We start from the raw sequence: 258039 nt of genomic DNA, 5'->3' as shown, positions 1-258039 counted from the left end.
ACAATTTTGCTTTCTGTCCCTATGGATTTGCCAGTTTTATCAATATAAGTGGATTCACCCAACGTGTGGCCTGTTGTGTCTGTCTTCTTTCATTTCTCAACACTTTTGTGCTGTATCATGAACCAAACCAGTGCTTCCTTTTTATGGCTGAATAATATTCCATCGTGCAGCTAGAAAGCTGGTTACCTGGTCCTCTGCCTACATGTACACAATTCTGCTCTGTTCAATGCAAAGTGGGGTACTGAGCTTTTTGCCTGCAGTTTTCCCCTGGAGGGGCTTTAAATACCTCCAGGGAGTGTGCAGTATCCTGGCAGTATCCAGGGATCCTTGGACAAAATGCTGATTTGTTTCCCTGGGCAGTTCTGTCTGGTCAGAGGGTCAGAGGCTTCTGCAGGTACTTTCTTTTACTGAGGAGTAAAAAGTGAAGGAATCGTGGGAGTAAAAGACAGTGGGCAGGAGAATATTTGTGTGAGTGCCTGTGGCTCTGTCAGGTTTGCAGGTCCCCTTCACCCCAGAGGGCAGGCAGCCTGCCTATCAGCAAATCCAGTCATGCAGTGTTTCTGTGACTTCACTGGTTGAAACCCAAGCCACGCCTGGTTAAGTTCATTCTGCACACACCAACGGTGCCAGACTGACACGTCATCTGGTTTCCACGAGTTTTCTTTGTCTTCCCATAGTATCTGCAGTGGAATTTTCCCCAGGTGCACACAAGAAGCTCTGTGAGCACATGACTTCTTTCTAGAAAGAAATCTATTCCCTGATCTGGTGCACAAAAGCAAGCAATGCTAGGTGTGACCAATCAGAGGGCAGGGGCAGCTTTGGTTAGAATAAGCCTGTTCTGAAAGGAGCCTCTGCTGATGTCACCACAGGAAAAATGCTCAGCACAGAGGCCCTGGGACGGAGCAGTTGGGTGGTGCAGATTCTCAGGCAGGAAGGCTTGGATAAGCTCAGCCACAGCCCAGGTATGAAGCCAGCTGGTTTGTGACAGCACCTGGGTGGAGAACAGTTGTTTGACCAGCTGGAACAGGGCTCGGCGTAGACCTCACTGGTTTTTGAATAGAGAAGGAGAAAGTCCAGCTGTTGAAAAGCAAACTTTCTGTGGGCTGAAGCCTCCAAAGTGCAGACTACCCTTGAAGGTAAGTGGAAACAGAGGTAGGGCACCTGCCTGGGGCAGCTGAAGGATGCCTGTCCTAGAGTCCCCAGAAGAGGGTTCCGATGTGACTCTACTGCCTTCTCTTTACCATCTCAGAGTCATGCTGTGTCAGAAGGACTTTTGCCATTTGCTTTTGTCCCTTCAAAAAGCCAGTTTAGCACTTGGAAGGTGGGGGCAGGAGGATCAGGCCATCCTTAGGAGCACAGTGAGTTTGAGGCCACTTTGAAAAAAGACTAGCTTTTATGGTTTTTAATAAAATTATTAAATTTATTTAGTGAATGAGTATCAAAAATTATTACACGTGAATATGGTGGTGCATACCTTTAATTACAGAGACAAGCAGATCTCTGCAAGTTCAAGGCCAACCTGGTCTACATAGTGAGTTCCAGAACAGCTAGGGATATGTAGAGAGACCCAGTCTCAAAAAAGCTAAAAAGGAAAAAATTAATATTACAATGGACCATATAAAAGTTAATGTCATGTGTTTTAGCCTGGTACATATAAGGAATTTAATAACTAATTAGGGAATAATGGTTCTAGCAACATTATTTACTTATGAGTCTTTAAAGTGAACAAAATACAAATAAATGGTACAGATCAATTTTAAATAAATGACTTTTTTTCATTCTACAACTTAGTATGATACATATGTGGAGTGAATGTTCAAAGTAAATTGAAATTATGGATGATCTGTATCCTCTTAATTTAAAAGTTAGGAACAAGAGTCTTGTACACAATAGTGACATTATTGCCATTTCATCTGTTTTGAGGTATTTTATTTTATCAGTACTGGGGATTGAACCAAGGCCTTGTGTGTCCCAGGCAAGGGCTCTCAGTGAGCCACACTCCCAGCCCCCAGACACATTTTAATTGGGCCTGCTCATAATATTTATATTTTATTGATTGCTCAGTACACATAGCATGTACTGGTTACTCCATCAATATTGTTGAATGACTAAGCAAACCAACTGGTTCATTTTAAGTTTTGTAGGGTTTTTTTTTGTTTTGTTTTGTTTTTGGGTTTTGGTTTCTTTGGTTTTTCGAGACAGGGTTTCTCTGTGGCTTTGGAAGTTGTCCTGGAACAGGCTGGCCTCAAACTCACAGATATCTGCCTGCCTCTGCCTCCCGAGTGCTGGGATTTAAAGGCATGTGCCGCTGCCACCCAGCCTTAAGTTTTGTTTTGTTTTAATTTTTTTGTGTGTGTGTATGCATGCACCCTTGCAGGAGGCATACTCCTGTCATAGCTCACAGAGGTCATAGGACAACTTTCAGGAATCCACACCACCTACTGATCAAGGCTAACAAGGTCTCTCCTGTTTCTGAGCTGCATACTCCAGGTTAGCTGGCCTGCAAGCTTCCTGCCATCCTCCTGCTTCTGCCTCCCATCTTGCTGTAGGAATGAATGCTGGGATTGCAGATAAACAAACTCTATCTGACTTTCTTTATTTTTTATTTTTATTTTTTCTGGTTTTTACGAGACAGGGTTTCTCTGTATTGTTTTGGAGGCTGTTGGTCCAGCCTGGCCTCGAACTCACAGAGATCTGCCTGCCTCTGCCTCCCGAGGGCTGGGATTAAAGGCGTGCACCACCACTGCCTGGCTCTATCTGACTTTCTACTTGGGTTCTGGGGCTTGAACTCTGGTCCTCCCCATGGCTTGAGGATGGTGTTCTCTGAGGCACCAGCTTTAAAAAGTGTCTGATTTTTTCCCCTAAAAGTTTCTGTGGTTTAATTTCTCCATGAAGGAAAAAAAAAGTGGTCCCTGAATTCTAGTGAGTGATGTCAGGCAAGGGGCAGGGCCTCTCTGATAACTGTGTAGACCACATTTTAGTAATGAGGATTGTTGATACCAAATGCCCCTCAGCATGATTCTAATTGTCTTGGTAGCTTCATATGAGTATTTATGCCTAGCCTGCCCATCCCGCACCCCCAGTTTCCTCAGCAAGGATCCTGCTCGGCTTTCATAAAAACATACACAGAAGTGAAGCTGAGTTGATGAGACAAGTGTTCAGAGGAAAGAACAATGAAAACCATCTTGGTGGAGAGTAGATTTCACGCCTCCTAATGTTTGACAGCAGGCTGTACTGTCACCAACAATGAGAGAGCAGACGCACTGAGTTTCCAAACTGAGCACAACTGGAAACAGAAAATCCTCCTGGGAGCGGTGTTCCCCAGGCTTCTTGGCTTTCCGGGGAGCCTTTTGTCACTCGTTTGAGTATGCACATATGTGTGCACGCCGGCAGTAACTCAGACTCAGGAACAAACTTGCCATTCAGAAGCTGCTGCCAACCTGGGCGGGGAGTGCAAACAGCAGCCCGTATTGGGAAAGAAGTCTGGGTGGCATGTTGCAAAAGAAAACCCCAAGCGATTTTCCATGATGTGGCTGAAGAGATAAACATTTACCATCGTCTGGCTCTGAGTCTGGGGAGATGAGCACGAGAGAAAACCTCAGCTCTCCTTCTACTTCCCAGATGTTTATACCCTTTCGTTTTTTCCAGTCACTCTGACAACATTCTGAGGGACGCTGGGCACCCTTGAGTCACCATGGGCAACGAGAACAGCACCTCGGACCACCAGGTGGGTTCAGGAGGCTTCTCGACCTCCTGCTGCACAGCTCTCTTGACTACACTGTCCCCCCCCCCCCAACATCTCTGTCCAGCGAGAAGCAAGGGAAGACACAGCCTCCTCCTGGATCCATGTGGTGTATTTGTACCTGTGAGGTCATTTCGTCACTACATTTTCAGAATTCCTTTAGCACTACAGCTAGTCCCAATTTACAAGTCATGAACACTAATTGTTATTCTGTGCTTTTAAAACTGATGTAATGAGATGAGTATCTACTCAGCAGCTTCCATGGACTCAACAGAGATTAAAATGATTTGCAAATGTATTAGTGCAGAGCTGATTTAATGCAAATAGTTGTTTTCCAGTCAGAAACGGTTTCACAGTTGAAGAATGGACTTGCAACTGTTTTATTGTGTAAGTCTGGGATAATAGTATATTTCTGAATTTTGCCATTATCAATTTTAAGTTTAAGGATATCAGCTTAGTGCCCTGGTGAACAGTCAGAGACACTTTCCCACTGACTCACACAGTGTGAACATTTTGGATTAATGGTCTGGGCCTCTTTGGTTGAAGATATTGGATTTAAAAAGCATCCTGGGGCTGGTGAATATTTTTGTTGGTGAAGTTCGTGCTGCCCAAATATGTGGACCTGAATCCAATCCTACAGAACCTATATATGAAGCCAGGTTCAGTGGCATGCATGATTAATCCCAGCACTGGGGAGGTGGAGACAGGAGGATCCCCTGGAGCTCCTTGGCCAGCCAGCCTGGTAGAATGGGAAAGTTTCCGCTTCAGTGAGAGACCTTGTTTCAAAGAACAAAATGAATGGTACCTAAGGAATTACATTCAGGATTAAGTACCCTGTACACACAAGAGCGTGCGCGCGCGCGCACACACACACACACACACACACACACACACACACACACACACACTTTAAAAATAAACACAAGGCAGTCAATTGCCAATTGCTTTCTCAATTCCTTCTTCTTCCAAATGATCTTCTCTCAGGCAGGGAAGTATCAGTGTGAAAAGAAAACAAGTGGCAAACTCTAGCAATGTTAGGGGGCAGACAAGAGGCAATGGCTGTGGGTATGAGGCGATAGGGAGCGGTAAGGACTGTGGTAAACAGGCGGTGTGGCTGGATGGAGGCAGCCGCCCGTCACCGTCACCAGCTCCAGCTGATTGTGGTAAAAGTGGGCCCAGTGCAGCGGGATTTTATTTGTTCAAAAGAAGTCAGAAGCCCATAAGTTTTCTACGAAGTCTTTAACTTTTTTGTATGCAATTTTTTTTTACTTAGTGTGTGTGTCTGTACCTGTGTCTGCGTGGAGGCAAGCACACACAACAGCACATGAATAGAAAGGACAACTTACAGCACATGCATAGAAAGGACAACTTACAGCACATACATAGAAAGGACAACTTACAGCACATACATAGAAAGGACAACTTACAGCACATAAATAGAAAGGACAACTTGCAGCACATGCATAGAAAGGACAACTTACAGCATATACATAGAAAGGACAACTTAAATAGCTCAGTTCTCTTCTTCTATCATGTGGGTCCTGGCGACCAAACTCAGGTTTTCAAACATACCAGCAAGTCCCCTGCTCACTGAGCCATCTTGTTGGTCCTCAAATTTCTTTTTAGCTTTTTTAAAAAAAGATAACTGTGAACTTATATATAGTTTAAAAAAATATAAAGAGAGAGCTTCAAGGGTGACATCTTACATAATTATTCTACAGTTTCACAGACAAGACATCAAGATGGCCAAGGTTGAGAGCCTTTCCATAGCCAGGTTCTTCCTTCTTCCCTTTATAGTCAAACCCACTTCTCTCCTGTCTATCACCCATAACTCTGGCAACTGACAATTTACAGTTTTATCATTTCAAGAAGACTATAGAAGTAGGGTCTGTGGTGGTTTGAATGTAATCCCCCCCATAAGCTCATAGGGAATGGCAGTGTTAGGAGGTATGACTTGGTTAGAGTAGGTATGACCTTGTTGAAGGATCACCATGGGGATGGGCTGTGAGGTTTTCTATGCTCAAGGAAGCACCCAGTGTTGGAGACCATTTCCTTTGTCTTCAAGTCAACGTGTAGCAGCTCCTTTTCCAGCGCCATGCCTGCCTGCATGCCGCCATGCTCCCCACCATGATGATAATGAACTAAACCTCTGAAACTGTAAGCTGCCACCTCAAATGTTTTCCTTTATAAGAGTTTCTGTGTGGGACTGGAGAGATGGCTCAGAGGTTAATAGCACTGACTACTCTTCCAGAGGACCTGAGTTCAATTCCCAGCAACCGCATGGTGCTCATTAACCATCTGTAATGAGATCTGGCACCCTCTTCTGGCCTTCAGGCATGAATGCAGGCAGAATACTGTATACGTAATAAATAAATCTTTAAAAAAAAGAGTTGTTATGGTCATGGTGTCTCTTCACAGCAATAGAAACCTTAGCTAAGACAGAATCAGACAGTGTGTTATCTTTTAGAACTGGCTTTCCCCCCCCTCAGTGGGCAGAATGCTCTTGCAATACACCCAAGCTGTTGTGTAGTAGAGTCTGTTCTCCATCATTATGGAGTTGTAGTTCTTGCTATGGGGGTGCAACACAGTTTTCAGGTCATTCTTCCATCGAACCATATCTGTTTTGTTTCTAGTTGGCTATTCCAAATGAAGTTGCCATGTGTATTTATGTACAGGCACACAAGCACACACACACTCAAGTGTGTGTGTGTGTGTGTATTCATTTTCATTTTTCTGAGATAATTACCAAACGCTCATTTCATACATATTTTCATTGCATGCACAGTTTCATTGTCAAACTGCTTGTTCCCCAGTCACTATGTTTCCCAGTCACTATGATCCCCAGTCACTATGTTTTCCAGTAACTATGGTCCCCAGTCACTATGTTTTCCAGTAACTATGGTCCCCAGTCACTATGTTTCCCACTCATCATGTTTCCTAGTCACTATGTTTCCCAGTCACTATGCCTTTTTACATTCCCACAATACACTATCAAAGATTAGTTTCCCTGCATCAGCAAAGCATCAGTAGAACTCCCTTAGACTGCCTTGCTCTGTCCTGTGTGGGTGGGAATCAGTCACTGAAGAAGCCACACATGCTGCATAGGCCACTATCCATTAGCCACTTAGTAGCAGTCTCAGGTTCCAGACCAATCATACTGTAGTACTGTCTCCTTTCACAGCAGCCAAAAGCCACATCACAGTGCCCACCATGCACCACTCTCCAGTGGTCCATAGACACTATCATCTCATACCATCATATGAAGGGTACAAATGATACAATAAGATGCTTGAGGCCTGGAAAGAGGCTAAGAGCACTTACTGCTCTTACAGAGGATAAGAGTTTAGTTCCCAGCATTGTGTCAGGTGGCTTATAAACACCTTATAATTCCATCTCCAGGGTATACCAATGCCCTCAGAATTCTGGCCTCTTTGGACATCTGCACCCACATTTACAAACAGAGATACACACACACACTTACACACACACTCACACACACACACTCAGCAGGGTCTCATGTACCCAGGCTGGACCCAAACTCCCTATGTTGCTGAGGATGGCCTTGAACTCTTACCTTCCTGTCTCTACTTCCCAAGTGCTACAATTACAGGTTGGTGCCACCATACCTGATTTTTTTTGAAAGACAAGGTTTCTCTGTGTAGCTTTGGAGCCTGTCCTGGAACTAGCTCTTGAAGACCAGGCTGGCTTCGAACTCACAGAGTTCTACCTGCCTCTGCCTTCCAAGTACTGGGATTAAAGGTGTGCGCCACCACCACCTGGCTTACACCTGACTTTTTGCTTTCTTCTCTAAGGTTAGTTTTAGCTTCACATCCTCATTATTGGCTTCCTCCACCAGAGTGGTACATTTGCTAGAACTGGCAAGCTAATATTGACACGTCTTATCACTCACTGTCCATACGTTATGTGAAGAGTCATTCTTGGTGGTATGCAGTCTGTGGACTTTGACATATGTAACCACATGTAATTTGCACAATAGTATCATTCCTAAACTTCTCTATGCTTGACCTCTCCCCATCCTTCAGACCCTGGCACCCATAGATCTAAAAGAAGCAAACCAAACACCTTATTTTATCATCATCAATGTGTGTATGTGTTGGTACACATGCCACAGGACATTTTATTGGAGTCAATTCATACCTTCCACCATTATATGAATTCTGGGGATAGAATCCAGGTTACCAGGAATGCATGACAGGTGTCTTTATTCCAGGAGTCATCTTGCTGGTTCAACCACAGATCTTTGTATTGTTTCAATGTGGGTTCTTTTCCACAGTATCATTTAATTAGAACTATATAGCGTGTAGTCTTTTCTGATCAACTTCTTTGGTTTAGCAAAAATCTATCTAAAATTCCTGTTTCTTTTTGTGTCTTGATAGCTCTTTTTTTTTTGTACTGAATAACATTCCATTTTTTAGATACAGTTTACTCATCTACTTAGCACCATCCTGGATGCTCCTAAGTGTTGCACAAACTTGCAGTGAACATCCATGTTTCTGTTTGTGTGGACAGAAGATGCAACTCCTTTGGGTAGATATGAAGGAGTGTGATTGCTCTATCAAGTGATAAGGGAAAGTTTATAATGACCCACCCAGCTACCTACTCAGATGGTTATTCTGTTTCAAAGTCCTTCTGCCAACAAATGGGACTTCCTCTTGGTTTCCATTCTCCTTGATGCTGGTATAGGCAGTGGTCTAGGTCTTCATCATGCTCACAGGTTTGTAGTGGTGTCTCACTGTTGCTTTAGTTTGCACTTCCCTGGTGATATATGGTGACAAGCATCCTGCCCTGTGCTGTTTGCCTTTGTATGTCTCCTTTGGTGAGATTCCAAAGTCTTGGGCCCATTTTTAATAAGCTTTTTTTTTTTTTGAGACAGGGTCTCATTATGTAGGTTTGGCTAGTCTGGGACTTGTTATGTGATCAGGCTGGGATTTAAGAGACATCTCACCATGGTCTGAATCTTACTATTGAATGTTAAGGACTCATTTTAAATGTATTTTGAATAGCAGTCCTCTTTTAGATATTTCTTTTGTGAATTCTTTCTCCCAATTTTTGGTTTAGATTCTCATTCTCTTGAAGATGAGGGTTTACTTGTTTGTTATTTTGACATTTATTTAAGTTTTGGCCATGAATGTCCATGTCCCTGCTTTATTTGTTAGAAAGAGACTTTTTATTCCATTGAATGGATTTTGCATCTTTTCTTACAAAGAAGTTAGGTATATTTGTGTAGGTCTAGCCTATGTTCTCTGTTCTGCAACATTGACTCTCTTTTTAATTAGATTTTTAAAAAATTATAAGCTTTATTTTTTTAAATATCTTGAATTAACATCACTGTTAGCAGATCCAAAGTCTATACACCTCAGTGAGCTTCTGTACTGTTAGAACAGGCATTCAGAATGGACAGAAGCTGTGATTGCTCTTTTGATTATGGTAGTTGTGTGTTAAGTCCTGAAGTCAAATAAAGTGAGTCTTCACACTTCACTCATTTCAAAGACTGTTGTCTTCGGTGTCCTATGATCTGTAGTTTTTCTATATAAATGCTGGGATAAACCTTTGTCTGCAAAACATTTGCTGGGATTGGTTTTTTTGTTTTGTTTTGGTTTTGGTTTTTGTTTCTATTTTTTGAGACAGGGTTTCTCTGTAAGTTTGGAGACTGTCCTGGAATTCTCTTTGAAGACCGGGCTGTCCTCAAACTCACAGAGATCCACCTGCCCCTGCCTCCCGAGTGCTGGGATTAAAGGCATATTCCACCACCACCCAACTATTTGTTGGGATTTTGATAGGAATTACATTAAAGAATAGATCAAGTAGATAAGAATTGACCTCCTTGCCATGTTGAGCTTTCTAGCTCATGAACCATGGTGTGTTTCCATTTATCTGGCCAATTTTCTTCCTTTTTAAAAAATAATTTGATAATTCTTAGCAAACAGATCCTGTCTAGGCGTTATCATATTTTTATCTAAATACTATATTTTTTCTTTAGGGTGACTATAAATAGAGAATCACTTCAGTGTCCACAAATTTATATTTAGGGATTTGGGTTTTGTGTGTTGTTGTATTCTATGATTAACTCAGTTATTAGTTCCAATGATATTTTGTTGTTGCTGTTTACATTGTTTCTTTGAGATTTCTTATAAAAACATGTAATTTGTAAATAACAACGGTTTTACTTCCCCCACACCCTTCTGAACAGTTTTAAATTTTTCTTCTTTATCCTTTCTCTTTCTCTTTTATAGTGACAAGGAGTCCCATTGCTTTGTTAACTAAGGGTAGAAAGGATGAATATTTTGCCCATTTTCCTAATCTCAGGGAGAGATCCCTGAGTTTTCTAGTGTTAAGGGAGCTATTAGATATAGGGTTTGTTTTGTTTGTTGGTTGGTTGGTTGGTGGTTTTTCAAGACAGGATTTCTCTGTGTAGCTTTGGCTGTCTTGTAACTTTCTCTGTAGATCAGGCTGGCCTCGAACTCATAGAGACACGCCTGCTTCTGCCTCCAAAATGCTTGTATCATGCATCACCACTGCCCAGTTAGGTTTGTTTTTTAAACAAGCACCATTTATCAAGTTGAGACATATAGTTTACTTATGATATTTTAAAAATCATTCAATTGTTTTTTGCTAGTGATTTCTCTGCATCAATTGGCATAATCACAGTATTTCCTTCCTTGCATACCTGGAATCAATCTTACATAGCCATGGTATATAAATGTTTTGGTACCATGTTACAGTACCTTTGTTTTTGTTTTGTTTTGTTTGCTAATATATTGTTTGGACTTTTGTGTCCAAGTTCTTAAGGAAGATTATTGGGGATCTGGTTTTGGTATCTGACTATTATTAACTTCACAAAATGAGTGGGGAAATGGTTACTTCTGTGTTTTTCAAAGATTGTAGAAAGAAGTCTTACATTTAAAAATGTGTTCACGGCTGGGCATGATGGCATACAACTTGAATAGGAAGCAGAGGCAAGTGGGATCTCCTCAGAGTTCAAGGCCAGCCTGGTCTACGAAGCAGATGACTCAATCTCAAAAACAAAACAAACAAACAAACAAAACACCCTCAAAACAATAAAACATGTTAGTAGCTAATTTCAATTATTTTAAAATACTCTGTGAGTCAATAAAGGTGCCTGCTGGCTGGGGTTGGCTCAGGTCAGTCTTCTTGAACTTGCCCCTTACGGGAACATTCCATCATAAGTTGAGTGGAGGGCATGGCCATCAGCTGAGAGCACTTGAAGAGCACTAGACATACTTTTGTCCCAATTCCTCCTAATATACCAGCTAGTTTCCCTTCCCTGGGGGTTTGCAGATCTTATAACCCCCAAGCTCACCATAGTTCCTGCTGTTAGCTACAAACAGACTGGAGCAGTAGTTCTTACTTAGGGATCATGTTGTCTTCTATGGGAACGGGCAATATCTGGCCATAGTTTTGGTTGTCACCACAGTGATAAAAGGTGTTATCAGTCTGTAGTTGGAAGAAGTCAGAATTCTGCAAATATTCTACACTCTCCAAAAGAATTATCTAACACAAGCCATCAGCCATGAGGGATGCCCCTAGACTAGTCCAATACTTGCTTTAGCTACTTTAACACAACCCTAGGGATGATGAGCAGACCTGCTGTGACAAAACACCATGGCTATGAAAACTTATAGAAGAAAGGATTTATCTGAGACGTATGGGTTCAGAGGGTTAGAGTCCTTGACCATCTTGGTTGGGATCATGGCATCAGGAAGGCAGGCACAGCACTGAAACAGTAGCTGAGAGCTCACATCTTGAGTTACAAACTGCAAGGCCTACATGTGCAAAACACACACACACACACACACACACACACACACACGGAATGGTATGTTTGAAACATTAAAAGCCCACACCCAATGACACACCTCCTCTAAGAAGTCACACCTCCTAATCATTCCCAAAGAGTTTCACAAGCCACAGACCATGTATTCAAACAAGCACCTATGGAGGCCTTTCTCAAACAAACTACCACACCTACCTTACTCAAGATGAACTTCAACCTTTGGGATGGCTTACGTTTTCTCGCCATTATTCTCACAACCAGCTGTCCAGATGAGATACTTATTATTTACCAAGCATGGATTCCATAGAGCTGGAACCTCTGAGTCAATTGGGCAAGGACTTTCACGAGGCTCTTGCTATACATAAGTCTTGCAAGATGTTTTCCAAAAAAGCGATGCTATCTTGCTCTTTGACCATCTCACTGTATTCTCACCAGCAATGTCTATTTTACTGCTTCAAGGCTTTGCGTTAGTTAAAAGTAAAGATGTCTTAGAGTTGAAATACCTTCCTTCCACTCTTTCCCTCAGATCCCACCTCCTACCATCTCCAACCCAACACTCTGTCCTCCAGCTCTGCCTTCTTAGAGTACACAGGGGATGCTTCCCAGCTCTGGGAGTTTCCACATCTCCAGTCAAATCAGGCACAAGTCAGTGAGCCTTTGTAGAGTTGTCTTAGGATTCCAGGAACAGGAAGAGGTTTGCCTTTCGCAGAAAAGTAGAGGGATAAAGTGGGGATGTTTGGCTGCAGATTGGGGCTCTACATGGAGATGAGGCCCTGGGCCTTATCTTCCTAGACTCCTTTCCTGATATGACCACAGCCTCTTGAGTTCCTCAAACCCAATTCAACATCTCTCATCATTCTGCTTCCTTTCCTTCCTTCCTCCCCCCCTCTTTCTTTCTTTCTTTTTCCTGAGACATGGTTTCTTTGTAGCTTTGGAGGCTGTCCTGGAACTTGTTCTGTAGACCAGGCTGGCCTTGAACTCACAAAGATCTGACTGCCTCTGCCTCCCAAGTGCTGGTATTAAAGGTGTGCACTACCACTGCCTGACTCATCCTGCATTTCTCTTCCTGGGTAGCATGAACTCTCCTGCCAACCAAAAACCAAAATCTGAAGGTCACTCTGACCTTCACTGTCTCCTTACACACCTAACGCATCATTCTATGATTGGTTAGTTAGTTAGTTGGTGGCCTGGTCATTTGATCTTGTAAATTTCTGTTTAGGCCTATAGAGGATTCTAAGAGACAGGGCAGTCCAGTTCTACTAATGGTCACAAGCAGAGAAGGGGTGTTGACTTACAGAACTGAGATGCTCATGGCTTTAGTTGCAGTGTTGGCTGAGTTCAGGGGCTCCAGTAGATAATGCAGGAGCTCTCTCCTTTGGACCTTGCTCTACTTCCCTCAGTTCTAAGTGTTCAGGAGGTACCTTCAGTCTAGTGGCAGAGTGAGGGTGGGGGAGGTGGGGGAGTGGAGGGGTGGAGTGTGTGTGTGTGGTTGACAGCAAGTAAGTGTCCATGTTTTTCCAGCTAATGGTCCAGCCTGACCTGCCCTCTGTAAAGAATCAGACCCCGTCTGAGTGTATCCTGTTCCCACTCTGGGATCAGATACTGTGTCCACATAGGAAATAGTCCACCCCAAGTCTTATATCCACTCTATAAGGCACAATGACAAACTGTCAGCATTTATTGGAGCAATTTCTTAAAGAATAAGGGAAGATAGATCCATCCTATCCCTCTTGTCCAACCACTTTCCCTTGACATTCCATGACCCTTTTACTCCATACCTGTAGCATTAGTAACACGTCTAGCTGGTTTTTATGCCTCCCACACTGTCCTACTCACATTTCCATTTCTTAGATTCTTCATCTATGAAGAAACACTTAGCAGTGGGTCCCTCTATAGTCTCCTTAAAAGTGCATCCTTAGAAGAAAAGATGTGAGCTTTTGTGATCCTTCTGTTCCTAGGTTAAGGATCAGCTTTGTCACCAGGGCAAAGATGATGGAAAAGCCTGCAGGAGTCCTGACCCCAATTGTCTCCCACATCCTCAAGCTATCGCTTCCTCTCCCACTGCTCTCACTTGGGTATCTGTACTGGATAGTTTTATGTCTGAGACAAGCTAGAATCATTTTGAAAGAGGGCACCACCAGACTGTCCTGAAAAGTTTCTACACCCAGATAAGTCTCTCCACTGATGCAGCAATCCAAATCAGACCAAGTCAAACTGAATTTTAAAAGCCCAAGTTTAGTAGATGCAGCGCTCCTGGATGGCCTTCCAGTCTCCCAGAGAGGAAACGGGAAAGAGAAACCAGAAAATCGCATGTCTATTTTCTGGGGGGCAGCTTAAATACCCTGTGGGAGTGGTCTTGAGCATCTTTAGGGAAGGGGGCCATCATTTGGTAGGTTTTCTGAGATGCATCAGGGTTTAGAGAGAGATAGAGGAGGAGGGCTTGGGTGGAACTTCACCATACCATTCCAAACTCTTTGGGTGTATGGATGCCAAGGGGTGGGTGAAGCTCCCACCATAACACAAGCCTATGGAGCAATTTTTATTTATTTATTTATATTTTTTTAGTTTTACCAGACAGGGTTTCTCTGTATTGTTTTGGTCCAGCCCGGCCTCGAACTCACACAGATGGGCCTGCCTCTGCCTCCCGAGTGCTGGGATTAAAGGCGTGTGCCACCACCGCCTGGCTATTTATTTATTTATTATTGATGAGGGAGGGCCCAGGCCACAGCAGTGCCATCCTGGACTGGTGGCCTTGGATATTATGAGAAAGCCATGAGGAGCAAGCCAGTAGTCAATACTCCTTCAGGGCCTCTACATCAGTTCCTGTCTTGAGTTTCAGTCCTGACTTCTCTAGACGATAGACTACAAGCTATAAGATGAAATAAACCCTTTCTTCCCCGAGTTGCTTTTGGTCATTGTTTTGTCATGACAACAATAACCTCAGCAGAGACAGTAGTCACAAGCTGGGAAGGAGTTGAAATTAAAGGTCCTTGAAGATGCTTCTTCACCCCATGTCCTAACAGGAAGACCCTTTGCTTTCAACAGGAGGACACTGGTTCACACAACACCATCCTCTGGCCTCCAAGCTCTGCCCCGCCACAGGTATAGATGTGTGTACTTTTCAGGGCTGGCCTTTCAGTTGTCCAACATCTAGGTGGCTGTTGACAATGGGCATAGCATGGGCATATGAATATTTAGCTTTTCCCTCCCTCTCTAATGCCTAGTCCTACCCATCCCTATTAAGTTGCAAAACACACTAGAAATCAGCAACACGCTTTATAATTTTAGAAATAACCTGTTGAATATGGCTGCCTGCGAACTGACTTGCTGGATGGGTTGTGAGATGCTGAATAAGGTTTGTGTTGTTAACAGAAGAGAATGCAGATGCTGAGAGCCAGCACTAATCCTTCCAAAGACTTTGGCTTTGACGTCTTTTGTCCTAAAGGGATGCTGGGAAATGGCGTGGTGTCCATGCCAGTGGGCAAAATGATTTGTCATTAGAAAGAATCAATTCAGAGTCAGCTGTGGGTGTCATTGCCCAGTAATGCAGCTAGCTGAGCTCATAGCCTCAGCTCTGGGTGTTCGCAGTCAAAAGGAAGGGAAGCTTTCTGGAGAAGCTGTTGGGGTGAGTGCCTCTGGGTGTGGCCAGAGGAGGCCTGTTCTACAATCCTGACCCTGCCCATAAGGTGTGTCTGTCATCAGGTGATGTTATGCTTTGCTTTAAAAAGCCACTCCACCCTTGAGGTGGCTGCCAGGTGGGTGTGCTCGGGGTATTTGTCTCCCATAACCTGGCAGTTCTGAAGTTGTGTAGTACCACAGCTGCTCATACATGGTGAAGGCTGTTCTGAAGTTGTGTAGTACCACGGCTGCTCATATATGGTGAAGGCAGTTCTGAAGTTGTGTAGTACCACGGCTGCTCATACATGGTGAAGGCTGTTTGCATGTGCACTGTCCTCTGGCTTCTTCACAGTCCCATGAGTGAGCAGCTCTGGTCGATCACTCACAATTTACAGAAGAGGGGTCTTGGCTGTTAATCAGCTTGACCATTTCAATGAATAGAGGGAGGAGAATTACAACCCTGGCTGTTGTAATTCTGGCAAACGTGGCCCTACCTCTCACCCACCTGTGTATGGCAAGTGTATGTACCCTGGCTCTTTAAAATAAAAAGTCCACCCACCCCACCCCTCCCCTGCCTTTTCCTCTGAAGGGCAGACAGGACTTTTCCTGTCTTCCCTGGCCCTTTTTCCTTCTGTCTTGTCTCTGTGTCTCTCTGTCCCTTAATCTTTTTCTCCGTCCTTCTCTTATTTTCTTACCTCCCCCCTCAATAAAACTTTCAATATGAGTCATGTCTACAGGTCTGTTTCCCCATCTGCCCGCTGTGCATCACTGTGGGACCGGGGACCTGCCACACTCAGTCCCAACCCATTATGTTTTATTCCCAACACTGGCCTCCAACAAGTTGCAAAAAAATACCAGGACCAGTGGTTTCCAAGTTCAGTCCTATCCTTCAGGACCGGCCCAAGGTCAAGAAGGAAGTTGACGAGGAGAATCCCGGTACAAACCAGCACAGTTTACCTAATATGGCCCGGATCTAAGTTTGGAGTCAAAGTTGGAAGAAGGCCACCACTTCACATTTTCATTGCAATAGGTTTTTCAGCTTTGTGCATTTGATCTGGTCAAGGCAGTTGCCCACTTCCATAAATTTGTGACAGATTTAGGACAGCAAGCTGTCCAAGGAGCACCAGATTTAGGCTCCTAAGGGTCCCTCTGCAAGGCTAGGAGCAGTATGGTATTCTGGCTTGGGATACTTCACAATGGTCCATAGCAGAGTTCAAGACTTAGGCACAGGTTCTTCTACAATGGTCATTTGTAGAGGCCCCCCCCCCAACCCAAAGGTGAACTCTTGCCTCATGGAATATACACGCAAACCAGACAAGTGAAGAAACAGTAAGTCAGCAAGTAAATGAATGAACAGGACTGGACAGCTTATGAGGATGAATGCGAGCCAGGCACACAAAGACAATGCATGTGATCTCACTCACATGGGCTCAACAAAGTTGAGAAATCAAGAACCTGGGGGGGGTGTTTCCAGAGACTGAGGAGGAGGCTGGGGGGACAGTGGGACTAGGTGGCCGGTGAGTGCTAGCTTCCAGTGAGCCGGAATGGGGAGCTCTGTGACTGTAGGTAACAATTACGACCTGTATTGGTGACAAGCCAGAAGGAAGGACTCTTGAAGGTGTTTTTTTCTGGAATTGGAGAGGTGCCTCAGAAGTCAGGAGCACATACTGCTCTTGCAGAAGATCAGAGTGCAGTTCTCAGCACACACATCAGGCAGCTCCCCAATGGCCTGCAACTATAGCCTCAGGGGACCCAACACCCTCTTGTGGTCTTCTCATACACCTGAGTGTATGTGACATTCACACAGATAGACACACATATACATAAATAAAAGTTTAAAAATGCACCTGAGTGTATGTTACATACACACAGATAGACACACGTACACATAAATAAAAGTTAAAAAGTAAATCCCTTTTCAAAAAGAACTGTCTTTAAAATATTAATATATATTAGTTGCATATAATAATGGCTTGGATTATATTTTCATATACATGTATATATATAATATTTTTACATTTATCCTTCACTCCCCCCCCCCATTTCTACTGATTCCCTTTCTCTCCCCAACTAGTCCCCTTTGGTTTCCATGTCATTTTTCTCTTTGTGAGCCTCTGAGTTTGTTTAGAGTTACTTATAGAAATGTAGATGAGGTATAGTTTACAGGCACTTGAGCACCTTACCCTTACACCTCACAGCACTCAAGAAAATGTTTCTCCTCTCTTCCTCAACTATTAGCTGCCCGAGATCCTCAGGAAGGCAGAGATCCGTTTGCCTATGTCTTGTAAATCCTGAGATTAAAGGCATGTACCATCACACCCAGCCTTATGTCTTTTTTGAATTAAAATTTTAGGGTATTTCAAAGTTATTAAAAGTTTCAGACAATGCAGAGAGCAGTCTCTTGTGTAGAGGCTCCACCAGCTTTTATAACAGCTGCCACCTCACCTGATACCTTTCATCTATGTCTGCTGAGAGTTGGGGCCCTTGCAGCTCAGCAATGGCACACACACACACACACACACACACACACACACACACACCCCACACACACACTCAGGATTGATGGGCTGAGATCCCCACCCTGAGGGCTTCTTCCTTGTTGACCTAACTGAGATGTCCCCTGCCTGATTTTGGGGTGTCCCCTCAGCCTGTTTTGGGGAGTCTTCTTTCCTGTGCTCCCCCTGGGGTAATCAGAACTGGCGTGAGCAGTTGCCTTTTTTTGACAGGCAGACGAACAGTCTCCTGGCTGGAGCGTGGACATGTGCTCATCTCCCATATTTGGCCAGTCTGGCAGTTATTTCTGAAATCGGACTCTTAGTACCATGGGGATGACCTTTGATCTACATCCCAGCACTCACCTGCACTTAGTCTGCCCCCAGAAGCTTATTCAAGGAGTGGATGGCATAGGTAGACGCTCTGGGCATGGTCGTGCCATGCTGATTAAGCACGCTTTAATTAATTTTATTGGCATGGTCTAGAGAGATGGAACACATGTAAAAGGTAAGAGCAGTGAAAAAAAGTTTTTAATGGTAAATGCTTTACTCTTGACAGAGGATACTTTTAGGAGTGGAAAGTTGCTGTCACTGTCTAAAGATTGCTTTAAGATACCCCGAGGGCTCTGAAGTGTGGAGTATTTCTGGCCAAGAAAGGCTGTCTGTTTACTCAAGCAGTGACAGTCCAGAGGAGACGTGAGGAAGCAACTGGGCAGCTGGGTTGTCACGTGAGTGCTGCTTCCGATCTTTCCAGCCTTCTGTTGGGAAGTGGAGGGAGGGTAACTTTAGAAGCACATGAGGTTTTATAGAGATGTCTGTTGACACAGCAGGAATCCCACACACAGTAGGTCTTAGGACTGAAGGGGAAACGGGAAAGGGGTCATTTCAAGGCACCGTAGGAAATGCAACAAAGGCAAGAGTTTTTGTGGAAGTGGCTACCAGACTGAATAGATATAAACTGTGTTTCATATATTAGCAAGCAATCTAGGATGCCTCTTCCATGCCAGGTGCAATCCTAGGCATCAGATCTAGGCTCTTGCCTGCATCAGTTACGAAGGCTTGGTTGTTCTGGAGCATGACGGAGCCTGGCAATACGGAAGGTATCATAAAGCAACTTTTCCCACTGTGTGGTAAAACTGAGTTGAGCATGGCTGTACATGCCTTTAATCCCAGCACTCAGGGGCCAGAGGAGGTGGGTCTCTGGGAGTTCCAGGCCAGTTAGGGCTACACAGAGAGACCCGGTCTCTAAAATAAAAAAGAGAATCCAGTCCAAATCCACCACTTCCACAGTGAGCTTTGTGACCTCTGGCAAGTGGTTTAACCTCTCTGTTTATCTGGGTATTTTTCTACCAGGATTAAACTAAATGTGTAGAACGGCTAAGGAGACATATCTAATAATGCATTTGCAGGATGTTCTCTAAGTGGCAGTTGTTATTACTATTGGGGAAAGGGCAAACTTCCAATTAGAAGACCTGGACAAGGCCTTCAGGCCCCCATTTCTTATGTAGAAAACATTTTTAAAAAAGATTTATTTATTATGCATACAGTGTTCTGCTGGCCAGAAGAAGGCACCAGATCTCATTACAGATGGTTGTGAGCCACCATGTGGTTGCTGGGAATTGAACTCAGGACCTCTGGAAGAACAGTCAGTGCTCTTAACCTCTGAGCCATCTCTCCAACCCCAGAAAACATTTTTTTACTGTCTGTTTAGTAAATAGGGATTCTGCCAGAGTCACAGAGAGTGTCTTTGAAAAACTTGTATACCAATGGATTGCTCTGTTGCTTTGATTTTATGATGATGACAACAACGAGGACAATGACAACCATTACTGCTATTTTGATAGAGGGGAGGGTTAAACCCACGCCAGCCTGTGCACCATCACTGAGCTGTGATCCTGCTTTTCTTTTCATTCTGATCAGACCGGTTTCTGCTGTGAGAACCTCGCTGTGCCAGCAGAAAAACCGGGCTGATGAAAGAAGAAAGGTCTGACCTCTGATTCCTCCAGAGATGGACTGAGGCCTTGTTCATCCATTTGGCCTTTAGCTAGAACAGAGATCTACGGTCAGCCCCCTTTTCCTTTTGTCAGCTGTTTCTGCCTGAGCCATCAGATGAACTGATGTATTTCCAGAGTTACTTGAAAGAAACCTTGGTCAAGGAACACGGGGTAGGGGATTTATCTGCCAATTATTTGCAGAGTGTTCAGTACTGATACCGTAGTAATGAGAAAGGAGCTGACTCTGGTGTTAAAGGTTGACACTTGCATGACAGACAAGCAAGAACTAGGTGGTGATTTTAAAAATTCAAGACCCTGGAGCTGGATAGATGGTTCAGCAGTTAAGAGTGCTCTTCCAGAGGATCTGAGATTAGTCCTTAGCAACCATATTGGGTGCCTGTAACTCCAGCTCCAGGGGAATCAGATACCACCGTGGGCACCCATATACACATACACACAGACAGATACAGACCCACCACACACACACACACACACACACACACACACACACACACACACAATTAAAAGTAATACGAGAAATTGGCTGGGCATGGTGGTGAATGCCTTTAATCCCAGCACTAGGAAGGCAGAGGCAGGAGGATCTTTGTGAGTTCCAGACCAGCCTGGTCTACAAGAGCTACTTCCAGGACAGCCTCCAAAGCCACATAGAAGCCCTGTCTCAAAACAAACAAACAAACAAACAAACAAACAAAAAGTAATGCAAGAAATGTTGAAAAGTTCAAGACCCTGATATAAAAATGCCACTCCTTTTGAACTGTGATTCTTGAGTTATCATAGGAAACCACTCATGCAAGCCTAGAGATACTGAATGGATGAGAAACCTTCCTCTAATGATTATAGAGTTTGAAATTCAAGTGGTCCAAGGGTGCACTATATTTCTTTTGCCCTAGAGATGAGTGCTCCCTGGGTGCTCCACTGGGAGGCTGAGCCCTGTAGGCAGGATAGGGGACTCTGTTAACTCCCAGCACTACAGCAAGGACCTCCCCTAAGGTGAGGACCACAGTGCAGCTTTCTCTGCCTCCATTTTGGCTTCCTTGTTGAGGTAACCAGGGAAAGAAATGTCCTGTCCCAGCTCTGGGATCAGAGAGAAGCAGGTCTGCTTGGGCCTCTGTATTTGGGCTTTCTTTGGGCTGCCAGCTCCCCAATAATGACATGGAGACTTATTATTAATTACAAAATCTTGGCCTAGGCTTGTCCCACCAGCTCTTATAACTTAAATTAACCTGTTTCTGTTAATCTTCATTCTGCCACGTGGTGTTACCTCTTTTCCATTCTGCGTGTCAGACTTGCTCCAATTCTCGCTGTCATCTCCCATGCACCCCTCTCCCCAGAAGTCCCACCTATTCTTTCCTGCCAGCTATTGGATGCTTAACTTTTTATTAAAACAAATCACAGCAGTGTACAAATATCCCGCAACAGGACCTTGCTCTGTGGTCCAAGCTATTGAACCTCTGAAAGCCCTGGCTCTAAAGCAAGGGTGTAGACAGCATCTTCCTGCAAGTGGTGATGATTCGCTGAGAGTTCATAAGAAGATGTTGGCCCAGTGCCTGTGTTAGTGTTTCATGAACAGGAGTCATTGTTGCTCCTCTTGACCATAATTGTTTGCTTTTGAAAAAGGACTTTGTTCTGTAGCTTCAGGTTCACCACCCTCTGGTCTCAGCCTCTTGAGGGCTAAGGTTATAGGCAGGCATTCCCTCTTTCTTCATCCTCCCATCTGTCAGCTAAGTGAAAGGAGATTTTGCATTATATTGTTCATGTTCACACCATACCACCCAGGCTCTTGGCTACTGAGGTACCCTTTATGATTTACCTTTGGACACAGTTGAATAAACCCGTGTAAAGAAGCAGGCAAAACCAGGGAAAGGCAACAGGAAACTGAAGGTCTTGAAAAGAGCCCCAGGTTCAGACAGGGTAGATGGTTCATGCTCCGTCCTTCAGAAACTCCAAAACTAACTTTTAAAACCCCCCTGCCTGGAGGTTGGTTTTTGTTGTTTTGTTTTTTAGGTGGGGTTGGGGGAGGGAATGCACATTTGCACATGCACACAAGAGTGCTCCCCTCTTGAGAAGCCTAGAGGCTGTGTGCCATTCCTACAGTGGGAGCCATTCTTTGGTGCCCCTCACATTTACACCCTCCAAACATGGTACTGGTGTGTGTCATCCTGACCTGTGAGCAGCTCAGGGGAGAAACATGTTCCCCAGCCCACTTTCTAGCCATGGCAAGCTTTAGATGAATGTTTCTTTTTTTTTCTCTCCAAAAGCATCTTTATTGAAATTGTTGTTCAAAAGAGGGTATCAGAGACGTTAAAAGCAGCGCAGTACAGTGCCATTTTCCTGGGTTGCCCATCAGAATCCGATACTAAGTTCCTATTGCTGAAGACACCACACACTTTGATCACAGGAGTTGGAGAAAAGGCTGACACTGACATGGAAGTTGCTTCTGCTAGCTATTTTTAATAGTGCATGAAGGTCCTATGCAGGCTGCTGAGGGTGAAAGGTTATCAACACTCTTTTAACCAGTTGTGAACCCTGTGAGCTACAGTAATGACACCTGACAAGATATGCCCAATCATGGCATGAATGCTGTGAAGGTGACAATCCACTTTCTGATTGGATGTGAGGCTCTCTCTACAGGAATACACTCATGCTTAGTACTGTAAATCTATAGAGATTTTAAAATTTTATATGAAGGGACTAAAAGCCTACTTTTATATGTAATTATATATTTTACATGTCTTAGTTTTCAAAGATTTTTTTGTTCTCTGTGCATCTTTCAGTAAGAAAATACTTTATTTTTACAAAGAAAGTTAACCAAAATGCAAGAATCTTTTACTTTAATGAAAACTTAATACATAATGTCTTCTCATAAAATTAATTTTAATTGAATAGAAAAACTCTAGAATGCTACTTTTGAAAGTGACACAAAGTGTGAAATTCAGATGTAGCAATGCCCATTTCCTGCAGCATATGTAGGTGTAGGTGTAGACAGCCTGACAGATCAGCTCAGATGAAACCTTAGATGTCTATAAGAGATGTCTTGTGGACTTCCTATGCACCGTTTCCTCTTAACATTCTGTCTTAATAGCAATCAAGTAGCAGTTTTCTGTGCAGTAAAATTTTACTCCATCTCCTCAACTCTGTTTTTCAAGACAATTCAGTGAAAGCAGGAAGGAAATATGAGCTCTCAGTGGACAGAGTGATGACCGGTTACACATCTTAAAATTATATCAAATATGTGGTGACATATAACTTATGACTTATTAAATTTTTTTGATGAATGTTTCTTGTGTGGTTGAATGAATCAACAGTCAGTGAAAATAATTCTTTCCCAAATTGTCCCTGAGAGGAGATACTCATTGAATGTTCTGCTACAGCAGGGTCCAGGGTTTGAGCTGATGAATTGTTTGGCCCATGAGGGGATTTCTGTGTCTCCAGTTGTCCCAGAGAAGTACAGGACAGAGGAGGTTCTCTCTCTCTCTCTCTCTCTCTCTCTCTCTCTCTCTCTCTCTCTCTCTCTCTCTCTCTCTCTCTCTCTCTCTCTCTCTCCCATGTGACATCTGGACCATGTGAAGGAACCACTGTGATGAGAAAATGGTCAGGAGTCAGAATCTTCTTGTCCAGGTTCTAGTGCCCATTCTCACCACTTCCTCACAATGGCAAGAACACCCCAAAGAGGCATAGCTGGCTCTTAAACCATGCCTCTGACTCTGAAGAATGCCACCTTTCCAGTCATAAAGGCAAAGGCACCAGGACTTCTTATTCTGAAGATCTGGATAATTTTCTAGATTGAACAAGCAAGGGCAGGAAGGAGGCCATGTGCTAACAGCCTTCTAAAGTATGTGTCAATAACACCAGTTCTACCCGGTGGGTCACAAACAAGGGGTGGTCAGGAAACTTCAGGTACTCTGAATTAAAATTCAATAAAATAATCTGATCATGGTGGTACATGCCTGTAATACTAGCATTGGGATGACAGAGACAGAAAGACCACAAATTTCAGGCCTACCTGGGTTACATAAGAAGACTCTGCCTTAAAAAAAGTAAACTCCAGTAAGTTATTTCATGAGGGACCTTTAAGACATTACCATGCTCTGGATTTCTGAAAAAGGGCCATGAAATGTAGCACCTCAGACTCATTTGGTCACAGAAAGCTTTGCTTCCTTCACCTTGATCAAGTGATAGATGTGTGGAAATCTTTTAGTTGCATATAACAAATGTCCAGCTTGTACCAGAAAGGTAAAATAATGAGTTCAACACCTTTCCCAATCACCTCTAGCCAGGTGGGTCAGTAAGAATGGGTCCAGGGGGCGGACGCCCCAGAGTACTCTCCTTGGTGTTACCCTAGTTTTGGTCTGCATGTAGGATGCCCTCTCCACCATGACTAAGATAAAGAGGCTCAGAAACCCACCCATCACTAGATCCTAACATCTCTGTTCCTTCAAGGAGTCCTGTGGAAGGACCTGGCCATACCTGTGTCTGTTCATACTCTAGTGGGCAGGCAAGGGGCATTGTGCTGTCTGCTTTGTTTCTTTTTTACTTCCTCCACTCCCCTTCCACAACCCCTGTTCCCCATGCTCCCAATTTACTCAGGAGGTCTTGCCTTTTTTCCCTTCCTAGGCAGATCCATGTATGTCCTCTTTGTTCTCTGCGGTTGTGGCCTGGAGTCTGGCCGTCCTTTGCTTCATGTCTAATATCCACTTGTGAGGGAATACATGTTATATTTATCTCTCTGTGTCTGGGCTACCTCACTCAGGATGGCTTTTTCTAGTTCTGTCCTTTTGCCTGCACATTCTGACATGTCATTGTTGTGCTGTACATTTTGTAAGAGACCCTGAGAGACAGAGAGCACAGGTAGACATTTAAACAGAGGCAGACCATTCCCCAAAGGGTGTGCTGTTTAGTGGGGAGATGAGGATGCAAGGCCATTCCTGGGAAGACAAAACACAATAACTGCCTTTGGAAATATGTCTTGCAGCTTACAGGAGCCTCTCCCCGTCTCCTGACTTCTGAGCTATACCTCAGCAAGCATCACTAAATTGAGTCCTGGAAAAAAAGTCTCATTTTTTCTGTCCTGTGACTTAAATTCTGAGTCTGATACTTGTACGTTTTGGTTTTTAAAACTTATAGTGGCTGGGAATGGAGATGTTAAACTAGATGCATGCACAAGGTCCCAGGCTGAACCCCTAGAACTGGTTAAAAAAAGACAGAGATAAATAGATGAAAATAAATTAACAAGGCAGTCATGGCACACCTTTTGTCCTAGCCCTAGGGAGGCAGACGCAGGTGGATCTCTGAGTTTGAGGCCAGCCAGGTCTGCAGAGCAAGTTCCAGGACAGCCAGGGCTGTTATAGAGATAAACCCTCTCCCAAAATAAGAAAAGAAAAAAATCCCTTTCTTTTTTCATGTCTACATGTATGTACATGCATTGTGTGCATGGCCAGAAGAGTACATTTAAGTTATAGATGGTTGTGAGCTGCCATGTGGATGTTGGGAATAAAACCTGGATCTACCGGAAGAGCAGCCAGTGCTCTTAACCACTGAGCCATCTCTCCATCCCCCACCGTTGGTTTGATACTGAAGCGGTCATGCTGCTTGACTGAAACTGTGTGTTTGAAGAGAGCTGTGCCACCTCTGCTCAGCTTTCCACATGTCCTCTATATCCTCTAAGCCTCGCTCGCTTGCCTGGCTGATGGCAGGGCTCCTCTAAACCGTAGGCTGTATCGTGCACGTTTTTGGTCACTGGCTTATTGAAAAATATTGCTGTGGTTTTATAGATTTCTGACTTCCTTTCCAATATCTGTTTTTTCTGGTTCAGAGGACTTCATCAGCTCAGAGTCCAAGATCATTGCAACCACCTGGGAACAGTCACTCTCTACAGAAGCAAGGGGACTCTGCTGGAACTGGTGCTGGCAGGTAGGGAGCCGGCTGTGGAGCATGGGCAGATGCAGCCTGCAGCATGATCCACTCACTGCTTCTTCCAGCCCTTGCTTTAATGCATTTGTGCTGGGAAATCCAGACATGGGAGAAGTCCTAAGGGGTGAGCTTTCAGACCAATGATTCATGGAACACGCTGTAGTTGGCTTAAGCCTGGAAGGATCGGAAAATTCATAGTTTTTCTGTCCAAATACGAAACCATACATTTCTACTCCAGCAATGTTTCAAGTAGTTTAGCTTCATGATCACAACTAAAAACGAGAGTGAGCCTTCCAAGGGGATAATATGTGGCTATGTGCAGTCTGTAATTCTGGGTGGGGGCAGTAGAGGTGTGGCACTAGGCCACAGAACAAAAGATTCAAGAGGCACTCCCTCAAGCCACCCAGGGAGGCTGGTGGATGAATTCCAGAAGCCAACACAGCCACATTGTGGCCATGGCATGTGGCCAGTCCAAGTGTAGCCCCTCATCATGACCATGGCCAAGCCTGGCTTTCATGGCTTCCTACTAAACCTTTCTCTACCCAGTGTTCTGCACCCTCGATTATAGAGGCACTCACAAGCTGAAAGTCAGTAGCTATGAATATTTGGTTCCCAGCAGGGACACAGGCCAAGCATAGTGGAATCAATTAGGGACCACTTGCGGGTTCAAGTCATGAATAGGCTAGTATAATCCTCTTGAACAGTTCCCAGGAGTCTGTAATTGCAGGCCTTAAAGGAACAAACAGGAACTCCTTGGACTAAAACTTCAAAATCAAGTGATCAGTCCCAGTCACAGACAGTGAAACTGGGTCATGGCGTGTTTCGTCATAGTATCTTCAAGCCTCTATGTAATAAGTGGCCATGTCAGCTGGACATTGGTGGCACATGCATTTAATCCCAGCACTCAGGAGGCAGAGACAGGTGGATCTTTGTGAGTTCAAGGCCAGCCTGGTCTACAGAGCGAGTGCCAGGGCAGTCTCCAAAGCTACACAGAGAAACCCTGCCTCAAAAACCAAAAAAAAAAAAAAAAAAAAAAGTAAAGTGATCATGTTTTACTTTGGGCATGTAAATGTGGCCCCTGGTGGCAGGAATGACCACGTGGAGAGGATGAATGCTTTCTGGGTAGAGAGGGTAGTGGTGTCCAGGGAAATTCCTGCTTATTCTTGGCATGAATATTGCATTTCTTTAGGGAGATAGTCAGATGAGGCATAGTGTTTTGTTGGGTCACAAGAGTGATTTTTTTAGCCTTGGCTGTCTGGAACTCTGTATGTAGATCAGGCAGAATCCACCTGCCTCTTCTTCTGGGGAGCTGGGGTTAAAGGCACATGCCCCTACGCTAGTCACAGGAGTGATACTTTGCATTGCACCTATGACCTTTGTCATCCAGCATGGGAGTTGCCTGTGTTCCCAGATCTCTATCCCCTGTTCCCTGTTCACAGGCAAATAACAGGAAAGAACTTTTAGCATTGTATCCAACCAGACTTCTAGGTTGGCTCCAATAACATGAAACTAATTGAGTTTTTTTTCTGGGATCCCACATTCGGGAACCCACTGCTGGCTGAGACTCAAGGCCCAGCTCTTCCTGCTCCATCCTCTGGGAGTCCTAGGGTCTCTGAGGAGACTGGGGGACACATTTCCAGCTTGTGTCACAGGTGGACACTGCAGCTCAAAGCTCTTTTGTTGCTTGTTCATCAGCATTAGTCAATTATTTCTCTCTAGAAGACCTGTCTCTCATGGGCATGTGAGCTGAGCATGAAAGCGATGGTGGGTGTCTAGGAACAAGCAACATCCTAGTCACGACTGCAAGCAGAGCGGTCCTTGGCAAATGAGTGCTCGTCCTGTGCAGAGCCAGAACTCATCCCAAAGCTACCCTGCCCCCTGTGTCCTTCATGCACTCAGCATGTTTGTAGGAGGCAAAATGGGGCAAGGCTCCTGTGTGAGTCACAACAGCCTTGGCATCACTCAGAAGGATAACAGCGTAATATTCACCTGCATATGGGTGCCAGACATCATGCCAAATATGCTATGGCTGCCACAAGAGGAAATTTGGCTTTCTTTGAACCAATTCAGCTCTGATTTTGAATCCTTAACTCTGCCAGTTGGCAGGAATTCCCACAACCACTGCCCTTGGTGGTTTTTCTATTTTTTTTTATTGAGCTAAGGTCTCTCTCTACATAGACCTGGTTGTCCTAGACCAGGCTGGCTTCTACTTCACAGAGATTCACCTACCTCTGCTTCCCGAGTATTGGGATTAAAGGTGTGTGCCACCACCACACCCTGCCTGATGTCCTGTCTCTAAAGTTTGGTGTACTGAGGTTGTCATCTGACCTCTACTCCCCCATATCACCACTAAGATACCCATCGGGCCAGTCACATTGTCTGCTGACCATGTGACTATGCTGCCTCCCTGTAACCTTTGCCACATGACCATTCCCTTGGGGCTGCTTCCTCAAGGCTCATCAACCTCTTCAGCAAACTTTCTTGTGAGACTATCTTTGAATCACCAGCTCCCAAATGATGACACGGAGACTTATTATTAATTATGAAAGCTTAGACATGTTTCCAACTAGCTCTTACAATTATTTAACCCATATATACATATTGGTTTTTTGAGACAGGGTTTCTCTGCATTGGAGACTGTCCTGGCACTCACTCTGTAGACCAGGCTGGCCTTGAACTCACAGAGATTCACCTGCCTCTGCCTTCTGAGTGCTGGGATTAAAGGTGTGTGTCACCAACACCCAGCAATTAACCCATATATATATATATATTTTTTTTTTTGGTTTTTACGAGACAGGGTTTCTCTGTATTGTTTCAGAGGCTATCGGTCCAGCCTGGCCTTGAACACACAGAGATCCACCTGCCTCTGCCTCCCGAGTGCTGGGATTAAAGGCGTGCGCCACCAACGCCCGGCTTTTTTTTTTTTTTTTGTTAACCCATATTTTTAACCTACATTCTGCCACAAGGCCCAGTTACCCCTCCTCAATATGGTGTGTCCTACTTGTTCTGAGTCTGCTGATGAAATCCACATGCCTAGATTCCTCCTCCTCTTCCTCTCTCTCTCCAGAAATCTCACCTATCCTCTCCTGCCTAGCTATTGGCCATTCATCTCTTTATTACATCAATCACTGCAATACATCTCCACACAGTGTACAAATATCCCACAACACACTTCTGAGCACTAGAACATGGTCAGGAAGCCAAGGTAGGGATTCTCACTGTGTCCCCACACCAGCTGCCCACCTATCCCACCCCACCCCCCACCTCCACCTTCACCCCCATCTAGGACTTTTTCTGCTCTCTAATCTTTAAATTCATTTGCCTTCTCCTGTGGCCTAATTGTGCAACCGGAATCCGCTCTGAAAGGATACAGGGTTTTACGTAAGCTAGGAATAGTCATGAACTCCAGACTGTGGTTTCTAGTTGCAAAGGCTCCAGAGATGAGAAACGCAGGAAGGTCTGCAGCAGGTGAGGTGTGGGAGGAAAACAGTTGCCCATCTATCTGATCCTTCGGGCTCTGCATCTGTGAATTCAACCTGTTGTGGTCAAGGGAAAAACATTTGTGATAAACATATACAGATTTAAAAATTATTCCCTATACAATATAGTAGGACATCTATTTTCATTCTGCTAGAGAAAAGTAGTCTATAGTGGAGTGGAGCCCACTCTGAACCCAGCACTTGGAACAGAGGCAGAAGGATCACTGTGAGTTAGAGGACAGTATGGGCCACAACAGAGTATACAGCCAGACACTGTCCAAAAACAAAAACCAGACAGATTTAAAAAGGAGTCGATATGATTTAAAGTATTTGGGAGAATACACTGTGGATATGAGTAGTGGGGCCTTGAGTACTTTTTGATTTTGGGGAGCCCTTGAGCCAGTTCTCAGCAGATATGGAGAGAGAATGTACAGAGGAAAAGGCACGAATTAATATTACCAAAGAGGTTCTCAGCCCAGTCCCTATCTCCATCCCACAAACAAGGACACAGACTTCAAACACTGCCTGATCACCATTAGTGGTAGAAAGTTCACTCTTTGCCTTAAGAACCATCCACCTCTTTGAACAGAAGTAGAACCAGGTGCTTATATGGCCCTACTGCAGGAGTAGGTTCTTTACCTAGACAGGAACTTGCCTTGCTTCCTGATTGCCACATGGTGTCACTGTTAGAACTTGACCTTGCATAGTCCAAACTTGGGTTCCTGAGGGAAGTCAGTCCTGCCTGGTAAGAGTGAAGCCAGCTTAATCCAGGTAATACCCCTGGTGCTCCCCATGTCTACCCAACACAGTTCGTCCGGATGTCTGCATCTGGACTGGTTCCAGGCCCATCGCTTCCTGGGGCCCTTCTCTCCTTAGGTACCAACAACTAAGAAAGGTAACCCTACAAAATGCAGCTGATCTTGCCACATAACCTTCATAGAACAGCAGAGCAACGAGGCTGCAGTGGAGGAGGAAGGGCAGTCATCCCCGGGCTTCTTTGGAGAAACTTCCACTCGGGTGACGATGCCACAGAAAAGAGTCCAGGATTCAATATGAAGCAAAGTTAGAGTTTAGTGAGAAAAAGATTTTAAAATAGATTCAAGGGTCTGAAGAGATGGCTCAGAAGTTAGGAGTGCTTACTGCTCTTGCAGAGGACCAGAGTTAGGTTCCAGCATCCATATCAGGAGGCTCACAAACTGCCTGGAACTCCAGCTCCAAGGTGTCCAGCACTCTGGTCTGTCTTCTGCAGACACAAGCATCCACATACATACATACATACATACATGAGTAAAAATAAATCTTTTTAAAGAGTAAATAAACTAGATTTAAGCATGTGTGTTATAGAGGAGAAAATGCTCATGAGAGAAACAGTGCACACAGAGACACGATTCTCGGGAGGGACAGGTTCATATGTGACCATCTTAACACTAGTTACACAGACACATATTGGTGGCTTCTGAACTCACTGTTCATGAGTGTCTTTTGTTTTGGTTTTTTTTTTTTTGGTTTTTCGAGACAGGGTTTCTCTGTATTATTTTGGAGGTTTTCCTGGAACTCGATCTGTAGACCAGGCTGGCCTCGAACTCACAGAGATCCACCTGCCTCTACCTCCCAAGTGCTGGGATTAAAGGCGTGTGCCACCAATGCCTGGCTATGGAGTATCTTTTATAATCTCCTTACTTATATGGGTGTAGATGTGCCATGGTACACTTAGCAAGGTCAGAGAACAACTTGTGGGAACCGCTTCTCTACCACCATGTGGTTCTTGGGGATCAAACTCACTATTGTCATGAGGCTTGGTGGCAAGTGCCTTTACCTACTACATCACCTTGCTGGCTCTATCCATAGCATTTGTAAGGAACTTTTAGTTTTCTTCTTTAATGGGAATGACATCATAGGGTAGTTTCTCAGATACATTGGGCAGGATTATAGTCTGGTTAAAAAAAATAATAAGTCAAAAGATCAAAGGACTCCTTTCTGTAAGAAGGTCACGAGGAAGGTAAGACATTTGTTTTGACTATAAACAAGGTTCATAATCTCAACAAATTACTGTTTACAGCTGGCAAGAGTTCTGTGACTCTCAAAAGTCACCTGTGCTTAGGCCTCAAGCGTGGCTGATTGCTAATTTTACATTCTCATTGAAATCTCTGTTTTTAAAAAAAATATCATTTCTGGGTATGATGGCACATGCCTTTTATGCTGTCAGCAGAACTCTGGACAGAGTGTGAGTCTGAAGCCAGCCTGGTTGGTCTGTGACATAAATTCTAGGCCAGTCTAATCCTGTCCAATGTATCTGAGAAACAACCCTATGATCTCATAGTGTTCTCTGGGGGTGGGGGGAAATGGTAACTGGAAGATGCTAAGGTTTGGGACCAAGAACCCCCAAAGAAAGCTGGCAGTCTGCTCTCGAGCAAGTGTGTGGAGAAGCTGGTCAAGTGTGTGGAGAAGCTGGTCGGCGTAGACATGGTGAAGGGAGGATGAAAGGAGACGCTCGCTGGAAAGGCTCCTAGTCTGACCTTCATTTAAGCAGGCCCCTGGCAGTAGGGAAGAGAGACAATTTAATGGGGGTGATTATCGCCCCAAATCCTAGGAGGTCCTTGTTGTGGTTTCTTTGATTTGTAAAGCTATTCCCAGATAGGTCAGTTCATCCCAGCATTCTTATTTCAGTGACTTTAAATCATATTGTAGAGCAGAGGAATGGAGCAGGGCTGGGATGGACCATAGTAACTCATGGTGTTACAGTTTTAAAAAATGACAGGAAGGAGTCAGCCACACAACAGGGCTCAGGGCTCAGGTGGAGGGTTTCTTTATTGGGGATGTGGGAAAGGGAGGGAGAGAGAGAGGGAGGAAGGGAGACAGAGAGAGAAGGGCAGAGCTTGTCTCTTAAAGGGGGGCATAGCTCACAGAGAGAAATAGGCAGGTCCCTGAGCACTGGCATGCGCATATGCCGCCAGGTCCTCAGGGACAGGCCAGTGCAGGTGCCTGAGTGACAACACAGGGGTGGAGAGCCGCAGTAGGCCCCAGGCTTCCTGATTATAAGATTTACCTGTGTGCTGAGTAAATGTAGCAACGCCCATGTCCCCATGGGTCCTGCAACATCAGCACCTGGGCTCTTCCTCTGAGCAGGACAGAATCACATGGACGCTAGATAAACCATCCCTTTCCTAGCCCTTTTTCCAAAGACAGCCTCCTGCTAAGAGTAAAAAACCTTCCTGTTTGAGTAAAAGCAGTGTAGGGATAGGTAGCCAGGGGGTAAAAAAAGTAATAAAATTAATGGGCTTCCATGGAAGGCAATGGTGTGTCTCGACTGCTGTATACTAGACATGAGGTCCAAGGCTGAACACATCCCCTAGCAAAGCGGTTTTGTATACATGCATATAGACGATGAACCCTGGGAGCAAACTGAGGCTCACAGAGGCTAGACAACCTACCCAGGCTCACACAGACAGGATGGGACACGACATGGTCGATGCCACCCCAAACCCAGACCTATAACCACAGACTTGCTCACAGAGGGGCCTGAAAGTGTGTTATGGTCTCATAATTACAACAGAAGACCCAGTCAATCCTCAGTGTCTAATTTTCCTGTGAACGAACAGTCAGCGCTTAGAAAGAGAAAAAGAGATTCGATCTGAGCTGTGAGCCTCTGTGGGATCAGTTCTTGAGGTCCCAGGCTTGAGGTCCCAGGCACCGCCCGCCCAGCAGCACACTATACTGTCTTGCAATCCTCCTTTTGCAACCTCCCAGCTCTCCTGGCTTCTGTCTACTGGGAAGAGTCAGCTTGCTTTTGTCCTTCTTCTGACTCACTGTTTACCTCTGGCCAGAAGGAACCCTGGGCGGGGAATGGAAGGGAGGCACCTTGGCTGCTGGCTGGAAGTGACAAGGCTAAGTGGGTCTTGGCTGCTGGCTGGAAAGGAGCCTTGGGTCTGCTCTCTGCCCATCTGGGGCAACAGGCCATTTTAAGCTTTAAGAAGAGGAAAGGGAGCATTTTTCCGTTGTGAGACAATACCCATTCATTGGGACAGCTGGGAACATAGAGGAGTGTAGAAAGAAGAAAACCTCCCCTGCTTTTCCTGTATGGATAATACACTCAAAATGCTAGTGTCTCTCGGGCTTTTCCTGTATGGATAACTACACTCAAAATGCTAGTGTCTCTCGTGCTTTTCTGGTCTTGCTGTCTAGTTCTTTTCTCAACTGTGAGAAAGCTACGTTTTTTGCATATCTATATGTGTGTATATATGCAGATATAAACATACTTCACTTATATACGTAGATATATATACTTTTAAAATAATAAGCTATTTTCAAAATAGTTTTAGATGTACAGAAAAGTTTTGAAGACAATATAAGGGCTGGAGAGATGGATCAGTAGTTAGGAGCAGTGGACTTGAGTTTGGTACACCGCACTCATGTAAACTCCGCCCCCCACGTACATACATACACACATAATTTTAAAAAAGAATCAAAGGCATGGGCCACGGTGTCTGGTTTTTAAAAGAGTGAAGAAGAGAGGAGGAGGAGGAAGAGGATAAGACAGTATAAAAAGTCCCCAGGCACCTTGCTCTCCCTCCCCTATATGGTTTCTGCTTTTGTGGATATCTCGGATTAACTGGTATGATTGTTCCCTGTAAACAGACATTTTTCTCCTGCCGGCCAGTTCCCAAATAAGCACTCAGAGGCTTATATTAATTACAAATGCTCAGCCAACAGCTCAGGCTTATTATTAACGAGCTCTGACTTTAAGTTAACCCATTTCTATTAATCTATGTATTACTACTATGTATGACTGGTGGCTTTACTTGTCCTGTGGCATCTTGCTCCCCATCAGCTGGCTGGCATCGCTTTCAACTCCACCCTTCTTCCTCCCAGTCCTCAGATTGATTGCCCCACCTAACTTTATCTTGCCTTGCTATAGGTCAAACATCTTTTTTATTAGCCAATGAGAGTAAAACATACAGTGTAGAGAGGGGTTATTCCACAGCATTTCCCTATTTTTGTGTAATTAAAAAGGCAGGTTTTAACTTTCACAGTTCCCATCATTGAACCAATATTATTATTCCCTACAGTCCAGCATATACACTTAAGGCTCACTGTGAGGCACATGCTATGGGTGTGTCAGACCTGTTGTGTCATGTGATATACAGAGGAGTTCCTTACCTTGAAAATTCCCTGGGCTTCACCTAGTCATCTCTCTCTCTCTCCACAGTCCCCCATCCCAGACCCTGGCAGTCCTCTTTCAGGAAACCCTATAGTTCCTTCTGTATTACTTTTAAAATCGGTAGCCAGGTGTGGTAAGGCACACCTTTATTTCCAGCACTTAGTGATTGGTGGATATCTGTGAGTTCAAGACCTGCTTGAATCTACATAGTGAGATCCAGGACAGCAAGCTACAACTGCACAGTGAAATCTCATCTCAATTTTTTTTATATAAAATGCATACTGGCAGATATCTAACCAGAAAATTTGGTGAACATGTACACCTCTCCATACCTGTGTAATCACATCCAAATCTAGATTGAGATCTTCTCTGCACCTGAATGTTCTCTCTTTCATTACCAGTTAGTTTCCTGACCAAGAGTGACAGCTCTCTTGACTTCTGTCATTACTCATTGGTTTTGCTAATTCTTTTTTTTTTTTTTTGAGACACAGTTTTTCTGTGTAGCTCTGGCAGTTGTGGAACTCATTTTGTTAACAGGCTGGCCTCAAACTCACAGAGATCCACCTGCCTCTGCCTCCGAAATGCTAGAATTAAGGACATGTGCCACCAATGTCTGGCTATGGCTTTGCTAATTTTTAAATTCTTAGAAATGGGATTAAATGGTGTGTGGAGGGGGGTTGGTACTTGATTTTTATACTCTGCCATTTGTTGATTATTTTTCAAATATTATTTCATTATAGTAAAAAATATAGGGCATAAAATTTACCACCTCAATAATTTATATTTTAAAAAGTGTGTATGTGAGTGTGTGTGTGTGAGAGAGAGAGAGAGGGAGAGAGAGAGAGAGACAGAGACAGAGAGACAGAGACAGAAAGGCAGAGAGAGAGAGAGAGAGAGGATAACTTTTGGGAGTCAGTTCTTTCCTTCTCACACCGTAGGCTCTGGAAACTGAACTCAGGTTGTCTGGGCTGGTGAAGGCACCCTTAACTGCTGAGCCATCTCATTCCGCTCCACCTCAGTTATTTCTAGTCTTCTACTGTGACGTTAGGAGCACTTTCTAGTGCAGCCAATCTGTTTCTGTTGTAAATAGAAGCTGAGATGATTAACTTGAGACATTCTAAAATCCAGGAATGCCAGTATTATGTACGTTTCTCCAAGCTCTATTTATTTATTTATTTATTTATTTATTTATTTATTTATTTATTTATTTAATGTGCATTGGTGTTTTTCCTGCATACGGGTACTGGGGATCCTAGAACTGGTGTTACGGTAATGAGTTGCCATGTGGGTGCTGTAAGTTGAACTTGGGTCCTCTGGAAGAGCAGCCCATGCTTTTAACCACTGAGCCATCTCTCCAGATACCTCTAAGCTCTATTTTTGATGCATCCCATAAAGTTTTATGCTTTCATTTTCATTCAATCAAAGCACTTCCATTTCCCTTTGCTTCATTTTCATTTGTGGGCTACTAGGAAGGATGCTATTTGCTATTCAAGTGGTAGTGTGGTTTCTAGATTTCTTTCTGTTATTGATTTATAATTTACTCCTACCTAGACAGATAAATTGTTCATATTATCTGAATAATCCTGATTTTTCTGAGACAGTTTTAGTGCGGATATGATCTGTCTTGTAATTGTTCTCTCTGCTCTTGAAGAGGAAGTTATTTTATTTTTAGTAGATACTGATGTCCTTCTGTATGTGTTTCTCTTATTGGTTGATGACTAAAACACTGCTTGTCCAATAGAGGCAGGAATATAGGCAGGACGAGGAAACAAGGAGAATTCTGGGAAAGGTAGGCAGGGAGGCGCCAGAATGGGACACCATGTAGCCGGCAGAAGAGTAACAGTTACAGTCATTCTCCCGTAAGCCAAGACCACATGAAGATACACAGATTAATAGAAATGGGTTAATAATTAAGAGAGAGCTAACCAGTAAAAAGCCTTACCCATCGGCCAACAGTTTAGTAATTAATATAAGTCTTTGTGCGCTTATTTGGGGCTGAGAAGGGCAGTGGTACCTGGCAGGACAAGAAAACTCCAGCAACAAGATACTTTTTAAGGCATTGTAGTATCACATGCCCTAGGATATGATGAAGAGTCAGAGACAAGAGGATCATGAATTCAAGGCCTGGGCTACCTCTGGGCCAGAGCAATGCCTCAGAGTGTAAAGGCTCTTAATGCCAAGCTTGATAATCGGAGTTGAATCCTCAGAACCCACATGGTGGAGGGAACTGACTCCTTCAAATTGTCCTCTAGCCTACACATCCACACACAAATAAGAAAAAATACAGATGCCATATTTGCTCAGTGCTGATTGGGTCAGGCATGATGAGGCTATTGTCAGAGCTTAAATATGCAGAATGATTTCCTGCCCTACTTGATCACTCGATTATTGAGAAAGTGAGCATAGAAGAACTATCTGACTACAATGCAGCTTTGTCGGTTTCTCCATTATCCTGCCGGCTTTTTGTTTTTGTTTTTTGTTTTTGAGACAGGATCTAAAGTAGCCCAGGCTGGTTTTGAGCTCAAAGCACAGCCAAGAATGAACTTGAACTCCAGATGCTCCTACTTCACCTCCCAAATGCTGGGATTATAGGTGGCACAATTGCCACAAGTAGCAATGTATCTCTCTCTCTCTCTCTCTCTCTCTCTCTCTCTCTCTCTCTCTCTCTCTCTCTCTCTCTCTCTCTCTCTCCCTTCCTTCCTGAACTCTGTGTGTGTGTGTGTGTGTGTGTGTGTGTGTTTGAGTATGTGGGTGCCCGCAGAGACCAGAAGTGGTCATATACCCTGGGGCTGGAGTTACAGGTGGTAGTAAGCTGCTTGATGTGGGTGCTGGGAACCAAACTTGGGTCTTCTGCAGGAGCAGGAAGGACTCTTAACCACTGGTACCCCATTCTCATTTCTATTATGTCAATTTTTGATTTTTGTATTTTTTAAAAAGATTTATTTATTTATTACATATACAGTGTTTTGCCTACAAGCCAGAAGAGGGCACCATATTGAATTGTAGATGATTGTGAGCCACCAAGTGGTTGCTGAGAATTGAACTTAGGACCTCTGGAAGAGCAGTCAATGCTCTTAACCTCTGAGCCATCTCTCCAGCTCCTGATTTTTGTATTTTGAAGCTCTATTGTTATTAGGTACATAGAGTTTTAGAAAAATTTAATATCTTCTTGGTGAATTGAACCATTTTTAATAAGAAGTGATCTTTATGCCTATAATAGTCTTTGCACAAAGATCGACTCTGTCTGATATAAGATAAATATAGATTTCTTTCTTTCTTTTATAGAGTTTGTATAGTATACACCTCCTCTTCTTCCTCATCCTTTTTGAGGCAGGGTTTCATTATATAGTTGTTGCTGGTCTGGAGCTCACTATATAGAGCAGTTGGCATCAAGCTCACAGACACCTGCTTGCCTCTGTCTTCTAAATACTGGGACTAAAGACATGTACCACCACATCCAGCCTCCCCAACCTTTCTTTTAACTTATTGGTACTTAAAATATGAGTTGTTCTTGGGCATTGGTGGTCCACGCCTTTAATCCCAGCACTCGGGAGGCAGAGGCAGGTGGATCTCTGTGAGTTTGAGGCCAGCCTGGTCTACAGAATGAGTTCCAGGACAGGCTCCAAAGCAATACAAAGAAACCCTGTCTTGAAAATCCATACTACTACTACTACTACTACTACTACTACTACTACTACTACTACGAAGTTGTTAAGTGTCACTATTGTATGTAGGCAAGATATAGTTGGGTCTTAGGTCATTAATCCACTTTAATTTAAAAGTCTAAGCCTTTTAATTAGAGGCTTAATAGTATTTAATGTGATTATTAAATGGTTGACTTGATTACATAGTCTACAATAAATAATCTAGAGTTGTTTTATATTTGCTCATCTCTTTTGTTTTTATTATCTTTATGATTTTTTATTTCATTTTGACTGAATAGCTATAAATATTTGATTTTCATGGTTGCTTTAGGAACTATCATATGTATTATTAATGCATCATAATCTGCGTTGAAGTGATGGGATAGCATTTCATGTACATTAGGAGCATCTTGCAAGAATAAGCTTCCAGGGGTTGGAGACACAGCTCAGTGCTTAAGAGAACATGGCTCTTATAGAGGACCCAGGATTGGTTCCCAGCACCCACACAGCAACTCCCAGATGCCTGTAGCTCCAGTTTCAGGGGAATCTGATGCCCTCTTCTGGCTTCAATGGGCACTGCATGCACATGGCATACAGACAATGGCACAGGAATACTCACACACAACATCTAAACAAATCTTATAAAACAGAAAAGAGCAAACTCTCATTTCATCCCTTTTGGTCTTTCTTATTTTGTTGTTGCACATTTCTTTCCTGTGTAAGTTACAAATATGGCAATAGGTTCTTTTGCTTCAAACAACTAGTTATCTTTTGAGTGAGATTTAGAATATAAGTGGGGGAGACTATGTGCTCAGTGCCTGTTTGTTGTTCTTTGGTGTGGAATCTCATCATCATCTGGTATTCTTTCTCTCCTAGTGATGGGTTTCCTTCAATGTTTCCTTTTTGTTTGTTTTTCAAGACAAGGTTTCTCTATGTGGCTCTGGAGCCTTTCCTGGAACTCCCTATGTAGACCAGGCTGGCCTGGAACTCAGAGATCTGCCTACCTCTGCCTCTGAGTGCTGGAATTAAAGGTGTGCACCACCACCAATGGGCTCCTTTAATGTTTTTTGAAAGATAAATCTGGCATGGGGTGGTGGTGCACACCTTTAACCCCAGCACTCAGGAGGCAGAGGCAGAAGCAGGCAGATCTCTGAGTTCCAGTTCAGTCAGGGCTACACAATAAGACCCTATCTCAAACAACAACAATAACAGTAAAACAACAACAATTAAAAAAACAGCAAATCTACTGGTGACTCATGTTTTTCTTTTTTCTTTTCTTTCTTTCTTTCTTTTTTTTTTTGGATACAGGATCTCATCATGTAGCCTTGGCTAGCCTGGAATTCACAGAGATCTACCTGCTTCTGCCTCCTGAGTGTTGGAATTAAAAACAGTGTGCCACCACACCTGGCTGGTTAATTCTTTCAGTTTTAACTTGTCTAAAAAGTATCTTTATCCCACTTGTATGTCAGAAAGATATATCTCTGAGCAAAGAATTCTCAGTGAGCAGGTTTTATTGTTGTTGCTTCTCTATCAAACATTACCCCCACTATATTTCAGCTTACATTATTTCTGATAATAAAGTTGCTATCATCCTTATCTTTGCTCTTTTTTTTCTTTAGCCACTTTACTATTTTATCTTTCACTAACATTAGGCGATCTACCTTGGTGCAGTTTTTCCGCTGCTTCTTGCACGTCTAACAGATACGCTTGGCTATGACATAGATTTACAGTTTAAAGTGAATTCTGAAACTTTTTGGCCTTGATTTCCTAAAAAATGTCTTTTATTTACTGCCTTCCTTTGAGGACTCCAGTTACACATGTGTTCACCCACTGGCAGCCGCCCCACACCTCACTAAAAATCCCGTGCTTCTCCTTTAGTGTCTGGCCTCTGTTTGCATCTTCCTATGGCAGCACCTTCAAGTTCACTGGCCCTTATTTCTGCGGGATCGAACCCACCGTTCTCAACCAGTATGCTCTTCACGTCATGTGGCTGCTCTCACCCCTGAAAATCAGATCTGGAGATATAGATAGACAGACAGACAGACAGATGAGATAGATTTCATTTCTGTGTTTGCGAGGCTCAGACTTTCCTCTAACACATATCAAATATAGTTATATTATTTCTGTGCAGCTGAGGATTAGTCCCAGGTCCTGTGCACGCTAAGCAAGCACTCTTCTACTGGGCTGCGCCCCTAGCGCTGTGACTCCTCTTGTGAACCTTGGGTCGGTTTTGACGAATTGCATTTTCTTTTCATCATGGCTCATCTGTCGCTGCTTCTTTGCATGCCAGGCATTGTGAGCTTTAAGCTTTTGGGGAGTAGATATTTTTATATTTCTATAAATATTCTTGAACTTGGCTTGTGGGACAGTTATTTGGAACAGTTCAATCTTTTTGAATCTTGCTTTGGAAGGAGGGGCCACTGCCATGTTTATGTGAGGGTTCATTTCCCACCATGGAGACCAAGCCCTTCTTGGTCCCCTGACAGATGCCCTGTGAGCTACAAACATTTTCCACTCTGGCTGGTGGGAACCAGAACCGTTCCCAGCTCTGTGTGACTCTAGGTTTGTTCCTCAGTCACTCAGCTGGCATGTATCTAGTCTCAGATGATGTCTGCATGGGCACTTGCCACTTGTGACCTCTCCTATTTCTAGAACTTTCTCTCTGTTCAGCCTTCTCCTCTCTAGCACTCACGTTGGCCTGGGACTTCTAGCTGTCTTGGTCTCCCTAGACATCTACCTCTATCTTCTCAAGGCAGGGGGGCTGTCAGTCTTCATCCACCCCTAGCCTCCATGTCACCTTCTCCAGCCCTAGTCCAGTCTCCTTATCTGCCATCTCTCTCCCCCTCTCACTTTCAGCAGTCATTTCTGTGACTGAGAACTCTTTTCTAATTAGTAATTCTTGCTATGACATTTTGCAGCTCGGGCACTCTGAAAACATTGAAACAGCCTATCCAGTTTCTAAGAAAGAAAGAAGCTTGGTTTTTAGCCAGAGATTCCGCAAAACACCTGGCACTTATTCTGGAAAGAGTGAGGAGGTCCTTCTAGGGGAAGAAATAGAATATGGATGGATTTGGTGGGCAAAAGTTGTCTCTCTCTCCTCTCTAAAAGCTCCTTGCATCACAGGCATGTGCAGTCCCCTGGGTCTGTTTATGGTCTCAGATGCCAACTCTGACAGCAGTTAATCTTTCCAAGATCAGGCCCACAGCTGTGGCAGCGCCGGAAGGAGGCTGGGATGTCTTTATGACTTTGATATCAAAGAAGCTTAGTTCCCAGTAATATGGACCCATGGTCTCCTACTCTCCCACCACATAGGTGGGACTTACAAGGAGACAAATAAAATAGATGGGGACTGAAGTCTAATCTAAAAAGAATCCCTTAGTCACATTTTGAGCTCAGTAAACAAATACACATGTGGCATCTCATTCAGAGAATGCATTAAATTCTCTGATCAGTCCACAGAAGAGCACTCACCTGTGTCTGATCCCAAGCATTATCAAACAAACAAACAAACAAATAAAAAGAATTTCAGGGCTGGAGAGAGCATACACTTGGCAAATTATTTACCATGCAAGCATGAAGACCTAAGTTCTATCCCTGAACACACATTGGAAAATGCTGGGTGGGGTGGTGCATGCTTTTAATTCCAGTTTGGAGACCAGAGCATCTCTGGGAGTCACCAGCCAGCCAACCTAGCCTGCGCGATGCGTTCCAGGCCTGTGAGAGAACCTATTTCAAAACAACAACTATAGCAAACAAACAAACATACAACTCTATTCAAGAAAACCAAACCAAACTCCAAGCCAAAGCAACATGGATGGCACCTGAAGAAAATACCTGTGGTTACCTCTGGCCTCTACACAAACCTGTACACACATCTATGCCCTCATTTGTAACTGTGTACACATAAGCATACATGTGTACACACTTCAAAATTTCCAGTCATTGAGATATGTTTCTGTTATGTTCCCTATTTTTACTGCATTTCCTGCAGCATAAAGTTCTTTCAACAAACCCTGAAAGTCCTATCAAAAGGCATACAGCAACAATGCACTTACCACAGTTTCTATCCTTGTGGTAACAAGATAAAAGAAATCCAATTCTATGAGCAAACACACTTTTCTAGGGATGACTGGCGGGGTTTAACTTTGAATGGATGACATGCTCATATTTGGGTGAACATTCTGCCACATTTCTTGATTTGGGTTTATCAGACCTTTAAGGATTTTTCTTTGATATGAATTAAAAATGGATGCTGTGGGCTGCCAAAGGCCAAGGGTTGTAACCCAAAACAGATGGCTTCTCTAAGGGGGTGGTTATCTTTATTTCTTGATTTGATTATTAAAAGTCTGGATCTAGATACATGTGAAGGACGATTGTGAGAGATTAAGATAGATGATGGGGAGTTAAATGGCACTTTGATAGACAATGGATGAGTTAGTGACACCTTGTTCTTGAAATGATATACAGGTTCACTTTGATACAAATGGTCATACTCATCCATGATCCAAGGACTAAGGAAACTAAGCAGAAGGACTGTAAGTTCGGGGCCAACCTAAGCTGCATAGTGAGACTTTGTAAGAAAGAACTGATAAGGGATGGTCTCTAGTTTGATAACCAATGCAGGAATGAGGGGACCTGGACAACATCCCTTATCTCACCACACTATGATGCCCAATCTCTGGGGAAAAATCAGGGTTGGCAACTCGCAGGTTTGTTCTAACTCACTTGCTTCCACTCTGCCCCTGCTTCTCTTTTCCAGAAAGAGCATTGGAATGCCATGAGTAATGGTAATGATGTTATATGGGTTAATCTTTTAACCTTCTGAATTAGATTAGTCTATGAATAGAAGCCATTCATAGACATCTGTGCTGTATAGATGGTAATAAGTTACTCACTATATACCTTTAACTGATGGGATCTGCCTGCAGACACAGGGGCTGGGGTTTAGACATACTGCCTCACCAGGACTTTTCCAAGAAGCATTTTAAAAATAGTTTGCCTTTGTGCCTTCTCCATCTGTAAAATAACAGGCTTAAACTAGTAGGTTATAGAAATGCTACCAATCTAGGGGAGAAAAGCACTTCCCTAATCTTCAAGAGAAATACTGATTTGAGAACATTATTAAATATTTACTGTCCTTGGTTCAAGTTCACTTGTACCCATCCATCTGTCCATCTGTCTACCTATCCATCCATCTTCCCATTTATCCACTTATCCATCTATATGTCTATCCATCTGCCATCCATCTGTCCATCTACCCATTATCTACATCCATCCATCCACTCATCTACTTCACAGTATTATCTATGGAGTATTGCCATATGCCAGGCATTATGAGTTCAGTGTTGAAAGTAGGCGAGGGGTCAGCTTCCAGGGAGGGAAATCGGTCTCAGTCCCATGAATGGTCACTGTGCCTAGTACTAGGTGACCCTATGAAAAGTGCTGTAATTTGGGAACCAATGCCAGAGCCACTTCACTGAGATTTCTGGGGGGGGGGGGGCAGAAAGGCTCCAGGGTCCAAGTAGCCCTGGATAGGATGGAACAGGAGACGAAGGTCAGGCTACAGATGTCAGAGAAACCCACACAGATGACATTTCTAAGCCATTGCTCTGCCTGCCTCCTGGAGTTCAAAAAGGAAGGGGCTGGGTGCATGGGAGAGAGAGCTGTACCTGTCCAGGTGAGAGGCTGGTGTAGGTGGCATGCAAAGAAAACAGCTCTGGGGAGGGCGGGCAGGGTTGGGGCCTTGACCTTGCTTTGCATCCGGAGTACTTCCCCTCCTTCTGGGATAGACCCTCTCTGGGAATAACTTTTCATGTATAACATGGGAGACATCCCTTCTGCCGAGCTGCTGTGAGGGTTAAATGAAATTGCAACTCGGAGTGCTCAGCATGGGCTTCGTCACGGTAAATGCTCAGTGCGTGGCAGCTCTCCCCCAATGCTATTTTGCTTTGCATCCGCCCCACCCCACCCCCCCAACACTCCAAGACAGGGTTTCTCTGTGTAACAGTCCTATCTGTACTGTCCTGGAACTCGTTTTGTAGACCAGGCTGGCCTCGAACTCACAGAAATCCACCTTCCTCTGCCTCCCAAGTGCTGGGATTAAAGGCATGTGCCACCACTGCCTGGCTGCTGTGTTGGTCTTAATGGCCAGGAATGCAGCAGCCATATTTACACTCTTTGGTTAGCCTCCTTCTAGATATGCACTGCTGTGTGTCTTCAGGCCTGTTCATTTAGGAACCTACTCAGATGTTTGTATCAAGGTAGTGGGGAGCACCTTTCCTGAGCCCTCCAATACTTACTTAGCAAATTGCTGTTACTCTTAGGTTCCTCCTTTAGGGAGTTTGTAGGCAGTCTGTCCCCCCCCCAAAGAAGCTGTGGTCTTTTGTCCTTGCAGACCTCACCCCCGGGGCTGAAAGGCCTCCACTAAGGACACTTGCTGCCCCAACTGATTGTGAACACAGCCTTGTCCCACACATATCTATTCAGTCTTGAAGCATAAAAGGACTTACATCAGCTTAATTAATGTAGAGCCCTCAGCAGACCTAAGCAGACCAGTTCTTAGAATTTCTCCTGCCTTTAGGCAAATCTACTTCTGAGTGCCTTTAATCTGACATTAAGAATTGCTTCTGATGGGTAATCAAAGAGATCCCTGGTCCTAGCCTTCTGCTAAGCAGACCACCTCTGGTATCTTATTCAGAGGGAGTTGCTATGTGTCCCACACTTAGAGGAAGATTCATTCCTGGTTGCTCTCTGATAAGAATGAGTATTTTACAGGGTGCCAAAATGGTGCATTTAGCAGCCTGTCTCAGATGGTAATGACTTCAATCAGCCTGAAGGGAAGTCATGGACTCCCCTTTACCAGTAGTTCCTGCTGGAAGGCAGTAGTGGAAATGGCTTTGTGTCATTTCCAGTGGGACAGAGGGGGCTTGAAGGGACTGCTCCTGCAGTACTCAAGCTTACAGCTCACATATGCAGAAACAGTCTATTTGTCTCATCCTCTGCTAAACTGCTTGGCCCCATTCATGGATGGAACATACTGAAATGTAAAATCTTTGCTAAAAGGTCACAGCAGTGTTGGGAACAGTCCATTCAGCTGATAGCATCACAGTTCTGGCTTCCTGCTGGGTACTCTCCAGAAGGCCAAGTCCACATGCTTTACTTAAACTCAAAGCACATGCACATGTCTGCCCAGGGCTGGTCCAGCTGTCTCCATGGCCATCTGGGTGACCACATGTACACTGGAGTGATGTATATCTCTTACCCTCATTTTTCTTGACTCTGCCTTGCCAGCATTGCTTTTGTATGAGAAAATGCTGAGTCGCTTGAAACTGTAGCCTGCTCCCTCTTGGGTCCTCAGGTACCCATTCTTCCTCTTACGTGCAGGAATTGGCATTTAGGCAAAGATGGCTACCATGGTAATGGAAGGTTATAGATGATGTCCCATGCCGAGGTGACTGGCTTGGCAGAAAGGCTGCAATGGGTGAGGTACAGAGCCTCCTCTCTCCCTGGAAGTATTATTCTTTCAGGCAGTGTGCCAAAAGAGTAGGAAGATGTCCAACCAAGATCCAAGATCAGCCTCCCTGTTCTGTGTTCTCATCTGCAAATAGCAGTGGTAACACCCATTGTGTCTACTGCCTACTGGGTTTAATGAGATGGTCTATGCCAACCACTGACACCATTCCATCCATTCCTGTTTCTCAACTTGTTATGCTGGGAAGACTGAAACCTCAAAAACACTGAAAAGAAAGGACAATAGACTCCCATATAATAGATGCCCATATGCTTGTTTTATTTGTCTACTTGGGCTGCCATGGGAGCTACCACAGACTGCCAGCTTAAACAATGGATATATTTTTCTCACAGTGCTGGCTGCTGAAAGTCCAGGGCAAGGTGCTGTAGGGCTGGTTTCTGGTGAGGTTCCTGGCTTGCAGAATTCATCTTCTCGATCTGTCCTCATGTGGCCCTCCCTTGTGTGTGTGCACCCCTGCTGTCTGTTTCTCTACATAAGGACACCAGTCCTGTTGGATTAGACATCCACCCCATGATCTCATTTAACTTTTTCTCCTAATCTCCAAATAGTTATATTGGAGCCTAGGGCATCAACATAGATTTGGGGGGGGACATACAGATCAGTCTGGAGCAGCACATATTTATAAATTAGGGGAGTTTGTGGGCAGGGTACATGGTGTGCATGTGCACATGGATTGTGTATGTCATGTGTGAACACAAGGATGTGTGTGTGCACATGTGTGTGTATACTTGGATGTGTGAGTGTGGAGGGTAAGTTTGGCATTGAGAGTCTTCTATTGCTTTCCACATTTTATTTTATTGAAATAATATAATTGAAGAAAAATTAGATATCTTATCAGACACAATAAAAACAAAATTAAAACTCTAAGTCATTACAAAAGCAGTGGTGGTGCAAACCTTTAATCCTAGCACTCAGGAAGCAGAGGCAGGCAGATTTCTGTGAGTGAGGCCAGCTTGGTCTACAGAGTGAGTTCCAGGACAGGCTCCAAAGCTCCACAGAGAAATCCTATCTCAAAAAAACCAAAAACCAAACTCAAAACAAGCAAACAAACCAACCCTTGTATTTCTGGCTTTCTTCCAGACAATTTTCCACCTTATTTTTGGGGTCTCTCACTAGACCTAGAACTCCTGTCTTGGCTAGCCTGGTTGGCCAGTGAGCCCTTGAGGAGATCTACATGATTCTTACCCCTCTTCCAGTGCTCGGTTTCATTACAACACCTGGCTCCATGTGGGTGCTGGGGATCCAAACTCAGGTCCGCAGGCTTGCTTAGCAAACAAGCTCCCCACTCAGCCTTGTAACTTGTAGTAGGAATACACACCACCTTTCCGTGCTATGCATCCTGCATGTGTGAGAGCATGTGTGTTGCCCAGTGTGTGAAACGTTTTCATGGATGTGTAGAGTAGAAACCTCCCTCTGAATACAGAGGGTCTATAAGTGTGTGCATGTTACAGTCATCAAAGGTTCTATAAGCTTTCTTTGCTATTTCTTCCTTAAAATAACTTTAAAGAGAAAGACATTTTCCAGTCCTAGATGGAGCTGAGGAGACAGCTCAGCAATCAAGTGTGGATACAGCTCTTGCAGGAGACCTGACTTGCATTCCCCACACCCGTGGCAGGTGGCTCACAAGTACCTGCAACTCCAGCTCCAGAGCGCCCGATAACCTCTTCTGGCCTGAGCACTACGCACATACACATACCCACCCATCCACACGTACACATAATTAAAAATAAAAATAAAATATTTAAAATCAAAACTTAAAACTTTAGGAAAACTGTTAACTTCGACTTATACATATCATAGAAAGTACATAGAGTCACGGCTATATAAATGACAAAAGCCACATCCTAAGAAACAGTATAGGAAACTAGCAAGGGCAGTGACTAGACCACTGCAAGCGATAAGCACACAAGCATGTTTTCACAGTTTTGTGTCAGTCATACACTGTTTGTAAAATTGAAATGCACCTAGGGGTGGTGCTGCACACCTGTAATCCCAGTATTTGGGGGGTGGAGGCAGGAGAATCAAAAATGTAAGGCCAGCCTTAAGATACTAGTTCCAACCCAGCTAGACTACATACGACCCTGTCTCAAACCATAAAAATAAACTAGGACAATCTGCACTTAAAACAATAGAGAGCTGGGCAACATATGTGTTACAATAACTGGAGGGTTGGTAAGTGATGGCAGTGCCCTTATTCTGAGCCAAGTTCCTCCCAGTTCTCTGAGTGTGTGTCATAATAACTTTTTTTTCCTCGCACATTGCCTAGGTAAGCATATTCAAGTTAGGACAAACGTCAGTATGAAGGAATTTCAGCTCTCAGGTGATATATGCTGATCAGTGGAGAAATTCCTCTCATTGTACCAAAAATTGAAGAATCAACTATATTCAGGAAAAATTTCAAGGGTATGGTGACACATGCCTTTAATCACAACACTGGGGAGACAAAGGGAGGCTGGTTCAGGACCAGCTTGGTCTACATAGTGAGTTCCAGGACAGTCAGAACTACATATTGAGACCCTGTCTTAAAAGCCAAACAAAGAAAAGAATGGCCCTCAATTTCAAAATCACAGTTTTTCTAACTTATGCCTTTTCCACAAATATAGAATGATCCCAAGAATGCTTGGGGCATCTTGTAATTATCCAGAACTTGCTCACCCCTGCCCTACCCTACACACTTGTTTGTCTAATGTACTAAAGGCTTCCTGTAAAACCAAGAAGTGATTGCCTGTCAAGAATGAGGGCCTGAGTTAAATACCCAGAATCCACATTTTTTAAAAGGCAGGATTATGGTATATGCTTATAATAAAAGTAATGTGGACCCAGAGAGAGACCTATCCCTGGGACTCAATGGCCAGCCAGCCTAGCCTGCTTAGCAAGCTCCAGGCCTGTGAAATTCTGTCTCAGAAAAATGAGGCATTGGGGCTGGAGAGATGGTTCGACAGATAAAAGTACCTGCTGGGCAAGCATGAGACCTGAGTTCAAACCCCAGGAACCCACACAAAAGCCAGACATGTAGTACAATCATCTGTAATTCCATGCAAATAAAAGGGAAGATGGAAAGCAAAGACAGAAGACTCCTCCTGGAGTACACAGGAGAAAAACAGACAAAAGATTCTGGACCAACACTCAAGGTTGTTGCTCTACACATGCATGTGAACCTATGTGTGTGTACATGCACCCCCCCCACTTTCCTGGGTTTCCTGCCTTTTTTATTATTTTCAATGAGTTTCCATATTTCCCTGCTCACTACGGAACTGCATGCAAAGCCCCACACCCAAATGTTTAAGACTTCCTGCACTGGCTATTTTGAAGAAGCAAGGGCATGTATAATGATTATGGGAGGAGGGAGCCGGGGGCTCCTTGTGGAGCCCCATGCATGGGGGTCAGTTTGGTTTTGGTGGAGGCTCCTGGCAGCCTTTTGTAGGGGTCAGGTTGGGCCATTCTGCCTGTATGTGGTTCTGTTTTTGGCATCTGTGAGAAGCAATGAAACAATCCATGTTTTCACTGTTGGCAGCACTGGGCTAGGAGGCCCCTGCTCTGCTTCTGAGAGTACTGCCAGTCTGGATCCATGTACTGTGTCCCCAGAGGTGACCGAGCCAGGGAAGCACCCCCAGGGATCCAGGGGGCCAGAAGGTTCTCCACTGCCCAGTTCATCACCGCCCCAGGAACAGGCGTGCCACTCAGCCTCCATGCTCTTCACAGAGTGTCCCCCAGAAGCAGCTCCTGAAGATGGTACCCTTACCCATCACCCTAGAAGGGAAGCCTCCCCCAGTATCCAAGGGGATGCCTTAGCAACGTCTACTCCTGAAGGGGATGGTTCCACAAAGCACACAATGGTTGCCACAGCCCCCAGTGCTGAAGAAGAGGGACAGAACTCAAGTTCCAGCTGCACTGACCGATTGCCAGAAATTTCCCTAGTGCCTCCCCGGGAGTCAAGAACAGAGCAGCTGTGTGGAGAGGGTGACTGGCCTGGTGGTTTTCAGTCCCAAGAGGATGTAGATGAATGCTTGCCCCCAGAGTCTGCCACTAAGGCCCCTGCTGCCACCCAACTGGGGATGGAAAGCTCAGATGCCCTAGGGGAGTCCCCCCCAAAACTTGAGACCCTGGTCCCACAAGATGCAGTCCTAAGATCGTCTGACAAAGAAGGCGGTGGAGTGGAGGCGCTACCTACGTATTCAGCCAAGAACCTGGAATTTCTCGGAGGCTGCTATCCTTCTAAAAGCAACTCGGGGACTAAGCCTGGAGCTGGGACAAACGCTGGCTCCCAGGAAAGCTGCCAGCAGAAAGCAGAAATGCATCTGCCAGAGGCAGAGCCGCCCTCAGACCCACTAGATTTTGCCACAGCACCAAAAGACAGTGGCTCCTGGAAGGAGACTCAGCGAGACACCAGCGATGTTCAGAGCCAACCACAGACAGGGCCATCAGGAACTGAGCCCCAGCAAGTTGTCTGGGTGGCATCAGGCAGCCAACCGGATGGGAGCTTTCTCGGGAGCACTGAGGCCCCTCCATTCGCTAGAACAGAGGAAACTCATACAGCTTCGAGTCCCACTGCACGCCCCGTGGCTTCAAATTCTGTCACCTTAGAAGAAGCCAGCGTGGTCGAGGAGGCAGATTCTGAGGCTAAGATGGCAGTTTCTGTGGATCTGGCCACAGGACAGGTAGATACAGGGGTGGTAGGGCTGGAGCCAGCATCAGATCCGGGAAGAACACAAGAACAACCAGAAGGTAGTCTCCGAGGGGCCCCTGCCCCTTTATTGCAAGGGCAAAATGATTCAGTCCTAGAAAGGCTGTTGCTGCCAACTTTGTCTCATGGGGTTTCAAATGAAAGTTCTAGAAAGTCAGTGGGACCAACTGATGGCCCTAAGGCCCCTGAGAATACTGAAAATAGGGTCATGGTTATAGAGGAAAGCAGATCACCCAGAGACAACCCTAAGAGACAGCGAGAAGCCACCAGAGTCCTCGATGGTACGCAGTCTGGGAACCATGAGGAAGAGAGGTCCCGTGCCTTTCACAGCGAGCTCCATCTGGAGTCTGGCAAAGATGAGCTTTCAAAGCCACATAGTGACTCTCCCAACTCAGGCTCAGCACAGCCACCTAGACAGGCAGTTGCTGGCCACGAGGAAGGGCCCCACGCTGGGTCAGCAGAGGCAGTGGTTGTTGAATCCCACCTAATTGACACATGCACCTCACTGCACAAACGCCCTGAGGAGGGCCCCATCCTGTCCTCAGCATCAGACGGAACTGGTGAGCACGTTTCTCTCCAACCAGCCATCTGCGAAAGTTCAGGATCTCAGACCAAAAGCCCCAGCATACTTCGGGGCAGGGGAGAATTGGGAACAACAGAGTCACTTCCTGCTTTAGACTCTGAGAAATCAGATTTCCTGTCTGCTCCAGCGGTGGAGGAGGTGCCCGGAGCTGGGGAGGTGAAGAATATATTGGAAATAAAGAAGAGCCACTCGGCCTTGCAGAGGCCCTGCGGCTGTGATGGGGAAGGCTTGCTAATATCCTCAGGCCAACCTTGTGGGCTGCAGAAGGATGAACCTGGACAAGAAGTCCACAGTGGGAAGAGCTCAACAGTGGGCCATGGACTCACGCTCAGTCTGGAACAGGACTGTCAGAGAAAGCTGTACTGCCCAGAGGACAGCCTCCCACCACCTTCTGAGAACTCGCTCCAGCCGTCCCAACTGGACCCAGAAGCATTCACCTTTTCCATTCTCCGTGAGAAGGCCCAATCACCTGCAAACGGGCAAGGGGCTTGTCCAAGTGGCCCGGGTCTGAAGAAGCAGGGTACAAATCCTTCCCCAATTCTAGCGCCCATGGAAGGGGAGCCTCGGGTAGGTGTGAGCTTGCCCACTCATGGAGGAAAGGAACAGGCTTCAGAACTTCTGCCCAAAGGCAGCCTGTGCAGTACTCCAAGTTCATCATCCAAGGAGACTGATCTGGGAAAGGCGCCATCAGAGGAGTCGGACCCATCAACCTCACCGGGACAGGCCTTACCCGCACTAAAGGTAAATGAGCAAGAGGGCACAGGCTGTGGCAGTCAGCCGTCGGAGATCCTGCATCCTGCAGAAGACACCTCTCTTACAGGAAACCTGGGTGGAAAGGACAGTTGCTGCATCCGGCAGGGGCTGAGCAAGTCCCAACAGGAACTGGCTGATGCTTTGAAAGCAGGTAGCCAGCGTGAAGAAGCACGTTGTGGGGACTCAGGCATTTCTGAAGCAGGTGATGTACCGCCCCTGCCTCAAGGCTTGGGTAAGACAGACGGGGCAAGTAAAGACATAGTGGAGGCCCCGCCTTGTCCACCTGACTCAATAGCTCTCCTGCATGCAGCACAGTGTTCTCCAGCCCCAGTGCCTACCAGCCCCAGAGTCACACCCACCCGGGATGCGCTAGAGAGTGAGGCCTGTGATGAAAGCCAGGAAGAGTCGGCCCCAAGGCTGGAAATGGAGCAGCTGGCCACCTTCGGTGCAGAAGCCCAGGGGCCTCTTGGAACTTTCCCCAGAGCGGAGGAGCAAGATGGTGGGTCTGCCGAGGTGAATGTTGATGCCAGCGAAGGAGACTCTGGGATGCAGCAGGCTTCCGAGGGAGCGCAAGCTGCTCTGCATGGTGACTTCTTTCAGACCGAGCAGTGCCCCACGTCTGGGAAAGAGGCTTACACCTCCACCCTGACTGAGCCGTGCCAACTTGAACAGCTTGAGCCCAGCTGCGGGGATGCCTTGCTGCCAGCTGGAGAATCGGATAGGATTCCCGGAAGTACAGAGGACATTCTGGCACTGGGCACTGTTTCAGACCCACGGAGGCTGCTGCCGGCTGGACCACCTGAAGAGACTCTGCCCGATGCCCCTTACCTACATATCAACAGCATTGCCAGGGAAGCTGCAGGAGATGGTAGCATGAGAGCCGTTTCCTCTGAGGGGCCCAGAGTATCTCATGAAAGTCCCTGCCCCATAAAGGAGCTCCCACCTGTTTTGGAAAATGGCACTCCTGGAAAGGTATCAGATGTCTCCTTCACTACACTCTTGCAACCAGGAACTTCAGGTGGGGAAATCCCTGCAGCAGGGGCTAGCAGTGGAAGACCCCAAGCTGGAACCACAGACGGACCTGTGAATCTTATGCCCTACCTGGACAAGATGACTTACCTGGCTCCAAATGAGCAGATGACAAGAGAGATGCATGTGACTGCAACTCCAGAAGCAAATGCCAGGTCCTCTGAGGCTCCAGCATCCCCTGTCAGTGAGGATGCAGCAGGAGAGACAGGGGGCAGCAGGGAGAGGGCAGTAGAACTCACCCCAGATCTGAGGGCTGGTGCGTCAGGGAGCTCCAAGCAGACCAGCATAATTGCAGGGCTTCCTGACTTCAGAGAGCACATCACCAAGATCTTCGAGCAGTCTGTGCTTGGAGCCCTGGTTACCAATCGGACCCAGAGTATACCTACTGAAAAGGCAGGAGCTTCAAGGAATTCTCTGGTTGAGGGCCCCAGCATATCACTGAACCCAGAGAAGCTTCTAGACGGGGCTCAAGGAGTGGCTGCTGCCCATCTCCCTGTACCTCCTGCTGGACTCCAGGTAGAGAAGAAGCAAGAGTTGATTGTTGAGGCTGAGATTTCCCATCTGGTTCCCCAGGATCCAGCACCAGAGAAGCTGGTGGGTCTGGCCAAGACAGCCTTGGAGGAGAACCTTCCAGGTGCCAGTATTGAGGCAGAAGTGACCTGTGACTCACTGATGGTGACGAGTGAGAAGCTAGAGGGGACTGGGTTGCCTGATCAGGATGTTCAGGCTCATTCACAGCAGGGAAGAAGCAGGCAGGAATCAGCATTGGGTCTTCCCTCCTCTCTAGCTGTTCAGGGGGTAACAGCAGCTCCAAGCTTCCCCATGGCTCCTCACAGCCACACAGAAGAACCTTCTGGAAAAGAGCACTTAGAAACACTGGTCAGCAACAGTCAACACAGAGGCGATGGTGCCTGGGACCTCGCTGGCAACAAGGATTCAAGTAATCTACCAGGACCGACCTGTGCCCCAGAAGGCTCTTCTCCCCACGGAAGTCTTTTGACTGTACCTGAATCTAACAGTGAGCCGTGGATCCCTGCCACACCTGGCGGTGGAAGAAGGCCGGAAGCTGCTGTCAGTCCTGCAGAAATGCAAAACATGCTGGGCTACCAGGATACCCCCAAACTGCTGGCTGGAGAAGCACTGGATACTACTCTGGGGCCTAGCAAAATGTCGGGAGTCACTGATGCAGCAGCAGGTGACATCACACCAAGCGCAGCTGAGTCGTGGGCATGTGTGTCTGGTGACCTCCTTGAAACAGGTACTACAAGGATGCTTCCCGCTGTGGCAGGTGACTCAGCACTGCCTGGGAGCTGTCGGGACCCAGGATGCTCCAACAGGGCTGTGACAATGGAAGACACAGCCACCCTTCAAGGGGACAGCCAGGTCGGATACCAGCAGGCCAAGGAACAGCTTGGGCCTCAGATTCCTGCTCCTGCAGGGTATGGGAAGATGGGTGTCTCTTCAGCTCCAGAACCTGATGGAAGCAAAGTCATGAAGCTGCATCCCTTGGCTCCAGAAGAACTCCACACTGACAGGTACTTTGGTGCAATGCCCATAAGTTCAGATCCAATATGATCCCTACCCTGATGTTAGTGAATCAAACAGATGGGGGATGCTCAGGAGGCTAAATTTCTTGCATCTGAAGGGTTAAGTGGCCCCACTTACCCTGGCTGGATATGCTAGGATTCTGAAAGGTGTGAGAGGGGTGGCTGGAGGTATGGGAACTATGTAGTTGACATGTCTTGTTCCTTTCCTTGTGTGCTTTAGCTTATCTAAAAGCACTGGAAAAGGGGGAAGCCTTGGTTGGCTGTGTGTGATTGGGTGATAGGTTTTAGGCAGTTGGTCATGTTCTCTGGGGTGCAGTCACAGCTGCTTTCAAATGTGGAGTTGTTTAGGTGACAGTACCCTATGTGATTCAAAATAGCTCCAAGCCCATCACTGCCTAAAGACCTCATCTTCCTGGGGATGTTGGTTTAGTGGCCACTTAATCTTTAATGGGAAATGTGCTTTTGAAAATAGGATTCGGGGAAGGGGCAGCACTTTCCAACTATCTGATCCTAGCAATCGATCTCTTTCCTCATCTCAGAAAGAGCCCAGAGCCTGGCTCAGCCACCTTACCTTCAGTTCCTGAGTCTTATGGCCTGCAAGTCTTTTCAGCAGAGGCCAGAGAGTCAGGAGGACCAGAAAGGTCAGTGACACAGAGGCTTTGGGAGTCTGTGGCACCTTCCTTAAATGCATTGTTGAGTTTGCAAAGGATAGCAGCGCTCGTCTGTTTCAGAGTGTCTCAAGTAACCCATGCTAGCCTCAAATTCAGTAAGAAGTTGAGGATGCCTGTGAATTCCTCTGCTTCCCAAGTGCTGGGTTGTAGACATACACCACCATACTTAGGCTGAGAGCAGTGTATGAGCTGTTGTATAGGAGAGGCAGCTGGGAATAGTGAGGCACATCTGTAGTGCCAACATTTAGGAAACTGAGGCAGGAGGATCATGAGTTGGGTCTGAGCTCCAAGACCCTGTCTCAAGTGTGTGTGGGAGGTGGGGCAGATGAGCATTTCTATGCCATGTGCACTTCAGCAGTGCCTGCAGGACCCAAAGCACCTTTGTTGCCGAAGGGATATTTGCTTTCATGCCTGAACTTTTTACCTTGAAAAACAAAACGACTCCACTAAGCTACAATTCACACAGCATATAATTCACTCATTTTAAGTCTAGATACACATGCCCACACACACACACACACACACACACACACACACACACATCTTAATGTGCTTAGAGTTCTATGGTGAAGGCTATAATCAATTGCAGAACTCTATCACACACAGACATTCCAGATAAGCCCTATAGCCCTTAGGTGCCACACCTTAGTCCTTAGCATAGGCACCCACTAATCTAGTTTGATGCCTTTGGAGGCCAACACTGCAAGAGTAGCTCATTGCATCAGAAGCCATACTCCACTGGATCTTCAGATAAGGAGGGAGGACAACAAATGGAACCATGTCGCTCAGTCCTTACCCCTTGCTCTACACCAAGTGAATGTCGCCTTGGTCCTATAGAAACTGCTGTTTAAGTTCATCCTTACTGGGTAGGGAGACACTGTGGACATGACTTTGTGCATAAGCATTGCTTAATAAACTAGACCTTTGGTTATTGAAGTGCTGTGTGTGTGTGTATGTATGAGACACACACACACACAGAGACAGAGAGAGACAGACAGAGAGAGATAGAGATAGAGATAGAGAGAGAGAGAGAATGTGCCTTTAAGAGTCTAAATTAGTACCTGTGCCGTGCCTCCTACCAACAGCTGTGGGTGTTTTGCAAATTATTTGATTCATATTTTCACATGCTGAAAGAATGCATGGTCACCTGTTTTTCGAGTCTCAACACTTCCCCCAGCACCCAGCTGCCTCTGCTGCCCCACAAGGATAACCCCTATGACTCTGGGCCAGCACATGCGGCCTGAGCTATCCAAACAGACCTTATGCGAACATATGCCTGCAGCACTCACTGCATGTAGCGCTTGCATTCCAACTTTAGGTATAGGAAAAATATCTGTGTAGCCAGGAAATCTCTTCTGTCCCAGGAAAGAAAGACTGTATCAACACCTTCCTTCTCAGCATCCACAGGCATGTGATCATCTTCCTGGGGAGGCTTGGGACCAGACACAGAGTAGTCCCATAAATAGTTCATGGCTCATTGTTTTAATCACTTTAGAATTTAAAATTGTATTTTCTAAGTAAACATTACAAATTAAGGTTTTTTTTAAATACAACGTTTGTGAAGTATAGGAAAGCAAAAAAGAAAACAGAGAACTGGAGAGGTGGACCTGAGTTCTATTCCCAGAACACCACCTGGGGTGGGGGAAGGGTGGCTCACAACCACCTGTAACTCCAGCTCTAAGAGCTCTGACTCCTTCTTCTGGCCTCTAAGGGTACCTGCACTCACATACACACACCCAGACACCCACACCCACATTCAAACCACACACACACACATGTACATAATTAAAAGAAAGAATAAATCTTAAGAAAAATTACAATTGATGGGCAGTGGTAGCTCATGACTTGAATCCCACACTTGGAAGGCAGAGGCAGGCAAAGCTCTGTGAGTTTGAGGCCAGCCTAGTCTATAGAGTGAGTTCCAGAACAGCCAAAGCTACACAGGGAGATCCTGTTTCAATAAACCAGAAGGAAAAAAGAAAGGAAGGAAAGAAGGAAGGAAGGAAGGAAAGAAGGAAGGAAGGAAAGAAGGAAGGAAGGAAAGAAGGAAGGAAGGAAAGAAGGAAGGAAGGAAGGAAAGAAGGAAGGAAGGAAGGAAGGAGAGAAGGAAGGAAGGAAGGAAGGAAAGAAGGGGAGAAGGAAGGAAGGAAGGAAAGAAGAAAAGGCTGGAGAGATGACTTAGGGGTTAAGAGCACTAACTGCTCTTCCAAAGGTCCTGAGTCCAATTCCCAGCAACCATATGGTGGTGGCTCACAACCATCTGTAATGAGATCTGGTGCCCTCTTCTGGTGTGCAGGCAGAACACTGTATACATAATGAATACTTTTTTTTAAAAAGAAAAAAAAAGAAAAATTACAATCACACCACTAGTTATTGTTATTTAAATTGGAGAACAAATTCACCTATTGAAATATTTAGGTCCTGGCCCCATGTTATCAAAACTCTTTGCAGATTCAGGCCTTAGCAGTCAGCACAGGGTGATTGATTCCAGTCTTCACTGTCTTGGGTCTTAGGTCCAATGTGGCAGCTGCCATCTACCATGTGATGTGTGAATGTGTGTGTGTCTCTGTGTGTGTTTAAGGCAGCACATATCATGTGTTGATGATCTAGTGTTTTTTAAAAAGAGTGCAAAATATATGATTAATTTGTTTTTATGTTGCATCTCTGTGGATTAATAATATCTAGAATTTGGGGGTGTGTGAAAACATGAGTTTCATTTCTTTTTTGCATTTTTTATGAGGCTCCCCCAAATTTTAAAAAATACATGGGGGGGGCCTGGAGAGAGATGGCTCAGTGTTTAAGAGCATTTGCTGCTCTTGCAGAGGACCCAGGTTTGGTTCCTAGCACCTGCATGATGGCTTACAGCTGGCTCTACCTCTAGTTCCAGGGGATCTGGCACCCTCTTCTGGCTTCTTCGGGCACCTGGCACACAGGCAGTGCACATACATATGTGCAAACAAAACACTCACACACAGAAAATAAAATATTAAAATAAAGTGAAATAATTACATTTGTGGGCTTTACATGTGTGGAGTTCATCCTTTGTAGACCACTTGGCTTCATAACCATCTTTCCTTTGGCCCTTGAAAGACAACAGGATAGGAGAGAGTTGGCCTGGTTTGTGCTTGGGCTCTTGGGGGAAAGAGACTCCTATTGCAGCCCACTATCAGCTGAAGCCCCCTGGAAAGAACTCTCCAGCCTGCCAAGAGGAGTGACTTTCGGTCCCTGTCCCTTGTCTCTTTCAAGGAAGACAGCATGAGTAAATAGACACTATAGGCTTAGGGGACAATCAGAGGTTTCTGGAAAGACATGGACCAGCTCTGTCCAGTAGGAATGTGACACAAACTACAACGGTAATCTTAAATTTTCTAATAGCCCCATTAAAAAACTAAATATACATGGGGGAAATTTACCTTAATGTTTTATTGATATGCTAGTTTCTTGTTTTTTCATATTGAGTCTTTACTTAATATACACACACACAGCGTATCTCAATAAGGCCGGAAATAGTCAACACTCAGTAGCCACACAGGGCCAGTGGCTGCTGTCTTGGATGCTATTGGATGCCACTCTAACACTCTCCATACTTGATCCAGAAGGTTACACCTTCAAACATGACTCCAAAAGGTACTGTCTCATTGCCTAGCAAGTTCAAGTCTATTGATTTACCACAAATGAGGAGGATGCTTCTTCCTCTAATCCGTGTACCTCAGGGAGTATATATGGCCCTGAGAAACTTCTGCCAAGGCCAGAGAGCACATGGCTGAGGCAATAGGTATTGCATGTAAAGGTCAAAACAGGCAGCAGTCACGGGAGAGGGTGAGTGGCTGCTGACAGAAGTTGTGTGACTAAAGTCAAGGCCAAAACTCTGACTTCATACCCTTCTCTGCTCCTCACTGGTTACACAGAAATCTCGGTTTGTCTGTAGGATGGCAACGGCAGCAAGCAGACCTGTTTTACCAGAGGGTAGAAGGAGACTGCTCACTCATTTTCCACACTGGTGTACAGTGGTGCTTGGTGGGTCAGGCTCCTGTGGCTTTGTGATCGGCCTTTCTAGTATGAGGAGCTCAACCACCAAACATCTCTCTCCAGTGTGGAGATGATTCCTGGGATCTCTGCATATACACCCAAGTTCAGGCTCCAATCTGCCAACTTCTGTTTTCCAGAAATGAAATTTTTGCAGGCTAAATTATCTTGAAAGGCAGCTGTGCTCACCATTATACCATCAACAGCATACCATAAAATACGCCATCTCCTCACCACCCTACAATAGCATATGGGCTGAGAAAGAACACTTTCCTACCCCCCACCTATAGCCCACAGATCTTACTTGACATAAGATAACATTTCTTGCAATGATTTTTCACTGGGATGCTTTATGGTGTGTGTGTGTGTGTGTGTGTGTGTGTGTGTGTGCTCATTATATTGCATCAAACAATGTTTCAAGTTGCATATCCAATCACACTCAAATTTCTACTTACAATATCTGACTGGCACTGCTGGTAACAAGACACAGGTAGCTTGTGGCTTTGTATCTTTTCACCCATTCCGAGAAGCTAGCTTAGACAGACCATTTGCAAAATATTTCTGTACTTTGTATAATCCTAACCTGCATAGGAGCCTGAGACATGGAGTCGGGATACTCTATGTTGGTGATTGATTTGATCTTCCCATCTTCTGTGCTGATAGAACAGTTAGAGTTTGGCATTTTGATTGTAAATGTTTAGGTAAGAGGTTCTGAGAAAAATCTTTGACACTCAATTTTTAAAGTGGGGGAAGTGTCTTCAATTTCACCTGAGAAAATGGTTGGCAAGGCATCTTGTCCAATTATTAGTGCATTTTTTTGAGTCAGGTTCTCATTGTGTAGCCCTGGCTGACCTGGAGCTGACATGTAGACCATATGGCCTTGAACTCACAGAGATCCACTGGCTCTGGCTCTGGAGTACGGGGATTAAAGTTGTGTGCCACCACGACTGGCTCAATTACTAGTGCATTTAAAAAGAATCAAAACAGGGGCTGGAGAGATGGCTCAGTGGTTGAGAGCTCTGACTGCTCTTCCAGAGGTCCTGAGTTCAATTCCCAGCACCCACATGGCGGCTCACAACTAACTGACTGTGACTCCAACATCTGGCACCTTCACACAGACAGACATGCATGCAGGCAAAACACCAAAGTACATAAAATAAGAATAAATACAATCTAAAAAAGAATCAAAACATGTTCCCAGATGCGTAGGCTCTGCGTAAACCAAGGCTGATCACAAAGGACGGCTGGCTTGAAAAGCTGAGGGAAGATCTGAGAGAGACAGCTGATTGCTTGCCAAGGAAGTAGTCCTGGCGAGACCTAAGAAGCCACACCGGACATTTTCTCCTCTTCCCTCCCACATGGTCTCTAATTCTTCCCAAGTTTAAGAATAAGGTAAGAGGCTGGGCGTTGGTGGTGAACGCCTTTAATCCCGGCACTCATGAGGCAAAGGCAGGTGGATCTCTGTGAGTTCGAGACCAGCCTGGTGTACAGAGACAGCCTCCAAAGTCACAGAGAAACCCTGTCTTGAAAAACCATAATAATAATAATAACAACAACAACAACAACAACAACAATAAGGTAAGAAAATGCCATAGCTGTGCAAATTAAGGAAAAGGAAAACGGTTTCCCAACACCGTTTCTGCAGCAGAGAGCAAGGACAACAGTGCGCATGCTCGGGCACAGTGGTTTGATTTTTTTTTATAGCAGTGTTCTTCTAACACTATTCGGAAGATAGACCTACTCACGACATCTTTGCTGTCAGTCTTAGGTGAGCTGCCTGACTGTTTAATTCTCCATTTCCGTAGCTCTAAGGAAGGGCAGTAAAAATAACGCCTTCCTGGTTGGAGTGGGATGCTTTCAGGACAAGGCCTGGTGTGCAGCAGGAACTTTTTTTACAGAGGGCAGCTGCTACTCACCTGGGGGAACAGGGACCCCCATGAGTAGGAACCGAATCTGTCTCTAGTCAGATGCCTCCGTTGCTGTCTGCCCAGTGGGCCTCCACTCACCCCGCCCCGTCCACAAGGAGTGCCTCCATGGACTTCGAACAGCAATCAAAATGTACTTAGGAAACCAAAGAGGACAGGCAGTCTGGACTGGTGTTATAGCAGCCCAGCAGTCACTGGGAACAGCCCTAGAAAAGAGTCCAGAAGCCCTTCAACCCACAGCCTTTGTGTTCTGAAGCTTTTGTATTTCACAGTTGAGACTGATCTCCCAAGAGACGAATATGTCTCTTGAAAAGGTGTCAAGTCTCTTCATGAGGTGCCAAGTCTCCTCAGAGGTGACTTCTGCCTGTAGGGCTGTGGTGGGAACACTGTTACCTTGACCAACAGCTGCTTTCTCTTTGTAGTGCCTCTGCTGTGGCCTCTGCCCACACTATACCTGGACATAGTGCAGGAATGACAGCTCCGCCACTGAAAGACCAGAGCTGGTCTCAGGGCAAGGTGGTCATTTTTCAAACTGCATGTGCTGGGGCTGGCATAGCTTCCTTTCATTGTTGTCAAGAGGGAAAGCCACACTCAGGCTGGAACTCAGACTTGACTCAGGAGGAAGGTTTGGGAAATAGACGTCTTATATGCTACCTAGAATAAAACTGGGAACATTCTTGTCAGGACTCATATTAATAGGAGGAAACTGAGGCTCCAAATAGGGAAAGCCTGTGGTGTAGGGCTACAACTGGCCTCTGACCATTTTAGCACCTAATATGGTGTTTCTTCTGCATGCATGGGCTGAACTTACTCCTCCTGCTAATACCAGTCACCTCAACACCCCTTCTAGACTTTCCAGAGACGATTGCATGAGTAGGCTCACGAAGACCTAGATACTGGTGGAGTTCAAGTTCTAAGTCAGGTTCAAGTTCTGTGACCATAGGAACTGTTGTCACCCTTTCTCAACCTGTTTAACCCTGTACCACAGGGCCACCAGTGAGATTGGTGTTGTGGTTAGGATGAGCGAGACACCGTGTCAATGACAGCTACGTTCTCTATGTAAATTCCTTTATTTCCCTCTGGGACAGAAGTGCCTTCATAGCCGGCTTCACCCTGTGTGTCTTCTCAACCCATAGTGAGCTTCTGTGTGACCCTCTGTTCTTTCTAGGAGAAATGGAAGCTCCAATAGGTAACCTGGTCAGAGAGCTAGGACTAGAACATTTCTTCTAGGAAAGCTCTTTAGATCTCAAGTGTATATTTAAAAATGCTGGCCATCACCCAGTGGATTCTTGGGGAGGTGAGAGTCTTTGAATCCGCATGCCTATTGAAGACATCTGTAGTGATGGAATGTTCTATGTCTCCCTACCCAATACAGAAGCCGCTAGCCTTGTGTGGTTTTTGCGTACCTAGTGTTGGGAGTTAGAGAGATGGCTCAGTGGTTAAGAGCAGTTGCTGGGTTGGTTCCCAGCAGCCATGAGGTGGCTCACAATCATCTGTAACTCCAGTTCCATGGGATTTGACTCCTTCTTATATCTTCATGGAGTCGGGATACTCTATGTTGGTACCAGGCATGCATATAGTGCTCAAACATACATACATGCTGGTAAAAAGCTCATCCACACAAAATAAAAATAAATACATCTTAAAAATTGAGGCTAGTGCCAGTGAGGACCCCAATTGTTAGCTTGGTTTAATGGGGCTGGAGGCTTCTGTCTGAGGCAGCCCGAAGTCCATAGTTTTGCTACATCTGTAAAAGAGCTCAGTCTCCACCACTGGAGCTGGAATGGGTTCTGTGAGTGTCTGGGAATTTCCCACACATCTACTGGTGCTCAGGTATTAGATCCTTCTTCCTCTCTCCCCCTCGCTACAACTTCCCTCCTGTTGCCTAGGTCTGTGAGTGGTGAAGACCAGGAGGCATACTAGGCATGCTAGGCAAGCAACCGACCTCTGAGCCACATCTCACCCTGGAGATGTGTGGCTATAAGGTAGAGTCTGAGATGTGATTACGGTACTATTCCCCAGTCATGCAGGCCAGCAGGAAGGGTCCTAACGCACTGATCTAAGAAGTATGCTGGGCCCGAGGCCTTGGCTTGCTGAGTGCACAATCACGCCTGCAGACCTGCTAGACTCTGAATTGCTGGCATCGTAAGGCAGCCCCAGGCCATCGGGGCAGCTATCACCAAACTGCAGTACTCAGAGGGAGCCCTCTCTGTCTACACATCTCCTGGTAGCTGCATCTGCCCTGGCTCTTCTTGCTGGATTCAGGGAGAGCCGGGATGGGCAGTGGTGCTGTTAAGTTACTGTTTCTGTGTCGTTCTTGTCCTGAGAAACTGGAAGGGTCAAAAGGGGCTTAAAAGGCTTAATGTGCAGGATCAATAGGCCCATCTCACAGCATCTTGATGTTGATTTTTGTTTTCTTTTTCCCGTTCCTTCCTCCCCCTACACCCTCACCCTTCTTGTCCCCTCCCTTTTCCCTCCTTCTCTCTCTTCCTCCCTTCCTTCCTTCCCCTCCCTCCCTTCTTTCTGGTAGATCTCATTCTTTCAGGACTGTGTATCCCAGCCTATCTCAAACTCATGGGAATCCTACTACCTCAGCCTTCCAAGCGCTTGGATTACAAAAGCGATCCACCATGCCCTTTCTGTCTTAATGCTTCTCAGTTATCTGGTGCTAAATACTTTAGCAGTCCATCGAGTCACACGGAGATGCCAAACACATTTTTCTGTTTGCAAGGAAGGCGCTGGAACGGGTCTGGTTACTGCTTTGCTTACTGGCTCTCATTTTTTGAGGTCAGCACGAGGGGGTTGGGATAAAAATGTCAGGAGATGGGTGCAGCCATCCTCTGCAGAAGGCACATGGTGGCTTGGCTCAGCACCGACTTCTCTGGCCAGGTTCCCCATCTCCGAGGAGGACAGTAAGATGCTGCAGCTGCTCCAGGTGGAGGGCGAGCGCAGGGGAAGGTCCGGGACAGGAAGCTTTGGAGGAAATCAGCTCAGTTCCCACTCTCAGCTCCCACCCTCTTGTTGGGAGGTGACAGGAAGGCACCAAATGGCAATGATTTTGCAGGGGAACAGGACTGGTTATCTCTCTTGGTGAGAAAGGACTGTTGGAATGGGAAGCAACTGAGCAAGACACAAAGCACACTGCCCAATGTCAGCTCACAGCAAACAGTGACTGCGGCTGTAACAGAGCAGAGGCCATCCGCTCCTGCAGGCTGTGTGGACGAAAACCCTGAGCTGTGAGCATCTGTGGACAGCAGCATTCCCACAACCGACTCAGCAGTTACCTAGTGGGTGTGCACCAGGCTGTATGCTGAGGATGAGAAGGCGGTGTCTGTCTCATCAGGGAATCACTGAGATGGGCACGCAGGGTACACTGGGCACTGGCTCCTCCCCTTAGAAGGATGTAGGATAGACAGTCAAATGCACAGGCAAGTTGTCTCCCTGCATCTGGATGGTGCCTGTGGTTTTCTGATGCCTAACCTAGGTCTCTAGCTGAGAAGTCAGGCTGTCCCCGGTTACCTGTCTGTTCCCCAGGTGCCCTCTAAAAGGGATAGCACATATCTTCTACCTGCCTGAGCTGCAGGTTGGCCTTCCACACAGGTTGGGAAGCTGGATGTCAGGGTCCTTAGCTCTTAGTCTAGTCCCGGAAATGTGGATAGACAGTGGGGTTTGGCCTTTAGCCAAAAGGATTTGCCACAGTCATATTTCTTAAGAAACTCAGGCTAGCAGGGCCTAGCTCATGGTTACCTAGCACCCGATACTCTATATGACTCCCTAAGTGTCTACTGAATAATTAAACATAAGTGGCTATCAGGCGAATTTGGAGGCAGCCAGGTCTGCTGCTAGCCTCTTCAACATTACACAAGTTCTTAAGGCCTGTTTCCTCATCTAGAACAATGTGTAATACCTGTGACCTCAGAGAACTATATGGAGATTATATAAAAACAGACATGTATTGGGGCCAGTGAGATGGGAGGGTAAGGGTGCCTGCTGCCAAACCTACTTACCTAGACCCACATGGTTCAAGGAAAGAGCTGACACCCACAAATTGTCCTGTGGTTTCCACACATGCACAATACACAATAAATGAATACAATAGAATGAAAAATAGCATGTATAAAAAGCCTGTCAGAGTCCCTGTGTGACCTGTAGTAAGTCCCTAAATACTAGGGGTTATTCTCATTAATAATATGTTCTAGTCATCATTTGAACGGATGATAATACTATTAAGGTGCACGAGCAAAGAAGTAAAGGCTATTTTTACACGGTGGCCAGGGGGAACTTGCTGAAGTGTCTATGTGTCTGCTCTGCATCCCCTGGAATGTGCCAGTTCCCTTCCACTCCCCCCACTACCCCATCCTGTAGCCGCAGTCCTCAGTATTGCAAGATTGTATTGGAGGCAAGGTCAGGCCAGCTGGCATTCACGGAGAAAGCATTTTCTTCCTTGTGGAAACCAGGGCTTTGGGGTTAACCTCTCACCAAGGACGGTTGCATAAGGCTGCAAGCTAACATTAGTGGGTGAGCCAGGGCGCAGCGATGGGAAGTGCGCCCTGAGTGCTTTAACCGTCTTGGTGGGATGTTCGGGGCTGACAGCCCACCCAGGCCTCCTAGAGACGAGGAAGTGGAAAGTATCTGGCTCTGCTGCCGGCTGGACACCTGGCAGATGACCAAGCAGTGGGTAGAAAATAACTCATGTCTGGAGCTGGCAGACAGGATTTGGGGGAGGGTGGGAATGCCAAGCCTGGGCTTGAGGTCTCAGGCCTAGGCCACCTATGGAGCATATTTTTGAGGACTCCTCTCTGGCTCCTGCATCTGGTAGTAAGAATGCTGGCCTTTGTGATGGAAGCCACTTCATGCCTGGCCCAGCCATTCACAGAATAGCTAGGAGGGTCTCCAGAGACCTTCGGCCTCCTCGTTTTACAGTTAAGAGACCTGCAACCCAGACTTCTCTGAGCCTTTCAGGGGACCACTTACCCAGTGGTCATTGAATGTGATTTTTTAGTGTCAACCCTGCAGGCACTGCAGCTAAGAGGCCGCTCCTTCACAGCACAGGGAGCACCCCCAGGGAGCACCATAGGAGCCGATATTCCAGATTGTTTTATGGAGGGACTGGTAGTTTATCCACGGTAATCTCGACCTTGGATGGTTTCCAGGGAAGCTGCCTCTGCCCGTTCACGCTGGCCTTTTGTAAAGTAAATAGGCTGGAGTCGCCATGCCGTGCAGCTGGCTCTCTGCTGTGTCTAGGAGTTTTTGTGGGAGAGGATTGCAGGCAAGCAGGACTGACGCACATGCAGATTCTCTAATTCACAGTGATGTGGGGAGTTTGTGGAATGTCGACAGGGGAGCAGAGTCTCGCTTACAGCCCACCAGGGAAAGGCTCTGCTGAAACCTGAGCTGCATCTCCTGGGCCGCAAGTCCTCAGAGGACAGGACTGGCTGGCTTAGGTTTCTCTGTGAGCAGTGGGGCTGTGGATCCCTCAGAGATACTATGCTGTTTCTCAAAGGTCACTGCAGGGCTTGATTTGGTTTTGCCTGAAGATGAGAAACCACCAAGCCCCACCTGGAACCAGTGTTCACACCTATTAGTTTCATGTCTGTGGCAGGGACTCTGAACAAGTGAAACCTAGAAATGGTCCCAGATGGGGAAAATATTTGCTTTTGGAAATTTTTTTCCTTTGAATTTTTGCACGTGGGAACTAGGAATGATGCAAACAGGAAAACTGGCCACTGACTTTAAAGCCTAACCAATATCATTTATGTCCTTTCTTTTAAGTCCCTTCATCATAACAGTGCAGAGAAATGCACAAATGTGGAGGTAGGTTCAGACTTGAAGGTACTTATAGGAGCTTGGTGGGTCTGAGATGCTGGCCAGAGCCACACACTCCTAGGTGTGTGTGTGTGTGTGTGTGTGTGTGTGTGTATGTATGTATGTATGTATGTATGTATGTATATGTGTGTATGTGTGTGTGTGTTTTGAGAGAGACACAAGAGAGAGACAGAGAGGCAGAGACAGACAGACATACACACACACACTCACACACACAGAATGTGATGTATGTACATGGTATATATGCATATGTGGAGGCCAGAGGAAGGCACTGAGTGTCCTCTATCACCCTACCTTATTCCTTTAAGATAGGGTCTCTCCCTGAACCTGGAGCTCACAGCCTACAGGTCTGAGAAATCTTCGTGTCTTTGCCTCCCACAGTGCTGGGGTTACAGACACATGTGCACCTACTCCTGTCTTGTCACATGGATACTAGGATGCAAACGGGTCCTTATGGCTGTACAGCAAGTGCCCTAAGCCATCAAGCCATCTCACTCATTCACTTATTCAGCCATTCACACCGGGGACTTCGTACACAAAGGGCTTAGCCTGGGCACTGTGAGCAGTCTCTCACTTTCAGCATTGATGACATTTTGGGGCTGGGCTAACTGTTGTGAGAGGCTCTCTTAGTCATAGAAGATGTCAGTACCATCCCCCAAATTATGACAGGCAAAATGTTTCCACGGGTCTGGGGAAATAGCAAACTCTATGTAAGCCTGAAGACCTAAGTTTGATCCCAGCACCCATGTGAAAATCTTATAATCCCAGCACTGGAAAGGCAGAGATAGCCTGACCAACACTGATTCGTAGAGCTGACTGGCCAGCCAGCCTAGCCTAGTTGGTGATCTCTAGGTCCAAAAACAAAATGGACAGGACTGGAGAGATGGTCAAGTGGTTAAAAGTTCTTAATACTCTTCTAGAGAACCCAAGTTCAGTTCCTAACACCCACATCGGTCAGCTCACAATCACCTGCGTGTTAGTTAGGGTTCTTATTGCTGTGAAGAGACACTATGACTGTGGCAAGGCCTATAAATGAAATCATTTAATTGAGGCCACAGCTCACAGTTTCAGAGGTTTAGTTCATTATCATCATGGTGGGGAGCATGGCAGTGTGCAGACAGACATGTGCTGGAGTGATAGCTCAGAGTCCTATGTTTTTCTGGCAACAGGAAGTCGACTGAGACACTGGGCAGTATTCTGAGCATAGGAAACTTCAAAAAATGCCCCTATAGTGACACACTTCCTCCAAAAAGGCCATAACCAACAAAGCCACACTTCCTAACAGTTCCACTCCTGATGAGATGATGGGGGCCAATTGCTTTCAAATTACCTCAACATGTAATTCCAGTTCTGAGTGGATCTGCTGTCTCTGGCTTCCAGGGTCACCTGCATTCCTGTGCACATACCTATGCACAGACACACTTACATACATATACTAAAAATATTAAGAATATCCAGGTGGTGGTGGTGCATGCCTTTAATCCAAGCACTTGGGAAACAGAGGCAGGTAGATCTCTGAGTTCAAGGCCAGCCTGGTCTACAAAGCAAGTTCTAGGATAGCCAAGGCTACACAAAGAAACCTGTCTCAAAATAACAATAACAACAGTAGTCATAATAATAATCTAAAACAAAATGAACAGCATCTAGGGAATAGCACCTGGGTTGACCTTTGGTCTCTTCATGTACATGCCTGCACGTAGATACACATGCTCCCCAAGTCTCGGAGGGGGCAAACTGCTCTCTGCAGAGCCACAGGTCACGATTCTGATGCCTAAGACATGACTCCTTACAGTAGGAGCGTCTCCTGGGAGCTTGTAGAAATTCAGTGTTTCAGGCACTACCTCAGGCCTGCTTAGTCTTAGTGAGCATCTGTATTTTAGCAATGTACTCAGTGACCTCTCACCCACAGAACATTGCTGCCCATGTAGCCCTCCTATTTTGGCTGCACATTGGCTTATTCCGAGGAACTTCGAAAAATGAGGCTGGCATAGCTCTATGATACTGTATTTACCTAGCAAGCTCAAAGCCCTGATATCAATTCCAATTAAAAGATGGCACCAAAACCCCAAGGCTGTTCCCTACCTCCCAGCCCCAGGGTCTCTGCTTGAACTGACACAGTGCATGCAGGATTTGGAAGGCTTTAACCGTCCAAGCTGCATCTGCCCCGTAGGCTTTCTCTGTTTATTGTTTAGTGAAGATGACCTGTATGCATTACCGCTATGGAGAATGCATGGAGACCTCCCTCACCTCAGTGTTGCCAGACCCGGAAGCACTGCTGTCACATGTTTTGATTTCCATCCTTGCCCTGATATCACATGAACACATGCTTCTGTTTCCTGGAGAAAGCTTTTTGTCTGTCAAGGAAGACAGTATGGCTTCTGCCTTCTATGTATGCAAGATGGATTTGAAGTTTAGACTGGGTTGAGTTCAAGAACAAGAGCACCTTGTCCCTGTGAGCTAGGTCAACACCTTGCTGCTATCCTCATATTGGAGCAATACAGGTATAAACCATTTGGTGTGGGCTTCACATGTCCAAAGGAAAACCCAGTGACCGCAGGGTTTTTGAACTTTTGGATAGAAAGCTACCTTCAAGGGTCTCATTCCTTGTGTATTTTGGGTTCAAGGCTGACATTTCATCTTAACATGGGTGGAGGCAATGGCTAAAGTTTTTAGAATGCCTGGAGGAAGAAAATGTCTTTCTGCCCTACAACTGAGCGTTGCTAGGTGGCAGTTGAGGAATTGCTAAACAACACTTCATGGACTGCGAGGACTTAGCTCAGAAGCCCAAGCAGTGATTCTTTCTAGAGAAGATAATGAAAAGTTCCTTCAAGTGCACCAGTGAAATGGATACTGTGAGTGTGAGGGCTGAGCCCATATGACATGAGGGAGGGCATTCTGCTATGGTGTCCTCACCAGGTCTGCAGAACATACAGAAATGTTACAAAAATCCCTTCATTCCTGTGGGCTGGGGAAGAACATAGGTTCTGTAGACACACAGCCTTGTTCTGGGTGGCCTTGTAATGTCATTGCTGTAAGCCTGGTTCCTCCTGTGTCAACTATGGGTCATGGCCATTCCTACCACAAGGTTCACTGTGAGAATTAAAGGAGAGCAGAGGCACAAAGTGGAGTTAATGCTGTGTAAGCATGAAGACCTAAGTTGGAATCTCCATTACTCACGCAGACGTCAGGGGAGGTGGTGTAACCCCGGTGCTGGAGGGTGGAGACAGGTCAATCCCTGAAGATGGCTGACCAGACATTCTAGCCAAATTCATGAATTTCAGGTCCACTGAGAGACCCTGACTCAGAAAATGGTGGAGAGTGACTGAGGAAGATGCTTGACATTAACTTCTGGCCTCCATACATACGTGGACACACACACACACACACACACACACAAGCCTACCTGATCTACAGTGCACTTTTGAAAGGAGAGGAGGTGTCCTTTGGTTCCATCATGGTGGGGAATACATAGCAGCAGGCAGAGAAGGCATGGTGGCAGGAGCAGGAGGCTGGCTTGTCACACTGCCTTCACACTTAGGAAGCAGAGTGTAAACAGGAAACGGGGCCCAGCTATAAAGCCACACTCAGTGACTCACTTCCTCCAATGGAGCTGTAGCTCCTGAAGACTCAAGCCTTTCCAGATAGCACCCCAGCCTTTGAGGTTTCAGGCTATGGTTGATTGGCTCCATAGTTCTAGACCTGCGGTGAGGAAGCAGATGATGGTGAAAGCACACTATGGATCAAATCTGCTCGCTTCATGGCTAAGTAACTTGCTTGTTATAAATGGTGTTGCAGAGGGTTGATGGGCAGGGATAGAAGATGCAGAGAACAGCTGGTGCAGCTGAAGACTGGCCCTGAAAGGCTCTCATCCACTTCCCAATGCAAAATGCATTCAGTTTGCCTGTATGAGCTGCTTTGGCAGCTTACGGGTCCCAGTGCTGAGCAAGAGCCACGTTCAAAGTCTCCTTTAAGATCCAAGGCAAACTCTTAGCTGCAAACAATGGTTTCAAAGACTTCTCTACGTCATGGTTAGCTATGGCCATATCAATGCTATTTCTTGATTCCTGTGTTGGTCAGTTCTCTATGGCTATGTACTGTACAGTTGCAGAGAGTGAGGCCACAATGGTGGGAAGGTATGGCAACAGGCGCAACAGCAGGAAACTGACTGTTCACATTTTATCTGTACACGGGAAGCAGAGAAAGCCAAACACCATTTTAAAATAAGGACTTCTATTGTTTTTTATTTTCTTTAACTGATAAATTAGTGGGGAGGGCACAGAGAAATCCTAAAGTAATACCAGCTAGTTATCTGAAACTCAGCCAATGTCTTCCCTCTTCTGGAAAACTCCCCATACCCAAAACTGGGTTAAATGTTCATTTTCAGTCTGTGCTGGACGGCAGTCATCCTCTCCTGGTGGTAGGACTGAGCATAGAAGCCTCGATGCATATGACTTAGTCCCAGTGCTTTGCAGGCAGCAAAGTTTACACCTAGTCCTTTGTGCACCACGAGGAAAGAGAGAGACAATGCTCACAGGTTCCAAAGATTCTAATAAATCGTCACGTAAGTGGGTCATTGACCAATCAGGGCTGCAGGACAAGGACTCGGGAGCCTTTTTTCTTCTGAGAGCCCCGAGCTGGGGCAAAAGTGGGGCTTATAAGCATAAAATTCACAAACATTTGTTGCCAAGTTGCAGTTACAATTTTCACTAATCAGAAATCAAAGATTAGGGAAGTTTTTGACTGTTCCATCATTGTCAACTGATATACAGGGCAAGCCATTCAGTCCAACCAATCAGATTAATTTGTTCCTTCTGTGCTCAGGAGCAGCTGTAATGTTGCTAGAGAACTAAAGATGCCGAACAACTATTTCTATGGTTTAAGGAGGAGGTTGGTCAGCCATTGGAAAGTCCTCAACTTCCCTAGGGCTTGGGAACTTTACTTCACCCTGCTGGTAAAATGAAGTCCGAAGTCAAAATGGCAGTCCTCAGGCCAACGTGCTTTTGCCTGCTCCTTTCACAAAGGACAGTGGTACTCCATCAGTGCTCTGGTGTGTGTGAATGCCCAAACCTGAGGCCTGTGAGTCTCTAGAAATAACGTGATGGAAATTCCGGTCCCTATTCCTAAGTGTTCCTCTGTGTTCATTAGCATTATCAAAAAGATAGACTTTGCAGTGAACTTTCAGCCGGCTAACAAGGAGTGGTTTTTTTTTTTTTTTTTTTTTTTTTTTGTCTAGGGAGGCTTGGCCTCCGTCCTGCATTGTATCATCCCTGTCAGTTACCCCTCCCATGTTTCCTGATATAGACCTCATCACAAGGATTTCTCTGTGTATAAAATTGTGGCATTGCTAGCTCAGAAGTATGGTAACAACCATGGAGGGGTCCTTGGTCCAATGGGGAAGAAGCAAGTCCTTGGATAGAATGGAAATTCTTTCCAGCCTTTTGCAAGATCTTCTAGTGTTACTCAGTGCAGGGCGCTGACATCTGCTGGTATTCCAGGTTTCACACTCCTGTTTCCCACCTGTCCACTTAGAATGGAGCTTGACTTTCCAGGCAGGGTTTTGTCTTCAACATCTTTATGTCCCTGCGGGCATCTGGAGTGGTGACAGTAGGTACTCAGTGATTTAATCAGTTAATGGTGACTTCTTTGTTGGCCTAGTCTGAGTGCAAGTGTCTAGCCTGCCTTCCATTGCATTCTCAGCCCACGCTATTTGTCCCTTCTCAGCAGGGTATTAGCAGAGGCTGTAAACAGAACAAAGTCTTCATGGTGGACAGGATCAGAAGACTCTACTCCTCTCTCATTCCTTCTCCCTCCTACAGTTAGAAGGACCTCTGTGACTAAACTGGGTTCATTGGGACACCTGGATAAACCAAATGAATCCCCTTATTTTAAGGTCAGATGATTAGCACTTAATTCCACCTGCAACCATACTTTTCTTTGCCATTTTTCTAGTTTCTTTTCTATTGGTATGATAAAATATCTTGGCCAAAAGCAACTCAGGTGAGGTGGAGTTTAATTTAGCTAACAGTTCCAGGTCACACTCCATCGTTAATTGAAACCAAGGCAGGAATTTAAGGAACTAACTACTCACTCCTCATCCACCACAGTTAGAGGGAACAGAGAAAATGATTTCAGCCTGCTTGTGAAGTACTCGGCTAGCCATCCTACTCTTAATAGTCCAGTGCCCCAAGCCAGGAAATGGTGCCACCCACAAGACTGGATCTTTCTACACAAATTAACTCTCAAGATAATCCCATATATACAAGCCCACAGGCCAACCTGGGATCTAGATAATCCCTCAGTTGAGACACTCCCCAGGTGATTTCAGGTCCTGTCAAGTTGACAGTTAAAACTAGCCAGCACATCCTTGTTCACAGAACATAGTCACAGACTGGAGGAGGGAGGAGATGCAGCAGGAGGAAGGGACTAAGATATGGACATCCTTGGGAGGGGGGTGCCTCATTCTGATTTCCAAGGAGAGCAGAGGACCCTTCCTCTGCCATAAAGGTTATGTAGTTGCCACCTGGGGGAGAGGGTTTCACATGGGAAAGGCCTGGCATCTCAAGGACATCTTTGCCCATCTGGAGAGCTCAGGCTCACAGGCCAGCTGATGGGAATGTTTGTGCCCAAGGCAGGTGGTTCTGAACTGCATAAACCACCCAGTAAGCCGCAGGTCTGTGATTTCTGTCTCAAGCTCCTGCCTTGAAGGCCTTCAATGATAGATTGGAAAGCGTGAGCTGAAATAAACTCTTTTCTTTCCCAAGTTGCTTTTGGTCAGTGTTTTATCACAGCACAGAAAATCAAACTGGGACACTTGGGAAATAACTGATGGTACATGTAAGCAAACCAGTAGATTGGGGTCCTAGTTTGTGAAATGAGCACAATAATACAATAGCAATATACTCATCACAAGGGAGTGAACCTGCAATCTATTAAATGGTCCTCAAAATGTGACCTTAAAAAGTGGTGGGGTTTTTTTGTTTTGTTTTTTTCTGAGACAGTGTTTCTCTGTGTAGCTTTGGAGCCTGTCCTGAAACTCACACTTTAGACCAGGTTGCCTGGAACTCAGGGAGATCCACCTGCCTCTGCCTCCCGAGTGCTGGGATTAAAGGCATGTGCCACCACTGCCCGCCCAGAAGTAGTGGTATTCTTTAAAATACAGAAAATATTTTTTGTGGCTGTGAGATCTACAAATCCTACTAGGGAATTCTCACCTGGGACTCTCCATCCTAGGGCGTCTGTGTCTTTAAGGGGAAGAAAGGAAGTGTTGAGTCACTGTGAGTCTTCTGCCCTTTGGTCCCTGAGACTATAAAATATAGCAATGTTTTCTTTGACACAAACCTTAAAATAGGAAGCCTGACACCCACATATAGCCGCATTCTCTTCTCAAGTGGGGTCTAGTAACAGAATTTCCAGAGAAAAGGTGTGTGGGCAGGGAAGTACCACTTATGTGTACGAAAGGGATGCAAGCGAAAGAGTTCATTTCACTCTAAAAGGAAAAACAAAAAACAAAAACAAATAGAAAAGTACACAGTCCCTAGAAATAAAGAGCAGGCAGGGCAGCAGCTGTGCAAAGTTTACTGAAAGTTTCTGTGGCTAAGCGTCCGGAAGGCGGGCGGGCGGGCGGGCAGAAGACAAGGCCAGAGTGTGGTTCCAGGTAGTGTCTTGCCTCCCCCCCCCCCCCAAGCTTCTTGCTAAGTAAGGTTTCTCCCGCTAGCAGGCAGGAGCCAACCCCGCCCCAGCTCTGGGCTTCAATCCTTCCTTCACATAGAGGAAAGCGCAGTGGAAAAAAGACTAACAAGTAACAAGTTGTTGTGACTCAAAACCTCCTGGAAGAAGTCGGCAGGGCGTTCGGGAGACGGCCTGTCCTTGGGTCCCTTGCCTACCGGTGCGCTTCGGGCGGGCCCCTGGGTGCGTGTGGGCGCGCCGGGCTGCACATTCCTGGCCAGGGAGGAGAGCGCGGCGGGCGCCCCTGCGAGCAGCTGGCTGCGCTGGCCCCGAGCGCTCGGAGCTGGGGGAGGAGCCTGGCCCGGTCGCCGGCGCTCTCCCAGTCATTGGCCTTTTGTGCTGCAACTTTTCCCGAGCCCTTCGAGAAGCCTGCGCCCGCCCCTCTCTGTTGCCCCAGGCAAGTTTGCGTTTCCTGGGTTCACCCGGTGGGGACCGCACAAGGCTCGGAGGACTCAGCCTGTCTGGGGGACTCTTTGGCAGTTGCATCCCCGGAGGAAGGTGGCTACGTGAGGACCAGCCGCGGTCGTCCGGTAAGTGCGCAGCGGCCACGGCGGGCGCACGTGGGGTCAGGGAGGAGACAACCGACCCCCAGGACCTTGGCCGCCAGACAAAGCCGTGCTAGAAGGGGCTGCAAAACTCCTTTCAGCTTTCCTAAGAGGGACTTGTGTAGGATCTGAAAGTATCAAAGTACGCATTGTGTTCCCTGCTGGCAGAGGCGTGTGTCTGTCAGGGAACTGGCGGGACCCAAGCGTCTGTCCCAGAGAATGGTTCCCCTGAGTGGGTCACCAGGAGTCAGTGCCTGTGGGTTGAGTGTTGGCGTCCTCTAGGTTTCGGGGAGGGTGCCCTTGTCCAGAGGCTGCTTCCTTGCCATCTCCGCTGGCCTCTTTTTTCCTATTCGTGTTGGTCACACGGGGTCTCTTGGGAGCACCTTTGGCAGCCACTTGGATGCGTGTGGATGAGTCTTAAAGATCTGCACAGGATTTCCTCCGAGTTTGAGACTTTTAAATTCTCGAACAGTTACGTCAGCACAGCCGAGTGCACTTCTGGGCTCTAGCGCAGCACGTGACCCAGCCTAGCTTCCCCCTAGGCGTCCTTAGCTCAGCTAGGCTGCCACAGGGTTCTCTGACTTTGGATGTCTTACACACACAGCCTCGGGAGTGTTGGGGTTGTCCAGGAACACCCCTCTGTTTGGCTGCTCTTCTCCTGACTTTGTCCAGCGTTGGTCTTTTCTTAAAAACTGGCGACACGACACTGTTGTCTTCTGGTATCAAATGCAGAGGCAGAAATTTGTGGTAGCTGGTTGAAACAGAACTAGAACATGATGGGAGTCGATAGAAGCCTACTGAAGAGGAGACAGGGCAAGGGGCTTGCTGAGTGTGCACATGTGACCACCCCAGGCCCCTACTGAACAGCACATGGAAAACTGAGGGTCCCAGGGCAGACAGCTGTCTGTTTTTATGCCAAGGGAATAAACCTTTCTCTTAGGAAGTGGAGAGCGCTCCCCATTCGTTTCTCTGATTCCCTGTGGAGGCCACATTTCAAAAGCACGTTCTTTTATATGAAGCAATGGCTTTGGCCGGTTTTCATCCGTTCACATCCACATGTAGATAGTAGAGGCGAGTCTTCACTCTTTAGGCTGGCAGTTGGAAATCGGAAGGGACACGAGGGCTGGCTGTGCTGGACTGTGAGTGGAAGGATTCCCACGGGTCTCTTCTTCACAGGCCCAGCCCTGCCCTAGGCATTTCCCTCTAAGGATACTTGGAGCAGGAAATAGGCCAGCAGCTGCCCCCTTAGGCAGTCACCAGAGTGGATTCAGTCTCCAGGCCTCCTCCTCCTGCTCTCACTCCAAAGTTAGGTCCTGAGCTGGGCGCATTGCTGGGTAATCAAAGCTACTCAGGATGGAGTGTTGAATGTCAGCCGGCAAGGCATAACAACGCCTGTCTTAAAAAGAATTTCTGAGGTTAGCTCAAGCTTCAGATTATGCCCATGGAATATGGCCTGCTTGTATTCCAATTATTCATATACAGTCATTTTTGCTTATGGAAGTCTGCAGGTCAACTGCTGGGCCCCGTGAAACCTAGATAGAATTAGTCCCTGCCCCTCTGTTCACCTCATCCCTGACTCCAGTGCTTGAGCACTTGGACTGTTTAAACTGGAAGGAAGCTTCAAGATCAAGGCTTCCTGTAAGTTTTGAAAAAGAAGCCTCAAAGGAGTCCAAGATCTCATCCCGGGTCACACTTCAAAGTGGGCTCCAGTGTAGGACCTGCCCTGATGTTATTGGTGCTAGGTCCCTCAGGCAGCCTCTCCGGTTTTATTTGGTATTGCACTGGCCTTATTTGTTTGTTGTTTCTATGGAGACAGGCTCCAAATGAGGAAAGACACATCCAGTTTACAGAACCACTCTGATAAGTGTTGGGGCCCAGAGGGGTTGATGGCAGTTGAATTAAGTAAGACAAAACACCTGACTTCAAGACTTCAAGGGTGCAGAGGGGGAGGGGAGAGGTGTAGCTGTATCTGAGGGAGGGTTTTGGTTGGGGCTGGAGCTCCCTGGAAGGGATATCTGACAACACAGAAGGGTATCCCTGGTTGTCTTGGTGACTGAGTGCACTGTAGGCATCTGGTGGATGAGAGTCGGGCTATGCATGGGGCAGGCCTGCACAACCTGGAATTGCTACTCAAGTACCAGTAGTGATGTATGTAGAGGGCTCTGCCAAGATCACAGGAATTCGAGAGATACTTTTTAGGAGGATGAGGAGAGGAAGCTGTGGCTGCCAGGTTCCAAGCTGTAGGTGTGGATGAGGCTAGCCTGCCAGGAGAGCTTGGTGAAGAGAATTGGCATACCGGTGAGTACCAGGATGTGTGTTTCCTGGGATTTGGTTTCTTGATCAAGGTAAAGCGTCCTTGGATCATTGTGGTTGGTCTGACAGACTCTTGCACCTGTGCACAGATAATCAGAAGGTTTGAGAAGTTGGCAGAGTCAATGGCTGAGGCTGTCAGGAGGAGCAAACCTAAGAAAGAGAATGCTTCAGGGCCAGGTCCCCTGGTCTCTCCCACTGTGAGCCATGTCTGTGAACTCCAACTTGGCGATAGATTTTTCTGCCTCTGCCCCATTGAGGCCACAGTCCCTGGTTTATAACCTCAATAATCATTTCCACAGCAACTCCATGGGATGAAAAAACATGCCACAGATTATGAAATCATTTGAGAGAAATGAGAGGCGTGAAAACAAAGACCCAGGGAAACAAAAGTTTGCAAAGCAAAGCCTCTAAAAATAGAGTAATGATCTCAAGAAAGTGTAGTGTTTAACCGTGGTGGAGGTTCCACTGCAGATACGGGGGCGCTCAGCACCATCCCCCTCTGCCTCCTGTGTGCACTGTGTTACAGGGTTTCAACTTCTCATTTAGCTAATGGATTCAGGCCTGCCAGTTAAGAGAAAGCAAAGTTCCCAAGACTCATTTCCCCTGGGGTGGGGAGGGGCAGTGGAGAGATTGCCTAGAGTTTAGAGACATAGACTCAATCTTAGGAGCCCCGTCTCTCCTCTTACCAGCTATGTGACCTCGAGGAAGTCTCCAACCATCTAGGAGTGTCTTTCCTTCTCTCTAATTAATGGTGGGGGTAGTTATCCTGGCCCCTCTGCTTCACTGAGCTGTGGATGCTGGTGAAGTCACATACATGAATTTCCTGGCAAACTGTAGAGTGCTTTGCAAAGGAACAGCCGCTTGTGTTAGTATTTTTACCTTATACTTAAAGGTGCCTGTTTATTGGAGGTAGATTTCCTGACATCTCCTGTACTATATTTATTATTTTATAATTATTATGAGTTACTACTGTGAAATGTAAGCAAGGAGCTACACACATTAGAAGCTACTGGCTGACCTTACTCTCTAGCTGGACTCCCTTACAGGTTCCCTGGATCTAATACAGATAACGGATGTGAACCCGATTCTGCTCACAGAGGGCAGATCTAGGTGGAAGGAGCGGGGTAGAGAAAGCCTTGCTTTATTGGCTCACTTCTCCACTGTCTTCAGCACCCTCGGTTCCTCTCATCTGGGGTCCTGTCCAGACTAAATCCCTCAAGGTCCATGAGCCATCTCCCTGTCAGTCACCATTCTTGCCTTTAAGGCTCTTGAGGGCATGGGGGCTTCAATCATGCCTGTTCCCTAGAGGAACACATTCCGGACGGACATTCAGAAGCTCTGTCCTGTCAGGTCAGTAGCATCTTTTCCTGGTATTGTGCACACAGCCCTTCCTTAGCTCCAGGCTTCCTGTGGCTTTTGGTGTCCAGCTCCCTTTTTCCAATGCTACCTCTTCAACCTTGACTGAACTGTGTCCATCCCTTGAGGTACCTGGCCTGGGAGTGTTTTCTAGACAAACCTACTTATGCTACCAGAACCCTATGTCAGGTTCTGGGAGGCCCTTCTGGCTTTGGGGAGACCCCTGTGGTTTGAAGAGGCAGTTGAGTTCTGGAAGAGATGATTGCTTGTCCTGGAGGGGGCCATTTCAATTCATCATGGGGTAATTGCCTTCAAGGGTGACTTTGTCTGGCATTTGGAAAATGTCATATGCCCTTCTTGGTGTCTTCAGCCTTGAAGTAGGCCCAGAAAGGGTCAGTAAACTTAGGACCAATCAGCTTTGTATTAGCAATTCTCAGACAGATGCCCCTTCAGTGAGTAGCATGTTTATGAACAGGAATCTGACTCAGAGGTTACAGCAGCCAAGACAGACGGTTGTAGGCCCAAGTGAGAAGTCAGTGCTTTTAGCCGGAGCTGCCTCCACAGCCTGTCCTGTGGTCTGTCATGTCTCAAAGTCTGTCCCCTCGAGGTCTCACAAGACCCTGCCTCATTTTTCTCTGTGCTCAGCACTCAGAGCTGCATAGAAATTCCTTGCTGGCTCCAGTCAGGGACTCAACCTTCTTGTGTGACAGGGAGAATACCGGGTAATTTTACTGCTTGTGTGGGTTTAGAACTAGAGAAAAATCTGTGATTCTGATACTTTTTATTTTGTTGTTAATTGCAGAGTTGCCTCCTGAATGCATCAAAATGTTGGAGGCCTCTGCCCAGCCTTCAGCTCATTACTTATGGGCTGGATGTCTGTTCTCAGCTCAGGCAAGTTAGAGGGGTGTTGGTTCTGGCCTGAATGAAGTGGCAGCCAGAAAGAGCCAGGACAGCTGTTAATATTATTGCCCACAACTGCTCACTGACAACTCATGGTGAGATGAGTGCCATCCCTTCCTTATGGATTTTACTGTATAGACCGGACTGGCCTGGAGCTCACTGTGTAGCCCTGTAGTCCAGGCTGGCCTCCAACTCACGGTCTTTCTGTCTCTATCTTCCTAATGCTGAGGTTACTGGTGTATGCTCCCACACCTGGCTAAACTATGTTTTTAAACCATGGTTAAACAAATCACTTGGCTTAAAGTTTTGCATCTTAACTATACAGCTAAGTGTACAGTCAGCAGTGTTGATTGTGCTATGGTTGTATAGTCAGATTCCGAACATTCACTCACCTTATCAGTCTAAACTCTCTCTCTCTCTCTCTCTCTCTCGCTCTCTCTCTCTCTCTCTCTCTCTCTCTCTCTCTCTCTCTCTCTCTCTCTCTCTCTCTCTCTCTCTCTCTCTGGCAACTAGGTCCTCTTCCTCCTCTCCCACTACCTGGTAGCCACCATTCTATTTTTATTTCTATGAATTTTAATATTTTTGTTGTTAATTTCTTTTCACTTTTTTTTCAGAAACAGTCAAGTAGCTCAGGCTGGCCTCTAACTCACTGCAGCAGAGGATGGCTTTGAATCCTTCTTCCTTCTGCCTCCATCTTCCGAGTGGATTAGCCTGTGCCATTGGCTCGTTTTATTCTGTGCTGGGATGGATCCCACAGCTTTATGCATGCTGGGCAAACACTCTCCCAGCTGAGCTACATGCTCAGTGCCCTTTCATGATTTTCAGATACTGCACTTCATCCTTCTGTTTCAGCTTCAGAAACAGGGTCATAATAAATTAATGAGCTTGCCTTAGATGACGAATGACTAGCAAATAGCGCAGCTGGGTTCAGAGTTTTACTCTGGACTCCACTTGAGGTCCTTGCCGACTCTACCCAATTCCCAGGGACGATTCCATTTGAATTCTGTGCTGTATCCCAGGAGAAGCAATGAACCTGTGTATTTGGTGCTTTGGGACAGCAGCCCTAGCGGGGGATCCTGGCTTGCAGCATCTGCAGGCTTCTGAATAACCTTTGGCTCTGCTGCTTTGATTAGAGGGACAACTGTGTCATTACTCACCTGAGCTAGAAGGGTTTATGTCTTAGTCTTTTGTGAAACGTGGTGACTGCTGTCTGCTTGTCCTGAGAGTAACTCCTCCCCTGAGCTCATCATGAAACCCAGACCTGAGTTCGTTAGCCAGGAAGGTGTGAGAACAAAATAGCCAGGTTTTGAGAGATGATTAAGTTGTATATTCAAAAGCTTCCTGCCACCTGCTGTCCTGCCTTCCTTTTCAGGGTATCCTGAGTGACCAAGGGCTGAGGTCAAGATCACCCTCCCATTCTTAGTCCTCACTCCTGGGGTTGACCTAAAATGTGGACCTGCTCCCCTCTGTCATTTTTTTCAGCTCAGAACTTTGGGTTTCTGATCAGCTGTTTTTGGATTAGGTGGGATCCTCAGGACCAAACAGCCCAAATATTCATATTGTGGGGAGATGCCTGGGGCCCTGGAGAGGAAAGGCCTCCCTGGCTCACTGCTCAGACTTCCTGGAGGTAGTGTCTAGTTGGCTCTTCTGCACTTGATGTCACGAAATTCTGCCTGAGACCACCATAGCCTGCATGACCTGGGGTCAAAGATCTCAGATCTGGAGTTGGAATGGGAGGGAGTGTTCAGTCATGTGTGGGCTAGCGTGGAGGGATGCCTTAGTTCATTTTCGGTTAATGACATAGTAATGTGTCACAGTTAATGACACAGACTGAGTTACACAGAAAAAAAAGGTTTATTTTGAGTGGTGGCTCTATTTGAGGTCAAAGAGATGCCGCTGGTGATCGCCTTCTCATCGCCACAGTGACAAACCAATGCGGGGCATCACATGACAAGAGACTGGGGGCATGTGGGAGACCTAGCCAGACTGGCTTTTATAACAGGTCCACTCTCAGGATAATCCATTAATCCACTAGGTGCACAAATGGATTAATCCACGCTTGAGGGCAGAGCCTTAATTACCTCCTGCGGGTGCCACCTGGTGCCACCTTTTACTATGTCTGGGTGGGGATTGCACTTCAGCTGAGGTTGGCAGAGGTGAACCATATTTGAGCCACCGTGGGAATCTGCTCTTGTTCTTTGTGAAGAGAGGTCTGCACAGCGCCTAGCATGTCCTGCGTGCCTGTGAACATTAGTCCTGTCACTTGCTGCCATCTGTCCCTGTCCATTCTTGGTCCCCACTCTACTGGTGCTCACACAGCCTGGGAGGAGGCATGTGTACACCCCGAGGAGGCACACCTGGCCGGGAAGGCGGGAGTGAGGGAGGACCTGCTGTGTTTATGCTGACAGCACCTTTCTCTTTGGAACACATCCCACTGGCCAGGCACCCTGCTGGAGAGATGCTCTCAGGACTGGTGTTAGGAGTCTGTCTACCGCTGCTGCCTGGGTGATGAATGGGGAGACTGAGCTTCCGGGCAGACCTGCTCTTTATTTTATTTTATTTTTTTGCAGAGGGATGGTTTAGACTAAGGTAGTTGGACCCTACAGTCTTTGCAGTCAGTTGCCTCTCAAGAGGGGTTGGGTCCAGGCATTTTATTTCTTTACTAGCAAAGCCCCGGTACTGAAGCCCAGGGCTTTTCAGGAGTAGACAAAATAAAATTGAGGCTTAGAAAAAAAATTGAGTCCTTACAAGATAGGAAAAACGTCATTGGTTGGTTCATTAGTTCATGCATTCATTCATTCCCATAAACGTGCTTTTGAGTTCTGAGCTGAGGTTTGTCAGTAAAGGAAAATATCTTTGCTTTTGTCCCTTCGGGTCCCAAGTTCCCTCCTGGACCTGCTGTTGCTTCCTGTCCCCATGACTTCTTGCACCTCTCCTGAGTCCTCCCTGCCTGTGCTCTTGCCAGGGGAAGACTCCAGGAGGCAGCCTGGGCCCTGAAGGATATCAGGGTCAGCAGTGGGAGGTCCTGGTGGGAGGCAAGGGTGTTCCCTTGCCAAGCTACTTCATTCCCAAGACCTGGTCTCCTCTACAGTAAAGCAGTCTGGCTGACCTCTTGTCAGGAGTCCTGAGGGATCACAGACAGCATCTGGCAAAGCCCTGAGATACTGTATACATTTTCTCTAAAAGAGAATATTTCCTTTTGTTTTTAACTGGAAGCCAACTCTTTCAGTCTTGGTGGACTTGCTTATCTTCTTGTCTCTGCTCTCCGCCTCAGAGTCATTCCCACAAGCCACTTTCCTTAGAGTCCTGTGAGAGGCACCTTCCTGGTCCCTCCCTCTGGCCAGGCCTCCTGGCTGGCTGTGAGATTTTCTGCCTCCCATGCCCTTGGCCTCGCTTGATAGTATTCTTCATGCTTGCCAAGGGAAGATGGTGCTCTTCACCCAGGCCTAGCAAGTAGCTGTTCTTTTGAATGAAGCTCTAATGCTTATATGGATCTGTTGCCAAGTTCATACATATTACAGTGTTAGTAACAATAAAACGAGTATTCCTAGACCTCGGTCAAGTACCTCAACCATCATAGCCTTGAATTCCCTGCCTGATCCTAGACAAGTTAATCTCGCTGGTCTAGGAATCCTAGCTCCGTTTGTACTCTGGCCCACAGGAATGCCAGGCCATACTTGTCCCACTTTCGCCTGCCAGATCCAGACAAAGAAAACCCAGCTTGGCTTGCCCAGAGCCGTAGGTTAGTGAATACCTGCAGAAGCAGAGCAAGGGGTCTGTCTGCTTTGTTCCCCAGAGGACGGACATTGGTTCAGGATGCTCAGGGAAGGCTACTCTCTGGGTGTGCTCCAGGTGTCATAACACCTTCCCTCCGTCTACTGTGTCATACTAGCTCACAATTGGCCTATGGCTCATGCAGGAGATTCACAATCAGAAGTTTCCATTCTGCCGAGCTTTGCCAGGCCTTCCAAAACCCAGACAACAGAGGTGAGCTACATCGGGCTGCCAGGCCGTGCCTGTGAGAACTCGTTCAGTGTTCTCTTCAGTGCTGCTCAGCCTCAGGAGCCCAGCCCTGAGTTTAGAGCTCTGTATTAACCAACACTGGTGCACACTCTGTCCCAGCTTCTTGAGAGGCCTTGGCACGAGAATTGGACTAGTGGGGGCAACATGGTGAGATCCTGTTGTAAAAATAAAAGATTCTCAACTTACATTAGGAGAAAGAAGGAACGAACCAGGGACGTGTGGAGCTTAGCTGGTAGAATGCTTGCCTGGCATACACAAAACCTGATCCCCAGTTTGGTAAACCTAGCTCTGTAGCACCTGCCTATAATCCCGGCACACCGGAGGTGGGAGGACCAGGAGTTCAGGAAGATAAGGTCATTCTCACCCATATGGATAGTTTAAGACCAGCCTGGGCTACATGAGAGCCTCAAAATAGAAAGAAAACAAACAAACAAAAAAACCCAACAACAACAATAATGCCAACAACAAGATGAAAAGCTCCAGGGAACCCTGGTCCATGCTATTAGTCACAGTGATGTAAACTTACTTAAGTTGAACCGGACTTCCTTTAAAGATAAGTAAATAATCTTTAGCCTTTGTTAAAGATAAGTCCCTAATGACACAGGAAGTCTTACGTTTTTATGTGTGAGGTTTGTAGTTAGGAGCTTGCTAAGTCACTAGATGCTCAAATCACAAATGGTTTCTGATTGCTGTCTCTGTCACTCCCCCAGTCCTAGATGACTGTCTGGAAGCCTCTCCTCTGCAGTGATTTGTGTCCTACCCAGCCTTCCCTGACTCCCGAATAATCCCAGAGCTCTTACTGGGGCTTTTCACTGGGGATTCCTGTCCTCTTTGGTTATTCTCTATAGCAACATGACCGTCAGTTTTTAGATGTCCTGCCACTTGCCTGCAAGTAGCTCTGTGACATTCCTGTCACCCCAAGACTAGAGGTTCATGTCCTGCTCTCCAGATATTCTGAGGCCTCTCAGAGCTGGCTCTGGCCCCAGCCATCCAGTGCAGGCCCCGTGACCACCCTAAACATCCTGCCCTCCTCATAGCCAGCCCATGCTGCCCCTCCAGAGCCAGAATGAGCTCTGGGTGCTGGTGCAGGGTGGCTGCCAGCAGGCCTTGCTCAGGCAGGCCTTGTTTATATGTTCCTGCACACATCACCATTTCAGAAAAGCTGTGAGGATAGTGCAAAGAACGTCCACACTCCATTCACCCAAATTCTCCAGTTACTGATATTTTCCCATGCAGGCTCTGCCAGTTACCCCCCTCACACTCTCTTTTTCTCTCTCTCTCTATATTTTTTTCTCTTACTATTACTCCATGAATCATTCAAAAACAAGTTGCATGAAGTTGCCCTCTCCAAACCAAAACCCCAAACCCTTCAGAGCTCCAGCACACATTTTCCCAGGCAGCAGCATCCTCTGGTATGATGCCAATGCAGCCACCCAATGGGGAGTACTCACCAGTCCTCAGAATCCACTCAGCATCACTACCTCTGTCCAGACCCCCCCATCAGATCCAGGAAGCAGTCCTATGCTGGGCCCTGTGTCATACCCACCTACTCTCTCTCAGTCTAGAATCCTGGCTTACCTCCTCCCAGTTTCCCATGACCTGGAAGAGCACAGCTGGTCCATGATGAAGAAGCTTCTTCGTTCTGTGTCCATCTATGAGCAGACTAACTGTCCATTTGCAGCAGGGATCTCACAGAAGTGAGGCTGGGCCTTCCCAGTGGTGGCAGGTGGCCCTGGCCAATACCTGGCAAAACTGGAGCCTACCAGTCTTCTCCACCACGAAGCTGTCACTTTTCATTTTGTGATCAGATGGTGTCAGGAAGAAGATGCTTAGAGACTGTACTACCGTTTGCTTCTTTACGCCAATACCTACCTGCCTTAGTGTCCTCACATGGCCCCTCCCTGGCCTGTACACTTCTTCCATGATGGGTCTTTAGTGGTAGCATCTTTATTTCCATCTTTCCTCATATGCCTAAGACACTAGAAGGCTATCCTTTTTCCTCCTTCATTCATCTGTCCTTGTCATCATTCAGTCAATATGGATGCATGGATTATCACCCTAATTCAATGGATTGTTATCCAATACTTTCTGCATTTTCTTTTATTAACTTTTTGACATATATTTTACTCTCTGTGTATGGTGTTTTGCCTGCATGTTTGTCTGTGCACCATGTATGGGTAGTGTCCTCAGAGGCAAACTGCCATGTGGGTGCTGGGAATTGAACCCCACTCCTCAGGAAGAGCAACCAGTGTTCTTAACCACTAAGCCACCTCTCTAGTCCCTTATTTTCCTTTTCGAGACCCTCTGCCCACACACAGGCTCACCCATGTGTGCACATGCATTCATGTCTCTCTGCCTCTATTCCAGATTGATAATCTCCGATCACCACCTAACCTTGTTTTTCTTCTTCTCCAGCTCCATCACATTCTATACTTGCAGATCCTCTTCTCACGAGAGCCTGGCTTGTCCTGCCTTGAATCTTGCTGATACTGTTTCTTGGCTGTCTTCCCTGTGCTGGCAACTTCTTTAGGACACTGGTCTTCCCTATGCCACTGTCATCCCTGCCCATTGTCTTCCACAACACTCCTGTCTACCTGAGGAAGGAAGGGTAGGAAGGCCAGTGGTTTTAGAACCAAAGTGTGTGTGTGTGTGTGTGTGTGTGTGTGTGTGTGTGTGTGTGTGTGTGTGTGTGTGTGTGTGTGTGTACGGAGGATGAAACCACACAGAGCTGCACTCCAGTCTGAGAAACTGTCTTGAATTTGCAAGGCTCTCTGCACACATTGGCCCAGTGGTGCCCTTTACCTGTTACTTAGTCTTGCAATAGTCTTAGAATATCACCAGATCGCTTTGTGCTGGAAGAATCTTGTGTTTCTATGACTGTTTGCTCCTCCAGTACCCTTTGTTAGGGTCTGACTGTGTTCTCCCAAATTCATATGTTAAGACCCTGTTTTAGTTAGGGTTACCATTACTTTGGTGAAGCACTATGTCCAAAAGCAACTTGGGAGGAAGAGCTTACTATGGCTTAGATATCTGGAGTCACAGTCCTTTGAGGGAATCCATGATAGGAACTCAAACTGGGAGGGAACCTGGAGGCAGGAGCTGATGCAGAGGCCATGGAGGGATGCTGCTTATTGGCTGGCTACACATGGTTTTTTTGTAGACCCAGGACCATCAGCCCAGGGGTGGCCCCACCTACAGTGGTCTGGGCCCTCCCACATCAACCACTGACTAAGAAAATGCCCCGCAGGCTTGCCTAGTGCTCAGTCTGATGGAGACATTTTCCCCCCAATTGAGACTCCTTCTCCGAGACTCCAGCTTGTGTCAAGTTGACATAAAACTAGCTATCACGGACTTTAAGACTCAGGTGGCCGGGCGTTGGTGCCTCACGCCTTTAATCCCATCACTTGGGAGGCAGAGGCAGGCGGATCTCTGTGAGTTCGAGGCCAGCCTAGTCTACAGAGTGAGTTCTAGGATGGCCTCCAAAACAATACAGAGAAACCCTGTCTCGAAAAACCAAAAAAAAAAAAGAAAAAAAAAAAAAGAAAAAAGAAAAGAAAGAAAGAAAGACTCAGGTGATGGTATTAAGAGGTGGGGGTGGGGACTTTGGAAGACAGCTAGGCATGAGGGTGAGATTCACGAGTGGGATTAGTGTTAGATGAAAGAAACCAGAGGAAGCTCCTTGTGTCCTTCCACAAGATGAGGACATAGTGAAACAGCACATTGAGAAGGACTCCCGTCAGACCCGAGGCTTTGATTATGAAATCTCAGCCTCCAGATGTTGAGAGATGCAGAGCAGTGCTTTCTAGGTCATCAATCTCATGGCATCTGTTACATGGCCCTAACACACTAAAATACCTCACCTGAGAAACTGCTCTTTGGATTTTGAATTTACCTTACTCTGGATTAGCCTGCCAACCTGCAGTGTATGATTGCATGTAATTCACTCTGGTGCCCACAGGGTTGCTGGTGGGCATGGGTGAACTAAGTGTGTGGAAGCCAAGGTGTGTGTTGGCCCTTTCACACTAGTACACGGGTACCTTCCTCTCGGAGGCAGGGCCCTTGCTCCATTAGCCTTCCGTAGTGACGCAGTCTTGTGGAGAAGCACTTGTTGGTACGAGTTTCCCACACTGTACATTCCAGTAAGCACTCAACCTTTGCTGCCGGGTTTGTAGGGCTGGCCCAGCAGCTGATGGTAGCAGCTGGTGGCAGAAATCTCTGACCAAAATTTGCCCCCTGAAAAATATTCCGGTCATTCAATGTTAGCTACTAGTAGAATTTAGAAAGCCTTTATAACTGCAGACAGTAATCTGTGAAGAAATGTGGTTTTTTAATTAAAAATATTTTAAAAATAGTTTTGGAAAAGGGTCTCTTTATGTAGCTCTGACTCTCCTGGAACTCACAAGTCCAGGGTGGCCTTGAACTCACAGAGATCTGCTGAAGAAATGTTTTTAGATTTCTATTTTATGTGTGTTAGTGTTTTTCCTACGTGCATATGTGTGTACCACATTCGTGCCTGATGCCCACAGAAGTCAGAAGAGGACCTCGAATCTCCTAGAACTGGAGTTACAGATGGTTGCAAGCCACCAAGTGGACTCTGGGGACTGAAACCAGGTCCTTTGTAAGAGCACCTAGTGTGCTTAGTCACTGAGCCATCTCTTCAGCCCCTGAAAAAATGTTTATATATTTATAAAGAAGCTCCAACTTTCCAAAAATCAGCTTAACCCCATCCAAAGCTGTCTGAAGCTTGACCAGATCACCAGAAAGTCAATCAGGAAGGTCTCCGAGCTGATGGTACAGTGTGAATTTGATATATGTACACATACACACAGACAGTTATTTAGCAATTGCATGCAGTTCAGCTTACTCTACATGAACATACATGTGTATTTCAAATCTTTATTTTTTGTACAAGAGGTTGCTAGACCATTACTGGAGGCTTATTAATGCTTGCTGGACACACTGCTCTAACATCTTCAGTACACAGCATATCAAAGCGAGAGCTGTGTAAACAGCAGAGAGAGAGAGGTGAGTTAGTTAGCAGAGTAAGCGATGTGGCTGGATCAAGGAGCCCTGCATGATGGTGCAGCCCAGGCCTTCACTCTTACATATGGAAAAGCTAAAGTCCCAAGAAGTCACCTGGCAGAGATCCCAAGGTGGGGCTGCCCTGGAATCCAGCCCTCTTGACATCATTGACAGCTTTTGAATGTAATAGCATACTTATTCACTAACGTCATAACCAATCAGGATATTAGTCAAAATGTCATCCAGAAACTATTTCTGTTCAGAAAACTTAGGGAAGTGTCAGTATTCTTTGAAAAATGCCATCCCTATCCTCTGTGTGGGTGGATGCCTGTTTTTGGAAACTTCTCTCTTGGTCCTTCTCCGGTGATGTCTAATGAATGAGTGTGGGTGTGTTTCTGCCTTAGAACGAGGTGAACTCAGAAGTGGTGTTGCTCTGATGGTACCCATGCCATAAAACACACAATAAATTGGAATATAATTACATTTTCTTTTAAAGAACTATAAAAAGAGATATCAAATCTATGAAGAAGAAAAAATACTTCTTGAGAAAAAGAATTATGTTGTTAACACCTTGGCATAGACTCTACCTTGCTCGCCTGGCTCATTTTGGACTGTTACATGCTTCATTGCTGCACCCAGACATACGAAGCTTGATTATGTGGCCTATCGTTTATTTTTCCTGTTTTCAGTTAATAATGAAAATATTCCCACTTAGATGCCTAACGCTCTACCAATATTCTTAAACCGTTGCAAATGAATCCAGTCTGTGGCTGTGCCTTAATCTGATGAGCAGTCCCCAAGGTCGACGATTTTGGTCACCTCCAGTTGCTTTTGCTACTGTGACCACTGTCCCCTTACTCCCAACTTTATCATCTCTTAAAATAGTGTCTTCGAAACACCATGGTGTGTTGAAGGAAGCTGAGTCTTTTTTGATGTTCTGTGTGTGCTGCCAAAACTCCTGGGCTGTTTTTCTCCTCTGACTTTGTGATATTTAGAAAGCTGATCATGTCCATAATTTAAGCGTATCCAAGTTGTAATCCACCAAAGACCTCTAGCATCCTGGCCATCCCTCCTCCTGCCAGTGGCTCCCCCCACCCCCTGCCTTTCCTTGTTGATCTCCCTGACCCTTGTGTATATCCACAGGGCTCTAGCATCTGCCCCAGAGGACATGGAATGGTGGGTAGGACCCATAGAGACTAGTAATGCATGGGCATACATATGGCCCTGCCCCCTGGTATTTAGAATGCAGTTTTAGGAAATCTCCTGGGCCCACCCACTCTCACTTACATACATGTCAGGGGCCCTGATTGGCACCTGGCCATTCAGAAGCTTCAGGTTAATCTGCTGCTTACAACCAAGTCCTAGCTCCTCCACCTGGTCTTGTGACCTGCCTCCTGTCCCTTTCTCCCCTCCATAGCCACCTCCCCTCTTTTGTCTACGCTCTAATTACAGTGACCTTTTGCTGTTCTGCAGAATGTCAAGCTCCTTCCTAATCATGGCTTTCAAATACAGGAACGGCTCCCTGCACTGGTGGCCGCTTACCTTTCTCTTACTCCTCCACCTTTGGGGCCCAGCCAGGTGTGGTGATGGAGAGGGTGGCTGCTGAGGTCAGGCTTGAGTTACTCAACCTGTCTGTGCCTTTGTTTCTAAGAGGTGATAAAACCAGCACCCTGAAGGGGCTGCTTGACTACTGTGTTTGGAATCTGTAAATGCTAACCTCCTCCTACAGGTTTCTGTACTTGCTTGTGCTTAGCCTAGGATAGAGCACTCTTCTTGGACCAGCATTATCTTTGGATATCTCCTTCTGTTATAGAAAGGGAGTGTGAGCCCTGCTCAGGGCCGGATGTTAAAACACATTTGTATCTCCTAGGAACTTTCTGAGTTTCTTTTCTTTTTTCCCCATTTTTTTTTTTCTCCATAGAGTCCCTGGAACTGATGATGTCATCCAGCCAGCTGCTCCTGCAGACCTGAGACACCCACCCTTAGATGACTCTTCCCATCATGGTGACAATGCCGGCTCAGTCTCTACACATCTGACAGTCCAGAGGTAGAGTAGAAACATGGCTGGGGCTGCCTGAGCCCAGGCCTCATAGGTTCTCCCTCCTTCTTTTCCCTTGTCCCATACACAGGCCTCTCACAGTGTCTGTATCCCAAACACAGTAGGTGTGTGCCAGGGCTTAGCTTCTTGTGGCCTTAATTGTACTCTGGAAGACACAGGAAGCCCTCCAGAGTATATGTGCTGTTTCAGGATGTGGTTTAGGGAGCTGACTACCTGCTGGCTGCCTGGGGCACCAGCTAGGCCAGCTGCTTGTTTTCTTCTGTCTTTGGTGATGAGAGAAGAGAGGAGTCAGCAGAGCATGGGAGGAGGAGCCAGGCGCTTGGGCTTTTGCCTGGCACAGAAACCTGGACTCAGCTTTGTTCTGTTGCCTCCTACAGCCCTTCCTTCTCTCCTGCCCTTCATATCCCAGTCCTTGCCACCCCATACTTGGCCTGGATTTAGCTTTGCTCCCCCTTTGCATTTAGACCAGTCTTGATCTGCAGTGACCTTGAGACTGAGCAAACACACACCACACACACACACACACACACACACACACACACACACACACCATACACACACACACACACCACACACACACACACACACACACAGGCACACAGAGAGAGAGGTAGTCCTCTATATAAGTAATTACGCAGTGCACATTCATATCAACACTTGTGTCTCTGTATTAGTTACTTTTCTTGTTGCCATGACAAATACCCAACAAAAGCATCTTGGGGAACAAAGGATTTGTTTTGGCTCACAGCTCGAGTGGTGCGGAAGGCACAGTTGCAGGACTGTAAAGCAGCTGGTTCCTTAGTGCAGGAAGCAGAGAGAGATGCGCTCTGGTGCTCTACCACTCCCTCATGGCTTAGGACCAACAATGGTTAGGTAGCCTTCCCTCCTCAGCACATCAAGAAAGTCCTTCCCAGTCCTGCCCAGAGACTTGAGTCCTCGATGGTTCTAGATCCAGTCTGAGTTGACAGTGTTAATTGACGTAGTCTCTGACTGTACACAGCTTATATTCACAGTCTCCATCTGTACACATTTTAATGTATACTTACATCTATAAAGCCACTGTGTTTCACCAGATCCTGCATAGCACTGGGGAAGCCTAGGTGAGCGGGACAGAGAAGGGACTTTGCATCCTGGAGCTAGTACCTCGGGCCTCTTCCTCTAAGGAACCTTCCTTTAAATTCAGCTGCCACTCCCCCCTGTGTCACTACCCTTTCTAGAAGCCTGTAAGTTCCCTGCATCTAAGTGTATCTCCCCCATTTCTCTGGGGGTTCCTCCGAGGGAAGAACTTGTCTTCATGACTCTTAGAACTACAGCCCCCGACCTGGAATGGGGTTGGCATGGGGGGTGTGCATGCTGTGACTTGATCATCGATTGGAGGAGAGAACAAGGAAGCTCCTCTCCTACTCCCCTGTGTCATAAGTGTATTGACTCTTCCCTGGCTACCTACTTCAAGTTACTGATGATGGGCAGGTAGCTGGCAGCCGTGGAGAAGCCTTTTCACTGGGGGAATCTGCCTGGTGCAGGAAAAATAGGATGCGGGGGGGGGCGGGGAGATGGCAGGAAACCACAGCCCAGAACCAGAGGTGCCCCAAGGTTCTTAATTACATATAAATTTAACTCAAGCAGTGTATGGAAGGTGCCTGTGAGTAGCAGGATACCTTTCTCCCTACCCCTCCTCTGCTTCCTTGCCTCAATGATGCTCCAACTTGCTGACCCCTCCCCCCCAGAGTTTTAGGAAGACCCAGGGTCTTCTAGCCATGAGTGGAGTTACTACCCTTAGTGAAGCCAGGAAAGGAGTTTTCTTTACTCCTTTGGTGTTTGTGTCTTACAGTTGGGGCAAGGGGGATATTGGACCACCTAGGTCAGAAGGTAAATGAGGGCATGTCTAGATGGCATACAGGAGGACTGAAGTCCAGCTGGGGATATGGTCTGCCCTTCTGAGGTCCCCTGTCTACTCTAGGACCATCCTTTTAAGCAGCTTGTCCCAGGCCCCCTTTCGCCTGGGACACAGTGGGATGGTTGTGTTTTCCATCTTGAGTGGGTCTGTGGATCTTCACAGGGCCCATGGATGGAGGGGTGCTATTCTGGCTGCATTTCACAGATGAACAGACAAAGTCTCCAAAATGTTAACAGGCTCAGGCCATATAGCAGCCATGTTGAGGAAGGTGCATCGGCTGCCCAGACACCCTCCTCACCTCATTCCTGGCAGATGTCACCTACAGCGTTAACCAGGAGTGACCACAGAATGCAGGATGCACTGGAGGTCAGCCTAGATGGTCTCGGTGCTGAGGACTAGGCCAACTTCCTGGCTTTGCCTCCCAGAGGATGGACGAGTAGGACTGAGGCAGGAGCCAAAGGCCAGGCAAGCATTCATCTAAAGAGAAGCCAGTGGGAACCTGAACATTAGTGCAGGAGGGCACCGCTAGGTTGGTGGGAAAGAGGCAGTTGCAGTAGAAACTGCCTTTGGTTGGTTTTACTTTGGTCCCCCAAGGTGATAAAATTGTGTTGTCAGAAAATAGTCAATTCTCCTTCCTTACTCAGTATTTGTGAATTTGACTCTTCTCTGAGGCTTATTGATAACCCCAGAGTCAATACTCATGCCTCTTCCTCAGTCCTTTGTGAATGTATTCAGAGCAGTGAGGAAATGGGAGTCACTCAACATGAGCACTCTCGACTGGAAGTTGCAGTGACGCTATACGCTCTAGATGTTTCGGCTCCCGTCTTGCGAACACGTGACCTTTTTATGGTACATTAGAAACTTTCTGTGCATCTCACTGTTTGAGATGACCCCTGAGTACAGTGTTGATGTACAGAGAAGCCTGAATGTGCCCAGTGAAGAAAATATGGGGGTCAGCGAGGTTTTGCTCTGTCTGGCAGGAGTTAATGCCATTATGTGAGTGGGATGCTAGTAATCAGTGTGACCTAGGATGCTTTTAAATAGAAATACACACACACTGAAGGCTGTGTTTTGATAGTTTGACTGATCAAAATCTTCCCAGAGGCTCTCGGGAACCCACAGTCGTTAGCGTTGGCTGACTCATATCTGTGGACTTCATAAAGCATTGTTGAGAATGACAAGCAGCAAATGAACTAACCCAGCCCACCTGTTGGAGTGGCCAAGAAGTACGTCAAAAGTGATCCTCTTCCCCTTCCTGCTTAGAGTAGGACAGAGATAAAGGAAGATACAGGGTGTGGGGCGTGGTTTGCCTTCTGAAGAAACAAGACTTGCTGTTTGTCCAACTTGTGTGGCCATGTTTGTGGAGAGATGTGAACAGACTTTTACTGTCCCCAGATAGAGTGCCAGTGACACAACCAAAGTCCAAGTTTGTGAGTCACTGAGTTTTACTGGGGTTGCTTTCAGGAGTCTGGGTGAGGGGTTACAGGAGCAGAAATGACTCCAAGACAGCTGTGACACTAAAGCCCCACCCCAGTGTGGGTGACAGCGAGCTGGAAACCTAGAGGCCACTGCACAGCCTACAGGCAGCTCAACAGGGTAGAGACAATCACTCTGAGAGTCTCTCAACTGTCCTTACTGCTGTAGATGCTTAGGATGAGGAGCCTACTGATTCTGGTAAGTTTCGGGGGCTTCCGAAGCTTTTGAGTTGTCTGCTTCCTGACTTTTAAGGACCTTCCCTGTAGGGTGGGATGTTTCATCTTCCTTTAGAATGACAGTTTTCAACCTGTGGGTTGCGACCCCTTTGGTGGTTGACTGACCCTTTCTTGGAGGCCACATACCAGGTATCCTGTATATTAAATATTTACATTACAGTTGTTTTTAAAAAGTATTTTTTCTTATTATGTATACAGTGTTAAGTCTGCCTACAGGCCAGAAGAGGACACCAGATCTCATTACAGGTGGTTGTTGGGAATTGAACTCAGGTCCTCTGGAAGAGCAGTCAGTGCTCTTAACTGCTGAGCCATCTCTCCAGCCCTATGATATGATTCATAATTGTAGCAAAATGACAGTTATGAAGTAGCAATGAAATAGTTTTATGGTTGGAAGGGGTGTCACCATAACATGAGGAACTGTATGAAGGGTTGCAGTGTTAGGAAGGTTAAGAATCTCTGCTCTAGAACCTCCTAGTCACAATTGTTTTATCTCTGAGGAGATTGCTACACAACAGAATTTGAATTTAAAATAAAAAACTTTTTAAAAAGTGTTTTTTGGATTTTTAAGACAAGATGTCACTATGTGGCCCTAGATATCCCTGAACTATTTAGATTTAGATCAGGCTGTCCTGAAACCCAGAGATCTAAAGCCTCTGTCTCCTGAGTGCTGGGATTGAAGGCCTATACTACCATGCTCAGCTTAAAAAAATTTTAACTCACAACTTTTTTTATATTTTTAATAAAAAAAACTGTGTGTGTGTGTGTGTGTGTGTGTGTGTGCGCGCCATGCATGTAGGTGCCCTCAGAGACCAGTATATTGAGGTCATGTCAGGATCGCTGGACTGTGTGCTTCTCAGCCTGGAATCCAAGTGGGCAGGCTCTCCTTGGATCCCGAGGAGCCCCAGCAATACCATTGGAAAACCACTCACCTGCCTGCCACCTGCCAGTTTCCTGCCCGACTTTAGCTTACATCAGAACAACTGGTGATGTCAGATAGCTGCCCCACCTAAGTCTCTACTTAGAAATCTGGATGGTTCCAGTCCCCAGGGATCTTCCTACTGATCTGCTGGGGCTTGCATTTGGAAACAGTCTTGTCCTGGTCACAGAAACTCAGGACTGGAGACTCCTGGGCCAGCAGTTGATGGGTGAAGCTGCCTATGGCTTCTGTCACAAAACTAGCTGGTACTGGGGAGGCATGGTGGCCTTGGAAGAGTGTTTATCAGTATCTCAATGGAGCTTAGGCTTTGAGATGGCAGAAACCCAGGATTTGCTTCTCTTTTTCCTTTTGTCCCCAAATCATGTAGGGTTTTGTTCTTATCTGTGTGCACAATACAAGTAGAAGGATTGTTTTTTAATTTAGAAAAGGCATTACTAATCTAAAGACCAGAATTCCATTAAAAGCACCTTTGACGTCCAGGCCCGTGCACTCTCTGTTGCACTAGGTGAGGTATCCTTGTGAGTCTGTGATCTCTGCGTGCCCAGCTGGTGACCATTAAATCACAAGATACCGTAATATAGACACTTGTCAAATGTGGACAGCTCTGAATGGTTTATGCTAACATGGTTTTGAGGTTTGTGAGCCACTTATTCTGGGTAGATACTTGGGCCTTCTTTGTGCACAAATGTCTTTGACAGCTGAGAGCAGCCTCCTTTTGTTCTCTGGATTGCATCTGTGTCTTCTGCATCAGGAGCTCAGGGCGTATAAGGGAACTTCACACATGAGCAGGCGTGACCAAAGTGAGACTTGGAGCCCTATTCCAGCATGGGTCAAAGTCTCCACTGCAGTTTGGGGATTGTGTTGTTGATGACTTTTTCCCTAGTTAATATTTTCTTTCTGCTGAAGTTCCTCTTGGATACCACCCTTCCTCTTGGGCGCAGACGCCCTCTCTGAAGGGGTAGGGTCTAAAATGAAGGAGGGGAATCTGCAGCTCAGCGTGTTGGGATGTTTACAAGCTTTTCTGGGGGCACTGGTGTCCATGTGCTGGTAGATCTCATTAGTGACTGGAAATACCTGGATGTATGACCTTTCTTAGCCCTTTTTGAGTGGGGCTTTGGATTTTTCCAGAAGTTGTAGCTCAGAGTCGTGCTCCTAGCAGCCCCCCTTCTGTCACACCCCAGGCAGACCATCCAGTGTCTACCACAGCGGCAATTTCAGAGACGTTTCCTTTTTGTCACTCGGTCCTCACTTTCAGTCTGAGCTGTGTATTTGGCCTCAAGGAAGGCCTGCCTGATTATGTGAATGATCATGCACACTCGGGATTTGAGGATAAAGAAAAAATATCAAGAGCCTGTAAGGAAGGGCTGTGTGCTAAATGCGTTCCAGATGGTGAAGTGAAACGGGAGATAAGATGCCCATCTGGCCCAACAGGACACGATGTGTTCAGCCTGAACCTTGGGAAATGTTATCACCCTCTTGTGACAGCCCAAGTCACTCTGGTCTTTGTCCTTGGACAGGAGCTTAATTTGGCAGCCAGCCCCAGCTGATTTTTGAAATGAAATTTGCTATCAGTTCAGTGGGAACTCTGCCAAGAAGGACTCCAAGCCCTGAACCGGGAATCAAAGGATCGCCGTTGAGGACTCTCTGTAGCTGGGCTGTCTGGCTGTAGGACTGCATGCCAGTCAGTAAGCTGAATTCTCTGTTGTGGGTGGTAGACACTGCTGCTGAATCGCTAAAGGGACCAATTGCTGCATGGGACCTTGGCAAAGGACCAGTTTGGGGACAGCAAACTGACTAGTAGGCTGTGGGTCCTAGACAGTCAAAGACCTTGTCCAGTTGGGTTTAACACCTTGATTGATAAAATCCTGTCTGCTGACTAAATCATGGTGGTTTAGGTCTTCTCTAGTTATCAGTTCATTTGAAAAAAAAGTTTAAATTAAAATAGCATTTCTCTTTATCTTACAAAATTATGAACATCCCACATGAATTTGAATTTGGCTTCTTTGTTACTCTGCTATGGTTTGGAAAACACTAATGAATCTCTTACATGGAAACAAAAGGATCATGGATATTTACAACCAGAAGGGACTTTACGAACCTCCCCCCACCCAGGGGACAGTGGGACTACTCGAGATCTGACATGACATGGTGGAAAGTCCATTTTAAAGTGCTCTCCCTTCTTGTGCTAGATTTGGCAGGCAGCCCAGGGGACCCAACACAGCAGGCTGGGAGTGGTCCTGGGCAGTGACTCTCAGCTGTGAAGTCCTGCCTTCCTGGGAATAATGCCTTTAAGATGGTCACTGCTGGTCATGTGGAACTAACAGAGACCGGGCCTGGCCAAAGCTGTTGACCAGGAACTCCTACGTCTTTCCTGCCCCTGCTATAGCAGCCAAAGTCCTCTGCAGGAAGTGGGGAGGGGAGCAGGGAATGCTCTGAAGTTCCTTTCCAGATCTGGGCCCAGGGAACTCTCTCTAGGTGTGTGACTCAAGAGCTGTCACCTGCAGGGCTGCACCCAGAAGGCCCTGTGCCCGAATTCCTGATGCTTGTTAGAACATGGTGGGCTGTTCACGCTGCCTTTAGTTGCATTCATTTCGCCTGTGGATTTTGTGGCCTTGGCACTTAGGTTCTGCCATTCCCGGAACACAGAACACTTGTCCTACTTCCAGTGGCCTGAGAGGTTGGGGGGCCAGCTGAGAGAGGGGAGGACTTGCTGCCTGTGGAATGATCTTGAGTGCGCCCCACCTGTGGTGGTAGAGTCGGTGCCTCCTCTGGGCTCCTGACCTAGCGGGAGAATGTGTTTTCAGGAAACTACCAGATGTTCAGAAGGCCTGGTAGCCACTGTCTCCCCTTCAGGTGCGGGCTACATTGCTCGGTGATTATGTGAAGGCGTGAGGGCCTTCTAGATGGAGGACCTGTACATGCAAAGGCACTGCTTGGGGAGCAGGGATCTGTGGAGACAGGCCTGTGGGTGAGGTGCATGGGTGAGGAATTGAAAGGGTTTTAGGTAAGGTGAGATCCTGACCAGGCTTGAGTTGGGCCATTCTGGTAGCTGTGAGAACATGACCCTAAGGGAAAATATACAGAGGTACACACCCTTGAATACCCCCAGGAGTTCTGCTCCGAGAGGAGGAAGGTCTGGGCCACAAAGGTGACCCGACAGAGAGGACCGATTCCGGAAGAAGGAGGTGACTCAGTGGCAAGAGGTGATGAGGGGTCCTGAGCCTCTGAGAACAGGAAAAATCCCATAGTCCTGACTTCCGGTGCCAGTGTCCAGCCAAAGGGGTGTGGGTGGGGTGCCAAGAGGACACAGAGAGAAGCCAGGGGCTCTGCTGGGGTGCAGGGCTCATAGTGCCCATACGTGGTAGTGAGTCACTCGGTTGGTTTCCCTGTTGGGGCCTGACTGTCTCAGTCACTTGATGGACCAAGAACTAGCTGCAGTGGGAAGGAGGCCCCATTCTTAATTGAGATGCTGAGTCATTTGTTTGGTGCCTTTGGCTAATGGGAACTGGCCAGGCCAGGAAGGGTGTGGCTATGGAGGAGGGGCCAGTGGAGGGAAGAGAGGAGGGAGCTGCCAGGTGGCCCTTTGGGAACATGGCTGGCTTAAAGACAAGTGGGTTGTACCGGCTACTGAGCAGAGGGAAGCAGCTTGGTGCGGGGTGGCCCTGGAAAATGCTTCATGACATTCATGGGAGGGACAGTAGTAGCTATAATCTAAGGGCATCCTTGTTAGATTCTCAGCCATGAGCTGTCCTGGGACCACAGACCTCAGGCCATTTCCCTACCCTTCTGGTAACTTCCCTCACAATCCTACAGAGAGTACCCTTAAAGTAACAGAATTGCAAGCAATACCCACAGTGTGCCTTTACTTAAATCTTCCTAGATGCGTGGAGGGAGCTCAGCCAGTGGAGTCTCTTGGGAAAGCTAAAATTTAGACTAGCAGTTTGCTATGTTTTCCTTTGAGGCAGAGTCTCTCTGTGGAGCTCTGGTTGTCCTAGAACTCAGTTAGTAGACCAGCCTGGCCTCAAACTCCCAGAGATCTGCCTGCCTTTCCTGAGTGCTGGGATTGAAGTGTGCACCGCCGTGCCCAGCAGCAGTTGGCTTTTTACTGGTCGTGAGTCTGAATTGAGCAGCTCCCAGCAGTTTGCAGTTGTTCTTTTGTATTTGGTTTTGAGACAAGGTTGTACTATGTAGCCTAGGTTGACTTGGACCTCATGATTCGTAGTCTCGGCTCCCCAAATGCTGGGATTGCAGGAGTGTGCTCCTGTGCCTGGTTTACCTCTCATCTGGCCTGCAGGGATCATGACGTTCTGGGCCCTTGCTTTTTTCTTCCCACTCCTGTGGGGCCCTTGAGGAATTGGCAATGTGGCTTCCAGCTCAGGCTGAACTCCTAACCCTCTGTCCCAGCCAGTGGGCTCTCCATTCACCTGTGTGACGACGCCTCCTCTTGGTAGCTTGGCTGGGTTTGGGTCACGTGAAGCATTGGGCGGGTGTGGGTGCTATTACTGTGGAAGCACAGCCCTTGGGGCTGAAGAGATGGGCGACTCAGTAGGTAAAGGCATTTGCTGTCAAGCCTGGAATCTGAGTTAGTTGTCCACTGATATCCACACGTTTGCTGTGACAAATGCACATGCATCCTCGAGTGTGCTCATACACACACACACACACACACACACACACACACACACACACACACACACCAAAGCTCTCACATTAAAGGAATAAGAGACAGTTTATATAGTTACCCCAAATTCCATGTTTCAACATGGATGTAGTCTCATGATCTTTCTATGGTAACAGAACAAAGCAAGTCATGAATCAAGACTTTTTCTAATACATTCTTAGAAACATCACATAGGTAGTTTCCTCAGCAAAGTAGGGAAATCTGTTATAGGCCTCGATGGAAGGAAGCTGGGGGGCCTGTTTGTACATTCCAACAAGATTTATTTTCCTCACAGTCTTAAGGATGCTAAGTCACACACAGAGGTGGGTAGTGAATGCCTATTCAGGAGGCTAAGATAGCTCAGTTTAATTTGGTCCTGGCCCTAAAATACTCTAACTCTCTATAATTACGGAAGTTCTAATCAGTCTTGTAGTCTCTGTGTATTGGTGGGGCTTTTATTTCTGGGAACTTCAGTTTACACGGCTGATTTTACTCCTGGTGCTCATGGCCCATCTTAGGGTAGAGAGACAGGTCAGGTGCAGCCACAGTAAGGCGTGGAGGTGCTTACACGAGCCTGTTAGGAGGTGGGCTACATACTGTAGTGTCAAGTGTTGCTGGCCTACCTAGGAAGGAGCTGACTGCTCAGGAAGCAGGCCTGTTATGGGAACAAAAGAGGGAGGGCAGAGCCATGAGGGGAGGGAGGGGCAATGCTGGGTTTGCTTCTGTGGAGCCTGCTAAATCTCCCCAGGGCTTTAAGTAGGAGTGAGAGTTCTCTTACTTGGGCCTGGGGGTTGGGTACCTAATGCAGTGGCTGTGGTCTTCGGGGACCAGGTCTCATCTGGAGGCAGAGCCTGTGAGTGGGCACTGAGGTGCTGTCTCAGAAACCCGTGCTCCCATGGCTCTTTGCCCCTGAAAGAAGAAGGGGTCCTGCACCACAGACTGTGACCCCTCAAACCTCAGCTGTCACTGTAGCCTGTGTCTCAGGCCCTGCCTCTGAGTCATCAACTCCAATGTGGCTCTGAGAGGACATCAGTGTGGCTAGCTGCAGAGGTTGAAGGGTCCTTTGATTTGAACACTAGTTCCCAGGCTGTAGATGCCATGCCTTTTTCCAAAGAGGATATTTAGAACCTCTTAGGCTCCAAGCTTGTGCCTTTTGGCTTTGGGCTTGTGTTTCCATGGGCATCCTGAGAGGTCCCTGCACACTGGCAAGTTCCCTGAATGTCCAGGAGGGGGCGACATCTACCACACGAAGGCTACTTGCCTTCAGAATCCTGGGCCCTACACAGATTACTGAGTGACCCAACAGCTTTGTCACCAATAATTTTTCTCTCTCTTGAAATTTTGGGGTGAATCGTGAATAATTTACAGAATTGTGTTTTAGTTTTCAACTCAAGATGTCATTGTACTCACCTTTATATTAGAGTACCTCTATATAAAAATCTTCAAGCAAAAATCTTCAAGCAAACCTCAGACAAGAAAGCACCCAGGCTCCCCAACACTTGAGCAGTTAATGAATCCCCAATTTCTCTGGAGCCAAATGAGGGAGGAACTTGGTAACAGAGGTTGTGATCCCCACCGTGTAAATGTGGGGGTCACAGGAGCCCAGGGAACAGTGTACTACATCTTTAAATAGTTCGCTCCTCAAGTGTGGGTGGGTTGGGTGGGGTAAGAAGGGACTGATGAATGTGCCATTAATGAGCCGAGTTCCATTTGGAATAATTCTCCCATTGTGTCCCCCGCGCCTCCCCATCTGCTGCCCATGCAAGTCTTGCTCCTCCGGTGTCAGAACATGCAGTCTTGTCTTCCGCTACAGCTAGCCATGGAGAAAAGGCCCTCATGGCCTCCTGCCAGCACCTGGCCAAGAACATAAGCAGGTAATCTGCAGGACCCCCCCTGCTGGAGCTGCCTCAGGAGCAGGGCTGGTGGCCACTCCCCCTGCCCTGGGGTGAGCCGAGTTTAGGACTGCGCCAGCAAGGCACTGACACCATGTCTGTGATCGCCTGGCTTGGAGCTTGGCTTCCTGAAGCTGCTAGTTGTGCTGTAGCAGGGGACACAGTGCGTAAGGCGAGCATCCCAAGAGGCAGAACCATAGCCTCTGAGTGAGGATGCTCCCTCTGCAGGTTTCCACTTGCAGGAAGGAGACTGGGAAATGCGAAACTACGAGGAGGGATGGAAAGGATGGTGGACAGCTAGGAGATCTTGTCCCGTGTCTCGATTGTGGTGACGGTCATATGACTGTGTCAAGTTTATCCTAGGGGGACTACTCTCTGATGCAGACAGTCCGAGGGGCGTAGAGCTTGCCTTCTGCTTCCTGGGTCCAGGAGATATCTGAGAGAGCCACCTCCTTTTCCACATACCAGGCTCCCAAGCCTCTCACCAAGTCGCACTAAATAAGGTGACTGTGTTGTGCCTCAGAGTGATTGTTTTCTGGAAGTTCCATTCCAGCACTTTTAATGTCCTCTTCATTTATGCATCTGAGTGCCAGCAGCATGGACTAGAGGGACTCTGGCCAGGCACCATGTCAGAGACAGGACGCAGTTTCTAAAAGACACATGCTGCCTGGCCCTTGTGGAGCCTTGAGGCCTCTGGAGACATACAGTGCGTCATTAGATTAAGATGCCCTTGTGGGACGTGAAGGCTCCGGAGGTTTAGTTCTGTGTGGGCTGAGGACACTGTTGAGGGAATCGATACGGTCTGGAGAGTATGGCATGTGTGAGGACCCTGGGAGCGAAGAAGACAGGAAAAGGGAGCCAAGCTGAAGGTTAGCCTGCAGCTTCTGGGGGCTTGGAGGGTGCACTGTGGCTCAGCAGGCAGAGCTAGGAGGTAACCACCACAGCCATAACTGGGGTCTTTCCTTCCGTTTCCTTTGGTAATGAGAGTTTTATTTTGTTTTGTTTTTTTTTAGTACAGTTTTGCTTTACAGAAAAACAGAGAAGATAAAAAGAGCCTTTCCTTTTATCTAACCCAGCTCCATAGTTCCCTTTGCTGACATTCCAACAGTAGTGTGTTAATGTGGCATGGTCACTGACCCCATATTGATACGTTCTTGTTAGCCGAGTGAGGGCTTTGTTGTTCAGAGCTCTGTAGTTTTTTCTTCAAGCCCTCTCTTGGTTCCAGATGTCACGCAGGTCACTGTTTTATTCAGTTTCCCTGGGTACCCCTAAGCTGTGGCAATATGCAGGCCTGTCTTATTTGGTGATCTTGAGAGTTTGAGTAGTTCTGCTATCGGCTGGGACTTGGCTGGTGCCTTTCTTATGCTTAGACTGTAGCCATGAGTTTTCGAGGAAGAAGATGAAGGAGTTGAAGTGTCATTTCATTTAATTTTTTTGAACTGAGCTGAAGAGATGGCTGAACAGTTAAGAGCACTGGTTGCTTCTGCAGAGTCCCCCAGTTTGGTTCCCACCGCTGCCCACATACTGGCCCGCAACTGTCTGTAACTCCAGTTCTAAGACACCCACCACCCTCCTCTGGCCTTTGCCGGCATCACGTGCACATCATGCCAGCAAAAACCTCACAAACGGAAAATAAAAATAAACATTTTGTGTTTTAAAAGATTTATTATGTATACATTGTTCTGCCTGCATGTGTGCCTGCTTGCCAGAAGAGGGCACCAGATCTCATTACAGATGGTTGTGAGCCACCATGTGGTTGTTGGCAATTGAGCTCAGGAACTCTGGAAGGGCAGCCAGTGCTCTTAACCGCTGAGCTAACTCTCCAGCCCCTTGTTTTTATTTTTATAAAATAAAACTGTGCCGCAGTGTTTACTTGAAAGTCAGAGGACAACTTTGTGACACTGGCTTTCTTTTTCTACCTTTACATGGGTTCCAGGATTAAAGTCAGTCGCTGGGTTTATGTGGTAGGCATATTTTCCTGTTGAGCCAACTCTCTGGCCTAATGGTATTTTCATAAAATAGAGGGTCCCAGTGTTGGTATAGCTGATGACTGTTGGTTACTTGGCTACTTGGCTGAATGATTTCTCTCACCTATCCTATAGCTTCTGGGAAGAAGTCATTGTGTGAAGCTCCCACAGCTGTGTAGGGAGCTATTCTCCCTTCTGTTGGGAGGGGGGCTACATAAGTTATTTATAATCCTTTTGTACGGGGGACTAGTCTCTTCTTCCCCATTTCCTAATATATTCAATCACTTATTTATGTCAGTGTGGACTCATGGGTATTTATTTTATACTTCAGGCTCTAATCCAAGGCTGCTATATTTGTTACACACAGCTTTAGCCCTGGGCTTCCTTGGCTTTCTTTTAAGTGTGTCCAGAAGCCCCTGGGCAAGGCAGTGATGCGATCATATTTGCATTTTTAAAAGGCCTTGGTAGCTGTCTGTCAGGGCAGCAGGCACTCGAGGATTGATGGCTGATGCGCCCTGAGGCCTCATACCCTGGCTCAGCTGCACAGGACGTGGGTCAGCTATGCTTCCATCGCCTGTGTAAGCGTGCCCTCCATCTCTCCTGTTTCCACGTTGCTAGTCACAAGGACCTGGATTCAGGGGTCTATGTAAATCCTGTCTTTCTACATCTGATGGGTTTTCAGATGGGTCAACTCTGGTTTCAGCAATACACAAATTAGCAGTTCATTTCACTGAAATGGAAGTCTTGATTCACCAGCCAGGCCAGAGGCTGAGGTTCCCTTGGCCACAGGATGGGGGGCTGTATCGCTGCTTGGTTCCCGTTTTCCATGTAGCTTCTTCTGCTAGAGCCAGCTGCCTCCTGCGTTTTCATGATGCTCAGGCGCCGCAGGCCCCATGTGCTTTGTTCTGTGTGTTAGGGCTTGGAGGGGGAAAGCAGGCAGTGGGACCTGGTGTCCTGGAAAAGGTGTACCTCATTAGCTCTGTGGGTGCTCTGTTCTTGTGAGGCTGCTGGGTACCTCCTGCAGCCTCCTGCTTCTGAGAGCATGCTGTCACAACCCCACACTCCAGGCTAAAGACTTTTCTACAGGAGTTTCCCCATTCCTTTGTACCTCACTGGTAACCATTTGGCGGAATGTTTATGGAGAAAAGATGCGCCTTGAAGAGAGAAGAAGGGGAAGCCACTTAGAGAGGACTTGGCATTCTGCTGAGCAAACCCTGCTAAAGCCACAAGCTTCTCCTGGGTGACTGCTATCTCACACTTCTGGCCACACTCCTGTCTCCTCCAGCATGCCCTCTTGAGGCCTTTCCCTGACCTTCCAGTGCTGTTGGGACAGCCCCAAGAGGCTGAAGCTAGGTGGGGAGCCTGCTCGTCAGAATCCTCAGGAGTGCAAGCTGGAAGCCCCCGGCCAGCTTAGTGCAGCCTGAGCCAGTCTTGAAGAGCTTGGTGTGCTGGCACAGGAGCCCAGCTGAGCATCACCCCTGACCTCAGACCTGACCTCTCGCTGCCCTTTCCGGGCATAGCTATCTCCAAGGAATTGGTGTATTGGAAACCTAAGCCTCGGACTGCCTACCTGAACCAGCCCAGAGATAGCAGTCTTGACTAGGTTTTGTTGTTGGTTGTTGCTATAATGAAAAGCACCAGGCAGGGTAACTGTATGAAGAAGAGACGTGTATTTCATCAGCCATTTTGGAGGCTGAGTGTCCAAATAGCGAGGCAAGGGTTCTGGAAAAGCACATCTCCCACCCCCCTGCTGCTTCACAGAGCATCGCATGCAAGACATGGGAGCCTGTTTGTCTGCCTAGTCTCTGTCCCTCTTATAAATCTACCAAGACTTACTCGAGGGCTCTCTGCACTATTATCTGAACCTGAGTACCTCCCAAAGGTCCCACCTCTACTTCAATTTCCACTTTCTTCACGCCATTAACTCATATCCATCCATCCACTGCTTCATCCTTCTATCCTTCGACCCACTTGCCCATCCTCCATATGTGCCTACCCACCTGTCTGTCCATGTGTCACCCATTAGACATGCCTCCATCAGCCTACCGCTTCATCCTCCTATCCTTCCACTGACCCAGCCACCTATCTTTCCACTGACTCCCTACCAATTCTATCACCCACCCACATATCCATCCATCAGTCCGTCTGCCCCCACATCCATCTGTTTGTCCACTCATCCACCCACCCACAGATCAACCTACTCACTGATTTAGCAGCTGAATCCTACTTGATTCTGTCCCACACTCTGGTGTCAAACTTGGAGGTCACAACTTGTGCTTCAAGCTAGAAAGCCAGGCCCAGCTACCTGTCCTCAATAAGTTCAGTAAAAGAGACAAATTAAAAGTAGAAAACAGAAAAAAAAGGAGATTTATTCAATATAATCATACTGGGAAGAGAGACAAGAGACCCATGAGCCTTTCTACCCTGTCCCAAGTCTGTCTTTGGGGTCCTGAAAGGAGATTGAAGTTTAAATAGAACCTGAAGACTAAACATCTAAGCAGTCCCAGACAAGGTGTGGTCCTGACCAACGCTGACCTATCACTGTCTGGGCTTCAGTCTCATCTTATAAGGTAGTGTGACAAGCTGATAGAACTGTGTAAAATCTCTTTCTTGGAGACAAGTTCTTCCTCTTCTGGCAACCTTTCCTCCTCTCAACATGAGATGCCTGGGGAAAGGCCCATTCACTTGGGGTCTTTTGTTTCAGTAGTCTGATAGATTGACAGATGTGTCTCTTTAGAATATTTTCATTTTTGCCAGGCCAGTTACAAGTCTGTGATGTGGTATAGGGAAGAGGTATAAAGCTAGAGAGACATGTCTCTTGACCTACTTCTGATCTATGTGACATTGGACAAGTAACCTGACCACTCAGCCTTAGTTTACCTATCTTGGAAATGAGGATAGTAGTAACCGCCATGTGGGTTAATGTGATAAGCGAATATATATGAACCAAATAGCTCAGAGAGATTTGCAGTGTGAATAGGTTCTTGGTGAGGGCAAAGAGTCAAAAAGGGCAACCCTGTGCCAGTACTAGGGGTGTAGAGCAGCCTGCAGACCCAGGCAGCAGGTCAGGGAGATGCCAGAGAGGGTTGCTTGAGTGAGGGTATGGGAGGAGGGGAGGGTTGAATGGAAAGAACAGGCCAGAGGTCTGAGGATCATGTGGCTGTCATCATGGTCCAAGCAGGAGACAGCAGCAGCCTGATCTGCCGTGATAACCATGTGCCAGAGAGTCTAAGCCTGCCTTGTGGCTTGTTTCTTCATCCATCTTCTTTCGCTCTTATGTCTGTGGAGTGTCTCCTTTGGCCAAGCGTGAATCCAGCCTGGTGCAGTAGTTAGTGGTGACCCTGTGGATGGGGACCACGCACTCTCTGATGGTGACCATGCACTCTCTGAGACTCTGCAAGCCATCAGTTAGCCTGGTCATGTCTGTGCCCTGGGGTCTCTCCCAGCAACTCTATAAGTCAGCAAGACAGGCAGGACTCAGGTTAGTCTGAGGTCACAGGACAATTGTCTTAATGTGTACAAATCAACCCCTGAAGAGCTAAGTATCTGAGAGGGCAAAACCGCCTGCATCTCCAGACAGCTGTGTGTAATGCAGCTAGCCCTGAGGATGTGGGGTATGGAGAAAGTTACAGATTGAGCTTCTGGGATTTTTATTGGGAGAAGATGATATTTTTAGGGCTTGGTAACACACACGTGCATACTGACACACACACTCACTCACTCACTCTGCCTGCAGACATGCTCTCAGTAGATTCTCATGGCTATTTCTGGTTCAGCGCCCAGGGTTTCTGCTTCTTGAAGGAGCCTTGAGTTAGCAGTTCTGAGTTGCTTTGCCTGGTTGCTGCACTTCTCACTGGGCGGGTGGGGGTGGGGTGGGGACAATGTGCCGGGCTGTGTTGATGGCTGGTGAAACTTGAAAAGGACTCTACCTCAGAGTGAACAGGCTGCCACCTCTTTGCTGTCATTGGAGGATTAGGGCTTCTGGATTTGCTATTTGCCATGCTCATCCAGGAGAGCCTTACTAGCCTGAGTGGTTTCCCTGTAGCCCCTAAGAATTACCTATCCTGAGATGGGCAGGCGACCATGCTTAGCCTGTTTTTCCAGTCTGACTGGGGAAACCAACCTTGCATCATTCTGGCAGTATCCATTCTCATCTCTGTTTACACCCTGGTCTTTTCCTTAAAAGGCCCTTTATTCCTAGTACAAAGTAGCCTCCAAGACCAGGAGGCATCAGTGCAGAGGAACTCAGGGGACCCACACAGCAACAGTCAAAGCAGACAGTAAAACTCTCCTGAGAACCCAGGCCGTCTTAGTGAGCACATGAAACTCCCCCTTCTCTCTGTAAAAGGCTACCAAGGAGAAAGATGGCCAGCACTGGTTGCGTTTTTGATCCTAGACAGAAGCAATCACCTGGCCCAGGTGAGTCCATTAGCATAGAAAGAAACTTGATTTTACTTCTAAAAACCCGAACCTGGGCTTTGGAGGGTGGGGTTTTCCTGAGCCAGAAGCCTGTCTTGGGTGGCCATGTTTGTTTGTCTTTATGATCAGATCTGTAGAGTTAGTTCTAAGAAGGGTGTTACCCTGAGAGAAGCTGTTTAGAATGAATCCCTCAGTGGTTGGGGATGTCTGAGACTTCTCTGTGAAAAGGGAGATGAAAGAAATGGCAGTGACTCGGCTTAACAAGCTGTAGAGCGGTGCTGCTCACGCTTCCTAACGCTGTGACCCTTCGATACAGTTCCTCAAGTCGTGGTGACCCCCAACCATAAAATTGTCCTGTTGATACTTCCCAACTTTAATCTTGCTACTGTTATGAACTGTAATGTAAACATCTGATACCCAGGATACGTGGTATGGGACCCCCACGGGGGTCGTGACCCTCAGGTGGAGAAACGCTGCCGTTGCAGTTTTTGATTGGAGTGGGTCTGTTAGTGCTTACAGTGCTTGAGGAATTTGGGTCCCGTTCTCCTGCTGGTTTTGGAGCTGCACGTCCCTTACTTTATCCTGACTTTTGCTGCACATGTTGGTACTTTTCCATAAACAGTTTCCTGGAAGTCTTGTGGTTCTCCCATGCTTCCGTCTTCTCTCTGGAGTCTCCTTTGGTCGTCACCCTAGCCAGGTTCCCCTCGTCACACTCAGGCCTGCTTGTTCCAGCCGCTGTTTCTGAGGGACGCTGGTGGTCTTTGAATCTTTTGCCAGGGTTTCTTTCATGTACTTCAGGACATCGCGTCTCTTGTGCCAGGCTGTGGCTCTCTGCCTTGTGGTCAGTGGCCTCGAACTTCTCCCTGATAGTCATTAGGAGGCTAACTGGAAGGACTCAGTAGTTGAGAAGTGATCACGTTTATTAGGGGCTTTGCAGACAAAAATGTGGTCCTGGTGGTGCCCTTTGCATTCCTGTATGTAACCTTGTTGCCATGGAGACATGATGGAGCAACTTGTCAAACATCACATCTTGTTGCCATGGAGACATGGCAGGTGCGGCTCTCTGAACAGGACGGAGCAAGTAGATCTAAGAAACCTAGCAGCTCCGTGGGAAACTTCCTAGTTTTCTGATGTTGGTTTCTAGGGGACAGCAAAGTAGCTCTTGGTGTGCCTGCTGGATACTGGGTTGGTGAGAGACTATTGTAGAAGTCATCTTCTACTGTATACATTCGGTCCCCTGGCAGAGGACTTAGGAGAGAGTATGTGAGCAATGTCAATAACAAGAAAAGTTGTTCACCCATGGAATGATTTTTTTGGTTACTATTTAAGGTTTTACTTATTTATTGCATATGTCTGTGTGTGTGGTGTACATGCATGTGTGTGGGCACATGTGCATGCAGTCGTACATGCACCCAGCCTTGGGGTGGGTCAGAGACTGGTCTTGAGTGCCTTCCCCAGTTACTCTCCACCTTACATATTGAGGCTGAGACTCTTAATGAATCAGGAGCTCACCATTTGGCTAGTCTGTTGGATGTTGCAGGTTGGGCTAAAAGAAACAGAACCTTGCCTAGCTTGCTTGTTCTTTAGCTGTATTTACATCCTTAGCATTCTCTCCTGGGCTGTTCTGTGATCTGACCTACTTTCCTTTCCCACGTGCTTGGGTAATTAGTGGCTGGCTCAGGAGTCCACAGCATTGCTGGGTAAGGAGTGCTTGAAAGGTTCAGGCATTACTCTGGCCTGCCCTGTTACCTGGCAGGATGCACTCAGGCAATAGTCTGGCCAGCCCAGAGTTCTGTGAGAACCAGGCAGGTGCAAAGGACCCCTTTAAAGGACTGACCCCTGCCCGTTTACGCTCTCTTCCTCTCTTGCTCTTACTCTGTCTCTCTCTCTTATCTCTCTCTCTCTCTCTCTCTCTCTCTCTCTCTCTCTCTCTCTCTCTCTCTCTCTCTCTCTGCTCTGCACGGGTTGGTTACCTCTCACCCCCCTTTTCCCTCCCCATCCACCAATAAACTCCACGTGAGATCGTTGAGTCCTTACTGGATAAACCTAAACATTTTAACAACAGTGCTGTTATAGTGGCTGTAGTCTTACCTGAAACTAGGACAGGACACTTAGCTTTATTTCTTGGAGTGTCAGAGGTACTTCAAACTTCCTTTAAAAACAACAACAAAACAGTAAAGTCTTGTGTAGTCTGGGCTGGCCTTGAACTTGACATGTGGATGAAGGTAATGTTGAATTCCTGATTCTCACACCTACCATACCTAAGTGCTGTGATGAAAGGAACTAGCTACCATGCCTGGCTTAGCTATCATAAAAAACCAAAACAACAAAACTAAAAAAAAACCCAACTATTTATTTCAGGCATGTTGGTGCACACCTTTAATCCCAGCATTTGGGAGGCAGAGACAGGTGGATCTCTGAATTTGAGGACAGCTTGGTCTACGTAGCAAGTTCCAGGACAGCCAGGACTACAGAGAGAAACCCTGTGTATGTGTGTGACTCTGCCTGAGTCTGTGTGTACCACATTGTGCAGGAGCCCAAAGAAGCCAGTAGAGAGCACTAGATTCCCTGGAGCTGAAGTTATCGATGGTTGTGGATGCTGGGAACCAAACCCCAGTCTTCTGCACAAGTAGAAATAACACCAAACCATTTCGGTGGTCCTATATTGGGTCCCAGACCCTTGATCCCCTGTGGAATGTGGAGCCTGGATCACATGGTTCATCTTGTGGTTACAGGGCTTTGTCAGGCTTGCTGCCAGTTAGTAACATGAGAATAAGTGATCTGAGTCACCATGCATAGGTCAGGCCTGTAATATTACAGGGGTGTTAATATACAGTATATTGCTAATTATTTTAGAAATGATGGAGGCATTTCCTGGTTTATCTGGCTCTCTAGACTCTCTTGGGACATCTGTAGAATATGTGGCAGTGGAGCCTACCTATGTGGGCTTGGCCTACCTCCAGGGCCTTGAACTGTGCATGTGTAGAAAACTCAAAGACCTACAGAAGGGCTGCTTGAAGTCGGGTCTTATCAGAGTTGTGTTTAAAAGTGGTGGGCACTGTTGATGTGTCCTAGAGAGGGCATACTCTGTTCTTTAGAGTGAGGCCAGGGTGGAGACTGGACCAGTGTCCCGGCTGGAAGGATGGGAGGAGTAGCTAGCATGTGAAAGTCAGGAAATCAGGTACCAAGAGTCACCTGTGTGAATTTTCTAGCCAACTGAAGGTACAAGAAATGACTAGGAGCTCTACTGCAGCCTCAGCTTTGGCCAGGACCTGGCAAGGGCTTTAATACATGCTTGATAAATTGATAAGTGAGGGAACAAGTTATTGTGATGTCCTCTGTGACGTTTTAATGCTTCTTGGTGCATCTTGGTGAATTTCCTATCATGCAAATATGCACAGATCTGTGACTTGACCTTGTATGATTTGGGGAAGGTGAGGGAGGTAAGAAGGGAAACAGGAGTCAGGTATGGAGTCACAGCCATTGAGGCAACTGGACCTGGGTACAGCCTGTGTATCTTCAGGGTTTCTGGATACCAGTGTCCTGTCATCCTAGACTGCTGCTGTTTACAGTTTCCTTGGTATGAATCCAGGTTTTCTGTCATTGCCCTTTGTGTTACCTCTTCTTGGTCCCATCAGTGTATCTTAAGCCTCATGTCTTAGCTTGCGTTGCTGTGACAAAAGCAGCATAGGCTCAAAGCTCACATCTTTTTCTCATAGTCCAGGGCTGAGCGTCCCAGATCAGAGTGTGCACATGAACAAGCTCTTTTAGGCTTTGTCTGACTTACAGAGAGTCATCTTCTTGCAGTATTTTCATGGGGGTGTAGGAGATTACATGACTCTTTTCCTTCTTATAAGGGCAATAATCCCATTATCAGGGGACCTGTAATGATGTTATGTAACCCTCATCATCTGCCATAGGCCCTTCCTCTGAATTTCAGTACATCAGGAATTAGGGCTTCCACAGGATTTTCAGGAGATACTTGGGGGTCATTGCACAACTTGTTTCTGCCTCCATTTCTTCAGCTTAGCATTTTCTGTGGGCTAAATCTCGAACTTGGCAGCATCAGAAATTAACTGTGGGTCTGTGTGGCTCTTCAGTAGGGAACCACACAGCAAAGTTTAGGTGTTATTACCTTTAAAAGTGCCCAGTGCTCTCTGTTTCTACTATGGTTTGGGGTACAGCTTTAATATCAGTGAGGTGATATTATCCACTATATGGTAACTGTGTGGTTGTTGGGATTCTAAGTAGAAGTGCTTGACTGCATTGATGCCTTATTATTGTAATGGTGTAATTCTATTCAAGGAACAAGGTCCTTAGAAAGGAGGACCTGGTCCCAAGAGTGTATGGATTTTATGTAGCTTAATTTCTCCAAAGCCCTTCTGGGATATTATGTTCATTTTTTTTGTTGTTTCAGTTAATACTTGCAGGCTGCTTGTCTAGGCATTTGGCTCAAGGGCAGAGCCAGTGATTGGGGGAAAAGCAGGATTTGACTCTGGTGTCACATCAAAACCTTCACTTTCGGCAGAAACCCCCTACTTGCTAAGGGTAAAGACATTCTGACAACTCTGTGTATGCTGTGCACAGCCAGGTTGTGGTTGTGGCTCTGTCACCTTAGCTCTGGGAGTCCCAGCACACCAGTCAGAGATGGGGAGCTGTGAAGGGCTGAGTTAGTCAGTGGGGCTGTATTGGGAAGAACAGATGAAGGAAGGGTTCAGAAACTCCAGGTCTGTCTTTCATGGGCTGACGGGAACTTTGATATTTTATAAGGAAAAAAATGGGGAATGGGCAGAAGAGGAGGGCTGGGTTTGCCTCACTGAGAGAGCCTGTGGTCCTGGCTAGTCAAGAGACCATTATCTCAGTTCGGCTTCTGCCCCAGGGTCTGAAGAAGATGCTGCCACTGGGCATCCCTTGAGGGGGACAGTCTGGGTCCCATGAGGTGATTTCCTCCCACTCTGAGGAGGACAGTCTGGGCCCCCATGAGGTGGTTCTCCCATTACCCAGGAACGTCACCATCATGGACAATCTCCTCCTTTAGAAGGGGACGTGTCCTGTAAGCCTCACCAGGGCCTGGTGGTCCTTTCAGTTCCTTTTGTCATAAAGATGTCTATCAGTCAGTCCAGAATCCAAGGCCACTGTGGAAGAGTGTTCTAGAAGCAGAGAAGTTAAAGAGGCAAAATAGAGCCATTGAGGGACAAAATGGGGTTAGTGCAGGCTGGGGACTCCTCATTTTCCTCATGTATCTTAGTGTGTAACCTAACTGAAGTCTGTATATTACACACCTAAGGAAAGCGTCTCCTCAGAAGAATCTACATTAGCATTGATATCTATCTATCTATCTATCTATCTATCTATCTATCTATCTATCTATCTATCTATCTCTTATATACTGTAGGACTCTTTTGGATCCCCAACTGCAGACGGAACCAAAAAAGATCTCAATCTCGATCTCTCTCTCTCTCTCTCTCTCTCTCTCTCTCTCTCTCTCTCTCTCTCTCTCTCTCTCTCTCTCTCTCTGTCTCTGTCTCTCTCAAAGAACCCCTTCCCCCTCCTTGTGAATATGATCAGATAAATAAGTTGCAGGATCCTTGCCACCAGATGACACTTATATTGACAGTGAGTGATGGCATCCCTGGGAGGTGCTGCCCTGCTGACAGTCACCTTCCCCACAAGACTGGCATCATTGTTTGCTATTTTCATTTAAACACAGAAAGAAACCTCGGTGTTTCCTGGAGATTTCATGTCACTGGTTCCTGGAAGCAATTTTGATGGTATAGTGTTTTGACATGGAGAAGAAATATGAACCCAGGAAGTTCAGCTGGCCTCAAGCTCTGGAGCTTGTAGCAAGTAGCAGCTCTGTATGTGCTGACCTGTGCAGACATCTTTAGCCGTGCGTTTAGAAAACAACCAGTGTATCAGAGGGGATCTTAAAATGTGTTGAATAGCTTTGTTTTGATTTTATTGTGTGCGTTGATCGGGTTTACTTTCATCTTATTATTTTGGGCCATGTTGTACATACTTATGAACTAACTGCTTTATAGGTAGAGGAGTTGCCGGAAAAGCTAGATGAGTCTTTCCACTTTCCCATAGGCAGTTGTGTTTGAATTCAGTTGTAAATGTTCAGGACTCAGAAAACCATTGCACAGAATGTGAGGCAGACAGGGGTGTTGGGGTCCCCAAACCACCCGTACTTATTTACAGGGACAGAGAATGCTTTTCAAGTAGCCTCCAATGAGAAGGCCCAGAGCTCAGCTGTAAACATTCAGAGCTAGAGGCACACACCTGGGTGCTTCCCAACAGGGAAATGGGGTCTGGCACTGGGTGTCCCCAGCATCTAAGCCAGCCTGTGTTTCACAACAGAGATGACCCATTATATGTCCCCCGCAGCTACTTTTCCCCTGCATATTCTTGTTACACAAGGGGCCTGGCTCATGAGCACAGCCTGCATGGCATAGGGCTTGTCTTTGTAGAAAATTCTTCTGGTGGCTAAAGACCAGACTGCAGACCCAGTCCCGCAAGGTGGCCCTATGCCCTTTTCTCTTCAGCGTGCCTCAACCTCTGCAGACTTTGTCTAGCTAAGGTATTCATGGAGGTCTGACCTTGGTGAGCTGGGAGCCTGACTTGGTTCTTCCCCAGCTGTAGTATTTGAAGAAGGTTCAGGTGTGCGGTCCTCAATTTCCACTGTAGCCTGTTTTACTGGTTCCTGCAGCCCTCCTCCAGTCTGGGGGAGGGAGCTAGAAGGGAACTGCCACCGACTCTGTCTATTGCTAGACCACCTTGCCCCGCCCTCTGAGGGGCCTCAAGTTGCCTATGAGCAGCGTATTTACATCTCAAAAGACACACTGCACTAGTCGGAGGTCTGGGCTAGTCTGGGAGGCTAGCAGCTCGGTGTGTGAGCAGAGGGAGGGGTCTTCGCCTCCTCCCAGCGGTGGTTTCCGGAGCCAGTGTTAGAGCTTTGTGAAGATACGGGCGTCTGGCCACTTGGTGGTGGTGACATCATCAAGTCCCCACACACAGGCTGAGCTGGGGGCTTTAAGGGAAGATCCTTTCCTACCACACCAGTACTGGGGTTCACTCTGCCTCTTCTCAGGCATTTCCACGCACACCGGCCACGCTCACGCGCACACCTAGGCTCGCGACTGCCAGCTGTACTTGCGCGTGCACCCTTCCTCGGTGCTCGCCCCCTGGGCCGGCTCCGGCCTCGAGCCGCAGCTCCGAGTCGCCGCCGCCACCACCACGGATGCCAGCAGCTGCTCCCATCTGCAGTGCAGCAGCCCCGGCCGCCTGCCGGCCCGCCCCGGGCTGGAGGAACCGCACCAGGACGCTGGCCCTGCCCGTGGCTAGCCTGCACGCCAGGGCTCAGCGAGGATGGGAGGGTCGCAGTCCCTGCAGGCAACCCCAGCCAGTGACCTGAACCTGGAGGTTTCTGAGGCCATGTAAGTGCAGGGCTCTGCCGCCCGGAGCCCCCGGGGGGAGGAGAGGCTGCCCGGCTTTGTTAGTGCTCCTCTCCCTCATGCGGTGCAGCGTGAAGCCTAGGCTGGCCTGGGAAGCCTTGCAAGGCTTTACCTGGTGGTGACTGCTTGTAGTGTTTTGTCTCCTAGCTGGACTGAGTGTTTTTGTAGCCCCAGGATGCTGTCTGAAGCAGAAATAGCCCTCTGGAATTCGGTTTTGGTTGTGCAGCAGGGTGCATGGTGGGGGCTTTTGCGCTATCAGCATCTTTTCGTCTGCACCTCCCTCCCACACTGGTATTTCCTGCTAGGCAACCGGAGGCATCAAGGAGAGAGGGCCTCTCCTAGGCGGAGTATTGTGCATGTTAGCATCTTTCTATCCTGGGAACAGTGCTGGGTTAGGTACTGGCACAGCAAGGCAGATGGCATGGTGCTCAGAGTGCCTGTGCAACCAGTCTAGTCCAGGCATCACCCTGTACTCTCCTGCTAACACCGAGGACAAGGCCCCTTGCTATTATTAGTAAAGACAGCCAAACAGCCTTGTCATTGGCGGAGGCAGTGCCTGACGATGCATCGATCCAGGAATCCGATCTTTGCTCCAAACCACAGTGCTAATGTGCTTAGAAATGGCCTTTATCCGGATGTGCGTCTATTACAGTTGCTGTTTCTGTTATGGTAGTCTCTCCATTATGAACCCAGGCTTGTTTGGAGGTCTGCCTGCCAGGTCACAATTCCGAAAGTAAGGCTGCTCTCCAAAGTGGGCCCCCACTCTGCGGTCTGTTCCTGTTTTCCACTTAGGAGACTGTTTCTGGAGGCTTGAGGAGTGGGGGTGGCACTGTGGTTTTTAGGAGTATTTGGCATGTAGATTAAAAGATAGCAGGCACGGGTCTGCGTTGTAGAGTAGGGTTTGAGCCCCAGGGGAGGTGAGTGGGGGGATTCCACCCTTCACTGGTCTTCAGTGAGAAACCGGACCCGTGTGGTGATGTAATGCTGGGCTGAACCGCGTGGTTTTCCAGGCTCTGGCTTTTGAACAGCTAGTCATTCTGAGGGGCAGGTGTGCAGCCATCATTTGTCTCTATCCTGTAACTGGAGAATGCAGTATCTTGCAGTGGAGGTGTATTGTGTTTGGGAGTTTTATGGTACGAACCCTGCGCTGCGCGGTTCTGGCCATTCAGGTGCAGTGTTGTGAGTTGCATGGAAAATTGCACTGCCTTGTGGGACTCAAGAAAGGAAAATTTCAGCCCCAGTTTTTGAAGTCTCTGAATTGGAAATCAGTGACAGACCCAAGCCCTGTAGGTAGCACAGCTGACACCTACCAGAGCACTGGAGAGACCAGAAAGGATGATGCCACCCTGGGTTTGGGTGCTCTTCAGCCATTGGAAATTAAATTCCCTGGTCTCTAACGTCCCCACCTCCTTCCCTGGTTGAGTTACTGCCTTGTTTTCTGGAAGCTGAGGGCTGAGTCTGGAGAGAGCCTGTTAGATAGATGTTGTCCTTTTAGGCAACAGTCTCTAAGGGTTTGTCCCATGGGGTAGTGGCAGTAGAGTAAAAGTTGAGGACCAGCGGCCACCGTCGGAGAGAAGCTGCTCCTCCAATGTTTCCATGGTCTGCTCAGGCTGCTTTTACCACTTGAGACTTCTGAGATGTCTTGGAGTACAGTTGTTAAGATGGTATATTTACTCATTCACAAAAATCCCACCCTTTGTTTCCCAGTGTAATTGTAATGGAGAACCAGAGAGAGGGAAGTAGTTTGGGGGGTGTTGTTCCTAATAGGCAACCTCTGCAGCCCATCTCTGAGTAATGCTGTTTCCCCGACAGATGTGATCTGTCCAACCTTGAAGTTAAAAGAAAACTACGTAAAGAAAGCAGCCCTTCCCTGTGCAGGCGTGGCTTTTTCATAGTAGTGTGTGTGAGAATGTGTGCCCACGGATAATAGAGGCACAGCAGGCTTCAGGGCAGAGAAGTGCCTCTGCTATACGATGACGTGTTGTCAGGTGTGCAGGGTGTGCTCACCTGCTGCCTGCCCGTGACAGCAGGAGTCTAGAGCGAGCATTTCTACTTCTCAAGTGGAAGCTGGATTTACAGAGGACCACCCCAAAGGTGAAACTGAAAGAGGAGTGGGAAGTTCCCCAAGGACTTTCTCCCTCAGAGTCAAGTTTGGCTGTCTGTAGGTGGTTTTGTAGTTCCTGTCAAAAGGTTAGTCTGTCTCAGAGAGCAGTGCGGTGAGGAGGGGGAATCACCAGGGAAGCTGAAGGCATGTGGGATGAGGGGGGTGCTGCAGAGTTAAGGTTTAAGGTAACTTTGGCGACCCCACTGTGGTACAATTGTACTATCAGCCTCTGGCAGAGGTGCAAGTCTCAGGCTCCACCCAGATTCCAATCTCCTTTTTAATCAGTGCTTATTAAAGATTCCTATGTGGCCCGGGGTAGAATGTGAGAAGCCCGGAGTCAGTCACATCTCCTCTGTCCAGGTCTTTGTGAGACCAGTGGCCACTCCTTTAGCTGCTTCTTTCCTGACTGGGAAGGACTCACGGCAACACTAACTACTCCCAATGGGAAATGGGTAACAAGCAGAGGGAGAGTCCCACCCCAAGTACTTATTTCTCACTAAAGACAGCCAGGTCTGTTGATGAGCCCCATATTCATCCTTCTTGCCAAGGGGAACCCCTGGGGATGGGGCTTCCTCTAAGTGAAGCAGCAGCAAGCACTTTGTCATCAGTTCCAGGGACTTCCCCGCCTTCTTCTAGCCCGCTTTCCACCAATCAACCAAGGCAGCCAGGACAGCCTGAGGCAAAGTGGGCAGGGGTTCTCTTACAGGGCAGGCTGCTGGTGCACTCTAGAAAGCAGGCCGCAAACTGTGGTCCCCAGAGGAGCCACAGAGGCGAGGAGGAGGAGCCAGAGAGACTGGAAGATGAGGCCGCAGTACTGACTGATGTATCTGCAGAGGAGGGGGTAAAGGTGGCAACTAGGAAGTAGGGGCCGGCAAGGTGTCTCAGCCCGTGAAGGCGCTTCCCACCAAGCCCGCTGACTAGAGTTGAATCCCTAGAGCCTACATGTTGAAGAGAGCTGACTCCAAAAAGTTGCTGCAAATAAATAAATAGATGTAAAAGTTTGAAATGATCGTGTTCTTATTATGGGCTACAGACAGTCTAAGTTTCAGGAAGTAGATTTTACTTTGGATATTATTACTGGGCACACCTAGTAGTCCCCCCACCTACCCCATCCCCCATACTGAATAAGCTGCAAAGTTGTCTGTTGAGTGGGTGTAAGCCTAAGTCCCAAAGGCTCCTTGCAGGTGTCATCTCTTCTGGCATCATTCCTAGATAGTTACACTCTGGCTCTGTGGCCTAGAGCCCAGATCCACAGGATTCTGGCCCTCCACCATCTTGGAGGCTTGCTCTGTGGGGACCCTGAAGGCAGTAACATTCCAAGACCTTCCCAGGATCTCCTGGGCATGCAAGGGGTCGTGCCAGCCCTTTCTGCTGGGGTCTTGGGTTGGGGGTACCATGTTGCTTATAGCATAGGGTTTCAGGTATTGATCAAATATGAATGACTCTGCAGGTGAGCACTACATCAAAGTCAGGAGATTATGGGCCAATGCCTCTCCCTAGCTCTGTGTTTCTTTCTACTATCTACAGTCTGTTTCTGTGACTATATTGTTGGTTGCCTAGGAAACTACATTAGCCTGAAATATGATTGGCTCTTCTTGTCAGGTGGATTACTGGAGCTAGGTCAGCAAGGGGTATGGAACAATTTCATCCTTGCCCCTTAAGCTTAGCAGTGTGGACTTGGCATTGAGAACAGCTGTCCTTTGAAAACGGGTTGTTCGTAGACTCCTGCTTTTGCTTTAGAAAGGGGAGACCCACTGAACACAAAGAATTGACTAAGTCAGAGCTGCTCTTACACGCCCATCCTGTATTGGTTGAGCTTGCTCAGATGGCTTCGCTCTGTTTATATTTAGGAGTTTTCTTAGCAGTTGTGTCTGCAGGGCAGGTAGGTACAGCTTGTCAGTGCCAGACGTGGGAACAGAGCTGGATGAGGCAGACTCCATGCCAGGAGGGAAGCATTCTTTACTCAGCCTCGCTGAGGAGACTCAGATTCAGCAGAAAGGTTTGTGCAGCCTCTGTCTGTCTGGACTTTTTTCAGACAGTGTCTCATGTATTCCAGACTGGCTACAAACTTGCTGTGTAGCTGAGGATGACTTTGAACTTTTGATCTTCCTGCCTGTACCTCCATAGTGCTGGGATTACAGGTATGCACCACCATACCACATTTACGGAGTGCTGGGTGTGTGGTCCTTATGCATGCTGGGCCAGAGCTCTCCCAGCTGAGCTATATCACACGTCTGTTTTGTTTGTTATATAAATACTATTTTATTAACCTAAGGCAAATTTTGTATGTAAGGAAACTGAATCTTCTGAATGGTTGAATCACAGGGTTAGAAAATTATAAAGGGCTACATGGTAAATGACTGCTTCTACAGTGCAAAAGATGCTGTAGATGATGTGTAACTTACTGTTCTAAAAAAAACTTTATAGCAGGCAGGTGATGGGTTATAGTTTGCTAATGTCCTGTTGAAAAGATGATTGGCACAGGGCTCAGACCTGTGGCTCCTGCCCTACCTAAGAATCTTTCAGACTTGGGTCCAGTATGTGCTGCCAACTCCCTCATGCGTGCCCTTCCCCTTTGGGGTACCATTCTTGCCCAGCTTCACATCTCCTCGTGGATTTCTTATAGAGAGCTCAGGCTTACTAGGTCCAAGAACTTTGATTCCTTCCTCCTCTTAAGAGCAGGGCATGGCTAGGTGCCTGCTGCTCAGAGGTTGGGGACCTGCCTAGCTTGAGCACCTCCAGATATAAACAGAAAGAAATATGGAGTTAGATGGGACCTTAGGGGCCTAACAAGGGCCTGGGGAACTTGCCTCCTTAGGAAAGAACCCCTCACTCTCACGGCTGTGGGGCACATCAAGAAGAGCTGCCTCCTATGAGGCAGGAAGGGAGCCCTCACCTACGATGAATTAGGCTTGGGTCTCCCAGGCTCCGAGACCAGGAGAAATAACCTCGTTACTTTTAACCACTCATCTGGTGGTTCTCTGCTTTAGCGTCACACAGACTCTGACATTCAGGGGTGAACGTGCACAGCCTTCATCAGTGTCAGTGCTGTCCACCGCGGAGCGCCTTGTCACCAGGACTCATGGAAAATGACGGATTTGGGGCATCTCCAAGGCAGGGGAGATTCCTCATTCACTAATCAGGGTATCTGGGGTACCCTTCCTCCTGAGTCTGGAGCTCCTGGGTGGTTTTGGAGGACTGTGCCCAGTTTTGACCCCTGGATGCCTTTTATAGTTCAGACTCTTTGTGAGCTGTCTGCCCTGTGTGCCAGCCCTGATCACAGTCACTTTGGCCAGGTCTCATTGCCTTCCCACGTACTGTCCATGCCATCAAAGGGGCGTGGACAGTATCTTGAGTATGTGATCTTTCCCCTACATCCCACTCTCTTGGCTGCCATTATAGATTTTTAAAAGGTTGTGTGCACAGCCACAGGTGTCCTGACTAGCTGCATCTCCTACAGCAGGTACCTTCCTCTCTGTCCCGCCTTACCTCCCCTCCCCAGCTTCTAGAAGGAGGCTGCTTTCTTTCCCTATAACTCTGAAGTCCTGCTTGCTAACTTGTATAGCTAGCTTCATGTGTATTTAGCAATCCCGGTCACTTTGGCCTTTTGGTTTTTAATGTGTGTGTGTGTGTGTGTGTGTGTGAGAGAGAGAGAGAGAGAGACAGAGAGACAGAGAGACAGAGAGAAAGAGAGAGTGTTTGTGTGTGTGTGTGTGTGTGTAACAGTTAAGTGAAGGTCAGAGGACAACTTGTGGGAGTCAGTTCTCTTCTTTCATCACATGGGGCTTAAGGATCAAATTTAAGTTGTCAGGCTTGGTGGCAAGCATCTTTACTATGTTTCCAGGCTACAGTAATTGGGACACAAAGCAACATGATGAGACCATTTCTTCTTGCTCTGGGATGAGCTGTAAGCATGCCATAGGTTCTTGAGTCCCCCCAGAACCACAGCCCAGCCTGTTCTAGTAAGTCCTCTGTCCCCAGCCATGGCCCATCTTGAAGTGCAGTTCCTACCTTGTTCACCAGGTAGGATGCCAAGGAATTCAGGGATGCCACACAATCCTCAAGGGCACAGGCACTCTCAAATCTATGACCACCCAAATCTCCCACGTGATGAACATGGAACTCCAAATGAACAGGGCCATTCCGTGACATCGCAAGGCAAGAAACGTGTAGACTCTTCCTCTCCTACTTCCCCCCCCCCTTTTTTACTTGAATACAAACCTAGAAGATCTGGCCCTGTGCCTTACATTGCCCAAGTTCTGTATCCTGCCACTCCTCATCCCAACCAAATGCACTCATTTTGAGTTCCCATTGCTTGACAAAGCTCAGTGCTCACCCACTTTACTGGCCCTACAGGCCCCTTCAAGGCCCCGTCCTCATCCTTTCCTGCTGCCTCCCTCCTGGGCAGCAGGGTCTGCTCTCACTGATTGCAGACTCTGTGGCACTCACATCTGGTAGTGGCCTCCCGCTATTCCCCCATATCACCTTGCTTCCCACCCAAGCAAGGTGCACAGGACTGGTTTTCGTTACTCATCTGCTGCCATCATCCGGCCACCCAGGGCTTCCCTATCTCGCTTGACTGCTCCATCGCCATCTTCCAATATTTCTGACCAATAACAATGCTGCATCTGAGCATAGCAGACATATTTCTCATACATCTTCTGGCACATGGGCAACTTAAACCACCTCCAGGAAGGCCTGGATGAACCCAGGCAGCCCCTTGGTCTTTTCACTCCTCACCCCCACCCCACTGTGCCAGGAGTTAAGCTCAGAGTCTCGGAGAAGTCGTCTCATTTAGAGAAGCAGGAGATAAACAGTATCTAAGGAATTGCAGCCTGAACAGCAGTGCCCCTGCCCTGGCAATAGATAGACTTGGCAGTGTTCTCTGGGTGTGCTCTCCCCTCCTTATCTTGGGGGCAGTGGGTCAGTCTATCTGAACACCCTGGGCTCCAGGCCCCTTACCGTGCTGACCCCGGGGGACATGCATGCCACGGGTGTGAACTAGAGTGACACTGGTCAGAGAAACAAAGCCGAAGCTCAGAATTTCCAGTCAGGAGGAAAAGATCCCCGTGCTATCCACTGTCACACAAACATGGCTGACAGCAGCCACACAGTTCCACACTGGGAGCAGGGCCAAGGAGAAAACTCGATGACTACAGCCATCACCTGGCTGTGGCCTTCTGTCCTGTCCGTGGAATCAGGCAGCTGGCAGCCCGGGGCCTTGGGGCTTCGGGGCAGCTCTGGACTGTGCAGCCAGCAGCCGAATGAGGTCTTTGGAAGTGGTCAGCCAGTGCCATTCAGACACATCATCCCTCCTTTCTTCCCCGCCCCCACCCCCCCTTCCTTTCCTTTTTCCTTGAATGGCTGGACAGGAGAGACATGGGGAACTATTAGCCTTTGCACAGCATGCCCTCATCTCTCAGCAGCTGAGCACTGAGGTGCCACCTTTCATGGAACGTTCCTTCCCTTGTTTCTTACCTATAGATGGTCCTTCTGGCCTCAGAACCAGGGACTAAAAGGCTCTGGGAAACTGCTGGAAGCTCCCAGCCTCCTCAAACTACTCCTTGTCACTCCCTGTCTCTTGCTCGATTCTCTGAAGCCTTTCTCTGGCACCTGAAGATGCTCAGTCTGGCAGTTGTCCCAGGCTTCCTGCAGTCCTCCAATTAGGGCGGGAGACAGGTGCTGGGATGTTGGCTGGCATTTGTGGACCAAACAGAGGGCAAAGGCCTTGATGTCTGCCCTCCCTGGGGCATTTCCATCTCCTGCCTGGGCTCCAGGTCTTGGTGGAGGGGACGGCTCCGAAGCCCAGGCTCAAAACTCATACAGCAGCTAGGGGTCAGGGGTCACAGAGAGGGAGAGACAACTCAGAGCTTCCTGAAAAGTCAGCTCCGATGCACAAAGGCAGTGTTGCTAAGCCCACAAGTCTGAAGCTTGAATGTTTGAGGTTTCTTTGTGGGAAATCCAGTTTTCTAAAGCTACTGTGGCAATTAGTCTGGTGGAACCACACCCACCAGTCACAGGAGACTTAATTCTCTTTGATGTTTTTTCTTTAAGTCCCCTTTATTTTATTTTTCTACTTGCAACCAAAGCAACAGCCACAGGCAAAGCCCAGATACTCCCCTTTAGACACCATCACACCACAACTACACTCATGCTTCTGGTCATCACGACCAGCCTTGGTTAGAGCACACAATTCACCCACTAGAACTGGAAATTAAAGCTAAGCATGCCCAAATACAGATATGAAAGGGGTGCCCTATCCTCACACCCACCCTCCATTACCCCCAAGTAGCCTTTGCTTACTCTCTCTGCATCTCTGCCCTTCAGAGCTCCCTAAGAGACTAATGCTTACTCTCTCAACATCCCTCTATCCCAAGAAAGCTTAGGGCCACTCATGCAAGTAAATATGCACTCAGTGAGTCTCTTCTGAGAGAATCTTACATGACCTACAGGTGTGCACATGCTCTTCCTGAAGCAAGGCCAGCCTCTGGAGGTCTTCTAGACCATGCTAGGCACCTCCCTGTAATGGAGAACAAGGAACAATTAGCCAGTTGCTACCATGGCTCCCACAAATGACAGTGGTAGGGTGGAGCCTTTGAGAGAGTTGCTCCTGAAGCTGTAGAGACCCACATCTGGTCCACATCTGCTCCATGTTAAGGAGGCCCTGCTGAAGACTGGACTCATCTCCATGGCCAGCAGCAGGAACAGAGAGCAGCTCCTGTAGTCATCTCCTGCTGGACGTTCTCCCTCAGCAGTGACAAAGCTCAGCCTGGGGTCTAGCTCAGCCTACATGCCCACCTCCTTTAGAACTGACCTCTCCAATGTCCCGAATTGACCAAAGAGGGAGAAAGAAAGAGTCTGCAACAACTCAAGCTAACATTCAGTGGAGGGCCTGGACCCAAGCTAGTCATTTTTAATCCCAAATAAACTGCCCACTACATTTTCTTCTAAGGTAAGAATCTGTAATCTCAGCTATTTCCCTAATGGTAAGGATGTCTTATTTAAGCTTGCCAAATGATACAGTCTGCCTAAAACTGTGGTTTCTAGCAAATTGCATGTTACAGGGAAACGAGTAAAAGGACTGTCACCTGATTCCCTCTGAATCATGCGAGAAACCTAGGAGGTTTTTTGACAAATGGTGTGCTTCTTGTGAGATTAAAACAATTTCTGTTTTCTTAAAAAGTGAAAGAAAAAAAAAGTCGGTAGGAGTGGTAAGTAGCTAGGTGACAGTGTCCTAACCCTGGCATGACCTACAGGTGTGTCCAGAGCTAGCCTGGTAGGAAGATACTTCCAGAGCACCCCAGGCACCTCCCTTAAGTTAGCCGTCTTGGGAAGGCAAGAGGGAGAACCCCTGCGTCCCAAGGAGTGCACCTCAGGGTCAGCACTTCTGTCTGGTTGAGCTTGGCTCATCACAGAAAGGCTGGTGACATGGCCCCATAGGTGAAAGTATCCTCCCCTAAGAAGTGACTCCTTCAAGTTGTTCTCTGACCTCTGTGTGCACCGTGGTATGTACACCAAACCTCACTCGCAAATAAATAAATGCCAAAAAAAAAGAATTAAAGCATATTTTATGTCAGTCTGCAAACTGGGCTTAAATCCTTTGTCCCTTTTCTTCCTATTTTTTCATATAATGAAAATGAAGAGATGACTTGCAGACAGCACACCACGTGAAGCAGCCCCCGGGTTTTGCCCAGTGCCTGAAGTGCACATTTCTCTTAAGTCATTGCCCACCGTGGAGTAGTTTCACGTTCTCCTCTCGTTCATTATACAGCTTAGTCAGCTCAACCTCTGGCCCCTTATTATAAATTCTGAACTGATAAAAATATAAATTAAATTACTTTCTTTATGTATATTATGTGTATTGATCCTGACAGCTTAAGGAATACAGCTGTACAATGCTTATTAATTGTAGAATTGAGTATTTAAATATCTGGCTCTAAATATGGACAGGCTGCTACAGCCTTGGGCCTTAGTTTCCTGGTCTGTAGCAGGGGCATGGAAAGAAGCAATCAATGCTTGGGGGTGGCCCTGAGAGCTGAGTTCGTGGCTATAGTATACTAAGCATACTGCTAGGTAGAGGGGATAGTGTTCACCCACTCACACTGGCCCTTACAGTGTTAACGTTGTATAATTAGATTTAGTGTATCCTTCCCGCTAACACTGGGGGACACCTAAAGCTAGCATGTGCTTCTAATTTCTTTAAAAGCCTCTGTAACAGGGGACAGCTGAAACAATGATTTATGAGTTTACTGAACCCCACTCCACACACACACACACACACACACACACACACACACACAGACAGAGAGACAGAGAGAGACAGACAGACACACAGAGAGAGACAGAGAGTGCTAAAGCAGCTGTGGGTGAAGAATCATAAAATTAAACACAAATTCCACTCAGGTTGTGTTTTGTTTTTTTTTTTTTTTTTGAGGCAGGGTTTCTCTGTATTGTTTTGGAGGCTGTCCTGGAACTTGCTCTTGTAGACCAGGCTGGCCTCGAACTCACAGAGATCCACCTGTCTCTGCCTCCCCAGTGCTGGGATTAAAAGCGTGCGCCAAAACTGCTTGGCTCCACTCAAATATTTAGTGAGAGCTCTAATCAGACAGAAGTGCTGACACTGTTGTACCCTTCTTGAGATGCAAGATAAGGGGCTCTCAGAAGCTAAGACCCCGAGAGCAAAGGAGCAGGTCTTCACAGAGCAGAGGCAAGGGTTTCAGGCTGAGGGGCTGTGAAGAGCCATGATGGGCTGGTGGCAGCTTGGAGGCTGGTCAGGTGCACAGACGGCTCCCACTGCTTGGGAGAATCAGGTACGGGGAGAATAAAGTCTGCCAGGAGGCCCGGGACGTGGGTGACGGTAATGATGACCGTTTATTGGGACAAGTGAGGAGTCATGAAGCTGCTGGAGGACTTGACCTTGTCAGGGGTGAGGGAGCTCACCCTGAGTTCAGACGGTTTTAGGTCAATCATTCTAACTGCTCTGAGATTATCAGCAGGGACAGGAGTGGATGCTGGTGTGAGGACAGACCTGGGGTGGGGACCATGAAGATGAGAAACAGCTGGATTGCAGACAAAGGAAGGAAGTGAAGGTTAAAGGTTTCAGAGGAAGGGCAGTGATCCCAGGTTAGATTTCGGGCGAGATTTGAATAAAATTATTTTTATTTGCTATATAACTGATACAGGGAAGAAAATATTTTCATAATTCTAAGATAGTCTCTCTCTGTCTCTCTCTCTCTCTTTTGGTTTTTCTCTGTATTGTTTTGGAGGCTGTCCTAGAACTCTCTCTGGAGACCAGGCTAACCTGGAACTCACAGAGATCCATCTGCCTCTGCCTCCTGAGTGTTGGAATTAAAGGCGTGCGCCACCAGTGCCTGAGTAAGATATTCTTATATACCAATTTGTTTGAAGTAATAAAAACACTGGAGCCATAGTCAGTGGTTTAAATATAATGGCTGGTAGGTCACCTTGGGTCTCAATTACATGTCACAAACTCCAATGAACAAATATGATTCCTCACATCACTATGAGCATCACTGTCTCAAGGCTAAGGGCTTTGTGACAGTAACCCAGATGAGTCCAAACAGGCTGACCTGCCAGCAAGTACTAAGTTGCATGGGAAAAGAAGGAAGTATAAATCTGACAGTAGGACCTGGCTCTGCTCACATCAGGCCTATGGTTCTGCAGGTTCTCCCTTATGTTTATGACAGATGTCAAGCCAATGCATGCTTTGAGTTCTCAGTTGCATGCATCAGAGGGTCCAAGTAGCCATTCCCACAATGTGCATGCTATTTCAAAGTGATGCTTCTGGCTTTAGCAGGAATTTCAGTGCGAGTTGAGTTAAATGAGCGGTTTGCTCTCTCTCTCTCTTTCTCTCTCTCTCTCTGTGTGTGTGTGTGTGTGTGTGTACTCATTTGTGTGTGTGCACAGGTGTAGGTGACTATGCATGTATGTATGGGTACATGCATATGGAGGTCAGAGGTTGATATTTGGTGTCTTCCTCAGTTGCTTCTGAACTTGGTTTATTTGTTACATTTTATTATCTATTTTTTGTGGGGGAGTACACTCACCGTGACACCCATGTGGAAGTTTGAGGACAATCTGTAAGAGTCAGTTTTCTCCTTCTGTCAAGTAGATTCTGGGGATCAAATGCAGGTCATCAGGCTTGGCAGCAGCCTCCTTTACCTGCAGAACCATCTCAGTGGCCCTATTTGTTCATTCGTTCATTCATTGAGATAATTGCTTCCAAGGTGGAGAAGTACTACAGCCCCATTGCTGGCTTTATATACTTGTAGGTACTGGGTTCTTCCCCATCCCTTATCTTTTTTTTTTTTCTGAATTCCTCACAGGCCATGTTGAACAATGGCAAGAATTAGGAGAAGGAAAGCATCAAGTTTGGGTTCACTTAGCAAGGTGAAAGGCATCCTTGTATTAGCATGAACTGAGAAACCAACAAATGCTGCCCCAAATGGAGGTGGAAATCTCTGGTTCTTGCCATTTCTACATAGCCCCTTCAGAAATTAGCACCAAGAGGGGCTGCACAGGTGGATCTGGGCACAAGTTCATAACATAACTCTAGAGGGAGTGGAGGAAGCCCTAAATGAATGAAGTCCTGTGTGAATGTGTATTTTTGTCACAGGCACAGCCATGCTGAGGACTCTGAGGCCACTTGACACATGGGAAATTGGTAAAGCCATTACCCATATGGGCTAGGCTTGGGAGGAATAGCAAAGCTTCTCTCTGGAGTCCAGGATAAGTGTTTATGGATGATTGATCGGGGTGTCCCAGGACTAGCAACTGCTGCTTCTTCCTTTGGGATGAGTCACCTGAGACTGCTGGCCTACAGAGACTTCCTCCGGAGACTAGCCAACTCCTCCCTCTGTGCTGTACCCAGCAAATGTGCTGAGGTTCCCCTTGCAGTGGTCATGTTAGGAGCCCCTCCTGATCCCAGCTTCACAGTATATGTGTCTGTGTGCCTGTCTTTTCTTCATTCCCTCCCAGACCCTTACCAGGGTTCTTGGACCCAAGCAACAAGTCTTAATCACAGTTCCTTAACACAACTCCACCCAGGCATCACTCCCTACCAGGAGACTTAAGCATACAGGATGAACTAATAAAAGAAATGCAAAAGAATGCAAAAATATTAAAATCTAGAGAGACTATCAGAGACTTCTCATGTACCATTTCAGGACTGAAGTCCTACAGCCGTCCCCTCTTCTTCCTTAAGGCATTTTTTTACTGTAAGGCCCAAAGCAATTCTAGCTGAATGGTAATGGGCAGAGAGGAGGAGAGACACCCAACTCAGAGGGGACAAATACTTGATTCTGTTGATGGATTCTTGTCAGGAGATTGTGGCTATGGGCCCCACAAGGTACACCTCATCCCTTCCTCCAGAGGTGAGGTGAGGTGAGGATGCTCTTGAGAACCAAGGGTACCAAGGGGACCAGGGACTAGTTTATAGTTGTCAACTCCATGCTCTTAATATACAGAGCGTCTGTCATGTGCTTTTGTTTGTTTAGGTTTTTACAATGCTGGGAATCAAACAAGGCCTCAGGAGTGCTAGGCAGGTATTTTTCCACTGAACTACACTCCCATCATTTTTAAATTTATTTTGAGGTAGGGTCTCACTAAGTTGTCCAGCCTGACTTCCAAATAACTGGAATTACAAAAGCACACCCTTGTGCTCAACCATCTGTGTGCTTTTTGCCTTCAAATTTTTGTTCTTAGACACTGGGAAGACTCAAGCTTCTGGAGCATAGAGGTTGAACTACCTGGGTCACCTCCCTACCAGATTCCTTCCCTCAGTGGTGGCAGGTTATATGTCGTAGGCACGGGGTAGTAGCTGCCTGCCTCGCCTGTTGTGAACATCAGGCAAGAAGATGGATGCAGAAGCCCTGTGAGGAAATGAAAGATGTCAGATGAGATGAACAGGTTTTTCCTCTTTCTCTCATATCCAGTGCACCTGGCTGGGCACCCCCATCCTAAATTCTGTAGACACTTGATGCCTGAGGACCATGAGCCACAGGTGTGGATGGGTGCTTCTTGCTGGTTGGAGAAGCATTTAGAGGTGACCCCATGGCATCCCCAAGGGTAGTGCTTGGTGAGTGGTTGGCCCTGCCTGGTGAATGTGTCTTGCCTTGGACTGTGCTAGAGGGAGCTTCAACCTTGCTGTTCTGCTTTTCCATACTTGTTCTTCTACGCTTGTCCTGTTGTCTTTTTTCTTTAATTGACACAACTCTGGACATAAATTAAGCTATGCGGGTAGACCTCAGTGGAGTCCCATTCCAGCTGTGTGACCTCAGTGGAGTCCCATTCATCATGTCCAGGACTTGGATGAAATTTGAAGGAGCTTGCTGAACAACCCAGGCTGGCCCGGGGAGTTCCCAGCAGTGTAGGAGGCTTCCCCCACGGTGGTCAGCATCTTCCCCTATGCCAAGGCGGTGTTGTTCCTGATATCTGAGGTTCAGTATATGTTTTTCTCAATTACAAAAGCAGCACTTATATGATACCTCAATTTGTGTATATTTCACTCTGTACATAGGCATCTGTGTGTGCAAATATGCATACAGATTTGTATACATTTATCTGTTTATAAAGGTTTATTCATTTATTTTTATGTATATAAAATGAGTGCTTTATCTGTATGTATTCCTGAATACCAGAAGAGGGCATCAAATCGCATTACAGATGGTTGTGAGCCACCACCATGTGGTTGCTGGGAATTGAACTCAGGACCTTTGGAAGAGCAGCCAGTGCTCTTAACTGCAGAGTCATCTCTGCAGCCCTGCATTTATCTCTTACCATTCTAAATCCCTACCATAGGTATGCTCCTTAGTTTGCTGGGCTTTTCCTTACTCAGCACTTAACATGGGGCTCTCCTTACCATATGTGTGATGCACCCCCATTCCTCCCAGTCAAGAGTGCTGAAGGAGAGGTATTAATTGACAGGTTCTTGGAGAAGCCCCAGCTGTTGGGCCAAGCCTCATGGCCTTTTGAGTTTCTACATTGTCTTTGGGGGTTTCTGTTTCATCTGCCATGTACTCTTCTTGAACCAATGTATAAAGAATGCTCAGTGTGTTGCCAGAGACGAGTCTAGGGGACAGAAGCACTTTCCGTGTGAGCTCCATGCTCATGGCTTGGCTAAGCAGAGAGGTTTTCTGGGCCCAGATGTGTCATGGGTGGGTGAAAATACTTGTCTACTTCCTAAGTGGCTTCTGACCAGGTGGCACATTACTGTCCTTCTCCCTGAAGAAAACTATGATTAACGGTCTGTGGGAAGCTTCCATTTTCCTGAGTTCAGTGTGATATATACATTTCTTGCTCATGACCATAAACGTCTTGTTTCCAGTTAGGTTTTTATTTTCTTTTTTATTTGTGTGTGTATGTTGTCCACATGTGAGGTCAGAAGAGGGCACCAGACACACTGGCACTAGAGCTACAGGCAGTTGTGGGCTGCCTGATATTTGGTGCTGGGAACTGAACTCCAGGCCTCTGGAAGACCCTGAAGCACTCTTAACTACTGAGCCATCTCTCCAGTCCCTCTGGTTAAATTTTCAGAAAATATAAATTTAAAGTAGAAATTCTGACTCAGGGGCCACGAATACAGCTCAGTGATTGGGCATTTGCTTGACATGTACAAGGCCCTGGTTTTGATAGTGACTTTCACAATGCAAAAATAAAGATTCCAATGTAAATTTACTTAATCAAGGAGTTCAGCTACAAAATAAGATTTCTAGACTATCATTGGGGAGAATGATATCAAAGGGCAGTCTGAGTGCCCTTTTCCCTGTTTCTTTTTTAAAATTGTGTGTGTGTGTGTGTGTGTGTGTGTGTGTGAATCCACACTGAACATGTAGAGATCAGAAGGCAACTTGTAAGAGAAGAGTCCTTTTTCTCTTTCTATTATGTCAGTTTCAGGTATTGAACTTGGGCCTTCAGGCTTGGCAGCGAGCACCTTTACCTGCTGAGCCATCTGACAGCCCTACTCCCAAGTCTTGGCTCTCCATCTGGCTTTTCTGCCAATCTTAACAAGATGCAGCTACTGCTGATGGAATCATGAGCCCCGGGCACTAAACTCTGTGACATTCTCTGTCTCCTGTCATGGATTTCCTGTCATGGGAAATGGTGGTATCTTTTGAGAGGTTCCCTAGAGTGATAACAAATGAGCCAGTTTAAAAACTGAGTGCCTATGAAGGGCGTTTGTACATGCACACTCATACATGCCTACCTGAGCCCATTGCCACACGGAACACTGGAACACTGCCTTTCCCTGGAGGCTGAGTTCTGTCTACCTGTCTGGAAGAGCTGAGCTCATATGATTCGGCTTCACACCCCTGCTACAGGACATTCAAATGGCTTGTACAGTACGTCTCCCAAGTTTCCAGTGCTTACAGAGTCAGAGTCACAGCTACATTGCTAGGGACTGGAAGTTACTATATTCCTGAAGGAAATAATTGAGAGACACATCCCATTCAAACAGAAATTTATTTAGCAAAGAACAGGCTGTTCCAAAGGAGTGCAGCAGCACAGTGGGCTCTTTGTTGTGGATCCTAGCCAGCTTTCATGAATATTTAGGTGAGTGATGTTTGTGGGGTACCCTGTTGACTGACCTCCCCTTTGGGATATCTCTTCCCCTGACCCAGAACCCCCAAAGTCAGGTGTGTGTGTATCAGAATTCTAGTGTAAGTGATAGCATAAAGAGGTGTTTGCAGAAGCAGATCTGTGTGCATATGGGGACTGATCTAGTGCTCTCATTTCTGGTGTAGCGGGAATGACCTATAGCATAAAGAGGTGTTTGCAGAAGCAGATCTGTGTGCATATGGGGAGTGATCCAGTGCTCTCATTTCTGGTGTAGTGGGAATGACCTATCTGCAGCCACCCGGGTAACCACAGAGGAGCATTCTGACCCCGGGAGACACAGCTACCAAATTCCGCTGTAGTTTTCTCAGCTACCTCTTACCTAATGCCTTTGTGAGGCCATTCAGGGTTCCATTATTGATCCCCTTGGCTGTGGGTTGAGATACAGTGTCTCCTTCCAATGTTAAAACATTCTGTTATATTTTAAATTGAGGCTTTATCATGAACGTTGATGGTAGGGTTTTACAATAGAATGTGAGGCTTCTTCCTCTTCCCCCTAACTCCCTTCTAGCTCCACCGCTCCTATCTACCCTCTAAATAGCAATTATGGGGAGACTTTTCCTTATAGTTATTATACTCCCCATTTGATGGACAGACAATCCAGAGCTTGAGTGATCAAAGTGGTTACTTAATTAAGACTGCACAGTTGTTCGGTGATGTGGACGGGAGGGGCTGTGTGTGTGGACAGTCTGTGTTTGGACTATCCGTTATCCACTCTCCCCTTTCTGACTGCCTTTTGGGGAAATCTGTCTGCCTCATCTCTTGGGGTTAACTAAGGTCCACTGCTTTCTGTTAGCTAAGGCATAGGCATATGATGGAAGATGGACCAATTGGAACTTCCTTCCTGGAATTTAAGCCCTGAGCCGAGGGCTGAGACATCCAAAAAATGACTGGGGTGTTCCTTTCTCTATACATATCGGAGTTCTCAGCTCCATAGCCTTTTCCATTGACCAACCATGAGCTGATTCTGTCTCTCGGGAATGTTCATCACCGGCTGGAGATGGATCGGAGGATCCCCCTGCCCCCTCCCCGCCATCTGTGCTCTCTCCCTTTGCCCCTTCTCTTATTTTTGAACACTCCTGACCTCTCCACATAGCTGCTTGCATTTGAAAATAGTACCTTCTCCATAAGCCTGACAGGCCCCAGGTGCTGAGAATCTTGAGCTACATATGCTGCCATCTGCATGATTTTTCTCTGAGTGACCATAGGTGTCAGCCCAGAAAATTCTAGCAGTCTGGCCTGCCAGTGCCAGCTTTGTGTTCATGGACCACAGCTCCTGACCGTCTGTCCCTCAGTCACCTCACTGTCAAAGATGAACCTTAGTATTTGGTTGTGTTGGAGTCATGTTCCACCTTTGTTTGCGTCATGTGAAGAATGATGTGGCAGAGGACATTATTTGCCCAGTCTCAGGATGGGCAGATTAAAGTGAAATCTCCTATCAGCCATTCCCTGGAAAGTCACCCATCTGGCCCAATTGTCTTAGGCAGGAGAAAGAGGTGCGTGCGTGCGTGCGTGCGTGCGTGTGTGTGTGTGTGTGTGTGTGTGTGTGCATGCGTGTGTGTGTGTGTATGTGTGCATGCGCGCCTCTGTGTTTGTGTGTGTCCGCCTCTGTGTGTGTGTGTGTGTGTGTGTGTGTGTGTCTTTGTGTACCCCATATGGGTGAGTGGGTGGGTGTTGGCCAGGATGGCTTCTGTTGACAAAGCTGTTTGAAGTTGTCATTCAGTGGAGTATTTCGATGAATAGAATCCAGTGTGCAGCAATTTTAAAAATACACACAAATTCATCAAACTCTTACTCACATGAGATGCAAATGAATGAGACTGGTCTGCTGAGAGCTCAGTGTTGCTTCTGGAAGGGTTCCCTCTCTCTTCAAGGACAGCAGATGGTCTTTTGGACCAGACACACCAAGCTAATCTTCCCTGAAGTGGGCTTTTGGCTAAAGCCATGATTTTAACTTTAGCTTGATCTTGAGTGAACTAGGGAATCAGAAAAGGGAGACCTTGGGGAGCTCATGGGCTCTACGCTTATGCTGAGCACAGCAGTGAGAAGCTAAGGTCCATGTCATGGCAGATCTCCCATTTTTAGTAGAAGGTGGGGCTAATGTGAGAATCTTGCAACTTTACCTCATGCCTTTCTGTTGCAGATATGTGCACCCAAGGTCCTCCATCCAGTCCCTGGTCACTGTCATAATGGGAACTGCAAACTAGTATTCTGAGGAGTTGATCTAGACAAGTACAGATATATTGCTTATGGACTAATTCTTAGTAACTGTTTGGGAAACCTTGGATTTCCAGGGCAGGTGTCATTTGAGTCTCTTGTTGGGAGACTGTGCTTAATGAAAGCAAGCCCAGGTATCGCTAAACCATGTCTGCTATGAATGGGCTAGTGACTGGGTTAACTAACCTCAGCTCTCCATATCTATTTCTTTACCTGTTTAAAAAGATGGAGTATTGTGTATGATCCGTGTGGGGAATGTCAATTAAATGCCCCATTGTAGTGAGTCTTTCTCTGTCCCTCCTGACAGCTCCCAAATAACAACATGGAGACTTCTTGTTAATTATAAAAGCTTGGACAGTACTTAGGCTTGTTTCTAACTAGCTCATAACTTAAATTAACCCATTTCTATTAATTTACTTGCTGCCACTAATAGCTTGTTACCTCATCTCCTACATGTCTTGCTTCCTCTGAGTCTGACTGGTGACTCTGCCTTCTTCCCATAATTCTCTCTGCCCTGAAAATCCTGCTTAGCTATTGGCCATTTAGCTTTTTAATTAAACTAATCACAGTGAAATGTCTTTACACAGTGTAATGAAATATCTTGCAACATCCAGTCTTTCCTATCAAAGAGCTACATGAAATAATTAGTAGGTATGGGTGTGGTGGCACACACCTTTAATCCTACCTTTCTCTGAGTCTGAGGCCAGCCTGGTCTCAAGCAATAAAAGAAATTAATAAAGACACCACCTGTCAAAAATTCCTTCCCCAGTTGACAGTTTTCTAAGATAGAAGTATACACTCCATGTTGCATCCTGCTCTCAAAAGTTATTCTTGGCTTATCTACGAGGCTTAGAGTTAGCTAACTGGAGAAGAACATGAAGCCAGGCTCTGACCACTCAGTGTGAGGTACAGGACCATTTGTACTGAGAAGCAGCCCAGCAGGACCATGGGTGCACTCATGTGTGCTTGCCTGATAGATTTAAAGCAACTATGCAGTCTTCTGCAGAAGTGAAATGCTCTATATTGCTGAAACACCGCAGTGGATGGCTGTTTTCTTGGGACCCGAGGCAAATGTAGGGAAACAAGCCCTTGGACTCTAGGCTTAGAGTTGACATTTTTCCCTCTACCTGACTTCAGGATACTTCCTGAAGCATGTCTTTGGAGTTGCTTATTTCATACTGTGTGGAACAGGCATTTGTAAACTGTTTAGAGCATTGTAGAGGTTCACATTTTGTGTGTGCATGCGTGCAGGCGTGCGTGCGTGTATAGCTGGGACTTGAGCCTAAGCCTTGAGCATGCCAGGCAAGTAAAGACTCTACCACTGAGCTACATCCCCTACTCTAAGAAATGTTTTTAGACTCTACTAACATAGCAGGGGAGCTCTGCAGGCCCTGGTTTCCATGGCTAGGACAATCTGTCCTTTCTGTCTTTCTTCTTATCTACAAATACCATTGTCATGTTACGTGTTAGATGACTGCCCTGCCTTGTTTGCCTTGAAGAGAGTCTAGTGATCACAGGACATACCCTTAAACATGCAGAGCTGTTAGTAATCTCTCTTTTGGATATCTTGGGACTTTTCCTAACATCGTGCCAGCAGGAGAAAGATCAGCATGGTGCTGTGGCTGGCATCTGCCAACCCTCTTAGTTATTTTGCTTTGGTTTTTGTACACCACCTGCCTAGTATATGCAGTGGTGGGGATTGAACCTAGGGACTTATGTATGTTAGACAAGCACTCTACCAACTGAGCTATATCCCCAACCCATAGTTTTGAAGATGATAGATAAATGTACATATGCAATAGACTTAGGCTGTTTTCCGATGCAAAACTGATTGTTCCACAAATGCTGATTGTTGTACTTTTCATATAGAAGATGTGTGTATGTGTGTGTGTTATATGTATGTGTATATTATACTCTTGTGTTTAATGTCATATATATATATACATATGTATATACATGTATATATATATATATATCTTGTATTTACATGGTAAACATAACATTTTCACATCCTGGTAAACATATTTTCTTGAAATTTGGAGTGGTTTTACCAAATTGCGACACCATTTCTCTTTCTGATACATATTTGTAACAAATTAATTTCCTCCCTTTTTCCATTCTGAAAGTGTGTGTAGTCTCAGCTGTGTAATTATTTGTGCTTTGCCAGTAGAAAAAACAACAACAACACACCAGCCACACCGCGGTGGGACTCTTGCTGGAGCTCCACCCAGCTGCTTTATTCTTGTGCACAGACTCTTGGTGGGTGGACTGCAGAAATTCTCACTCTTGGAAGGGTTTTTAGGCCCCCGGGAAGCTGAAGAGGGAGGAAAGAGCGAATTTTAAAAGCTGCTATCTGCCTCCTCTAATTAACTTGCTCTCTACTCCTGGGAGGAAGTGTGGAAATATGCAAACAAGGCCAGCAGCCCCAGAAGTGGCCCACAGTGGTCTGCGGTGTTTTGATGCACACAGTTCATAGTAAAAAGACTATGGGGTACAATGAGCATGGTGTCCTCATCCCTGTACACCCCAGGTCCGGGTGAATGGCGGTTCTCTGAGCAGGTACAGCTGGCAGCTGCTGCAGTAGAAACCTCATTGGAATTCACAGCTAGAATATAAGAGCATCTGGCCCCTCCTTGTTACTTGTGCTACTGAGAAAGACCAGGGCCCTTTGTGTTCCAAAGCCTTGAGTTGCAGTGCCCAGGGTTGCAGAAGCAACAGGACAGGCTTTTGGTCCCCCTCTCTCTGCATTTCTGCTTGAGTAGGCAGGAGATGCTCAGGACATTCCTTGCTGGGGGGCTGGGGCAGCTTCCTTTTTTTTTTTTTTTTGGTGATGTCATGATTATAGGTGGGAATTTGGTGCTATTTTTCCATGGAGATGGCTTTTGGCTCCTGGCAGATGTGGTCCCCAGTGCAATGGGCCCCTTGGATGTGGACAGCGGTGAGCAGCAATGGGGACTCTAGGCTGAGCTTAGCTGCCCAGGGAAACTCCAGTTAGCTCTGTGTGTTTTGTCATGGCTGTTCCTGATGTTTATGATATGGATGCTAGGGGGAAGAAGTTGGTTCCCAGGACTACATCCCAGGCCTAGCAAGGTGATCAGAACATTTATTCCTCTTTACGGTTCATTTGTGTAACCTCCCCCTGTTTTCATACTCTTAAAACTTCACCTACCAAGCTCTGGATATCCCAAGTGTGGATAGACCTTAAATTTTCCCCATAGACAATGACTAGGTCCACTAACATTAATATGGGAGTGTAAGAGAAATCAGTGTCTTCCCTGTTGTGTTTGTGAGAATTAACTATTTACTAGTGAAATCTAACACAAAGTTGGCTCTAGCTCAGTGGGTACCATCAAAAGCAGCTCTGATGTTTTTGTTGGTTTCTTTGAGTCCCAAACATGATACATAGTTGAGGATGACCTTGAGCTTCTGATCCTCCTGCCCCAACCTCTAGTGCTAATATTATACAGGCTCAGACCAGTATGCTAGGTTTATATAGTGTTAGGTATGCATGTTAGGTAATAACTACCAAGTGAGCCACACCTCCAGTCTTGTTGTAGATGCCCTAAAGAGAGCTCACCAAAAGGCTCATTTCCTGGGTCCTAAGGGACAGCGGAGGGGTTTGTTGCTTGCTGACACTCTGCTGGCCGGCTCATGGTCTTTAGAAGATAGTGACTTCTTCCGAGGTCACTGGTCCTGAGACCCTGTGGAGCTGAACAGTTGTGAGCCTCTCACAGTTTGTAGGAGGCTCCTGCTCAGTGACATTCATGTGATCTAGTGCCCCAAACCCTGACATGCCATGTTCGGTCTTCTGCCGTGACATGACCTGATTCTAAATCTTCAGCAGTCCTGGTCTGCAGTCCTGTGTAGCCACCCTCCTGGTAGTTAGCCTCCTCCTGCTTTGCCAGGGATCAGGCACTTGAGTGCACTGGAACTGTTCTGAGATGGGAGCCAGCATGTTACTGCTCTCCCTAGACACTGTAAGGTAAGATTGGCCTTGATCCGTTGGTCATCTTGAGGCATTGAATTGCTGCCCTGTGTATTGTAGGCAGCAGAACTTATAACTGTATTGCCCATTCCTCTGGCTGAGATCAAGTAGCTTGGGTCAGCAGACAGGGAGAAGGCCTGTCCACTGACATCTTGTTACCAGGAGAAACTTTCCTTGGGAAGCCTTTGGCCCAAGTCTCTGGATGAAGAGGCTTCCATGCAGGTAGACTCCCCAAGGCACCACCAAGGGCTGCCATGTCACTACACCACTAAGGAGTGGCTGGCTGTACTTTGTGGATTGGTCTGGCATACTCTCCACTGGCAGGCTTTCTGGCCCTCACTCATTCACTCTACAGATGGTCATTCATTGCCTCCTGTTTTAGGCCCTGGGTACTGTGAAAAACAAGTCCAGCCATCTGCATAGTGCTTTCAGCCCAGTAGAAGAGACCAGTAAGCATCTAGAAGCACAGGGAAGGCAGAGGGTAGAAAGAATGGCAGGATGGATGGAGAAAGAGTGCATTGCAAACTGAGTTTAAGAGATGAGGATTTCAGAGGTGGATTGGAGCCATCATGGTGAGCATTAGACATTGTTTCTCTATCAGACTGACTCAGTGCCAGATGGTGTACACTAAGATGTATGCAAAGAGTCCACTGTGTGTGAACTTGTCACCAAGGTGGACATGTGTCTTTCAAATAGAGCTATGTTCAAAGAGTATTTCATTTGATCTTAATGCCAGTGGCGAAATTTATTGCAGTTCCTGGGAATCATGCTTGGAGATGACCTTCACACTTGTCTCAACAGTTGAATTGAGTGTTTGCCCCAAATCTACTTGTTGCAGAGTAAGAAGGCCATGTCTTCTTAGCAGAATGTCTACTAGGCACTGTCTTACCTATGTTTCTTATCTCTCTCTGCCAGGAGTTCCGACTCTGAGGAAGCCTTTGAGACCCCTGAGTCAACGACCCCTGTCAAAGCTCCACCAGCCCCCCCACCGCCACCCCCTGAAGTCATCCCAGAGCCTGAGGTCAGCTCTCCACCAGCCCCAGAAGAACCAGGTAACCAAATATCAGGAGCCACTGGCTCTAGGGGACAGAGTTGGCTCTTGGACAATCCACAGTCCACAGTGGTTGACGTCCTTTCTCTTGGCTGGGTTTTATGCTTCGCTGGTCTTTCCGATGCCTAAGAGTAAACAGATAGAGTGAGTTGTGCTGTGTGTGCCATAGAAGTGTTTCTGTTGCTTGAGCTCTTGCAGGCTTGGGGAGGTTTGAGGGTTGAGATAACTGGGTGTCGGAAATTTCCAGCAGAATCTTTGATTCCATTATTTGACCCCCTTCTCCCATATGAATATTGACACGAGACAGCTCAGTTCACTCTACACTTGTTCTAAGGACAGCTCTCCCAGACTGGGGATGGTGTCGGCACATGGATGGGAAGAGTCAGTCAGTGCAGGATGACCCCTTGGTGCTTTTGGGTTTCCTGACTGCTCGACACTTGTCCGCATCTTTTCTCTCCTAGTAAGAGTTAGATAGCACCTTCAAATGCAGTTTAGGTATGGTGATTACTGGGGGCCTGAAGGGACTCGGGGCACCTGCCCACATGGATGCTGTTCTGTACACTTGCCCATCATACCAGAGGAGATAGAACCACCGCTAGTGGGATGTTTACTATAAAGCCTGAAAAGAGACATAGCCTCATAGAAATGGCCCCACAGGAACCAAACGGTCCCATCATTAGACCTGGATAGCATTTAAAGGAGCCCACGCTGGCCATCTGTAGGCCTCACCCCTCCCCCATGATGAGAATACAGAGCCAGCTCCCTGATGCGCTAGGTGCTGTGGGTGGTCATTTCCAAGGTTTACCTCTTCTCCTGGCCTAACCCTATCTTCCTGATGGCCTACTTTGTCTGCAGAGGTACCAAGAATAGAATTGGGACCTTCAGGCTAAGCACCCACAGTCTGACTGGAGGTATCCCCAGCAGGGATGAAGCTGGCAGCGGAGGAAGACAGGCCTAGGTCTGGGCTCACCCTTGCTCTGGTCAGGAAGCCAGGGCCTTGTAACTAAAAATAACATTTTGGTCTTAATGTTGCTGTTGTTAAAAAAATAGATGGAATTTTTTTCCTGCCAAAGGTTTAAGCAGACCACTGGTTTATAAAGTACACACAGGCCAAGGTTTAGTTAGTCTTAAACAGCTGGGATGCCTTGTTTTGGGGAACAGGGCGGGGCAGTTTCCATGGGGTCCCTCACTGAGCGCTGACAGGGATGCCATTTCCCACTTTGTGCTCCCTACCGAGTCTGATTTAAAGTGGAGGAGCCAGTGAACTGTTTGTAGTTCTGAAACTTTAATGTCCCTTCCTCTGTTTTGTGTAATGACAGGAAATGGAAAGATACTTTCCCATATCACTTTTACAAATTCACCCCTAGTTTTTAGTAGAAAGTGGCTGAATAGCAAACAGACCTATAGCTCAAACACTCATTAAGACATGGGCAGGCGGAGGCGGAGGTCACTTTCGTGTCCCACCCCCATGCATCTTCCAGGATTTTCTGCCCAGTGTGCTCTGACTGATCCAGGGAGCTGTTTAACACCACTGAACCATATCTGTCTAGCCCCATATTAAACTTTAGACAGTAGTTATACTGAGTAGTTATACCACACAAAAACAGGACACAACCTCCATTCTATCTGCTGGGAATCAGGTGTTCAGTGGTCCATATCAGGCGATTGTACACTGATTCAAAGGGCAATGGAGGTGACGGGCAGTTACTTCGGAGGGCGTTCAGCACTGTGATCTGGAAGCATGTTATGGTATCCCTCCTTCATCATATACAACTTCCTTCAAGATGGTCTCACATCTTAGAATGGCTGTTACAGCTGAGACAAAATATAAGCAGTGACATAGCATCTCATCTGTGGAGACACCCAACTGGCACAGTGAATTTATTTCTTATGATCATCTTCATTTTTAGGGTTGTGTGACCCATTAATTTAATACTTTGCTGTTGCTTTTTTCCTGACTCAGTCAGATCCAAAGGTGACCCAGGCAAGCACTAAGGGCCACTGGGTCCCTCGTGTAGGATTTTTCCCATAACACAGAGAACGCTGTAAGGCAGTAATGCCATTATTGGGATAAGTGGAGACACTTGCCGTTTTCATTCTCTGAAACATATCCTCTCCTTGCATCCCCTTTAGGCTTTAAGACAGTTATTCTCTTCATTCTCCCGTGAATACAAGGCTGTCTTCAGAAGAGCCAAAATCAGAACCATTTCCTACCACCCCATGCTGGAAGCGAGGAGACAGAAAGTGGCATGGAGCATTAAGTGGGCCCATGTGTTCAGATGGGCTCCATCAGGACTGACTTGGGGTTCTTACATTCTAAAGAATGAGTTTGGAAAACTCCGAGGTCTTTAACGTACTGTGATCAGGAGCCTGGCTCATACACAGTAGATGTGTATTCCGGTTTAGAGAAATCTGTAGGTCTGGCCATGGTGCTATGGAACCTCATCATTTAGTCTGAAGTGTAGCCCAGTTGTGAATGAGTCGGATCGAGCCTAAAAAGGAAGCATTAGAGCAAGATGGAAGCCCAGCACACAGTGGTGTGGAAGCTCTCTGGTGGCCAGATGTAAATGAAAAGCTTCCATTCGCCACGCCACGCTTCTCAGTCTTAACTATGGTGGTGTGCAAACTGTTAAGGAGCAGCAGCTGCCTCAGGACAGGGACAGCAACACCAGCCACTCCCTAACTTCTTTTTCTACAAAGCAGAGGATCATCTCCATCCTTAAAAACAAACACAGGCAACCCACCTCTTACTTAAATGACAGTTCGCAAAAGAATAAACATTGTAGAGGCTTAACCTGTGTGGAGGGGGTTGGAGATGTTAATTGCCACTGAGTCACACTCCCTCAGAACCTTTGACTGCTCCCATTGGAGTCTTTGTTTGAATGGGGACTTGACACTTCTCCTTTGAAAATTGCAGAGAGCCTGTCAGTGTAAAGATTACAGTCAGGGGACCTGAACTGGGGACCCGCCTCCTTGGTTTGAGCTCTACAGACGATCATATGATTTGTTGCACATGTTGGAAGCTGCCCCCCCCCCCATCTTCCCATCCATTCTGCGGGCCTGCAGGGGCACCGGAAAGGCGTGAGAAGGCACTGTGCTGCTTGCGTGGGTCGCCCTGGGGGGAGAAGGGTTTGTTCTGAAAACCATGGGAAAGAAAGGGCAGGAGAGGAAAGTCTATTGTTTGTAGTTTTCCTCTGCAGAATGCCTGGAATGTCACTAAAGGAGCCCCAGGAACCACAGGAAATAATAGGCAAGACCTTTGACTGTGAGTACAAACATGGTTTTTCCTCCTGGAAACCTGTTTTACAAAGCAATCACATACCTGTACGCTGGGTCCTGTGAGCATGTTTGTGCTCCAGGGCACAGAAGGACAGGATGCTGAGTGCCCACCTTGCATCTGTCCCCGCCTGAGGAGCCCAGTTTTCCTGTGTACAGATGAAGGCAGCAGCCTGCACATTCTGAAATCTCCCCCCTCCTAGCCTCTGTAGAACACTTGGCAATGTCATCAATGGGCGATGTACTTAACTTGTGCCTGATTAAATAATAGCTTTGGCTTATGAACTTTGCCTGTGTTAGGCTCCTAGTAGGGCCTTTGTTTGCTTTATGTCCTTCTTGGAGAGTGAATTATCCCTTATTTGAATAGCATCCCCTTCCTTTGAGATCATAGACCTTCCCTGGCTCCTGCAGCAAGTGAGGGACTTTGGGATGGAAGCTCTAACTTCCTGTTCTCCCATGCAGCTTGCTGCTTCTGGCCTCATAGGTGCTGAGTCGTTGCTATGCCCGGCAGCACTCACATGTGCTCAGCAGCTCTGTCAGCTGACCTGAGAGCTGCAGCCTGAGCCGAGCCCCACCAGATGGTCAGGTGGCAGGAAGCAGAGGGTCAGCCAGGTATATGGCAGGAGAGCTAAGGTGAGTTCCTTGCCCATCCTTTCTGGGACAGCCTTCTCATGGTGACAAAACCTGTCTGTTCATTCTTGCTGGCAGGCCTCCTAGTCTGGAGAAGGGCTCTGGGGAGGGCCTTGATGATGATTGGAGCTGCTCAGTGGCCTGTGTGCCCACACAGTTCCTCTTGCTGGAAAGAGACGGCTCGCTGGTCTCTGATTTTGGACTGCTTCTCTCATTGTTAGCTGCCAGCGGTGCTTCTGTCATCACTGGCCTACCTCAGGAAGCTTGTTTCTGCATGTACTAGCATTGGCTTTCACCTCCTCTGAAAAGCCCAAGGGTGACCCAAGCCCCCTGGTCTTGAGATGTCCCTCTGGGGCTGCAGAACAGGGAGCAGGTGTCATTGGCATGGGCAGGATCTGAGGGGCTCTGGCTGTGTTTCCTGGCACGAGCTGTGCCCTATGCCATCTTCACAAGAACTCCTGGCTTTCAACAGCAACAGATTTATGAAATAACTTGTCCAGAACACACAGCCTTAGCTGTGGCCAGCCTACCCATAGACAGAGTAGCTTGTGGACAACAGAAGTTCGCTGCTCTGGTTCTAGGGCTGGGGTTCAGGTTTGGTGTCTGGAGGAGGTCAGGTTTATCAGCAACACTCACCAGGCTGTGTCACCACACGGCAGAAGGGACAAACAAGCTCCCTCGAGGTGTTAGTCCCGTGAACACTCTTTCCTGTGACCTAATAGCCTCCCAGAGGCCTTGCTTTGAGAAGGAGATTCCTGCATGGGAATTTTAGGGGTCATAGATGTTTAGACTGAGAACACAATTTTCAGAGCCGTGTCTGGGTGCCACAGCACTTGGGCCAGCCAGCTTTCCTACTCTTCCTGCTGCGAATGTTAGTATGTACACAGGTGTCTGGAACAAGTGAAGCTGTTGGGGAACGCGTGTAGCTGGGGCATGCTCCCCCTGTGTTTAAGGAGGAGAGCCCAGGTGGAGCGTGTCGGTCTCTTGTCCTGTGATAGACACTATGCAGATAGACGGTAGTCACTGAGTAAGGGGCACATTAGCCCGTGTCAGCCAATCCCAAACCCCATTCACCTCAGGCTAGAAGGATGGGAAGGGGGGGTGGCTGCATAGACAGCTGAGGAAATCCGGGAGTAGTGACCTCAGTGGCCCACTTGTAGCCGTGTTCACACTGCCCTGGGAGACTTGGGTGGGGGATGCCAAGAAGCCAGCCAGGCCCCAGTCCTCTAGACACCCATTAACCTCCGTTTTGTGGACCTGCTGGAGGGTCTTGACGCAGCTCTTCATCCATAGCCTTACTCGAACCCCTGGCGGCTCCGTGAGCTCTAGAGAACCAGGGACGTCCAGGTCTCCTAGGGGGGTGGCCCCACCCGTGGCCCCCAGGAAGAACGCGGCAGTTGTTGTCCTGTTATGACATTTGATTATTATTTACTTAGGGTTTCTATTGCTGTGAAGGTACACAGAAGTCAGCAGGAACCTGGGGGCAGGAACGGAAGCAGCGGCTGTGGAGGGGAGCTGCTCACTGGTCTGCTCTTTCTGGCTTGCTCAGCCTGCTTTCTTATACTCCCCAGGACCACCTGCTCAGGGGTGGCATTGCCCACAGTGACCTGGGCCCTCCAGTGTCAATCATCCGGCAAGAAAGTGACCCACAGGCTCACCAATCTTAGGAGGATGTTTTTCTCAGTTAAGGTTCCATCTTCCCAGACATGACACAGGATTGTGTCAAGTTGACAAAAACCAAATTACATAACAATCGCATGGTAACAGTGGGACAATATTGATCTGGAAGGCATGATGAACCAGTGGCTCGGCCCGGGGCCTGCAAGAGAAGACCGTGGCGTTCTGGATAGGCAGCTCAGGGGGAAAGAGACCAAACAGGGCAGAAATGGACCATTTGCTGTGCATGCAGTAGAGCTGGGACCTAATCCAAGCAGCCCAGGTTCCAGCTCAGTGACCACCTCCCAGTGGGACAGAGATGCTCCTGATTCCTGTAGGTGTTGCCCCTTGTACAAAGCCCCCACTGGTCTCTCACCATCCCGGCTGCTATGCCACTTAGCTTCTCACTGAGTGGACCCTAATGAGAAAAGTTTGCTTATCATAGACTCTCCCCAGCTTAGTTGTCATAAGTCCCTGTCTTAGAGTTTCTATTGCTGTGAAAAGATACCATGACCACGACAACTCTTATAAAGAAAAAACATTTAATTAGGGCAACTCGCTTATGGTTTCAGAGGTTCAGTCCATTATCATCATGGTGGGGAAAATGGCGTGCAGGCGGATGGCAGCTGAGAGTCCTACATCTCACAGGCAACAGGAAGTCAACTGAGATACTGGGCAGTACCCTGAGCATAGGAAACCTCAGAGCTTACCCCCATAGTGATACACTTCCTCTAACAAGGCCATACCCACACCAGCAAGGCCACAGCTCCTAATAATTCCACTCCTATGAGATTGGGGGGGGTCAAACCACCACAGTCCCAGAGTGTTGACCTCTGGTAAGCCTCTGGGACTTGAGGGAGGTCTGGGAGGAGACCTGCCAGAACAAGATGGACATCCAGGATCAGTGCAGTGAGCCCTCCTCCCCAGGTGTGGGTTCTTAGGACTCAGCAACATCTTCCGGAGAGAAGAGGCCTAGCCAGGGGCCTCTGGCACTCTTGCTGGCCCATTTTGGGTTTAGTTTCTTGAGCCTTGAGTTTTGGACCACATTCAAGGAAGGCAGTAGACACGGTAGACCTGCCTCTGTCTGGGCAGCCTCACAACTGACTGAGCTCATCCTCAACCCTCAGGCTACTGTGTAGCCAGGTGCTAAATTATTGTCTTACAGGATGGGAGCAAAGACTTAAGATTGAAGTGGGGATGGACTGATGGCTCAGTGGTTAAGAGCTCTGGCTACTGTTTCAGAGGACCTGAATTCTAGTCCCAGCACCCACATAGTAGCTCACAACTACCTGTAACTTCAGTCCTAGGGAATCTAGTGCCCCATTCTGACCTCCTCAGGTCTCAGGTGCACATGTGGTGTACAAATATACATGCAGACAAGACACCCCTACACATAAGTTTTTAAAATGTTTTTAATATTTAAAAAGGAATGAGCACCAGACTTCCCTGACTAGGATACTTACTAGTGGCATCTGTTAAAATGGAACTTCAAAGATTTGGCTCTGCTGGTCTATTCCTTAGGAAGGGGTAGACTGATCAGTGGTGGAAAAGTGGGAAGTCTAGGCTTTGATCAGTGTCCCAGACTGGACACATTTGGGAGATCTTGAATTCATCATATATATGCTTGCTCTGGGTTACCTACAACTACCAGCAAAATGCTACAAGAAGATCAAGTAATGCTCTGTTGATCTCCATTAGCCTGCTTAAAAAGGAGAGCGTTTCCACATTAGTGTACTCAGATGGCCAGCTATGCTTCTTGTGGGCTTGATTTATTAGTCAGTTGAGAATCTGAGCATGTTATGTCAGGATGCCAAGGGTTCACTCTAGCCATTGTGTTCCTGTTCCTGAGAGAATTCACAGTGCAGGAGGGAGCTCTCTGGCCATCTCAAGTGTCACTTAGGAAACACTCCAGCAAGGCTAAGAAATGTGGCCTCTGGTGAAGAGACTTCAGGTGGGTGATGTCAGTTGTCAGGGGACTCTCTTTCCTCTAAACCCCTCTTGTTTCTGAATACATCTGTTTAGCTTAGGTAATGTTGCCCAACATGGGTGTTATAGATTGGGTTGCGTACCTGCCATGTTGCCCAGCACAGGTGGTATGGACTGAATTGTGTACCTGTTAAATCCACATGTTGAAGTCCTCACTCCTGATATGATGTCTTAGAGATAGAGTCTTTCAGGTGGTAATTAAAGTTTGTGGGTCTTAGGGCGGAGCCCTGTAACAAGAGGAGGCATCAGGCCAGCTATGGTGGCACACACCTTTAATCCCAGCACTCAGGAGGCAGACAAGTGGATCTTTATGAGTTCAGGGCCAGCCTGGCTTACAGAGGGAGTCCAAGACAGGCTTCAAAGCTACATAGAGAAACCCTGTCTCAGGCTGGAGAGATGGCTCAGTCATTAAAGGCTAGGCTTACAATACCCCCCAAAATAAGAGAAACCCTGTCTTAAAAAACAAAAACAAACAAACAAACAAACAAACGAAAAACAGCAACAAAAGAGGAGACATCAAGGATACATCTATTCAGAGAAAAGGCTGTGTCAGGACAGCACAGCCAGGAGTGGCCGCCTGAAAGCCGAGGATAAAGCCCCAGGAGAGGCCAGACTTGCCAACACGTCCATTGTAGACCTCTGGCCTCAGGTCTCAGGGCAGTGAGAAACACATTTCTTCTTTGTTGTTGAAGTCACCCAGTCTTGAGGTGAGGCCAACTGAGCTGGTTAGCATCTCCGGGGACTCTTCATATGAGCTGCAGATGCTGACTTGCCCCAGGACTGAACTAGAATCTGGAGCCAGTTATGCAGTGTGGATTTTAGAGACACCTTCCCAGGCTTGCACCAGTGAGGTCAGAGGACACGCTGATGTGGATGGATGGTTTGTAGTCTCCTTTTTCATAACCTCTACTCAAGGCGTTTCTCATAGTGACTGACATTGGGGGCACACCATGTTTAGGATGAATGAAGTCTTTATGCAGATGTAAATACCTAGTGGGAACCCAGTTGGACATGCTTGCCTTGCAAGTCAGGGCTTGCCCATGGCAATGACATGGAAAGGCCATCCCACCCTTGTGAAGGACCACAGGGAGAGCCATCCTCTCTGAGAACCATTCTGTAAAATAATAGCTCCTAACCAGGAGCAGTGTTGTCCTCCTGGGGACAGGTGCCAGTGTCTGAAGACATTTTGTCACAACTAGGATAGAAGGTGCTACTGGCATCTAGGAGGTCAAAGCTAAGAATGAGGTGAGGCATTGTTGTACCGGAAGGCTGGCACCCCCCCTCCCCTGCAATGAGGGATTGCCCCCAAGCATCCTTTGGGCTGGAGTTAAGAAACTACAGCAAAATCAGGTTTCTTTGCCTGTGACTTAATTAGGGAACAGCACTTCTGAATAGGAAAGCCAGAAAAACAAAGCAGATGTTAAGCTGGATGTCTGCAGACTGTTGCATGATGGGGGGAAAACTACTGACATTTGGAGGCTGCCGAGGCGATGGAACAGATTGAAAGGGAAGGCTGGCACTGGAGGGTCTCTCCACAGAAGTGAAAGAGTGCCTGAGGGCCCTCTCCCTGCCGCCAAAGCCCATGTGAGGACCCCTGGACCCCCCTGCCCCCCACCCCCCCCAGCATTTATGGTCTCCTGCCTTCTGAACTAAGTATCCTGGAGCAGCCAAGGGGCAGGAAGACAGGTTGCTGCTGACTGGAAGAAGCTGTGCTTGAAGGCCCGAGGGCCTCAGAAGGGAAGTGACCTCAGAAGGAAGAAAGGCGGCCACCTGTTCTGAGATGAGAAGGAAGCAGGCGTGTTTGGTGGTGGTAGGAAAAAGTTTGGTGCAAAGAACTGGGACCAGAGGCCGCAGATGCTGAGGGCATGTATGCCTAGTGGAGTTGGGGTTAGGGAGAGTCGGGAAGGCCTGGAGTCAGCATTGGCTCCTAGAACGACAGGTAAGCTTCCCCCGGGTGCTTGTAATGCAAGGGATGCTTATTAAGCTTTCTGATGGAAAATTTTCCCTGGTTGGAAAGAGAGGTATGCGAGCCTCTTTCTGAACCTGAGAGGCTCGCCATTTCCTTCACTGTCCTCTCCCAACTTGTCAGCTGGGCTCCAGCTGCCGGGTTTGCCTGTGAGTTAAGTTAGGAAGCAGCATGAGAGGACCCCCCCTCCCCACCCTGCTGACAGCAGAGAGCCACCCACAGCTCAGGGTGGGGAGAAGTGGGGTGGTTCTACAGAAACGGACTGGCTTGTTTGAATGTGAGCCTTTCCCACACCTGAGTAGTTGAGACAAAGGATAAGACAACCATTAGGAAGTAAAAATGTAGGACGCCCAGGCCAGTTTGAGTCTCGTGCGATACACACTCTTAGAAGCTGTCCATTTTTCTGAGGGTCAGGTGTAATGGCTTCCTGGGCTTTGGCTGGAAGTTTACCTGGAGAGAGGGCTAATGTATCCTAACGTCTGTCCATGTTCACAGTTCAGGGTCGCAGTTCCGTCAATGCTGTGCAGCCTTTTCTCTGCAGACCATGGTACAAGATTTCCCCATTTCTTGGCTGGACGGTGGTGGCGCACGCCTTTAATCCCAGCACTTGGGAGGCAGAGGCAGGCGGATCTCTGTGAGTTTGAGACCAGCCTGGTCTACAAGAGCTAGTTCCAAGACAGCCTCCAAAGCCACAAAGAAACCCTGTCTGGAAAAAACAAAAACAAACAAACAAAAAGATTCCGCCGTCTCTAGCAGAACAGCTGGAAAACCAGAAATCCATGCAAGGGCTGGTGGGATTCCTGGGAGCCGTGAGGCAGTGGGATCATTGGGCATCCTGGGCTGACATTTGGAGTCCCTGAGCATACTGGAAGATAAGCAGCAGCCTCATTGACTGGCAGGACTGGAGGAACTAAGAAGCTGGGAGGAGAGGACTGAGAATGAAGAAGAGGCAAAGCCAGAGCGAGGCGGGCAGACGGGTTGGGGGAGGGTCCAGGTCATGTCTGGAGGGCAGATGGTGAAGGGCAAGCTCAGTCCTGCTCGCTTAAAGCCTTGCACATTCTTCCCGGTGTCAGAGTGGCTCTGACCATATTTAATTCATACCAAAGACTGACGGTGTTTTGCTTCCCTCCTTTGTTTCCTGCCTTGCTCCTGCCTGACTTCAGCAACATCAGCCGCATCATTGTTTCTGTAATACCCCAGGGGTGCTCCTACCCCAGGGCCTTTGCATATATAGCCCTTTCTGTCTAAGATGCTTTCTCTTTGTTTTGTGAACTTCCTGGTGAGATTATGAACAAACCTGATAGGAGGACGCTAATGACAGATTAAAGTACCATTCCTCTAGAATCCAGCTTGGCCTTCCTTACAGAGTGTGGGTAACCCCAAAACAGTCACACCACAGAAAGTCTCCTCAGCGTGGCTGACAGTTCCTTCTTGGATGCAAAGATAAGAGTCCTCTATTCGGCTGACATTCCATGCTCTACAATGACACCAATTAGCTTGGGTATGTTTAGGAAGAGGTGATAGGACTCATTAGACCCTCCCCAACCCCTTCTTCATGAGGGACTGTCATTCGTCTCTTGCACGTAGTCAACGGATGCTTTGGTGGCGATGGTAATGACTGATAGGCTGAGAGGACAGTGGTCTACAGCCAGCCTTCATCTCTTCTATGATTGTTGCTCAGATTCTCAGCATGACCCCTGGTCAAGGTCAAGCACTTGGTAAACTGCTTTGGAATGAACCATGGGACTTTTCTTTTATCAGCTACCTGGCTCCCATTGTACAAATGAAGGCACTGAGGGAAACCTGCCCAGGGTCTGGAGCCAGTGTTGCTAGGAAACCAGGATTTGTTCCCATACAGGATGCCCATCTTTGGAGTTTATCAACCTCTGCCCTGTAGAGTGGGCATGTGGCACAGAGCGAGAAGTGTTCTCAAGTGTCGTATGTCTTTAGGTGACAGCTTTGTCTCTGTTTCCTCAGGATGCAGTTCTGAGCCGACTGTGGTTCCCGATGGCCCTCCCAGTGACTCCGTGGAAGGAAGCCCTTTCCGTCCTTCTCACTCCTCCTCGGCTGTGTTCGATGAAGACAAGCCGATAGCCAGCAGTGGGACTTACAACTTAGACTTTGACAGCATTGAGTTGGTGGACAACTTTCAGAGCTTGGAGCCATGCTCTGCCGACTATAAGGGTCAGGAGTGTAAGGTGAGCACACGGAGGAAATCCACCGAGTCTGTGCCCCCCTCCAAGTCTACGCTGTCCCGCTCGCTCAGCCTGCAAGCCAGCGACTTTGATGGTGCTTCCTGCCCGGGCAGCCCGGAAGCTGGGGCCCTTGCCACAGATGCGTGTGGTACAGGATCCAACAGTGCTTCCAGCACCCTTAAGCGAACTAAAAAAACGAGGCCACCTTCCTTAAAAAAGAAACAGTCCACCAAGAAAGCCACAGAAACCCCTCCAGTGAAGGAGACCCAGCAGGAGCCAGGCGAAGAGAGTCCAGTCGCCAGCGAGGAGCACCTTGCGGAGCACCCTACGCCAGAGACGAAGACAGAGTCGTCCACACCTGAGGGCACTGGGTGCACCTCGTCAGAGGAGACTCCCCTGGAGCCCGCAACTGTGCCCACAGCCACCTCTCCATTGACTCCGGAGAGTGCAGAAGACGTCAGCCCTCTGGTATCTGGGGGTGGCCGAGTGCAGAACTCACCCCCTGTGGGGAGGAAATCAGTGCCTGTTACCACCGCCTCTGAGGCAGTGGAGGTGACCCTGTCGGACAGTGGAGGGCAGGAGGACTTGCCTGCCAAAGGGCTCTCAGTGAGGCTGGAGTTTGACTATTCTGAGGACAAGGGTAATTGGGACACCCAACAGGAAAACGCCCCTCCCACCAAAAAGATAGGCAAGAAGCCAGTTGCCAAAATGCCCCTAAGGAGGCCAAAGATGAAAAAGACACCTGAGAAACTCGACAACACTCCTGCCTCACCTCCAAGGTCCCCTACTGAACCCAATGACATCCCCATTGCTAAAGGTACCTACACCTTTGATATAGACAAGTGGGATGACCCCAACTTTAACCCCTTTTCCTCCACTTCAAAAATGCAAGAGTCTCCCAAACTGCCCCAACAGTCATACAACTTTGACCCTGATGCCTGTGAAGAGTCCCTTGACCCCTTTAAGACATCCTCTAAGACTCCCAGCTCACCTTCTAAATCCCCAGCCTCTTTTGAGATCCCAGCCAGCACCGTCGAAACAGATGGGGATGGGTTGAATAAGCCTGCCAAGAAGAAGAAGACCCCCCTGAAGACGTAAGTTCAAGGAGGGAGATGGCGAGGACTCAGAGTGGGTGTGCATTGCTATGACTTCTGGCCCTGCCTGTGCCTGGAGAATCCCCAGCTACCCTCATCCTGCCCCCTGTTGCTGTAATGACACCATTTTTGTGGCTCTTTCTCCAAAAGCAGGCAGAATATACATTTCCTTTCTTTCTACAGCCTCTGTGGTATCATCTCCCCATCCCCAAACCCACGAGGTCTTTGATCTTTTGCCTTAATAAATCAGTGGCTTGAAGTTTTATGCTTAGCCAATGATAATGACCTTTCAACTCCAGGGGAATATGGGATGTATTCCTGGCTACCTTCCTATTGGTAGCCGGACTCTTCCCTGGTTAGCATATGCTCTGCCCTTTGGTTAGCTGGGATACACCCTGTAAAATACTGTTAAAATTTATAGCATTTGTTTCTACCTGCTAATGTAACTTTAACTCAGGGACCACTTGTGGTAGCAGGCTACAGGAGGCCACAGACAGAGAGCTACTGCTTGCCCTCTGGTGAACCTGTAAAAAAAAGGACTCTTGGTTGCCTTCCTACTCTCTGGTCATCTTTTTCAAATAAGACTTGAAAAGAATGGTGGGACTTGGATGAGAGAAACAAACCCTACAATCTCTAGGAAGAATGGCTTTTGTCCACTAACACTTGCCCACGATTGCCCCGGCTGGTTCGTGCTGCTATGGGCACTCATCCTGAGATCACCCAACTTTGTTGGTGATGGGTCCATTCCCAAGGGCCTATAACGTGAGGACAATGTGCCCGAATGCTACAGACACCCTGGCTCTCTTGGGAAGCATCACTGTACTTGATAGGTGGGAGAGACTCAGTCTCCCATCCCAGGGCAGGGGAACAAACCCCAGGGCTAGCCCCTGGGTCTACTTGGCTTGAGTGACATGGGCTAACCTGTCTGCATCGGATATCTGAGAGTAGGTCAGGCTCTGCTTTGTCCTTAAGTTGCTCTGCCACCATCTTATAATAACTGAAGGCCATTCTGGCTCCAAACATAGATTTCTTTTAGCTCTGTTCCCCAACGAGGCCCTTCATATATACGATCCACATTAGAACCTTATTTTCTTTTTTAATAATTTTAACTTTTACTGAAAATAAGTAGAATTTTTTTCATACAGTATATTCTGATCATGGCTTCCCCTCCCCCAATTCTTCCTAGATCCTCCCTAGCTCCCCATTCACCCAAATTCATACAGAACTTTATTTTAAAAGTGGAATATTAGCCGGGTGGCAGTGGTGCATGCCTTTAATCCCAGCACTTGGGAGGCAGAGGCAGGCAAATCTTTTAATTTGAGGCCAGTCTGGTCTGCAGAACAAGTTCCAGGACAGCCAGGGCTGTTCCACAGAGAAATCCTGTAGGGGGTGGGGGAGGGGTGGGTGGAATAATACCCAGAAATACACTTTAAAGCCATCACTTCTCATCTTTAGAAAAAGAATCACCTGGTAGCCACTCCCTTCCTCTGACCCAAGACAGCATAGTCCATCGCCGGTTGCTTTCTCGTTTGTTCGTTAGAGCTGAGATGGCTGGGGAAGCCGGCCCTGTATCCTGGTGTCACCCTTAGTACACGTAGGTCTGCCGATTTGAAGGCCGTCCCGTGGAGGCAGAACTCTTAGGTCCCAACCCTCCGGTGGTCAGAAACTGGAGAGAAAGCTGTATTCCAACAACCCCTTCCCGGAAGGCTGGACTGTGCACCCTGGAGCAGAATCCTCTATGGATGGCTGCCATGTCCTATCCCACTAGTGCCTGGTGTCTGCAGATTAATATTTTTGTCAGTTCCTTCTGTCTGTCTCTCTTCTTTGTCTTCTTTGTCTTAGGATGGTTGAAGATGTGATGTCTGTGTGTTCTCTGTTGTAAGTAAATTTAATGCAATCTGCTTCTTGCACCCAGCGTGGGGCTTCTGCCTTGTTTCTGCTTGCAATCCCTTTTCCTTTCTTCTCTATGGTGGCTGCTGTGTTTCTGTGTAGAGCTTGGGAATGACGGGTCAGGGCTCCCCTGCAGGCAAGGTTACCTTTCTGTTTCATCATGATTAGCATGAGACTGCTGAGCTATGAAAACATGATTAGCCAACAGCTGCCTGCTTGTCCAGAATGGAACCCTTCTCCTGTTTGTTTGTTTTGATTTTTTTGTTTTGTTTTGGTTTATTTTCATCTGCAATCCTTGTATTGGTTTTTAACTCCTCATCCATTCTTTTGTTGTAAGTTGGCTGGCGGGTGATTGCTTTCAATAGCAAGATGCTTTCCTATTGAGAACTGCATGAAGCCTGGAGCAGAGACTGCCGAGCCTGTTTCTTGTGACATTATGAGGCACTACCATTTGGGCACTTCCAAATTCCTGTTTGCAGAAGTCTTAGGGAATGTGGGATCATCTCAGAGTAGAACCCATGGCTAAGGACCATTGCCAGAGTGCCTCGGCTCATGTTCATGGTTACTTATGTCTAGGCTGGATGTTAAAATGTCTCATCTATGGGTAGCCCTGCCAGGCATCAATGCAACTGGTTACTGCATACCTCTGGTGCTCCACACCCTAGCCAGGGCAGATCTCGGGACTGTGAATCTATTTGCCTTCTTCCTGCCCATACAGGGGAAGCTGACCCGGATCCAGGCTTCTGGCAACCTCCAGGAGAGCCTGGAGTCTCCCAGTTCTGTCCTACCCAAGCTGCTGCTTTAGTGTTTTCAAGTCATTTAGCAGCTATAAAACAGCTATATATTTATATGCATGAATAAATATATATACCTTATGTTAGGACTGGACTGTTTTTATGGCAAATGCCATAAATGCTGTAAATAACCATTTCTGGTGTTTTTAATGATCAAATGCCATTGTTGGAGTGTTTTATTTGAGAGTACACAAGGAAGGAACTTGAGTGTTAGATTTCTCTGCCTACTTAGTTAACATGGAAAACAGGAGGGCTATGGGACTTTAATGGTGGGACCCTGCCTCCTCCACACCTAAGCTGCAGCTTTCCCTGGTCCTAACACCATACTGGGAGAGAGATGGGAACCAGGAGGGAAGGGCCAGTTTGCAGGTTGAGGGCTTTCATTTTAATTATAGAAATGACCCCCAAAAGCAAGGTGACTAGTGGATTAAATTGTACTATTTATGTTAAAATACATCCCTTTCTCCTGGGGTCAGTCTGCCCCACCTCTCTTACTCTGTGTGAAAGAAAAAGAAAGGGAAAAAAGTATGGATTCATGTCCATTACCCTCAGCCAGGGAAAGGCATAAAATCCCATCTTCCTGGACTCTGCCTTTAGTCTACCCAGAGTCCTACCCGTTGCTCTGTGTTCCTGTGAGTACAAAGGGCTCCCAATCCCCACAGGATCCAGAATTTTTCTGTTTCCATGAGGCTCTTCTGGCTGTTCATTAAGAGCTGTGTCTCCTTGCCTATGTGAAAATTAAATCCTGTTAATTAGTGTCATGTGCCTGCAGCCCATCCCCCAACCTTAGTTGGCTCAGAAATTAATCTCCTCACCACAACTTTGGTGTGTGATAGTTAAGAACAGTTAGTTAAATTTAGCTGCATTTTTTTTGGGTCAGCTCTCCAAAATGGCTTCTCGTAAAGGTTTCTAGCTTGATGGATCTTCCCCTTGGGGGCAAAAATAATATCAGTTAAAAACTCAGAATGGGCTGTTGGGTAGGTAGGAGGGCTGGGTGGATTGCTGGGTGCTTGGGAATGATCTGTGACCCGATGTTTACATTTCTCATTTTACTGACAGTGACACATTCAGGGTGAAGAAGTCGCCAAAGAGGTCTCCTCTGTCCGATCCGCCTTCTCAGGTACAACACTCCCCTGATGCCTTGAGTATTACGCTGCTGACTGGGAAGTTAATGCTGCTTTGTCTGTACATACATACACACACACACACACATACACACACACACACACACACACACACACACACACACACGGACACGGACACACACACATGGACACACGGACACACACAGACAAGTACACGCATACACCCCATTCATGTTCTTATGTACACACATGCATATACACACTCTTGCACATGTGCACATACACCATGCATACATGCACACCAAAAAACCAGGGAGAATAGAGTTTTCCTTTTCCTCTCTTTATGGCATGGTGTGTTTTGACACACCCCCCCACACACATACACACTTTGGTAGAGATCAAGGTATATGTTGAGAGGGATTAGTTGAGAATGAGGACTGAATTTTATGGCAGGAATTCTTCTAGTCTATTCTGGACATTTAACCTGCTGAAAACTTGCATTAAGTTGACTTTTGATATCAAGGGACACAGATTGAGAAAATGGGGGAAAAAATGACTATGTCTGGAATACCAAATTATACCATCAGAATTAGAGTAGGAAGATGAGGGAAGCTTACCTTTAAGAAGTTTGGGGCTAGAAAGATGGTTCAGTGATTAAAGGTACTTGCTACTCTTGCTAAGGATCAAAGTTCAGTTCCCAACACCCCCATGGTGGTTCGTAGCTGTCTGTACAATGTTTCTAACACCCTCTTCTGGCATCTGTAGGCACTGCACATATGTGGTGCATATACATACACACAGGCAAAACACACACATGAAATAAATCTTTAAGAAAAAGACGTGAGAGCTTGAATTCATTATGAGTCTCTTTCCCTCTTAGCGGTGTTTCTAACAAACTCATGCCATATCCTCTGCCCTCATAGACCAAGGACGGTAATCCTCAGGCAGGCTTGCTACCATTCTGGGTTATAAGACAAGTTGATCTTCATGTTCTAACATGAAACTTCAGCTGCTGACCAGGTGGAAGTGAAAGAACATACAAGGACTTTGCTCCAGGGACAGGAGACTTCAGGTCGAGCTGTAGGTCTCCCCTGGGTTCTCACTGTACAGTGGCAGTGAAACCCCCTTCTCTTCACAAGGACTAGTGTGAGGACTGTGAGACAGTGCTGATGATACCACTGTGAAACTAACTGGGGTGTCTTCGGATAACCAAGACAGAGGCTTATTTATTGTTTTGTTTTGAGGCAGGGTCTCACCCTAGTTTAGGTTGACCTGGTACTTACTGCAAGGCCCAGGTTAGCTGCAGTCTCTTGGGTGTTGGGATCACAGGTGTGAACCACAGTACTGAGGCTTTTTATTGTTGGTTTCAGTGCTGGGTATTGAACCCAGGACTGTGCACAAGCAAGGCAAGCACCATACCATTGAGCCACACCCCCAGTCCTTGGAGAAAAGTCTTACCCCATAGGTCAGTCTGGCCTCACACCCCCAGCAGTCTTCTTGACCCAGCCTCTCATATGTTAGGATTGCAGGCAGGAGTTACCATGTCTAGATTTTTTAATTAATTAATTTTGATAAATCCATGGCCACTCCCTGAAGTCAACCATCAGTAAAGGAGATCATTAGGGGAACGCTTCCTCCAAGGCCACAGAGGCCCAGGGGAGCAGATGGAGGGATTTCCCCTGTTTGAGGGGCGCGGTTTCTGATCAGGAGACTGGGTGAAAGAAGAGGCTGTCCCCTCTCTTCACAGGACCCCACTCCAGCTGCCACACCGGAAGCACCCCCAGCAATATCTGCAGTGGTCCATGCCACAGATGAGGAGAAACTGGCCGTCACCAGCCAGAAGTGGACATGTATGACCGTGGACTTGGATGCTGACAAACAGGACTTCCCACAGCCCTCGGACCTGTCTAACTTTGTAAATGAGACCAAATTCAATTCACCCTCAGAGGGTAAGCAACTCGGTGGCCAGCCAGACCCACACCTTGCCTTGGAGAATACTGTCGCTAGGGGGCAAAGAGCCGGGAAAGATACTTGCCAGCCAGGTAACCATTACCCATGTGACAATCTGCACACCTTCCATTGTATGCAAAGCTAAGGCTTGAGAGCAGCTGTTTCTTGACCACATGATGCCTGCTGAGAACCAGACCAGTCCCCTCTAACCACATCCTGAAGCCTCACTTGCTTGTTCTTGCCTGTATGGCTTATGATACCTCCTGTAGTTTTGGAAGGCACAGCTCCAAAGGAACATCAGTAACATTGAGCCCTGACTGTAGGTCAACCCACCTATGGGCCTTTTGGTGCCAGCATTGTTCATGTCCTCCACAGACTGTTCAGACTATGTGGTCACACATTTTAATCAAGCCTGGAACCAGAGGTTTTCCCCAGGCTTGCTAGTGAGGACTTGGTAGCTTTGGGAAGGTCCCTAGCACTTGTCTTATCTCAGGGTCTTCCTTTGTGCTGTGTATTCAGTTGCTGCTTCCTCTCTGATTGGTTGACTGGAATAATTCATGTATCTTAGGGTGTACTCAGCTGGTAGAGTGCATGCATGAAGCCCCGGGTTCACTCCCCCCTGCATAAATACTAGGTACAGTGGCACACACCTGTACTCCCAGCAGTCTGGAAGGTAGCATCAGGAGAGAACCAGAAGTTCCCTCACCCTTTCCCACCTTTGCCTGGCTCAGCCTTTGCCTGGATGTCCACTGCTTTCTCTGCCTGTCTCTACCGCTTGATCTGGGGGCTCTTAACACCGTGGTGAAGATGTATGTGCATTTCTTGTTCATTACTGGGCTGTTTACTTACTGAAGGCAACAACTCTCGATTCCTTTCCACGTCCCCTTACTACTATGAGCATCACGGGAGCTAAAGATGGGTTTGATGCAAAAGAAATGCAAGGCCAGGGCACATAAACAGCCGAGTGTCGACTCAGTCAGTTTGATCTTTGTAACAGCCATCACCTGCATGAAGCATAGGGACCTGGGAAGGGAGAGAAGCCTAATGTCCCAGAAGCAGTGAGGACATTTGGACACATGCATCTTACTTCCCACTTTGATGTCATCTCCTGTTCCCTGCTGGCCCACCTTTCTTGAGTTAGATTAAAAAGAAACAAAGCAGTTCTAAACAGCAGAGGAAGGTGTTTGGAAACCATCTTGGGGTTGGTACTGAGACTGAACACATTTGATCTGGGAGTGTATTGATCATGTGCTAAAATAGCTCATTAAACTTTTGACAATTGTTTCTGCAAAAACTCAGCAAATAGGGAGGGCTTAAGGAGATGACTTGGTGAGTAAAAGTGCTTGCTGGACCAGCCTGGTCTACAAAGCTACACAGAGAAACCCTGTCTTGGGGGCAGGGGGCGGGGGTGCTTGTTGTGCAAGTGTGAGGACCTGAAATCGAATCCCAAGAGCCCCTGTAAAAGCCCGATGTGTAGTACAAGTATCTGTAATGGAGGCACTTTGGGACAGGAGACTCCAGAAGCTCAGTGGCCAGATATCCTGTTATATTCATCTGAACAAGAAAGCTCACCTCAAACAAGTGGAAGGCACAGAATGACAAGGTTGTCCTTTGACATCCACACTTGCACCGTGGTATGCACATACCCACATTCATACACATGAACATGCATGCATACACACACACAGAGAGAGAGAGAGAGAGAGAGAGAGAGAGAGAGAGAGAGAGAGAGAGAGAGAGTTCAACAAATAGGCATATATTTAACTTTGAAACAAAACTCTTGTAACATCTGCCTCCTCAGGAAATAGTACAGATTTGGCAGGTGATGATCAGTTTTAGCCATTGGGTGAGAGACAGTCCACCCCCGTGAAGACACCATGGGTTTAGGAGGCATTGGTCTTGCTGCATCCACCTCTATAACACGCCCTGTATGGAGAAGCCGCTCGTCAGGTCTTCCCTCTTGTTCTTTTGGTATGGACAAGTTCAGCATATCAGACATCTGGGGGTGGAGAGTGCTGATGCACTCCTCAGTGAATCCGTTCAGGGCTGCAGCTGCGGTCTGAGACTTCACCAACCACAGGAAAAGGAAATGTCGGGTTAGACATCATAATTACTATTTGAACATACATTCACAGCAATAGTAATTCTATAGGAGACAAGAGGAAAGCAGGGGCTATCATTTCGCACACAGGGCTTCATTTCCTCTGAACTCTGTGGTAGATCCTGTAGTCCCCATTTTAAGACTGAGGAAGTAGGCTGTGCACCGAGAAAGTCCGGGATGATCTGTGCAGGCCAGGCCTGCCTGGCCTCATTGTCTCTGCTGCTGTTGTGGTGTGAATAGACCAGACTCTCTGCCTTCATTTGTAGGATGAGGGTGTGAGCTATCCCTGTTCCTTCCTACCTGGGTGCACACGTAGTGCTGACTTTGCTATTTCAAATCTCCGGAGAGCTGTAGGTTCGCAGTTACCCATGTAGTTGGAGTGCCCTGTTTGGGTTGTATGTCATCATAACTGTGTTGCCTCCATAACCTCCCAGTGATTGCACACTCTGCTTGAGTTACGAGTGTGTTCACCTGTTTAATGAGTGCCCTTTTCTTCTGCACCATTTTTTAGACATGGTGGCATGGGGACAAACCTGTTCCTCTAAGGAGGAAAAATTAGGGAACATTGACCACACCTGCCCAGGAGAAACTGATGGCAACCGTTTTTGTTTAATTTTGTTTGATTTATTTATTTATTTTTATTTATGTGTGAGTGTGTGCTTGCATGAGTTTATGGGCATCATGTGTTCACACGTGCCCTTGGAGTCCAGAGGACATTGGCTCCAAAACGCTGTGGTTACAGGTGGTTGTGAGCCGTCCAATGTGGGTGCTGGGAACTGAATCCATCCTCTGGGAGAGCAGGGCATATTCTTCACCACTGCCACCTCTGCAACCCTGAGCAATTGCTTTTGGACCCAGAAATCTGCATAGCCACTCGGTGGCCCCACCTTGCTATACACAACTGCATCTGCCCCTTTTCCCACATCCAGCAGAAGGCAAGCTGTCCATCTGGGTGAGCACCATGGTTGTCTCATAACAGAGACTGTGAAGGGGACAGGAGAAGATGAGTGTAGTTTCCTCATCCTTCTCCAGAGCTCTCTGCCCATCTCCTCTTAATAAAACATAACTTATGTTTAAAGAGAAATTAGAAGGAGCAATTGTAAATCTGGTTATAATTCTTTATATTGTAGGACTAATTGTAGGACTTTTTGTTATACCTTGTCATGTTATCCAGGACAGTGCGGAATCAGCAGGAGCAGAGAAGTCCATAGGCTGGACTTCGCTGGTCTTGGAAATGAAGGCTTCATCCCCTCCCTGCCCAGGGCACTTCCCTAGCAAAGCTCTAGCAATTAGATTGGAGAAAACAAGTCAAGTTCTCTTTGCTGTGTGATGCCCTGGTGTGAGATCATTCTCCAAAGTGGTCCTTGGATACGAGAGGATTCTTTAAAAATAACTGTGGACCTCTTCAGTGTGAAGTATCCTATCCTTCAGTGACTCAGCCTCCCCTGAAGTTGTAAAGACATGTGCTACATGGTGCCAATTGTGGATCTGTTCCTAGCCTGCCACCAGCTTGTAGCCTGGTGTGAGAGGGGGCTAAAGTCGCACTTGACTTTATCTGCATGCCTGCTCTGTGAGGGTTAGAATTTAACCTCTCTTCCTCCCCCTTTCCCTCCCTCCCCCTCCCTCCCTCCCTCCCTCCCTCCCTCCCTCCCTCCCTCCCTCCCTCCCTCCCTCCTTCCCTCATGTACTAGAAATTGTACCTAGCTCACTGTACATTCCCGGCAAGTATGCCCACTGAACTACATCCCAGCCCTCTTAAGTTTTCCCATTTTGAGACAAGAGTCTCCTCATTAAGTTGCCCAGGTTACCCTTGAACCTAACTCTATAGCCCAGGCAGACCTTGAACCCACATGCTCTCCCTAGTAACTGGGATCACGGAACCTCAAGAGAGAGCCCTAAAGCCTCAAAATATCAGCCCTCAGCCCAAAGCTACCAGTGGAACTGAGGGAACTAACCAGCTGGTGAAGCAACACTGGAGGAGTGTTGTCTGTCCTGGGGCCGCTGAATTCACAGACGGGGCAGGTACAATACATTTTTAAGATGTCGCCATGGCGTGCCATCCTATGTGCAGCCCCTGAGAGTTAGAAATATATGGTCCCCAAACACTTGTGCCCTCCAGTCCGAACACAATGGAAGTGCTTGGGTCTGCCCATTGCAGACCTGTGTGTGGACACATGGCTTCACTTCCTGGGACCCATTCACATTCCTAAGGGTCAAAGCTCCTACCAGCAGGAAGCTTATGGACTGTCTGAAAATAGCTGAACTGTGCCTCGCTGGAGGCTAGGTCTGAAGACTGTAGTCAGTGATGGCCACCAAAAGCTCAGCATGCCCCCTGCCCGGCCAGGCCTTGCAGTCTTCCCCTGATGCTCATCTTGCCTGTTTGTTTTCAGAACTGAACTACAGAAACTCCTACGAAATCGAATACATGGAAAAGCTTGGCTCCTCCTTACCCGTGAGTTCCTCCTCTTCACTGGCCTGGCGGGGGCTTCTATGGGGTCTCCAGCAAGGCTGCACAGGGTCCTTCAGAGTTATCCCATTGCACAGAAATGCCAGTCCCCATTCCTAGACTCGTTGCTCCAGGTCTTAGGACTCTAGTCTGAACACCTTACTGGTAACTCTTGCCCCTTCTAGTCGCACATTGTATAGTCAGTGCCCAGGTCCACCTGTACTCTCCTACAGTCCTTGATCATGGATGGACTCTCAGGGGTTCCGAGCCTCAGCCCCTGCTAGGGCCTCTGCTCATGACCCTCCTCTCTAGCCAAGAAGAAAGAAGCCTTGTTGTTTCTGCCCAAGCCCATTGCCCTGACTCTTTCTTTGGGGTCTGTCTTAAGTTAGTTTTCTATTGCTGTGATAAACACCATTACCAATCAGGGTTTATGGTTCCAAAAGAATGAGAGTCCACCATAGCAGAGCAGAGCACATCTTGAACCACAAGCAAGAAGCAGTCTTTAGATTCCCAGAGCCTGCCTCCAGTAACACACCTTCCTCCAGCAAGGCCATGCCTCCTAAGCCTTCCAAACACTGCCATCTGGGGACCAAGTATTCCAATGCCCAAGACTGTAGGGGACATCTCATTCAAACACCACAGGGCCTCAGTGGCAGTGCTCATCACTGGGGTCAGCATGCTGTCATCCCCATCCCACTGTGAGGACGGAACGGGGCTGGCTAACTCTGCACCCTCAGCGGTGTCTACCACTGTGGCCCATGAGCACCGAGGGGCCTACCAGGGCACGTGGCAGCACCAGCGGGTTATTCCCGCCTTAGGTCTCTATGGGTCCCTCTCTCCCTAGTCACCTCCTGCTTTCCTCTGGGAGCTTGAGAAAACTGAAGGCCTGCTTGTTTCTTATTGACGAGGGCTTTCTTGGCTTGAGTGCCATACTTAGGCCACTGTGCCTGGCTAACGTGTGTGTGTGTGACTTTGATTCCTGCAGCAGGATGATGACACTCCGAAGAAGCAGGCCTTGTACCTTATGTTTGACACCTCTCAGGAGAGCCCTGGCAAGTCTCCTCCAGTCCGGATGTCGGATTCCCCAACTCCATGTTCGGGGTATGACTTCTATGATGAGAGAGTTATGGCTTAGGCCAGGGGCCCCCAAGTCCTTGTCTACCTCCCCACTATTATTCTGACTTCATTCCATTGCATGTCTGCAGGTAGTGCATAACTCAGTCTGTCCACAAGGACACAGATGCATCACTTCTGTTTCCAAGGGCCCTTTGAGTGAAGATGAAACAGCTGACTGGCAGTACCCTCTGACAGACAGACAGACAGACAGACAGACACACAGTGAGAGAGAGAGAGAGAGAGAGAGAGAGAGAGAGAGAGAGAGAGAGAGAGAGAGAGAGAGCGCCAGTTCACACTTAACTGTTTTGTCATCTGACCAACAGGGGCAGTGTGTCACGACACTGAAAGCTTAAGTCCCAGCTCTGTATCTGGTGCAAGTTACTTAGGTGTCCTATGCCTTAACTTCCCTATGTGTAAAGTGAGAGGAATAAAGAGACCTCCAGGGACTTAGGGAGATTAAAGAAGACTATCAGTCCCCAGAGTAGTCAAGTGGCAGACATGGGGAACCTGGCTTCTAGGAGATAATGTATGGAAAGCCAGTATCAGAGTGCCTAACACATATAAAGTTCATGACAGACATTTCTTGTTAATGTGGATGTGAATATTTTCACGTGCCAGTGTCCATGTTCTGAATGGTGTAGCCTTTGGCTGGGGAAGTGTGAGGCATTGCTCTGTTATTTAGGTCACCCCATCCATAACTGGATACCTGCTCTATGCTGAACAGGATTGGAGCTCTTGCTTTTGTCTCTCAGATTTACTGTAGCCCCGGCAGACCAAACTCTGTCCAGATGGTAGGTGTTAGTACAGTGACATCATCTCTCCAGGGGTGATCCCATATGACAGGCACTGTATGGAGAGCTATACATTCATACAGTGTCTCAGTTCACCTTCTCAAAGGCGCCTACCTCCATTTTCTAAAAAAAAGCGTGGGTGTTATACCCATCTCTTCCCTCAGAATATACAGGCAAGCAAGTGACTGCTCCCTAAACTCCAGAGCGCAGTCCCCTTGCCAAAGGCCCCTGTGTTCTGTCCTTCCCTTGTCAGTTGGCCCTTAAACATGGCTGGACTGTAGCCTGCCTGTAGGTGGGTGGCCACTGAAGACCTAGCCTTTGTCTCCCATTGGACACAGACCTGGACGTCTCGGTTCTTGTGGGATGTTGTCTCTTTAGTGAGAGCTTCCTAATAGACTTTGGTGAGTCTCCAAAGAAAAGACCCTAACGATTGACTTTTTTCCTCAGGTCGAGTTTTGAGGAGACTGAAGCCCTTGTGAACGCTACAACAAAACTCCAGCATCCTGCCACACGTGGGCTGGGCTCCAACCAGGAGCCTCTCTTGCAGGTACCAGAGAAGTCATCCCAGAAGGAACTGGAAGCCATGGCCTTGGGCACCCCCACAGAGGCAATTGAAATTGTAAGTGTTACCTGAGGGTCTCTGTGGCTGGGCCCTCTAATGCAGTCTTTCCTCACCTGGCAGTAGAGTCCCACTCTGGCCCCTAGACCACAGCAGTCAGCATAGAAGACCCCACATCTCACAGGGAAAGGCCTTCATTTCTCCCACGGTAGCTATGTAGTTCTCAGTCAAATGCTTTATTTGTTCAGGCTTGTTTCTCCATTTTTAGAGCTGGACTGATGGACAAGCTAGAGCCATGATCAGCCAGCCCTGCCTCGCTAGCCTGCATAACAAAACAAAGAAGGATAGCAGAAGGAATATCCTCCTTTGAGGGATCAGCTGTGTTTCTCCTGGGTCTCAGTGATAGGCGATTTCTCTTGCTTGTGATCCAGGACTTTAACTTAGCCTCTGCCAGACCCTCCTGAAACCTTGCAGGACCCGTAGCCCTGAGACGAACCTCACTGTCCCCACTCTCTGCATGTTACGTGTGGTCTCCCTTGAGTGTGGAATATCCACAAAAGGGTCTTCCATATGTCTTAAACAAACCAACTTGGGTCAATTATATTTTTTTCTGTCGCCTCCCTCTTAGCAATCTCTATACAGATTTGAAACTGTTTGATTCGGTGTGTTGCTTTTGTTGTATATTAGACGATTTGATCTGTCTCGTGCTACAGACATTTGCAGAGCACCTGCTGCTATGCATATGGCAGGTGGATGCTGGGTTGAAAACTGGAAACAGTTAGTGAACAATAAGAGGGTCTGGATGTGAGTCGATGTTGCATAGAAATACTGTGACAGACTTGGCCATGGCTCATCTCCTGCAAAGCTGCCTTCTGATTTGGAAGTCTTTCTAATCTATAAGGAATTACCTTTTTGTTTGAAATCATCTTTTCACTATTGAAAATGGCCCTTATTTAAATCTCACTTTCCTTGATATTTATCCTTGGTGCTGTTCCTTTGATGAACTATGTTGGAATTTGAAAACCCATCAACTAACTTGCCTCCCACCCATGGAGATTTTCAAATAAAAAAGCAGTGGTTATGTGGCTTCCACTGCTCTGGCTAGGAAACGAGAGTGACTTGGACCAGGGAAGGGCTCCTGAGGCCCTGCATTTGGGAGAAGGGTCTGGGCTTGACAGTCTCAGTCCAAATGGCAGTGTGAGTATTGGCCACTAGTTGGTGTTCTCTTTAGCCTTAATGCAGCAGGGTACAGTGTATAGATGTGTGGTCCTTCTTGAAATCAATATCTTTCTACTCTCCTCTATTTTCCGTTTTCCTCTCTGCCGGCCTTCAGACAGCTCCGGAGGGTGCCTTTGCCTCTGCAGATGCCCTCCTCAGCAGGCTGGCCCATCCTGCCTCTCTGTGTGGTGCACTTGACTATCTGGAGCCTGACTTAGCAGAAAAGAACCCCCCAGTATTTGCTCAGAAACTTCAGGTTTGTAGCCCCTATGTGACCTTTTGGGAGTTTGTCAAAACCTCAGTAGAAAATGAACCCCTGAGCCAAATTGAGCTGAGGCAGTACTTAATGAGGCAATACTGGGAATGTTCCAGATGAAGTCTTTTTCCTCTCAGATGCTGATATATATGTGCTATAGCCAGGATGCCAGAATTATACAAAGTGTGATTATGTACTGAATGGACTGTTTCTCTTTCTATTGGGAAATTGGTCCCAATAGTCATTTTTCTGATGTATTGATAGCCCCACAGGCAGTGTCTATGATTTATTCACTAAATCAAAAGTATCAGGTCAAGCCAAGCTGTTTAAATACATAATATGATCCCATATTCCCATTGTGATAACACCTGGACTTGGTCTGGAACCAAAACAGTAATCTCTGGAGTGGAAATTTTATGGCTTAATTTACTATCCCCCTGGACTAGGAAGTGAGGTTGACCTAGAGAGATTCTTAACAGGCATCTGAGAGATGCGTGGTCATTGACAGCAAGCATTGGTCAGCTTTTAAAAAACAAAAGGAAAGATATCAAGAAATGCCATAGAGTAAAAATTGCTGTCCTGGTTTGAAAGTCAGTTCACATTTGACTGCGTGATGTTTCTTGACAGACCTTCAAAGGGGTGATTTTTTTCAAAAAGGAAATTAAACCCCTGTTTCATGATCTGCTGAGGTGTTGGTTGTGAGAGAAAGATGAGCGTGTGTTTTCCCATGCGCACCTGTCATGCATTTATGTGGCACATTCATTCCTGGATGTGGAAAACCTTCTGTCTGTCTTGATGTATTTCCCTACGGTTTGCTCATCCTACCCCTCGGGCAGGAGGAGTTAGAGTTTGCCATCATGCGGATAGAAGCCCTGAAGCTGGCCAGGCAGATCGCCCTGGCTTCCCGCAGCCGCCAGGACACCAAGGTACCTGTTTGCTGCTGCGGTGCACTGCCTTCTGGGAATGCTGTGTGTGCCATGGGGTCCCAGGACTGCTTTGCTAACCACTGGCCAGGCGGGCATTGCGAGTGTTCCATGAAGTGTGATTTCTCTGACGTTAAAAGTGTAACTCATGCACAAACACACACTGAGCATTGGGGGCGGGGGGGGGGGCTGAGATAGAGCAGCCAGACAGAGAAGAGTGGGAAAAGCCAGCACATATCACAGAGAATAAAAGAGGCTTCGAGTGAGGTGGTCGACCTTTATATGGTAAAGCTGGTTTGTACTGGTTCACCAGAATCAAAAGAGAATCTTGGGGTTACCTTCTTTCCCTATAGGTACCCTTTGTCTCTCTGTGGGACAATTTGTAACTTTTCTGTTTTCTAGACGTTTCTATCTAACTTTATGGAGAGTCAGTAATAAGTAGGAAGTGAAAACAAGACTTGTTCCAAGACATCGGATGATGACCTAGATGAGGATCAAGAGCCATTAAGACATCTCAGGCTGCAGGGCATACCATTGCTGTCACAGCTGCTCTCCTCTGTCATTCTGTGGCCAGCACAGACCGGAAGTGTGCAGAGAAGTGGCCTATTCCAGGAAGTTGCGTTTTATTTTTTCTCCATAGAAGGGGTAGCAGACCATTTGACTCACAAACCGGAGTGTGCCAGCCTTTATTTTTTTGCATGGAGTACAACATTGATGAGTCATTTAGAGTCTTCCTGCTTGGCTTCTAGGCTTAGGGTAATACGTCTTAACATTTGGTGGTGACCCGTAGGTGGCGTCTCACCCTCAAGCTGCCAGTGAGCTGTGCCTTCAGTCCCACTCTCTGCCCCACCCTGAGTTTGGCCAGCCCAGTGAACTTGGAGGGTCGGACCAGGGCTGAACCCCACTTTGTTGTGTGTGAACCTTGAATGAGGTAGTGAGCCTTGCTGAGCCTCGGCATCTCAGTCTCTGAGATGAGGCTTGTTTACCTGTGATGGAGAAGACCATGCTTGTGGGCAGTAGCCTTGCGCTTGCACACCTAACATGTCCCGGTGTGCAGTTAGCCAAGTTAGCACCGTGCTTTTGTTTATCATATGTGTGTTCATGGCACCTCTCCTGGGAAAGCAGAGCTAAGTCTCACTTTACAGATTGAGAATCAGGGCCACATATCCAGAGGACCTCCCAGCTGTGGAATCGGAACAGAGATCCCAAGAGCCCACACGTGGCTCTCCCTAGCTAGAGCCCAAATCGGGTCCCCTCCTGGAGACAGGAGATGGTCGTAGTGTGGATGTCCAGACTGGGAACAGGGGGCACAGGTCAGGGATAAGAAACAAAAATCAAAGGAGTCTTTGTTCTTGTTGCCAAAATATAAACAGGCTGAATTGCCATGAAAGGGAGATTTTCAGAAAGCACCAAGAACCAAGGACCCCACTTCCCACACACCCCCACAACCCACCCCTGCCAGATTTGTTTCTTGACTCTTTGCAGAATAACTTTAAGATAGAGTGAGTTGCCTAAAGTTTAGAGATGGCTCAGCAGTTGGGAGCAGTGGCTGTTCTTCCAGAGGACCCAGGTTCAATTCTTAGCACCCACATGGCAGCTCACAACTGTGTGTAGCTCCAACATCTGACACCCTCACACAGGCATACCTGCAGGCAGAACACCAGTGCACACAAAATAAAAATAAATACATAAAGTTTGACCACTGTGCATGCGGCATATCCCTGTCCTGGATGATACTGAAGTAGAGTTGGACATATCCTGGTAAGTAGCTCAAGCTGAGTACAAAGCCTCCTAGAGGCGAGTACCCTGTCTTCTCCTACGAAGATGCCAGAGATGGCTTTCAAAAAATAGAGTTGGTATCCTGTCTCTGGCAGCCTCAGAATGTGTGTTCTGGTTTCTCTTTAGACGGCAACGCCACACCGAGTACAGGCCACTCCTCGGAAGTGTGGGCTGAGGAATGCTCTGTTGAGGAAGCACTGGAGCCATCTTGGGGTGGGGGTGGGGACATTTCCTGTAATAACTTGTGTCATGTTTTGAAAACACCTGCTGATCATGGTGCATGGAAAATAGGTGCTCTGGCTGTAACCAGCCAGCCCCTGGGGGGTCTGCTGACCTCATTCCAAGGATGCCCCTTGTGGCCTTCTCTTCTGTATCTGTACTTGGTGGCCCCTCTCTGCCTCGGAAACGGTGGGTGTGCAGATAGAATACAGTGACTGTGGGTCCAGGGTGCCCTTTCTGCCCTGGAGTCTCGGACAAGGGTGATGTAGTCCCATTTTCCTGGCAACATCACTTTAAACCATCAACCAATCACTCAGAGTTTGAGGCCAGCCTGGTCTACAGAGCAAGTTCCAGGACAGTTAGGGCTACACAGAAAAACCCTGTCTCGAAAAACAAAAACAAAACAACAACAACAAAAAAATGAATCACACAAAAAAAATGGAATCAGTTAGGAGGAAGGATATAATTTCGAGGGAATGAAAATTCAGAGCATCCTTGAAGTGGACGGTGCTGGGTCAGCCTCCACAGGACTATACCCAGAAGCTCTGTGTCCTGCTCAGAATCAGTTAGAAACGGGTAATGTCCCTAGGAGCTGGGGCTCTGGTGTCACGCTGTGGCTTTCTTTCTTTTTATTTTTTTATTATTTCAGAAATATTCTTAGAGAATATCGTATGTACATACAATGTATTTTGATCATGTTCACCCTCCCAACTCCTTCTGGATTGCTCCTTTCCCCTTCCTAAAGTCATATTCGCACATTCCCTCCTGCTTTATACTTGAAAAACCATTTTTTTTCATAGAGTAACTCCTCTCCCACTCCTCCTGTGGTTTTCTCATTCTGTTTCTCCCACTTGCTTCTGCTGGAGCCGAGTTCCATTAGTCCTCCAGGGGGTGAGTCTGAGGAAGCCCTCTTGATACACAATGCAGCAGCCCAGAGTTCTATGTTCAGCAGGCCTATCTCTGACCTTCCGAGGTGTGGGTAGGGTAGCAGGGTGTGTTGGCAGGTTTTACATGCATGACAAACTCTTTGTGATCTCTAGACCTATTGACCTTTATTGATAAGGGGGCCCCAAGATGAAGAGGGAAGACAGAAAGATGTGTTCAGGCAACTTAGGAGTGTGATCATACAAATAGCAAGCTTTAGGCTGGGAGCAGGTCCCACACAGAGGGCAGTCTTTTGTGTGATTACCTCAAGAGACCTGGCTTAGACGAGTAGGTGCCTAGGGTTGATGTGAGCTGGAGCAAGAATGGGGTTGCGGCTGTGTTTATTGCTGTCCAGTAGTGCAGCATGGTGTCAGGGACAGTGTGTTGTTGACAAGGAGCCCAGTGTCATTCATATGCTTCTTCCCCTCACAATAGTCACTCCTTCCCTCCACTATTCGATGCTTAGTCCAAAGATGAGGCGCATCCCTTGAAGCCACAGAACAGTCTGAAGAATGGTGACAGAGGACTAGTTTGTAGGCTTCAGTTTGCTCCCCAGCTTTGGAATCTGTGGTTGTAGCCTATATTTTAGCTTTGGGGGCTGAGTCTTGACTTGGTGGGCAGACATAGCTAGGTGATGTCTAGTGATGATGCCTTCCATTGAACTGGACTGAAGTGTGGGGCTAAGTGTCTCAACTGGGCCTGCAACTCCTGGGCTTGGGACCTGTCTCTTATCAGCTTTGGATGTGTAGCATCTGGCCAAGGTTCTTCTCCTGCCCGGCTGGTGCCACATGGCCCAGATACCTCCTGAGACCTCGAGGCTTAGCTTGGTTTTCTTGTTCACTGACCTCACCTGTGTGGCCATTTCTCACGGCTTCCAAAGCCTCAGATCTGAGCTTGCCCCAACTGAGTTTGCCTCCGACTGCTGTGGTGGGGACAGTGATCTGCCATGATCATGATACCTTGCTCCCATCCCCTAAGAGCTATCAATAAGGAATGGTCACAGGAGAACTGTGGGTCTGAGTGCATGACAGGACCCCGACCTTCAAGGCCAGTAGGAGGCGCATGGCCCAGGAATCTGAAAGGGAGATGTTGGCCTGAGGAACTTCACGGTTTCCAGGACTTAAGACAGCGTAGAGGGTTGAATGTGGCGGTGAAGATCTGTGCCTTTGGAATTGTGACCATTTCACATTGTAATAAAATGGATTCTGGTGGCTTTTTGGCCTGTGTGGAGCAGCAGGTCTAAGAGTGAGAGAAATGAAGCTGGGTATAAAAATAACTGATCTTAAAATATTAGTGAGAGACAAATTTCTAATTTCACTTGAAGGCTGAAAGGAAGAACCAAGGTGTGAGTCCTAAAATTCATTATCCCACAGATAACTGGAAGAGGCAGGGAGTCAAGGTGGTCCTGGAACTGCTTGTCCCTGACTGAAAATGCTCAGAGCTTGTGGATGAAAGGTGACACCTAGGGTCTGACTCCTTTGTGTCCACTTAGAAATCGGTGTTTATTTTTTTTCATCCCTTCCTTGTTTTACAAAGGCAGAGTGACCACCTCTAATGTGTTGCCTGGTCTTATTTAGCTCATGCCCTGTGTGATATGAAATTCATTTTCATTATTAAATTATTTTTCTCTTGTACTTTCCAAATGAGATTGAATCTCATTTGAAAAAGCCTTTAGGCCCAGCCTCTCATGTACCACATCTGTCTTCAGAAGTTCCAGGCTGAGTTTAGCAGCTCCAACATCCTGTTTAGTTTGAAATTTTATTTATCTTTTTCTCAAATTTTTAAAAATTTACTTTATGTGTGTGGGTGTTTTACCTGCACGCATGTATCTGTGCCATGTATGTACCTAGTGCCCACAGAAGCCAGAAGTGAGCCAACATACAGGTGCTGAGAATTGAACCTGAGTCCTCGGAAGACCAGTTGTGCTCTTAACCACTGAGCCATCTCTTCAGCCTCCCTCCCCCAAATTTTTTAAAGAGCACATTTAAAAGAGAAAAGAATTGGGTTTGTTGTTTTTCGTCTTTAAGTCCTCCTCATAATTTTGGGTTTGTGAGCTTTTCTAACTACAACTATTGAGTGGTGATTTCCAGTTGTGATTTTCTAGTTACTACTGGGATGTTTCCTTCAGAGAGTAGCCTTGTACTAACCGTTACCAAGAGCAGAGGTAAGCCCTTCATGCAGAGCCTCTGCCCTGCCGCCTAGGGCGCTTTTTCTCCTGGGGGATCCGGCTGCCTGCTGCCAGGGGCTGCTAGCTTGTGCTCTAGGTACATATCCTAAAAACGGACTTCCCCAGAACTGAGAAAGACATTTGTGGTATCCCACCTCACATGTGAATGGAGTCTCTGTTCTGGTTGGCCAGGTCTGTGTGCTCCTGGTTCTGACAACTGATCATGTGAGTCTCTGGAAAGTGAGCCCAGGCATTTCAGGGCAGGCATGAACAGTGAGATTCAGGTGATCCACAAGTGTCATTTGAGGGTAAGTCTTGAGGGTAGGGTGGGTCAGTGAGTCACGTGAGGGTTAGCGCAAGGTCTCAGGCAGGCAGGGACAATGAGCAGGTCCCAGCAGTTTTCTTCCAGGACAACTAAACGATTGTGTGCCCATTGCATGTGAACACTAATGGTCCTAAATTGTCACCTCCAGTCCTATCCATTGCTCATCTACCTGCATTTTCTACCTCTGTTCTGTAGGCCCTTAGCCCTGGTTCCATAGTGAGGAGAGGTAGGGCTGGCAATTCTTGTGTTTATTACCATTCTGCTCCTGGGCCTTCAGCTCCACCCCTTCCCATGCCCACTGAAGCTTTCGTCTTCTCTGTGCAGGTCTCAATCCTCCAGCTCCTGTCTCCTCTCCCCTTTCTCTAAAACCGAGGTGCTCAGCTTGCTCTCTTAATTCTCCAAGGGTAGAGCAGTCCCATTGCCCATCAGGCCACTGTCACCTCACACTGCAGCACTGGCCTGTACTCTAACTAGGGTGGAAGCTTCCTTGGCAGCCATGACATCTCCAGGAGGTGAATGCATAGGACTGAGAGTGGGTGATTGGATGTTTTTGTTGCCGTGAAATAGGGCTGACAGACCTGGCCATGCTGGTTGACAATGTTCCTAACACCGTGTTTCAGCTGTGTTGCAAGTTACTGGATGTCCTATGTAAAGGAAGAATAGCCATGTACCCCTGCTCACGTCACTGTGGCTGGTGACTGGCCCCCACGGAACCCAAGAAAGCTGCAAATGGGTGGGGTAGGGCGTCACATTGCTTGCTGTTGCAGGGTTCATCAGGAAACCTAGGCAAATACTGTCCTTGACCCCCAGCTTTCATCTTTGCTGTTATATAGCAGACCTAATGGCAACGTCTCTCAAACCCAGCCAGAAATGGCAAGGTTGACACTAGTAGGCTTTAAATTTTGTACAGATCCCATCATTTTAAACTAAGCTACATTGGTGAGCGTCACCAAACTTAAATGTGGTCAGGTCACAAAATATTCAAAACTAGGCACTGTAGACCAGCATTCAAATCAGTCCCCAGAAAGACTTTATTTTGGAAGTGGAGCCAACAGAATAATGACTGGTCTTTACATACTGTGCCTAGTGGGCTCAGCATCTGATAAGTGGCGGTGGCAAGCGGGTCACAGGCAGACTAGGTCCCCAGGGTTCCTAGTTACAGAGGCTGCCATCTCATTAGCTCCTTTGTGTGCCTGCACATGTGCAACATGAAGGCTTTCCATCCCCTGGACCTGGCATTGCCTCCATCCATGAGTCTTTGCATTTTCTCATCCTTTCGATGTCCTTCGTTTCAAAACCACACAGCTGAGCGGGTGAATGCTGTTCTCAAGGCCATGAGTGCAGCCCTGTCTGTCATGCCTTTAGTGGTGACTGTTCTCTGTTTCTTCTTCTCTTTAATGAAAAACACCCACAGAGGGAAGCTGCTCACCCACCAGATGTCTCCATCTCCAAAACTGCCTTGTACTCCCGTATCGGGCCCGCCGAGGTGGAGAAACCCCCCAGCCTTCTGTTCCAGCAGCCAGACCTCGACTCTGCACTCCAAATTGCCAGAGCAGAGGTATGAGACCTGTCGTGTCAAAGGCCATATTCTTGACACCAGGATAGAGCCAGAGACTGCCAGTTGTCAATAACCATACTTACCCATGAAGCGGCTCTTCAGAGACAGACCGCCCTCTAAACACTGCAAGCTAGCTGGGTGGCATACCCTGGGTTCTGCATTGCCTAGTTACCATGCCAACAGGTATGACTGACATGCTATAGAGGATACCTTGTCATGGTTGCTCCCCAAGTCTTTATTTCTCCTGCTTGGAGAATTCCTGGATAGAATCCTGGTTTTGTGTGAGAAGTTTTCATTCCATGTGTATATGGTGTGTCCTGGGTTTGTTCAGAACTGAATGTACTCATTTGGGGTCTGCCTTTGTCCTCTCCCTGGCCCTAGGTTATCTCCAAGGAGAGAGAAGTCTCCGAGTGGAGGGACAAATATGAAGAAAGCAGGCGGGAAGTGATGGAGATGAGGTCAGTGGAGCTCAGCCTCCGTGCTGCCTGGAGGGCACTGTCTGTGGCTTCATGGCAGTTCATGCCGAGATGCCCCCACCCCCAGCTACATCTGTAGATGCCCCCATCTGTAGAAGATGTTTATCCTTCATTGTTATTCAAGGCTCATATTTTTAGGAGATTTTCTTTTTCTTTTTTAATTTAATTTAATTTTTTGAGACATGGTTTCTTTGTGTAACAGTCCTGGCTGTCCTGGAACTCACTCTGTAGACCAGGCTGGCCTTGAACTCCCAGAGATCCACCTACCTCTACTTCCCACAGTAGTAGGATTAAAGGTGTGCACCACCAATGCCCAGCTCATTATTCTTAATTATGTGTGTCTCTGTGTGGTGTATGTGTGTATGAATGCAGATGCCCTCGGAAGCCAGAGGCATCAAATTCCCCCCAAAATTGGAGCATGGTTGAGAGCCACCCAACATGGATTCTAGAAACTGAACTTGGGTCTTCTGGAACAAAATAAGCTCCTAACTGCTAAGCTGTCTCTTCAGCTTCTACAAGTATTTTTAGAATAACACTATGCATGAGATAAAGAGTCCAATCAGATAAATGTGTAGGCAGGGAAACTGTCTCCCCCAACTCCAGTCAACTTGTATTCCTGTGTACGTTTCCAGCAGCAAGCAAAACACCTAGAACAGTGGTTCTCAACCTTCCTAATGCTGCAACCCTTTAATACAGTCCTCATGTTGTGGTGACCCCCAACCAGAAAGTTATTTTATTGTTACTTCATAACTGTAACTTTGCTACCGTTATGGATTGTAATGTAAATATCTGATATATTATCCCCAAACGTGTTGTGACCCACAGCTTGAGAACCACTAACCTAGATGACCTTAGCCTGTTTTCCAGGCCACCACCACATCTTCCTGAAACCTCATTCTAGCTCTGCTTCCCACGCTCCTCAGTACTGCTCACTGCTTCCCACTGCCTCTTTCCTGGTGACTACATTGAACAGGAGAGCCCTGAATCCTCAGACGACTGCTCTTGTAGAGGGCTGCTTGACACCTCGCTGTTTTCTCCTGGGAAATGTGCCAGGCGGTGGTGGTGCACACCTTTAATCCCAGCACTTGGGAGGCAGAGGCAGGTGGATCTCTGTGAGCTCAACCTGGTCTGTATAATGAGTTCCAAGGCCACCCCTCAAAAAATAATAAATAGTTTTTTTAGTTTAAAAACACAAGGGAGTAAGAAGTAGCATCTTGTATACTCTGAGGAGCATACGCTCCATCAGAGGAGATGATACAGAGAGAATGTTAGGGAACTCCAAGAGAAATTAAGAAAGGCTTCCTAGAGAAGAGAGCTTTTGAATTAGACCTTGAGAAACAGGTTCTGTGAGGCAGAAATAGAAGGAGGAAGTAACCAACCTGGGCTACACTTGGAATGAGAAAGCCTAGATCAAGGAAGAAATTATCTGTCCATGGTGAGCCCCTCTATCCATGAACTGGCTAGAAGGGGGTAAGCGGTAAGCCTGTGGAGGTGGTGAGACCTGGGTGTGTCAGCCATTAGCTGGAAGATGAGGCCTTTTGTTTCACATAGTGGATAGTGGAGATGCTTCAGGGGTTGAACAGTGCGCTGGATTGAGCGTTGTATGCCAGGAAAACAAACCTTTAATGAATACAAGGGTTCGAACCTTACACTGTCCGGCTGTGGGGTGGAGATGGTCCTGTTACTGTAGTTCATCATGCCTTTGCCTTTCTTCCAGGAAAATTGTGGCTGAATATGAGAAGACCATCGCACAGATGATCGGTGGGTGTTGTGACTGGAGTGCTCAAACCCAAACTGTGTGTGTGTGTGGCAGGGGGAGTATAATTGGAATGGGGATTGGGTGACAAGACTCAGAGCCAGTTCTTCTAAGAGCAGGGACCAGAGCAGCCCTACTTGTGGCTGTAACCTGAAGATACTCACAAGAATGTTCCTCACACGATCTGGTGTCTCCATAGCCCTCAGTGTTTGCCAAGCTGGGGTGATCCACCATGTTGGGAGAAGTCTGAGTTTGGCCACTGGGATGTGTGAGGGTTTTCGATTTTACTTGCAGAAAAGCATAGAATTAAAACCCCTAAACCCTAGTTTAGTTTAGAGTCAAATGACTAAATACTCATATACTTTAGCCAATGGATTTAGGGTCAGGATAGACCCTCTGGCAACTCCCTACCCAATAACCCTCCTTTGTGGCTAGCAGACCCTGTTAGCCAATCCCAACTCTCCCTGATAGAACACCTTCATCACCTGCATCCTGACAGCCAGAGCTGACAGATTGCAAATGACACACAATGGCCTTCCTTCCTTCCTTCCTTCCTTCCTTCCTTCCTTCCTTCCTTCCTTCCTTCCTTCCTTCCCATCCTCCCTGCCTATAATGAAAAGCAGTCTTGGAGCCATTCCAAAGTTCAGATTTTATGGTAATAGTCTTGGGGAACTGGTCTTCATATTGATTTATGTCTAGCTATCTGTTTATTTGCTTAGGTTCATGGTAATCAATTTTTAAAAATAATTTTACCCACTTAAGGATTTGTGGGGTAAACATGCAAGTCACTGTCAACCAAGGACTCTGGCTGGATGCACGTGACCAGGTCCCCTCGGAGAACCCCTAGCAAATGTTTGGCTGTTTGAGTTCCACCCATCTGTAGGTTATCCCAAGATAAACAGCACAGTAGCCTCTGAAAACTAGTAAGAAGGTCAATGGTTAAATGGCTTGCACTCTCAGGAGCATTCACTGTGGCTTAAGTTAATGAAGGCTTTCACCACGCACGCACACACACACACACACACACACACACTTAGCCACGTGAATGCCGTGGTGGATTCCTCACAGCAGAACAAAATTTACGAGCATAGAGAAGAGATAAAAACTTTAAAGCTCTAGAAATTGTTAAGTGCTGGCAAAGGCACCAGAAAGGAAACATATGTATCTCTCAGCGTGGAAAGGGTTGCCAGACCTTTGGGCTCCTGGTGTCTTGGGATGTGAGTGTCCTTGAAATGACTTGGGCAGATGCTGGTTTGGTGTTGAGGGAGAAAGGTTTGAGCTTTGGCTCCTGAGGGAATGCTGCCGCAGCCAGCTTGTAGCACACAGTTAGGGACTTTGAGAGAAGCAGGTGTCCCCCTGGAGGCCTCCAAGCATGAGGGGCTTCCCTGGTTGACCTGTCAGGATAGTCGGCCATTACGGCAATGGAGAGGTTACTAGATGTCCATGCCTGCTTCTCAGATAAATTGCAGCTGACAGAAGTTAGGACATTTTGGTCTAGGACAAGCAGAGGAGTGGGTCTTAGAGGCACGGTGTATTTCCTATTTAGACTCTCTGAACAGTTTCCTGTTCAAGAAAACCCCCAGAATGGCTCAATGAGACTGCTGCAACATCCTCAGCTGGGAGCATCATCACTCGGATAACAGCCCTACTGTGGATGTAGTCACTAGCCTTACTCGCCAGTCTCTTCCTCGTGCACTTTTCCAAAGCTTTTCTAACTGAGAAAAATTGTATGTCAGATGCTATGGAAGGTCACTGGGTGAAGCCACCAGATATTTCAGGGTCCACACAGACAGCCTGTGAAATGACTGGGAAGATGGGTGAACCTGCCTGCCTTCTGGAAAAGTGAATCTCTTCGCTTACAGAAACACACACGGGCCTCATCTGGATCCCATGTTTCCATCCCATTTTCATTCCCCCCGCCCAGCAAGGAGAGCTGGGCCTGAGAGCTTGGCAGCTTAGGACCGGAGTGGATGTCGTGACCCTGGTTCTTCTGAGTCATGCTAGCCCTTCCTCCCATAGAGCTTTCAGATGCTCCACACCTCATCCACCCCTTCTCACAGCTCCACTGAAGAAAATGTGCCTTATTAAAACTCCTTGGAATTTAGGACAAAAAGGAACCTCTGTGCTTTCTGCATTCCAGATTGTTGCAATTTTTTGTTTCTGCTTTCCTAACAACTGCCCTGATTATCTGTTTTGCTTCCATTTTCTGTTGCTTCTTGCCCTTTGCTTGCAAAACAAACAGGCAAGCCTGGTAAGTAAATGCTCCCCACCCCCACCCCATCTGATCCCTACCCATTGCGACCCTTTGTGTTTTGTTTTCTGGCTTGGTCCTTTTTGCTTTTGTGTACTCGCTGCATTCCCCATCCGATTTAATAGTGGTTTGTCTGCAAATGCCAGAAAACGCATCAGGGTTGTGAGTGCTGCGTGCCTTGGACTGGTGCTGATTTCCTGACTTTAAGAGCCTAGCTTCATTGGTCATGCAGAAGACTTGTGCTGCTGCGTTGCTGTGGCCTGGCTCTCCTGGGAACTGGGCAATTCTATTTTTAAAAGCGACAAAAGGAAAGCCTAGGCTAGGCGACATCTTAGATGCAGGAAATCGGATAGACTCTGTTTGATAAATGGTTCCTTCAGCCTGTCTGGTGAAGTCAACTCAGAATGTACATTGTATGGCATGCTGGGAATAAAGGAAATGACTAAAATCCAAGTAATAAAAACTAGTGAAACCTGCAAATGCTCTCTTTTAGCAGTGTAGATGTGACAAAGTAGAGTACTTATTTCTTAGAAAGTTTCTGTGTTTAAAGGGCAGTGCTTCCGGGTCATTGTGACACATGGTCCCACCGAATTAGTGGTGACGTGAAGAGTTTCTAGGGACAGTGATGCTATTGATAACAGATTGCTGATTCCAGATAGTTCCTGGGTGCCAAGACCTTTGAATTCATCCCCTTTTTTTAATCTCCCCAAATGCTGTGACCTAGAAACACTGCCACCCCTGGTTCTGGGGAGGGGACTCAGTGAGTTTGAAAACCCCACCCAACGTCACACAGCAGATAGAAGTATCAGAGTTGAAATTCGACTAGTCTGTTAGATTCCAGAGTCACTGCCCTTGGTGGCTTCTGGCTGCTGCTGAGAATACTAAGAACCCTGGGCTCAGAGAGGTGGGGTGGAGGGAGATTAGGCATCTCCTAGGCCATCTTTCAGGCAGGGCCCTGGCCAGCTACATCTGAATCTGTTACTCGTGCAGATTGCCAGCCCCACTCTGACCTGCTGAGTCCAGAAGCAGGATGGACGTGTCTGTGTGAATGGCCCTGCAGTTGGTTTTAATGCGTGCTCACATCTGACAGCCACCTTGATTTGTACACAGGGCTTTGGAACCACAAAATAGCAGGGATTTTCAACATGTTTCTGTCAGGCATGGAGTTAAAATTCAGGCTGTGACCCCACCATGTCCCACAGCAGTACTATGCCAAACTTATGACATAGCAAGATGCTGATCTGTCAGAAACGGGAGGGAAAATAACCCAAATCTGACCCTCCTACTGTTCCAGGTCCATTGTTACAGGAGTGGACAGTCCAGGTCCATTGCAGGAGGGGACAGTCCAGGTTCATCATTGCAGTAAGGGGACAGTCCAGGTCCATCATTGCAGGAGGGGACAGTCCAGGTCCATCATTGCAGGGGGGGGGACAGTCCAGGTCCATTGTTACAGGAGGGGACAGTCCAGGTTCATCATTGCAGGAGGGGACAGTCCAGGTCCATCATTGCAGTGGGGGACAGTCCAGGTCCATCATTGCAGGAGGGGACAGTCCAGGTCCATCATTGCAGGGGGGGACAGTCCAGGTCCATCATTGCAGGAGGGGACAGTCCAGGTCCATCATTGCAGGGGGGGACAGTCCAGGTCCATTGCAGCAGGGGACAGTCCAGGTCCATCATTGCAGCAGGGGACAGTCCAGGTCCATTGTTACAGGAGGGAACAGTCCAGGTTCATCATTGCAGCAGGGGACAGTCCAGGTCCATTGCAGGAGGGGACAGTCCAGGTCCATCATTGTAGGAGGGAGCTGTCCAGTTTCATTGTTACAGGAGTCTTGATGGAATTTAGTCATGATTGTTTTTTCCTTTGGATCTGAGTCTGGGCTGTGCTGCTCATCGGTGAACAAATGACTTTGTTGTTCAAACCCTCTTTCACCTTCTGTAAGATGGGGACAAGGAAACTTTGTGTGGGCCACTGTGCACTCTTGGTAGTGCACTGCCTGGATCACTTGGCAGCATCACCCGTATGGAGGTGTTTTGTGTGCCCAGAGCAGTGAACCAGACAGACCCACTGTCAGCCCCTGAGGAGAGTGGCCGGGTTACTTTTAGGCAAGGGCGTGCGGTTCAAATTTTGACAGACGGGAAGCAGGGAAGAGAGACCCAGGGAGAAGCCAGGGCAAGACCAGCCCCAAAGACTTGGCCCAGTGACCTGCCTCCCCAGCTTTGCCCCACCTCCTACCTTCTGCCACCCCTTGGTAACACCATCACATTACGTGTGCGCTCACAAGGTCACAGTCCTAGTGATCACGTGTCCTTCGGATGCACTCACATGTGCGCCCAACATATGCTGTGCTAATCTCCACAGTTCTCAGTCTGACCAGCCTGACAGAATCACCATCATAGGAGGCAGCAGGAAGCCCTGTGTCCCAGGCCTGGGTCAGGGAAAGTTAGAATATAAGAGAACCGGAACAACTGCTCCAGCCACACAAGGCGTGTTTCTCACATGACATGGGAAGGCAGTGATGAGAGTCAGACAGTGAATGGGGGAGCCCTGGGAGAGGAGCTATCTGCAGTAGTAGGACTGTCAGGATGGAACATATGTGTGGGTGCAACCTAGGTTTTAGTCTCAATGCAAGGGAGGTCTCTACAGGCAGACTCTGAGTGAGATGGCCTTGTTTGCAGTTGAGGCTGGCAGCAGTCACTACTGTCACTGTTAGCAGTTCCAGATGTAATTTTCCCCCATTGTAGCCAGCTCTAAACCAGCACCCTCCTAGGTGACCTGGGAGTGACAGAGGTCTGCTGGGCCACTTGTTTTCCCGCGGGAGTTATTGGTGCTGGGGATGAGAGCTAGGGGATGTCATAAAGTCTGCTGTCACCAGGAAAGTGATGTGTGCCTTGCCTACTCCATCTGTACCCAGGCTAGAGGCCGGTGCACAGGTTGGAAACTATAGTGTAGAGACATCTGAGGTCACTGTGGGATGGCTGAGGGTCAGAGAGATGGGTGAGAGCAGAGCTGTTGCTCAGGCTAGTACCAGTACCAAATAGAACCGCACTGCCTTGCTGAGAAATGAACTTTGCAGATACTATCTTGGTTTGCCTAGAGTGTGGTACTTTCTATAGCCAAGAATTCAGTTTTGCTATGAACAGATTTCCAGGCCTTTGGAGTGTTTTAAGGACAGAGAAACCTCTTTCTCTCAGTGATTTCTGTCTTGGTACCATTTAGGAAGGGTTAACCCTAGGGCCCACCACAGCACCTTCAGTGTCATCTTCCAGAAAATACAGTAGTAATGTTTTCCTTTTGACCTAGTGTGGATCTGCTTAGTGAAGGAAAAATAGACTCACGGGGTCTCCAGTTGTACATGTGCAAGGGTCTGTAGCGCTCAGGTTAAAGACTGACTTTACCCCACATGATATGTCATGGCCCCAAGTCTGTGAGTTCTGTACCGCTGGAACCCTCTGGGAGGGAGGGCTCATGGGTTCATTCCAAGGAAACACTCGCGTTGCACTTGAGCGGACCTAGTTTGGATTGAATGGGCCCCATTGTCTGACTTCTGTCTCTCCTGCCAGAGGACGAACAGAGAGAGAAATCGGTCTCCCACCAAACTGTGCAGCAGCTGGTCCTAGAGAAGGAGCAAGCCCTAGCTGACCTGAACTCCGTGGAAAAGTCTCTGGCTGACCTCTTCAGGAGATATGAGAAGATGAAGGATGTCTTGGAAGGTTTCCGCAAGGTGTGTCTGCAGGGTGGAGAAACAACAGCAGTTTTTTGGGGGGTTAAGCATGGGGGTGAGAACCCAGGAAGCCCATTCTGAGCCATTGTGAAGAGGAGCTCTGTTGACGTTAAGGAGTCAGATTGGGCTGTTTGGAGCGTTCTGGTGCGCCCCCTCAGAATTTCTCCTTCTGGCCCTGTTATACCAGAATGAAGAGGTGCTGAAGAAATGTGCACAGGAGTACTTGTCCCGAGTGAAGAAAGAGGAGCAGAGGTACCAGGCCCTGAAGGTGCACGCAGAAGAGAAACTGGACAGGTAACTCACTACTCACGTAGGCCAGGAACTCCAACGATGCTCTGACATTGCCTTGCAGAGGGCAGCTAATCCTTATGACTTGGCCTAAGATCTCACTTAACCGCCACCCACTGAGAGAAGTGAAGGATTGTGTTGTAATGTGGGAGGCACCCTTACACGTTATGACAGGAGTGGCGTTCTTAGGGTTCTTGTGCTCAGGCTCTAGTTAGTGTGGCTGGATCCAGACCTGTGTCACTCTTCAGACATGGGGGGAGGGAGGTATCCATGAAGCCACCTACATTGCTCCTTGTTCCAACAGGGCCAATGCAGAGATTGCCCAGGTCCGAGGCAAGGCCCAGCAGGAACAAGCAGCCTACCAGGCTAGCCTGCGGAAGGAGCAGCTGCGAGTGGACGCTCTAGAAAGAACTCTGGAGCAGAAGGTAAGAGGGTGCGGGGTGGGTACCCATAGCTCTGAGGCCACTCTCTAGCTCTTGCCCGTCCATCTGGTAATGAAGGTGGAGGAGGCGGGGACTGGGAGGCGGGGAGCAGGACTCCAAAGCAAAGCCAGAGCAGTTTCCATATAAGTCATGGCTCATGACCACACCCATGTTAGGTCCAGTTTTTTTCTTTCTGCCTGTCCTGGAATGGCAGCCCATATGGTGTTTTTCCATTTCTCATTCCTCCACAACATCATTTGTCAAGTATTTGTCAAGCACTACTGGCCTGCCAGACATTGCCCTGGAACCTTTTCAACTATCATCCTTACTGGGGAGTGGGTGAGGAAGCCACTAGTCCCCTGACAGAGGATGCGCAGCGTCAGGGCCAGGTACATTCAGATGTCCTCCAGGTGTGTAGCCAGTGGGTGAACCCCCTGAGGCCACTCTGCCTGTGCCTAGGTTTCCTGATTTCCGGTGTGGTACTGGGCCTACTGTGTGCACTATTTTCTCGGTTGTCCCAATAAAGACATCTGCCATCCCAGAAACACTCCAGTTCCATGTGGTCCAGAGGGGACAGGATGTCTAGATTGAGTTTCAGTAACCTTTGCCCTGGTAGGTACTGGCTCTCTCCTGCTGGTGCTATCAGAGAAAGCCTGGCAATGAAGCAGGTCAGCTGCTCTCATACCCACCAATCATACGGCCCTGGTGAGCCTCACTCTCCATGCTTCCTTGTCCCCTTTAGCCCTGAAAATACTTTAGATGAGAGAATTTCCCTGATGTCAAGTGTGATACCAGCCCCAGCCCCACAGGAAGGAAGGAAGTTGTAAAATCATATTTAGCCCTGTCCTCTGAGGATACACAAGAGTAACAGCTGGCCAGTCAACCACAAGAATAATGTTTTAGAAAGAAAAGGCTAGACCAGTGTCATATGGGCTCAGCTAATTGTTCATAGCAGTCACTGCAGAGACAAGACACAGCTACCAACCCAAGCACTTGTTCAGTCATTGATAATCACCAAGCATCATTGTGTGGTTACTGTTGAGTCTATATGTTTTTATAGAAATGGGATGTTCCATTAAAATAAAGACCACAGTTAGTCTGTGTGTCTGGGAAGTTGTCAGTGTTTCCACTGTATAGAATCCTTGAGGAACACTGTGTTAGTTCCTGAAGCAGGAGCCAGGGCGGATGTTTCCAAGGCCCTTGGCCTGATCAGAACTGCAAACAAAGGTGATGCTGCCTTTTCTGGTAGATTGAAATACACAGACGCAGTAGTTGGGTCACATGGTCTTGGAGAATAGCAAAGATCAAAATGTGTGTGTGAATATAATTTCGTTTTGAATTAAGCTTCCAGAGGAAGTAATTAATCATGGTGTTCACCCCTGAAGGACAGAAGATACATATAACAAGCAAGGCTTGTCTTAAAGAGACCCAGAAACACAATCACCTGGGCAGGTCGGTGTGAAGATGTTGGGCTCCAGGATGGGGCAATTTGCTCGATAGTTGATGGTGCTGGTTTTCAACTCATCCTCTACGTATGAGTCTCCAGTGGGTCTGGGCTTCGGCTTTGAGCTGCTGCACAAGTTTAATAGACGTGAGGACAAAGCTAGGTAGTTTCAAGCACAACTTGAATTTGTGTTCCAGGCTGGCCACATCTGTTCCTGTTTGATAGCACTTAACCTCCATGAGCCTCAGTTTCCTCACAGAAAAATGGCCAAACATTTGCTTCCTTTAAAGAGTCAGCTTGAGAACTGAGGGAGGTCACAGTATCTGGGATGGCTTTAGCTTGGTGTTTGTGCATGTGGTATTCACAAGATGAAGGCAGGCATTCGTGGTCATCGGGGGGAGTAGTGGTTAGGGCTTTCAGCACCTGTGTGGCCTGGGGCCTAAGATTTACTTTTGGGCAGGAGGTGGCTGTGGCCAGGCTGCTGAGAGACAGTGCTTCCCCCCAACAACAGCTCAGTTTTCTCCCCTGAATGGGCACTGTGGTATGGAGTGCTGGAGTTCTAACCCAGAGACGCACTAAGCTGGAACATGTTGCAGAAGGTTCTAGGAAAGGGCTGGTGGAGGCTAGCCTTCCTCAGCATCTCAAAGAAAAACTGGCCGAAAATGTACATGAGATGCAGGTCTTCCTTCCTCGGGGAGGGCCGCTGGGCCCTTGTGTGTGAACAGAAGCAGCCCTGGGCTGCTGGCGTCTCAACCAACAGTAAATAGAGCCATATCTGCTTGCTGTTTCCCAGCTGAATCCCTTCCTACAGGACAGGAACTGCTGCCCAGTTATCTGTGCCCATGTGGGTAGCTGCCTTTGATCGGGCTTCAAGGATGGGCCAAGGGCAGCTTCTGCAAGAGAGAAGTTGCCTACCTTTGCCTTGACTCCTCCAGGACACCTGTATTCACCACGCCACCTACCGGGCATCTTCTAAATAACTCTAGCATTTCTCTAAAGTCCTGGGCTTTTGTCAGGAAAGCCATGAACTAGCTTAGGCCAGCTCTTCCTCACCCCAGACCTCATGCTCAGGGACAAGAACTATACTAAGTGACCCTCCTCTGTGGTCTGCTCAGTGTGTCTTTACATTTACACGACTTCATATTTCTTACCTCATTTCAGTCTCACTTAATTTTAAAGATAAGGAAGCCAGAGTTCAGAGTGGCTGTGCAACTTGCCCAAACTCACCCAACCATAGCTAGGATGTAAACTTTGTTTACTTCCAGTGTTTTCCTTAATTTAGGTAACCTTACAGGAGACCAAGAGATTGGGGAGATTCTGTCCCCCACAAGGAGACCAGTGTTGCTTCTGATTGACTAGTAATAGTAGTAACAGTTGTTGAGGCAGGGTCTCACTGTGGTCTTGATGGCCCAGGTTCCAGTAGATCAGGCTAGCCTCAAACTCACAGAGATCCACTTGCCTCTGCTTGGCAAGTGCTGGGATTAAAGGTGTGCGCCACCACACCTGGCTTTCTTTTGTTTTTTCTTTTTGGGGTTTATGTACGTTTTTTTTTTTTGTTTTTTTTTTTTTTGCTTGTATATATGTTATTTCAGGATACCTCTCTTGTCTTTCATTTCCAGAATAAAGAGATAGAAGAGCTCACCAAGATTTGTGACGAACTGATTGCCAAAATGGGGAAAAGCTAACTTCGAACCAAGTGCTTGGACTTGGCCGTTGCGTGCAATACGACCGTCGGCACACTGCTGTCCTTCCGATTCCGGGGACAGGTTTCTTCTCTCTTTGTATGCACTACTGTGTCCCTCTCCAAACAAGGTTGGTTTGACCGTATGCAGTGCCGAGACCTACCAGGATTCCTTGCTATCCGTTTGCATTTTCTAGTATAATTCATAGCAAGTTGACCTCAGAGTTCCTGTATCAGGGAGATTGTCAGATTCGCTAATGAAAAGACAGTTTGCTGACCTTGACCTTGCCCTTTGGCGAACGGCATCTGATGTGACATGAACGTACGCAGCCTGCATAGGGACTCTTGCCTTAAAGAGTGTACAATTGATCCACATTTGCTGGTTTGTTTTTTTTAAAAAATGCATGTTTCAAATAAAATTCTCTATTGTAAATAAATTTTTTTTCTTTGAGTCTTGGCAGTGAGTGTAACTGTGAATTATTTTCTGGAAATGGCTGAGTCTTTTCTTACTTTCATTAAGTCATATCAGGCCTCTGCCTGGGCCCATTTTCTCTGTCTATTGATTTAAATAGCATTTCCTTCATTATCATGTCTGCGTTTGCAAGAGGAAGCAAATGAGAAATATTGACTTGGGCTTAAATAATTAAGTGGATCTATTGGATTAGCTTAGATTTCATTTTTACAAAGCCTCGGCCATTAGGCAAAAATCTGTTTCCTTTCATTATTGTGAGAAGGAAGTAGCAAGCTGTCAGGCTTTCCTTCCCACCCCTTGGTGCGTGACCAACCCTGAAACACAGCCTACTCCTCTCTATATGGTTAGGGAGGGCTGTGGACATCTGGTGGAAGGCACGTAATTAGCCACTTAGGCGTCCTGACTGCTGCCAGGTTCCTTGATGCCCTGACCTGGACCTGTGACCTGCGATCTGTGATCTGCTATCTGCAAGGAGACGTAGGGTAAAGGATGAGACAGGGAAATGAGGAGGTGGAAGGTAGTTGGTTTTCAGGGCTGTTGTCACAAATTCCCATAAACGTAGCAGCTAGAGCTGCAGAAGTTCCAAACCAGGATGAGGTTGGGACAGGCAAGGCCGACCCGTTCTGTCCTCCTCCCAGCTTCCGTAGTCCCAGCAATGCTCCAACCTCCTTCCCAACCTTTCGTACTTCTGTGTCTCGAACACCCCCTTGTAGTAAAGGCTCTCACTGCTAGCCGAACTGTCCCTCCAGGCCTCTCTTTATTTTCTTATTTTGAGGCAAGGTTGTTCAAACTGGCCTTGGACTCATTCTGCAATCCAGACAGCCCTTGAATCTACAGTCCTCCTGCCTCAGCCTCAGCCGGGTTTATAAGTCTGTGCCACCATATCCAGTACTTCATAAGAATACCATTATTAGACTTAGAGCCTATTGCCAATCCCGGGTGATCTCATCTTGAGATCCACAGTTCCATCATCCACAAAGGCCATTTCCAGGTACAGCCGTATTCACAGGGAGCAGGGGCTAAGGAGTACGTATGTATTTCATTTTCATTACATTATGTATTGGTATGTGAGTGAGGTCAGAGGACATGTTTGCATGCACGCTATGGTGCACATGTGGAGGCCTAGGGGTGACATACTGGTGTCAGTTCTCTCCTTCCACCCGGGGATCACATGAGGTAGGTCTTCGGGACTGACTGTGAGAGCCGTTCCCCACTGGGACATGTGTGCCAGCAGAATGTGTGGTGCGGCTGAGTGCGTAAACAGACCCGAGCTCCCATGTCTTGGCTTAACAGTCCCCCTTTCCTCTCCAGGCACAGTCGCTACGAGTTGCTCTTTGTAGAGGTATCCACTCCTATCAGGGTGCTGAGAGAGAAGACGGGGTGGAAATCTCCGCTGTGATTTACAAGGGTAGATGAAATCCGGTCATCCAGGCAGCACAAGGAGAGAGAGGTAGATTCACTCTCGTTGGGCTGCTGGCCCGGTGGCCATGACCGCATCTTTGGGTCCCTGCAAGTTTTTGCTTCATCTCTACTGTGTGTAGCTCCATTGACAGAGCTCTGACCCCACTGTCATCCTCACCTGACAGGCACCTGAGCGGGTCCTCACTCGCCTTGGCTGCAGACATCTTTTCCTTTCCAGGACCCCCACGTCTACTGCTTTTTCTTTTATTTTCGCCATTTAAGGTAAACATTCTCATTTCTAAAAAGATGAGTAATACAGGTAAGTAAGATGTCCTAATCTCCAAACCAAGAAACTACAGGTGCTGTGATTTTGGTCTTCCTTGGCATGTGAAATATTTACCTCATTTTTGCACTGTGCTACTTTCAAGGTATTTATCTGTTTGCTTGTGTGTTTATCCAGCAGTCTCAGTGTTCCATTCTCTTAACTTTTTTCCCATGCAATACTGTAATGTGACTATCATGTAAACTCTTTTTTTAGTAAGATAATTTTAAAATGTATATTTATGTATATTATATTCATTTTTACATTATATATGTATATACATGTATGTGTGTGTATGTGTGTGTGTGTGTATTGCCAAGCTGTCTAGAACAGTGGTTCTCAACCCTACTAATGCTGTGAGTCTTTAATACAGTTCCTCACATTGTGGGGACCCCAACCATCAAATTATTTTCATTGCTATTTCATAACTAATTTTATTACTGTTATGAGTCATAACATAAATATCTGTGTTTTTCAGTGATCTTAAGCAACCGCTGTGAAAGCGTCATCCAGCCCCCAAAGGGGTTGTGACCCACAGGTTGAGAACTGCTGTCTAGAATGTCATCAGAACAGTTGCCCCCTTTATTTTGGATGATTACAAGGTGTTGTCCAAGTCACAGAATGATTATTCCATAGAAGCTTCATCGGAGATGACTGATAACGCTCCTGTACCTGGACAAGGGCCTGCTGGAAGTTTCATGGGGTTTATGACCCTACCCTGGACAGCAAAGTTAGTGGCTGTTGACTGGACTATCACGTCAGGGTATGGTGTGGTGTTTGAATAAGAAATGCCCCCCTTAGGCTCAGGCATTTGAATACTCGGTCTCCAGTAGGTGGTGCTGTTTGGAGAGGTGGTGGGAAGACGCAGCCTTCCTGAAGGAAGTTCATCCCTGGCGGGTGAGCTTTGGGTAAACCTTACCCCACTTGAGTTTCACTCACCACTATGTGCTTGTGGTTGAAGGTATGATCTCTCGCTCCCTGCTCCTGCCACCCACCGTGCCTGCTGCTTGCAGCCACATCTCCCACCGTGGTGGGCTCTTACCCCTCTGGAATGGTAAGCCAGAATAAACCCTCTTCAGTTGCCATTGGTCGTGGTGTTTTATCAAAGTTGCCATTGGTCATGGTGTTTTTTTTGTTTTTTGTTTTTTGTTTTTTTTTTGGTTTTTCGAGACAGGGTTTCTCTGTGGCTTTGGAGGCTGTCCTGGAACTCGCTTGGTAGTCCAGGCTGGTCTCGAACTCACAGAGATCCGCCTGCCTCTGCCTCCCAAGTGCTGGGATTAAAGGTGTGCGCCACCAATGCCCGGCTGGTCATGGTGTTTTATCACAGCAATAGAAAAGCTACTAATACGTGTGTTCCTAGCAGCCTTATTTTTTCTTTTTCTCCAAAGGGGATACATTATATGCAAGGAGATTCCATTTTTTACAGATGAGAAAAACATATCCCCAAATCAACTTCCTCTTCTGCATGCTCATTGTTTGTTCCTCTTCTCAGTCGGGCACGTCTCAGCTACATCAGGTTTCTCTGTAGCTTGCGGGCAGCATTTCCTTCATCTCAGCATCCTTATTTTCCTAAGATAGTTTGTCACATATGTAGGGTTGGTCCATATCTCTTCCAGGGCCTTTGGAACATCATCAAATAACAGACCATGATCTCCTTTGCTTTGAAGTGATACCTGGAACAGAAAAAAAGAAGGTTAATTCTTGAACTTGCCTTTTGTTTCCTCTGTAGATGGGATCTGTGTGTTCATTTTTCCAGAAGGGCTTTATTTGCTTTGCCACAACATCTTATTATTGAGACAGGATCTGGCTAGCTTCCCACTTGCCATGTTCATAACCTTGAACTCCCTGACCTTAAACTCCCAAGTTCTGGGATCGTAGATGTGTGCCACCATACCCATGCCTAGCTTCCTATGTTTTTGTATTTTATTTCCTTTTCTTTTTAGTAGACCTGCTCTAGTATACAGCCCTGCTTTGAAACTCTGGAAGCTGATGGAGGCCACTGGATGATTCTGTGTTCTTCCAGACAAACTTGCACAGAAAGTCTATGGTGGTATGGTTTCAATGAAAATGACCCCCATTGGCCCATAGTCACTATTAGGAGGCAAGGCCTTGTTGGAGTAGGTGTGGTCTTGTTGGAGGAAGTGTGTAACTGGGGATAGGCTTTTAAGTTTCAGAAGCTCACACCAGGTCCAGTGTGGCACTCCCTAACTGCTGCCTGCTTATCAGGATGTAAAATTCTCAGATTCCTCTCCAGCACCATGCCTGCCTGCATGCCACCGTGTTTCCTGCCATATTGTCTATAAATTAAATGTTTTCCTTTATTAGAGTTGCCATGGTCATGGTGTCTCTTCACAGTACTAGGAACCCTAAAACAGAGGTTGGTACCAGGGACTTGGGTATTGGTATGGCAGGCTTGACCATGGTTTTGTTTGGAGGAATGTAAACTTTGGGACTTTGGATTAGAAAAACAGTTGACTTAATGGGCTATCCTAGTAGAAACATAGGAGACAGTGGTGCTGAAGGTGATTTGAATTGTGAGGGCCTGGTTCAAGAGGTTTCAGAGGAGAAGAATTTTAGTATATGGCCTAGAGTCTGTTATTGTGATATGTTGGCAATGAATGTGGCTGCTTTTTGCCCTTGTCCAAAAAATCATCTTGAGGCTAAACTGAAGAGTTATGGATTACCAGCTTTGGCAGAGGAAGTTTCCTGACAGCCTAGTATTGGGTGTTGCTTAATTATTAGTGGCCATTCTTGTGCAGGTTTATTATGAAAGGGAGCAAGCTGAGCAAGGAAAAATACAAAATGTACAGCTTGAGAAGAAAATGGGCACCAGAAAATGTAGACAGATTTTTTAAAAGCCTGATGATGCTAAGTGAAATAAAGGGAGTAGTGACCTCAGAGCAAGACCCTATCCAGCTAAGTTCCTTGTGAAAAAGAACTAAAGAAAAGTGAAAATGAATTAAAGAAAAGTTTAGATCCAATAGTGCATGTCAGATTTCAGAGTTCAAGGTCAGCCTGGTCTACAGAGCAAATTCCAGGACAGCCAAACTTAGGCAGTGAAAGAAACCATCAAAAACAGAGAGCTGGTGAAGATGTATTTGAACAAGGGGGCCATGTTCCAGCCCCAGGAAGCAGCAAAACTTGGCAGCTTCAGCCACATAGTTCTGGCTTTAGAGTCAAAGATAGAAGAAAGGAATCTCCCTCTGTGACTACAGAAAGCTACTGAGGCCAGGCATGTGCCACGGGAATCCCTGTATGGAGGCTTAGAGAGGCCGTTAGGTGAAGCTGTGAAGGCCCCAAGATGTTGGAGATGCCAGAGCTGTGGGACACCTGCTGGGTTAAGCTGCTAACAGGGAGTGGAACCAACCCAAGAGAAAGAAGTGTGTTACAGTTAACAAAGCTGAAAGGAGTTAGAGATCTGAAGAGTGTTTTGACCAATCAGACATTGAGATATAGAGTTTGGAGTTTGCTCATCTGGTTTTCATTCTTGCTTTGGTCTAGTGTTTCCTCACTGTGTTCCTCCTCTGCATTTTGGAATGATAATGTATATCCTTAGCCTTTATATGTTGGAAGTATGTGATCTGTTTTTCATTTTGATTTTATAAGGGATCACAGATAAGATATTACATGAATCTCAGAAGAGACTTTGAACTTTGGACTTTTAAACAGTGCTGATACTGTTATAGACTATAGGGACTTTTGAAGTTGTACTAAATACATTTTGCATTATGATATTGTTACTAGTCTATGGGAGCCAGGGAGTGAGTGGATGTGGTAGTTTGAATGAAAATGACCCCATAGGTCAATAGGAAGTGGCACTGTTAGGAGGTATGGTCTTCTTGGAGTGGGTGTGGTCTTACTGGAGGAAGTGTGTCACTGGGGGTGGGCTTTAAGTTCTCAGAAGCTCAAGCCAGACCCTGTATGGCACTCTCCTCCTTCTGGCTGCTGATCTGGATGTCTACCTCTCCAATACCATGTCTGCCCGTGTGCCTCTATACTTCCCACCATGATGATCATATACTAAATCTCTGAGCTATAAACCAGCCCCAGTTAACTGTTTTCCTTTATAAGGGTTGCTGTGGCCACGGTGTCTCTTCATAGTAATAGAAACCCTAACTAAAGCATGTGATGTATGTTTGGTCCTTAGCCGGTGGTTCTATTTTAAGAGTTTCTTAGAAGGTGAAGCCTACCTGGGAGTGTCCCTTTGAAGGTTATACCTGTAGGTCCCCACTCATTTTCTTTGCTTCCTGTCTGCCATGAGCTTAAGTAGCCTTTGTGACATGCTTCTCCTGCTATAATGTTCCTGCCTCATCACAGGCCCAGAAGAATGGAGCTGCTCTTGATGGACTGAATCTCTGCAAACGTAAACCAAAAATGAGTCCTTTCCTATTTGCCAGACATTTTGATCTGACTACAATGGGAGAAGTCCATCTGAGAATGCTTGGTGTCTAAGAATCTCTTTTTGTCTAAGAATCTCTTGCCCACATTCAGTTACTTTTCCTTGGGGACTCTGTGCCCATTGACTCATTGGCTCCAGCACTCTCTGTAGAGTTCAGTGAGCTGCAATCTGCAGTAAATTATATATCAATAAGTACTGCCAATTGTTCCTGTGAGTGGCTGCACAACATTCCATGGTACCAAGTAAATAACTATCCTGGGCATGGTGGGCATTTAAATTGTGTGCGGTGTTATGCTATTGTTCTGAACTACCTGAGAGTCCTTATATACCTACTTCTTTAAGAGGAATAATTTTTGTTGATTGGTTTTGAGGCAGAGTCTTACTATGTGTCCCTGGTTGGCCTGGAATTCACTATGTAACCAAGCTGGCCTCAAACTCACAGAGCCACCCACCTCTGTCTCCCAAGTGCTGGGATTAAAGGTGTACACTACCACATTGAGCTCTTAATTGTTTTTGCTTTCATTTTTATATGTGTATGATTGTTTTGCCTGCGTGTATGTAAGTGCACCGTGTGTATGCCTGGTGTCCATGGGAGGCCTGAAGATCCCCCTGAAACTATAGTTACGGGTGGTTGTGAACCCCCATGTGGGTACTGGGAACCAAATGCTGGTCCTCTGCAAGACCAGCAAATGCTATTAATTATTGAGCCATCTCTCTAGCCCCTAAATTGAATTCTTTGGTTGACTCACCTGAGCTGAAGATGCCACTGTGTTCCAGACCCCAGCTTCTTAAACTGAGTCATGATTCCATATGGTTTGTATAACTGAATATCAGGGTTGCGAAAAATTGGGCAATAGTAAAAGATTTCTGAATTTGCAATGCTCAAAAAGTGTATTAAAAATCACGTGCGTGGTGAGTCCTAGGCATAGTTTCTGGCTGTCTTGCTGCATTTCACATCTCCGTGGCCTGGGTTCTGAACACAGAACATGAGCTGTGTGACTGCGCAGGCCATCACACCACCCAATGCCAGCAACACTACCTGCAACACCTCGGCTTCCATCTGAGGCTGCTGTGTGTGATAAGTGCTGCAACTGCAAAGTTTTCTGCTCTGATGGCTTCATTATGGAAAACGATGGCTTTTATCGTTTCCCTGCCATCACTTCTCAGAATCCAAGTATCCGATTAGCATTTGGGAGGTTGTTCTTTTAGAATGCTCAATTTTACATGGAAACTGGATTGTTAATTTAGGCTTCTTGAAATTCCACTAAGTGGATTTTGGCATGGGATTAAGGACAGAATTTCCAATTTTCTTCAATGGCCATTGTACGTTTTGTCATTTTGTACTGTGTGATGGTATGTTCTCAGCATTGCTGTTTATAAAATCTAAATATTGACAAATTCTGAAAAACATTGGAGATACTCTGACTCCTGCAGTGTCAAGTATTAACCACCATCTCATTTTTCTGTGAAATTAAATAATCATACCTTCTCATTAGTGTGCAAATTTGCTTTCATCTTTAATAAATGGGAAACTATGTCTACCAAGCAATCGTTTCAAAATAGACTTCTTCGTGATTTATTACTGGTAAATGTCCTAATTTCTATGCCATTTATGTCCCCATAGACAGAGGAAATTATTGCAGGGACACAAAGGGATTCTTGCTGACGCTTTATTACCAAAGATCAGGTTTTGATTGTAGAATAAGGATAAGTCTGGTTAGCAAGATAGTTCCGCTGGTTAAAAAGAACTTGCCAGGCAGCCCAATGACCTGAGTTCAAGCCTCAGAACCCATGTTAGAAGCCCCTACTCTAGGCAACCACTAGGAACACTGAGTATAGTTGGGCAGGTTGAATGTAATTGCAGTAAAGCAGGAATTCCACCAGGGGGAGCTGCAAAGCATCATAGAAAAGATTCAGAAAGTATAGGAAGAGGGAGGCAGGGCTACCATTAGAGGCCAGGACTAAGAGACACTTGATCCTTGCTGTGGTTCAATCAGGTTCAAGTTTGTCTGTGCCAGGCATGCTTACAGACTGGTCTCAGTTCTTTTTGACCCACCACAATTCAGGTGGCATGTCCAATGCTGATGGCCTGTGACACTGTTTATGGCCAAGGCCCACTTATGAGGCCCAGCCCCGCTCTGGGGTTTCAGGGGCTGTCCTTTTGCCTCTCCCCAGCTGCCAAGAAGTCACATTGAGATGTCTTTTTTTTTTTCCTTTCTGAGACAGTCTTATATAGCCCAGGTTAGCCTCAAATCCATTATGTAGCCAAGGATAACCTTGAACTTGTTGTCTTCCAGCATCTACCTTCCAAGTGCTGGGTTTCATATGTCCTATTCTATGAAGTACTGGAGACTGAAATCAAGACTACACTTTTTTAAGGTTTAGGACACTTATTGCTTAGACGCCTTCCAGAGTCGGTACCTGTGCTGGCTGGTTTTGTGTCAACTTGACACGAGCTAGAGTCATCTGAGAGGAGGGAGCCTCAATTGAGAAAATGTAGGGCATGTTCCTAATTAGTGACTGATGGGGGAGGCCCAGCCCATTGTAGGTGGTGCCATCCCTGGGCTGGTGGTCTTGGGTTCTATGAGAAGGCAGCCTGAGCAAGCCATGGGGAGTAAGCCAGCAAGCAGCTCCCCTCCATGGCCTCTGCATCAGCTCCTGCCTCCAGGTTCCTGCCCTGTTTGAGTTCCTGTCCTGACTTCCTTCGGTGATGAACTGTGATGTAAAAGGATAAGCCAAACAAACCCTCTCCTCTTCAGTTTGCTTTGCTCATAGTGTTTGATCATAGTGGTAGAAACCCTAACTAGGATAGTGCCTATACATGACTACTCCCTGGCCGTCAGTGTATGTAGAATACACCCTATGGGACATATGGGCCAACCCCCGGTCTGCCCTCTGCCGTTCAGCCGGCTTGGTCGCCTCTCTTCACTGGCGTTGCCTGCTGGGATGCAGTGCTGTCAGGTGAGAGGCTGCAGGGAACAGCTGTGCTGACTCCTGCACCACACGCCTGACTGAGGGACTGAGCGGCATGTTCCAGTCACCTGCCTTCTTCTTTGAAAGGCTGAAGGATGGAATCCAGACAACACAGAGGTGTGAGACTGAAGTAAACCTCCTCGGGAAGACGGGACAAAGACGGCCATCATCAGGGTCCTCCTGCCTCAGCATGTCTTCTGGTACAACAGGCTCTTCTACAAGTCCAGCCGTCTGTGCTCCCTTGAGGCACAGCAGGCTTCTGTCAGAGTCTTTTGCTTGCTTGCTTGCTTGCTTGATAGACTGGCTTCAGACTCCTTGTGTAATCAAGGTGACTGTGAACTCCTGCCTCCATTTCCTGGTGTTGGGAGTACAGGTCTGCACCCAACAGACCTGCTCCAAGAGGATCATTTTTCATCTCTGGTGAGATAATACATCTTTCTTTATGGTCAGGTTAGAGGTTCATTTACTGTTTTGCCCGGGCTACGCTTCCCTCTCCACATTTTAGTTTTAGGTGCATTTATGCACTTGTGGGGTGGAGAGGTTGTCTGTGTGTATACATGTGTGTTCACTTGCATGAATAGCCACCTCTCTGTCTTCATGGAGGGAAATCCGTCACCAACAAGCCTCAGGAGTGATTCTCTGGCCTCACACCCCATTTCTGGAGATGTCTTTGCCTGAACTTCCCCGTCACAGGAGTTGTCATGTTCTCTGTAGGAGCTTGCTCAACTGTGTCTGCAGCATAGCGGGTTCTGTGACACTGTAATCAGAAGCTGACTCTGTCTCACCAATCCTTCAGGATTCAGAACATGCCCAGAGAGGCAGAAAGCAGCTCCCTGGACATTCACCAAAAGCTGGAATCCTGGTTATGCATCCCCCTCCTCCTCCCCCTCATTGCCCCCCCTCACTGCCCCCTCCACGCCCATAGGCTGAGTCCTAGGGGTGGGTCATTGCCATCCCCAGCAAGTGGGTGCCACCAAGTAGAATTTCCAGGGAGGGGAGCCAGAGTTCTTTTCATTTATGTGTGTTTGCTTTTTTACTGTGGCATACTGCTCAGCTCCTGAGAGATTCATGGAATGTGTATGCTGACAACTCTAGGGGTGAGCTGAAGGCTCTGAGTTCTTGAGTTTAATTGCTACAAAAAGCAATCAACACAGTCAAGGCCAAAAATTGGGCTCAGGGTTGATGGGGACTGTGACATGGGACACTTCTCTGGTGTGGCCACTAGGAGGTGCTCAGGGATTTTTTTCTCATAGCCAGTAGCCCCAGAAGCCATATTGAGATAGGTGGGATGTCAAGAGGTTCAGGTTCTTGTATTTCAAATACCTTAATTAAAATCATTTATAAAGCCCCCCCCCCGTTCCAGAGAAAATGTACATGGGGGAAAATTTGGGGTAAAGGGGAAGCAACATAAGGATGGCAGATATGTCCTTCAATGCTTTTGCTGGGGCACCACACACACACACACACACACACACACACACACACACACACGTCACTCAGTCACATCATGGTCATGGCACTGGACTGGGAGGGAAGCAGCAGACAGACTCAAGGTCAGAGAGCAGGTTGTGTGTACTATGATGGGGAAGGCAGGGAAGGCACTAGAAGAATGTGTGTAGCTTGTCCCCCAGCAAAGGAACACAGCCTGATTGCAAGTCTTGTACTTTGAGACACTAATGTCTGTCATAATGGCTGGTTACACTATCCATTACTTTCCTCCACATCAAGAAACAGTGTCACCATTATCAATAACACATGGGAGTTGGGGGGGGGGTGTTACACTATCCATCACTTTCCCCAATATCAAGAAACAGTGCCATCATTATCAATAATCCACTTGAAGCCTGCTTCCACCTGGATACACTATAGGACTGTGGGTGGACCCTGAGCTGGGCTCCTAACCCCTGCCTGTAAAACAAAGTCAGTGCCCTGAGCCTGTGTTCTCTGTCACCAAGTTCTACCACTGAGCACCACTGCCTGACCCCTCCTTATATGCTGGGATGACAAAAAGCAACAGAAGATTTTTGGACCCCACCTCAAATCTGTGCTTCTTCTAATTCGTTTTTATTTAAATTAGAAACAATCCCCTGCATACCCACCTGAAGCCTGCTTCCAGTGGATGTAGGCGGAATCCAGAGGGTGGGAGTTGAGCAGGCAGGCAAATTCAGAGATGCCTCCAGTGGACATTACTGGGGAACTTTTACCTTCTACCCTGGCATCTAATGTGAAAAGTCTTAGTCACATCCTTGACTTACAGATAATTCTTAGGAAAAGTCACCCATTAACACGGTAATTCCTTGGGGTAGTTTCAATAATGTAAAGCATGTTTTCTTTTATTGAAATGTTTTGTTCAAACACTTCTGGTTACAGAAAGCTAGAAACTGAATACCCCAAATGCTGGAGCTGGGTAGGACCTAAAGTGTTTCCAGTGGAAGGAATTAAAGATTGGAGGATGGACCCTTCAGGAGGCTCGGGTGCTATAAGGTTATTGATGTGATCCCCTGGATAAATATAGCCCTGCTGCCACCAGAGGGAGTCTAGAGGAAGCTCACGATACCCATTGGTCTCGCTGAGGAGCTGTCACTCACAGTCTGTTTTATGACAGCCTTGTCTCCCCTCAACCAATAGCCTGAAGCCTCAAGCTGAGCTGACATCAGAACCCAGAACAGGAAGTCCTTGGAATCTGACTGCTGTTACCGTGGTACCCACAACTACCCCAGGGAGCCAAAGGCAAGGCTCCCCCAGCAAAGCATCTCGGCCCATAGGAAAAAGGGGTGAGCCCCAGATGTCATGAGAGCGTTCAAGATTCAGGCTCAGAAGGTGCCCAGACTCCAGTTCTCCCGTAATTCAGAGTTCAGTGCAACGATTGCTCCTCTGCTCCACACGCAACCTCTGTGATCATCTCCCAGTGGGCAACACGACTTCAGAACTGTAAGTGGGACTACTACCTCACACACAGCAGAGACCAAAGGCTCGCCTAGTGATGGGAGCTACTTGCACGTAGTTCCAGTAGAGCAGGGAGGCAAGTCAGAGGTTCCTGGTTGGGAGCTGAACAGACAGCTACCTCACCAGAGGACATAGGAAGCAACAACCAAAGCCCATAAAGCACATATCTCCCAGTGAGACATAAAGGATAACAATATGTTTTAGTTCCATTGAGGTGCCCTGGTGTTCAATGCCAGCTAGTAAGACAATGAGTAAAAGAAGCAGAAGTTGGGCAGCAGCCTCTAAACTGAAATGAGCCTTCTGCAGAGAGGGTCCTGGCAGGAGCATGTCTTCATGTGCTGACCAGCTCTGCATGAAGTCCACATGAAGCCCCTCCTCTCTCCTTACATGCCCCTGGACCACACTGAAGACTCAGAGTTCTTATCTAGAACAGTGGAAAGTAGACGAGGGTTTTAGGCTAGGGAGCTGGAGGTCATTCTGACTTCTGTGTGAAAAACAGGGCAGAGAAGCAGCTATGTATCCCCTGGAGGTGGGGCAGACATGTGGAAACCCAGCCATGAAAGAAAACATGAGCGTGCATGAATGTGTGTGTGTGTGTATGCATGTGCGTGTATGCATATGCGTGCGCACACACATTGCTGTGGATTCAGTCTAGGGCTATGCACTTGCAGCTCTACCACTCAGACCCAGTGCCACCTGGGTTACTTTGATGTATAAGTTTTTAAATGAGAATCAGTCTGTGATTGTCCTCCATCCATCAGCATCTTTCAGGCAATCCTTCCCTCCTGTTCATATATATATATATATATATATATATATATATATATATATATATATATATATATGTTTTTTTAGCATACCATTAGTCAGATAGGTTTCTGTTGCTTGTAACCAAATTGCCCTAGTGGTGTTCAGAACCAGCAGAAGAATGAATGCTGTCAGTCCTCTTCCATGGCCCTTAAGCCAAGGTAATCATAAATCCGCTGAGCTCCAGTACAGCCCTGACTCTACCTGTTGTTGGGGGCTAGTTGGTAAAGCCCCCCTTTGTCTCCTGATCTATGTTCACCTGATACATCCCACCCTGTTTGCAGTCATCATTGATCATCATCTTGACAGCGGGAGAAGTCATATCTCTGCTGCCCCATCTGAGATGTTTTTCCAACATGATAGCATAGATTCACCCACAGATATGCCATTTAGAACTCAATTCCAGCACTTGAGAGGCAGAAGTAGGAGGATCTCAGTGAGTTTGAGGCCAGCCTGGTCTACTGAACAAGTTACAGGACAATCAAGACTATCCCACAGAGAAACCCTGTCTCCAAAACAAACAAACCAAGAGAAACCAGGCCAGGGGACATAGCTCCAGACTAGAACTCTTGTGTAGTATGAGGCTCCACATTCAACCCCAGAACAAACTAACAACAGAAAGCCTAGATACCATCTTGCTTTGATACATTAAGGTTTTCTCATTATTCCTTTTACGGTAAAATAGACATTCTGTAGAAGTCTCCTCTACAATATTCTGATGAGATGCTTAGGGGTGTGTTAAAATGTTCAGCTCTAGCTCTTTTGTCTTCCAGATACTCATCTGTTTCCTTCCGTGTCATCTCCACTACCATTCATGAAAATGTTGAATCCAGTAAGTAGATCCTTTCACCAGAAGGCAGGTAATGGCAGGGCTGAGAAGATAGTTGGTTGTTCAAGCAAAAACTACAGTTGTCGCCTCAAAGGGGATAGCAGATAGTTTATTCTGGAGACAAATAAAAGTTATCTCTACTCAGGAACACAGATTTAGGTTACTTTAAAGTCCATTTTCTGACATAGTAACAGTTTCATGACATTTTATATTAACAGAACACAGAAAGTTATAAATCAATACACTGTCAATTATAAATCAATACACTGCCAATTATAAACCAATACACTGTCAAGTACGCTGCCATAAGGTAGGTAGGTCACACCCATATAGGGAAATCTCTGCCACGGGGGTGTGTTAACTGATGACATTTTGAGATAGGCTGTTAATACATTGCAAAACGTTTCACCTGATAGTCACAAGGATGTGTCAGACACAGAAGGAATGACTAGTAAGTGGACTGAAGATAGCCCAAGATAAATTGTAACTAGGCTCTGGACCTATAGCATTCCAACCTCTCCACAGTCATTGAAGTCACCATCAATGAATCAACCTCATAGAAATTTCAACATAAGGCATATAGTTTCTTTCTAGGGAAACTTTCATTCGCATGGCTCAGTCAATAAGTGCTTGTCATGTGAGACTGATGACTTGAGTTTGATCCCTCAGCACCCATAAAAACCTGAGTGTGGGTGGAGCACCCTTATTGCTGGGGGTGGGAAAAGACAGGAGAATCCTGGGGCTTTGCCAGACAGTTGTTCTTGCTGGATTGATGAGCTTGGGTTCAGCGAGAGACCCCTATTCAAAAACTAAAGCAAAGGGTGATAAAGGAAATATCCAGTGTCAGCCTCTGACTATGAACACACAGTCATGCTCAGAAGCATTTACACATGTGTGTTGATGTGTACACACACACACACACACACACACACACACACACACATACACACACGGCTTGGGAAAGCAAGCAGCACAGGGTTACAGTGGGATTCCAATGTTTCCACAAGGGCCAGGGCCTGCATCACTGAGGACCTCAAGCTTAACTGACTGACTACAGGAAAGAGTGAGTCCAGGCAACATTGTCCAGAAACCAGAGAGCAGCCCCACTCCTGAGCCGACCCTTGCTGGTGCCTCACTACAGCAGGACCACAACTGAACCCAATTCACACCTAGCTAGGCAATGTGTTAAGACACATGTCCCAAACTGTTTCATTTTATCCTCTTAATAACTCTAAAACTTAGGTGATATCATCATGATCACCATCTTTGTCACCATTACTGTCCCTACCATCACCACCAATACCAATATCATACCATCATCACAAGCACCAACATTACTGCAATCGATATCACAATGACCACCAAAGTCACTACCACCATCATCACTGGCATTGCCACCACTATCATCACTATTAGCATACCCGATGAAAGGATAAACAAAATGTGGTATAGTCACTCAATGCAATGTCCTTCAGCCTTGAAACGGAAGGAAGTCCTTGGAATGAACCTTGGAAGCATAGCAACTGAAAGGAGCCAGACACAAGGAGCCAGACATTGTGGGGTCCTACACTTAAAATACCCAGAGTGGGCTGAGCGGTGGTGGCGCACGCCTTTAATCCCAGCACTCAGGAGGCAGAGGCAGGTGAATCTCTGTGAGTTCGAGGCCGGGCTGGACGACAGCCTCCAAAACAATACAGAGAAACCATGTCTCGTAAAAACCAAAAGAAAAAAAAATCCAGAGTGAGCAAAGCTACAGTCAGAAAGCAGTTTAGTGGTCCCCAGCAGTGGGGAGAGGGTGATAGATGGGGAGCCTGGCAGATACAGAGTCCTTTAGTGGGTGGTGAAGATGTTCTAGAGCTCGAGAGAGGTGATGGTTGCATAAGAGTGACCTGTATGCTATAAATGAATAGGATGGTTAATTTTGTGTTGTGTATTTTACCAAAAAGAAAACTCACTGTTCATAGTATCTCTCTGACTGATGCTAGGCTAAGTGCTCAAAGAACAGTACTTGAAGCACAATAGTATGCCTACTTGTAGAATCTTAGCTACCTACAAAAAAACAACTGGCCTTTTTGTCACAGGCCACTCTTCTTCCAGACCCCGAATTCCAAAGTACTTCATAGTTTGAATCACAGAACACATCACCTTTATATTGAGAAGATGCCCCGTGACGGATACTAGCCAGGTCCAAGAGTTCACCAGAAGTTTAAAGTTTGTACTGGTTTTCTTTGTGCTGTATAGTCTGGGAAAGATGCCATTTGGGTGAAGTTAAAGACTCTTCTCTCTTTGGTCAAGCAGCGCAAGACTCGATTGGAGCGCAGGATTGTGGGTGCAACCAACCGGTGGCGTTTTCCCCAACAGTATTTCTGTGGGGACCTGCTGGCACTCTCCCAGATGTGCAAAGTTTTGAACATAGACCTGGACGAAGCTCTGAAGAACCCAGACAGGTAGGAAGGGTCGATGTCCCATGGTAAGGAATGGCCACCCAGGAAGGGAAGGGAGGTGCTTGATGGTTAGACCATGCTAGCTAGATAGTTCAGGCATGTCTATAAGGAAGCTTCACTAGAAGATCATACACAGGCATAGACAGGGTCTAAAGTGACTTCTTGCTCTGACAAGGTCTGCTAGTAGTGACTAAAGAGCAGCTTTTTGGGTCCCCCATCAGATTTTAAATTCATCATCCAGGGACCACGTGATCTCTTGAAAATGCACCGTGGCTAAGTGTTTTGATGTGAATTCTCATGAATTCCCATTTCTATCCCGGCTTCTCTTCCCCTTCTGTCTGTTAGTTAGTAGTCTTAGCATCCGGCTAGAACTCACTTCTCCATTGTGAATTCTACCTGTCTGGAGGACACAGAAATGGACCTAATTACAGAAGGCTCCTTCACTTCCGGGTGCTGCTGTCCTGCCTTAATGCCACTAATAAATGAATCAGTTCTGTCTCATGCATTCATGTTAAGTCCACCTAAGCAAAGGCTGCTCCCTGGAGCAGTATCTGGCACGGAAGATCTTCTGGTTCCGTGTTTGCGGAGTGACTGGTCAAATGTGACCTTTAACCTTTGGCTAAACCTCACTGAGCCTCACTTTCCTCATCTGTGAAATGATGATGATGGAAACTCCCTTGAAAACTCAATGGATGAATAAGTCTGGTACATTTCATTAGGCTGTGCTATTAGTCTTGGTATTATTCTTACTAACAGTAGACTCTGAATAAATTGAACTATTATCTTGGTGGAGTCTGCCATGGTGTGGGGGAAACAGGTTTTCTTTCACAAACATGGGATTGCAATTCTGTCTTTATAGTGGGAATCGATCCCTGGGATTTAAAGGTTCTATTTTTTTCCTATTTACTTATTTTTTTATATTGATAGACAACATTTAATTTAGGTAATAAAGGGAGTATTCCTAATAATGTGTACCTTTAGATACCAGGAGAATTTCTGATGTCACATCCCAAGGCCAGTGTGTGTGTGTCTGGAATTGTACTGTGTAGCATACATGTGTCCCCCAAAGCACACACTGCTCCTCAACCCTACCTGATCAGTAAAGTCCTGGGCCTGTCTCTTGTATTATAATTGTAGCTTCTCCCACATGGGGTCATTGTCAACTTTGACAGGAGCCAGATCCAGCTGTAGTAAACATATTGCATCAATATGTAGTATTGCATCATATTGTAGTAAACTCAGCTTCTGTTTATTTTGGGTCTGTGGCTATGCCTTGGACAGGTCAGTGCCCTGGGTGCCATCCAGATGGCAAGTTCTACTTGTTATGTCTGTGGGTTTCCAGGGTGTGGGGGACTCTGAGGCTCACTCCTGGATACTGTGCAGGTCTCTGTGTATAGCTTCGCTTAGAGTACAGAGTAGGGTGGGGAGGGCTGGGAGACATGGAAGTATTGATTCCTTTCATACAGTCATAAGTTCTTATGTACAGATTGAATATGCTTCCTTAGATGACATTATTCATGGACAAACCTTTAACAAACACACTCAGAAATAACTCAGGCTGTCTTGGAGGGTTCTGGATACACACTGTCACTTACCCAGAGGTAAGGTGCTGCCCAGCCAAGACTTAAAGGAAGTACCCACCCACTACAGACCCAGACATGCTGGGAAGTGAGCCTAGATCCCTTCCTGATCCCTGGCTGGTGACCCTGGTTGATCTTGTCCTTTCATCCTGTCTGCAATGCCAAGTGCATATCAGAGATAGGAAGGTCATGCAGAGAGGTGAAGAGACCCCTCGATATTTTATAGGAGTACAGTTCTGGAGGGAGAGTAGAGGGCATAGGGCCTGAATTATAGGGGAGACAGAAGAGCAATCTTCAGCCAAGTGTAGGCTTAATGGTAGGGCCCCCAGACCTTCACCCTTCTACCCTGCACTGGCATCTTTGCTTTATAAGGGAAAGCTCTGAGACCAAGAGACAGGTCCCAAGGTCATGCGCAAGAAAATGGAGGGTCTGGGACCCAAGTCTGTGTAATTCTTCCCAGTAAGTCAGATTGGCGTTCTCAACACCTAAGTATCAAGCCAACATTCCCATGTGTGACTTGTTATAGGAGACTTACACATTCCTGAGACATTTCTCGAATTCCCTTTTCTCTTTCTTCATCATGGGCCACAACTTGAGGGAACAAGTGTCAGCCTATGAGCTCGTTACCTTTGCCCCCTGTCACATCTTCTTGGGGCATTTTTTCTCCTGGTGAGTGAAGAGATGGTTACACCATAGATTCTACTAGTGACCCTAAAATGAACCTGCATCCTGAGGTCTACAAAGCCTGTACAGTGAACAGCTTTCACACCCAGGAGACGCAGTGCAGCCATTTTGTCATCTGGCATCTCCTGGCTCAGCTGGCAATGGGGATGTTTGTAAGGCGGATTGAGCTCATGGACAGTGCCCTGTAGTTTCCAAAACCCATCAGTCCCATTTAAGGTGATGGCCTGAACTCTTAACCCTGCCCAGATCTTCTCAGACATGTCACCTAAGTGACTGGGGGAGGTTGAGGATAGCTGGGTCCAGTCCATCACTCCTGCTGAGTAAACAACTCAGGCTCCCAGGACTTCCTGAGGTTGAGTCATGTGCAGCCATCTCTGTCCTGGAAAGGGTGGCATGGTGTCACTGTTATTCTGGAAACGGGATCCTGCCCAAACAGCCTCCATGCACCTGGCCCATGAGAGCTTCTGAGTCACTGGAAAACAGCATTCCCAAGAGGACACTGGGGTACACAGACCAGATGTGGTCTACAAGTGTCCCTTGGCTGATTGGCTTTCTTGGGACAATCATCTTCTAACTGAATGTGTGATTCAGGTTTTAGTTTATTTCCACACTCTGCATGTAGAGTACATAGTGTCTGTGAAAGGCATTATCACTGTTGCCATTCAGACTCATAGATTCAGAGGACATAGATAGAACACTTGTACGGGGACTTGTGCCAGGCCCACAGCAGTAAACAGACACCCTGGTGTTGTGTAGAGGACACTGGAGTAGACAGGCAACCAGAAGGCATTGCAGAAGTTTTAATGGGATCTTGGAGATCTATGGGGCTGGGGATGCTGGCCCAGAGAATGGAACAATGAAGCTTTTCCTAGAGCATTAGCAAGAGCCCCTGGAGAGAAGCCGGAGAGACCTCAGCACGGGAGCACGGCCTGTGAGTGTGTGGGAGCTGCATTCAGGAAGCCACAAAAGACTGCAACCAGAGAGGCAGGTACAAGGCTGTGAGGCAGGAGCCTGCAGCTTTGCCAGTGAGTCTATGGGGACACGGTGGTGGATCCCCAACAGGAGAGACAAGATCAGATCTGTGTGGTGTGACAAGGGAAGGATGCTGTAGAGGCCAGGACGCTGGTAATGACTGGACAGACAAGAAGTAGCCTGGGAAAAGGTTGAGTAAAGAAGGCAAAGACACGTGAACAGATTGAAAAGATCATCTCATCAGATGGTGACAATGTCCAACTGGCTGGCCTGGAGGCCTGGGGGCCCATGTTCTGAGACAGGAACTGGGGTAGAGAAACAGGGTAGGGTTTGTGTAGACTGTGAGATTAATTTCCAGCTGTCCTGAGACTGGCAGTGATGTCCTAGAAAAGAATGCTCTGTGCTCTTCTCCAGCAGGTATTATGCCATTGTTTTAGAGACATTCCAAAGGAAGTGCCATTCCACAGGCAGGGGTAGCCTCAAATACCTCCTTGGTAGGTCATGCTCACCAGCAGGAACAAGGATCATTGTTTGGGGTCAGCCAGGTTGAGAGTTCAAACTCTCAGATAAATGTAATAAGGTTCTGTTTTAGTGATGGGTGCTGTGAGGATAGATGATGTGGGTTGATGTATGTTGTGGGAATGGGTGCTGTGAGGATAGATAATGTGGGATTGATGTATGCTGTGGGAATGGGTGCTGTGAGGATAGATAATGTGGGACACTGGAATGATGTATGCTGTGGGGATGGATGCTCTAAGAATAGATTATGTAGGGATGGCTGCTGTAGAGATGATGGTGTAGTGACTGATGTTTTAATAAAGTATACAATAGGATGAGTTGTGGCCCAATTTCTGAACTCTGACATGAAACACTACCACAAGTTGGTGAATAGCAATAATCATATCATGAAGAAGACACAGGTACCCCAGGTCATACAACCAAACTAATGGCAAAGCCAAAAGTAGCCATATGGATCTACATGGTCCTCTGGGTTCTATCTGGCGTAAACATTTAAGGTTTGGGGATGTTGTCCTTCTTTCTCCAACTCCTGGCTCATATAATGAGTTAAGGCATGTAGAGCCTATCTCCCACTCCTCTTATAACTGTTATAGTTGGTGAAAAAATTATTTATTATTAACCTCTGGATCTTCTGTTTGTGTTTTCCATCAAGATTATGCATTTCAAAATTCCAAAGGCTTTTCTCTGATAATATCGAGAACAGTGACATCCAAAGTGGGGAAGCAGGTGAGTTGTCACCCATGGATTCAAGCAGAGCTATGCTGACTTCATGGCCCGCCTCTGGTCCCTGTGGAAGGGAATCAGCCATGGGAAGATCTCTATTCTGTCAACCACAATTCTTATGCACCACAGTATCTAACACAGAAAAGGTGCCTGTAAACACTTTTCTATTTCAAGGAGTGGATCCATGCTCTGCACACATGTGCATCTGACACAGTAAAGACAAACACACTGGTGATAATAAGTAGCCTTTAGAAGAGTCTACACATAGCATTCAGGCACAGGCAACAGGATTTTTGTTCCTTTGTGGTTTAGCCAGTCATGATTGACATCCAGCTTGACACTTGTCCCAAAGGACTTTTCTGTGACAGGAGTATAAATCAGAATAGGAAAAAGGTCCATTGAGCCAGGTAAGGAAAGTGGGAAGATAACTGTAGTGATTTTTTTCTACCATTTGTTATGCTGGAGACTGAACCTAGGCTCTCATATGTGCCAGGCATGTACTCTGCCACTGAACCACACCACTACTCCAAAGCCAGCCTCTTAAAGGAGGGAAAGCTAATCATTTCTTCTCATCTTCAATTCTAATGGACCTAGAGAAGCAGTTTGAGAAAGAACACCAGGATAGATTAGTAATGTCTACCATGTAATGGCTTCTTCACAGCTGAGACCGATACCCAGAGAAAGCATGCTGGATCTATAATTCTGTTCCTTCCTATAACCACCCTACATATATGGGACCTTCTCTTCTTCCTAACCCAGCATAACCAAACCACCTGAGGTCATCCAAGATTTGAGGAGCAAACTCAGTTTCTAAACTCCAACATGAAATAATATCTTAAGTTGGAGAATGACAATATCAGGAAGGAGAGACAGGTACCCCAAGTCACACAGTCAGACTAATGGCAAAGCTGAGAAGCAGCAAGTGGCCTTCTAGATCATGCCTGGTTTAGAACAGTTGTCCCTTTCACCTGTCCCTCCCCCAGTTGAATCATGCAGAGTTCTCTCACCCGCCCCCGTCATGTCTCACCTTGGTGGGGCATGCTCGCACATTCGCCTGCTCTCCGATCGAGGTCTCTTAATCATCTATGACAGACACAGGTCAGACAGCCCCACTAAGGCATTCCACAGATTGCAAAGGGCTTTCTTCACAGTGCCATTTTACTTCAAAACGAAGCCCCCTAAGAGAGTCTGCTCAAGAAGTTCCAAAAGGTCTTTCTGAGAAGTTTCCAAGCCCCAGAGTTAGAGAGCAGCTTAAATGCCTTGGAAAACTACACCTTTGTTAGCCAGAGCTCTGATGGCCATAACGTTGCTCATGTCGTCCCCCTCAAAGTCAGCAAACCCTTGGCCCCACACCACACGAAGGACCAGGAAGTCACTTGTTCCTTTTATCTACTGAGTAACTATGGCAATTGGAAGGAGACTATGATTTTCTCTCCTCAGATGTGATCCTTGAATGCCTTGGCTTCAAGTGGGAACTCCACCACCCTCAGATTTTTCAGTCTGAGACCTTGGCCAAGCTTTACTTGACAGCCCTGATACAGAACTCTAAAGGCCACACAAAGGAGCTGGGCAAGATTCTGAAAGGTAATCTCCAGGATTGAAAGAGCATGGTCATTGTCTGGCCCATGGTCATCTTCATTAGTGATAAATCATGCTTTACAATGTGAGCTCACCATGTGTTGAGCCTGCTTCTCTCATGATGTGGAATGACAGTTCTCATTGCATGGCTTTGGAGCCTAGAGGAGGTAACGGGTGTGGGGCTTCTAGAACAACACCTGTCATACAGCAAGTACTCAGTGCATCTCCATTAGTATCTTTGTAACAAACAAGTCTTACTCAGCCACATTAGACACAGAGCCTACCTGCTTCTTAGAGCAGACAAAATGGGCTATGATGAATCTCCAGAAGAACTTTCTGGAAGGAAAGCATAGTTCTGAAATCTGACTTGTTTGCCCTGTTCATGGTGGCTAGAGGTTAACGTGTGTTTCTCCTTCTGTTCCCTTTCCTGATGTTATACTTTTCTTTTTCTCAACTTATCACCTTCTAAAAGAGAATTTAGGTCAGTTCTTTATTCTCTTTGCACCCTAACCACCTTGGGCCTCTCTTTCCTGGTCCATATGCCTTCAGCAGTTACAACACCAACTTCTTTGGGCAACATCCTGACTATACTCCAGATTGACTCACAAGCAGGTGAAATGGAAGGTGCATGGTCCCCAAAGCTAGCCAGCACGCTGGTCAGAGTGAGGTTGTATTTTCAGGTTGTGGAAGCAATGTCTTGTTGTTCTGCAGCCAGCCAGTCAGCCAGAGTCCCCCCTCAGTGCCCCTCCCTGAGCCTGGAGTACACTCTCTTACCTGCTAGCACCCACCAGGCCAAACAGATCTGAGCTGGCACGGAGCCAGATGTGTGACTCCCCCACAGAAGCATGGAGACCTTAGCCCCTTCTTGTGATGTCTTTTCTGTTCCTAAGCATTTGCCTCATGTCCTCTAAAACAGCACTGCACCCCTGCATCTTCCCAGAGCTCAGGGCAGACCATCACCTGAGCCATCGATGGGGTCTCTGATGACTTAGGGAAGCAGTACATTGGAAAGTCAGAGAGCCTGTGGTGGGAAAGTGGGCAGTGCCTATGTGAACTTTCACGGGTACAGAATAGTGTCTCTAAAGACTAGGTCCTGCAAGACCCCTGCTCATGACAAGGTCATATGGGGTCAAGCAGGGAAGGCCTCTCTGAGAAGGGGACCTGTGTGTAAGCCCCTAGAGAAGGAGAAAGGCAGGGAGGAATTGCCACATTACTCAGGGGAGCAAACTCAGACTGGTAAGTTTAGGACCTAGGGAGAAGTTGAAGGCCAGGAAGCTTCTGAAACCACAGGTGAAGGATTGGCCTCTGTACCAAGGGGAAAGGGTGATTTTGGAAACCCCCTCTGAGAGCCTCGGGTTTAGAACAACTCTAAGTATATGGACTAGCTAACAGTGATTGGCCTGTCCCATCCCTTCACCCAGAACTCTTTGGTGGCAGGGCTTCTCAATTTGAAAACTCATGGGGCCAAGCATTGAGAGCCATTATATGGGGTTGGTGGGATGGCTCAGCAGGCAAAGGCGCTTGTCACCGAGTCTGACAATTTGAGTTTGGGCTCTGGGACCCACATGGTGGAAGAAGAGAACTGACTGACTCCCAAGGCTGTCTTCTGACCTACGCATGTGCCATGGATACATGGATGTGATAACACTTATTGTGTGTTTGAGACAAGGTTTCTCTGTGTAAACAGTCCTGGCTGTTCTGAAGCTCACTTTGTAGACCAAGCTGGCTTTGAACTCACAGAGATCTGCCTGCCTCTGCTTCCCAAGTGCTGAGATTAAAGGCATGTGCCGCCACCACCTGGTGTAATAATGTATTTAAAAAGAAGAGAGGCATCATGTGGTTGCCGCAGCCCCCTACTCATCCTTCAGAGGTGGCCCCTGGAACCCCACTTGCTTCTTGCTCTGCCCATGCACCCACAAAAACCAATGGTTGAGGCCCACTTTGCCCTCAAACTGCTCACAGGCTAGATGGGGGAAATGAAAAGTCGGATGGAAGGGCAGAGAGCAAAAGCAAAGTCAGCAAGCCTGGCAGCACGATGCGGGTTTCGGGCACCCATTCTGGCAATGCTAAGATCACAGGGGGAAGCAGGAAGGGAGTGACACAGGGACCTCTGTGCCACTTTTCAGCTTCTTGTGCATCTCAAACTATTTTGGAATAAGTAGTCACCTCTAAAATGCACCCACCAAATAATCGAACTAAAACTACAAATGACATGTGCCAAGATCCAGGCTATGTGCAGGGTGGCGGGGCCTCATTCTCCATCTTCACACTGCATTTTCTTTACTAGCTCAGCCACCTGAGAAGATCAAAGAAAAGCCCCTTGTAAAGAAGATCATCATTTCCTTGAAGATCAATGACCCGGCAGTCACCAGAGTTGGTAATGTAACCCGTCTTCAGATTCTGAGAAGGCCATTGAACGGTCCTCCCAGAGACAAAAATGAACAGCAAAATGCGGCTCCGCCTCAAAACTACTGAGCAGGGACTAGAGAGATGGCTCAGTCAGCACCAAGCCTGCTGCATGAGCACAGGGACCCAAGTTCATATCTCTGCACACAAGTAAAAGCCAGATGTGTGCACATCTGTAACACAAGTGCTGAGTGGGATCAGGGAGGCAGACATAGGCAAGTTCTGATCAGTGGCCAGCCAACCGAGCCACAGTGATGAGATTCAGTGAGAGACACAGCCTCAAAAAAAAAAAAAAAAAAAAAGGGTGGAGAGTTATTGACAAGATACCTGACATCCTTAAATCAACCCTTGGCCTTCACACACACACACACACACACACACACACACACACACACAGATGAACAGTGCAGAGAAAGAAGGGTCAAGAGGCTGGGACACTAGGAAAAATAAAAAGAAAGAAGATCACCCCTAATGACCAATGTGGTCACTGATGAGGGGACAAACAGGAAGGGAAGGATGTTCAGGCTTCTCAGACCTGGGGGAAACTGCCCTAATGAGCTCACACCTGTAGGGTACAGGGACACCCATGAGCCTAGCCTTCTTCCCAAACAACACTTGACCTGCCCCCCCCGCGCGCCACCACTGGTCCCCATTGGCTGGCTTTCAGCAGTAGTAGACGATTCCTGCAGAATGTTCTACCTTTCCCCAGCTTTCCCAGTCAGTCATCCATGTGAACACAGTTTGCATGACATGCTGTGATAATACAGGTCTGTAGGTCAGGTGCACCGTAGACAGTGCCCTGGAGCACCGGTACATCTCACAGTACACTGCAACAGCCTGGCAACGCTATCTCAGCACATGTTGCATTTACAGGAGGCCAAGTCCATCTGCCCTGTAGCCAGACTCCAAGGGAAAACCCATCATTAAGCTCCATGTCATGGATCTAGAGAAGTGCACCCGCCTGTATGTGACATGCTTCACAGATCCAAGTAGACACATTCCTATGGGGTCATGGATCCCAGGTTAGGGAAGACCTTGGGGACATGCTGGCCTTGTGGTGGTCTGACACACAGACTCTGAAGACAGGCTCAAAAGGAGGGTCCTCATGGTGGAGATCAGCTTTCCTTACCTTCATCCTCAGCTTCTCCAGGAAGCTGCGGGTCCAGGAGGTCATCAGCCCAGGTAGTCTGCGCTCACTATTCCTCCAGGCATGTCTACCCACTCCCGGCTGCAGGAGTAGTGAGACTCCCCCAGGTGGGCACACAAATCCCACACTAATGGCCCCCCTCTGCTGCTGCTCCCCAGCCTTCGCCCTGGCCCTGAAGAACCTTTACATGAATGAGGTGGAGATGACCGAGGATACTGTGCTGGGCGTGCTGGCTTCTGCTCACATCCTCCAGTTCAACCGCCTATTTCAAAAGTAAGGATGGCAGGAGGGACAGGCCACGCTGTGCAAACCGGGAGTATCCCTAACAGCTCATCTCAGGAAGCATTCCTTCTTCTTGGAGCTCCCTTTGTACCAAGCGTGACTCAGAACCCGGTAGGGCATCAGGAAACACACTGATGTATTCGGTGTTTATGACAGCCCCTGTTATTGTTGTGCTTGTCAGCCAAGTGATTCATGATCCACGGGAATGAATTACAAGTGGGGAGATCCTACCATGGGGAGAGACCATGCAGGTCTGCAAAGCGGCTTCCCTCAAACCTGACTCTCTTACAGACTTTACCTGAGTTCATTTGGGAATAAAAACCTTCTCCATTAACGCACGCCTAAACTGACATCCTTACTTCTGCCTGCCCTCAGGCCTCTCATTTTCAGATAAAGCTTTGTTTTACTCCTGAAGATATTTTTTTAATTGTTGACAATGTTTCATATAGTCGCCGTAAACCTTTTTGAAATGATAAAGTGCAAAGATCAGGCCAGTGACTAGCCCAGACAGTAAAGGTACTTGCCACAGCCTGGTGACCTGAATTTGATTACCAAGATGCCCATGGTGGAAGCAGAGAACCAACTCCCTCGAGTTGTCCTCTGACCCCCACATGTGCACAGTGCCATGTGTATGCCTCTCTCACCCACAAAGTCAATGAGTGTAATTTAATTTTTTATATAAATGCAAAGATCAAGATCAGGTGAGGCCTTGGTCCCAGTGCCCACTTTGGGGCATGGCCTCCTTGGCTGGGCCGCTGATTGGTCTGGATGCCCAGTCGATGGGTTCCTCATGGAGCCATGGATCTTGTCTACCATGAGAACCTGAGGGCACATCTCCGTACTTTTGCCTTGAGTGATGTAGCCCAATGGGGCTTGGTCACTGGCCCCCAGTTAGCAAAAGGCTTTTTTTTTTTTGCAGACTTCAAAGCAATTGTGTGAGCGAGCGGTGAAGGCCCAGTTTAGTTCTGTAGTAAGCTGCCCATTAACCACATGCTTCAGTGATTTGTGTCATAAACTGTGGCTCATCATTATCCCCTAACCGCTGCCTGGGATTTGCTAAGGACTAGGGGACACTGGCCCCAAAGCCTGGAGATGGCGGGTTGGCCATGGTCAGCCATGGTTCTCAGCTTTCTGCAGGGCTTAACTCCTTCTCCCCACTACCCCCACACACACAAGCAGCCCTAAGATTAGGTCTTGTTCCTGATCTAGCTCTATTAGTGAAGAGGCTTGAGCCTAAGAGACACAAAACTTGTTTCCAAGTAGAGCAGCCAGGACCCCAAACCTACAATTACTCGCCACAGTATCCCACTTGGCTCGGGTGAGGTAGCCATGTTGTTGCTTGCTTCTGTGAGGTCCTAACCCCTTCTAGTCTAGGGCTTGGCGGGGGTGGTGTGTGTGTGTGTGTGTGTGTGTGTGTGTGTGTGTGTGTGTGTGTGTGTGTGTGCTTATTCAGGCCTCATTCACTCCTCTGCTCCTCCCAGAACTTTTCTTGGGTTTCCTTGGGATGCCAGGGAAGCAGAAAGACCAATGGGCAAGTGGCTACACTTGAAATCCTATGGCTCAAAAGTCCCCACAACACGGGAAATGAGTCAAGCAGGGTGGAGTGAAGTCAACAACTTCCAAATGTTACAGTCTGGCTGGGTAGGATTAACTTCAAGTACAATGTGTGCCTGTGATAAGCAAAGACACTTCTCTGAAGTCCCCCTTGACATTTCTCATTGTGCTGAGGCTTCTGAAAGGGTATATGTGCCACAAGGAAATCCTTCTGTGGGATTTGTCTTTCTAGACTGTCCTGTCCCTTCTCCAAGTTGCAGGGATGCATACCTACTGAATCCCTTTGGTTCTGAAGACAGGCATGAAGTGGAGTTGTGTGGCTGTCTGATTTCCTTTGCAGTTGTGATGCAATTTGTCACAAAGACTTAGATGGTCTGTCTGCTCATTTAACTGCCCCAGGCCTCAGTGTGTTTTTAGTTTGGGTTGTAGCTGACAAGGACATATTACATAGCCTAGGCTGGCCTTGAACTGGTAATCCCCTAGCCCCAATCTCCTGAGTGCTCCAATTACAAGGATGTACCTCAGCTCCTTGACAAGCCTCAGTTTTGAATGCTACATGTGTTTCTGAGCCATCAACCCATTTCTGGGAGTACCCAAGGAAGCCTCAGGTCAGGCACTCCACCTGGAGCTTCTCAGATGCCCCACAGACCAAGGTCTCTTTGGGTGTGCAGAGGTCTGGACTAATCTGCAGGGGACACACTGAGAGGGTCTGGGGTCTGAGAAAGCCTTCCAGTACATCCGTATGGCCAGACTTGCAGGGCTGTGTAGCTGTTGCTGATGGGAGGCGAGCAGCTTAAGTCAGAATCAATTTGTGTGGTGTCTTGTGGTTGTCTAAGGAAGCTGGCCTTGGCTATGCAGGCAATGAAGAATGAGAAAGTCAGACTTTGTCTGCCTGAGACGTTCCATCCTCTTTATGTGGTATCTGATACCCACTCCAACTCAGCCCAGACCTCGTTGCTACTTCATAACTGTAATTTTACCACTGTTATGAATCATAATGTAAATATCCAGGATATCCAATATGTGATGCACAGGGATTGAGACCCACAGGTTGAGAACCACTGGCCTAGCCGGTTTCTGTAATACCTGTGGAAGTGCAGCTTGCTTACTTAGATCATTTCTGAGCAGTTGTTTCCTGGGCCCACATACTGGAAGCCCTAAATGACTGTTAGCATTCATGTTCCTTGCTCATCCATGGCTCATCCAAGAAAAACAGGTCCCCTCTATCCTCCTGCTTCCTCCCCTGCTTTATTCTGACTGCCAGAACAGGTAGAACTTTGGTCATAATGAGCCAAGTCTCTTGACATGCTCATGAGCCTGGGTATATGGAGCCTCCCCCAGATTCTTCAGATGAGCCCAATGGGCTTAGTATTCCAGGTCAGAGGCCAGGGCAGGCCTGCCACACAGCTGAGCTTGTGTTTGAGAAGCTGGTGGTACAATTGATGGGGTGTGCTAGTCATGAGCGTAGTGTGCATGAGTATGCGTGCATGCACGCGTGCTTGCTCATGTAGTAAGACAACACTGCCCTGGGTCACTCTTACAGCACTGTGACTTCAGGCACCAGATGAGACCCTGCAGGTTATCTCAGCTGACGTGCTGCTTCATGAGAAATCACCCTGACAGCTGCTTGGGTCTGAATCACACATCCTGGAGGTCTTTCACAGATGGAATCTGTGCACACATGTGTCACCTGGTGATGGTGCATAGGTTCTCTCATTGATGCCTGCATTGGTAGTCAGGCTGGGATGACAGCTGAGACCGGTGCTGTTGTCACAGGATGGCTCAGAGTGGCTGGAACAGAACAGGAAGGGTAAGGTCAGTCAGGAGTTTAGGATGAGCCCAGGTCATACAGGACCTCAGAGGTCAGCTCCCTCCATTTGGTGTAGTCAGTAAAGCGGGGGACCTGAAGGATGAAGCGTGGTTAAGCGGGAGCCCTCTGTGGTGTGGTTTAGGCACTGTGAGAGGCTGGTACTGACATGAAGCCGGGAGGCAAAGAGGATCTGAGCGAGGTCTGGGGAGAAGGGAGCTCCAAGAGACGCGAACATGAGAACTGGTGGGCTTTGCAATCTTATGAACCAGAGGTATCCGAACAGAAGGTAGGGAGTTTTAACAGACCCTGGCAGAAATGAAGACATTCTAAAAAGACATGTGTGCCTCCTAATCTATCAGACTAACAAAACAATGGACCACAGAGAAGTGAAAAATTTCCCAGGAATCCCATGCTGAGAAAAGGTAAAGGTGTCAGCAAAGGGGGAGGGGGAGTGGATCTTGTGTCCAGGAAAAAGATTCCTAACTGTTCTGACAACTTGTCACGCAACCATGCAGGATGAGACTGAGCCCAGACTGTCTTCTAGTTAAACTTTAATCTCACATCAGAACCCCAAAGACATATTTGGGGTGGTGTGGCTCACTGTGTCTTGTTTCTCTTTCCCAATGTGCCCACATAAATAAATAATAAATTTATTTATTAGCAGAATGTATTAGCCAGAATAAATCTCCTTTTTCTGCTTTCTTCTTTTAATTTGGCTCTTTCAATTGCCTTATTGAGGCACCTGGCTTGGGACTCAGACTGTGACCCTTAAGTTCAATAGCAAGATTATTATAAACCTAGAATCTACTCAGCACAATGGTCTCCTGTGCTCAAAGCCAAGCCCCTGATGGAGCAAGTCTCCTGGCAGCTGCGAGGCCCTCCTAGAACACAAGCGTAGAGGGTAACTTGGTCATGGCCAGGTTATTTATTCATTCACAGGTTATTTCTTACCTTGTTCTAGCACAGGCCTTAAAATCAGCACATAAAATAAAACCAACTGGATACCTTAATTTATTTTTATTTTTTAGGGAGAAATAAAACAAATATGGATAAACTGAAACTTGTCTACCATAGCACAGGTTCACCACACATTCAGCTCTGAGCATCCTAGCAACTAAGGCTAGGGGAAACCTGATGAGTGTCATGAAATGGAGATTAAAATTACCTAAAAATCACTTTGCGGAGGCAGAGCAGCTGTGGGTGTCTTCTGTGTCCTTAGCAACAGCCAAAGAGAAAATGGACAATGAGTCTCTGTTCCTTCTCATGTTGGTAAAGGCGCCACAGCAAAATGGAAGTCAGAAAAAGCAGTTCCTAGAGGCACGGGGATGGGGAGCCCCCTGCTCACTGCCACTATGACTTCATTGATATGTTTAGAGTATGCCAGTGAGATGGCTCAGAGAAGAAAGACACATCCTACCAAACCCAAGCGCCTGAGTTTGATCCCTAGGAATCCCCAAGATGGAAGGAGGGAACTGACTCCGGTAAGCTGTCCTCTGAGTCCCACATGTGTGCCTAGCTCCCCACACACCTAGACATGCGTGCACAGAAATGGAATCAACAAATGCCAGAGTCCCTGGTTAGCCTTGAAGTGCATCTCAGCTGATTTCACAATAACCACAGAGCGGTAATGAGCCCAAATGATGCTCACTTCGGTTTCACCTGTCCCTCTCTCTTGGCAGTCAGCTCTGTCATCCCTGCTTTTCCTTCACAATCTGCACATGCTCCTGTCACAGGCTTTCCCGCATGCTTTTTCTTCTCTGGGGACACTGGCCTCTCAATGCCTGCCCCAGCCATTTCTTTGTCCTGCTGTTTCAGGTTCTAAATTCCACTCTTTCGGTTTCTGATTGCTTTTCGGATTTAAGCACTATCAGATCCCCTCTTTTCGGCTTTCCCATGGTACCTTAAAGCTTTAGCCTTTTAGCCCAAGGGTGTCCAACGTTTTGACATTGAGACACAATGCCATCGACAAATGTGTTGGACTGTAGTTTGAATGTGTCTGTCCTAACCGCTAACCAATTGTAACAACATGATAACCTGTTCAAGTGTGTACTTAACAGTCTGTGTCTTCCCATTGACCATTAGCTTTGTCCTTGTACATCAAAGTCCTGGGCCAGTGTACATGATCAGTAAATAGAATTTTGGTGAGGAATTCATCAGTGGAAACCAGACCTAGTTATGAGAAAGAACTGAGATATTTATCAGAAAGTTACTGTTGGAACCTGTTTGTGGACAGAAAAGGACAGCATTTGAGGTCGCCTAGCAGCGTGTCAGGAAGAAAATGCCTTGGGCACGAGGGCATCCAAAGTCCATCTTGGCAAAGCCTCTCTGGCTCCAGGCCACAGTGCTACTCTCTGCTGAAGAGGCTGCTGTGTTACCTTCTGAAGAGTCTAAGCTCCTTCCAGCCTCTCCTCCCTTCCTTAGCAGAGCTCTTATAGCAGGCCTGCTGGTTTTGTTCAAGTCCCTAAAATAAGGGCTCCCTTCCCAGTGAAAGGTCTCTGCCACCACCTTAGAGTTGAACAAGTCTCTGCCCCACCCCCCTGACCTGACAGCATATGGGGTCGTCACTATCAGCAGCTTTCTCTCCACAGGTGTATCAACATGATGTTGACCAGACTCACACCGAGCACCGTCAAGAACTTCTATTTGGCTGGCTGCAAGGTGAGGATGGCTGGATGGGGTTTGTGGGCCCTGGGGTGCCAGGGCTTCAAGAGCTCCCAGACCCTGGATGTTGCCCACGAGACCTAACTCCAATATGTCTACTCAAAAGCACCAACTCAAGAGTAGAAATACTTAACTTTAGAAAGTTTAAAAAAAGAAAAGAGAAAATGTTTTAAATGCATAAACGAGAAAATAGTTTGAAAGGCCTTAATCTTGGGATTTGAGAGCAATTTCTAGTGTGATTTTTCTCACCAGGGCAGTAAGTACCTTCTAGAACATAGATGGGGCCATGAGCTTTTGCCCCACCTGGGTCCAGCCAGTGTGTCAGTGTTGGGGACAGTAATGTGATGCAGCTCTCATTATCAGAGGACAATGAGCATGAGGAAGGATGTAACTGCTCAGGGCTCTAACTGCTGAAGGCCTGTGCTGGTCAAGCCTTACCTACAAATTCCAACCCCCTCACCCCCCGCCCTGCAGCGATCACTCCACTCGTGTCTATTGGCACACTGTGAGGTTTGGGGCAACAGTTCCCACATAGCCAGCATGTCATGGTGCTACATCTAAGAAATACCCTAATGTCTGCCAAAGAACCACCTGGTTCTCAGAGTCACTCCACAGTTCTAGAAAGTCAGTCTTGGTGACACCCTGGCATTCTGGTTGCCATTTCTCAGCAAGTCTTTATCCCAGAAAGACTCACGTCCCAAGGACATACAAGGTCTGACACTATCCTTTGATTCTAGGAGCCTTTTCCACATTCTTCCTCTCCCCCCCACACACACACTTATTAGATCTGGACAATTTTGTATAGTGTATTTTAACCATATAAACCCCATCCTCTATCTTCTCCCACATCCTTTCCTTTTCCATAACCGCCAAGATGTGTGTTCTCTGTTAGTTTACTTCAAACCCACGGAGTACAGTTGGTGCTGTCCTTATGCTCTCGGAGCCTGGTTGATTTCCCAGGGGTCGTAGATTTAAAAAGTCTCTCTCCTAGAAGCCATCAATGGCCAATAGTGTCTAGGTGGGACTGAGTGCCACCTCCACTGCGGTTCCTGCCTTTTAATTCTTGCTTCTAAAATGTATGCTGGAGCAGCCTCTGAGCGCCCCAGACTTGTAGTGGGTCACTGAAGGTACCCCAGGGTATTCAACATGCAAGCCTCAGCTCAGGCAGCCTGAACAGTAGCTGGGTCAATTGCTGGGTCAGTTACTATGTGTGGCTACAAAAAGAGAAGGTACCTTGGGACCTCAGTTTCTCCTTTGGTGGCATAGGGATAACTGGGAGCTGACTTCATAGGAGTGATTTAAATTGGTGGAGTTTAATACTCTGATGGAGTTTAATACTCTGCACCACCCCATCCCTCCACACTCCAACTTCCCCCCCACCCCAAACCCACACCCCCCCTGTGCCTACCCCCAGTGTAGATTGTATGAAAACTGGGCACATCTGCATGCAATGTCATCACAAGCCAGCAGAGGGGGCTGAGAACCAAGCTTGCTTTATCCAGTGCCTTCCTATTTTGCTTCCTCAGTACAAGGAAGAGCAGCTCACCGCAGCATGCGAGAAGTGGCTGGCAATGAACTTGGTACCTCTGGTGGGGACACAGATCCACCTCCGGCACATCCCTCAGCATCTGCTGCATAAGGTGCTGAAGTCCCCCAGGTTAGAGCTGGTGTGCTGCCTCCAGGGTGGGTGTGGGGAGAAGCATGGGCTGGCGGGGGGGATGTGCCAGTAGTGGCCACACCCACATGTATGTGGTCTTGCCATTTAGTTTCCAGTTCCCCACTTTCTTAACAACCAGGCCTTGGATGAGAGCTGAAACTCAGGGTATTACAGGTGGGGTCAGGAAGAAGGAAGTTCTTTAAGCTCCTTCTAGCTAGGGACCTGCTGGTGTCAGCTATCTTCTTTACCTGCCTAGGTCAGAAAAGCAAAAGACTATTGCCTAAGTCATTAAAGAAAAAGAATTCTGACAACATTCTTTCACAGTAATTATGGAAAACAAAGAAAGGCACAAAAAGAAAAGAAAACCTCTCACCTCAAAAAAAGATTTTATCTCTAGTCCTTACTCCTCTACTGAATATTTCTAACCCTGAATATCCAACTGCCTGCTTGGCCCTTTCAGAGCCCTCTGCCCTTGCTGCACACCACTCTCCTGGCACAAAGTCCTTGGAACACATTAGAACCTTGGGAGTCCTCTGGACACCGCTTTGACCTCACCTTGACCATGAGGCCAATTCTGTTTCCAAAGTGAGCACTCCTCAGTGCCAGTGCCATCCCAAGACGAAGTCTCCATCATCTCGTGGCCCATGGCACAATCCCCTAATGAGACACTTCTAATGTGGATCTTGCTTCTGGCTTTGATCTCTGGTTCTACCATCTATGGTCTGACACAGCCACACAGGGACCTCCCTAGAACTCTCTGCAGAGGGGTAGCCATACTGTGCATGCTTCGTCCTGCCTGGAATCTCTTCCTGCCCTGCCAAGCTCCGTCTCCTCCTATCTCCAGCTGTTTAAGGATCCAGGGTCAGTTCTTGGCTTTTAGCTGATTCCTGATGTTTTACCAGCATTTGCATCTCAGTAACTGGCCTTCAAGCGCCTGTTTTTCTCCATCTCAGATTATTTCCTTATGTTATACTTCCAGAAATGAAATTGCCAAGATGAAAGGCCTGTTTGTTTTTAATTCCTGGTTTAAAAATATTTTATTTGGAACATGAGGAAAAACAAGAATAGTGCAAAGACCATTGGCTCCTCAATTTGCAATAGTTTACCTGGACTACATTCATCTTAAACTGAGCACAACCCATGTTGAAAATGCATTGGGATATCTTTATTTTCCCTGACCTCACAGCCTGCCTCAAAGCCACCATAGGATATCCATTGTTCACTGTAGAGTAGAGCCTTTTCCTTGCCAGCCCCTTTGGCTTTTCCCCCGCCAGTTGCCTGGGCTCTGCTGTGTTGCAGTCCCCAAATAAACACACAGGAAGCTACATTAATTATGAAGCTGTTTGGCCGTTTGTTTGGTTCTTACTGGCGGCTATCTCATAATTGTTAATATAAGTATTTCTCTTACTTAGATCTGTTGACTGACAGGGCTGCCATGTCAGTATGGTTGCCCAACATCGTGAGAAACGACCACACTGTACTTATCACTCTTTGAGGAAAAGATCAAGATTTGATGCTTGCTTCCTATGAATGTGGAGGGTTTTAGCCCATCACAGAGTAGAAAAGACCACTGTCGTCCCCAGGTACACTCTTTGCTCTGAGTCACCTACCTTAGTGTTCTATCCCTGGTCTGTTTGCATCATTATTGCACACACACACACACACACACACACACACACACACACACACACACACACTTCTCTGAACTGGAGTAAGCTATGTACAAATGCTCCTTCACCCAGCGTGCTATTTGGGAAAGTTTCCTAAGAAAGAGAATTTTTAAAAATATAATGACAAGGTGGTTATGGACTTCAGGAAGCTTGCCATTGGTATGATTGGCATCATACTTGAATATCACTGACCTAGTAACATTATTTTCTCTCCAATTCAAGGTTTAGTTTAAGACCACTTGTTATATATTCAGTTGCCAAATGGGCTGGTTAATTTTTATTGCAAACTTGACATGACCTAGAGTCACCTGGGAACAGGGAACCTCAACTGAGGAACTGCGCTGATTAGACTGGCAAGTGTGTCTGTGACAAAAGTCTTGATAGATGTGGGAGGGCCCAGCCCCTGAGGTGCCATCCCTAGGCAAATGGAGCTGGGTTATATAAGAAAGCTAGCTAGGAATGAACCAGAGAGAGACAGACAGACAGAGACAGACAGAGAGAGAGGGACAGAGACAGACAGAGAGAGACAGACAGAGACAGAAAGAGAGAGAGAGAGAGTAACAGAGACAGAGAGACAGAGACAGACAATCAGAGACAGAGACAGACAGAGGGGGAGGAGGGAGAGGGAGAGAGAGAGTAACAGAGAAAGAGAGACAGAGACAGAGACAGACAAACAGAGACAGACAGAGGGGGAGGAGGGAGAGGGAGAGAGAATAGGCAGTGTTCCTCCATGGTTTCCGCTTCATTTCACGCTCGAGCTCTCACTGATGGACTGTGACCTAGAAGTGTCAACTGAAATAAACCCTTTGCCTCCCTGAATTGCTCTTGCCCATGGTGTTGTGTCACAGCAACAGAAAGGCAACTAGAACATCAAGTCTCTTTGGGACTTCTTTTAGACGGCTCTTGGTGCCCACAGACATTTTCTAGAGACATGTTCCCTTTGAGTAATTTTCAAAGGTGGAAATCATATTCTACTTTAAAGAAATACTAGTAGTAAAATTAAAAACACAAATGTTTGTCATGTTTATGTGGCAAAAAAATCCTTACTTTAGAAATTCTATATAGAGGGGTTACAGAGATAGCTCCGCTAGTAAAAGTGCCTTTTGTACAACTATGAGGACTTGAGTTCAGATCCCAGCATCCAATAACAAACAAAGCATGGACCCATGCATGCCCATAACTCCAGGGTTGTAGGGTGGTAGAGACAGGGGGTGGTATTTCTAGAGCTTGCTGGTTGCCAGGCTAGAAGAAAAATGTGAGCTTCCGGACCAGGGAGAGACCCTGTCTCAAAGGAATAATGCATACATACAGTGATGATAGAAGACACTTGATGCCCTTAGTTGGCCTCTGTTAGCCTCCATGAGTGTGTGTACTGCTCCATGCAGGATGAATAGCCTATTCCATGATTTAGATTTACCAAGTGATACCCAATGCCCTCAAATGAGCGAGGAAGGAGGGCGGCAAGGCAGGGCCCTGGTATTGAGGGACACCATTATCCAAGAAGATCCCAGAAGCCAGCTCGAGAGCAGCAGGGCACTGGTGGGCCCCAGACACTCTGCCCTGGTCCCCTAGATTTTTCTCACTCTCATACCCACCACCCTCCACTTCAGCCTCCACCAAAGCAAAGGTCAGAAAATTGGAGAACGTGTAAACATGGCTTCCTTAGACATTACATAACCGCATCCCTCCCTCCCTTGGAAAGGCTGAGCTGTCCCACACCGGTAACATTTCACTGAAAAAGTGGGGAAAAAAACATCTGACTACAACTAGAACATTGGTTATGGCACAGGCCTGACACCATGCTCACCAGGCAGGAAAATAGTTCCAGAGCATTACGTGTCAAGTGTCTAGACTTGCCAGCCTGGCAGACGTGAGGTGGGAACTAGTTCCTGTCCTTCTGGCTGGGTGCAGGAGGCACCTGTGCAGAAAGGCCAGGGTTTACTGCCTAGGAGCCTACATCCTCAGCTCACACGGCCTGAAGTAGACAAAGACTCACTCAGCCCAGGCTCCTCACTTCCTCTTAAGTTGATCTCGCTCTTCAGTGGTCACAGAAGCTCCCATCTGCAATTCCATGCTGGGAAGGCAGAGCCAGATGGATCCCAGGAGCACACTTAGTCTTCAGCCTACCTCAGTCAGCAAGCGTCAGGCCAGCGAGAGGCCCTCTCAGAAAATGAGGCAGAGAGTGATTGAGGAAAACACTTAACGTCAATTTCTGGCCTCTACACACACATACATACACATATAAAGGAAATTAAAAAATAAATGTAATCCGACCAGAGGGTCTCTTGTCAGGGTATTTGTTGAGAAGGGTTGGCACCCCCACTTTCCACATCCAATACACTTTCACCAGGCGCTGTACTGCCTGCTTACCCTTTCAGTACCCCCAACCTGACACTGTGCAAGTCACTACCTCTTAGAGCAGAGAGCTAGACAGGGCTCCTGGGACCACATCCTGTCTCCATCATGACACCCTCTCCTATTCATGATGGAAGTGAGGCCTCCCAGAAAGAGGTAAACCAGGCCTGGGATGTGAGTCCTGAGAGGTTGTGTGAGCCCAGAGTAGGAAGCATGGAGCGTGCACACATGCACACACGCATGCGTGCGCGCACACACACACACACACACACACACACACACACACACACACACAGCTAGGGATGGAGCATTCCTGGGCCCCACTCAGCTAATGTGTTAGCTACCCACTGTCACTTCACCCCCTGCTGCCCAGACTGTGAGAAAGGCACAAGGTTCACTAGCCTTTCTTAGTAGAAGCCTTTACCTCCAGGCTGTCCAGCATTTTCTCTCTGACCTTGACCTCATCTTTTTGGTTTGACTTTCCATTTTGCAAACTATATACAAATATACACTTTTCCTGGCCTCCTGGGCCTCTGGGCTTAATTTGTTTGCCTAGAATATGGTTCTCAGTTCATTTTCCATGTAGAGGTCACCACCAGGTGACCCTTGCTCTTCTAAGTCTAATTTATGAAAACCTCATTCCAAGTTCTGTGTTCCTGGAAGCCCAGAGGACTATCTAGTTCCCATCTACACAAGACGGTACTCTGCAACAGAGGGTCCGGTCCAGTCCTTCTGTTTCCAAGATCCTCTGCTTCATCCGCGTTGGTGGTATAGTGGTGAGCATAGCGGTTTTCCAATATCCCCTGCCTCCTATCTGTGACCCAGGGAGGCTCAGAATCTCATGAGTTCCCTGAAGAAAAAAAACACGGTGAGAATGGCTTAGCAGGTAAAAAGTGCTTGCTGTGCAAGCCTGATGACCCTAGTTCATCCCCAGAACCCAAGTAAAAAACTGGATGTGGTAGGCACACATCTGTAATCCCAGCACTCCTGCTATGAGATGGGCGGTGGAAACCTAAAAGCTCAAGGGATAGCCTGGGGTACAGAGTGCAGTAGAAACAAGGGAGTTACTGCCTCAACAAGGTAGAAGGTGAGAGCTGAGTGAGTGCCCAGAGCTGTTCTCTGGTCTCTACACATATCAGAACATGTGAGATCTGTATTCATATATACCTCTGGCAAACATAACAATGCCTCCCAACTACTGAGCACTTGTCAAACACAGAACATGCTGAGTGGGTATCCAGAGGGCTCATCGCCACAGCAGCCCAGTGTGCTGGGTTCTTTCACCTACAGTTTTTACCTGGGAAATGAAGTGTCAGTCAACACTGTGTTTCCCCTTCTGCCACCCCACACACAGATGAGCTGGATTTGAACCCAGGTTAGAGCTCCCTGGAGCCATGGCCATCATCAGACTCTAATATAACTTTGAGACCAGTTCCTTTACTGATGATGGTCAAGATCAATAAGAATTTTGATCTACTTTTTACTAAAACATTAAAATTTGTGTGTGTGTGTGTGTGTGTGTGTGTGCATACACATATCCCAGCACACAGAGGACAGCCTATGAGAATCAGTTCTCTTTTTCAACCATGGGTCACAGGGAATGAATTTAGCTCATCAGACTTGGCAACAAGCCCCTTTATCTGCCCAGACATCTCTCTGGTCCATTTTACTGTACAAGTTTTTATACAGAAAACAAAACATTAACTGCTCTAAATGAACAGATAGTAACATTTTATCATAAATTAAGAAATAAATTGCTGGGCGTTGGTGGTGCACAACTTCAATCCCAGTTCTCAGGAGGGAGAGGCAGGTGGGTCTCTGAGTTCAAGGCCAGCCTGGTCTACAGAGTGAGTTCCAGGACAGAAAGAAAGAAAGAAGGAAAGAAAGAAAAATATCAGCCTGGGAGTGGTGACCCACATACCTTTAAACCCAGCACTCAGGAATCAGAGGCAGGTAGATCTCTGTGAGTTTGAAGCTAGCCTTGTCTATATAGTAAGCTCCAGGCCAGCCAGGGCTACATAGTGAGACCCTGTCTCAAAAAACAAAACAAAACAAGCAATAAAATATTACCAACAGCTCTCCTCTTTTCCTCAGTGCTATTCCATTCCTGAAAACAAGAGGATGCCTGCAGGCATCCCCGATCACGTTTGTGAACTCTATCTGCATGCTAGTACATCCACAAAGAATGCATTATCTTGTCTTGCAAATCAGCACTCTTATAGTGGTAGGGAGGTATCACAACCTACTCACAGCTGGGCATTGTGCTCCCTTCCAACCCAGGCTGATGCGTTTAGTCGGAATTTCTAATTCTGAGTGCTGTGCAGGGTTCTATGGAATAAGTCCACAACCATCTCTTCTTCATTCCTCTTCTAAAGGCCTTTCATTTTATTTAGTTTTTTTTTTTTTTTGCTATGACAAACAGAACAACAATGGATATCCTTGTTCATAGCCCGTTCATGTGGGTGTGGCTTTCTCCAAGGTCAGTGTTCAGAAAGAAGGTTTATTGTTTATGCACAGCATTTTCCTTGACAAATAGAACAAGAAGACAACGTCTTATGCATGACAGCGATTTTCTCCTAAAGAACAAGGATCAGTTACGCTGAGGTGGCTGCAAGCAGACACCAGGGAACATGCGCAGCACAGCGTGGGAGACTGAGTTCCATCTGCATTGAAGTCTCCAAAGCTCTTGGATTAATTAAAAAGTGTGTGTGAATGTTCTCCTTGCGGTTACTTCCTGCAGGGGCTAACGCAGCCATGTCATATGCAGCTGACATTGAGACAGCATTGTCATCTACAATGTTCAAGAAGTGTGCAATGAAATTGCTAAAAAGCAAAACAAAAAAACCTCACAATGTTTTCAAAAATTTTATGATTTTATATCAGACTGTACTCATCACTCTCCTGGGTCCATGAAGCATTTGGGGCTGCAGGTTGGATATGCCTGGAAATGGCTTTTAGAGACTGATGCTGTCCTAAACACAGAGACCTCAACTTCAGCAAATGTCTTACTAAAAGCCAGGATCTGAGTGATGGAGCCCAGACCATCCCTCTTGCTATTTCTGACTTGTCCTTCGTAAGATCTCAAGAAACGTTCTAGACTTGAAGGCCACAAGTGCAGCATCTACTCTGGAAGCCACACAATCAGATCCCTCCACCCAGTGGACTAAATTCTCTATGGGGATGTGGCATCTGCCTCTAAGAAGTACCACCCTTTCCTGCCTTGTTGCTGTGGCCTAGACAGTGACCAACTTGGATCTGTCTGGCCAGACTCAAGACAGGGTATCTGTAGGTGGCCTGGAAACAAATAAAAAGAACGAAGCAATTATATCGTGTCCAGAAATAGTGTGTGAGGTGGGAGGGTTGCATTTGTATTCTCTTTTAGAGACATGACTTAACTTGGTTTTCACCTACAATTACTCCTTGAGGTGGGGAATGAAGAAACTATGCCATATTTTATAACCAGGGTCTGATACTAGAAATATCAGTGGGTTTAAGAAGTGTTGAAACAGTTCCTTTGATAGTTGAGCCAGCAGAAGCCCGAGGCCTTGGAGATAGCTGCAGTGGCTTTGGATATAGTGAGCTTTTTTTTTTTCCCCACTATGTTACTCTGACTGTCCTGGCTCACTGTATAGACCGGGCTGGCCTCAAAGTCACAGAGATACACCTGCCTCTGCCTCCCAAGTGCCAGGACTAAAGGCATGTGTCATTACACTATGTGGCATCGTGGGTTCTTGAGGTGATGTCTCTTGCTCCTTTGGCCACAGCTTGGGCTCTGGAACCAGGAGCCATCACTGTCACTTTGAATAAGACCTGCCATTGCTGAGCACATTGTCATGTGCCGGGCACTGCCCTGAGCACTTTATCTGTGTGTGGTCAGCATAGTAATGGCTCAAGGATGCCTACATAATCCCCGGAACCTGTGACTATGTCAGAGTACATGACAAAGGTGAGCTGAAGGTCGCTAATTAGCTGACTTCAAAATTCGAGGTTACCCTGGGGTATAGGAGTCAGAGAGAGGGGAGTTAGAGGATACTGCATTGCTGGCTCAGCCAAAGAAGGAGCCAAAGCTGGGGGTGACAGAGCTTTCCAGGTGCCAAAACAGGCAGGGGAAAGATTCTCCCTAAAGCCTCCAGGAAGGACTAACCGATCCTGTTCCCACCATGATGAGAGCCCAGCAAAGTCCCTTTTGTATTTCTAGCCTCCAGAACCATGATGAATTTGTGTCCTCCTAAGCTGCCCTCAGACAGCTAGAGCAACAACTGGACACTTACACAATGAGTCCTCTCCTCTGGTCTTCACCACTGCCATTCTGAGAAGTGACTAGGATTGCCCTTTCACAGCTGAGCGATCACAGCCATACCCCAGAGGTTCCGGACCCATGCTTGGGTCTGAGCCCAGGACAGTGTGACCTGAGATAAGTTATTCATTTCAGCCTCAAGCCAGGCCAAGGTCCAGTGAGGCCAATGAGACACTCACTTTGGCTGCAAAATTTAGCAGGCGAGAAGGGGATAATGGCTGACTGAATAGCCTGACATATTAAGATATAAATATCTGTGTGCAATTGATAAAAATTAAGATTAATGCAAAGAGCCAAAATGAACACAAATTTAAATGTTAAATACAATACTAGGACCAACTTCAACAGCTATCAAAGCCAAGTGCATCTCTCTCAATGGCATAGGCTTATGCTATAGGATTACAGTTAAAACCTGTAATGACTTGAGAACGTAGCATTTATTGAGAGCTCACCCTTGAGAACATCACTCCAGTAACAGCATGGCGGGTAGCTGAGAGTTCAGAGCCCAGCATCTGGTTCCTAGTTCTCCATTGGCTGAGTTGAGTTGCCCTGAACAAGTTACTCAGCATCTCACTGTCTGAGACCACTTACAGACTCCGGCTAACTTCGTCTCACCCCCAGACTGGATTCAACCTCTTCTTTTTCTTCCCAGTGGCCTGTCCCTCCTAGTCCTGATGTGTCTTCTCCATCTGCCATTTTGACCAGGTTGTTCACCTTCAGTGAGTTACACCTCCTGAAAACCTTACTCATGTGGGTTTACCTGCAGCTGAACTGCAAGGTCCAGGTGATTCCAATCCACGAGACCATGCTGGCATATTTTAGCAGGTAATGCACCTTCACGTTGATGGATAAAATGTATGCATCTTGGTTTAAACCCTTTCAATTAATTAGCTAATCATTTACTTATTCGTTGTACGGGTGTGCATACTGCAAATGCACGGGGGTGTTGGAGGATGACTTGCAGAGATCAGTTATCTCCTTCCACTGTGGGAATCCCTGAGACCCAAACTCAGGTTGGCAGGTTTAGTAGCAGGGCTTTTACTCGCTGAGCTGTCTCTATATCTATCTGTTTTGCTTAAAATATTGTGAGGGGGAAAGCATCTATAATATGGTTTTCATTAGCATCACCTGAAGAGCATGGGGTGAAGCCTGTGGCGACAGAATGCTTCAAACCACTCAGAAGAGTCAATGGCACACAGGTGTTTTGCCATGGGATATCCACATGTTTGGGGGGCTGGTGGGTCTGGTAACAACCATTATGCAGAAAGGAAAATGACCATGCTACACTGACCTAAAACATAAGGTCAGACGTTTTCATTTAAATACAGATAGATAGTATATAATATTCTGGGTTTTCTGGAAAAATGAAAAGCATTTGAATGGGCAGAAGTTTACTAGCATGAATGTAGTTTCTGATACTCTCTTGCCTTAAATGACCTAAAATTAGTGTATCTCAACATTCAAGTAAAAACTAATAGAGTGATAATACTGTGTACCCTTTAAGAGTGTCTTACTGTGCACTCCCGAGAAAGCTTTCTATTCATTTTATCTGCAGAATACTGAAGGGTTTTTGTTCATTTTAATCCTTCTCTCCCTCCCCCCCTCTCTTTCTCTCTCTCTCTCATGTGTATGTGTGTGGTGTTTGCTTGTATGTATGTACATGTACATGTGTATTGTATGTGTGGAGGGTGTGAGTATATGTGTGTGGTATGTATGTGTGTGGTAAGTGTGGAAGGTGTATGTGTGCACACAGGCTTATGTGTGAGTGCAGGGATGTGTGTGCCACAGAACACACGTGGAGGCCAACCTTGGGTGTTGGTCTTCACTCTGCCTTGTTTGAGACAGAGTCTCTTGTTTGCTATTAGATGCAACAGGTGAGCTGGTCATCATATTTCCGGGGGTTCTCCTGTCTCTGCCTCCTGTCGCTCCACAGGAGCACTGGGTTACAGACACATGTGCTACTAAGCCTGACTTCTCATGGGTTCTAAGGGTCCAAACTCAGGTCCTCATACTTGCATGGTGAGCACTTTACCTGCTGAGCCATTTCCTCAAGTTAAGGTCTATTCTGGCTCAGGGGCAAGGGTTTCAATGGTTGACCAGCCCCATTACCTTTGGGCTTGTGTTGTGGGTACCAATCAGCTCACTTCATGGTGACCAGGAAGCAAAAAGAAAGAAAGGATTAGGGTCATAATATCTCTTCCTAGAGCAGATAGAAGCCTCATTTCCTCCCATTGTGCCCAAACCTGAAGGCTTCTCCATCCCTAGTGACCAGGTCTAACCCATGAGCTTAGGGATAGTATTTAAGAGCAAACTGTAACACTTCCATATTAAATGTGAAATCAGCATCCATATCATCCAAGGTGGTGGATAAGTGTGGTGACCCCAAGAAGCTGCAAAGAGTCTGCTCTAGAAAGGGAGCCATGGGCAACCTTACTTTCTTCTCTGTCCCATGTCCCCATAGGAACAGGAATCCAGGCCTCTTGGCACAATGAGGCATGTTCTTTGCACATGGGAGCTTAGCAGATAAGTATGTCTTCACATATTAATGAGCAAAGTAACCTGTTTGAGCCAAGTTTCATCTGTATTGTTTTGATATATCTCATCCATTCCTGGAACATCTGGGTACTGTGCTAACTGCAAACCCTGTTCTTTTCTTGTCTTGTTATTTGGGGAAAGCTTTATTTGTGGCAGAATTGTGTGTGCTGTGCTCTGTTTCTATATAATTTGCTTGGAACCCAAATGTTTTAGTCCCACTTTCCCCCTATTTTAATATCCCAAAGACACTCTTTCCAATGAGTCATGCCCACCAGGGAAAATTACCACTTGGTTGCAGGCCAGCTCTTGTCTTCACACAGGGAGATAGGGAGTGAGCTATCATGTAGTGACTCATTGAGCTGTGGTTCAGGTGTGAGGAAAATGTGCTAGAAGGGAGTTGAAGTGTGGACCCCTCTACCAAGGATGAGCTTCATGGAGCTGGCCCATGGTCCTCCTTTGCAGTGCGTAGTGCACATAGCCATTTCTCAGCATACTGACTCGCAATTGACTCCAAATCTCACACTTCTATCCACCCAACATTGCCCCAAACCCTATGTCCTTCAGTTTTCCTTGGGACTGCTATTCACCTGTATCCAAGTCATCCCACTGGCCCAACCTTAGCAGTGAGGAGAGCACCTTCAACTGGGGCAGGGTGCACATTGGTGAAATCACTTAAATGACAGTGATCTTAGGCCATCTTCTTGAGAAGAAACGGAGTGGACACTGAGGACCCGCATTATGGGGACCTCCAATGTGAGACTGTCAGAATGTGGCAGCAGTGAGACAAGCTGCTTAAATACTAGAGTGCAAGCGTGGGCAGCCTACCAGCGAGGAGGCAGAGCTGCAGCTGTGGGAGCAGTCTGGCCGGCTAGGCATCCTAAAGGAGTTTAGGAACAGTAACCAAGTGCAGCAGTCACATAGGTCCCTTCTCACCTGTTCCAGCCTTGTCCTAAGAAAGGATAGAGGCAAATGTAGATATTTATGTCTGACCTATTTGCACTCCATTTCCTTTCCCTCACGGACTGCTACAAAATGTTTCATTCACTCACCAAATACTTCCTGAATGTGTAACATGTGACTTGTACACTGATAGAAGGTTTCTCGATTCAGCCAGGTGCTTTTTTTGCTAAGTACACCAGTGTAGGAAGGGAGCCTATGCTCCCACATAAGCACACATGGGCACACACACATGCAATACACACACATGCATACATATGTGTGCACACACTTATACACACATGCACATAAGTATGCAGGCAGACACACGTTGGCACCTTACAGGCTGTTGCTTCCCGGTGATTATTTTGGGAAAGTAGACAGGCTGTCCAGACTATCTAGAATGAACCTTAACATCTCCTTATAGGAAAGCATATGTAAACAAAGCTGATGCTTTCCTCCACCGAGGAAAAGTCCCCATTCCAATCACTTACTGGAGAATCCGGGAAAGCTGCTTTATTCGTTCGCTTTCCTGATGCTGTGATAAAATATGGACCAAAAGAAACCTGGAGAGAGAAGGGCTGATTTTAGCTTTCAGGTTATAGGCCATCATGCAGAGACCATGATGGAACCATGCTTGCTAGCTTGCCCAGATTGCTTTCTTACATGACCCAGGACCACTTACCCAGGGGTGGCACTGCCCACAGTGTCCTGGATGCTCCCACATCAACTGTTAATCAAGCAAATGTCCCACAGATGTGCCTACAAGCCAATCTGATGGAGGCAATTCCTCTGGTGAGGTTGTCACTGCCTGGGTGAGTCTGGTTTCTTTCAAGTTGACAAAAGTTAACCAATCAGCTAGTAAAGCCCACATGCTTGATAATGACCAAAGCAGGAAACATCAAAGCCCATTTAAAGTATTATTTATTGCTGGGTGGTGGTGTCACACACTTTTAATCCCACTTGGGAGGCAGAGGCAGTCTAGTCTACATAGTGAGTTCCAGAATAGCCAGGGCTACACAGAGAAACTCAGTCAAGAAAAAAAACTATATATATTGCAAAATTTATTCATTTATTCATTTGTTTATGTGTATAAGGAGTTTGTCTGAATTGTGTTTGCATGTTCCACATGTATGCAGTACTTACAGAAGATGGTATGAGATCCCCTAGGATTGAAGTTAAAGGAAGTTGTGAGCTGTCATGAGGATACTGAGAATCAAACCCAGAGCCTCTGGAAGACCAGCCAGAGCCCTTAACTGCTGAGCCATCTCTCCAGCCCCTGAAGTAATTTTGGAAACTAAACTGTAGGATATCTGTGTGGAAAAGCGCACAGCCCCTAAGAGAATTTTCACATATGATTACACCTGTGTGACCAGACCCAGTGTGCATTATTAAGCTGTTGTCTCTTAGAACAGCTCCGCAGATCCTCAGCCAGGGGTGTGGGTGGGGTGATAGCATATTCTGGGACAAGGATGTCTAAGCATCCAGCTCCACGAGTCCTTCCCATCCCATGCCTTGTCTTGCTCTGACTGAAGCTTCTGCCTCAGTTTCCCTTCAGTGTAGCCCTCTGGAGCCTGAGTCTCCTTCTCAGGTCCCTGGGTATTGTGGGTCTGAGTCTTTCCCAGCCTTCTACTTCTCCAAGTAGCTTCTTGGGTTTCAGAATCTAGAGAAGCAGTAAGATACTGTACAATGTCCTAGAGAGATGGAAGGATCATGAGGAGCCTGGATGTAGGAGGTCCTTCAAAGGGGCAGCTGTGGCTGTCATTAGACCAAATTCAGGTGAATCTTGCTCAGTCTCCCCTTTTGAACAATTGTCAAGAGCTGTCTTCACAATCAGGAAGCTGATGGGGCTTGGCTTGACAGAAGAGCATGGGGACAGCAGACCAGGCTATGTGGATGCAGAGGCAGTCACACACACATCCTTGTAGAAGAACCTGCACCACTGGGGTTCCTACTGCACACACTGGGTGAGTGGGGGAGTGGAAGGTTGGCAGAACCAGATCATTTTGGTCAACCCATCCAGCACATTGCAAGATAAGTGCTGGGTACTGCAAAAGGCACCATAGGAAGGAAGAAGCAAAACAGACACAAATCTCTTCCTTTCTAGAGCCTAGATAGGGGAAGCCTAAGGTGCAGGTTGGTAGAGGCCCTTGGTCTACATCCCACATCTGCCATTTACTTCAGTAGAGCCTTGGACCAGAAACCAAACCCTGATACATGGAAGTGACCATGCTCATGTCCCAGATGTGAGTTGAAGAGAGGGACCCATGAAGCCCTGGGCAGAAGGAATTGAGCAGCCTTGGCACCTTTGGACCACCGTGGAACTGTGTTGTTTACCCCATGTTAGGGTTAGGAGTAAAGAGGCCATTTCCTGCCTCTTTGATCCCATAAGGTGTCTAGGTCTTCTGCACTGAATTACAGTTTTCTCCTTTCAGCTGCTTCTGTCAGGTGTTGCCATGGCAACAAACAAACAAATAAAAAGTAACTGATACACCCACATATAACATCTCCAGATTCCTCCATGGTACAGCACATGTCAGAATCCTCAGGTCTGTACCTCAGCTCAATTTTGAAATGCAGGGCCAGTGGAGCCCTGAGCCTCACACTTACTCGTTAGGAAGGGAAGCTGACTCCAGCAGATGCTGGAAAGGAGGAAGCAAGAAAACCGTGGCTGGAATGATCTTAAATTTACAGTCTGTAACCTCAGAAGGGGATTTGCTTCGAACACCACCTTTCTGGATGTCTGGGAAGAACACACCTTGAAAACAGGACCCAAAGGTGACCTGTTTGTGTTTAGTTTCCAGGAACTATCTTCCCCAAGGGGTCAATCCCTGAGGGTTGAGGAACCTTAGACAATTTGCTCCTGAAAACCAAGTGCCAAATGAGGTCCATGCATGGACAGAGCACAGTGGCTGGGAAAACAGGTGGTACAAGACCTGGAATTCATCAGCATAGTCAGGCAGGAGGTCCCCAGACTCAGCAGCCCACCTGCTCCTATTGTATGACATCAGATGGAAGTTTGCTGTCACCATCAAGACAGGCAGGAAGGTGCTGGGCTAGACAGAGGATGTCACCAAGTCATAGTCGAAAAGTGAGGTTGATTAGTTCCAGAGTGTAGGTCACACCCCACAGGCCTTTTGAGAGTTCAGAAAACCAGAGGCTGCCGGGTAGGTGGATCTCTGTGAGTTTAGACAGCAGTGATGATGAATTACCAGGTACAGATGACTTTGCTAGGTTCCAGCAGCTGTGCCAGGTTCTTCCCAAGCACTGTCACCTCAGCTTCTCCCATTCAACCTAGGAGACACATATGACTCTTGTCTCCACAGAGGAGAATTAAGCTCAGACCGGCTCAGTCACATGACTGATAGGCCAGGAGTAGATCATGGTGTGCCTGACTCCAGGCCCCCATATTGGTTGGCTGATGAGCTGATCATGACCTCTCAGACCAGCCGTAACAGTGTGTGTCCTCGCCATTTTCCCACAGGAATTTAAATGCTTGTCTCAAAGCTCTTCCCCAGTTCTCTGAGACAGGATGGTTGTGCAGAGAGGGCCTGGCTGGCAGCCCTTTTGGCCCAAGTGCTTCCCTCTAGGCCTGGCCTTTCCCTGCTGTGGTTGCAGCTGCTGTATTCAAGCTGCAGCTCACTGATCACCCTTATGTCAAGGGTGGTAGGTGTGAATCTCCATGTGCACATCTTTACATCTTTCCCTTGGGAATCTGACCTTCTCTACCTGTTTCTGACCTTCATTCTGTGTTGCAATTAATCAGCACGAACACTGACAAGGTCATCGCAGAACTGGTAGTGAAACCAGGGACCTATAGTTGGCTCTCAGGTTCTTCCTAATTCTACCATCAATGCTTTCAAAGGCCTAATTTGGTTCTTACTGCAAGGGCAGTATCTGTTAAGAAGTCAAATGTTCAGTTCTGGGGTTCTAGGCCTGGCCAACACTCAGTTCTCTGTAAAATAGAGCTGACAGAACTTACCTTGTCTGTTCCAAAGATTTGTGAAAGTCAAAGAAGAAAATGTAGAAAAATGTCCTGTGAATGGCATATGTTGCTGTCAATCATTCAAAATGTGTGTTCTGGGCATCTAGTGTATGCACAGCTCTCTTTTTATAATCTAAGTGGTCCCTCCTTCCACACTTCTGCCTTGCCTAGTCCTGCTGGGGAAACTACTAGTCATGGCTTTCAGTAGCTCATACATTCCAGAGAAGAGTTTTCTGAAGGCTCTCTACTCTTCTCTTCCAAGCTTTCCCAAGAAGTGCTGCTTTCTGGAACAAAATGCAGGACAGGCCTGGACACCACTCTTCCTCTGCCTACGTCTGCATGGCATCACCAGTGGTAAGTGTCACCATCTGCATGGGAAGGCTGTTTGGGATGAAACCCCAGGAAATGTTGCCACCGGAATGCTCCCTGGGATTGTCACTCCTAAGATGTATGACTTCTGTCTCAGAAGCCACACCTATAAAATGGGGGATAACCAGAAGTTCCATGCATGGCACGATGGGTAGAAAAGTCTATAATAGTTTGCTTTCTGTCGTTGCGATAAACATCATGACCAAAAGCAAGTTAGGGAGGAAAGGTATATTTGGCTTCCACTTCTAGGCCTATTGGTGAGAGAAGTCAGGGCAGGATCTCAAGCAGAAGCAGAGAAAGGAACCATTGGGGAAAGTTGCTTACCTGCTTATTCCCAGGTTCACATTCAGCTAGCTTTCTCATGAGACCCAGGTTCACATGTCTAAGGACAGCACCAACCAGAGTGGACCAGACCCTCCTACATCAATTAGCAGTCAAGAAAATGCCCACACAGACATACCCACATACCACTCTGATGGAAGCAAGTCTTCAATTGAGGGTCCATCCTCCAAGTGTGTCTAGTTGAGAGCCAAGGCTGGCTTCACACCTGTGATTTTTCCTGCCTTCGCTTCCTGAGTGCCAGGATTACAGGCCTGTGTCACCCCCAACAGCCCGTCCCCCATTTCTTTCCTTTTTCTTGAGGCAGAGTATCATTTACCCCAGGCTAGCCTCAAACTCAGTATGTAGTCAAGGATGACTTTGAACTTCTGGTCCTCCTGCCTCCATCTCCCAAGTACTAGGAGTGTAGATGTTTCCCTACACTCCATTTATGTGGTGCTGGGGATCTGACCCTGTTGAGTTATGCATGCTAGTCAAGTACTCTACCACCTGAACTGTGTAATATACCCACGCCCAAGGCTGTTTTCTTGCTATCTAATTGAGTCACCTGCTGCTGCATGGGACTAGCTTCTAGGTCACTTGTTTGGCAGTTTGGGAGAAAAATTGGCTCTCTTTTAAAAAGCATTTCAACTGTTGGAACTATTGGTCCCAGCAGTTGAAATGCTTGAAGTTCTTCTCCAGAGAAAGAAATACGGGCTTCCCGGATTCTGTATTGTGCGCCTAGCTTCTTTATCAGCTAGACATCAGTTCTTTAGAAGTCTTCAGTTACTTCTGCTCAAAGTTTGATGCAAAGCATAGCTAAGCCTGGCTCTCTTCTTTCCACCCATCTGTGAGCTACTCTGCCTCTGGTTTCTAACACGCTCAGGCTATGCATGTTAACCTCAGCTTTATTTCCTGTCCCCTCCTGCGGTTAATACTGAGCAGAGTATGAGGCCAGAAGAGGTCACTGCCATTTATTGGCTTTATAATTGGCTAAACTGATGTGGTACCACAAACAGGCTTGGGAACAGAGCTTTCAATTCCCCTTTATGACACACACAGGAACATTCTCCACCTTACATATTGAGGAAGAGTCTCTCACTAGTTGGGCTGGTCTAGCTAGCCAACTTGCTCCAGGGATCTCCTCTCTGCCTCCCCAGCTCTGGGACTACAGGTGTCCACCCAGAACTTCAAATCCTTACACATGTATGACAAGCACTCTGTTCACTGGGCTAATTCATTGGTCCTGCAAGTTGTTTTTATTTAAGTTGTTTTTTGTTTAAGAATATATTTGGAGTATGTAATAAAAAATAAATGGCTTCTGCATACAACCATAGTGATTCTTAGGTAACGGCCTCCCATTTTATCAACAAACACTCAAAGGAAACTGACCCTTTCTGCTTGCCTGATGGCTCCCTTTTTCTTTCTATAAGTCAGACATTTGAGGTTGTATTATGAACAAGCCTGTAACCACTTCCCCTTATGTTTTTCTAAGGCAAGGATCTGGAAGAGTTAAGGCACATTAATTTCTTCCCTGAGTCCTGGCTGATCCGGGTTACAGCTGACCATTATCACACAGTGAGTCGACTTCTCAAGGAAGCAACTACCAAATTGTCTTGCCTCCTCAGCTTTGCTTTTTCTGGAGATAAGTTCCTCGGTAGACATCTCTGGGCCTCTGAGTTCAGGGCATATCTGAAGCCTCCTCCAGGGGAAGGGGGGAGGGCAAGGTCCCACACGGCCTCTGATCTGAAGGTTTAGCCAGGGTTGAAGAGCTCTATGGTCATACATTCCTCCAAACCCAGGCCCTAGTAGACACATATGAATGTGCTTATTATTGAAACTGTTCAAACTACAGAGAAAAGAACTCCTTCAGACCATCCCCAAATCAACAGGCACTGTTAACATTTAATTGTCTCAGCTGGGCGTTGGTGGGACACGCCTTTAATCCCAGCACTCCAGAGGCAGAGGCAGGTGGATTTCTGTGAGTTTGAAGCCAGCCTGGTCTACAAAGCGAGTTCCAGGGCAAGCTCCAAAATAATACAGAGAAACCCTGTCTTCAAAAACAAAAACAAAAGATTTCATTGTCTCTACTGCCTTCCAATAGGGATCATGTTTTCACATAATAGTTTATTTTTCTGTACTTTGAATTATTTGCTTGTAGGAGATTCTCCACAGTAGAAATGCTGCCTCTATAGCATACGTACAGTTTTGTTCCTGGTACATATTAATAATAAATAATAAACGACTCTACCCCCAGAAAGAAATGAACTCACCCCATTGTACACACACTTGGCAGCATGGGAGCATTTAAATTTCAAACGACTTTTGTTAATTGAAGAGGGAACAATGACATTTCATCTTTAAATATGCATTTCTTCGATGACTGGCAAACATGAGTGTTTGTGGACTGTCCATATGAACTGGCCTGCTTCTTGTACATTTCCAGTGGCGCATTTTCAGAGATGAAGTGGGGCAGTGTTCAAGTTCTGAAGATGCCTGAGTCATAAGTTAAAATTCAGCCAGCTCTACAAGTACTTATTGTGATGCTGGAACCAGCCCTCCAAGTGCCCTTCTCCCTGCACAGTAGAGGACAACTCCACGGAAAGCTCTTGCTACTCAGGGACATAATTCAGAACTCCTCTCTAAACGTGGCCAAAGAGACTGTCGAAAGTTCCCAGCTCCATCTTCCCGTCCTCTGACCCTGCCCAATCCTTCCTCATGCTCCTGAGGTCCACACCCACTTTCCAGTCTTCTCTGTGGAATGTCATGCAAGAGTCCTGCTCACTCTTCAATTTGTGACCATGGTCATTCTCATGAGGATGCTATTGATGTCCCTCTTTCATTCCCCTGGGCACAATACTTAGCCATTTTCCTCTCTCCTCTATATACTCTGGAAACATTGGGAACAGTACTTGGATATGGTAGGTTTTCAGTAAATGTCTGAAGATAAAACCATGGGACCTGGAGATCCAGGAGTGGGTGGATAAGAAGTGCAAAGGGATGGTAAATTCATCAGGTAAGCTGTGTGTGTTTCCCTTCCAGCTGGAGAGTGGGGGCAACATGATCCATCTGAAAGATCTTTCTACACAAGCCATGAGGTTTGGGCTGCTCTTTAGACAGGTACGGAAAACTTGACCCAACCAAGGGGAAGGGCTACCCTTTCTATGCTGAGCGAAGGAGGTCTATGGGGCCACCCACAAGCACTATGACCTCTGGAAGTAGAGCTATCAAACTCCTAGGAGATGGAATTCATACAACAGAGGGCTGGGACAGTCCAGTCAGCAATCTGATGTGTGTGATCCAAATTTTCCCACTAGGGTGACCAACAATTCCACGTTTTCCAGGATGAAGAGATTTCCTGGGAGTTGAAAGTTTTCTTCCTAAAAGCAGGAAACATCTGGGGAAACCATGGACTAACCATATCCCCCCGACCACACACACACATACACATGCACCCACATACAAGGATTAACAGCTACCAAAAGCTCTGCAATCTCCAGTCCAGGTTGCAAGACCTGCCTCATTCTGGTAGCTGGTTCAGAGGATCTCAATCAAACCATGGTTGGCCAAGAAGCTGCAGTGGGAGGCATCTCAGTGCTCAACCATAGGACATGGTCTGGGGTTGGTGGCTAGGCTCTGTGGTGGGCTTCTTGCAATAGAATACATGCATATATATCTGCTGCATGATTTCTTTAAGGTAGTTATCAGGGATCATAAAACAATTCATGTTTTAGGGACTTGGGACCTAAGTCTATCATCTGGGAGACTGAGCCAGTACCTGACTGCAGAGACCCACTAAAGTGGATCTTTTGGCATAATAGTATGGCATGCCTCATAGTTCCATCACATTGAAACAAAATGCACAGCAGCACATGGGTCATTTAAGACCTTACCTAACTCATTATTTCTCCCCAAAGAATCTTGCAAAAAATAATGATTAGAAATGTTGGAAGAAGTTAGTAGCTGTTTCTAAGCAGTGACAGTTTTTTTTTCACTCTAATTTTTGCTGCATCCTTTTGCCTTTGAATATGGATGGAATTTCCCCTTTCACTTGTTTGCTTCTCCTTCCCAATGTAGGAATATACCACTTACTCGGAAAGGATTTCTATGTATGGATACTTCTTTGAGATAAAGGGAATCAAACATGATACTACCTCTTACAGTTTTTCTATGCAGGTAAGAAACAGGAGTACGGGAAAGGCATGCCTTTGAAGCAGCCACCCAGGGCCAGATGATTGATATGGGGGATTGAGGAATCATTAGTTCATCATTCATACAGACTATGTTGTAAAGCACTGTTCACACTCATGCGTTTGATGCCATGTGATTTTCGCAACCAGCTGGGGAGGTCGGTACTGGTAAATGAGGCCGTCAACTCTGAGTGACTTCCCTTTCATGTCATATGACCTCTTGATGAAGTAAGGGTTCAACTTGTCTGTCTTGGAAGTCAAATCATCAATCTGTGCATAATGGGTTACACAGGATGGGCCATTCTCTTCGCAGAGGATAAGACATACGGACTTGGACTGCCCCACCCCCATCTGTGAGCACAGTGCTATCAGCCTGAGAGCTGAGCGCCTGGTGAAGTATGAGATCAGAGCCCAGACGCTGGTGGATGGCAGGTGGCAGGAGTTCAGGACAAACCAGATCACGCAGAAGTTTGGGTTCGCCAAGCCGGGCTGCAAAAGCCATGTGAGCATCCCCCTTGCCTGAATTTTCTCTTTCTCTTCTGTTTGTTTTTGACTCCTTTCCTCCCTCACCCCTTTTTGGGCAGTCCTGTCTTCAAGCCACTAGTGATCTATCAGATGATTGTTTTCAGTTTCGTAAGGATGAGCATGATCCAAATAATGCCAAAGAAAAACTGTCTAAAACGAACAGCAGTACTTGTGGAAGTGGCTAACACATCAAATCAGGGGCACAGCAGACTCATATTGTAAATGATGTCAATAGGTATTTATGTATCGATGTCAGGTGCCGCAGTCCATCCATTCCTCTGAAATTCTTCTCAGGCTACCTGCCTCCCTCGGGCTAACCCAGGAGGACAGAACCCAGTCAACCCTAGGGTGGTACCAACATCCAGGCAGGCGTAGTACCTGCCTGGCAGGCAGTCCCCAAATAGCCAGAGAAACACAAAGGGGCTCTCTGGGCTGTGGGTTTGAGGTTGGGGCTCATGCTGGTGCCCTATTTGGAATGTTACTGAATGACAAACCACAGAATCATTCTCTGGCCAGACCTTGGAGACACATTAGAATCACCTGAGGCTTTGAGCTGCCCCTGTTGGGGATCAGGAGGCCACAAAAGTGGTGAGAACAAATGCTTCACAGGCGGGGGTTTATTGCGTATAAAGACCTCCCAAGGTGTTTCCTGGGGTGGGGGTGGGGGTGGGGGACTGGAATCATCACAGCTATGCTCTTGGGGGATGAGGGGACAGGCTGGGCCAAAGTGTGCTTCACCTTGATCAGGTGACAGCACAGGTGTGGCCTTGGGACAACTCCCAAAGATTTATACACTTTACTGGACGCAAACTCTGCCTAAATTTTGTTTAGCTGTACTCTCCATAGGCTACTCTGCTGTAGCCAGAACTGGGAACCAGGAACAGGCAGCTGTTGTGGGCACAGCAGCCTCATCCTGAAATGATCATTTGTTCTGTTTTGTTTCTTATCTCAGGTCTTGAAAATCCAAACTGTGGGCATCCCAATCTATGCCAGCTTTGCATTCATTTTCCCAGCATCTTGACAGTTTCCAGAGGAATCTATGGGAGCCCCTGCCCTGACCGACCTGTCTACATAAGAGGAATAAAATGACATTAATGAGGGGAGCCCAGCTGCTTGTGCTTGTTAGCCCCACCGGGTCCTTTGCTCAGACGCTCACGGTTTAGGTTAGTGTGATCTGTGCCTCTTTTCATCCAAAGACATGACGGGGAAAATTCATGTCCAAGTCCCTCAGGCTGTTGACAGGCTAATCTTGCAGCTGCGTGACTAAGAGCCTCAGTAGCTACTAATAGCCTCACACAATGTCCCGGAGTCCTGGGGCATCCTGTCCCCTCCAGATTAGAAGTTAAACCCTTCCCTAAAAGGGTACAAAGGGTCACCTCCGGGTGTGTCCGCCTCACTGTGTTACCTGTTGTCTTTGAGAATGTGGAGAGTTGAGGGTATTGTGCAAACACTAAGGGTGATACATTCAGTCTCATGGCTGCTGTGGGAAGGCTCACATTTGAGAGAGTTTTCTCCCCAACAGAGAATCTCAGGAGGTTGGGAGGGCTGGTGGGAACGTGGAAGGCAGACCTGGGGGAGAGTCAGAGCTAACGAGCTGGACTTCGGGAGCCTGCTTTCAGGACTGTCCCCTCCCTCCTGTGTGCCACACTTCTGCACTGTGGTGCCCATTCAGGTCCAGCCAGTGAGAAGTAGTAATGGGAGCAGCGAGACAAGAGAGGAGAGAAACAGGGGTAGCTGTCACCTCCCAGCTGCACAGCAAGGGTTTGATAGGGTTGGAAATACATAGGACACAGTGGGGTGGATATTGGAAAACATGGCCTTCATAATTCAGATTAAGGTGAACACCAGTGAGACACTGACTCATGCACAAAGTTTATGGATTATCACAACCCTATAAATGCTCAGTAACCTGGACAAATGATATTCTAATGCAAGATTTTAAAAACTGAAAACCAATGGGAAAAGAACCCACTATGATATAGATGGATGGATCACTGTGAGGTGAACGCATAGGACCACTGCTCATATCAAAACACAATGGAGCAGTGGTGGTGCATACCAGTAATCCCAGCACCCGGGAGGCAGAAGCCAGCCTGGTCTACAAAGCAAGCTCTGGGACAGCCAGGGCTGCTACACAGAGAAACCCTAGCTCAAAAAAGCAAATAAATAAATAAATAAAATACAAAAACCAAAAAAATAAATAAATAAAACAAAACAAAACAACAACAACAACCAAAAACCAAAACCATAACAGTCAGGTTCTGGATGCCTCACCTAGGCTCGCTCACTCCAGCAAACACCACCCAGACTTCCAGTGCCACCAACTAGTTTTAGTTTGGCCAGTGAGTCTGATTGACTGTTTTGCAAACAGAAACACACCTTGGCCAGCAAATTAGCTACTTTTCTTGCTGCTGTGGTCCTGGCAAGAAACAACAGAAGTAAGACAGGGGCTTACCCTACCCTGGATGACATGACAGACTCTGGAGATCCACCATGGAGGGCCTCACCCTCTCTGGGGATCGGAGTGGAGATTGGGTGGGGGACTGGGGGGCCTGGTGGGGAGGGATGGGGAGGAGGGGAGGGAGAGGGACCTGGGATTGACATGTGAAACAAACTTGTTTCTAACTTAAATAAAAAAGGAAGAGGGAAAACAAAAGATAAACTCACTGTCCTAGTTAGCATCAGCTGTCAACTTGAAACAGTCTAGAAACATCAGAGAAGGGAGTCTCATCTGAGGATTGCCCAGATCAGACTGGCCTGTATGCATGTCTGTGGGACATTGTCTTCTTGCTAATTGATGTAGAAGGGTCGGACCCACTGTGAGCAGTACCATCCCTGGGCAGACAGTCCTGGGTTGTAGTAGAAAGTTAATCACATGAGCTTGTGAATGAGCCAGCAGGCAGCATCCCTCTACGGGTTTGGTTCCAAGGTCTCCCTTGAGGTCCTGCCCTGACTTCCCTCAATGATGTACCTGGCAGTGTGAGTCAAGTACATCTTTTCCTCCGCAAAGTTGCTTTGGGTACTGCAACCGAAATGAAACAAGAACACACGCCTTGCAGCACTGGCTCCTCCTTGCTTAAAGGCTGAAAACGAAACTAGCACATCTGGGGTGAGAGGCAAGGAGTCCAGCCATACACTCCCTGAACCTGGGAAGTAAAAGTCTTGAGACAAAAAAATTCTCAAGAGACTCTCACGAGCTCTTCTTATGAGGGGAAGCTTCGTAGACTCTGATTTATGACCCATGGTTACAGTGCCCAAAGCAGTGGGCCTGGGCTCTGGGCAGCGCTGCGTCCTGCATGCTGCTTTTGGAATTGACTCTCTGCTCGCTTCTCTCATCATGGACTTCATCCCCCAGGCCCTGTAGAAGGAAAAATTGGTCCTCAGAAGATGGTTGCAGATTCACTTGATGCGAGGCAACTTACAGGTTCCAGCTGACCTACATTTGGGTCCCAGCTCTGCTAGCTGTGTGGCCTTAGGCAAGTCAGCTAAACTCTCAGCCTCAGAATCCAATCTGATGCTGGTGCTGGCGGTGCTTAACAATCCGTAATGACTTTGTCAAACACCTAAACACATTTCAAATACTTGATAGACGTTATTCCTGTTGTCCACTTACTGCTTGGAGTCATTTTGTACTTGTTGAAGGTTGAGACGGATGCTGGTGTAGGCTTGGGGCATCCTTCTTGGGGCCTGATGCAGAATGAGATGGTTGGACCAGTGGCTCTCTTGGATCTTTGAGGCTGCAGTCACAGATGGTGAATTTTGAGAGTCCGAGGAGCAGCTGAGCCTGTGAAGCAGGAGTGGCGGCGCTGAGGAAGTGAACACTGGCTTACTTTACCTCAGGCTTGTCAGAGTAAGAATGGATTGTGGGGTGGGAAGGTGGCTCACTGTGCTTTCCACACAAACAAGAGACTTGAGTTTGAATCCTCAGAACCAACATAAAGAGCCAGACACCCCACCACTTCTGGGGAGGCCAAGGAAGGAAATTCTGGAGCTAACTGGCCAATTAGTGAAAGACCCCATCTCAAAAAAAAAAAAAAGAAAGAAAGAAAAAGTAAAAGAATTGAGTTTGGTGGTGCATACTTTTAATCCCAGAGCCTGTGAGGCCAAGACAGGTAGATCTCTTCAAGTTCAAATTGAGGCCAGCCTGGTCTACACCGTGAATTGCAGAGCTAAAAATAACTGTAGGGAGCACACATACATGGGAGGAGGGGGAGGAAGACGAGGACAAGGAGGAGACAGCATCTTAGAAAGAGGACCTTAACTTTTTTTTTTTTTTTGAGATAGGGTTTCTCTGGCAGGCCTCGTACTTAGATCCACCTGCCTCTGCCTCCTGAGTGCTAGATGCTAGGATTAAAGGCATGTACCGCCACTCCAGGCTTGTCTACCTCATTTTTGAGATAGCATCTTATTATGTAGTCCAGACTAGGCTGGAAGTCACAATCTTCCTGCCTCAGGATTGCAGGCATTACAGGATTATGCCACCACACCTAACTTTCTCTTCTCTTTTTGGAGGTTTTGTGTCCTGCAGACCATTATGTCTTGCATTACCAGGAGAAGAGAGGAAGCCTAGGTTATGTGGGGGAGGTGCTAGGCTTGTGAACTCTGGGAGGACAGACAGGTGGACTGCTGAGGGAGTGAGGACCAGACTGGCCCCACTCCTGCAGGATGGATGTAGGATGTGATATTTTGATGTGTGGACCCAAGTCCTTCCCAGCTGACAGTGGAGGAGATTCTAGGGAAAGAGAACAAAACCTCAAGGAAGCCCCAAAGCAGGGCTAGCCAACAGAGCTTTTCTATGCAGATGAAAATACCATATGTCTGTCCTGCCCAATGTGGTAACCACAAGCTATGTGCAGCTGCTAAGTGCTTGGAGCATGACTAGTGCGACAGAGAAGCTGGGTTTTGACTCTTCTGCGATCTTGCCGCTGTATGTTTAAATAGCCATCAGTGGAAGTCAGTGGAGTGACAACACTGTGCTCACCCTGGAATGTGGACAAGCACTCCCTGATGCCACACTCTCCAGGGCTCAAGACCCTCTGCCTTCCTGTACAAGTGGAACTATCCATGACTCAGGTTCAGTTTGGACCACCCTAAAACTTCCCAAGATCCAGGAGATGCCATACTCCAGGCCAGGGAAACAGAGCTCCATCTGTATTGGAATATCATTGGTGCCCTGCTCTTCCTGCTTGCATGTATGTATATCTTAAATATATCAAAATAAAACAAAGTGTTGCTTAGCAGTCATGGCCAGTAACCAGTCACACGCAGCTAATGGCTGCTATGTGGGCAGGGCAGGAACAGGAGGAAAGGCAACATTGATGAGCCTTATATTTCTGAGTCATGTAACCTTTGTGCTCCTGATCTAGACTCCACAGATGTAAGAGCTGCAGCCAGGCCAAGAGTTAGGGTTGCAAAGGTGAGCAAAAGACACGGTCTCTGTCGTTATGGAGGCCTGGTGTCTGGAAAGGGCAGTTGTGAAGGCTGTTGGGGCACTGAGGCTGGCCGGGTGCAACTATAAAGCAAAGAAAGAGGTCTAGACCCTGTGGGTGAGTGGGGGGTCCCAAAAGAGCGTCCTCCCCAGGGAGAGGATGCTTAACCCAACATCAGAAATAAGAGTGAGAAGCAGGAAAAAACATATGGAGGATGAGGGCAACTGGAGTTCTTATGCACTGCCCATGGAAATACATCAAGTAGAAATATGATATGAAATGTAAAGCGATGGCTCCTCCTAGAATGACCCAGGCACACACCCGTGAGAAACTGAAACACATGTCCACATAAAAGCTTGCACACAATGTCCATAGCAACATTATAAGTTCCCAAAGATGGAAAAGCCTAAATATCTATCCATAAGTGAATGGAAAGATGAAATGTGGGCAAGCCTTATAATGAAATATTCAGGTTGGGGGTATAGTTCAGTGGTAGAGCATGTGTTTAGTATGTTCAAGGCTCTCCCTGGATTAATCCCTGGCAAAAATAAAGGGATGGAGGACCTGTGTCTGCTACATGGATGAACTCTGAAAATAACACACTAGGTAAAAGAAACAGTCACCAAACCCACGTCTTGTGTGATTTTGTTAAAATGTCCAGAGCTGGGCATGGTGGTACACACTTGTAATTCTAGTTCTTGAGAGGTGGACGCAGGGAGATTGGGAGTTCAAGACGAGCCTTAGCCTATCTCAAAAAAAAAAAAACAATTAAAGAAAAGGAAAATGTTAAGAGGTGGGACTTCTCTAGGCAGAAAGCTACTTAGAGTTTTTTAGGGTTGAGGAGAGGAGGGAAGGCAGACTAGAGACAAGAGTCAAAGGATGCAGATTTCTGAGTGAGTGAGTGTGATGACAGTTGTGTGGCTCTATGAGTGTGCTGACCACCACTGACCTGTGCACTTGGATGGGGAGGTCCTGTGATGTACAAATTCTACCACATAAAACTGATGGGAGAACAAAGAGAAGGAAGCTGGGAGCTCATAAGATTCTAGTCTGGATGACAGCACATGCAGGAAACCTGGAGCCTTCAAAACATACAGATTCTTCCTGGGTGGCCAGGGCTGTCAGAGCCTGCAGCAGGATGGATGATGGGACTTTGAGGATTCTGGAGGAGGAGTTACCTGTGTTAAATTTTGGTTTCTCTTTTAAGTTGTGCGTCTACCCTGATGACATGTGTACTCTTTTCTAATGTGTTGCCACAATGAAATGTCTTTCTGGATGGCCATTCAGCAAAAGTCATGGAGGGGTCATGAAGATCAAGTATCATCAAGGAGTTTTATGGCAACCCTAGCAGAGGGGAAGAGCTTGGGCGGGAATGATGTCCCTGGGGCACAGGACTTTCTCTACCCAAAGCTGGGGAGGGTCCCTCTACTTCCCTGTGTAACTCTTTAGCCTGATTTGCTCATAGTCCTGTCATTATGCCACTCAAAGGATACAGCACCCCCATCATATTGTTCAGACCGTTCCAGAAGTGATTTACCAGCCCATATAAAGGTAAATATTCTGAAAAGACAGTGCCTGGCTGCATTTCTTGGGCCTATGTGCGTATTAGAAAAGGGATTAGGGCCTGGGGTTCAGTTGGTAGAGCGCTTGCCTAGCATGCTTGAAGCCCTGGGTTTTATCTGCAGTAGCATATAAAACCATGCCACCATGAATGCCTTTTATCTGCAGTAGCACCATGAATGCCTGTAATCCCAGCACTTCGGAGGTAGAAACAATAGGGTCAGAAATTCAAAGTCATCCATGGCTACATAGTGAGTTGAGGCCAGCCTAGGCTTCATGAGACCCTGTTTGAAAAGAAAAAGAAAAAAAGGGGGGGGGGATGTCCAGTCCTATGGCAGATCATGGTGATAATGGTCTCAGCCTTGGATCTACTCCCTGGTTCTCTAGCTCCACCCATCAATGGATGGATTCCATTTCTATACTGAGTCGGCCTGCACCTGGGGCTTGACTTGGCCAGCAGAATGGAGCCTAGACTTTAGCACATGAATCGAGGAACTGAGGGTCTAGGAGCCATGCAGCCCCTGCCCTTGTCCTCTGCGAACCCTATGTTCACGAAGTGCCTGTCCGACACTGTGAGAGCCATGTGAAAGAGAAGCATGAGAAGGAGAACCCCATGCTTCAGTCCCACCACCAGCACAAACTGCCCGAGAGCCTTTCTTCCCAGCGCCCTCCAGCAGGATGCAGTCTGGTGAAAATACCAGGAGATACCCTGCAGAGGATCTCTCAGGCTAACCACTTAGGGTCACAAACAAGTCGTCGTTTTAAGTCACTTAAGTTTTGGATGGTGGTTTGCTATGCACACCCAGCAAAAGCTGGCAGAAACACACACTTCTCATTAAGGAAATCTCTTTAAGACTGTATAGGGGGTTGAGCATAGTGACACATCCTTTAAACCCAGCACTTGAGAGGCAGAGGCAGTGGATCAGGCTGGCCTTAAACTCACTGAGATCCGACTGCCTCTGCCTCCCGAGTACTAGGATTAAAGGCATGCACCACAAACGCCTGACAATTGGACAGCTTTTAAAGTGTGTAAATGTGACCCTCCCAAATATGAATAGCTTAAATATTTTAATATGAGATGGCAGGTCCATGGGTATGTAATACTTTGTTACATGCAATTGAGATCTAAAAACAGTGTGAGCATTTCTCTTCCCACCTGTAGGGAGGAGCCTTCCCAACTCTGGTTTCTGCGAGCCCTGCTCCCCTGGGGTGGGCCCTTCACCTGTTGCATTCGAAGAGGCCGATCCACCCATTGTCACAACTGATCCTCAGCAAAACAGACGTGGCTTCCAGCTTTATTTCACTTCACAGATGTCTGGTTTTCCACCCAGACCCACATTTTCCCCTGACCTGCTTCTCACCCAACCAAGGGTGTCTGGGCTCATTCCTGGGCACACTTGGGCAGGAGGCAGGTGGGAACTGCCTCAAGAAGCCAGGCCAGGAGGGTGCATGGATGGTAACTGGAGCTGGTTGTCACGAGGGAGCTCCCTGCCCAGTGGTTAACTTTTCTTTAATCCTCCAATTACTGAGCAGCTCAGCCTGCCTGCTGGCCCAGCAAGCTTTGGTGAGTCACTGCATATCTCAGTGTGGCTAGAGCGTGCTTTATTCCTGGCAGGTTTGACTCCCTGTCCACATGTCCTTGAGAAAATACCTAATGTCTGTCAGCCCCATCCAATGCCATTTAAATATTGAATTAACAGTGCCTCACTTAAAACAAATCAATGTTGACTCAATAGCTTTGGGGGAGGGGTCTGGCACAGTGCCAAAGAGACAAAACCATTTTTTTTGTTTGTTTGTTTTTTGTTTTGTTTTTGTTTTTTTCTTGTTGTTGGAATAAGACTGTAGAGTACCCTGGACACAGAGCATCTCCCTAGGTAGTAAGAAGGTTATGCACTTCGGAGCTAATTGAAAAATCATTGACCAAGCCACATGTAAGACACTGGGCCAGCAACCTTTGGACTGTCATAAAGGCCGGGGTGTGGGGGTATGGGGGTGTGGGGGTGTGGGGATGGGGGCACTGGAGCCAGCTGTGGCCTGCTTGGCTCTATTCTTCTAATGTGGGTCACTTCTTGAACTAGGACAGTCTGCAGGTGTCCTCTTTGTGCTCAGACAAATACTCAGCTCCTTAGAAAAACAAAGGGCTGCGGGGGGGGGGGGGGGGACTGGAGAAGTGAATGGGAGGGAAGCCGCGGCGGGTCTCTGCTGAGTGGCAGGGCCTTGGCCTCCTCTGACTGTTAGACTCTGTTAAGTTGCATTCCACATCACCTCCTCACCACCCTCTGGCTGGGTGACTTTTGGCAAATTGCCTAACCTTCCTGCTCCTCACGGAGCCGCTGAGAGGATGGTGAAGGGTGAATGGGGGAGAATAATGGCTTCGAAGGCACCTGTATCCTGATTTGTGGAAACCGTAGCTGTTGTCAGATATGCTCTCTCTGACCCTCCTTCCCCTATTCTAAGGTCAAAGGGCAACCTCAGATGCTGTTCCTCAGGCACCAGCATCGTCTCTTATTTGTTGGGGACAGAATTTCACTGAACTTGGAACTCACACAGGAGGCTAGACTGGCAGCTATCAAGTACCAAGGATTGGCCCGTCTCCATCTCCAGAGTGCTGGTATTACAAGTACACACCATCACACCCAGTTTTTTTTATATATGTATATGGGTTCTGGGGTGTGAATGAAAGCAGGTCCTGTGTCTGCGAGGCAAGTACTTTATGGACCTGAGTTCTCTCCCATGCCCCACACAGGGGAGTCTTAAAAAAATCTTATTATTTGTGTGTACATGTGTATGTCTGTGTATGCGGTCATTTGTTGTCAGATTCTCTGTAGCTGGGGAAACATGCATTTGTGAGCTGCTTGATGTGGGTGCCGGGACTCCTAGGGTCCTCTGCAAGAACAGTGTGTTCTTAACCACTGAGCCCTCCATCCAGCCCTCACACAGGGAACTCTCTAAGAGGAAGGCAGGAGGCCTGACAGGCAGAAAGTAGTAACAAAGACAGAAGTGCATCGACAGGGCCTCAGTTCAGGGAGTGAGCCACACCTGGGACTTTCAAGAGGATGGGATTGGATTCCTACCTAGGGGACCAGAAGGAGCCAGCCCAGAAATCTTGACTTTGGTGCAGTGAAACTGATTTTGGACTTTTAACCTCCAAAATTACAAGGTAATTAACGTGTAGGGTATCTATATTTATTTGGTGGTCCCTGTGTCACAGTGTGTGTAGAGGTCAGATAGGAATGGGCTCTCTCCTACCCTGAGGATCCCAGAAATCTAACTCAGGTCTTCAGGCTTGGTGACAAACTCCTTTCTGTGCTGAGCCATTTGGATAAACTAAGTATGTTGTTTTTAAGCTGCCAAGGCTGGGGTCATTTGTTGCAGCAGCCACCGGTCACCAATGCAGGCTAGTGTTTACAGTTATGGAAATGGAAGGAACTTCTGTTGTGTAGCTGCAGCAGGTAATAGACAGATGCCAAAGCTGTGGGTATCCATGAGCCATGGAAGTGTCAGCTTACTCACTCCGGTTTGCTTAGGCTCCCTGGCAAGGAGATTAGGAGCCTCCTGGGAAGGACTGTGGCCTGTAGCTGGCCTATGATTGCTACCTAACCCTGCCTGGCCACTAGATTGGAGCCTGGGCTCAGGAGGAATGGCTCTGAGTTTTCCAAGGGACTCTGACTGCCTCAGGGACACAAGCTGTTGGTACTGTTGGTAGGCTCTCGTAACTTGATGGGACATGAAAGGACACGTGACCAGTCCCTCACACAGCATAGCGCATTAGACATCACCTGGTGCATTCTGGCATCTTGAAGGCTACATCTCAAGATATCTGGCAGACCTCATCATTGGTCTGCAGAGAAATGCTTCCTTGTGGGCAGCCACAGTCACCAAGAGATATGAGCCAAAGACACAGGGTTCTCCTAAGCTCCCCCAAGAACTAATGGGATATGTCACTGCAGAGTGACCAGAACCCTGGCCCTTGGCCTAACACATGTAGGTGCCCAGCCATTGATGAGGTTTTGGCACCCTCAGACCTCCACAAGGTCTGCTGGTGGGCATTTCTTTCCGGGGCAGACACCTGTTTCTTAGCAGATCAGCTGCCCTCGGGTCACTGCACAGGTGGGACCATGACTCTTTCAAAGAGTGGCTTAGTCACGGGCGCTCATGTGTGAGTCTCGGGGAGCAATGTTTTCAGTTCCGAAATCTCTTCTGTCACATCATATGAATCTGCCTAAAGAGCCGTGAGGAGCTGCCTGCCATCAGACTGCTTCTTCAGGCCCGATCCCCGCTCCTTCCCCCGCCCGCTTGCTGCTTTCTGATTGGAGCTTGTGTACTGCTGGCTTGTGCACCCCAGCTCTGTGAACAGGGGTCATGCCTGCAGAGCACCTGCACTCAGAGCCCAGCACAGTGCCCAGCCACGCACAAAGGTCGCCTAATTAATTAGCTGACTCCCCCAGCGTAATAACTGGAGAAGGAGGCTGGAAGTCTGGGATCTGAAAGCCACATGTAGCCTATCTCTCAGTTCACGGCTCACTGAGCTGGAAAATCTCCCAAACCAGTCAAGTGGAAGAGGCACAGAAGGAGATAAAGGGATTTTTCCACTGTGGTGGCCTGAGGGGGTCAGTGGAAAACTCTGGAAGAAAACACGTGATGCTCCCACCAAAGGACAGCCTCCTCTTCCTTCAGGGTACCAAGGTCTCCTTTGGTATCTTCTTCTGTCCTCCTCTGGGTCTTCAGGCATTAACCCAGACTGCATCTCCTGTGGGGCTACACCCTGACTCTTGTCCCTCCTCTCTGGGCTCCTCCAGGCCCAGGTAAGATTTTTGGAAAGTTGTTCCTGGCTTCCCAGAACTTGGGTAAAAGTACAAAATGAACCTTAGCATTGCTATAGATGTTCCTTTGATACCTTCCTCAGAAAGAAATGTTCTGAATCAGTCTAGAATTTTAGAAGTTGTGGTACCAAAGGCAGGGGAAGATGGGACCAGAAGAGGCAGAGAAAAAGACAGAGAACCTTTTTGAGTTTATGCAAGTCAGGCTTCCAAGTCTCCAAGTTTCTTGGTCTCTGAGTCCTCCCTCACAGCCTTCAGAGGGGATGCCTGTGTGGGAACTAAGGAGACCTTTTACAGTGGCGATTCTGTAAAATGTAAGTAACTGGAAGAACAAAGGCTTCCACAGTACAAGCTCACTGATCACACATTTGCAAATGGTGGCATCTAAACACCATGACTGTTTCTAAACACTGACTACAAATACTCCACAAAGGATGTATAGTGCATGCCTGGACCCTGATACCAGAGCAGCCATTGAGTGCATGGTATAGATCAGTGGACAGACTGCTTGCTGTTCAAGGGTAGAATTCTGAAAATGTTTGTATTCTTCAACTCCTGAGTCCACAGCCCAAGTGTTTCTTGGTAGACAAAAGAAAAGAAAGTCAGCATGGCTCACTACCCACTGATCTGGCTATGGGGCCACCAAAAGAGCCACCAAGCCTACCACCTTTGGCAGGAGGCAGAACTGGCCTTGCTTGGTTGGACTGCTACAAAAGGGAGGAAGCCACAGGAAAACCAGAGGCAGGGTTGATTTGAGAACTATGGACAAAGCTCTATCTTTCACCTGCCCTGGCTGGGAAGGGTTGTCACTGCCCCATGAGCTCTCAGGCCCAGGACAGATATTTGTGACACTTGTAATTTGCAAAATGGTATTGGAACTTAGACTGAGTGTTTGCTATGAGGTGGACTGCCTCTCGTTTCCTTTATAGGTCCCAGTACTTCTCAGGGAGGACATGCAACCTCTCAAAGCCTGTGTTCTGACATAGGTACAGGTCCACATACCAACTGGCTTCAGCACTCACTTATCTATGACATCACATCTTCTCCCCAATCCATGAATTGGGCGATTTATGATTCTTCAGGAAAGATTCTGTAGTACAGGGCTTCCCAGAGTCCATGACAGTGAACTATGACAGCAGGAATTCATCCACACAAAAAACATCATCTATAGCAATGGCTCTCAACCGTCTGAGTGCTGTGACCCTTTACCACAGTTCCTCATGATGTGGTGACCCTCGACCATAAGGTTATCTTCATTACTACTTCTTAACTGTAATTATGCTACTGTTATGAATTGTAACGTAAATAGCCATGTTTCTGGATAATCTGAGGTGATCTGAGGGGGGTGTCATTCAACCTCCAAAGGGGTTGAGACCCACAGGTTGAGAACCACTAAATCACTGATCTATGTCGACAGTTTTCAGGGACTTGAGCAGCAGCAACAGCATTAAAATCAGCTGAGGGCTTGTTACAACACAGAGTCCTTACAACAACTTGTTAAAACACAGGCTTCCAACCCCAGCAATTTCTGCTTGGTGGAGCTGGGGAAGATGGGAGACTGTGTGTTCAGCAAAGCTGTAGGCAACGTCATTGCTGCTAGTTCCCGGACCAGGCTTTGAGAACCTAGACACATGACAGTCTCAGCTGTATAGTTGTCCGAAGAGTCTTGGATTAGCACAGTTTATGTAATCTGGTCCATCTAGTGGGAGGAAGAACACATCACAGTATTTTCCTTCTTCCTTGGACACCATTCCTTCAACAGTGAGATATGCTTAGCCAGAGACACACACAGAGAAAGGGAGGCTCTGGAAGATGAGATTCCACAGGGAAACATGCAAGAAAACAAAGAAACCAACCCAGATCTCCCTTGGTGCAGGTGGACCCGTTCTAAAGACATTAGAAGTCAATTTTGAGGGCTGGCATGCAGCTCAAGAGGAGGAGACATGCTGAGGCCCTTGGCTCCTTTGGCTCCTTTGTGAGCACCGAGAAGGAAAAAGTTCTGCACACAATGGGTAGCACCACATTCTGCTGGGCAGCTGACTCTCACAGCTTGAAAAGTCACTCTGTGTCTCATATGACACTGGGACATGAGACACAACGGGTGGGACTAGTTATTACTTTAAGACCATCTTTGACCTGATCCCAGTTTAGGACTCTCTCTAATACAGGAAACAAAGGAAAGCTTGGTGCCTTCCACATCTAATATAATTTAGATTTGATAGTTTGTTGTCAGTTTTGAAAGAATGTTTACAGCTTTGCTTTGAAATTATTCTGCTGTAATGACATTTAGTGCATTATCGATGATGCTTTCTTAGCAACTCTGTAAACTTGGGAGCTCTGGTGAAGTGAAAGAAATCTCTTTTATTCATTTAAGCATCCCAAAACTCATCCAGGCAGTGGTGGTACACACCTTTAATCCCAGCACTAGGAAGGCAGAGGCAGGTGGGTATCTGTAAGTTCGAGGCCAACCTGAACTACAGATCTAGTTCCAGGACATCTAGGGCTGTTACACAGAGAAACCCTGTCTCGGAAAACAAAACAAAACAAAGCAAAAGTCCCCAAACTCTACCTGAGTTTAACAACTAAGGGACTTGTTATGTTATATGTGGAGGTTTAAATTTTTATTAATTCTAACATTAGCATTTTCTCACTTTGTAATTAACAAACTTGTTTTTCTAATATCCATTGTTTTCAAAGTCTCCTAGGAACAGTCTTTGGCTTTTCCATACCTGCCCTAGGCTTATTTCTGTTTCTGTGATAAAATACCCTGTCAAAAGCAGCTTAAAGGAGAGAGTATATTTTAGCTCACAGTTCTAGAATCATCACTGTGGGAAAGATCAAAGGGGGCAGGGACTCAAGCAGCTAATTACATCCGCTGTCAGGGGCAGAGAGGGTGGGGATGCAGGTACGCTGTGTGCAGATGATTTTCTCCACTCCTACCTAGTTTAGGAACCCCTGCAATTGGGAATTCTACCCACAGTGGGAAAGTGTTTCTGCTTTAAGAAATACAATCAAGATGATCTCCCACAGACGTGCTCAGAGGGCAGCCTAACCTAGATAATCCCTCATTGCCTCTCTCCCCAGATGATGCTAGAACGTGTCAAATTAACTATTACAGCCAGCCATTACATCACCTAAAGGTTAAAACATTTCTGCTACTGGCTCACCTTCTCTAATCTTGAGCACAATCATGACCTTCTTGAAGCTCACTTGGGCCACACCCTCCCCTCCTCAGCATCAAAAATCTCTTTACTCAGCTTAATTTCTTTTCATCTTCAAGTACCATATAATTTATTCAATTTATCTGCTCCTTCCACCCCAGTCCTATGTACTGTATACATATGGGACGTAAGCAGCAGAGGGACTCCAAGTTTTGTTTTTTCACTAAGTATCAAGTGCCTGTTACTCAGTAAGCATGTTCAGTAGATGTGCATAGAGAAAAGTGGGGAATCTTTCTTATCTTACCGGGAGCCAGGAATAAGCCTGGCCTCGTTTACATTATATCTGGTGCCTAGTTAAAGCTTTGCCTATAAAATGAGGGAAGGTCTAAGGACTGTATGAGAGTCCAACATTGGGTGTGGGGCTTTTGAGGGTGCCTCCACATTAGATTCTTTGCCTTAGAACCTGAGATGGAGTCCATCACAGCAGAGTGACCTGGGGGAGGACAGGAGGGAGTGAAGAAGAGTCTCGATAGATGACAGAGCAATGAGTGGAGCAGGGCCCGAGGACACCGTGGAAGAGGACGAAGCCTCAACCAGCTGACTTGGACTGAAACAAGTCCCCACAACCTACCCAGGACAGAACTCACGGGAAACTGCAGGTACTGGGGTCTTCTCAGAAAGCTGGTCCTTCTGAGCCCTGTGGGACACGCCATGGAGCCTGAAGTCAAAGGTGGATTGAACATCTGAGATCCTATGAGCGTGACTAGCAACTGTTGAGTATCTGTAACTGTTAAGTCAATGTGAAGTTTTACCACTTTACCAAAGGGGCCTGGTTCTGGACAGCCAGAATAGTTGATGAGAGTCAACTGTCAGCCACTGCCTCATAACAAAACAGCAGTTTTATGCCTGCCACGGGATGTTGGCCATCTAGGGTCAGGGCTGGAGTAGGAAGTATAGAGAAACAAACCAATGTTCTCATGGGAGGGGCAGGTAGAAATTCAATGTCACACTCTCCAGCCTCATGCAGGCTTCTCACTTGACTATAAAAGGCTGATAGAGTCCCTAGCTCATGTCACTCATGAAAGCTCTCATGTAGGACAGTGGAGTGGCCTATGGCTGGGACCTGCCAAAGCTTAAACTGCAGGCAAGGTGGAATTTCCTTAGTTCAGCCTCTCTTGATGACCTGGTGCCTCTGTGACCCAAAGTTGGCCCTGATGGCCAGATGGCAATTATCAAGGACAGCAAGTTTCTGAAACTCCCAAAATAATGCCCGAGGATTTATAAAGCAGTCTTTTCCTGCTCTGCTCTGCAGCAGCATTCACACGTATGGTCTGAGTCACATGTGTATGAGGAGGCATCATTAGAATCTTGGACATTGGGTCTTCAGAAGTCATCCATCCCCACCTTGCTCTCCAGGCCATCACGGGCATATCATTTGAATATTATGGGCTATGCTTG

The 258039-nt window shown here is 47.1% G+C and overlaps 2 protein-coding genes and 3 long non-coding RNA genes across 19 annotated transcripts; 2 read left to right on the top strand and 3 right to left on the bottom strand.

Annotated features, from left to right (window-relative positions):
* Window positions 1-50131: 50131 nt before the first annotated feature.
* On the bottom strand, window positions 50132-69983 carry LOC110341260. 5 transcript variants are annotated; one of them, XR_005879793.1, is made up of 5 exons: window positions 69853-69976; window positions 57682-57754; window positions 51403-53532; window positions 50923-51141; window positions 50132-50820 (listed from the first exon to the last, which is right to left on the bottom strand). It is a non-coding gene; the product is annotated as an uncharacterized LOC110341260 (long non-coding RNA). The 5 variants fall into 5 exon arrangements; XR_005879800.1 differs by having other exon boundaries at window positions 50132-51141; window positions 51403-51497; window positions 51785-53532; XR_005879795.1 differs by having other exon boundaries at window positions 50132-51141.
* Window positions 69984-70668: 685 nt separating this feature from the next.
* On the bottom strand, window positions 70669-75190 carry LOC106021232. Its single transcript, XR_002383147.2, has 3 exons — window positions 74246-75190; window positions 73661-73752; window positions 70669-72039 (listed from the first exon to the last, which is right to left on the bottom strand). It is a non-coding gene; the product is annotated as an uncharacterized LOC106021232 (long non-coding RNA).
* A 15064-nt stretch (window positions 75191-90254) lies between these two features.
* On the top strand, window positions 90255-186725 carry Tacc2 (transforming acidic coiled-coil containing protein 2). 10 transcript variants are annotated; one of them, XM_040752980.1, is made up of 18 exons: window positions 114721-115312; window positions 139186-139322; window positions 150813-152124; window positions 155868-155928; window positions 157641-157935; window positions 162335-162396; window positions 163376-163491; window positions 164745-164916; window positions 166190-166330; window positions 167167-167256; window positions 174082-174225; window positions 174607-174683; window positions 176419-176462; window positions 178700-178708; window positions 182270-182430; window positions 182618-182724; window positions 183023-183143; window positions 186204-186725. In XM_040752980.1, the coding sequence occupies exons 1-18, from the start codon at window positions 115245-115247 to the stop codon at window positions 186267-186269; spliced, it is 3183 nt and encodes a 1060-aa protein (XP_040608914.1). In that variant the 5' UTR covers window positions 114721-115244; the 3' UTR covers window positions 186270-186725. The 10 variants fall into 10 exon arrangements, with proteins under 10 accessions (XP_021084086.2, XP_040608889.1, XP_012969847.3 ...); XM_021228427.2 differs by lacking the exons at window positions 114721-115312; window positions 178700-178708 and adding an exon at window positions 90255-90380 and having other exon boundaries at window positions 157641-157842; XM_040752955.1 differs by lacking the exons at window positions 114721-115312; window positions 178700-178708 and adding an exon at window positions 90255-90380.
* Window positions 186726-189809: 3084 nt separating this feature from the next.
* LOC121142728 lies at window positions 189810-212842 on the bottom strand. The gene is made up of 2 exons (XR_005879784.1): window positions 212450-212842; window positions 189810-190133 (listed from the first exon to the last, which is right to left on the bottom strand). It is a non-coding gene; the product is annotated as an uncharacterized LOC121142728 (long non-coding RNA).
* Btbd16 (BTB domain containing 16) lies at window positions 198514-242712 on the top strand. Of its 2 annotated transcripts, none has more exons than XM_040752946.1 (16): window positions 198514-198763; window positions 200359-200417; window positions 202713-202861; window positions 207266-207339; window positions 208777-208920; window positions 211202-211291; window positions 212626-212740; window positions 218702-218771; window positions 220301-220431; window positions 229459-229578; window positions 236472-236563; window positions 238392-238474; window positions 239939-240016; window positions 240974-241072; window positions 241400-241588; window positions 242564-242712. In XM_040752946.1, exons 2-16 carry the CDS (start codon window positions 200400-200402, stop codon window positions 242630-242632), a joined length of 1521 nt encoding a protein of 506 aa, XP_040608880.1. In that variant the 5' UTR covers window positions 198514-198763; window positions 200359-200399; the 3' UTR covers window positions 242633-242712. The 2 variants fall into 2 exon arrangements, with proteins under 2 accessions (XP_040608880.1, XP_040608878.1); XM_040752944.1 differs by having other exon boundaries at window positions 202710-202861.
* Window positions 242713-258039: the final 15327 nt, after the last annotated feature.

Source organism: Mesocricetus auratus, unplaced genomic scaffold (assembly GCF_017639785.1).
Source record: "Mesocricetus auratus isolate SY011 unplaced genomic scaffold, BCM_Maur_2.0 Super-Scaffold_4256, whole genome shotgun sequence".
NCBI lineage: Eukaryota > Metazoa > Chordata > Mammalia > Rodentia > Cricetidae > Mesocricetus > Mesocricetus auratus.
The sequence above is the reverse complement of the archived record's forward strand: the minus strand, read 5'-3'. Positions and strand labels throughout refer to the sequence as shown.

Bases quoted from the DNA above. Each gene is read 5' to 3' on its own strand.
- Tacc2 (XM_040752980.1), top strand. From the start codon at position 115,245: ATGGGAGGGTCGCAGTCCCTGCAGGCAACCCCAGCCAGTGACCTGAAC. The intron at 152,125-155,867 runs GTAAGTTCAAGG...TTTTACTGACAG, and splicing joins AAGAAGACCCCCCTGAAGAC to TGACACATTCAGGGTGAAGA. The intron at 182,431-182,617 runs GTGTGTCTGCAG...CTGTTATACCAG, and splicing joins TCTTGGAAGGTTTCCGCAAG to AATGAAGAGGTGCTGAAGAA.
- Btbd16 (XM_040752944.1), top strand. The intron at 238,475-239,938 runs GTGAGTCGACTT...TTTCCCTTCCAG, and splicing joins CAGCTGACCATTATCACACA to CTGGAGAGTGGGGGCAACAT. The intron at 241,589-242,563 runs GTGAGCATCCCC...TTCTTATCTCAG, and splicing joins AGCCGGGCTGCAAAAGCCAT to GTCTTGAAAATCCAAACTGT.